The sequence below is a fragment of the Kogia breviceps genome, chromosome 12 (genome assembly GCF_026419965.1).
Source record: "Kogia breviceps isolate mKogBre1 chromosome 12, mKogBre1 haplotype 1, whole genome shotgun sequence".
NCBI classification, from domain to species: Eukaryota; Metazoa; Chordata; class Mammalia; order Artiodactyla; family Physeteridae; genus Kogia; species Kogia breviceps.
This window is the reverse complement of record NC_081321.1, coordinates 98092194-98374873: the sequence shown is the minus strand read 5'-3', so window position 1 is coordinate 98374873 and position 282680 is coordinate 98092194. Positions and strand designations below refer to the sequence as shown.

The 282680-nt window shown below is 55.1% G+C and overlaps 2 protein-coding genes and 1 pseudogene across 8 annotated transcripts; all 3 read left to right on the top strand.

Annotated features, from left to right (window-relative positions):
- The first annotated feature begins 82388 nt into the window (after positions 1-82388).
- Positions 82389-88283, top strand: RTL6 (retrotransposon Gag like 6). Of its 2 annotated transcripts, XM_067010371.1 has the most exons (3): positions 82400-82711; positions 82929-84000; positions 85955-88283. In XM_067010371.1, exon 2 carries the CDS (start codon positions 83243-83245, stop codon positions 83960-83962), a length of 720 nt encoding a protein of 239 aa, XP_066866472.1. In that variant the 5' UTR covers positions 82400-82711; positions 82929-83242; the 3' UTR covers positions 83963-84000; positions 85955-88283. The 2 variants fall into 2 exon arrangements, with proteins under 2 accessions (XP_058936937.1, XP_066866472.1); XM_059080954.2 differs by having other exon boundaries at positions 82389-82711; positions 82929-88283.
- A 52180-nt stretch (positions 88284-140463) lies between these two features.
- On the top strand, positions 140464-282344 carry SHISAL1 (shisa like 1). Of its 6 annotated transcripts, none has more exons than XM_067010369.1 (5): positions 140464-141356; positions 231046-231141; positions 234776-234989; positions 245267-245584; positions 276496-282344. In XM_067010369.1, coding segments are annotated over exons 2-5 (597 nt in total). In that variant the 5' UTR covers positions 140464-141356; positions 231046-231077; the 3' UTR covers positions 276497-282344. The 6 variants fall into 6 exon arrangements, with proteins under 6 accessions (XP_066866470.1, XP_066866466.1, XP_066866468.1 ...); XM_067010367.1 differs by lacking the exons at positions 140464-141356; positions 276496-282344 and adding exons at positions 203952-204069; positions 204410-204524 and having other exon boundaries at positions 245267-245588; XM_067010368.1 differs by lacking the exon at positions 140464-141356 and adding an exon at positions 203960-204069.
- Positions 163709-164388, top strand: LOC136792347 (3-oxoacyl-[acyl-carrier-protein] reductase-like; annotated as a pseudogene).
- Positions 282345-282680: the final 336 nt, after the last annotated feature.

Below are 282680 nucleotides of genomic sequence, written 5' to 3'. Positions count from 1 at the left end.
TTTCTCAGCTGTAGAATGGGGTAACAGTCCCCCCAACATGGGCGTGGAGCCCGTCCGGGGTTCCGGGGTTTCTCTAAGGGCCGCTGCGTGCTCCAATCTTGGCACCAGTCCTGGCAGGCCCTTCTCGGGCCCCCTCCTCACTGGAGCCCAGCATCATCTCCCCTGTGGGGCTGTGGTCCCGGGATCTGATTTAGCTGCTGGTCAACTCCCAGCCCCCACCCCTGGGCCCGGGTCGGTGAGGGAACGAATGCACTTTAGGAAGGAGGAGAGAAATGGACTGAATATTCTGGTCAAAGTTTGCTGAATACAAGAAAACATAAAGACATCAGCAACCTAGGCAAACATGTGAAATGCTTTGGCGAAGTCAGCGAAGAGAGAAGCTGGCTGGTGGGCAGGAGGAAGAGCCTTACCTGGTTGGTCCCCCGCGGACCTGCGTCCTCCTGGGACCCGGCACTGGGCAGCCGCCCCACGAGGACTTCTCAGTTGAATGATGGCTGCAAGGGGAGGGCTCCACCCAGCGTTGGGTCAGCCAGACCTGGGTCCACGTCCTGGCTCTGCCCCCAGAGGGCCGTGTGATCTTGAGCAACTCATTTAAGTCTGAGAAATGGAATACTTCCTGCATTATCAGTAAACAAAGGATGTCACAGTCATCAGGGATTGTAACCAACGATTTGAGCTGGTGAGCCCTGAGGAAACTCAGGATGTGAAGACACAGAATACTGGCCCCAGGTAGCTGAGGTGCATATCAAAGGAATGATTTCAGTGAGCCCAGACTCTCCCATCTTCCCATATATGGAAAAGCACTGAATTCCTCAGCTTGACATCTCTGGTTTTCTTTAATGAACAATAATCTTTTGATGTTCAGACTACCTGCCCTTTGTTGCAAAACTCCCATATATCCTGGCTCCCCCCACCCCCACCTCCTCGGATCAGTTCTCTCAGGGTTACTTGAGATGCTTCCTCCCAGGCTTGAAGTCCTAAAAAATTTCCACCAAATAAAACATAACTCTCAACTTTAGGTTGCAAATAGTTTTTTAGTCGACACCTCCTTGGCCTTCGGTTTCCTCATCTGGTAAGTGGGGAGAGCAATCCATGCTCTGCAAATGTGGACACGGTTTTAGATGACAGCAGAACTCCTGGCTGCTGCAGCATCATGCCTACGGCAGTTGCTCACCCTTTATTGCTGTTTCCAGTGCCTGGGCGGGCTCCTGGGGTCCTCACCTGGTCTATCTAGAGGACTCAGGTATCTCTGATCCCCGCACACAGTACTGCCCACAGGGGACCCCTTGATACCTTGTTACACCCCCCCCCCATACTTATAGGTGCCTTCCTTGGCTTTCTGGCCCTTGAACATCTAGGAGCAGCTTGATTGCTTCTAGAGATGGAGGGCTCACTACACTCAGCCGTCACTTGAGCTCTCATTGTGGGGTTCAGGTTGGAGAAAGAGCTTTCTTGCCCACCTTTCTTGTCCTCCTCTGCGGTCTCAGCTGGACTCTCCACCTAGGGGCTGGCTTCTTGGGGGCTGGAGGCTGGGTGCCTCAGTTCGGAACAGAATTAAGGCAGGAAGATGGATCTAGCACACACGGAAGTCAGTTAGGGAAGAAACCCTGCCAATTCTTACTCCATTTTCTTTTTTTGGCCGTGCCACGCGGCTTGTGAGATCTTAGTTCCTGGATCAGGGATTGAACCCGGGCCCTCGGCAATGAAAGCGCAGAGTCCTAACCACTGGACTGCCAGGGAATTCCCTCTTACTCCATTTTCTTTAAAAGCTGGCCTTGGTATTTCTGTGGCAGGCTTGTCTTTTTGTGTCCTGCACCCTGTCTCCCTAGAAATCTCCATCTCGTCCTCCAGGACCGGCCACAGGTACACAGCCACTTCTGAGAGGTGCTCTCAGCCTCCGTGTCCGTCAGCTGTCACCTCTTGCGGCCATTGGGTCGGAGCAGGTCAAGAATGGGGCAGTGACTGACCAGCGGGGACCATCAGGCCCTGGAGCCGGGCTGGGCCTCAGCCACTGTGGTTCCACATGGCAGCAGAGTCCCCGCCCTGGGTTCTCCCCAGCAGAGGGTGGGCTGTGGAGGTGATCGCAGCCCCCCCACCCCACCTCCCAGCTTCCCACAGCTACTTCCTGCCAGGGCTGCCTGCAGAAACCCATGTTCTTCTGGCTGACCCTGCCCCAGGGGCTCGGGGCCCCTTGTCGGTGACCCTCAGGGAAGCCTGGAAGCAGAAACATCCTGGCCTCCCTACCGGCCCCATTGGAACGTCAGGGAGCCAGAGAGACTGGTCTTGGGCTCCTGCTGGTGGCTTGGGTCTGACCCTGGGTGAGCCCTGGCCCTCACTGGACATTTATCTGTCTCCACCAGCAAGGACCTGGGACAAGGTCAGTCCCCAGCTCACAGAATTCTTACAATGTGACTCTCCCATAAGTGCTCAGAAAATAGATTTTCAACACGGTCTGAAGGTAATTACATGTTCCGGCGCCCATCTCTCCTCCAGAGCCTGACGGTCACTTGGCAAGAGGGCTTTGTCTGATTTATTTCTCCATCCCCAGCCCCAGGCCGGCCCCACTGCTGAGGACATGAGGAAACAGGGCCAATGAGTGAGCAGATGCGTGGCTGGGGCCTCCCTGAGCCGGCCCCCCGGCTCTGCAGCCGGGCGGGGGGGAGCTTCTGGAAGCGGGGGTAGGCATCCCCCAAACGGGGCCCTGGACTTCCGAAGTAGGAAGAGGTTCTGAGACCTGCGGATCTTGACAAACCCCATCTGTCTCAGCCTCCAAGCTGCGTGGCTGGTGGAAGGGACGTGTAATTTAAAAAAGGTTTCTCTTGTTAAATGGAAACTTCTGCCAGGCAAGGAGAAATAAATAAGAAGTCTAATGGAGACTAATGAAGTCCAGGAGCCCCGTGCGTTTGATCTGCTGCCGTTCTGGGAAGAGGCAAGAGTGGCTTTGGACCAGGGAGTGGTGCGTCCCCCCAAAGCGGGCCTGCAAGGGGACAGGACAGGCTGCGAGAGGCAATAATGCAGTGGCCTCTCAGTGTCTGTGTCCGCCGTGCATGTGTCCTCCCGTGACCCTCCCAGTGTCCCCATTTACGGGTCAGGGAGCCACTGCCTAAGGCCGTAGACGTGGATCTGTGGGCTTCTCAAAGCAAGCAGTGTCCACTTGCAGTCCCTTAACCCCCCGACCCCAGCCAGGCCCAGAGCAGTGATGCCCGGGGCAGACGATGCCCTGGGCACCAGGAACGTCTGCTGAGAGACACGCTCTCATCCTTGAGGGCGGGCGGAGGACTGGCTCTCGGGCTGGGGAAGCGCCTTTCCAGGTTCGAGTCGGCACCATCACAGGTGATAACACGTGTGTATGAGGGTTGCTGGTAGGGGAAGCGTGGTACCGCTGCGGGGGAAATGTATTGATAAACGTCTACAAACTTGCTGGAGACCAATGTGGCTGTTTATTTCAGAAAGTGAGCTGACTCAGTAATTCCACGTCTGGAAACCCATGCTCAGGAAGTGTTCCAAAACTTAGGAAAACCTTCCCACTTTGTGTCAGAGCATTATCTGTAGGAGAAGAAAACAGGCTCCATGTCAATGCCCAGCAAAAATGAATCATGAAGTGACTACACATCCTTCCTCTGGAATATGATGCATCCATTAGAATTAGGTTTACGGTTTTTAAAAACATAGGAAAATGCTTATGCAATCATATTAAGTGAAACCCCACTAAGATTCAAAATATCATAAGGGATATCGTCAAGAGGGTGCAAAATGCAGAGATAAAGAAAAGACCCCAAAGCGGCACATTCTGTTGCTATCAGTGGTGATCTTTGGATCCTGACAATATGGAAAGTTTCTGTTCTTGCTAGTTTTCCAAATTAGCATGTTCCCAACTTCTGGTAAGAAATATGTATGATTTTGATTGTGGGAGAACACGTAAGTGCAGTTACTCTGTGGACCCGGGGCGTCCACACCACAGATGAAAAGAACCACCCGCCTTGCATCGTATCCAGAGTAACAGAGAAGCAAGTCGTTCACCGCGGTCTCCTGCCAAAGCTGTGCCCTGGGGGGCTGGCCTGCAGTGTTGGGAGGAGGCAGGGCTGGGGGTCACAGAGGCTCTGCTGAGGCCGGGGGAAGGTGATGGTGCACGGGGAGAAGACCACTCCTGCAGAGGCACAGCCCGTGCAAAGGCCCGGAGAGGGACCCAGCAATGCTCAGAGGGTCTGGAGCAGAGGACTCGGATGGGGAGAGAGAACGTCCAGGGCTTCGGAGCCCAGAGAGGGGTTTAGGCTCTATCTCAGGACAGGGGAAGCGACCGCGGGGTGTTTAAGCAGGGAGCCCAGACTCTGATTTACGGTTTAAAGTTCAGGTCGGAGACGGAGATGACCTGATCTTGGGTGGGGCTCTGGGAGATGAGGGGAGGAAGACGGACCTGCCCTGTCCTGAACAGGGGTTCAGGAGGTGGCCCCCACGAGGGCTTAGCGGCATCTCCAGGGTGAACCTGTGGATTGTGGATGCTGGTCTCAGGTATTCCCTGGCACCCCATCGACACCCCTGCCTTCGGGGGGCTTTCACTTGGGTGTCACTTGGGGCAGAGAGGATGCTGTGGTCATCCACCCTCGCCCCCAGCAGACTGCTATGTAGCCAGATGCATGGTAGGTTCTCGGCGGGGTCTGTGGAGCTTGTGTTCGACCCTGAGCTTTGGCCAAGCACTCCATAAATATTACCTTGTTTAATCCTCCAGGTCGGCCTAAGAGGTAAGACCCTCCACCTGTCTTACAGGCGTGAGCACGGAGGCTCAGGCAGGTGGATGAAATCCATCACAAGGTGGGAAGGTGGCCAGGCTGGGGTTTGAATCTGGGTCTGAGGGCAAAATGCTTCTTCTTAAGCATTGTTGGCCCCGCCCTCCTGCGCCCCGCCCCCCACCTCACGTCATTCGCCATCCGTACATTGAATAGGTGGGATTAGAGGTCCATTTTCACTTCGAAAGTCCCCTGGACACCCGTGGGCATCCATGAGGGCAAAACTGGGATCTCTGCCCATGGCGGCTCCTGTCTGTCTGCGCAGGAGGGTCGGCCGGTAGGAAAGAGGATTGGAAGCTGTGTTTGAAGACCTGGAAAGAGGATGAGGACCATCCACTGGGAGGAAGGACCTGATGGAGATGCTGGGGCCCCAAACCCCAAATGTCCTCTGAGCAGCCTGTCACCTCTCCACAGGGGGGCTTGGGGCTTGGCTTATGGACGCCCACCTGGGAGTCCCGGGGGTCCCGGCTACTCACCAGTGTCATGGCCATGTTCACTTCCCCTTGGACCCTTGTCTACCGGGCGAGCAGACAGAGCAGTGACCTGGAGAATGGTGCTGGGACAGGGACAGCGTCCCCCTGCAACTCGCACCCCTGTCCCGACCTGGTGTCCCGGTCTCCACCTCCGTTGCCGGCCCCACCCACCCGCCACCTCCCCAGGTGGGTGTGCTGTCTTTCCCGCATCAGCCGCCAGATGGCAGCAGAGCGCCACGGATCTCATCTTGAGCCGCCTTGCGGCTGGGTGACCGGAGAGCTGACCTCCCGTCTCGGGGGCTCCTCAGGACCTGGGCCTGGGCGGGCACCATCCAGGACAGGTCTGGAGGATGAAACCCCAGGTTTAGACCCTTTGAGGGCAGAGCTGGACACCCACCTGCACCCTCCCGACACCCGCCCAGGGAGGCCCAGGGTGAGTGAGCCTAGGGGAGGCGTCTTGCCAGCCCGGAGATCCCGGAAGCCTTCCCAGCTGCTTGGACACAGTTCCATGGACAGGAGGCAGTGGGGACAGCCTCCCGCTGTCGGGGAGCGCAGGGGGCACGGGGCAGCCCCAGCTCAGCCCGCAGCCTGGGCTGGAGGGGTGCATCCACCAGCTCAAGGGCTCCAAATGGTGGTTTCTACACTCAGCACCAGGACGAGATCTGTGGGGCGTGGTGCCACGTGACTGGGAGGGCCTCTTGTTCAAAAATGGTTACATTTAAAGGTGGTGGCAGCGGAGCACAGGCCACGTTCTGGCCCTTCTGAGCACGGGGGGCCTGTGTGACTGGCAGGCTGCCCGCTGCCACCCCTGACCCGCAAGGAGACCGTGTGCAGAGCTCCCACCTACCAAGCCTTCAGCGTGCTAACGGTGCCCCCAAATGGGGGGACGGGGAAAGACGGGGCTGTCCAGATGCCCACGTTACAGATGAGGAAACAGGCCCAGGGAGGCCCACAGCGCCCCCAGATCCCCATTTCCGCGGGGTGGGGAGGACTCACGGATAAGGCAAGGAAGGTGCCTGCACTCAAATGTGCAACAGGTACAGAGGACGAGACACGGTGACGTGGCTGGGGAAACACGGTAACTGTGCGGGTCCGCGACACACTGAGAACCTGGATGGCCCGGGATCCTGGCGGACGCGGTAACGGGGGTCCTGGCTTCCCGCCGGACACGTGAAGGGCGCCGCTGTCCCATTGGAGGGCTGGGAGCCCCGGAACCGGACAACAGGCCGCGGCCCTCCCACTGGGCCCCCGCCTTCCTTGGGCCGCCACAGTTTGCCCCGGTGTGGCCAGGCCTGAAACGGTCCTTGGAGGCGTCGAGCCGGGCTCACCTGTGGTTTCCGCGGGCCTGGCCTTCTGGGTGACCCCTAGGGATGAGCTGGCAGCGCCGGAGGGCGTCAGCCCTGGTGGCGGCCGCGTGCAGGGGTTGAGCCGGGGGAGTGTTCGTTCAAGAGTAGAGTCGGGCTCTCCTTGTCCCACTCCCGACCAGGCTGGGCGCCCCCTCTCGCCCGCCTTCACCCACCCGTCCCTTCCCGCTGTTCCCAGGGCTGGAGCCGGGGCAGGTGCTGGCCTTGGTGCCTGGACAGAGGCTGCTGCCGCCCAAGGTCCCTGTGTTGGTGTCCTGGGGCTGCCGTGACAAATTGCCACAAACCGGGTGGCTTGAAACAATAGACATTCATTCTCTCAGGGACCGGTTGTCAGAAGTCCACAATCAAGGTGGCATCAGGACCCCGCTCCCTCCCAAGCTTCCAGGGGAGGATCCCTCCTGTCTCTTCCAGCTCCTGGTGGGCCCGGGCGCTCCTTGGCTTGTGGCTGAATTGTCTGGTCTCTGCCTCCACCTTCACATGGCCCCTCCTCTGTGTCGTCTCTCTTACAGGGACACTTGTCTTGGGACTCAGGCCCCACCAGATAATCCAATTTACAAGCACTTTCCAAATAAGGTCACAGTCACAAGTTCTTGGGTTTAGGCTGTGGGCATCCTACCTGCAAGCTCCAGCCAGACCTCAACCCACTGCAATCGCCAAACCGGTCGAACCCGGGAACCTGGCCCAGCCCAGGGCTACAGGCTCCTGGGTCCCACCCGGCCGGCTGTGTGGGGGTCTCTGTCCATCACACCCCATCAGCATCGGCAGCTTCCCATCCCAGCCTGTTCTCTGGAGTCCCCAGGCCTCCAGGTGCTTGCTCTCCCAGCCCTGAGCACTCTTCGGACGGGGTGTTCCCCCAGGCAGGAGTCTGGCCTCCGTGCTCCCGGCCTCGGGGAGATACCCAGAGGATGCCGAAGGATCGAGGGGTGAACCGAGGCCTGGGGGCCCGAGCCCGCCGCCGGCCCCCTGCCTCCTCTTCTGGGCAGCCTGCTCCCTGCCAGCCTGAAGCCCCCACTTCGCCATGAGGATGGGAGGGTGGCATGGGCCACAGCCTCCCTGCTGCCTGAGGCTGCCTGCGGGGATGTTGGCAGCTGGCCCCGGAAGAGAAGGGGAGGGAAGGCCTCTCTGGGCTGGAACAGAAACGTTCCCTACGGAATGCTTCATCAGATCAAATGGGGGCCGGCCGGGGGCGCTGAAAGTCGGAAGACACAGTGGCTGGGCCGCCCTCAGGAGCCTGTGAATGGGGTTTCACACCATGTCTCTGGTCACGCCTGCGTGTTTGTGCCGGGAGATGAGAGCAGGCAGTGGGCATCGGCCCAGGAGGGCCTGAGCTCCACACTGGTGATCCCAGCCCCCCTCCAGGTAGACCTCGGATGCGTTCCTGGGCGGGGGCGCTCTCACCGTGGGAGCTCCTGGCCAAACCCGCCCCTACCTGCACCGCTTCTCCTAGGACGAGTGCACTGGGTGGGCTCCTGGCGCCTCCCTGCTGGCCCCCGTGGCCCCCATCTCAAACAGGGTCCAGGCGGGGGGATGTCTCTTAATGGAGAGAACCGCACGCGGCCAGGAAGCTGGGCCAATGGGAAGGAGGCACCTGTGGGGTGTGGGGAGAGATGGGGGCCGGCTCCGGGCCCCTCCCTGACTCCCACCAGCACGCGCAGGGCTGAGCGGTCGGGGCCTCTGGGCTTTGGGGGGCCCGGTTCATCCTGAGAGAGCCCCAAGGCTGGGGAGGTGGAGGACTTGGAGGGTTCCACGTGGAGCCCCACTGTGGCCCTGGTCAGAGTTCATGGAGAGAGTGGACCCCAGTGGTCCTTGGATCAGAGCCCCCTGGACCAGGAGCCATGCAGGCGTGCTGGCTAGGGCCCTGCATCCCCCCAGGACGGCCCCACCCGGGCCCTCCTCTGCTGCACTGATTGGGCCAGTGGGGCTCCAAGGGCCCTCCAGTCCCTCTGGAAGCTGGACTCACTTTGCGGTTTCACCACGAAAACAGATCAGGGAGCCGCAGCCCTGAGGGGTCTCCCTCGGCTTCACTGTCTGCCCATAACCTCCAGCCACTCGATGGAGGGTCTGAGCTCCTTGGCTTGGCTCCTGGCGACCGGGTGCCTGTTGACCACTCAGCCTCCGGTTGGGCTGTTTCTCTCACACCCAACACCCCAGACTTTTGGAACCATTTGAGTTTCTTGAAATGACCTCTCTTGCCTCTGGGCTTTATACCTGCTGTTCCCTCATTCCTGCATCCTTGGCCAACTCTTACTCAGCAGAAAGGGCTTAGATGGATGGCCTCCTCCAGGAAGCCTTCCCTGATGCTCAGAGTGTAGTAGGTGCCCTTCTTGTGCTCCCACAGTCCCAGTACCTGTCTGTCGTGGTGCCCTAGGGGAGCTCATGGCTCAGTGCGGGAACAAATAGCTGCAAGAGCACAGGTAGATGTGTGTGCAGAGCCCAGGGTGGGTAGGAGAGGGCAGCGGGCAATTCTCTGGGGGCAGGAGGAGGGCAGGTTTAGGAAACCCTTCTTTGAGGAGAACTGAGCACACCAGAGTCTGGTACTTACTATGTGCTCATTTAAATGGGTTAAATCTAAATGCTCATTTAAACTCAAGGACTGGAAGGAGGCTGGCCATCCAGGTGGGTTTTCTGAGACAAGGGGGCTTCTGGACACACATCTGTCCCCAGAGTTGGAGGAGAGACAGTAGGTGCCCAGGACAATGCAACGTGGTTGCTAGGTAATGGTGGTCACCATAGCAACACTATCTCCTTGGAAGGAGCAGAAAGCTCAGCCTCCCCACCTGCAGAAGAGGGGGAGGGGAAGGCAGTGGCGGGGGCTCTTCCCTGACCACCTGGCCGGCCATCCCCTGGGGCTTTTCTTTGTCTCTTGCTCTCCTGAGCTCTTCCTCCCTCTGGGCGGGGGCTGTGAGGCCTAGGCCCTAGGCGTAGGGTGGTTCCTCGTGCCCCCGCCCTGAGCCTCGCTTTCCCCGTCTGCCAGATGCAGTGGTGACACTGCCTTTCCTTCCCCATTCACAAGTGTCTGCCCCGTCCAGACGTGCACTTGGCCGACCGCCCCTCTCCTGCCTGGCACGGTGCTAGGCACACGATCAGGGATTCGGGGACGCGTTACGAGGGTGTCGTGGAAACTCGTGGGGCTGTGAGGCAGGAGAGCTGGGCTGGGGGCCAGTTCTGCCACTTAAGCTGGGTGACCTCAGCCAGTCCCTTGGCCTCTTTGGGCCTCAGTTTCCCTGTGTGACGGGGTGCAGGCCTCCTTTGCTTGCCTCCTCCAGGTCTGCTTTGAGACAGCAAAGAGATGGTCTGTGACCATGTGGGGGGCACGGGAGGCACAGCCTACACCCCAGGGACTGAGGACAGGCTCAGCTCTCTCCGCCTCTTGGGCATGGCTCCCCCTTCCCCAGCTTCGCTTCCTAGGTGTTTAATTACATGACTTTCCATCATCCCCATCGAAGTCAGTGTGTCCCCTGAACTGTGTCTCAGGACCACATGGTCACGCCCTGACAGCTTCCCCAACTCCCTGCACACCGTGCTGTGTGACCTGGGACCAGGCCCTTGGCCTCTCTGTGCTTCTGTCTCCTGGCGTCAGATGGGGGCGGTCAGAACACACTCCTGGAGGACAAGTGGTCCGGATAAGGGGTGCCTGGCTCAGCCAGCGCTGGGCACACTGGTGACAAGCCAAGGAGCTCTGTGTGGGGTCAGGCCCCTTCACCCCTCGCAGCCTCGGTTTCCTTATCTGTGGCCTGAGGGAATATCAGCCTCCTTGTCACAAGATCAAGGGGTGGCTAGACCAGTTGACACGCAGTGCTGGCATGGGGTGACCCCTCAGTGGGGCAGGTGCCCTCCTGGGGGCCTCAGCACCCTGACCGCTGCCTGGCCCCCCGCGCCCTTCCTGCGGCCCCGTCCCACTCTGTTTGCTCTCCAGCCTCAACCCGTTCTGTTCCAGCTCACCCAGAGTTCCCAGCGAGTTGGCTGCATGATGGGTCTGCAGGGGTCCGGCCACCCCCAGCCCCTCTTGGGTGGCCGATTCCAGGAGGGGCTGCTGGGACCCAGCTCCCACCAGTGGAGAGGGATGTGTGAAGCTGCCAGGCTTCCCTCAACCCCTATCAGTTGCCATGGAAACCTCCCAGCAACCACTCAAACAGGCCGCGTGCACGGGTCCCTCCAGCAGCACAGCACGCCTGACACCAGGGCCAGCCAGGGTCACTTGGACAGCTGAGGGTCAGGCCGAGGACAGGGACTGCTGGGGCCATCTGGCCTGCCCTCCGTTTACTTCATTTTAAATAACAGCATTGCCCTGTTGCTGTGCTGCGCGAGACCTCTCACATGTAGCAGCTCTGAGGGTCGTGGGAACCTCCATTTCTGCAGGATGGGCCCGGGGTCCTGCTTGACCCCTGCCCGACCCCTGCCTGGTAGGGTCAAGCCTGTTTCCTGCCATTTGGTGTTTATTGGACGTCGTGAGGCTTGTGGGTGAGGACATGGGTCGTGAGAAGCAGATTCCCTCCCAGGACCCACCCTTCCTCCCCCTACCCCGTCCTCACCCGCAACCCGGCTCCATCTCCATGAACTTTTCCATTTGGTGTCATGAGGAGGTGGCCCCTCTACACACACACACACACACACACACACACACAGCCCGCAGAAACGCACACACACACACAGCCCGCAGAAACGCACACACACACACACACAGAGCCCACAGAAACGCCCACACACACACACAGAGCCCGCAGAAACGCACACACACACACACAGCCCGCAGAAACGTACACGCACACACACACACACACACACACAGAGCCCACAGAAACGCGCACACACACACACACACACACACACACAGCCCGCAGAAACGCGCACACACACAGCCCGCAGAAACGCACACACACACACAGCCCGCAGAAACGCACACACACACACACACACACACAGCCCGCAGAAATGCGCACACACACACAGCCCGCAGAAACGCACACACACACACACACAGCCCGCAGAAACGCGCACACACACACACACACAGCCCGCAGAAACGCACACACACACACACACACACAGCCCGCAGAAACGCGCACACACACACAGCCCGCAGAAACGCACACACACACACACACACAGCCCGCAGAAACGCACACACACACACACACAGCCCGCAGAAACGCAACCTCACGCAGACACATAGAAATACATTTTCCCTGTGTGACGGGGTGCAGGCCTGTGAGGCGAGGGGCCCCAGAGACACACGGACACACAGAAGCATACAGACACACACACACTGTAGACTTACATGGACAGCCACTCTTACACGCCCCTCCCCCAGCCTGGGATTCCAGCATTTAAGGGGACCTGTGGGCGTGCTGCCTCGAAGGGGCGTCAGCCCGTTGGAGTCCCCCAGTCCTCTGAAACCATCCGGAGAGTGGCCTCCCTCGGCCCCCCTCTCCCACGTCCTCACCTCTCTCCCACACGGGAGCCCCTCATCTGGTCCTGAACGGGCCCTCTGCCCCCAGGGAATCAGAACCCCATGCTGGCTGTGGCCTCTCCTGCCCCTGCACCCCGCGGTGGGCTCGCGTCTGGCCTGCCCTCCTCCCCACAGACCCGAGGCAGCAGGCGACCCAGGGAGGGCTTGGGGGGCGGGACACCGGGAAGCCCCAGATGCTGGGTCGGCCTAAGGCCTGGGCCTGCCTGGGGACGTTGGGGAAAGGGACACAGCACAGAGACCTGGGGGCGCTGGTCCCAGGCTGGCTGAAAGGACAGAGCTTCCTTCAGTGCTTTTTTATTTTTATTATTTTTTTATTTTTTATTTTTATTTTTTTTGCGGTACACGGGCCTCTCACCGCCGTGGCCTCTCCCGTTGCGGAGCGCAGGCTCCGGACGCGCAGGCTCAGCGGCCATGGCTCACGGGCCCAGCCGCTCCGCGGCACGTGGGATCCTCCCGGACCGGGGCACGAACCCGCGTGCCCTGCATTGGCAGGCGGACTCTCGACCGTTGCGCCACCAGGGAAGCCCAGTGCTTTTTTAAAGAGCGGCATCCCAGCAGCGTAATCTCAGTTGTCGGCCGTGTAGAGCTGCAGGCACCTCCTCGCTGCTGCCCCCAAAAGCCTGGGGTGAGTGCGTGTGTGTTTTCCGTGCATCTGGGGTGTGAGTGGGTGTGAACGTGTGACGGTGTCAGTGTCTCAGTATGGTGTGTGCATGTGAGCACATACGTGCCTGTGCGGTGTGCGTGTGTCTATTTGGCATGTGTGCACGTGTGTGCATATGCGTGTGCCTGCGCGGGGAGTGTGGCGGAGGGTCACATGTGGAAGGGAGATGCTCAGGTCGGGGCCTGTGAGGACAGGGCCCCCTGGGGAACACTGCCTTCCCCTGACCCCAGCCGAGCCTTGGTGGTTCCTGTCCTGATTTTTGTTTCCCAGGTAGAGGGGCGAGTGTGTGGGGCGGTGGAGGATTCTAGAATCAGAGGTCGGAGCCTTTCCTGCCCACTCTTTCCTCCTCCCATTTCTTGGCCCGTGCAACAGGGTGGGTGTGGCGAAGGCTTGGGGGTGGCCGGGGTGTGCCCTTGTGGCCGGTGGGCTCGGGAAGCAGGACCCCGGGCGCCCTTGGGGACAGGTCAGCCTCCCTGCATGGTGTTTGACAGTCTTGGGGACCCCCCTCCGTCCATGTTCAGCCCAACTCCTGCTATTCCTGCAGCCTTGAACGTGCTGTTCTCTGCACCCGGGCTGTCTTCTCCATCCTCCCTTTAGTGGACCCATCGGCCAGCCTGCGAGGGAGGGCTGAGGTGACACACAGGGGACAAGGGGTCATGCCTGGGAGGCGGAGGCTGGACGTCCGAAGTCCTTTAAGTCTTAAGGAGAGACCCCTCCCCTTGCCCTGGATGGAACAGATGTGGGAGAGCCGGCCAGGTCCCATAGCCAGCAGCCCAGGACCTGGTCTCAGGGTCCCCTACCCAGCCTGGCCCCGGGGACCGCGTGCGGGTTCCGAGAGGCCCCGCCCTCAGAGGTGTGCCTGCAGAGCTCCAGGCTCCAGGCTGTGTGACGTTACCCCCTGGGGCACCGTCTCCTCTCCCACATCCTCGATCTCCCTCTTCACTGGGAAGTTCCAGGCGTCTGCTGAGATGCTTCGTTGGGTCTTTACTCTGAGATGTTAGAGAGGCGGGCTTTACCGAGGAAAGTGACGGTGACAGGCTCCCTTGGGCAGCGGACACCAGAGCCTCTGCTCTCGGCAAACTCCCGGCTCTGCGTTGACGTCCCCATGTGGCCCTCGTCCGCCGATGCTGTTATTGGCGCCACCGTGCCACGTGACTACCGGCGCGGTTATTATTGCTACTGTGACGGCTCTCGTCGTGGTTCCGATTCTCGAAATTACTGTCTCTACGGTCACCGTTGCACTTATCAGTGTTCCGTTCATTCTTCTTCTTCTTTGGTGTTCACGGCCCGGCTGTGTGCCAACATCCCGAAGAGAGGAGAGCTCGGCCCGGGTACTTTTGCCCCCAGGAGACCCCTGACAGTGGCTGGAGACATTTTTGGCTGTCGCAGCTGGATGGGGGGCTATGGGCATTACCACGTAGAGTCCAGGGATGCTGCTGCTGGATGTCCCATAGGACAGCCCCCAGCAAGAAGCGATCTGGAGCAGTGTTGATAGGGTGCTGGCTTATGGCGTCATCCAGGGTAGCTTGGCGCCACTGAGAGGGCAGGGCCCAGGTCTCCAGAACCCTCTCTGGAGAGTGAGGACGGGGGAGTCACACTTAAACGTCGCCCTGTAAACCAGACATCGGGGTCAGCCTTGCCACTTCCTGCCGTGCTGCGACGGTTCAGTCTATGTGTCAAAGTGCTCGGGACCGGGGAAGCCCCGGTGGCCCGTAGACTTTGTTTCTGGGCGTGTCTGCGAGGAGGTTAACATTTGAATCGGTGGACTGAGAATTCGGTTTCACCAGAGTGGCCCGAATGGAACACAAGGCAAAGGAAAGGCAGCTTCTCTGTGCTGGAGCCGGGGCACCCATCTTCTGCTGTGACAGACAGGGTGCCTTGGTTCTCAGGCCTCTGGGCTTGGGCCTCCAGCCTGCAGACCGTGGGCCTTCTCAGTCTCCAGGACGGCACAGCCTATTCCTCGTGATATGTCATGAATGTATATCATGTGGTACGTATCGGTACATATATTTTCCTGTTGGTTTTGTTTCTCAGGAAAGCTCTGAGTAATGTAGTTTTCTTAGGTCTTAGTCTACGTGAACTGCTATGACAAAACACCATAGGCTGGGTGGATTACACAGCAGACCTTTATTTTCTTACAGTTCTGGAGGCTGGAAGTCTGAGATCAGGGTGCCAGCATGGTGGGGTTCTGGTGAGGAATCAATCCCCCCCTGGAGTTGCAGACAGCCACCTTCTCACAGTGTCCTCACATGAGAGAGAGGGAGAGGGAAAGAGAGAGAGAGGTCTGATCTTTCTCCTCTTTTAAGGGCACCGATCCCATCATGGGGACCCCACCCTCACGACTTCATCTAAACCTAATCACCTCCCAGAGACCCCCACCTCCTAAAATCATCACACTGGGAGGAAGGGATTCAGCATATGAATTTTGGGGAGACGTGTACATTCAATCCATAACATGCGTGGCCTTTTTCTTTTAAATTTATTTTCACCTATTTATTCCTTTCTTATTTCATTATAACCCAAACTGCCCAAATCTCTCCTTCCCCCTCAGTACCTTTCCTGCACAGGAGATGTCCTACAGCTTCTACCACCGTAGAAAGCTTTGCCTGTTCCTGCTTCATACAACTGGAATCACACAATTCTTTTCTTCGTCACCGTGTTCAAAAGAGCCACCCTTTTTCTTTAACCTAGAAGTTCTTTCCTTCCCTTTTGCTGTAGTATTCTATGGCATGAATATACCATAATTATCTATCCCTCTCCCACTGACGGACATTGGGCTTGTTTTCAGTTTTTGGCTCTTTTGAAAAAAGAGACTATGAATATTCTTATCTATGCCTTTTGCTGGGCATGTGATCTCATTACTTTGGGGGCTATATTTAGGAGTGGAATTGCTGGGCCATAGGGTAGAATTATATTTAGCTTTAGAAGATACTTCCAAACCTTTTTGTGAAGTAGTCATTTGGCATCTTTAAAAAATAGACTATTTTTTAGAGCCGTTTTCGATTTACAGTAAAATTAAGAAGACAGTACAGAGAGTTCCCACAAACCTGGCACCCAATTTCACCTACAAATAGCAGCTTACATCAGCATGGTACATTTGTTCCGATTAACGAACCAGCATTGATAAGGGTCTCATTAACTAAGTCCATATTTTACTCCAATTTTCTTTGTTTTTTCCTAATGTCTCTTTCTGTCCCAGGACCCCATCCAGGACATAATGTCACATGCAGCTGTCATGTCTCCTTAGGCTCCTCTGGGCTAGGACAGCTTTTGTTTTGGCCATTTTTTTTTTAATGTTGCTTAAAAAAATTGAGATAATTGTAGATTCACACGCAGTTGTGAGAAGCAATACAGAGGGATCCTTTGTATGTTGTGCCCGTTTCCCTCCCATCGTAACATTTTACCAAAACGAGGACGTTGACATTGACCCCCTCCAATGATCTCATCTGGATGTCCCACTTTAACTTGCACTCATTTATGTGTGAGTGTAAGTTCTGCACAATTGCATCACCTGTGTCGGTGCCCGTATCACTGCCACAGCCAAGACACTGAATAAACATTCCTAGCACCACAAGGACATCCCAAGATCACCCTTTTATAGACACATCCACCCCCTCCTATATCTCTCATCCCTGCACGCACTGACTTGCTGTCCAATTCCAAAATTATGTCACTTCAAAAATGTTATTTCAATGGAATCATACAGTATGTAACATTTTGGGGTTGCTTTTTTTTTTTTTTTTTCAGTCAGCAGAATTTTCTGGAGATTCTTCCCCGCCATTTCCTGTACCACTAGTTCTTTCCTCTGTACTGCTGAGCAGAATTCCCTGGGACGGAAGAAAGCGTTTGTTTGATTGTTCATCTATAGAAGAACATCTGGGCTGATTCCGTTTTTTGGCCACTACAAATAAAACTGCTATGAATTTCGGCACGAACATAACTTTACATTTCTCTGAGATAAATGCCCAGGAGTGCAAATGCTGAGTCATACAGAAGTTACATTTTAAATTTTTAAGAAACTGCCAACTGTTTTCTAGAGCAGCTGTACCATGACATTTGCACCGGCAGCGTCTGAGGAACTCATGTTTCTTCACATCCTCGCCAGCATTTGGTGTTGTCACTATTTTTAATTTTAGCTATTCTGATTTTGTGTACGTGAGCCTTGTGGTCTTGAGTTAATTACCTAACTTCTCTGGGCCCAGTTTCCTCGTGGTGAGCCAACTGCTAGGGCTGTAGTGAGTTCTAAATGAGTAAATACAGGTCAAGAACTTGAAACAATGTCCGGTATATCGTAAGTGCTCAAAATCTTTTCATTATTATTATTATTAAATTGAACTATATGAAATTACCAACATATGGTCATTTTTGACCTATAAACATGGCAATTTTAAAGGATTGACCGAATATTGTTCTTATCATTAGGGAAGAAACGCCCACCTGGATTCAGCGGCAGGGCGCAGGGGGGAGGATGCAACCCCATTTCTCTCTCCTGCTCTGCCCCCCTCCCCCGCTTTCCCGAGGCCTCAAGGGAGCAGCACTGATTGAGGGCGACTCCTGCCAGGGGTTGGGGGAGGGGAAGCAGCTCCAAAGACAGGCAGGTGAGCGTCTCGGGGACCATCTTCCCCTCCCTTTAGTACCAAGGATGAGGGCCAGGTCATCTGTCTGGCACCTGTGGGTCCAGAGAACGGCCCCCCTCTCACGTCCTCCCCTACTGGCCCGTGGGGAACCAGGATGGAGCCACTTTTGAAAGCCATTCAGGAGGGGGGATTAATTCCCTCTGATCTGCATGCAAATTGCCGGGCTTTGCTGATTACCATACATGCATATTAATCGTGCCGGGCAGGGACGGGCAAGTAGTCTGGGCCTCAGAGCAGGAGGCTGCCTGGGGCTGGTCTGGGAGGCCTGGAAAGTGATGGAAAAGGCGCCCGCTCTGTGTGGCCCTGCCTACGTGACACGGCAGAGGAGAGCTTGGTCTCTATGGGCCCTGCCAGCTGTGAGGTGCTGGATGCCCGTGGGAGCCCTGGGAGGATGGGGCACAGGCGGGCACACCTGGCAGGCTCTGAGACGGGACGTAAAGGCGCAGAGGGCAGGGCGCCCTGTGTGTGGTAACCAACCCACACAGGGAGCACGGGAGCGGGCGCCCCATCCCGTCTTGAGAGGGTTAATGAGGTCGCCGTAGCAACACCCTGCTCTATTTGTCATTGGCCCAGGTGAGTGGGGGCCGCGGACCGGAGAAACGAGGCGTGATTAGCTGGATCCCATAGCCAGCCCCTCCACGATGGGGAGAAGCAGCTGCCAGCTGGGGGTCCAGACATCACAGACCTGGGGCGCCCCAAGAGGCCGTGTGAGCTGGATTCAGGGGGGTGAGGGGTTTCGATGCTCACTTTGCAGATGGGGCACCTGAGGCCAGGAGAGGGATGGCAGCTGGCCTGGGTCACAGGGCAGGTGGGTGTGAGAAGGTGGGTTTCAAGCCAGGGCGGCCTCTTGGCTCCACTGAAGCCGGGATCCTGGCTGGCTTGGGACAGGACCCTTTCCCTCTCCGGGGATCCCAGTCCCCACAGTTTCTCCCTGGGGAGGCTCTTGTGGGAGGGGCTACCTCGGCTTGGGGGCCGTGGGATAAATGAATAAGCATCCTGCTCAGCCAGCTTCCTGCGCTGGGGTCCTCGGATGTGAACTATTTTGCCACGTGGGCCAGCGAGGCGGGAAGCCGCGATGTGGGTGTGCTGAAGGTGTCGTCCTGGGCTGAGGGGCCTCTGTCCCTCTGCTGACCCAGTTCCTGTGACCCCCAAGGCTGTCGGCTCTCCCTGCAGAGGAGGGGTGATGGGAGGCGTCTCCTCCCCGCTGGTGGCAGGCAGGGCACACAGCCCTCCCCCTCTACCGTCCAGTGGCTCAGCATTACCCCCTGAACCCTCTGGGGTTTTTTTGGGGGGGTGGGGGGGGCGGCACCGTGTGGCACGCGGGATCTTAGTTCCCCGACCAGGGATCGAATCCGTACCCCCTACGGTGGAAGCGCGGAGTCCTAACCACTGGACCGCCAGGGAAGTCCCAGCCTGACCCCTTTGCTAATGTGCTGGGGCCGCTTAACAACAGGCTTTATTGTCTCACAGTCTGAAGGGCAGAGTCCCAGATCAGGTGTTAGCAGGGCTGGTTCCTTCTGAGGCCTGAGCAGGGGGGTCTATTCTGGCCTCTTCCCAGCTTCCGTGGCCTCAGGGGTTCCTGGACTTGTCAGTGGCCGGCTCCTCCCCGTGTCTTCACGTTGATTTCCCTCTGTGTCCAAATCCCCCTTTGATAAGGATACGGTCCTATTGGATTGGGGTCCACCCTAATGACCTCATCTTAAGTTGATCATCTGCGAAGACCCTACTTCCAGAGTCCGTTCACAGGTACTGGGGGTCAGGACGGCGACATCTCTGGGGGGACCGGGTTCACGCGTAACCCCCTCCTTTCTGCATCGGACTCGAAGCACCTCTGCTGGCTGGAAGCTTCCTCCCAGTCCGTTTGCGAGGCCCCGTCTTGCCCAGCCTCCCCTTCCTCTCTGACAGCCCTTTGTGGCCTCCTCTCCACCGAGCGTGTTCCAGGGACGTGCCCTGGCGCTCGCTCTCTCCGTGCCTCTCCCTGGGTCATCTCGGGCTCTCCCAGGCCTCCCGGCATCTCTGTCACGGTGACTCTGTAATGGGGCACGCGACCTGGACCCTCCCGTGACCCACTTCCATCACCCAGCCTCAGCATCCCCGGACGGAGGCCCTCGGCCCCTCAGCACACCCCGATCTGAGCTTGCCCCCTTCCCCGTGTTGCCATTTCAGCCACCCGAGCTGCTCACCGGGGCCTTGTGTTCAACCTTTCCCACCCGCTCCTCTCCGGGTCCTCCTACCCCACAGCGCCTTTGTTCCATCCCTGCTCAGGCCTCACCGCCCTCCCTGACCCCTGCCTCTGCTTCCTGACGGTCTGCAGCTTCTACTCTCTCGCCTATTTAAGAAGCACGGCCAGGGCCTGGACGGTCTGCTCAGACGGTGACACTGGCAGGGCTGCGGGTGGAGGCCCTGCGGCTGTTGCGTGGGTGGCCTCGCGTTTCCAGATCTTGCCACCAAAAAGTCCAATATCTGAAAACGTTCTGTGGACCTAAAAGGGCAAGAGACACTTTATTTTTATTTATTTATTTATTTATCTATTTATTTTTTGCGGTACGCGGGCCTCTCACCGTTGCGGCCTCTCCCATTGCGGAGCACAGGCTCCGGACGCGCAGGCGCAGCGGCCACGGCTCACGGGCCCAGCCGCTCCGCGGCACATGGGATCCTCCCGGACCGGGGCACGAACCCGCGTCCCCCGCATCGGCAGGCGGACCCTCAACCACTGCGCCACCGGGGAAGCCCGGGAGACACTTTAATAGGGCTCCACAAATGTCTGTTGAATAGAAGGAGGAGGGAGGGAGGGAGGGAAGGAAACCCAGGGGGCCCGGCACAGGTGAGGGAGAGCCGGGTGGCCCAGTGTCGAGTGTTTCGGGAGAGCCGGCAGGGAGGCCGGGCAGGGTGGGCCCAGAGGCACAGCCGTTGTGGGAGTGGCCAGTGGGGGTCCTATGACACTTGGTCCCTTCACAGGGCCTGAGGGCCAGCCCCTCTGCCCCAGGGCGCTGGGCTGCCCGTCTTAAAGGGGCCCCGCATGAACACAGGCCCCTTGAGTTTTGTTGGGGGCTTCAGATGCCCCCAGAAGGCCTCCAAAAGTCAAGACAACAAAACTGGTCCAAAACACCCAGGCGGCATCCGGGTGGGGAAGCAGAGCCCGTGTGGACCCAGGTTCTGAGAACCTTCGGGAGCCAGTGTGACACCAGGCTGTCAGCGGCAGGGAGGGGGGCACACCTTCCGACATTCCATTTTAATAATATTCAAAGTAGTCTAATTAAAGCCTCTGTGCTCCCTCGGAAATACCAGCAATTATAAAGGTGAATAATTGCATAATAAATATTAATTTGCATCATGGTAATGAGGTCCACAAGCATCCTGCTGTGAAGTGAGAATTGAGCTCTTTCCGCTTTTCCCAGTCGGGGAGGGTGAGGGGAAGGGATTCTCCCAGCCCGGGAGGGGCTCAGAGGACCTGAGAAGCCCGGGGCTCTAGGGGCCCTGGGCTGGACGACCCCACCCACTCGGCCTCTGTGGTTATCTCACCCAATGGCGAGGGGCTCAATCCTTCTCTCTTCTGGGACGCGGTCTCTCCAAACTAGACAGTGACAGACTGCCAACTGCGGCATCCAGGGGGTGACCAGAAGTTTCTGAGTTTGTTATATAATACGGTCAAGCCCTGCATCTAGAATCCCTGATTACCGGCAAAGCTGCCTGAGAAATCCATGGGTGGGAAATCCTCTCCATCTAAAACAGCCCCCTCCGGACCCCACCTTCAGGGCGCTCAGCCCTTCCCGATACCACATCTCATCCCCTGGTGTATGGTCTGCCTCCTACCCTGGGCCGAGCGCCTCCTGGGGGCGGCGATGGAACCGTTTTGCTCTCCGTTATATCCCCAGGCCCAAGAACTGTGCCTGGCATTTAGGAGACAACCGGCATTTGTTAAATAAGCCACAACATCCCTCCTCTGTCTGTTTACAGCATCTGGCAGCTTCCAGGGCAGGTTATCTTCCTCGACCCCTGGAAATAAAAACTGACAACCTGCCCACCTCCTGCTGGAATAAAGCGCGCTCATCTCAGCCCACGGTCAGGATGGAGAGCTGTGGCGGCTTGCGGCGGAGATCAAGTAAACCAAACAACCGCGAAGACAGAAGGGGCCACCCCATCTCCTCCTAATCTCCCAAGTAAATGAAACGGAGCCTTTCACATCAATTGCTGCTGTTCCTGACTTTCGGGATGAATGTGACAACCTTTGCAGACATGATAATCACGGAAGGACATTGCTGTGTTTCTGTCACCAGCAGTGAACCCAGCATGCTTTGGAATTCTGGGTCTTGGTTTTTCCTTTAAATATTTGGTGTGGTTTTTATTTGGCGAGCCATCTTTCATAAGTCTGGACTCCCTTGAGTCTGCAGACTTCTCTGGACGTAAACAGTTTCTTGGGTATCTTAAATTGTTAGAGGCTCCATGGAGAAGCCACTAGAATTCCTCTCCGGGCGCTGATGATGCATGGCTTCAGAAGTGCATCTCATGGGTTCTGTGTGTGTGTGTGTGTGTGTGCGCGCCTGCGTGTATGTATTTTTGACGGTTATGACTGGCGCGTGGCTGCTGAATTTTGATGGTGGGAAGCTGGTCTCAGTGGCCTGACTGGCTCTCTGTTGGGTGGCAGGAAGTCTGGTTATCTCTTTACGTTTGTTACATTTGTTTGTCTGTCTGTTTGGAGGATTCTGCCATGTTCTGACATTGGTGACACCTGTCACTCTGTCGCTAGGTCCCGTGACAGCTGGCTGATTGGCTGACGGCCAGTCATAATGGTGGGCTTGGGAGGACACCTGTGTATTGTCCTGTTACCAAACCAAACTTGGGTCCACTAGCCTGTGCACAGTAGGGTCAATCTACTGACATGGAGTCGTGGTGAAAGAAAGTGTAGCATTTATTGCGGGTGCCAAGCAAGGAGTCCAGGCAGCTAGGGCTTAAAAGACCTGAACCCCCCCGTTGGCTTTCAGGAGAAGGTTTTTAAGGACAGGGTGAGAGAGGGGTGTTGTGGGGGGTGATGATCAGCTCGTGGACGCTCTTCTGATTGGCTGGCGGTGAGGTAATCAAGTCAGCATCTTCAACCCTCTGGTCCAACCAGTCTGGGGTCTACATGCTTTCGGGCAGCAGACAGTTAACTTCTCCCACCTGGTGGGGGTTTCAGCATCTGCCAAACACCTCAGAGGATGCGACTCAGCCCTTGAGGAGGAACTAAAGGTCTTTGACTTTGTTTAATGGCTTAATGATTATTATTTTGTCTTGCTTGAATGTCTTCCTTTGTTGCTGCATTTTCTCACTTCTCTGATTAAATTTATTCTTTGGAACTCGGGGAAGGCCTAGGAAGCTAAGGTTTCTCCACAGACAAGAGGCAGGTGGAGGACATGGTGGGTGGGTGGGGGGTGGTCTCTTCCGAGAAGGCCCCGTAGGGTCCTGCTGGGTTACAGTCTTATACCACGTGTTGATACTTGGTCAGTCTTTGTGATCATGGATGGAACCTCCGATATTGTTTATGTTGTTTGCATATCCCTATGAGATAAAGTCACTCCAGAAATAAACTGGTGGGTATGGGAACAGACGGCAGCCTTTCAGGGCTGTGGGCCTCTCACCTCCTTGTTTATGGAGCTCTTGTAACTGACCAGAGAGTTTTTGTCCTGCATCACTTATGACTCCCGGTTAAAGTTGAAAAACCAAGCCTGCGAGTTCTCTTGTGTGTGTAAATGTAAAAAAAATCATTTTTTCCTCCTCCCAAGGGGAAGGTCCTTAGCCTTCTGCCATGGTCTGTTTGTAACAGAAACCCCTTTCTTTATCTTGGCCTGTGTGATAGCTCCCTCTCTCACAACTATTGGAGATCAGTTGGCAATAAATATTGACCATTTATATGCCCTTTAGGTATCTTTAGCACAGACAGACTTCTATAACAACGAAGAGATGTTATGTCATGTGCTAGGGGCTGAATTGTGTCTTCCCACAAATTCTGTGTTGAAATCCCAACCCCCAGACCCTCAAAATGTGACTGTACTTGGAGATCAGACCTTTAAAGAGGTAATTAGGGGAAAATGGGGGTCATATGGGTGGGCCCTAATTCAATATGACTGGCATCCTTATAAGAAGAGGAGATTAAGACACAGACAGAGGGAAAAACCACGTGAGGACACAGGGAGAAGACGGCCTCCTGCAAGCCAAGGAGAGAAGCCTCTGGGGAAACTAACCCTGCAGATGGCTTGACCTTGGACTTCTAGCCTCCAGAACTGTGAGAACGTAAGTTTCTGTTGTTCAAGCTGCACCGTCTGCAGTACTTAGTGATGGCCGCCTTAGCAAATGAATACATCACGATTAAGAAACTATTAGAACGGATTTTTCATAGCTTGGGGGAGGTTCTACTCGGTTTGTATAACGACTGTTTGAGTGGGGTGAAATCATTTTTGGCTGGTTTGGAGCTTCACAGCAGCTAAGAAATCAGAAAGTTTCTAAGTGTTGTGACTTATTCCGTAGGCATATACAAGGGACATGAGGGAAAGGTCACAAGCTGAGGGGAAGCTGGCTCTTCCCTTCATATCTTAAATGTTAGTTAGGAAGTGGGGTGGCTTGGGGCTACATCCCCTCATGGGGCTGTGTGGGAGGCAGGATTCTGACACGGCCTCCAAGTTCCTGGCCCTGGGGGATGCACACCTCCTGTTCGTTACTTAACCAAGGACTAATCTAGGTGCTGCTGTGAAGGGGGTTTGCAGATGTGATTAAGGCCCCTGAATCATTTGACCTTAAGAAAAGGATCCTCGGTGGGCCAGACCTAATCAGGTGAGTCCCTCACAGAGACTGGGCTCTCCTGGTGAGAAAGAGTCAGAGTGAGACAGGGGCTTGACATGAAGGAGATTCTCCATGGCTGGCTTTGATGATGGAGGGGGCCATATGTCAAGGAATACGGGAGAGAGAGCGTCCTGGCTGACCACCAGCAAGGAAACAGCACTCCTTCAGGTGAGTCCCTCACAGAGACTGGGCTCTCCTGGTGAGAAAGAGTCAGAGTGAGACAGGAGCTTGACATGAAGGAGATTCTCCATGGCTGGCTTTGATGATGGAGGGGGCCATATGTCAAGGAATACGGGAGAGAGAGCGTCCTGGCTGACCACCAGCAAGGAAACAGCGCTCCTTTATACAGATGCGAGGATCTGAATTCTGTCCCAGCTGGTTGGGCCAGGAAGGGGCCCCTGAGCTCCAGATGAGGATGCAGCTGGCCGACACCTTGATGTTCGCTTTGTTACACCCCGATCTGTGAACCCAGCTGCGCCACCCTGACGTCTGACCTACACAGCTGTGAGCTTGTAAGTGTTGTTTTGAGCTAAGTTTGTGGTAACTTGTTACAGCAGAGGAAACCAATGCAGGCGAGGGGACGTGGCTGAGATTCAGAGAGGGTTAAGGGAGGAGGGGTCCGGGAGATATGGAGGGAGAGGTCTGCAGAGGGCAGGGCTGGAAGGACCTCCCAGTCAGGCCCTCCTGAGGGCAGCGGGGCACGTGGAAGGTTTAGAGAAAGATCTGATTTACGCAGGGGAAAGATCCGTGCGGTCATTCTGAGGCTGCTAACCAGGAATGGACCAATGGCAAGGTTCCTCCCAGGCACGGGGCCAAGGAGGAGCCTGCTGTGGCCGTCCAGGAGAGAGAAGGTGATGGATGACCACGCCAGCCTTCTCCTGGCCCTGGCCAGGAGAAGCGGCTCAGGGGGACAAAGAGAAAGTGCCCCCTGGGTCCCTAGAGGCAGTGGGATGGCTGGACATACAGTGACCCTGGGAGTGAGTCCCAGCTCTGAGATTTGTGAGGGGTCACTTGATCTCTCAGAGCCTCAACTTGCCTTATCTGTTAAATGGGGATAAATGGGTCCCTCCCCGGCAATGGCGGGAAAGCGCTTTGCAGACCTAAGTGTTGACCCATGTGGTCCGGCTCTGCTGGCCGCTCCGGACCCTCCCCCCCAACGTCCCCGCTGGGTGTCTGCACTCCTGTTCTGCCAGGCTCCTCACAGAGCCCTCCCCGAGGGCCCACCTATCTTTGTGGCCCTCACCTCGATTGGAATTACCTGCCACCTGTCTTCTCTGCTAGATCACAAGGTCCGTGAGGCTGGGGGCCGGGCTGGGCTGCTCACCAGTCTGACTGGGACAGTCCCTGGCACGAAGTAGAACCTCAGTCAATGTCTGTGGGAACAAATGTGCCTTCCGGGGTGGGCAAGACCCCCTATTTCAGCTTGCACTGTATTTGAAAGGACGAAAGTTCTACCAAATGCTGACCAGCCCGAAGGCAGGGACCGGGGAACGCTGGAGCCTTCTGCGCAAGGGGAGGCCCAGCCCTGGAGGATGCCTGAGCCCCGAGGAGCTATCCAGGCCGGACACCGTGAGCTGCAGATCCTCTCCCTTCCTGCTCTGTGTCACAGCCGCTTAGTGGCTTTTTCCCAAAGGCGGGAATTGGAGTCTCTTGTGCTTCAAAGCTGCAGAACTGAGCGTTTGCAAGTAATTAAAACATCATTTGCAAAGCAGGGCTCCAGAAGCAGCCTTGCCTCTGCCAGGATTTGCGGCCTGGGTCCCACTCATCCAGAAATAAGCATCTAGGGCCAGAGGGTCTGCTTCCGGCTGCTCAGGAGGCCACGTTTCCCCACCGCCCTCAATCGTCGGCACCTCAAAGTCCTCAGGCACGGCCAACCCCATGGGTCCTGTCTTCTAAATATATCCCAATGTAGCGAATGCTCAGCTTCTCTGTGGCCAGAGCCAGTCTGCTGAAACACAAGACAGGCCCTGTCATGTCACCCTCAACACCCTCCAGGTGTTTCCCAAGTCCTCACCATGGCCTGCAGGGGCCTTCGTGGCCTGAGCCCCGGCGCCTGGCCTCCCTCCCTCCCTCCCCGCTTCCCTTGCTGGCTCCAACCCAGCCCTTGCTGTCCTCTAAGGCAGGCACATTGCTACCCCAGGGCCTTTGCACTGGCTGTGTCAGGGAATTCCATCATCGTTCAGTGAGCATTTCTGGAATACATGCTTGACTGAGTCCATGAAATGGGCGTAGTGATGCCTCACTCTCTTCCCTGAAAACTGGGTTCATCTCTCGGTGGGTGCCGAGGCAGAAGACACAACCAAGCCAAGGATTGGGAGAAGGAAGGATTTATTACTTGCAGCAAGTAAGGAGAGCACCTCGGAGCTTTCCCAAAGCAGTGTCTCCCCAAACAGCAAAATTGGGGAAGTTTTAAGCCAAGGGTACATGCGTATTCATGAAGGGGCTTGGGTGGTTCTTGCATATTCATGAAGGGGTCTGAGCAAAGGAGAATTTAGCCTAGAACTGGGGCAAAGTTTGACAGAATCCGGGCTCTGGTTGACTGAAGTCACGAGGGTCAGAAAAGGTCAGCAGCATCATTTCTTGGGTCCCAGTTGGTCTGCTGGTGGTTGAGCGCTAGACTGGTGTTGGATCCTGCAAAACAGCTCAAGAATGTGCTTCAGGCTAATCTTTACCTTTAAAACAGAACTGGGAGTCTTTACTTCTGATTTATTGTCTCCGATATGGTTAGGTTATCTCCCTGACCTGGTAATAGCTTTCTCTTCTTATATTCTTTGTTCCTTTAACATCATTAACTCCTGAGGCTTATTCTTCTGCAAGGGCAGGCGCTGTGGCCAGACTTAGATCACAAAATGGCTTAGGCCTAAGATGGCTTCTCTTATGTCAAGAAAGCCATGACTGGTTCTCCTTCTCTGGGGACCCCCTACCCTATCCTTTACCACCTCCCCATCAGCCTGGCAGGATTCACAAAACCACATTTATTTGCTACTATTTGTTGAGTGTGGTCGAGGGCCAGGCACGTGCCAGCCTCCTGTGTGCACGGCCTCATGGCATCCCCGTGGCCCTGGGGGCTCTGAAGTATTGTCCCCATTTCACAGCTGAGGAAGCTGGGGAGGACCCGGTGTGGTTGGGGGTGAGTGCACCTTGCAGGATAGAAATGTCTCCCTATTTCTCCCTCTTGGCGGATGGTTATTACCCATAGACTCAGGATCTGGAAGGAGCCCCAGAGGGCCTGATGTCTGCCCACCCCTATCCGGTCCACTGCAGCCCGGACCCCACTTTGGGGCCACGTTCTCTTCCTGCCCATCCTCCACGTGGCTTCTTAAGGGCAGGGAGGGGTCCGGGCCGCTCCTTGCCCCCAGAACTCTTTCGGGAAACATCTGTTGTGGAGACAGAGGTGTGGAGGTGGGTTGTGTCTGAGTTTGTTTAAACTGTGCTCAGGAAACAGGGCCGGGTATGGTCCCCGGGGGAAGGCTCTGGGTGGAAGTGGGGTGCTCTGGGGGAGGGGGGGCTACAGAGCCTCCCCCTGACACAGGGCAGCAAGGGCCGGGGGCAAGCACGACACAGGGCCGTGCTTGTCTTGGAGATGAGACAGGAACAACTGCTCCAGTGCGCGGTGGCTATTTACCCGCTAAACACCGAGCATCCGTCACCATGGCAACTGCCCAGTCACAGGGACCGACCCCCCGCATCTGCCCGGCACCTGGCATCTCTCACTGTGCTGTCTCAGGCGTTGACTCATCCCATCCTCTCGACGTCCCAGGAGTTGATTCTGTCATTGTCCCCTCCTGCAGGTGGGGGACCCGAGGCTGCAAGAGGGGCGGGGACTCAGCCAGGGTCTCTGGGCCGAGGCGTGGTCGTCACTGGACCGACCACAGTCTCGCCTTCCTCGGGGGTGGCCCTGGGCGGCGCGCCCCTCCCCTGGGCTCTGACGGTGGGGAAGGCTCATGCGGCCGCAGGTCAAATGGGGCCGGGGACCTGATCGATTAAGCGGTGTAGTTCCTGCTGCGAAGTGACTCCGCTGTCTCCAGGGAGCAAGTCTGACCGGGCCCTGCCTCCAGGGCCTCAGGGTCCGTGTCCTCACCCGGGATGGTGATCGTGGTGCTGGCGCCAGCTGGCTTGGGCCGTTGGTGTTAATATTTCCGCAGACTTGTCCGGCAGGGGCTGGCCGGGTTTGGAGTGAAGGGGCCCATCTGTGCTGGGGGCCAGCGACCCGGGCCGCTGGTAAGCCGGGCCGTGCAGGTCAGGCCGGACTGACCACACGCTCCTCCCTGCATCATTTGGGTGAATTCTTTCCAGGGGTCTCTGGTCTCTTATCCCTGTTAAGCCCCTGGCAGACTCCACATCAGTCCTCCTAATGGGTCCAGGGTCAGCAGCCTCCCTGCTACACACCCTGCTTTCTGTGATCATGTTAGACTTTAAGTTCAACGGTGTATTTTATTTTATTTTATTTATTTTTATTTTTATTTTTTTCTGGTATGCGGGCCTCACACTGCTGTGGCCCCTCCCGTTGCAGAGCGCAGGCTCCAGAAGCACAGGCTCAGTGGCCATGGCTCTGCGGCACGTGGGATCTTCCCGGACCGGGGCACGAACCCGTGTCCCCTGCATCAGCAGGTGGGCTCTCAACCACTGCGCCACCAGGGAAGCCCCAACGGTGTATTTTAAAACCACAAAACGCTGCTTCAGTGGGTGAAACGGAATTGCAATCACAAGCCAGAAGCTTCCGCCACGGTTCTCCCAGACACGGGGCCCCAGCCCCCCCACCCCACCGCCACAAGCTTCCCTACCCCCTGTCCCTCCTGCTCCTGGGGAGGAGAGATGACCCGTGTGCTCAGGCGGGACGGCGCTGGCCGTATCCACCTGACGCTGTCAGGACAAGCGCCAACCGCCTGCCTTGTAACTGTCAGGTCGGCTGTTAAATGACCGGGAAGGGAGCTAGCTGGTCCACTAGGCTCAGGGCAGACTTAACTGCTGCAGATAAACACACACAGCCGCTGTGAGTGCTTCCTCCGACCAAACGGTGTGATATTTGCATCATAATTTGGTGGTCTCCTGGGAGAAGCTGCCAGCCTCAGCATGGGTGCTGGCAACTGGGGAAAAAGTCTCAGTAACAGCACAGCTGGGCCACGCTGCCTGGGGCCCCCCTGACGGGCCTCAGGGAAGGGTGGGCCTGGGGTGGCTCTTACGGTCATTCCCCAAATTTTGCAATTTTTTTGTCACTCATTCATTCATTCACGAATTCAGCCGACCGTTTGGATCATTTTCCTTCTCTCCTCCCTAAACCTCCGGCTTTGAGTCCTAAAATACCAGCCTGTACATCTCACCACCCGCGCCGGTCACTGTTGCTGCCTCTGCCTTGGCTCCCTGACTTCTTCTTTTCTTTTTATTAAAATAAATTTATTTATTTATTTTTAATTTCGGCTGTGTTGGGTCTTTGTTGCTGCGCGCGTGGTCCCAGGAGCACCCCCTCCCACCTGAGGGGTTGATGCGGCCCCTGCATGGCCTGGGCCCTACCTGTCTAGGACCCATGACTCTGGTGTCGGGAAAGGGGGGGTGAGCTGGCTGGCCTCTCCCAGCTGGGGTCACTGCCCGGGGCCCCCTGAGAGCCGGGGCACCAGACAGAATCTCGGTGGGAGGCCCAGGGCAGAGACCCTCTGCCTCCTGTGAAAATTCACGGCTGCAAATCCATATGAGGGATGGGGATGGTTGAAGGCCTCCTGAGGGTGAGGCCCGGCACCCTGGTACCCAGGATGCCCGATTCCGGTTGCCGCCCCAGCTGAGCGCCTGGTGCACGGCGGGTGCCTGGCTGCTGCTGTGGCCTTGCCATCCTTGTGGCTCAGAGGACAGAGTTCTGGCCCCGCCGGCCCCTGTGGGGAGCCCTTGAAGGTTCGAGCGTTGCAGCGACCTTGTTGCTGGGGGTACAGGGAGAAGGGTCGAGAAGGACGTAGCTCTTGCAGGAGCCTCAGGACCTGAGAGGCTGTGGAGAGGCTCCTGGGAGCGGTAAGGGGGAGAGAGATTCTGGAGGGGCTCCTGAGGACAGCCAGGGGAGGGGGACCGCTTTGTGGGGACAAGCGCTTCCTGGGCTTCTGTGCAAAAAGTGGGCGGGCCTGTAAGGACCCCCCATTCTCCGCCCCCAGAGTCCGTTCTTTGCATTGCAAATCCCATTTCATCACCGCTCCAAGGACAGCACGCTGGTGGCTGTTTCCAAGTGCCTTTCGTTCAAGACCCAGACCCTTAACTTGGGCTCTGAGATCTTTGTGGTCCCCCTCCAACCCTGCCAGCTTCTGCTCACACCCCTCCTCTCCTGTCCCAGCCCCCCTGGCCTTCCCGCAGTTCCAGAACATTCCATGTCCACCACTCACGGTCTCCGAAGCACTGGACAAGGGACTCGGTCTTTGGGCGAGCTGCACGATGAGCTCCTCATTGTGAAGGGGGCGAGAAGGCATCCCTTCAGAGGCCGTTGGAAAGTCAGGGGAGGTGCCCTGGGTGGGCATCTATGTGCCAGGCACAGAGCCTGCGTACCTGATGGTCACTGCTCTGTTCTTGTGTCGATTTCACCCATGGGTCTGGCTGATGGAGGAAGTGAAGTGGCGTGTGTGATGGAGCCGCTCCCGGGGGGCTGTGGTCGTCCCCTCCCCTTGGCCTGGCCTGAGAGGAAGGCATTTGTGTCCGCAGAGTCAGACCGTGAGCATGTTTGCAACAGCCAGGACGGCTACATGATTCGCAGCGTGTGGTGCAAGACGAAAATGTGGGCCCTGCCTCCAGAATTAAGAATTTCGAGATGGTGACCCCAGAGCATTAAACCACTGGTCGTGTCCCTTCTGAGTGGGTGGCCGTGGGTGACTGCACAGGTCTCACGTCCATGAGGTCGGCTCTGCTGGCTGGGGTGGGGGGGTGGGCATCTCAGGGCCTCGATGGGGTGGAGAAGCCAGCCTCGTGGTTCCACGTCACCTCATTCGTGCTGGGCAAAAGTCACTCTCCTTCCTTTTCAGCCTATTTTAGGCTCAGCCTAGCATGAATATTTTATCGGGAAAGTCATTTTTCTCCTTCAAACCCGAGAGGTTGAGAACCCTGTTGCAGGCAGGGGCTTGGGAGCCGGCCAGGTGTCCCCAGAGGGAGAGTGGAGGCTGGGTGCCGGGGGCTGGGCGGCTCCATCCTCTGCCCGGCTCTCCTGGGCAGGGCCCCTGGCTCTGAGGCCTGCAGGGTGGAGCCGGCCCCAGTGGGGAGACCTCGGGAGGCAGGTTCTGTCCGGCACGAGGGAGCCTTCCCAACGGGGGCCAGGCTAGCTCTGGGGCGCAGGCTCCCTGTTGCCCTGGTGAGGGCTGGGCGGGTGGGTGCTTGAGCCTCAGGGTGGGGGGAGGCCAGGTGGCCACGGTGATCCCTTGCACAGTGTTCCTAAGCAAGACCCCGCAAATCCCAGAACCTCATCATGAAAAGACGACCCCCACAGATACGTTCTGCGTAAACCAGTTCTTCTAGAAGGATGCACTGAGTCAGAAGTCACCTCGGCTGCTACCCCAGGACCTCCTACTAATGCTGGTGGTTAAGGGCACAGACTGGGTGATGGTCTGCCTGGGGTTCTGGCTCCGTCACTTCCCGCGCGGGGCTGGCGCAGGTTACTTCACCACCCTCTGCCTTAGTTTCCTCAGCAGCGAAATGGAGCCAGTGGCACGCCCGCCCCAAGAGTCACCGTGACACTGAATGAGCGAACGTGTGTAAGTGCCTCGCACGCCTTCCTCTTCATGCCTGCGCCAGCTCTTGCCATGTCCCCTCCTGTGAGAAGTGTGATTGGCCCCCAAAGAGGTCCCCGTCCTAATCCTTGGAACGTGTATGCCATCTTCCATAGTCAGAGGGCCCCTGCAGGTGTGCTGCAGCTAAGGATCTGAGACGGGGAGACCGTCCTGGATCCTCCAGGGGGCCCAGTGTCACCACAAGGGACCTTATGAGACGCAGGCAGGAAGGCCAGGGTCAGAGAGGAGATGTGAGGACGGAAGCAGAGGCTGCAGGGATGTGAAGCCCGCGGCCAAAGCACATGGGCGCCTCCAGAAGCTGGAAAAGGGCAGGAAACGGATTCTCCCCTGGAGCCTCCAGAAGGAGCCGGTCCTGCCCATACCTTGACTTTAGTGCCAGGAAAGTGATGTCTAACTTCTGACCTCCAGAACTGTAAGAGAAGGCATCTGGATGGTTTTAAGGCACCGCGTGTGTGGTCCTTTGTTACCGCGGCCACAGGACGCTCACCCAGGGGGACCCCCGTGGGGCAGGGTGGGGGGGCAGAGACTCTCTCCCCAAACCCACCCCCAGAATCCGTCCCCCAGCCCCAATCCCCGGCTCAGGCTCAAATCCTCTCTGTCACTTACCTGGCTGTCTAGTCTGGGTCAGGACACCTCTGCTCTCAGAGCCTCAGTTTCCTTTTGCAAATGGGGTACAGCAGTATCCTTGCAATGGTAGTTGGGGTTACCCTGAGCTCAGTGCGGACGTGTAACAGACCCCGAGAAATGCCAGGCTTCTCCTCTCCCCCATCTGAGAAACAAGGGGCTGGATTAGCTGCTAGCCTCCACCCGAAGAGGGTGGAGGCTTTGTGCAGCTGGAGTACTGCGGCCACTGCCGGAGAGAGAGGGCCCCCCTCCCTGCCCCCGCCCTAGCTCTCACCTGCACCGCCCTCACCCCCACTTCGTGCAGTGCTGGCTCCCAGGTGCCTCCTGCTTCTTCGTCTCTGCCCCCATCTGCACATCCAGATGCAGCAGGAAAGGCTGCCGGCTGCCAGGTGGGGCTCGCAGCACACGGTGCAAAAGGAAACGCTTCCTCCCACACCTGGCTCCCTCTGTACCTGCCTCCGTATTGTTAGCTCTGGAGTGGTTGGCAAAAAAAAAAGGTGGCTCCAAAGGGTTGTAATAGCGGCTTGGGTGGCTGTCGCCTGGGAGGCCTGGGGACTCAGTGTCCCTGGGGCGGGAAGGGGTGGAGGACGGGGCCCGGGAGGGCCCTGCCTGGCGCTGCCCTGGCTTGGGGGACGAACAACTCCAATCTGTGGGTGGTCAGCTCATCTGGCAAGTCCACACGACTTGCTGCGTGTGCGGGGATGACCTGCCTTAGGCTCAGCCACTGGTCCATTGGCCGAGGACCGAGTCCTGCTGCCTGCTGACGTCCTCCTCGAGCTGCAAGGCTAGGAGGCCTCCCTGGGGTGGGGGGGCACCAAGGGGTGACAGCAGCATAACAGGGCCCCGACTGGTGAGAGAATTCCGCTCATAGCATGGGGCTCCTGCCTAGCTGTCATCAAAGCGGAGGGCTCTTTGTTAGCGGCCCCGCCCCTGAGCCTTGGGCCCTTCCCACCTTCCTTGGGGACAAGAGCCCCCTGCCTGGTTCTGGGTGCCTGCTTTGCCCCTTGCAGCTGTGTGACCTTGGAGGGAATCACGCGTCTCTCTGAGCCTCAGTTTCCTCATCTCTAGGCTGGGCATACTATCTTCTTTGCCTCCCCGTGTTGAAAAGAAATGAGGTGAGATGGGCTGGGCCCCGGTGCCGGCCGTCCCCTGCTCCTTCTCCTGGTTTGCCTTTGGTGCATCTCCACTTCCTGGCGATTTTCTGGCACTTTACCTGGTCTCCTCTCACTCAGCTTCCAGCTTCTGAGGAACCTCTCCTGGACCCTCCCTGAGGTCTCTTTCTGTCTCTCCACCTGTATTGACCCAGATGAGGTTCCCATGTGCTTCCAGCCCTTGATCTTCCCAAAGCCTCAGACTCTGTGGAAAGTTCTAGACAAAGGGAGGTGGGAGTTGCCTCCACCAGCCCAGCGGGCATCCCTGGTCTTAACGCCGGCCCAGGAATTCCACCACCAGGCGTTTGTCTGCTCCAAGGGTCAGCCTGGGGTCTCGTGTAGTCTTGATCCCCCTGCGCCTTCCCCCAAACACACAGTCCCCACAGTTGATGGTCTGAGATGGTATTTTCCTCCTTCACTGTCTCTGGTGAAAATTTCAAAGGACTAACAAATATACAGGTTTCCACCTTACAGAATTAATCACGCTAACACTTTGGTATACTTTCTTTGAATTTCTTCTTCTCCCTTCTGTCTCTCCTTCCTCCCTCTCTCCCTCCCTTCCTTCTTTTCTTCTTCCCTCTCTTCTTCCCTTCCTTCCTTCCTTCCGCCCTTGCTTCCCTCCTTCCTTTCTTCCTTCCTTCCATTCTTCTTTCTTTCTTCCCTCCTTCTCTCCCTTTCCATTGAAAAAACCATTCTGTTGTTTTTATAAAATGATACATATGTATTGTATCAGTCAGAATAACCTAGGTTATGCTGCAGTAACAAACAGCCCCTAAATAACAGTGACTTTAGAGCCTGTCTTTGAAGTGACAGCCCTCGCTTGCTCACATCCCATAGGCCAGAGCAAGCACGTGAGCATGGCGAAGGTCAAGGAGACAGGGAAGTGAAATTCTATCACATGCCCGAGGGAGTGATCTGGGACGAGCAGCCTGCATTACCGCCACCCTCAACAAAGAGGACAAATAAAGCACAAAAAATACACCATTGAAAGTATACAAAGCATCCACATCCTACTGTCCAAAAGTAATCACCCTGCAGATTAAGTGAAATTCATTCTAGACAGATAAAGGAAGAGAGAAATTGACTTTAAGAAAATATCATTTCACTACACAAGATTTTTAATGAAAATATTATCTTTAATTTTTACATTCAGGTAAAATTAAGAAGAGTGGAAGGAATTAAACTGTGAGTAAACTATTTTCTAAAAGATTCCTTAAAAAAGAGATTCTGAAAAACACTAAAAAATTAAAATGATTATAGGTATTTATTCACCTACTTGTGCCAATTTCAGACAGTTTCCATGAGTTCCTTGCTATGGAATATGAAATTAGCATGCCACATCCCCTCCCGTCTCCTTCCTTTCAGCTCATGGTTTTTGTAGTTATAGTATTATTATTTTTGACAGTTTATGACGTTCACCTTTTTTTCTGTAACCATAATTCCTATAATAGCTTACTCTCAAGTGCATATTTAGATTGATAGGATGTTCACCCATTCTTTAATTACCTGGATTTTTTGGTAACTTGTTTATATAATTTTTCCCCCAGAAGGGCTCAAGGTTGTGTGTTCCCTAAGTCCTTCCTGTCCTTGAATGTATTTATAAACAACATCCTGGGTGTGAATAATTTTCTTGAGTCACACTTTCTTTCCTTCAAAACCTGGTGCTTCATGGTCTTATGAAGTGGATGGTTGCTGCAGAAGCCTTAAGCAGGCAGCTCTTTTCCTTCTTGCAAACAGTTTTCTTTTTCAACCTAAATGCTTGAAATTCATAACTTTGCTAAGAAATATGTGTGGAGCATTCTGTAGCAGCATTTCTGAAGCATGGCATGCTGTTTTGAATTTTGGATTCAATAATCTCTTTATTTCAAGGACTCTGATAGCATGTTTACTACATGATCTGTAGCTATTATTAGGGCTCTGAATCAGGACCACCAATTATCCTTGTGGTGTACCGTTTTCTACATCCATACACTTTTCTCCAACTCTCTTTTATCTCTTTATTTTCTCCAACTGCAATCATTGTGGTTATCTCCAGGTTTTCCTCTGTATCATTAATTACATTCTCATCAGTGTCTGTTCTGTCCGTTCATTCATTTACCTCATATTCATTGATGGCTTACCATTTGCCAGGCATATTTCTTGGTATTGCGGACACAGCAAGACAGGTAAAAGAGTCCCTCTTGGAAGCTGTGGGGGGAGAGAGATGAGTGGCCCAGCAAATAGATCATAGAGTATGTGAGAAGTTGCTAAGGGCTGTGAGGAAAATAAAAGCAGGGATGGGGGAGGGTGGTCAGGTCAGTCTTGGTGAGAAGGGGACATTTGAACCAAGTCAGGAAGGAGGCGAGGTTCTTGCTGCTTCTCATCTATTACATCCACAGGCATGTTTTGTCCTTAATTTCTTTCCTCAGGTCTGACATCTCCCTTCCATCTCCTTCTGTTGTCTAATGGTCCTCTCTGTGGGTTTTAGTTTTGTGGAATTCGCGTTCACGGTCAGTTGTCCTACAGTGCGAAGCAGTCTGTTTCTAGGCTGATTCCATTTGGCTTGGGCTGTTGGTCTGTCTCCTGTATATGCTAGTGTTCCCCCTCCCTTTCCCTTTCTCTATTGGGTGCCATGTGTTTGCGTGGTTGCCAGCGTGTCTTTTCATCTTGCTTATGCTTGGGTGACTTGGTCCTGAACTTTTATTTGTTCTGGAAATTGGCATACTTGCTTCCAGTCTCTCTTTTTATTTTTCTCACTTGTTTTTCTCTGCAAATCGCGTCACAGTGTTTGCAATGATACACACTTCCCGTGGGTGACTTTGGGGTGCCCCTGTGACTGGACCCCTCTCTTGAGGCCAGTCTCTATCTCTTCTGGCTTTGGTGCCCCGTGGGCATCTGCCTGCAGCCCCTGCTCTGGGACACAGCCGAGGCGATGCCATCCTGGTGAGAAAACCTGACCGTTTTCTCCCCTCAGATGGTGTTGAATGTCTACACCGGGGCTCCCCCACCTACATAGGACCCTTCTGTAGGGGGCAACCCCACGGTGCAGTTTGCACCTCCAGAGCCTTCATGCCAATTGATGAGACTTCCGGTCTTCGTGACCCTCTTACAGCCGTGTCCACTCCTCTGTGGTCCCAAAAGGTTGGAGCTCAGAGCACCATCCACCTTTTGCTGTTTTCAAGATTTGCTTTGCTCCTGATCTTCAGAGTGAAGGGATGGTGGGAGTCAGGGCACCAGAGGGGCGAGCCGGAAAGGTGTGTGGTAGCAGGATGCGTCACACTGGGAGGCGTGGTGGGCTTGGGCGATGGGGGATGACACGGTGCAGGCTGGGCACCATGCCTGTCTGATGGGTCACCACCTGTGCCACGCTGGTGGTTAGGGACCTGAAGTCACTCCTGACCCTGGGAGTGGGTGGCTGAGGTCAGGTGGAGGAAAGATCATGGAAGGAGGGGGGGCCCAAGAGCCCAGAGGCCAGGCTGCCGGAAGGATCAAGTCCACGGCCATTGCGATCACCAGGAATTCTATTAGCAGCGACACTGGAGGGGGCGACAGTGATCCAGGGGCTAAAATCTCCAGCCAGCAGCAGAGTGTGACCTGAAGCGGGGGGCACCTGGGACAAGGAGGGGTAGGAGGGGGAGAATGGTCTGGAAGTGGCGGTGGGGAACGAGGAGGCCGTGGTGGTGTGAGGTGGGGGATAGGGGACCCACTGGGCTAGCGGCGTCCTTGGGGGACAGAGAGGGTCTTGTTGCAGTTTGGAGGTGAAGGTGACGTTCACTTGGAGCTTGAGGGTCCGGGGGACCTTGCTGAAGGTTGGCTTAAGTCCCAGGGGTGCAGTGGAAGGAAGGAAGGGGAGAGGCAGCCGGGGAAGGGTATGTACAGAGCCTCACGGGGATGAGGGGTTACGGGGACTGATTCAAAGGGCGGAAAGAGCTCGTTTACGGCCTGCAGACGTTCTTAACCCATTTTGTCTTCAGGTGAGAGGTGTTCCCGGTCGGCCCTCTCCACTTCCCCCTTTGTTCCCTCTTTCCCAGTTTCCTGTTTTCTATCACTGCATCTTTATCCCATCAGCCAACATTCATGGATGTTCTTTACTAGTGAAACCGTGACTTTTAGGCCTAAAACTTCCTGAATGTACTATTTACTGATCCCGAGAAAGAATACTCGCCTGTTAAGAGTTTGGGCCTCACATGGTTTTGAAGGAAGGTCGACTCATGATCTGTGTGACCTCCAGCCAATCGCTTGGCATCTCTGAGCCTCAGTTTCCCCACCTGTAGGAGGGCGGTGGTGACAGGCACACGTCATTCAGCTGTCACAGGGGTGAGCCGTGAAGCCCTCTGTGCTGGGAGGGGACCCAAGCTCATGCTCTGCAAAGGCTGACTGCCCCCTGACCAGGCGCCAGGCTTCCCCCTCCCTGGTCTCATGGCCCTTACGGGGGCCCTGAGGTAGGTCCTCGACCCCCACCTGGCAGAAGAGGAAGTGGGTCTCCCGATGCCCACATCTGGGAGAGGGGGGCTGCCATTGGAACTGAGTCTGGCTTCTCTGGAGACACAGCGGTACCTGCCCTCTCACACCAGGACACGGGGATGTCACACCCCAGCCAGACAGCAGAGGACCTGGCAATTGGTGTTCAAGAGCTGTCATTTGCTCAACATGTGTCTAAATCCAAAAGCCTCTCCTCCAGGCAGCCTCCCGGTTTGCTAGCCAGGCTCTTAGATATTCTGGAAGCCACAGTCCCTGCCCACACCATGCTACAACCCCCTGATCTCCAAGTTCACCCCACCTGCATCTCCATCTTCTTTGGGTCGGCAAGGATTTAGCGGGCACCCACTGGGTGCCAGGTGCTGTTCTGGGGGTCGGGGGAGGTCTCAGGGGAGGACAGATGGAGACCCCCACTGCATGGAGTTGACAGTCTAGTGAGGGCTTCAGATGATACCATGTACCAACAACATTTTTAGGTAAAGCACATAGCAGGGTGGATGGCACTCAGTTCTGTGGAAAACTATGTCACTCTAGGGTGCCAGCGTGCTGGTAGAGCTGGCAATTTATTTATTTATTGGTTGTGCCACGCAGCTTGTGGGATCTTAGTTCCCGGACCAGGGATTGAACCCAGGCCCATGGCATTGAAAGTGCTGAGTCCTAACTACTGGACCGCCAGGGAATTCCCGAGCTGGCAATTTTAAACGGGATGGTTGACAAGGTGACATTTGAGCAGAGGCTTACAGGAGGTGAGGGAGAGTCCCTGTCGATACCCAGGGGATGAGTGTCCAGCCCCCTGGAGCTGCTAGAGCGAGGGTCCGGAGGCAGGAGACTGCCTGGAGTGAAGTGAGGAAGATGTAGGAGCTGAGGTCGGGGTAAGGGTCACATAGGAACTGGAGGGGCTGGGGGGCATTTGAGGGTCAGGAGCAGAGGACCGGATGGGGATGTGATAGGACCCACATTCTAGGGTCACTCCAGCTGCTGCATTAGGAAGAGACCTTGTGCTCAGGCTGGGTTGTAGGTGGCAGGGAGTCAGAAGAAGAGAACAGTTAAGGCTTGGAGCTTTGCTCAGGAGTAGACAACTCCGGGGTGTGTAGGGTACTCAGGAAAGTCACTGAGGCCAGGTTCCTTCTGGATTCCTACTCTGCCACTCTCAGCCTGTGTCTCCTCATAGGCACAAGATGGCTGCTGTGCACCCGGACATCACATCCACATTCTAGGTGGAGAGAAGAGAAGAGAGTGTTGCTGGTGGCTTTGACCAAGGCCATCACAGTACGATATAAGAGAGAAGACCAATGATGTTCAGAGCCTGTGAAATCCCCCATGTCCTTGTTTTGCCCTCTCTGAATAGCTCACTTAAACGAGGACCCTGCAGAGTTACTCGGGGGATTAACCTTTCAAGGTTCTCTGGGAGGCATGAAGTTCCATAGCCTCTTGCTCCATCATCCTTCCTGTTCCACACGTGACAAAAGCGCCTTGGTCCTGGGCTCAGAAGTGCAAGTCCGTGGCTGTGCACTGATTTGCTGAGTGATTTTTGGTGTGTCGCTTGCCTTCTTGGAGGCTCAGTCTCCCCATTTGCTTGATGAGGGATGACTGACTTCCTTCCAGCTTGCTTGGGACCTGCGGAGGGAGGAGAGAAGTCATTAGCACCAATTTCCTGTTTTTACTGGGTATGTTATTACTGGAAAAACACGGCAACATCGGTCCCGGACTCTGCTGATACAGAAGAGTCCCATCCTTGTTTATTTCCAGGACCAAAACACAAGCAAACTTCCTCCTGCAGCTGTCCTCTGCCTCCTGCTTCACTGAGCACCGGCGATGGGGAGGGGATGGAACCACCGTTTCAGATCTGACTCAGCAGCATCAGCAGCGGGGCTCTGTGTGTTCGCTGAGGCCCACCCTGGGCCAGGTGCTGTGGACAGAGCTGAGCCAGTCCTGCTCTGGGCGTGGGGCTTATCTAGTGGGAAACACAGGAGGTGGACAAGGCAACTCCAACGTCGTGGTGGGTGAGAAGAGATATGTGTGTGTTGGCGGGGAGGGTTCCTCTGGGGGGCTAGACGTGGAGGTCAGGGACTGCTTCATGGACGATGTGGCCTTCTAGCTGGGTCTTGACTGTTGTTTTAGGTTTGGACAGCTAGGAGTGGCAGGGAAAAGAGAGTCCAGGCAGAACAAGCTACAGGAGCAAAAGGAGGTGGGCATCAAAGAGCAGGCGCTGGGAGGTTGGGTTTGAGAGTGCACGGGAAGAAGGGGCTGCTGAACAAGAGGCGATGGACTTGAACAGCCTAGTCTAACCCCTTACCTTCCTCTAATGTAGACTGGAAGGCAAATCAAGTTCTCAGCCTCTCTTGCCACTAGACATGGCCGTGTCACCAAGTGCTGGCCAATGGGAAGTGGACAGGACTCCCCAGAGAGAGCTTCCATCTTCTAATAAAAAGGCAAAGCCTACCAAGCAGACAGCTTGTGACTCTCAGCCTTTGGCTCCATTCCTCTTTTTGCCTAGAATGTGGATGTGATGTCTGGATGCACAGCAGCTGTTCTGTGATCAAGAGGAGACACATGTTGAAAGTATCAGAGTAGGAAGCCAGAGGGAACCTGGCCTCAGTGACTTTCCTGAGTACCCCATGAGCCCTGGGCTGTTGGCTCCCGAGCATCAGGGTTGTGAGAAGCCCAGACCCAGGAAAAATTTGGCAGCCGGTGGTGTCTGAAGGTTGTTTAGGGTTCAGCCAGACTCCAAACCTCCCCCCAGTATCTACCACGTCCTTCTCCTGGGACCTGGATGTGGATCACTGGACATCCTCGGTGACTGGCCTGAATGGTGGTAGCATCAATACGACGAGTGTGGGAGCTAAAGCAGGAAGAGGAGGAGTGTGGTGTGGGGGCAGCTGTTTGAGGAGCGGGGAGACTTCTGGTTCTGTTTGACCGGGTTGAACTCTGGAGTCTGGGCTGGAGATGGACGTTGCGGTTCACGAGCAGAGTAGACTGCAGAAGATGGAGGAGAGAAGGGAAGCCCGCTGAGGGCGGCCCAGGTGTAGGGCTCAGGTGGCGGCCCAGGAGGCTGGGATGGGATGCGGGCAGGAGGAGACCCAGGAGCATCCCTTGAGAAAGGCCTTCGCTGTCTGTGACCATATTAGTTTCCTGTGGCTACTGACACAAATTGCCACAAACGGCGTGACTTAAAGCGAAAGAAATTAATTTTCTCAGAGTTCTGGAGGCCGGAAGCCTGAAATCAAGGAGTCGGCAGGGCTATGCTCCCTCTGTAGGCTCCAGGGGACGATCCTTGCTGACCCTGCCAGCTCCTGGTGGCCCAGGCACTCCGTGGCTCGTGGCTGCATCCCTCAGACTCCACCTCTGTCTTCACCTGGCCCCTCCTCTGTGTGTCTGTGTCTCTTCTTATGAGGACACTGGTCCTGAGGTTTAGAGCCCGTCCTAAATCCAGGATTTCATCTCCAGATCTTTAACTAATTATATCTTCAAAGACCTTATTTCTAAACAAGGTCATATTCTGAGGTTCTGGATGGACATGAATTTGGCGGGGGGACGCTTTTCAACCCCTCAGGGACCTTGGTCAAGTGTGGGCCCCAGAGGCTGCTCCCCCACCCCCTCCAGGTGAAGGTCATAGGAGCTGGGCGCATGCTCTCTGGGCGGCTGCCTCTCCGGGCTTGGCTGTTGCCAGGAGCCAGCTGGGCGCTGACGTGGGTGCCTACCGCAGCTCTGCTCCAGGGTTTCCCATAATTACGCCTCCAGGCCGGAGCGTAATTATTCCCCTGCTCTTCCAGAGACGTGTGCACAGGGCTGATGATGAGCTCTACCATCAGAAATTACCTGTTTCTGGGGTTAGAAGTAATTTTCTGTCTGGGAATAATTGACTTGAGGACCTCAGAAAAGCAAGCTACAAATGGGGGAGCTAGGTGGTTGAAGAGACTCTTTGAAAAGGACCGAGAACAAACCCTCCTGATGCGGAAGGCGCGCCTGGCCCAAGCCCTTGGCTACGTCGGGGCGCGGGGCTGTGGGAACCCAATTACCCTCGTGGTTCCCCATGCCACCCCCCACCCCCCCGATGGCCTGGCCGCTTCCACAACGTGCTGCCCTGCAGTGCAGCCTGCGTGGAGGCGCTCCGTGGCAGGGAGCGCCCAGGCTGGGCTGGGGACGTGAATGCTGACTCCAGCCCGCGGGGAGCGGGAGGCGTGGCCGGCCTCAGTTCCCTCTTCCTCCAAAAGGGCGTAAAGCGAGCCGCCCGGGCAGCAGGCGAGGGTCACGTGGACGATGTGTGTGAAATGTGAGCGTGTGCCTGGCACACAGCACGTGCTCAGGGAACGTGGCTCATCCTCCCGGGGAAGTGGACGTGACGACTGAAGGAAGGGCGGCTACAGGATGAATGGGAAAAGGTGTAAGGTCTGGGTTTGATCCTTTCTAGCCATTCATCGAGCAGGCCGTCGAATATCCCTGGGTGAGTGCGAAATGGGGTCCGAGTAGCAGGGCTGTTAAGAGGTGAGATGTGCAAATATCTTGCGAACTGTAAAGTGCTGTCCGTCTGCGCTTTATACATAGTAACAGGAAAAAACCCCAGTCGCCACAGCCCGTCTGCTAGACCAGCATTGATCCTCTGGTCACCCCAGCGGTTCTCAAAGTGGGGTTCCTGGGCCCAGCCGGCATCGGCTGGGAACTTGCTAGAAAGGCACATTTCAGAGCCTACCCCAGACCTACTGAATCAGAGACTGGACTGGGGCCGGAGGGACCTCCAGGGGATTCTGCACGTGCTAAAGTTTGGGAAACGCTATTTCACGTGGGCTCCCCTCTCCCGTTCAGAGCCCCCAGACACGTTCAGCTTCTCAACTGTGCTTCCCCGCTTCCCACGAGCCTCTCCCAGAGCCCCGTTGCTGGCTTGGTATCTTCCGAACCCCTGGATATGGGCCCCGCCGGTGTGTTCCAGGCAGAAGCACTGGTGAAATCCGGAGGCCTGTGACCGTCCCGGCTCCCGGCCATAGAGCAGGGCAAAGGTGCTCACGGCCAAGTGTTCGTGGGTGTGGGGGTGAGGGGATCCCCATATCCTCTAGGGACCCTTTGGAAACTGGCCAAGGAGGCGGAATCCAGGATCTTGATTTCCTCTCCGTCACCAACCCCCGCCCCCCGGGTGACCCTGGACGTGACTGGTCTTCTGGGTCTCAGTTTCCCCATCTGCGTCATGGGAACGCTGCTCGAGAGAGTCTCTCCATCACTTCTGAGATGTCTTCCCAGCGCAGGCCTGGAGCCATCTCCCCTGTTTTTGCTTCTGACCCCGAGGTGGGAGGGCCTTTCTCCTCTGCTCTGGCTCCTGCTGGGGACGGGGAGGGAGATCAAGGCCCAGGAGGGCGGCGGCTGGGTCTGCTGCAGGACTGAAGTGTCCTGTGTGTGCCCGCCCCCCAAATGACATATGCAGATGGTTCCAGCTGGGGGGGGGGGACACAGACAGGAGGAGCTGGGTGGGCACCCGTGGCCCCTGCCCGAAAGAGGTCCTGGCATGAATTCTAGCTCTCAGCAGAGGAGTTAAATATAATATTGACACCCCCTCCCCGCATTTGGCTGGCGCTCTACAGTTTGTAATCACATCCAGTCACTGACGCAGAGCCTGCCAGGGGGCTCCTGTGAACAGGGTGCTTGGGTGGGGAGGGGCTGGGACCGGGGTACTTGGCACTGTGTTAGATTAGGTTTCCAACCCTGGTTGGCGACTTCCTAACTGTGTGACTCTGAGAAAGTCACTTTACTTGCCTGAGCCTTACTTCCTCATGGGAAAACCGGGTCTATGTAAATGATATCCCCGGAGGCTGTGCAGTGCATGACCTGTGGAGCCGTGCACGGCGGCCCGCCCCATCCTCTCTTTAGAAATCCCTGCCAGTTTTCCATGTTACAACAGCTACTCTCAGATGGGCTCTGTGATTCATTACTTGGGTTTACACAGAAAAAGGGGCTTTGTGGTTAAGTGCAGTCAGGGGCTGCTGGGTTGCCGAAGGGATGTCCGCGCCAGGTAGGTGAACCGCAGACCCTGGGAGGACGCAGGCCCTGGTCTTCTCCAGAAGCAGAGCCTGAGGCAAGATCTGGGGGCCTTTGCACTGGCTCTTCTTCTGCCTAGAATGCCACTCATTGCCCCAGATCTCTCGTGCTGGCTGCTTCTCACCTGAGCACCTGACCAGTGTCCTCGCCTCGTAAGGCCTTCCCTGCTCAGCCCCTCTCCAGCGGACTCTCAACCCCTCCTATCTCTGTTCACCGTCACTCTCTTCTCTTCCTGCCTTAGCACGTATCAGTATATGAAGCCTTCATCTCCTCCTCCTTTCTTCTCCTTCTCCCTCTCCTCCCCCTCCCTCTCCTCTCCTTCTTCTTTTCTCCTCCTCCTCCCCCTCCCCGCATCGTCTGACTTCCCCAGCAGAATGTGGCCCTGTCTGCTTTGTTCGCAGCTGGAGACTCACCACCTAGCACGGAGCTCGTATGCAGTAAGCGCTCGGCCACTGTTTGCTGGCTGACTGGCTGTACGTGCCTGGAGGTCGGGTGAGCTGGAGCGTCTTGGCACCAAGACTGGACTAAATTGTGTGGCCCGGACGAGTGGCGGCTCCTCCCTGAACCTCAGATGCCACTTCTGCAAAATCTAGGAAGCAAACCAAGCCCATGTGAGGACTCTGTTCTAGGAGGGCAGGGCCCCGCCCGGCACAGAGTAGGAGGACCGCACAGATGGCATCCTGACTTCTCAGCCCGCAGGGCAGCAGCTCACTCTCTGCTGGGCTTTCAGCCTCCCGCCCACCGCTCGGGCATCCACAGCACGTTTAATCTGCTTAAGGGAGGGAAATCAGCTCTATCTTTTGGGTGGTGGTAGCACTGATGGTCTATTTCCTGCTCAGTGCTGGCTGGGTGCCGAGTTGACATTAATGTAGAAAAATTAGTATTATCAGGAATGCATTTGGAGTCCTTGACACGTTAATTAAACTTGATAAATGCTCTTGTCTAAAGATAACTTTTCAACAATGGATCCACTCACCTGCTTATTAGTTGTATACCTGCTCCCGCAAACTGCGGAGGCGGTGTTCCGAGATCCCTGGGCCCCGCGCCGGGACCGGGGATGCCTGGGGAGAGGGCTGCTCGGCCGCAGCTGCAGGACCCAGCACAGGTCTCCTGGGCTTGGGGGTGGGGGCCCTGTGGAACAGGGAGAGCAGAGGAGTGTCTCCACCCCAGCTCCCAACGGGAACTCTGCCTTCTTCCACTTGCGATGCCCATGGCAAACCCCAGTCTTCACCCGTCCCATCACCATGACGACCTATCCAATGATGAGCTCCCCTGGGGGAGACGGGAGAGCCTAGCGATATGACCCTTGCCCTCCACCTGGAGTCATTGTCCTGGGCGCCCACCCCGGGTGGCATGATTTTCCCTGCCATTCTCCTTCCCCCCAGTCTCCCCACATCACTGGCCAAGCTGGTAATGCACAAAGCTGCTACCAGGATCTCGGCAACAAAACGGCCTTCCTAGAGTCCGGCATCAGGACACCCGGTCACATCACCATAACATCCCAAATCCTGTCAAACTCTGCTCCGGGCACCAACCAAGATGGCCAAGTGCAGAGACACGAGGGACCGTGGGATGTCACAGGAGCGACTGCACCACCCCTAAAGACCCCCAAAGGGACATGGGGCACTGTTTAGAGGAACAAGTAAAGAAAGATGCAGGTGGTCGTAACAAGTCACCAAGACTTCATCGGCCTCGGAGAAGGGCTCCTGCCGTTCTCAGCCCAACGCCTCTGGAGCAGCCCCCTTATTGGACCTCCAGCAGGTGGCTGTGGCTTTGACCCTGGCCTGACTCAGAGCCCCCCTGGGCATGCACACTCTCCTGGACAGCAGGAGGAGGCGAGCAGGCTGGGTTTGAGTCCTACAGTTTATTTACAGCTGTGTGGCCAGGGGCAGATCACTATGCCTCTCTGAGCCTCAGCGTTCTCAGCTGGCCCTGCCTCCCTCAGGGAGTGAAGAAAAAAATGGGACATCCATGGGCGTCTCCTCCATCCAGGACTTTGCGGAGGGGAGATGCTGTGGCGCTGGAAGGATCGCACAGGAGAAGCAGCCCTGCCCAGTGCACGAGGGAGAAGACAGGCCAGGCCAGAGCCACTTGCCGTGAGCCCAGCAGCTCTTCCGGCTTTGTTTACACAGCACAGGCATGGCCAGCAGCCCTGACTAGTGAAGGGGGCCCCTTGCTCTTGGCAGAAGAGGTCTCCCCATTGGGCTGGGCTGTTGTGGCTGCAGTCAAGCCTCCAGAGAGGTGGAGAAGCAGAGCACCGCAAAGAGACAGAGTCAGGGCTGGGGTCTGGAACGCCCCACGCTTGGTCCTCAGGCTCCTCCTTCTCGGGCCCACCCACCTCTCTGGTGGTTTCTCTTTTTTCTCTCCTCCTTGCTTGCCGTGTTCCAGCCACACTGTCTGCGTTTCACTTCCACACCTGGGTTGGGCTCCCGCCTTCCACATGACCTCTGGAGGTGCTGTTCCTTCTTCCTGGGTTGCCTTTCCCTCCTTCCTGTGTCTGTGAACTCTTACTTAATACTTACTTCTCAGCTCACAACTCACTTTCTCTGGAAGCCCTTCTCTGATCTCTCCCATCAGCTCAAATCTTCCTTCTGTAGGCTGCATTGGTAGGAACTGAGTTAACTGGCTAGAAGCAAGAGACTCAGCCACAGGGGTTCAAGCAAGTTAGGGGTTTATAATCTCCTACAAAAGAAGTCTGGGGGTCAGGAGTGTAGAGATGGGATAGTGAGTCCACAAAGTCAACACAGACACAGGCTCCTTCTGTCTTTCTCCTCTGTGGCTTCTAGTCTCAGTGTTGCCTCATGATCACAAGATGGCTGCTGGAGCTCCAGTCATCTCATCTGTGTGCCAGATAGGAAGAAAGGGAAGGGAAAGGAACAAAAGTGGAAGTTTTCCTAGGTGAGTCAGCCCCTTTTAACAACATCTTCTAGAAGTCACATCCAACAACTTCCCTGGCTAGTGGCTACAGGGAAGGCTGGAACAGATAGTCTTTTAGCTGGTTTCATTATGACCCCCCCCCCCACCTGTGAAGGTAGAGTCAGTAACTAAAGAAGAGGGAAGAAGGGATATTGGGCAGGCCCCTAGCAGTCTCTGACAGATAGGCTCTCACAACCTAAGTGATTCTCATTTGTCTCAATTGCAATTTTATAATTGTTTTTAAATTTTTTAAAATTTATTTTTAATTAAAAAAATTAAAGTATAGTTGATTTACAGTGTTGTGTTAATTTCCACTGTACAGCAAAGTGACCCAGTTTATATATATATATATATATATATATATATATATATATATATATATATTCTTTTCCATTATGGTTTATCACAGGAGATTGAATACAGTTCCCTGTGCTAGACAGTAGGACCTTGTTGTTTATCCATGCTATATATACCAGTTTGCATCTGCTAATCCCAAACTCCCGATCCATCCCTCCCCCACCCCCCTCCTACTGGCAACCATCAGTCTATTTTCTATGTCTGTGATTCTGTTTCTGTTTCAGAGATACGTTCATTTGTGTCATATTTTAGGTTCCACATATACGTGATATCATATGGTATTTGTATTTCCCTTTCTGACTTACTTCACTTAGTATGATCATCTCTAGGTCCATCCACGTTGCTGCAAGTGGCGTTATTTCTTTTTCATGGCTGAGTAATACTCCATTGTTTACACACACCACATCTTCTTTATCCGTTCATCTGTTGGTGGTCGCTTAGGTTGCTTCCATGTCCTGGCTGTCGCGAATAGTGCTGCTGTGAACACCGGGGTGCATGCATCTTTTCTAATTAAGAGTTTTCATCTTTTCTGGATATATGCCCAGGAGTGGGATTGCTGGATCATATGATAATTCCATTTTTAGTTTTTTGAGGAACCTCCGTATTGTTCTCCATAGTGGCTGCACAAATTTACCTTCCCACCAACAGTGTAGGAGGTTTCCCTTTTCCTCCCACAATAAATAAACTTTTCTATCCCGTTTTAAAGTTGGCGCTGGGAACTCCCAGTCTGGCCTCCAAGGCCTGTGTGCTCTGCACTGCTCTCTATGCCCCCTTAGCGCCCACCGGGGGCTGCTCGGCTATGATGTCGTTCACTAATCCCCAGCCCGGGGTCCCAGCTCCGAGCCAAGCGGGCTGAGGAGTACAGCATCATTATCTTCAAGTCACAGCAGCGGAAGTCTTAACTTCCTTCCGAGGCTCACGTCTCAGCACAGAGCTGGCTCCCCCCCGCCCCGGGAGGCGGGCTGCGCACGGATTGTCCTTGCGCTGCCATCTGCATCGGGAGGTGACGAGGCTCTTCTTATCTGAGCCGATCGACTCGACTCGGCCTCACTATTTCTCTCCCGGGAGCAGCCCCGGTGCCCGCAGGCAGAGTTGGAGCGCCTCCTCCAGCCGGCCTGCCCTGTCTCACTCGCGTTGCCGCCTCCGGGAGCGCTACCGTGTAAGGAAGGAACCAGAAGCCACGCCTCTGGGTTTGAGTCCTGCTTCTGGGCGCTGGCGACGGGGCCGTGGACGAGGCTGGCCGCCAGCGCCTCACGGGCAGCGGTGGGGGGGGGGGCCGCGTAGGTGGTGGTCATGCAAAGCGGGAGGAGGGCTACTTCACTAGGGCAGGAGTCATCAGGTAGGGCTTCCCAGAGGAGGGGACAGGCAGGCAGAAGGGGACGTCCAAGGGCACTTCTGGACAAAGGGAAACGCACGGTGTGTTTGGGGTTACGGGGGTAAGAGAGGGCATGGGGTGGCCGCAGACATGCTGGAGAGGCCGCCTGGCACAGGGTCGCCGGAGCCCTGAGAGTCTGGGTGGGCGCTGATTCTGAACCGGCTATTTGCTTCCCCACTCGGAACCTCAGGCTCCTTTTCGGAACTGTGGCCACAGCGTGGCCTAGTAAGGTGGCCCCCTATGGTCCTTGTGAGGGTGCTATGGCTCACAGTTGGTGCTCATTCAATAATGGCTATTGCTATAACCAAGGTTATCCTGACATCACATTAATTATCATTATACAAAATTCTTCCCGTGGTGTGTCTGCAAAGGTTCAGTTCGGAGAACAGAAGCCACTTACTTTGGGAGGAGAGAGGTTTCATGCGGGAGATTAGGTGCTTTCCAAGCCCTGAGGGCTGGGGAGCGAGGGTCAGTCCACGGACACTGTGCGTGTCCCGGTTCTGCTAGCGTCCTGTGGGCCCGGCTGGGTCCCTGATGGCTTTTATGTGGGGAGTGCCACAGCCCCCTCGGCCTCAGCCCTGCCGCCTCGTTTGGAACCTGGGGTTCCCTGGAGCCCCTGGGCTCCTCTAGGCACTTCCCAGCCCCACGCAGCTCCAGGCCAGGCCTCCTGGAGTTTACCTTGCGCCTTCTGTTGAAGTTTCTTTAAAAAGCCTTTTGAATGTAAAATGAAACACCCGTATAGAAAACCACATACAACAAATGCTACTGTGACCACGTCCCGGGTCAAGAATGAGAGCCTCGTCCGTCCACTGCCCTGGCCCCCTCCGTGGGCCCCGGGCCCGTCCCAGCTCCTTCCTTCCCCAAAGTAACCTCTGTCCTGACTTCTGCCGCCATCACTTTCATGCCTTTCTTTGCGTGTTTATCATCCAAATAGAAGTCATTCATCCTTTAAAACTTCTTGTGTCTTTCGACGTATAGGCACCTTCATCCCTCTGTTTTCCTTAATGTGTCTGCTGGAGAGCAGGGGCCGCTTGACTGTGGCCTTGCCATGGTCAGTCGTCCGCCCGCCGGCTGTGTCACCCTGGTGCCACCCTGCACGTGCCCCCCAAAGGCTCTCTGCCCTCCTTTCAGAGTGCCTGACTCCTGAAGGGAATTTCTTGCAGGCCAAGCCGGAATGCCAGCGCCTACGGGAAACCTTCCTTCCCGGGCATCTCCTCACCACGCCCCGCGGCCTTTGCCACAGGAAGGCCCTGTCCTGCTCCCTGCGAGCGAGCATCTCCAGGGCGGGCGCTGCCACGGCCCCTCCCCACACTTCCCTGCCTAGCCGGGCACAGGCCGGGCACAGCTGCACTGTGACACCGTGCCCACAGTGACACGTGCGCGTGGTACGCCGGGCGCTCTGGGCCGTTCACCTCGGGCGGGGTACTTCTGCCATCATTTTGAGGTCAGTCCCTGGTGGACAGGATCGGAGAGCTCGCGTGCCTGCGCTGTGGGCAGCAGTCAGGGGTACAAGCTGGGTGGCAGTTGCACCTGGGGGCCAGCCTGGCCTGGCACCTACTTCCGTGTGACCCCCAACGGGCTGCTTGGGCCCTCTGAGCACCCACTGTCACCCCCAGAAATGTGGGTTTTTGTGTCATGCCGAATGGATGGTGGAAACTGACACAGGCCTCATCAGCCGTGAAGGGCTTTCCCACGGGAAGCCCCAGGCGCTGGGTTCGGGGTGGGGGCGCAGTGGGCACAGGGCGTGGAGACAGATCTGGTTCGGCACCTGGCTCCCCCGCTCACTGGCCAGAGCTGGGTGGCCTTTCCAGAGCTCCTGCCCTGTCTCCAAGGAGGGGGCAATATGCCTATGTCACCTTGGAGGGCCGCGGTGAGGGCAGGACCTGAGGGTGAGGGGAAGCCCGGGTCCCTGTCCTGTTCGTGGTTGGCATTGGATTGTTCAGGCACCCACGGAGAGCCAGCTGTGTGCCAGGCCCGGGTATCAGGCGTGGGGGATGTAGACGTGAGGTCAGGAGAGAAGAAACTCACCAAGCTCCCTGTGTACCCACCTCTGGCCACGCCCCCAGGGGAGCCTGGGTGCTGTGGTCCCCAGCTGGGCACATCGTCCTGATGCTGCCCCCATGGAGGGGTCCTCAGATGTGCCAGCCCTGACCTGGTGCCTCCAGCGAGCTTCCCAGCGAGGCCACGTATTCCTGGATGACCGCATCCTGCGACAGCCTTTGCTATTTGCCGATGTGCAGACCTCTGACCTGGGGAGGGGAGTGGGGTCCCGAGGCTGGGAGGGCTCAAGGCCTTGGTCCCTGGACCCGGGGCTTCAGGGCTCAAATTCTTGCCTGCAGACCCCCACCCAGTGCCCCTCCTGTCCTGCTGTCAGGATCACCTCCAACTCCAGACCCTGCCCTTGGGCCACAGGAAAGTGTCCAAATCCTGACGCCATACTTACCACTGTGAGGCCACGGGCCTGCGATGTGAAAGGTGCCCGTACTCCCCACCTGCCAGGCACTGGTCCAAGCTCCCGAGGGGAATTACTTCACTCTATTTTCACAATAATGAAGATAATGAGGCAGGTACCATTTTTATCCCCATTTTACAGGTGAGAACACTGAGGCCCAGATGGGGTACCTGCTGAAGGTCAGCAGCCAGTACAGGGCAGAAGCGGACTTTGAACCCAGGCACGCTGACGCCAGAGCCCTGGGCCAAACCTCTGGGCTGCCCTGCCCAGCTCGGAGGGCCACCTCTAGACGACAGGGACACAGCTCCCTCATCTGTCAAGGTGCAGGGTGGTGGCAAAAGTTCTGAGGAGTGAGGCTTGGGGAGTGTCGGGCCCAGGTGTCTGGGTGGGGTGTCGGAGGACATGGCCACTTTCTCTTCCTCCTCTGGGCAGGCTGATCTCCAAGGAGCCGAAATCTCCCCATGTGAGGAGGTGAGGGAGCTGACGGGGCCATCAGGGCCTGTGGCATCCTTAGGAGGGAGGCTCACGGCAGACCTACTGTTCCTGGATGGCCACAGCTGTCCCCAAGGCTCAGGCCTCACAGTCCAGACCCTCTGGGCATCCCTCCCCTATTCCCCTATCCCAGCCCCTTGCAAACCTGATTTCTTTGCCCTTTCTCCCCTGATGAAGCTTTGGAATGAGCTGCTATTTTTAGCGTCTCCAATCAGGCCAGCATCACGACTGGCTATTTTTAGCATCTCATTGCGACACTCGCCTTCAGAAAGGGGTGAGCTCAGCAGCCCAGAGGTCCACGGTCACCTTTCCACGAGGCTCAGCAAAGCGTGGGACCTCCCTCCCAGCCCCCACCCTGGGCCGAGGGCAGGGACAGAACTGAGAGCCAGGACAGATTGGGAGTCGGGAGCAGCCTGGGAACGGATGAGCAGTGAGCATCTTCCATGAGCATCTTTTCTACATGCTGGACGCTGATTTACACACGACTCTGCCCATCAGCAGCCCTTCCCCTGCTCCAGGGCCTCATGAGGTTTCCTCTGGAATCAGCTCTCCCCGTGCGTAATGCCACGCTGACCCGTGCATCCCTCTGCTGTGGGAGGGGGCACATCACCTGGGCCGCCTGTCAGGAGCTCCATCCCTCCAGGTCCAGTGATTGACTCAGGAATGGGCTCATGGCCCAAGCAGGATGTGGAAATATCCATATGCTCCACCTTAAACAGAACCTGTTTTGCTCGAGTGACAATGTGCCCACTTAAAGATGGATGTTATCAGGTCCCCTTGCAGTTAGGAGAGGCCATGTGATGTAAGAGGAAGTCTGCTGACGTACTTTCCTACCAAAGGGGATGGTCTCAGCCAACACAAACCCTTCTTCTTCTTGCCTGGAATGTGGATTTTGTGCCTGGAGCAGGAGCAGCCATGTTGCAACCATGAGATTAAAAACTGTATCATAGGACTTCCCTGGTGGCGCAGTGGTTGAGCGTCCGCCTGCCGATGCAGGGGATGCGGGTTCGTGTCCCGGTCCGGGAAGATCCCACATGCCGCGGAGCGGCTGGGCCCGTGAGCCACGGCCACTAAGCCTGCACTTCCAGAGCCTGTGCTCCGCAACGGGAGAGGCCACAACAGTGAGAGGTCCGCGTACCGCAAAAAAAAAAAAAACAACCAAAAAACCCCCAAAACTGTATCATAGGACTTCCCTGGCAATCCAGTGGTTAAGACTTCACCTTCTGGGACTCCCCTGGTGGTTCAGTGATTAAGAATCCATCCGCCAATGCAGGGGACGTGGATTTGAGCCCTGGTCCAGGAAGATCCCACATGCCGTGGAGCAACTAAACCCATGCACCACAACTACTGAGCCTGTGAGCCACAACTACTGAGCCTGTTTGCCACCCCTACTGAAGCCCATGTGCCTAGAGCCTGTGCTCCGCAACAACAGAAGCCACTGCAATGAGAAGCCCATGCACCGCAAGGAAGGGTGGCTCCCACTTGCCTCAACTAAAAGCTCATGTGCAGCAACAAAGACCCAACACAGCCATAAATAAACTTATTTAAAAAAAGAAAAAAAAGACTTTGCCTTCCAATGCAGGCAGTGGGGGTTCAATCCCTGGTTGGTGAGCTAAGATCCCATATGCCTCACGGCCAAGAAACCAAACCATAAAACAGAAGCAATACTGTAACAGATTCAATAAAGACTTTAAAAATGGTCCACATTAAAAAGAATTGTTATAAAAGAAGAAAAACTGTTATCACCCATGGCAGAACAGAGCAAAGGCTGGGCCTTCTGGGAAGGGGACGGTGGCCTAGACACATACGTGTATTGTATGTGGCTCTTCTTCAAACATCGTTAAAATGATAGGAAAGATCACTCTAAAGGCATCATTCTCAAATACAAAGGGAAAAGGAGAGGAGACCAAAGCAGTACTTTGGAAGCTGGAAAACTGGTGAGTGAGCGGTGACCCACTAGGCAGGTCCGAGGGCAGTGTAGAAAGCTGAGAGGCAGCAAAGGGCTCAGAAATTGATGCCATCAAATACCTCTGGAAGTGAGTGAAGGAGGATTATTTGAAACAAAAGCACTTAGTCTCCCTCCTCCGCTCGCAGGGCTGGGCAATTGCCCGTCGTCAGTAGAAAACCTGAGATTTATTTTTGAGAGAGGACTGTCCTAGCTCAAGCTGCTATAACAGAACCACAGACTGGTGGCTTATAAACAACAGATATTTATTTCTCACAGTTCTGGAGGCTGGAAGTCCGAGATCAAGACTCCAGCTTGGTCATGTTCTGGTGATGGCTTCACTTCTCGCTGTGTCCTCACATGACAGGGGTGGTGAGGGAGCTCTCTGGGGTCTTATTTTTTTTTGGGGGGGTATGTGGGCCCCTCACTGTTGTGGTCTTTCCCGTTGCAGAGCACAGGCTCCGGACGTGCAGGCTCAGCATCCATGGCTCACGGGCCCAGCCGCTCCACAGCATGTGGGATCTTCCCGGACCGGGGCACAAACCCATGTCCCCTGCATCGGCAGGCGGACTCTCAACCACTGTGCCACCAGGGAAGCCCTGGGGTCTTTTTTATAAGGGCACTAATCCCATTCGTGGGGGCCCCACCCTCATGACCTTATCACCCCCCAAAGCCCCCACCTCCTCATACCATCACATCAGACATTAGGATTTCACCATATGAATTTGGGGGGGACACAAACATTCAGACCACAGTGAGGGTAAAACAGGGGCCTCTGGATTGGGGGTACCAGGTACATTTGAGGATGGGGGACCACATAGCAGCACAGGGACATGGTGCATGTTAAGACCTCTTGCCCTATTCCTTCCTGCAGCTGCTGGAAAACTGGTAGCTGGGCCTTATCCCAGCAGGTAGGAGGTCAGAGATCATTTCAGCGAACCCAACCTTTCCAAGTGGAAAGATCTGGTACTGTGACCCGGGATGGTCCCCAAGGAAACGGCCTGGGAGGATACCTCTGCTGTGAAGACCACAGTCAGCAACGGCTACTCAAGGGCTTGGCACTTCCAATCAGATCCTTCCTCCCTCCCTCCCTCCTTCCCTCCCTCCCTTCCTTCCTTCCTCCCTCCTTTCCTTCCTTCCTTCCTTCCTTCCTCCCTTCTCTGAGGTTTGCGAAGTGCACAGGTCTTCAGAACGCAGTTTTGATGAATTTTGAGAAATGTATATGCACCCACATGACACCCACATGTCTCAAGGTGTTAAACCATCCCATGAACCTTTCACCAGTTCCCCTTCACTGTCAGTCCCTGATTCCAGCACCCACCGCCCCGTCCCGCCCAGGCAACCACCGCTCTGATCCCTGTCACCGCTGATGAGCTCTGTCTGCTCTAGAAGATCACATAAATGGACCACACAGCACACACTCTCTTGCAGCCTCCTTCCTTGCCCAGCACAAGGCTTTTGAGCATCAGCTTCCTAGTCATACAGGCCAGCACTTTGCTCCTTTTATGACTGAATAGTTTCCCACCGTTTGGTTGTAACACGCTCGACCGGCCCATTCTCCAGCTGGTGGACTTTCCAGTTGCTGACAGTTTCTGGCTGTTTACAAACAAAGCTCTATGAACATTCTTATGCAAGTCTTTATGTGGACACGTACTTCCCGTTTTTAATTGGACAAATGACAGGAGTGGAAGTGTGTGGTCACAGGCCAGGTGTGGCCGCGAGAAATGGACATAACGACTGTCACTGATACACTTGGGGAAAACGGGGTCCTTGCAACAGGACCAGATGCCACAAAACAGGGACATCCAGAGAACTAAAGAGTTCATAGAAAATAAAAATATTACAGCAGAAATGAAAAAATAGATGAGTTAGAAACCGAACATGATCTAATCTTATAGAAAGCAGAGCAGTATCCCTTATTCACGTCTTCCTTTTCGTCTCCCGAAAAAGGATTCCAGTTTGTTTGTTTTTTTTACAGTCCACGTCCACACTCTGCTAAGCTCATGATTAAGTATTTCATCCTTTTTCTTGCAATTGTCAACAGGATCTTCTTTCTCATTGTATTTTCTCTCTGCTCTAGGTGGATGCTACTAATTCCTGCACTTTTATCTTGGTTTTAGTTTCTTCCGAAAGTGTAAGGCCTCTTTATTTTTTTTGCTGTTTCTCTTATTACAGAACAGTTTTTAAAACTATAAGGAAAAGCATGAATTTTCCCTGAGTCCCCGCACTCCGATTAAAAATATAAGAAAGCAGAGCAAACCAAGACACAGAAATAGAAAATAGAAAAGATAATAACACTAGAGGGAAGTCCAGGAAGTAAACATCCAAATACTGAAGTTCTGCAAGGAGAGAACAAAGAAGGCCGAAGGAAGAAATGATCAATGAAACAATTAACAGATTTCCAGTTGCCGAGACCACCGCAAGCCCAGAAAACTGATGAAAATAGGCCAGTACCAAAATATATTCCCTTGACCTTTCAGGATGTTTGGGACAAAGACATAAACCCCAGGGAGCAGGGAGAAAGTTACACGCCCAGGGTCAGGATGGAGCCTGTCTCAGCTTCTCAAGCGTGACTCTGGGTCCCAGGCGACCACAGCGATCTTGCCAGGTCCTCTGCCCATGGTGCTGAAAATTGTTCTGCTGTGACTTCGGTTAACGGAACCCCCTCTGCCGGGGAGCTGGAATTAGAATTGGCCCAAGGAGGCTGGTTTGCAGGACCTGGGCGGCAGATGCGGCAGCGGCGTTCTTTTCCTAGAGTCTTTGCGGTTGGACGCTCCGGCAGAGATTCGCAGACGCGCTGAAGTTTCTAGCGTGTTCTCAGTGTCTTCCAATTCGGGCACACTCTTCTCCCGCCGGCTCAGCTGACCACCAGCAGGGGCCAAGCCCACCCCCGAAGGCCACAGCTTCCCACAGACCTCACAGACCACCCCTCCAGGCCCTCGGATTTGCTCTCACTTTGGTGTGAGACACACCTGGCTCCAGGGAGCCCCTGTGAGCCCTGACTTGTCCACTGTGACCTGCTTCAGGAGATCGGTCACCGGCTCCTCTTCGGATCCTCCCCACTCCCCCTCTAGACTTCACTTCCCAGCTCCTCCTACAATGGTGCAAGCTCCCGTTTCTATAATAGATCCGCCTGGCACCCACAGTAGCTCGGCTTCCTGCCCAACTGCTGTCAGACACAATTTGGACACCTGAAGTGGTTCCAGAAACACACACATCAAGATAGAATTGGGGGTTTCCCTGGTGGCACAGTGGTTGAGAATCCGCCTGCCGATGCAGGGGACGCGGGTTCGTGCCCCGGTCTGGGAAGATCCCACGTGCCGCGGAGCGGCTGGGCCCGTGAGCCGTGGCCGCTGCGCCTGCGCATCCAGAGCCTGTGCTCCGCAATGGGAGAGGCCACAGCGGTGAGAGGCCCGCGTACCGCAAAAAAAAAAAAAAAAAAAAAAAGATAGAATTGGGTTTCCGATCTGATCAGATGTCTTCATGTCCACGGACCTTGATGAATGCTAACTGTGGGCGGCCCAGGCCCCGGGCTGGCTTCTGGGGACACAGAGATGAGCCAGTTGCAATCTTTGTCCGGTGGGGAGACTGACGCCCAGATGATTGGGGGGTACGGTGATTCTCAGGAATAAGGGGACTGTGGGAACCCAGGTCCGGAATGGCTGCCTGGAGTGACAGGAGAGGTGATGTCCAAGCTGGGTTTTGAAGGATGAGTAGGAGTTCACCAAGTGGGTGAGGTGGGTGAAACTCATCCTTGCCTCTGGAAGGCTGTGAGAGCATAGAGCCTGGTGTGGGTGGTGTAGGATATGCAGCTGGGGTTGTAAACAGGGGCCCGGTCCTGAGCTTTGCATGTCGGGATGAGTTTGGATGCTGCCCTAGAGCCGTGTGGAGCTGTTGAAAGGACTTCAGCAGGGGAGTGATACAGATCTGTAATTTACAGAATGGGTCACTCAGCATGCACAAGAGTAACTGTGGGCTGGACTTCATAGCTGGAAAAGACACAGGCCTGCCCTCAGGGAGCTCCCAGTCTAGTGGGGGAGGATGGAGTGGCCTGCATAGCCTGGAAGTTGAGTAATATTACCCCCTTTACAGATGAGGAACTCGAGGCTCAGAGAGGTGAGAGATTGGCTCAAGACCACACAGTGCCTACGGCAGCCAGGACGATGGCCCTGGTCACCCCCGTCAACTGGTTTCCATCCCTGTGTTGTCTCCGTGCACACCAGGGTTCGTCTGTGTGACCAGCAGAATTCAGAACTGGTGGTGGTACGTGACCTCCAAAATTAGGGTATAAGAGACTCTGCATTTTCTGCCTTGTTCTCTCTATGATCACTTGTTCTGGGAAACCTGCTGCCGTTGTGTGAGGACGGACCATGTGATGAGGAACTGAGGTCCTTGCCAACAGCCACTTGGGTGAACTTGAAAGAGGGTCCCCAGCCGAGTCAAGCCTTCAGCCGACAGCAGTTCCGCCCCACAGCGTGACAGCAGCCTTACCAGAGACCCTGAGCCAGCACCACCCTGCGCAGCTATGGCCAGATTCCTGCCCTCCAAACACCGTGGGAGAGAATACGTCTACTGTCTTACGTGGCAAATGTTGGGGTAATTTGTTACGCAGCGGTTGGTAGCTGAAGCACATAGCTCTTTAGTGGTGGGGCCAGGTCTGCAGGGTGTCAAGTCCTGGCTTTTTCTCCATGACTCAGCCCTCTATAGTTTCATGCCTTTACCTTGGTTCCTCCTCCACAAGTCTGCCAGTTGCCCCCATGGATCCCCACTTACCCACTGGTGACAGGAGCCTGGGGCTGGGGGAGGGTGGATGTACTCACTAGTTAGGGACCCGCCTGTAACATGTAAGCTGCCTGTGTGGGTGGACTTCCATCTCCCTACCTGCCCTGGACACTGTATCTGTAACTGAGACCCCCTTACCTTGTCTGGCTCCCATCCTGGCCCCTGGCAGAGAACCCTAAATGGTGCCCCACCCTCAGCCTGCACCCCCTTCCTCCTCCCCAACGGCAGCTCCAGGAGGGAAGGGGTCCTGCCCGCCCGCCTCGCACACGGCTGGATCTCCAAAGTCTGGAACAGCACCCACGCGGAGCAGGCACGCGGCACAGACTGTAGAATGAGTCACAGCCGCTCTGGGCACGGGTACAGCCCTAGGAGGCTCCCAGCTCACGTGCTGGCTCTCAGCGCTGATGGCAGTCCAAGGCCCTAGTCCACCCCTCGATGACCAGGCTCAGCTCTGTTGATGGGGGTGGGGACATCCTGATCCAGGCAGCGTGGGCTCGAGCTGGGACAAGCCGGTCTGAGTGGCTGTGCGGGTCACGGGCACCTGCTTTTTCCAGCGTTGTGTCCGGACTCCTTGAGCCGCAGTGCCGGAGACACGTGTCCTCCCCGTGTCCCCATGGCCTCCCCGGCTCGGCCCCCGCCAGCCTCCAGCAGCAGTGCGGGAACCTGGTTGAGCGAATGTCCCTCTGGCCCCAGCCTGGGCTGGACATGCTGGGGACAGAGGGAGGGGTTGCACCAGGTCCTGCACTCAAGGAGCCCGGAGGAGAGGGAGGGGTCCAGAGAGAGCAGGATGCCTGGGCTGGGGAAGCCCAGAGGAGGCGCTGGCCCTGCATGCAGAGGTTAGAGGAGGGAATGCCACTCTGCACTGTCACTGGGGCGGGAGCAGGGGGCAGCACACGCTGAGGGCCCCAGCAGAGCTTGGTGGGAGACATCCGCGCAGGCAGGCCTGGCCTTCCCCAGCATCCTGTCCTCCACCGTGTCTCTGCTTCTTCCTGGGTCATGGGGTCCCTCCAAGGCTTTGAGCCCCTTCAGGATGCTGAAGACAGCCACCCCCGTTACCACCTGCACCCTGAAATCTTCCCTGTCTGCCCGCCCACATCGCCGACACGATGGTTCCCAGGCCCCTCAAACTCAACAGCTCCAGAGCAGAGCTCATGATGAGAGGGGCATGGAGGGTCCTGGCTTGGAGCAGGGACGCTAGAGTCAGGCTAGCTCTGTTTCCAGCCAGGCTCTGCTGTTGCCTAGCTGTGTGACCTTGGGCAAGTTACTTAATCTCCCTGTGCAAACGAAGGATGTGTCAAGGGGTCAGGCCCAGGAGGCTTGGGAGCAGACAGACTGTGTGGGGTGCGGAGGACGGAGAGGGGCGGGTGGTAAGCAGTGAAGACCGAGGATGTGACGCTTCCGGGGGGTGAGGGACGGCAGTCGCTTCATCTGGGGGATGGAGGGGTCATCCCTGGGCTCAGGCAAGGCTGAGTCAGCAGCAGAGCCCAGGCTCTGTGATCCTCTGAGCCCCTCTCGAACTTAAGTCACACTGTCCCCAAAGGGCATCTGCTGGCCCAGCCCAGTCCCGGGACACTCTTGGTGGTTCAGTAATTAACATGCTGCAGAGAAGTCTGGCCTCAGCATCTGTGGGTGAGGCTGGGGGAGGAGGTGCCCTTCTGTGTGGTGGCTGCAGCGGGAGACGGCGGCCCCTTGGGACGGGAATCTGGCAACATCCACCCAAATCACGGGGCACATATGCTGAGCCAGCACTCCTGCTTCTAGGAAGCCGTCCTCTAGAAAGCCCTGCCCACTTACGAACAGTCAGTTCCGGGACGTTCACGCAGCGTCGACAAGGAGAGATCTCCAGAACACGCTATGAAGTGAGAGAAGCAAGTGCAGACGGGATATACGATGCTAGTTCTGTGTAAGAACATAGATTTGCTTGTATTTGCATAAAGAAACACATTGAAAACATGCAAAGAGAAATGAATAGAAATGACAACATTTGGGGCAGGGACACAGATGTGAGGGAGGCTTCTTGGGTTACAACCTGTGAATTTGTGTTTTGAATGGGGTTATGCTTATTTATTACTTATTTTCAAAGAGTCACATAAGAGAACTTCCCTAGCGGTCCTGTGGTGACGACTCCGTGCTTCCCCTGCAGGGGGCGCGGGTTCCATCCCTGGCCGGGGAGCTAAGGTCCTGCAAGCCGCGCGGTGCGGCCCCCAAAAGAGTAACAGTAACATTCATTAGAAGGGCTCCTCACACGGCGACAGCCTCGCCGAGGCAGCGAGGTTTAAGCTGAGCTGGCGATGCTGCCGGGAAGATGGCAGTACTGGCTGGGAGCTTCCTGGGTGTCAGGGACCCGACAGCCTCCCGTTCAAGGAGGCACGGTGTGCACCCATTTTACAGATGAGCAAACCGAGGCTCCGAGAGGTGAAATTACTTGCCCAAGGTCGCATGGCCGCTAAGTGGCAGGGTGGTGGTTTGAACCCAGATCAGTCTTAAGCCATAGCCTGCGCTGCTGGCCAGGGACCCAGGAACCCAGGGGTTATGTGCGGGGAAGGGGACCGCTCCAAGCGGCCAAGCTCGCCCCCCAGCCCACACTGCCCGTTTGTGGGCACGTGAATTCTGCCCCAGCCTGCTCAGGCTCAGAGCAGAGACCAAGGCTCAGGGGCTCCACTGCATCTGTCTGGGGAAAGGCTGAGCCTGAGAAGCTTCCAGAGCTGGAGGGGTACCACTGCGGGCAGAGCTGAAATGAAGGGGCACGAGGATGGATGGGAGACAGAGGGAGACGCCGGCCCAAGCCAGGGCAGGGAGGCCGGGCCAGGGTGGGCTGGAGGGCACTGTAGGGAGTCCAGCGCAGTTGGGCGGGGTCAGCGAGAGCTGGACCTGAGCAGGCCTGGGGGCCAGGCTGCAGGGTTGGAGGCCTCTCTGACCACTCGGCCTGGCAGGGCCGGGGTCTGGCTGGGGTTTGGCGCTGACCCTTTTCCCAGGCCTCCCAGGTGGGGTGAGTTCAGCTGAGAGGTGAGCGTATTGAGAGAGGAGGCTGAACACCCATTTCCTTCTCCCTGAGAGCGCCACGTGGGCCGAGGCCTGACTCCGTGGGCCGTCGTCTCGTCTCCGGTCCATGAAGTGCCCCGCTGCCCCGCCCGGCTCTGTGCTGCCCACTGTGAGGGTCCCCACTACCCTTCCCCCTCTGAGCCTAGGGAGCCCCCACTCACAAGGCAGCTGGCTCACCCCAGCTGAGGCCCCCAGGTTCAAGGGCTTCCCTTACAGAGATGGAGGAAGACACACGAGGCAGGTGTGAAACAAAAAGCCTCCAGGAGGATCGCCTGAAACGGGGGTGGGGACAGAGGGTGAAGAAGGACGTTGCTGTCACACAGCAGGTGGGGGGCTCCCGGCTTTGCCGCCACCCTCCAGGACAGTAGTTAAGTGCCCGGGCCCGCAAATCAGGCCCCCTGAGACTTGAATCCTGGCTGTGTGACCCTGAGCAAGTGACTTAACCTCTCTGTGTCTCCATTGCTGCTTCTGTAACGTAGGGACAGTGGTTCTGCCCATGTCATGGGGTGACTTGATACACCAGACAAACTGGAATGGTGTCTGCACGTAGTGAGCAGTCCACTGAGGTTAACTCTTGTCACCGTTGTGACAAGGGGACAGTCCTGCCTGGTCAGGGTAGATTGGGGCTGGGGTGGAACCAGCTGGTGGCCGATGGCTGCTCAGCTCTAAGAGCATTGCCCCTGGGAGTAGGACGCCTCTTTCCTTCCTTCCCTGTAGCTTCCTTCCCTCCACAATCATTCTGACGTTCTGCCCTGGATATGCAGAGATGTACCAGGCTGGATGGGGCTGGGCGGGGCTGGGCAGAGGGGACAGCAAGGTGGAACCCCACCCCCACCCCCCGGTGGAGACCAGCTTGAGGAACTAAGAGCATGAAGGCTCTTAGCCTTCTTGTTGGGCAAACAGATTTCAAATCCTGCTGGTGACGCCCTTTAATTGGCATCAAAAAGGAGCATTTCTGATTGCCTGCTCAGACTCTGGCAGCTGATGGGTGACAAGCCGCTGTCAGACGCTTGTAACAAGCCTGGGGGTTCAGAAGGCCAAGGAACCGCCTGGACCAGGTCTGGGACGATTGGGTCCTTCGAAAGGGTCACTAAGAGGGGCACTGATGAGATCTTGCCCAACTTTGAGCCGGTGTTGCGAGCCTGGGTATGGGCTGCTGTCCCCCACAGAAACACTCTTGGTCAGCGCCCAAAGTCTCCAGCACCTGGGTCCTCTGCATGCTCCACGGCCAGGTGACGCTACCGCCGGGCACAGCCCCGGGGCAGGGGCGCAGGAAGCTTGGCTACCTCCCCTCCCGGGAAGTCACCTACCCCAGAGGAGCGGAGGCTGGAGGGACCCTGGCCACGCTTGCCTCTGGCTGCTGAGCTAATAAACAGCTGTTGCCTCCTGTGATCCAGATGGATCCCTGCGCCGCGTGGGCCCAGAGTTCCGCTAATTAAAATCCGGGTTTGACATTTGGGGCTTTAAGCTGAAGACGGGAGATCGCACTCTGCCGTCAGGGGAGAATTGAAGCGTCCGGTTCTGCCTAAACGCAGGGCCCCAGACAGCTGGCCGTTATGTCTCCAGACAGTCTCAAGCTTTTATTTATTTATCGAATACGTTGGTACTCTTCCCCAAGTTCCCGAGAGGGTTTGAAGCAGCCATAAGAACACGTTCATCATGATATGGAAAAAGAAAACGCCCCCCACACGTGTACACACGCGTGATTTTTGGTCAGAAAGGACTGTGTATGAATCCGGCTCTGTCCCTTTCTTGCTGTGTGTCCTCGGGCAAGTCATTTCACCTCTCTGAGCCTCAGTTTCCATGTCTGTACAATGGGTGCATGCCCCCGCCCCCGATCCTCCCTGCCTCTCCGTACTCCTCTGTGCTCCGGCTGCCTCAGCCCAGCTGCCTGGCGGGCCCCTCCCTCCCCCTCACCTAATCTTGTTCCACCCAGCCCCTTGTTCTCTGCCCTTGGCCTCTGGCCCCCTTGCTGGTCCTTGAGTGCCCCAATCACCCTCCACTCCGTCCTCATCCCAGACTCCCCACTCCGGGCAGCACCCTGTCCTTTCGTGCATATGTCACATCAGTCCTTGTAGATGTGCCTCTCTGGTCACTTGCTCATGAATTTTCTCTGCCACTAGCAAGTTCACCCTGGGGGGGGGCAGGACCATGCTTGACGGGGGTCCCGCTGTATCCGCAGAGCTTGGCATGAGCGGGGGACCCGCAGATATCTAAATATTAAAGGGAAAGGTGACCACAATAGCCAGAGGACATGGAGACATTTGATTCACATGTGCTTATGTGCATGTGAATATGTCTATTTATAGAAATATAATACACATATGGAAAAATGCAGAAATCCTAAGTGTATGAATTTTCACCACTTACACACACCCGTGTACCCAGCCTCCAGATCCAGAAATGAAACATTAGTGTCTCAGAGCCTCCCTCATGCTCCTTGAGTCTGTACCCTTCCCTCCCTGGTACCCGCCTCCCTGCTACAGATACAATGCAGCTAGGATCACAGCTGCTCAGCCACTTTGGAAACTGCTCGGCCGCATTTACCAAGCTGAACCTCAGCCCCCATAGGACCCAGCAAATCCTGCTGGGTGTAGACACGGCGGAAACGTGCGCAGATGCTCACCGAGGATGCAGAGATACGTTCTGGAAGGTTCATGATCGTCTCAAACTAGAAACCTCCCATGCGTCCATCGCAGTGGTTGGAGAACTGGGATGTCACACGATGGATTTTCACAGCACTGAGCATGAAAGCAGAACAGACACGCGGCGGCCACGATGACTCTCCCAGATACTGTCGAGCAGAGGACGCCAGACAGAAGGAACAATACCCTAGGATGACATTTACACGCGAGGCAAACACAGGCAAAGGGACCCCACCGTGCCAGATTTTTGCTTTGCTTCTGTTTGCATTCTTTCTTTTTTTTTTTTTTTTTTTTTTTTTGTGGTACGCGGGCCTCTCACTGTTGTGGCCTCTCCCGTTGCGGAGCACAGGCTCCGGATGCACAGGCTCAGCGGCCATGGCTCACAGGCCCAGCCGTTCCACGGCATGTGGGATCCTCCCGGACCGGGGCACGAACACGTGTCCCCTGCATTGGCAGGCGGACTCTTAACCACTGCGCCACCAGGGAAGCCCCTGCATTCTTTCTTTTTCTTCCCTCCTTCCCTCCCTCCCTCCTTTCCTCTTTCCTTGCTTTCTTCCAGAGTTTTAGGATTCCTCCCCCTACCTCCCATCCTCCCCCCCCCCCAGCTTTTTCTCTGCGTCGGGAAATACTATCCTTCAAGATGATGTGACCCGCTATTACACAAAGGCTTGGGAGTGGTTTGCACCTATGGTTAGTTTGAGCATAAATACTTTGGAAGCTCTGTTACTCTTTTCATAAATCAGAGTGGGTTCCAGGTCGCTGTCAGACACAGGCGGGCTGCAGGGCTCGTTTGGGTAGACACAGGGGAGGGGGTAGCAATCACGTGACGGGAAGTGCAGGCCACACCCCACCTGGTGGGTGTGCTCAGGGGTGGAACGGGCAGGCCTGTGGATGCCAGCCAAGTGGGAGTTCCAGCAGAAGGAAAGGGTGAGGTCTGGTCATTTAAATGACGTGCCTCTATCTTTCTCATGGCTGCAAACAGGTGGCTGTCTGGATAGTCCGTGGCTTATGTAACCAAGTCTCTGTTATTGGTGTGGTTAAACAGCGGGGCACCAGGGCCAGGCAACGTGGGTTCAGAGCTGGGCCTCACCAGCTACTAGTCATAAATCATGGACGAGTTATTTAACCTCTTGGGGCCTCAGTTTTCCTATCTGTAAACTAAGTTCACACACTGCACAGACCACACGAGGTTGCTCTGAGAATTAACTGAGTTGTTATTTGTAAAGCACTTGGCCAAGTGCCCAGAGTACAGTAAACATTTGAAACAAGTTTTTCCACCCTTTCTAGGTTGTTTAAAATTTTCCCCCATTTTATTACTCAGCTTTTGCTGCAATAATGCTGTGTAATAAGCAACCCAAACCTCTCAGTGGCTTTCAACGAGGGTGATACTTGTCTCTGGGCTGTGGCTGGGCTTGGACCTGCCCCAAATGTTTCTCCTCTCATTTCAGAGCCCAGGAGGAAGGAGCAGGACCTCCCGTGGCATCTCCCCCGAGGGTGGAGGGCAGAAGGGGGGCTCTGATGCCTCCTAGGGCCGTCGCCTGCACCCTGAGTACTGTCGCTTCTGTCCACGTTCCAGGCTGCGAAGCCAGCCCCGTGACCGAGCCTGGGGTCAGTGAAGCAGAGAAGCTGGCTCCACCCGCAGGGAACCATGGCGGAGGCGGGGATGTGGAGGGAGGGGAGGCTGTGACGAAATCCTACGATTTCCTACTTACTCCAGATAACCTGGTTATAAGGTCCCTCCTATGGGAACATTTGTCCCCCACCTGATTAAATTCCTGGAAGAGTGATGCCTGGTGAGTGATATGGGCCTTTTCCTGCGGCTTCAGAACACGTTGCTGAACTGCCCTCCAGAGAGATTGAGCAAGTTATGTTCTCATTGTAAGTGTACAAGCCGGACCCGTAGCCCCCAGCCAACACTGTAAATGATCATTTTCCGTCTCTGCTGAGTTGACAGGTAAAGATGACAATGTCATCATCGAAGACAGTGACGTTGACAGCACCCTATGCTATTGCCGGCTTGGCCGCTGACGGTGAGGTCTGCGGCGCGTGATGCCAGAAGGACCTCGCGTGGTGTGGTCACCATCCCCGGCTCCCTCCTCACTTTCCCGCGGCGCTTGTCGCTGTTGGAGAAGAGCCTTCCCCTGACCTGGGGGCCAGGCTGCTGGAGGTGCCCTGCCCGGCCTTGGCTTAAACGTGCTCCGCTGCTTTGCCCCCTCCTTCCTCTGTCCTGACCCTCCCCTCCACCCGGAGAACAGCACGTCCTGTCCTGGACAGCGGCTCCTCCTCCTCCTGGGTTCCAGAATGAGAAGACACACGGAGCCCATTTCAGATGAGCCACAGCTTTTGCGAACGAGAACAAGAAACTATATATATATATATATATATATATATATTTTTTTTTTTTTTAAACTGAGAGTCATGTATCTTATCTGGCAAATTAGTTCAATTGTTGCTTTATTGTTTTAAATTAATTGTTTTGGAGTATAGTTGCTTTACAGTGTTGTGTTAGTTTCTGCTGTGCAGCAAAGTGAGTCAGTTATACGTGTACATATGTCCCCTCTTTTTTGGATTTCCTTCCCGTTTAGGTCACCACAGAGCACTGAGTAGAGTTCCCTGTGCTGTACAGTAGGTTCTCGTTAGTGATCTATTTTATACATAGTAATATATGTGCATCCCAATCTCCCAGTTCATCCCACTATCCCCTCTCCCCCCTTGGGGTCCATTGTTTGTTCTCTACGTCTGTGTTTCTGTTTCTGCTTTGCAACTAAGTTCATCCGTACCATTTTTCTAGATTTCACATATAAGCGATATTACACAGTATTTGTTTTTCTCTTTCTGACTTACTTCACTCTGCATGACAGTCTCTAGGTCTATTCCCGTCTCTGCAAGAGGCACTATTTCATTCCTTCTTATGGCTGAGTGATATTCCATTGTCTATATGTACCACAGCTTCTTTATCCATTCCTCTGTGATGGGCGTCAGGTTGCTTCCATGTCCTGGCTATTGTAAAGAGTGCTGCAATGAACATTGGGGTGCATGTGTCCAATTCAAATTATGGTTTTCTCAGGGTATATGCCCACTAGTGGGATTGCTGGGTTGTATAGTAGCTCTATTTCTATTTTTTTGAGGAACCTCCATACTGTTCTCCATAGTGGCTGTATCAATTTACATTCTCACCAACAGTGTAGGAGGCTTCCCCTTTCTCCACACCCTCTCCAGCATTTATTGTTTATAGATTTTTTGATGATGGCCATTCTGACTGCTGTGACGTGATACCTCACTGTAGTTTTGACTTGCATTTCTCTAATGATTAGTGATGTTGAGCAGCTTTTCACGTGCCTCTTGGCCATCTGTATGTCTTCTTTGGAGAAATGTCTATTTCAGTCTTCCACCCATTTTTTCATTGGGTTGTTTGTTTTGTTGATATTGAGCTGCATGAGCTGTTTGTATATTTTGGAGATTAATCCCTTGTCAGTTGCTTTGTTTGCAAATACTTTCTCCCATTCTGAGGGTTGTCTTTTTATTTTGTTTATGGTTTCCTTTGCTGTGCAAAACTTTTAAGTTTAATTAGGTCCCTTTTGTTTATTTTTGTGTTTATTTTCATTTCTCCAGGAGGTGGGTCAAAAAGATCTTGCTGTGATTTATGTCATAGAGTGTTCTGCCTACATTTTCCTCTAAGAGTTTTATAGTGTCTGGCCTTACATTTAGGCCTTTAATCCATTTTGAGTTTATTTTTGTGTGTGGTGTTAGGGAGTGTTCTAATTTCATACTTTTACATGTAGCTGTCCAGTTTTCCCAGCACCACTTATTGAAGAGGCTGTCTTTTCTCCACTGTATATTCTTGCCTCGTTTGTCATAGATTAGGTGACCATAGGTGCGTGGGTTTACCTCTGGGCTTTCTATCCCGTTCCATTGATCTATATATCTGTTTCTGTGCCAGTACCATACTGCCTTGATTACTGTAGTAGTAATCTACAGTAGTAGTATATTGTAGTGTAGTCTGAAGTCAGGGAGCTTAAACCCTCCAGCTCCGTTTTTCCTTCTCAAGATTGCTTTGGCTACTTGGGGTCTTCTGTGTTTCCATACAAACTGTAAAGTTTTTTGTTCTAATTCTGTGAGAAATGCCATTGGTAATTTGATAGGGATTGCATTGAATCTGTAGATTGCTTTAGATAGTAGAGTCATTTTCACAATATTGATGCTTCTGATCCAAGAACATCTGTTTGTGTGTCTTTGATTTCTTTTTTCTTTTTTCTTTCTTTTTTTTTCTCGGTACGCGGGCCTCTCACTGCTGTGTCCTCTCCCCCTGCAGAGCCCAGGCTCCGGACGGGCAGGCCCAGCGGCCATGGCTCACGGGCCCAGCCGCTCCGCGGCACGTGGGATCTTCCCGGACCGGGGCACGAACCCGCGTCCCCTGCATCTGCAGGCGGACTCTCAACCACTGCGCCACCAGGGAAGCCCTGTCTTTGATTTCTTTCATCAGTATCCTATAGTTTTCTGAGTACAGGTCTTTTGTCTGCTTAGGTAGGTTTATTCCTAGGTATTTTATTGAAATAATATTTCTTGCTGCAAAGAATCAGCATTGTTTAATTGCAGCAAAACCTGCCCAATACAGTGCGTGATTTGAATCACATCTCCCCCTCGCCAGGGATGTGAAGCCTCTGGGTTTACAAGTGGAAGGACCTAGATGATAATAAATAACTTACTTCCTTAGGCTGGGCTCCTGTGTGCAGGGGGTTGACTGGGGGCAGCTCCAGCCAGAGTGAAGGATGCCGGATCGGATAGAGGGTGAGTTCGGTCTGCAATGGAGCCATAGCGGGGACCTCAGCTGATATGGGGAGTCCTGACCCAGGAGGGTCCTGAAGACACAGCCTGAACTGAGGCCTGCGGGCCAGCCCTGTACATCCGTGCACTGACCAGTCATGGGATGCAGGCTTCCCTTTGGGAGGGAATGAACTTGTTGTCATGGAGGCTCCCTTTAGCCAAGTCAGTGCCTGGAGATACGCAGCTGGGAGCCGTCAGTGGCTGCAGCAGCGAATGCCGTGTCCCCGGAGGGAGGGTCTGGGTGGGGAACCATGTGCCCCCTGCATAGATGAAGCTTTCATAACTGGTGCTGGACATATGTTACCAGCCATGGTCACAAGGGCTCTGGGGGGTTAGTGTCAACATCTCTCGGGGGATCCCAAGGTCAGGCAGCTGGAAGGAGGCCAGGCAGGGCTGGGGGCCGGGGTCTGCCTGACTCCAGCACCAGTGGTCTCAGCTGCTAAGACTGAGTCAAGGGGGCATAACTGGCTGTGAGTTAGGGTCACACCTCTCCCGGGGGGGGGGGCGGCAGGGTGTCCAACGGCATCATCACACCAGTGGGTGATAACCACATAGAATATTCTAGAAGGGCCCTCACCGGGCTGATGAGGTGCGACTATTGTGTTTCAGATCAGCATCTTCTTTTGTAGCGGAAGCTTTTACTCTTCTGAGAGGGAAGCAATTTAGAAAATGATTCAGCAGACAGTTTGGCAGATGTTTCCTTGGGCCACTGGGTTTGTAGAATGCGCCTCGTCTTTGGAATTGAGCAAAGCTAGTTGGAGTTCCAGCTCTGTCCCCCTCCCACCCGCGTCTCAGTTCCCCAGGGGTGGGGTAGGATGACACCCCTCCTCCCGGGGAGGATGCTGGGAGGATGAAATGAGGCAGTGGGTCTGTGGAGTGTGAAGTTGTATGCGGGTCAGGGAGGTGCTTCAGCTCTGGGCCTGGGGCCGTGCAGGTGATTGGTGTGGTTCTTGACCTCAAGGAGGCCACGGCCCAGTGGAGAGCCGTCCACATCCACCAACCATCATAGGGCTGCGCTGGGCGTGCCAGGATGCAGGGACGGGCATGGGGCAGGGGCGGGGTGGGGGGGGGCTGCCGTCGGGAGGGACACGGGAGCTGGGTTTTGAACGTTGAATAGGAGTTCACCAGCTGGCCAAGAGAGCGCACGTGCAGAGCTGGAGCGGCTGTGGGTCCAGAGCACCTCAGGGAAACGCAGTGAGAGGGTAGTTGGAGGTATTTTGCTCTGTGGTCAGGCTGTTGGACTTCCTCCTCATTTCTGCTGGGTCCTTAAGACAGAAGGCTCTGCCCTGAGGCTCAGGAGGGGCAGCGGTTTCTAGCAATGGGCAGAAAAGAGACGCAAGGGAAAGGGGAGACCCCCCACACACACACACACCCTGAGCAGGACCAGAGGAGTCTCCTATGCCTGGAGGCACTGGGGGAGACTGGTGTGGTGTGGCCCTGGAGGGGGTAGGCTGAGAGCGGGTATGGGGTCACGGGGATGTAGATTCAGCATCTCCAACGGGTCGGGTCTCGCCTCGGCCAGCACTGGGGGCCCGGACCCGAGCCCATCTGCCCACAGGACACCCGCGTCTCAGTTTCCTGGGCCCTCGTGAGCCCCTCCAGAGAGAGCATGGGGTATGGGAGGGAAGCCTGCAGGCCAGCGTGTGTGAGACCCTCCCCGATGAGACACGGTGAGGTCCAAGGGGCGCGGAGGTAACAGCCAGAGAAGAGAAGAGGTCAGCTGGGCCCTCTCCATCTGGGGAGTCTTGTGAGCAAGTCAAGCTCAACGCTGTGCAGAGTCACTGAAGAGCTGAAAGCGGAGGTGTGATGTGGTCAAGCTGTGCTTTTGAAAGATGATTCTGGTGGCTCTGTGGGGAACGGGTATAGGATGAGGGGAGACCTCCCAGCCCACCTCCTTAGCGCTTGCATGCACTGAGGTCTGAGCTAGGGTCAGGGCAGGAGTGGAGACGAGTGGCTGAACGTAAGAGGACCTCAGAGACCCTGCCAGCAGCTCTGAGCCCTTCCCTCCCCCGGTGATGGCGAGGTAGTTGCGACGGGGCGGGGTGGGCTGCCCCGGGCTGGGCCATGTAGCCATGCAAGTCATTTATTCATTCAACAAACATTCATGGAAAGCCCACAGCAGATACCATTCATCAGACTTGCCCTCCGCTGGAGAATGGCCCAGAGTGAAATGCCAGACTCAGTCCTGGGCCCTTAAGTGCAGAGCAGACGCCCAGCCCCGGAGGCGGACAGACCTCGCGTCACTCTCCATGGACAATAATGGAAATGCCCACCTTCCTCTCAGAGGCCGAGGCCTCCTTCGCTTGCAGAGTCAGAGCAAGCTGGAGACATATACCTGGTCAGCCGACCGGGCTCTGTAAATGGGGCCAGGCCACGCTCCACACCTGGCTTGCTCCTGAGGGGTCAGCGACGATTTGGATTCTAGAGTTTGGGTCTGAGTCTGCACTTAAAGAAACTAAAGTCAAGTCCGGGGGCCGTGGGGTGTCTAGGAATGTCCACGGCTCACCCCTTACGTGCCAGGATCTGAGCCAAGTGCTAGACGCAGTTCTTGTCTTGGGGCTCTTCCAGCCCAGTGGAAGGACAGGTTTGCAAAAATGAGTTTGGGTACAGCAGGTAACTGACAGGCATTCTCGAGATGCCTGGGTCTCCCAAAGCAGAGAGCAAACTGCTTCAGGCTGCTTGAGAACGTTTCCCCCAGAAATGGACATTCCAGCTGGGCCATAAAAACGGGCACTCAGGACATGTGGCCGGGTGGTGAGTATCAGCCTTATGCCCCCACGTGCACCAGCAGAAGACGGAAAAGGTACCCGAGCTGCGGCTTCTGGGCCTTGGGTAGCGGCGGGGCAGGACCGCGGTGCTTAGCAGCGAAACACGCAAAGGGAGCTCCAGCTGCCCCCCAGCTTTCAGCCTGGGGCACTTGCCAAAGTAGAACTCAAACACAGATCAGGTCTTGTTGTATAAAAGAGATAGAATGTACAATCTGGGGCTGTCGAGGTGGCCGGGACGTGCAGGGCATGTTATTAAAGAGAGGCAGAGTGTAGAAAAGGGTCCCCAGAAAACTGCACAGGGTCCCTTGGTTCTCCAGGTAAATACCCAGGGGACAGTGCAGGGTGACATTCCACAGGGCCCAGCACAGAATCACTGCCGGGGGCTGGGGGCTGGCACCCGTGGGCATTCCGACCAGCCAAAGCGGAACGGCTTCGCCCAAGAACCTGGGCACTCATTCAGCCAAGGCTCCAGAAAGACAGCACCTTAGGACTATTCCAGACGCTTCCTGACGAAGCCTCAAGACTTGAGAGAATCAAGGGGAAACCCCAGTAGATTAAACGTCTTCCAGAACAAAACATCACAGCTTTTAAAGGGCAATAAAAGAATCCCGAGTGTCGATAGCAGAGCCACCGTGATGCCCAAAACAGAATCAAAACTCACCCAGACAGGTGAAGGGCCGAGCAAGTTGTGGTCTGTTCATAAGGCAGCGTATCGAGGAACCATAACGAGGAGCCGATGACACGTGCAATGCGGATCTTGCCTAAGCAAGAGAGCCTGGACGCAAAAGGCCACACACATAAACGATGCCATTACAGGGAGTTCCAGGGCAGGCAAAGCTAATCCAGGTGGCGGTCACCCCTGGGGCAGGCCAGAGAGTGACTGACCAGGGGCCGCGGGAACACTGTGAAGTGATAGAAACGTTCCATATCGTAGCAGGGCTTTGGCTTCATCGGGTGTATTTATTCGTTCAAGTCAATGGCACTTAAGATTTGTGCCTTTTACGACATGTAAATTACACGTCAATAATAAGCCAAAACAAGTGTGAAAAGTTTGCCAGGTGAAGTAAGGGTTTCTGGCCCGTGAAGATCATGGCAAAGGCACGGAGGCTGCAGGAGGATGGCGTGATCGGTGGATGGTCTCTTTGGGCCACAGATTAAGCAATGTGATTTAGAGGTAATCCAGTTGGGACCTCCCATTTTACAGATAAGGAAACAGATCAGAAGGAGAGGTGCCTCGTCTGCAATTATGCAGTTTGTCAGTGGAAGACCTGCCACTCAAATTTAGGGTTGGTGCGCGCGTGCGCGTGTGCGGGGTGGGGAGGGAGGGGCACTGATTCCATTGGGGTGATATTTGTCGGAGGCGAGAACGATTCACTTCGATCTGTGTTCATGTCACTCAAACATGCTAGCTGTACTAAAATAACTCTTAATAAAACAAAGTTTTGCCCCAGTCTGGCACGCCCGGAGAGCCAGCTGCCCCTGCCTGCTCTCTCACGTGAGTAATAACCAGAATTACACGTTTACACCAGGGCCTGTGCTAAGCTCTTTGCCGAACTCACCTTTGCAGCCCTGACGGTAGGGCTGACGGTGTGATTATCAGTCCCTCGTTTCACAGACACGGGCTCATCACAGCTCAGGTGGTGGGGGGCGGGGAAGCTCTCTGCCTGTGGTCACGTGGGCAGCAGGCGGCTGTCAGGTGTGACAGGTGGGTGGGACTTGAACCCTGGTTATTGGGGCCTTTGTACTTGCTGCTCTGGCTACCCAGAAGTACCCGCTACCCCCAAGTATGTACGGGGTGGAACCTTCTCCTTGTTCATGTCTCAAATCCAGCTCGGGGACATGCTGGCCATTCCAGCTAAAGTGCACCCCCTCCCTGTCTCCAGCACTTTCCAATGCACCCCCTTTTTACTGCCACCAGTACACTTGTTTTATCAACTCGTCCTGTTTTAGGAGGCTATTATTTGCCCTCCCTGTTAGAATATAGGTTGCAAGACAGAAGGGGCCTTAATATACTCTTGTATCAACCAGTGTACATTGAATGAACAAATACACAAATGAATGAATGAATGTCACAGAATTCTGTGCTCTTCTACTAATTTCTAATAGTTCATCATTTCCTGCTCTAGCGTTTTGCTTGGGACCTTGGGTAGTTTCCAGTTTTCACTAGTATCTAGATGATTGCAATCCATCATAGGATCATGTTGGTGCAATTTGTAAAATTATGGATGTGTGTGTCAGGTGAATAAAGAAGTTAAAAAATATTGAGATGAAAGCATTTATGATGGTACTTATCACTCTGAGCCTCCCATTTTTTGTTTGTTCTGGTTTTTTTTGGGGGGGGTGGGGGTATGTGGGCCTCTCACTGCTGTGGCCTCTCCCGTTGCGGAGCACAGGCTCCAGATGCGCAGGCTCAGAGGCCACGGCTCACGGGCCCAGCCGCTCCGCGGCACGTGGGATCCTCCTGGACCGGGGCGCGAACCCGCGTCCCCTGCATCGGCAGGCGGACTCCCAACCACTGCGCCACCAGGGAAGCCCTAAGCCTCCCGTTTTTGAACACCGACTGTGTTCCAGGCTCTGTGAGCCCGCTTTGCCTTTCTGTTTCATCCTCACCTTCCCTGCGTGCTGGCAGACTCAGAAAGGAGAATCTTTGATATGCAAACAGCTTGGTTTTGCTGGAAAGATGTAGAAAGAGCCCCCCAGCAATTGACTCTGCTAAGTTCCTGCCATGAAAAGCTCTGCTCTTTGGAAACAAGAGCCAAGAGGTCTCCGTCCCTGGAGATGACATCTGTGTTCCTGGCAGAGCTTAGTGAGGCTGTGACAAAGCCGGGCCCCCGGGGGGGCCCTCACATCATGGCTCACGGGGCTGCGTGGGTGGCCTCCGTTTCTGCACCTCCATCTTGACGCCAATAGAATGGGGACATGGCGGCAACTGCTTCCGAGGATCAAACGAGGTCATCAGAGTGCCTGGCCGCCTGGCACACCACAAGAGCCTCTGTGATGAGGAGAAGCGGGCAGGGGTCATGCCTCCCATAACATGTAATCCAAGGCGTGTCCAGCAGCCCAGCTCAGGGCTGATAGAGCCCCTGTGAGGTTACTAGAGTACCCGGCACTGGGAGTCTTTTCTTACCGGCCTTGGACTTGAGACATGCCTCAAAAAATCCCATTCTTCATCGCACACAGATGGAATTGTGGTATTTGCCGTCTCCCTCTTCGCCATAACTCCACAAGGAGAAAGATGAAAACTGATGAGAACAAATTAAGTGAGAGAATGTAAAGGAGAGGGAAATTGATCAGGATCACCGGCGTCCAAAGGGCGCTTAACGCTACGCAGCAACCGCCCTCTGCTCACCCAGACCGTGGTTCTCTGACTGTCCTAGAAAACGGTTCAGCGCTTGCTTCTCTTCCTCAAATCTTCATCTCCTCCTCTTCACCTCTTCATCCCTCTCAGCTAATGACCTTCCTTCTTGTTAGGGGCTGAATTGTGTGCCCCCCCCCCCACCAAATGTGTGTGTTGAAATACTAACCCCTGGGACCTCAGAATGCGACTGCATTTGGAGACAGTGTCTTCAAAGAGGTGTTAAGGTTAAATGAGGTCATATGGATGGGCCCTCCTCCAATGTGAATGGAGTCCTTATGAGAAGAGGAGATTGGGACACAGACACGCTGAGTGAAACCATCTATAGGAGCTGAGGAGAGAGGCCTTGGAAGGAACCAACCCTGCCGACACCTGGATCTCACACTTGCAGTCTCCAGCACAATGAATTTCTGTTGTTTGAGCCATCAGATCATGTGGTACCTTATTCTGGTCACCTGAACAAGCTCACACACTCCTTCTCTCACCAGGAAAATAGAAGCCACAAGAGGAGATATGCCATAAGCTCCTGCCACCTCACCTGCCCACATCCCACACCTCTGCTTCTCTCCTGTGACTGTGGAAGACTTCCCGTGCTCCTGGTGGACCAGCTCCTCCCCCACTGTCTCTAGATCCTTCTCCGACTGAGGTCCCTCCCCCACTCCACACCCTCATTCTGGCTATTCTACCATCTTTCTCTTGCTTCATCAATTTTTCCTTAGTCACATCAGCATACAAACATCATGTTATTTTCCCATCTTATAAAGTGGTTCTTGAGCCCGCTGTCTCTCCCTCCCCAGCTTCCCTTGCACAATAAAACTCATGGCAAGAGGCGTGTCCATACTCACTGTCTCTTAGCCGATCTCCCTCCTCCAATTTTCTCTCTGCCCAGGTTCCCTTCTCTTTTTTAAAACTTTGTGTTGAAAAATATAATGCACACACAAAACACACAAAACACAAGTGTGTGCTTTATTAAATAACTATGAAAGGAAACATCTGTGTGATTACTACTCGGGTTGAGAACCCCTCTGTTGCCTGTAATCTAGAAGACTAGGCATGTTATTTCTTCCTTGTGATGGACCCTCTCCCTGCCTTGGGATATTATTATCCTGAAGTTTGTAGTAGTAATTGTCTCATTTTTCCTAGCACACTTATCACCTAGTATGTACTCATAAGAAATAAAGTTTGGTCTTTCCTGGTTTTGAAGATTATATGATACACATTCTTTGTGTCTTCTTTCACTCATTACGATGTTTGGAAGACTCATCCTTGTAGGAGTAGCTCATTGATTTTCATCGCTCTGCAGGAGCATTTCTCAAAGTGGGTCCCCAGAGCCGCCGCGTCAGTGTCACCGGAAGCCTTGTTAGAAATGTAAATTCTTGGGTCCATCCCAGACCTATTGAATGAATCAGAAACTCTGGGGGTGGGGTCAACCCTCCCAGGAGATTCCGATGTACGCTAAAATCTGAGACTCACTATTAAACATTATTCCAGTTTATTTTTCCAGCCTACGGTTCACGAGCTTTTGCGTTATTTCCAGTTCTTTTGCTGTTATAAACATCACCGCTATGAACAGTCTTACACAGGGTTCCCACAGCACTTGTGCATGAGATTTGGGGGCAGGACTTTTGCTCCATCCATTTTCGCCTTTCCTGAGACACGCCAAGATGTTTTCTGAAGGGATTAGTATCAGCCTGGGTCTAAGCAGAAAACAAAAGACACACTCAATCCAGGTAAATGAGGAGAGTTTGATAACAGAGATGATTTATAACAGTGTCCTGAGAAAAAGCCGTGTTTTCACTAAACTAAAAAACCAGTGGAGCACGGATGTACTTGGGATTGGTTGCAGTGAACATGCTATTCTTAGTTGCACCCAAATCATCTGTGATATTTTATCCATCAACAATGAGAAGTATTTTCATGCATACCGTTAGAGAAATTAGGCTACAAAAATTTTTGTGACAAAGTTAGTATTGGATACAAAAACAGACTTCAGGCTCCTGGTGTTTCCTTTCTGGGTTTTCTGCGGCCATTAATCAGACCCTTGAAATGTTGGCACCTTAGAAGACCTACTTTGTAGATGAACCTACTGCCTCAGAATGGGATTGAACTTTCTGTAAATGAGTCTTCTAATTTTTTTGTTACATTGTGTTCAGTATCTGTTGGAGATCTTTAATCAAAGTATTCATTAAATGGGTGTCAAGAATTTTGAGCTTTGAAACTTTAGCGAATTGTAATTATTAGAAACAATCCTTGCCAACGGGGAAACATTGAAATTCATCTCTACAAAAGCAAGGGAGGAGCTGAAGAAATTAAATGCTGAGCATTCCAATGTGTTAAGTTCTGATTTTCACATTCCATAATTGTTTTTGGAATATCTCAACATGTGGGAAGAATCTTTTGCTGAGCTTCCTAGTTTTAATTGGATAAATTTATATTATGTACTGGAATGGGAGGAAATCAAGAAAGCCTACAATTTTGCAGTCTTTAAATTTGATGAAAAAAGAATAGTAAACAAAATTTGAGGGAACATGTTTTGGCTTATGAAAATATTTGTCGTAGAACGGTAGCCTATTCTGTCAAAATTGAGTTAAAATGACAACCTATGGAGCTATTTGAGCTGGAATATTTATACATTCAATTATAAAATAGGATTGAGGGACTTCCCTGGTGGCACAGTGGTTAAGAATCCGCCTGCCAATGCAGGGAACACGGGTTCGAGCCCTGGTCTGGGACGATCCCACGTGCCGCGGAGCAACTAAGCCCGTGCGCCACGGCTACTGAGCCTGAGCTCTAGAGCCCGTGAGCCACAACTACTGAAGCCCGTGCACCTAGAGCCCGTGCTCCGCAACAAGAGAAGCCACCGCAGTGAGAGGTCTGCGCACCCCTACGAAGAGTAGCCCCCCTCTCACCACAATTAGAGAAAGCCCGCAAGCAGCAACGAAGACCCAACATAGCCCAAAATAAATAAATAAACAAGTAAACAAACGAACAAATAAATAAATTTATTTTTAAAAATAGAATTGAGAACATCTTCCATTTACTAAAGTTTTTCTGAGTTTACCTGGTACCTTAGTACTCATAGGAAGAGGACTTTCTCAATTAAAATCTAGTGTACAAAGAATAGTTGGTGGAAAATATCAACAGATTTAAATTTATCATCACAGAATGCAACTTTGAGTAAGACTGCAAGCGATTTTATGACAAAACAAAGAATAATAAGACCATATTGAAATTTTTTTTCTGCTATGAGTGATGCTTCTGTGAACATTCATGTACAAATGTTCATGGAGACACGTGTTTTCAATTATCTTGGGCATATGCCTAGGAGTGGAATTGCTGGGTTATATAGAAACTCTATGTTTAGCTCTTTGAGAAACGGTTAAACGGTTTTACAGTAGCTGCACCCTTTTACATTCCCAACAGCTATGTATAAGAGTCCCAGTTTTTCTGCATCTTCACCAACATTTGCTATTGTCTGTCTTTTAGATTATAGCAATACTGGGGAAGGTGAAGTGATATCTCATTATGGTTGTGATTAGCATTCTCCTAAAGGCTAATGATGTTTAGTATATTTTCATGTGCTTATGGGCCCTTTGTGTATCTTCTTGAGAGAAACGTCTATTCAAATACTTTGCTCATTTAAAAAACTTGGGTTATTTGTCTTTCTTATTATTGAGCTGTAAGAATTCTTTATATATTTTGGGTATTAGACCCTTATCAGATATATGATTTGCAAATATTTTCTCCCATCCTGTGGGTTATCTTTTCACTTTTTTGCCAGTGTCCTTTGAAACAAAAAGTTTTAAATTTTGGTGAAATTCAATTTACCTATTTTTTTCTTTTGTCACTTGTCTTTTGTCACTTTTGTCACTTCTCTCCAGTTTTATTTACCTGGAAATGTCTTAATTTTCCCTACATTTTTGAAAGAGAGTTTTGTTGGGTAAAGAATTCTTCATTGATAGTCTTTTTCTTTCAGCACTTTAAATCTATCTTCCCATTGCCTTCTGGCTCCCCTGGTTTCTGACGAGAAACAAGCTATTAATTTTATTGATGACATCTTATATAAATCACTTTCTTCTCTCTTGCTGCTTTTGAAATTTTCTCTTTGTCTTTGACTTTCAAGAGTGTGATGATGATGTGTGTAGGTGTTTGAGTGTATCCTACTCAGAGTTTGTTGAACTTCTTGGATGTGCGGATTAATGTATGTCATCCAATTTGGGAAAATATTTTGATTTCTCTGATACCACCCCTGGCAGGGGGTGAGGTGGGGAACCTCATTTTAGCTTGGCAAGGGTGGAAGTCTAGGCTCCCTACTTAGCCTTTGCTGGCATGAATGGTGATGGGGCCACTGATTTTTCTACAGCATTTGGCTGGAGTAGAATGGTTATTGTCTAAGTATTCCATCTTCATAGGCTATCTCTTTCTTCATTCTCTGGCTTGAGAGGGCAGGGTTTTTGGAGGAGCTTTTTTTTTTTTTTTTTTTTTGTATGCCTCTTCCAGGTTGCCAGCTTCTTTGGCAGCAAATCTGAGCTATATGATACAAAAGAAGACCCAAGGAACCCACCACTGTGTCATTCCTTGGATCCTGAGCAACCTAGCCAGTCTGCCTTTTTTCTTCCACCTTTTTGGGTCTTTTTTAAAGTTGTTTTCAGTTGTGCTTTGGTGAAAGAATAGGGAAGCATGAAACTACTCCATCTCCCCAGAAATGGAAATTTACTATATTTCTTTTTAGAAGGTACTTTTTCATAGTCACTTTATCTTGTTACATTTCTGCTTCCCCCACCCCCATTATCTGTTCTTTTCACAAATGTTATTCCTTCATTAGTCTCATTGAGCGTCCTGAATATGCCTACTTAGTCTTTTTTTTTTCCAGACTGTTCTATTATTTTAATTTCATCTGGAGTTAATTCATATTATGATTATTGATTTTGGTGGCCATTATTCTTAGCATTAGATGTCTTCATGGGCTTCGGAGTTTTGATTTTTAGGCTCAATTTGGGTAAAAGGGTATCTTTCACTTTCTCTCCCTCTTTGTGTACTCAACCCCCCTCCATCTTGGGGCCCCTTCTCCCCCTGTTTGGGGTCACTCCAGTGATGCCTGGTCTGCAGTACAGAAATGTGTTTTATATTGGTGGTTCACGATTCCTGGCCCTCTGGGGTCTACTTGTCAACCCGGGGGTTATGAGATTAATGATATTGGATGTTCTCTCTTGTCCTAGGGCCACACCTTCACAGAAGGTGTTGCCCTATGAAATGGTTGAAGAGATTTTTCAGACTCCTCTTTGACCTAGGGGTGAGCACTCTCTCCCCTCATTTCAAATAGGAATCCTGGCTCTGTTTCCAGCCTTGTGTCCTCATTATGCCTTGGGATCCAGAGTCCAGCAAGCCCATGGCTTTGTCCATACTTAGCAGTTTGTGTTTCTGGACCACAGTGGAGTTTATATTGTTTCTGAGCCCAGCCAGATCCTCTCAACACTTTATTGTATAGTTTATTGTTGTGTGTTTGCGGCAGAGAGCAGCACCTCACAGCCTGAATCATAGCATTATCTGGATCTGAAGCCAAATACTCTGTTTTTCTTATTTTAATATTTATTTTCATCTTTATTTAGCTCTATTTTATGCAATGCCACTTTGTATCCTGTTTGAGATAGGTGAAATACAAATAAATTATATATTTCTTCAAGTTTATGTTTCATCATTTCTCAAATCAAGGCGCACCTTATATTAAATGCATCTGAGAATTTAAGATGTATGGTGTCAACCACACCTGGAAATGCAGCAGACACTTCACTCATAGGCACAGCATCCAGTAACCTGCGGAGGTGCAATCCAGGCACTGAGAGCAGAAAAACCGGTGGGGTGACTCACAGGAGTGGATTCCTCAGTGTGTTTGGAAAAAGTGGGAGGGGTAGAGGGGTACAGGACAATTTCTGCATTTGAAGTCACCGACCTCAGTCAAGATGAATGCAGCTCCTGCCCCCTCGTGAGGTGGGAGAACTCACAGAAGCAGTTTAAGGAGACATCGTCTCCTTCCTTTTCCCTCTTGCTTTATGTACTAGACATTTTCAGCTGGTCACAGAAGGTGCACTTTTTGTCACACTGGGGTACACACAGTTGTGGGCACAGCCAGACTATCTTTTCCAAGTACTGACACCCTCATGTTCCAATTCCCATTTTATAGAAGCAAAAACTGTAAAGTCATGCATGAAGCTGACTCTGCCCAGGCCTGCCAGAGGGGTGCAAGTGGCTGTCAGTAGTTCAGCCTCCTTGAAGACGGTGTCCTTGAAAGACTGGCAACGGTGGGCATCTTTTCTCTCCATCCATGCTCCATCCTGGAATTGACCATTTAGAAATAGCTCAGCAAGGTCAAGTGGGAAAGGCATCCAGATCCTGAGTCAAATAGCTCATACACTTTGGCCCAGTAATTTCACTCCGGGGCAATTACCCTGGCAAAGCTGGCAGAGGAAGGGGCTGGGATTCAGACACAAGTGAGGTTTATAAAACTTCCACATGTAAAATAAGATGGAACTCTATCAAAAGGGGCATATTAAATAAACTGGGTACACGATTTCATTGGAACATAGGCAGTAATTGAAAACTATGCTTTTGAAATAGCTTGAATGGAAAATGCTCAAATTCAGTGTGCTATTAAGGTCGCAAAACATGTCATAAGGTACAACAATTAATATTTATTTATTTAATTATTTATGGCCGCGCCACGCAGCTTTGTGGAATCTTAATTCCCCCACCAGGGATCCAACCCGTGCCTCCTGCAGTGAAAGCATGGAGTCCTAACCACTGGACCGCCAGGGAATTCCCAATAATTAATATTTTGTAATAGAATATATCATAGAAAAGTGACTGGATGGAAGTAGAGAAATATCACTATTCGTTCTCTCAGGTGGAGGGACTCTGAATATAAACTTTTTCAAAAAAGACTTCTCGGATATCAAAATTTTCTACAGTGAATATACACTACATTGAACTTGTACTGAAGTCACAGTATGTAAAGCAAACTTCGTTTAAAAAAAATTACAACCTATACAAAAAGAGCGTTACTAGCTGTCTTAGAAAGAATTTAAAATTAAGGAAAACACCTATTGTAATAATAAAATCAGTCATCACTGATTGGCTGCTGAGGACCGGCACAGAGCGGTTGCCCGGGAGGCGGGGCTGGGCGCGCCATTTCCGGGGCGGGGCCTCGGCCGCGCGCGAGCTGGTGGTCTCCATGGCAACCAGCGGGGCCCGAGCTAGGCGAGCTTGGAGCAGCCACCGCCGCCGCGCAGGCCCCGCCCGCACCCCGGCCGCTCAACCACCAGCCCTCCGCCGCGACCCCGGCCCCGGTCCCAGCTCGGCTTGTGCTCCCGCCAGAGGCTGCCCGCGCCTGCCTCCTGCCGCCGCCGCCCCGGCCTGACCTGACCGGGAAGCAGTTCCGGCGGGCCGCCGCCGCCGCCGCCGTGACTCATCTGCCTGCCCGCATTCCCCGATCGGGCCATCTTGGTGGCGGCCGGCGCGGCACACGGAGCCGCGGAGGAAGCCGCGGAGACCCAGGTACGCGCCCGCCGCCCGCCCCAGGCCCCGGCGCCGCCGCGGGTGCATCGGCCCTTTGTTCTGCCCCAGGTGGGCGCCGGGCACAGCGTAGGGAGGGGGCCTCGGCGGGGGCGCCCGCCTCGCCGCCCGCTCTTTGCTCCTCCCACGCCGCGTCCCTTACTTCTAACCCCCGTTTCCGCAGTCGAAACCTTTTTTAAACCATGTTTTCATCCTTCAGGGCCCAGAACAAGTCCACCCTCCTGTGCAGCCCGCCATGGCCTTGTGAGGGCGGCGATCAAGGAGCCACATCCGGAGCTGGGGATCCGCAAGGCTCTGCACCCCCTGCCTGCTCTGGCTGTGCTCATCTCTCGGTCCGTCTGCCCTGCCTTCTTGTTTGGGCTTCTCAGCCACGCTGGGTCTTGAACCCTGCCCTTTCCTTGATTTCTCTCTGGGTCTACCCAATTTTAGCATCACAGGTGCTCAGGTTCTGGGATACCCAAACCCCCTTCTCCCGCTTCATCAGTCTCAGCCTTTGGCCGACCTCTGGCCGCCATGGTTCAACCCCAGACCGCAAAAGCTGAAACCCCAGCCTCTGCAGCTTCTACCAATGCCCAAATGGATGACGTCATCGACACCCTGACCTCCCTGCGCCTCACCAACTCCGCGCTGAGGCGGGAGGCCTCGACCCTGCGGGCAGAAAAGGCCAACCTCACCAACATGCTGGAGAGCGTGATGGCGGAGTTGACCTTGTTACGCACCCGGGCTCGCATTCCCGGGGCGCTGCAGATCACCCCACCCATCTCGGCCATTACCTCCAACGGGACCCGGCCCCTGACAACGCCTCCAACCTCTCTGCCCGAGCCCTTTTCCGGAGACCCTGGCCAGCTGGCGGGGTTCTTGATGCAGATGGACAGATTCATGATCTTCCAGGCCTCGCGCTTTCCCGGAGAGGCCGAGCGAGTGGCGTTCCTCGTGTCCCGGCTGACCGGGGAGGCGGAGAAGTGGGCGATCCCCCACATGCAACCCGACAGCCCCTTGCGAAACAACTATCAGGGATTCCTGGCCGAGTTGCGGAGAACCTACAAGTCTCCGCTGCGGCACGCGCGGCGCGCCCAGATCAGAAAGACTTCGGCCTCGAATCGAGCCGTGCGGGAACGGCAGTCGCTCTGCCGCCAGCTGGCCGCCACGGGCACGGTGCCCTGCCCCGTGCACCCAGCCTCCAACGGGACCAGTCCAGCCCCGGCCCTGCCCACCAGAGCTCGGAACCTTTAGGAATCGGCCACCACCCTGGTCTGTCTGCCGCCACCCAGGTAGCATACCCCCTTTGCTGCGTAGAAGAAATGTCCGTACCACAGCATCGCCCTTGTTTGGAGACATCCCTTCCTGCCTCTCTTGTTCCATAAGGACGTCTGTCATTGCTCCTGGGCGCCCTGTGACCCACCTTGCTTCCTGGTGTTACGTGCTAGCTTGGGACCTCCACTGCATGTTTCCCTTCCCTCGCTTGCAGTTCCAGCTCTTCTAGTGGCCACAGCTCTGCTGCTGGGTCACGCTGACCCCGCAACACACTTTGGACCATTTGGGCTGACCTTTCCCAGCCTGACCAGGTTCACAGACGCTCCTCTTCCACTCTCTGCAGGCCCCACGGCAGCTCCCCACCTGGTTGCCCTGTTCTCAGTAGTGAGCTTGCTGCTGACAGAAAGAAGCCCTTTTGGCCAGGCGGGTGGCTTCATGGGGGTACCTGGAGAGGAGAGCCTGGCATCCTGCCCGTAGGAGGTTGCCAGCCCTGCCAGGGCCCAGTGTAGCAGGCAGGGGCCTCGTCTCTGCCGTCAGCGGCCAAGGATCACAGCTGGGAGTGTGGTTCCAGCGTTTCCGGGGGGCCAGCTTCACCCTGCACACGAGTATGCAGTCACTGGGCCCCATTGGTGCCACTGGGAAAGACTGATAATGCGGCCTTAGCGGGGAGCCCCCGGAGGCTGCACCCCCATCAATGCCAGGCTTTAGCTGCCAGTGTTCTGATAGCGCCAGGATTGGGGGGAATCGGGAACTCACCTGCTAGGAAGGTCGTTGTGACATGGGATCACTGGGCGTTTCCTTCAAGCCTCCACAGGCAGCACATACATGTCCATCCCTGCCTGAGACCCCCAGCAGGCTGGGGGTGGGATCTAGAGGCTCACTTTGCTGCCCTGGACCCCCTGTGGGAATCAGCGGTGGTGTCCCCCCAGTGGGAATCAGCGGTGCCCCCTCCTCTTTGCCCCCTGGCACTCAGTGGTGCGCTTGTCTAGCTTGAGACCTGTTCCCTTCTCCCTGCAGGGGACATGTGGCCTTCACCTCAGCCCCCTGAGCCACACACACGGTCTCTAGGTCTCCAAAGCCTCTGTGTAGCGTGTCCTCCCCGGGCCTGGGCTGTCCATCCGTTGTCCAGCCTTTGTCCCAGAAAACAAAGGGGCTGGAGACCCAACTCCTCTGGGATGCATCACTGAACCCTTAAGGAGAGAGGGTGTCTGCCTCTGCAGCCCCGGCCAAGGCCTTGCTGGCCTTTGCCAAGGAAAAGAGCTGCGGACTGCCTCGGTCCTAGTGCGGTGACAGTGCAGAGCCGGTGCCCGTGTTCTGATTCTGAGGGGCAAACCTGTGCCTCTTAGGGGTGGGCGGCCTCGTGCTTCCTCACGGGGGGCGCCCAGAGTCACTTTCTAAATGAGTCTTGGCCAAGCCCTTTGGACTGTGATGCTCCCGCCATATTTCAATGCCAAATGAACCGCATTCCCATGACCACCCGGGCGGTGGGAGATGGGCCGTCTTACCTTGGGTTCATCTGCCCCTGTTCTGCTGGTCCTGGCCTGACTGCAGGAGGGCAGCCTCTCTGCACCCCTGCAGGCCTACGTCTTGGGACCCCCAGAGGTTGGCTCCGAGGGCCCATCCCCTCTTCCTAAGAGTTCCGATGATGCAGGGGAAAGTGACTGCGTTCCTGAAGCAACCACCGCCTACAAGGTCAAGGGTGATCAGTGGTTGCCGGGGTTCGTGGACCCCTGCCGCCCACTCATCATCAAGTCTGTTAGCCCAGTTGCCCTGCTGAACCGCCGCCTAAACACAGGCTTCAGGCCCCCCTGGATTCCCGCCAAGGCTGTTCAGGCGGGGCCGCGGTGCTTGTTAAGCGTGACGCGGGCGAGGGCACACAGCGGGCCACTCTTCGGGGGGGCGGGCCCTCCGGTGGGGGGTCGTGCAGACCACTTGCACTTCCTGCTCTGTTCTCTTCTGCCTACCTGCCAGGTGGAGGTGCCCACAGCTGAAGGGGTACAATGACACCCGGGGAAAAGGAGGCCTGCCGGGGTAACTGACACCTTGAAGGTTTCCACGTGGCCCAGCCCAGCCAGCGCAGGAGACCCAGGACGGGAGCAGGGCAGGAACTGCTCGCCGACCCCTGGCTGTGCCCAAGTGGCGTTAGAAGTCCTGCTGTGTTTGCGTTCGTGCTGCATTTCAGCTGCTGCGCGTAACCCGGCCTGAGCCGCTAGGCAAGGCTGGCCGTGCTGCCCGCCTGCGCCCGTGAGCGGCCCTCTGCACGTGGGCCGGCGTGCCCAGCCCCGGCTGCTGCTGCAGCTTCGTCTGGGTTGGCGCTCGCGGTTACGGGCTGGGGACTGGTGCTGTTGGACGTCTGCAACCTTCTCGATCGCTTCCTCCACCTTGGAAACCGGAGTAGATGCGAGGCCTGGGGTTGGACTTGGAAGCAGCCCCACGTTGGGACGCCCCGGTGGCTCTAGTGGAGGACACGCTAGTCCCCAGCTAGAGAGGATGAGACCCGAGCTCCATGTGGTCCAGAGCGAGAGCAAGTGACTGGGAGGGTCAAGCTGGAGAAGGCAGCGGGGGAGGGGAGCTGCTTTGTACATATTTGGGGTTTATAATGTCTCTAAATTTAAGAGAACAGGTGTTGATTTATTAAAGGGACAGGCGGTTAGTAGTGTTAAGCAGTGCATGTGAGGGAAAGTTTTATGTTTTTCGTGGTGTTGACGTTATTTGGACTATATTGCGTCTGTCTGCTGGTCTCCGCGGTAACCCATCTGGTAAGGAGGCTTCATGGCGCAACAGGGCATCGTTCGAGATCAGATTTAGAAGAAGGGGTGACCTCCGGCCTACTGTATCGTGTGACCTTGGGATTGACTTGATGTCCTGAAGCATTTCGGTGACTTCTAGGAAAAAGCCAAGACCCATCTCACTGGTCCCAGGTGAGTATATAATGAGGAAGCCATGACACGGAGCCCAAAAGTACCCCATGAAGATGCAGGTAAGATGCCCAAGCTGCTGTTGTCGAGAGGGACAGAACTACCTGCTGGACCGTGATCCTGGCAGTTCGGCCTTTAGGAGGAGGAACAAATGTGGCGAGAGCTGGGCAGGTACTTAGGTTTCCTTAAGGGAGCAGCCCCGTGACGGAACGAGCACACACACCGGGGCCAGCTACCAGGGGTGGAGTTCGGGCGGGAAGAGGGGAGAGATCTTAGCAGCCATCCCTACCATCCTGCAACCAGAGCCGTAAGCCTGAGATCCCCTCTGCTCGGAAAGCCTTAGCTTAGGGGCTTAGAGATGAAGGCACAGATGGGCCTCTGGAGGAGGCAACACGGCACCGATTGTTGGGCCGGCGGCAAAAGCTTGCCTGAGTGGGGAGAGGGCTGGGGTTTAGGATAATTCCATCACCCACCGCGTGCGGACAGAGCTGATGACTGGGGTGGCCTGGGGCTCCCAACGTGGGGTGTGGCCATTGGCAGGGCTCGGATGCAGTAGAGGGGGTGGGGTAACACCAGCTCCTGCTGCAACATCAGTAACTCCTTTGCATAACCCAGTAACAATGTCCTGGCGGCTTTCATTATCAAAGCCAACCCACACATCATAGACATTTTGGAAAATAAAGTAGTAGAAAGAAGCACAATCTTGACATTTGGGTGTTTCTCCTAGTCTCTCCCCGCCCCCCGCCCCCCATGGTTTCTCTGCTTTTCGTTTTAACATAGTTGTGATACTACCTACTGTCATGAGACGATGTCGTGTGTTTTCGTTTACGCCACGGGCATTTCCCCGTGTTATTTCTGATTTTATGTTGAAAGGCCGTGTCCTCCTCCGACAAGCGGTGCCAATGGTGGATCACCAACGCTCTTACTAACTTTTCACCATTAGGAATGGATGAATATCTTTGTGCATAAAGTTTTCCCCAATGTCAGGTTATTTCCTTAGGGTAGATTCCCCGAGGTGGGATTTATTGAACTAAAGAATATGAGAACTTGTGAGGCCATGATTGCATACTGACAAATGGTCTCCAGCAATGTTTGTATCCATTTGCACTGCCACCGGCAAAGATACATGTGCTCCTTTTACCATCTTGCCAGTGCTGAGTATTCTCATCTGGCCAAATACTTGCTAATCTGATGATGACAAAAATAGCATTGTATTTTAGTTTGCATTTGTTGGATTTCTAGCAAAGTAGCACATCTTTTCCTGTCAGGCAGTTGTATTTCTTCTGTGGATTGTGGGTGTCCTCGGCTCTTATCTCCTGGGGGTCAGATAAATTTGTGCGAGCTCGTTGTATATTAAAGATGTTAACCTGCTGTGTGTCATACTCGTTGCGCATGTTTCTACCTTTTTACTTTTTGGTGTGTTTTACTGAACTTGTAACTTGATGCGTAGCTGATCCATTCCCTCACTTGGCCCTGTGCCCGCCAGACGCTTAACACGAGGCAGGCACATATATTTGTCCCCTTTGTTCGCGGCTGTACCACTGCACTGGTAGCAACGGCTGATGCGTAGTAGGTACCCCACAAACGTTTGTGAGACTGGCGTGGGTGGATGTGCTGGGCATCCGTGGTGCGTCACGCAGACCACCCCGCCCCCGAAGTGCTTGTGGACCAAGAACGGTTCACAGACCTTTTGGTCCCAGAATCCCTTTGCACCATTAAAAATCCTCTGGGACCCCAAAGAGGAGCTGCTAATGTAGATTTTGCTTATCGATATTTACCGTGTTACGAATTAAAATGGAGAACGTTTCAAAATGCTATTTTGAAAATAAACTCATTACCTGACAACACGAATAGCATATTTTAAAGAAAACTATTTTCTAAAAAAACTCAGTGAGAAGAGTGGCATTCTTTCATCATTTTGCACATTTCTTTAATGTCTGGCTTGATATCAATAGAAGACACCGGGGGCCTCCGACCTTCCCCTGTACTTCATCTTCAGCAAGATCACACATCACGTAGCCTCTGAAAAATTCCACCGTACACTCAGGAGACGGCAAGAGTGGAAAAGACACAGGATATTTTAGTAGTATTACGAAAACAGGAATACCTTCCAGAGCCGGAAAGGGTCCTGCCCACTTTGAGATCCCCCGGCCTGAGAAGAGACAAGAGTAGTCTGTGCTGCAAACACCTCCATCTGTTCTCTGTGGTTTCCCTTCACTGCTTTAAACCGAAGGTCTTTGTTTCCCTCTAGAATTAATAAAGGCACTTCTGGAATTAGTTTGGCTTGTAGTGTGAGGTGAGGCTCCAACTTGACTTTTCCCCAGTTTTTTTCTTTATAAATTTATTTAATTTATTTATTTTTGGCTCGTTGGGTCTTCGTTGCTGCGTGCGGACTTTCTCTAGTTGCGGCGAGCGGGGGCTACTCTGTTGCGGTGCAGGGGCTTCTCATTGCGGTGGCTTCTCTTGTGGAGCACGGGCTCTGGGGTGCGTGGGCTTCTGTAGTTGTGGCACGTGGGCTCAGTAGTTGTGGCACACGGGCTTAGTTGCTCCGCGGCATGTGGGATCTTCCCGGACCAGGGCTCGAACCCGTGTCCCCTGCATCGGTAGGCGGATTCTTAACCACTGTGCCACCAGGGAAGCCTTCCCCAATGTTTAAACCCGAGATCACCTACTGACTTCTTTCTCCCCCTCGTCCATGTGTTTCCTCCAGCACATCTGAAAATCTTATCTTTTGTGGCGCCGACTTTCCCAATATCTCGTGATCCATCTATTTCCCCCAGAACTTCCCTTTTAAAAATGATTTCGGGTTTATATTTTGCATTCCTAATAGAGAGTCTTCCCCTTCGGGTTTTCTTAGCTGTTCTCACCAGATGAACATAAAAATTAATTCTAAATTTTGCCCCGAATCCCAGTGCAGACGCAGGGCTGGCAAATTGTGCACAGGCCAGAGCCCTGGAGGGTGAGGAGGCCGCTGCTTCGTGCCCACGCAAGGCCTGGCCCCTGGGGTTTCAACCAACGTTCCTCTACGACTGGTGGCTGGTTCGCGGTCAAGGGTGAAAATCTGTGTCCCAACTGGCTAGCCTGCTGCCTAGTCAGAATCTTCTGCTCGGAAAAGTCTAGATTGCACACGATGCCCTGGCTGGCTGGCCCCGGACCGCTGGTCCTAAGAGGTTTACAAGGGCCCCACTGTGTCTTTCAGAAGTCCTTCCCTGGGTTCCAGAACATCTGGACGTAGCTGGGGCGTCTTCTGGATTCCAAACTGTATTGTGCCCCCAGAAACCTGCTGGTCACACTTCAAGCACCACATTTTAAATCAGTAGAAACCGCTGACTCTCTCAGATCCTATCTGAGCAAAATTCCAAAGGCAAGAGGCTCATGTGATCCGCCCGTGAGTTTGCAATGGCTACCTCAGGCTCTGGGCATCTGCTAAAGCCTCTTCCTGTCGGAAAAAGTTAATTTCTAGGCATACACTACAGCAGGGTATCGAGCTGGGCTTCTCCTGTCGTGGCCGAGACCCACATGTGCGAATGAAAGCCTGTACTCCGAACTTTGACAGCTGCCGACGCTCCGTCAGTCCCCGCACTTGAAGGGATGTCTTAGCTCTGTCAGTCTACCAGCGCCCAACGGTTGCATAGGCTGGCTGGTTCTTTACCGAACCTGTCTTCTCCTCTTTTTCTGGGCAAAAAGCCAGACTGCATTCCCCAGCCTCCCTTCCAACCTGGCGGGGCTCAGTGATGGAATTCTCACCAGTGGGGTGCAGGCGAGAAGGAAGCTCCGTGTTCTCTCGCCTTCAACCATTGGATCCACGCTGGTGGTCAAGGTGACCTTGGAAAACAACAGAGTGAAGATGGCAGATCCATACAGCAGAGACCCCAAGCCACAGACTGTGGGAGAGCTGCCGGCACCCCCACGGGCCTGGGGCACTGGGCCTGACTGGGGGTCGGCTCCCAGCAGCGAGCAGGGGGTGGGGGAGTGAGCACCCGCAGTGGCTACAGCCTTTCCAGGAACCCTACGTCCTCTTTCCTCCAGTGGCCCTGACACGAGCATCAGTGTGGCCCGGCGAGGGAAGAGCAAGGTCCAGTCAAGAGAAGGCCTCTTAGCCCCTCCAAAGCCACCAGGGTCACGAAGAGCTCCGGCCAACGCTGGGGAGAGGGGATGAGACACGCCCCAAATTGTTTGAGCCAAACATTCTTTAGAAGCAAACAGGGCTCAGTCTTAACAAGAGACTGTTCTACGCACAAAAATGGCAAGAAAACCTGCTAATGTGGCGAAGATATCATTAAGGGGCCTCCTACCTAGTGGGAAGGGGTCTGACAGATCCCACTGGATTGGGGTTTGGAAGAAATGAGAGTTTTTCTATTTCTATTCCTAACGATTTGCGACGCTTCAATAAACCAGTTACACTTAATTCACTTAAATGTTGAAACCCCCCACAAAGCTATGAAATAACAAAGCAGGAAAAGCAGAGACAACTCTGGTAGTCTCAGTCTTAAAGGAGCTTTAGGGCGTCGGAGCGATGCTGCTCTTAGCACGCCGACTGCCCAGAGGGCTTCAGAAGAACCTTTGGAATCTGAGTGAGAAAAGGACCACAGTAACACACAGCTGTGCACCTGCTGTCTGCCAGACGCGGTTCTAGAAACCGAAGATGTAAGGGTGAGCAAGACAGAGACTTTGCCCTTGTGGAGTCCTCCTTCTTCCAGGAGAAGAGAATGATAGACCCACGTGTATCTCCTACAAGGGAGGAGGGTGGGTGGGGTCCAAGATCTCTCCAAGGGCTTGATACGGAGCAAAGCCCCCAAGGAAATGAGTGAAGTGGGCTTAGACTCAAGCCTGACTGCGGTCCCAAAGAGGAAAAGTTATTCAAATCTGTGTTTAGTCTTAAAATCGATGGTGCCTTAGACTCAAGGAAGTATTTTTTTTCAGATTTGAGATGACACTGAATGTATAATTTTCTGTTCTCCGTAAAACTGACTTAATATGATACACATTTTATCATGTTGTTAAAAAGTTTATTTGAAAATAAGCTAACGATTTCATAATATTTCCTTACATGGAGGTATATAACTTGCATAGCTGTTCTTCCCCGGGCTGGCTTCATTTAAAAAAAATCAGGATATAATTTACACCCAGTGAAGTGAGCCGAACTTAAGTGCATACTTCAACGTGTTTTGACACATGTATGCACCCGTGTCACATACCCCAAATCAAGATGTAGAACATTCCCATCACTCCAGAAATTTCCCTTGTGCCTTCAGCCTCTCCCCACCGCTGCCAGGCAACTGCTGTTTTAATATCTATGCCCACAGATTAGCTTTGACTCTTCTGGAACTTCATATCGATGGATTCATGAAGTGTGTGTACTCCTTTGTATTTAGGCTTCTTTTGCTGCTACGACGTTTTGAGATCCATCCATGTTGGTGTATGTACTAGTAGTTCATTACTTATTCTTGCTGATTAAAGGTCCTCTTCATTCTGTAGACAGACCCGAGCTGTTTTGCCATTCATCTGTTAATGGACATCTAGGCTACTTCCAGGTTGAGCAAACACAAAGTTGCTAGGGACGTCCCCGGACAAGTCTTTCTGTGCACATGTGTTTGCATTTCTCTTGGGTCACTACAAGGAGCTGAATTGCTCCGTCCTAGGTCAACTGTATAACCTTATAAGAAACGGCCAGACTGCCTTCCAGGGTGGATGCACCATTTTACGTTCGTGGTTGTGTGTGTGAGTTCACGCTGGTCCAGCTTCCTCTCTTCCCTTGCTGTTGTCAGTCCTTTTCATTTCAGCCGTTCTGGGCGGGTTGCAGTATCCCATGATGGTTTTACTTTACGTTTCTCTGATTTCTAATGATTCTGAGCCTTTTTTTTTTTTGCTAACCATTAATATATCTTCTCTCCCCCCACCCCGATGTTCTATGAAAAATATCAAACACACAATAAAAGTTGAAAAAAACTGTATCATAAACACCCATACATCCACCAACTACATTCTACAGTGAACATTTTGCTAAATTTGCTTTATTGCATAAGCATCCATCCTTCCATCCATCCTCAATATGTCTTACTTTTAATGCATAGAGCAGTAAGTGAAAGATATCAGTAGACTTTACCTCTAAGCACTTGGCATGCATAACACTAACTAGACTTCCACATTTGTTTACAGTTCTTCTTTTTATGGGCAGAAGGGGGGTTAATTCACATACAGTGAAACCATCTGGAGAGTTTTGAAACATGCATCTGCCACTGTCACGCAAGCCCCTCTCAAGATACAGAACATCACCACACAGAAAATTCTCTAGTGCCCCTCCCAGTCCTAAATACTTTTGTCAGTCCCCAAGACACAAAAATATTCTGTAATTCCTTCTAAAAAAATTATAATTTAAACTTTTAAAAAGATTTTATTGAAAAATAGTTGATTTACAATGTTATGTTAGTTTCAGGTATGCAGCAAGGTGATTCAGTTATACGTATTATGAATAGCTATTCTTTTTTAGATTCTTCCAGTATTGACTTTTACATGTAGCTTTCTGATTCATCTCAAGAAAGTACTTTGTGGATGATATGAGACGGGGTTAAAATTTGTCTTTTTCCCACATGGACATTCAATCGCGTTAGAATAACTTGCTGAAAGATGCTCTGTTTCTCCACTGGGTCGCTTTGGTGACTTTGTTCAAATCAAACGACCTAATAGAGTTGGTCTGCTTCTGGACTCCTTCTGTTTCACAAATCTATTTGTCTATTTCCACGCCAGCACCATGCTGTCTTGATTACTGTGACTTTGTAGTAAGCTTTGAACTCAGGATGTGTAAATGCTGCACTGACGTTCTTCCTTTTCAAGACTGCTGTGGGTACCCTACATCCCTGCTCTCCAGTTGGTGAGTCACTAGACACATGTGGCTGTTTAAATTTATTAAAATTAAGTAAAATGAAAGATCTAGTTCCTTGACTATAATAACCATATTTCAAGTGCTCACTAGAGCATTTCTACTATCACAGGTCTATGTTAGGTTCTTTGCAATTCCATATAAGTTTTATAATCATTTCATCAATTTCTATTAAGGAATCCTGCTGGGACTCTGATTGGGAAGGAATTGAATCTACAGATTAAAGTGGTTGGAAACTGATATTTTAATAATGTTGAGTCTTCCAGTACATGAATATGGTTTGTTGCTCACTTTGTTTAGAATTTCTTTAATTCTTATCAGCGGTTTTGTAGTTAATGGCCTATCACATCCTTTGTGAACGTATTCCTAAGGATTTTATGATTCTGGATGCTATTTTTTTTTTTTTTTTTTTTTTTTTAATTTTTTTTTGTGGCACGCGGGCCTCTCACTGTTGTGGCCTCTCCCGTTGCGGAGCACAGGCTCCGGACGCGCAGGCCCAGCGGCCATGGCTCACGGGCCTAGCCGCTCCGCGGCATGTGGGATCCTCCCGGACCAGGGCACGAACCCGTGTCTCCTGCATCGGCAGGCGGACTCTCAACCACTGCGCCACCAGGGAAGCCCCCTGGATGCTATTTTGCATGGAGTTTTTTAAACAATTCATTTTGCAATTGTTTCTTGCTAAGGTATGAAACCCAAACGAATTTTTACATTTGCTTTTATTCTGTGACTTTTGCTAAATTCATGTATTTGTTCTGGTAGTTATTTCCCAGGCTCCTTAAGATTTTCTATATTCACGATCATATCGTCTGTGAATAAAGAGCGTTTACATCTGTCTTTTCATTCTGGACGCCTTTTATTTTTCTCTCTCACCTTTTCGCGCTGTCTAGGACTTTCTAATACAGCGTTAGACGGAAGCCACAGAGCAGGTAGCTGTGTGTTACTCCTGACCCGGGGGGACATGGTCGATATTTCACATTTGCTATGACGCTGAATATAGTAAGTTTCTCATAGATGCCTTTTAACAGATTCATGAGATTTCCGTCTCTCTCTCATTCGTGAGAGTTCTCTTTTTGAAATCACAAATGGATGTTGAATTTTGTTAAAAGCTTTTTCTGCAATTTAAACAATCATGTTTTTCCTGTTAACATGGCGAATTAAACTGATGGATTTTCCGATGATAAACCAACCCCCCGCGTTCTCGGGATAAACAAAACTTGGTAATTGAGTAATTATCCTTTTTACAAAAGAGTGCGTTTGCTTTGCTAATATTTTAAAGTACTTATGTGTTTTTTTATCGGTAGGGATATTGGTCCGTCATTTTCTTTTCTGCAGCGTCTCTGTTATTAGGGTTTACGCTCAGCTCATAAAAGGTTGGGAGCTGTTCCTCTCTGTTCTCCGAAAGAGTTTGTGTAAGATGAGATTATTTCCTCCGTAACTGTTTGGTAGAAGTAAAACTACCTGGGCCTGGAGTTTTCTCGTGGTAATAAGGTGTTTGCTAGGGAGTTCAGTTTCTTTAGGGGCTCAATGGGACTAATCAGTCATCTATTTCTTTTTCAGTGAGCTTTGGTAACATGTCTTTTGGGGGAATGTGTCCGTTTTATCCAAGTTAGCAAATTTACTTGCATAAGGTTGCTGATAATATTCCTTAATTACCTTTTTGAAGTCTGTGGGATCTCGAGTGTTTTCCTCTCTTCTATTGCCTAATATTGTATCTTTTTTAAACGTTCTGATTAGATGTTTATCAATTTTACTGATCTTTGCAAAGTACCATTTTTTATTTCATTGATTTACTCCATGTTTCTGTTTCCCATATCATTGATGCCTGCTCCTTGTTTTATTTTTCTAGTTGAAGTAGACTTGATTTGGAATGTTGTGTTAATTTCTGCTGTACAGCAAAGTGATCCAGTTACACATATATATGTCTCTCTCTATATATACATTCCTTAGTATATTCTTTTCCATTATATTTTATCACAGGATATTGAATATTGTTCTCTGTGCCGTCCAGCAGGACCTTGTTGTTTATCCATTCTACATGTAATAGTTTGCACCTACCAACCCCAAATTCCAAGTCCATCCCTCCCCCAACCCCCTTTCCCCTTGGCAACCACCAGTCTGTTCTCTGTGTCCCTGATTTCCGTTTCTGTTTCACAAACAGGTTCACTTGTGTCATATTTTAGATTCTACGTGTGATATCATGTGGTATTTGACTAGTATTCCACTGTATACATATACCATTGTATAGTCATATACCATTGTATATGCATATACCCTTGTGTAGATGTACCACATCTTCTTGATCATTCATCTGTCGATGGACATTTGGATTGTCTCCTCGTCTTGGCTGTTGTCAATAGTGCTGCCGTGAACATCGGGGCGCACGTATCTTTTTGAATTACAGTTTTGTCCGGATACGTGGCCAGGAGCAGGATTGCTGGATCGTGTGGTAGCATTATTTTTAGTTTTCTGAGGACCCTCCACGCTGTTCTCCGTGGTGGCTGCACCAACTCACATTCCCAGGCTTCCCTTCTCTCCACACCCTCTCCATCTGTTTCTATCTGGATCGTTCCCTCCTGCTTCCTCTGGGTTGAATTCGCTCTTCCTTTTCATATTTTGCAAGATGGAAGATGCCTTTTGCTTTTCTTCTTCAGAAGCAGTGGGCCTTCCCCGGGCCTTGCAGTTGGGAGGACTTCCTGCGGCTGCCCGGGGCTTGAGGCTTTGTTTGACATGAGGGGAGGGTGTGGCAAACGGAGTCGTATTGCAGGTTCGTGCATCAGAGGAAGCACAGCTTTTCTCTGGCCTCCTGTCCCGTCCCCACTCCTCCTTGTGGCCACCAAGCCTGGGCCAATGGAAAAAAGCTGCTGAGTGAGCATGGCCTCCGCTGTGTCTGGGGCTCCTGGTCGTTCTAAACGGTCAGAGTAGCCCATAAGCATTGACGAATTTATTAAAATGTTAGCTGTTTTCTCCTGACCTGTCGTTGCGGTGCCCTTTCACCTGTGCTTTGCCGAAGGAGGAGAAGCTGGTGACCCCGTCTCCATTCAGAGGGGCTGCCGCTGTTTAGAAATCCCCTCCCTTCATTTCCTTGTGATCTGAGCCCTCGCATGGGCTCAAGAAAAATTGTGATATTTGGAGATTACACAGCTTTCTCTCGTTAGGTTGGGAGTGATGTTTTCTTGCAGTTTTCTACACCATGAACCTGACTTGGCTTTTTTTTTTTTTTAAGTTATGTTTTCTATTTTATTGAACATATATTCAAACTCATAAAATATTTTAATTTTTTTTTTTGCCAGAAGCTTATTGGAAAATATAAATCCTTTTTTTTCTTCTTTTTAAAAAAAATTATTTTTTGGCTGCGTTGGGTCTTCGTTGCTGTGCGTGGGCTTCCTCTAGTTGCAGCGAGCAGGGGCTACTCTTCGTTGCGGTGTGTGGGCTTCTCATTGCGGTGGCTTCTTTTGGTGCAGAGCACCGGCTCTAGGTGCGCGGGCTTCAGTAGTTGCAGCACGCACGCCTAGAATGTGCAGGCTTCAGTAGTTGTGGCGTGTGGGTTCAGTAGTTGTGGCTCATGGGCTTAGTTGCTCCTCGGCATGTGGGATCTTCCTGGACCAGGGATCAAACCCGTGTCCCCTGCATTGGCAGGCAGATTCCTAACCACTGCACCACCAGGGAAGTGCTATAAATCCATTTTTATTTCTGTCTGGGTGCAAGTTTCCTGCTCACACGCGTTCTCGTTATTCGATCAATAACCAATTACGTTGGATTAAAGTCACAAGAACACATTGTGAATTCACCTGAACCAAAAACATTTAATTAAAGTCATGAACACTCTTTTTGTAAGACTCACCCTTACTAGTAGCCCAATAGCTTCATTTTTTTCCTTGGGGACTATAAAATATTTTAAAATTCTGTTAGAGAATGCACAAGCAAGAAATGTTAGAAGAAAATTTATCTGAACAACTTAAAAGAGAAGACAGTCTCTGACCAGCAGAAGCTTATAATTTGGTAAAAGACTCAAAGAGTAAGCATAAGTGTTTGATAAAGCCATAGGACAGAGGAGGAGGAGAAATTAATATTTTCTGAGGAGTTCAAGAGATACTCCCTCGGGTCTTCATGTATTTAACTCCTAGATATTGGACTGACTTGGCTTTTTTAAAACAATTAAGAAGAGAAAGAAAAATAACTTCTTTTATTCATGATTCATATTGTTTTCAATTTAAAATAGTTGATAGAGCACATTTTCCCTCACCACTGTACCTTTTCAAAAATGTATTGGCTATATTCATACCCACTTTTTATTTCTCAGGAACTTAACTTTCCATAATGTTTATCGATTTGTTCTGTTTTATAAAAGCAATACGTGATCATTGTAGAAAATTTAGAAAATAGAGTATAAAGTATAAGTAGAGTATAAAGGAAACAATAAAATGAAAGAGATCAGTTTTAAATATAATTAAGTACAAAATAATGTATACATATAAAAAAGTTAAACAGTGCAGAAATATATAGGGTAAAACTCAAGGTAAGCCTTATATGCAACAGTTAGCATTTTGTGTTTCCCTTTCAGACCTTTTGCAACGTAAACACATATGTGGAACCTAAGGCAGCTCCGTCTCAGGGTCCTACAAGTGCGAGGTCACCCGGAATTGGGGGGCACCCCTTAAACCCTGCACCTCGCTGCTCTCACCAAGTCCAGCCCAGCTCTTCAATGACGTTTGGGGTTTCCCTTTACTTGGGTCTTGTGCCTTTCTTGTAGTTACTTGGCTTAATGGCATCACATTTACTGTCCATTCTCTATCGGATTATTACTGGGTTTTACCCTTTTTTTCAACTTAGAGGCAACAGCTCTCAATTATCCGTGGTTCCAGTAGTTTCCTACTGGTGCTTCTGGGTTTCCAGTAAGCTCAGCATCTCCTGGGTAGATGAGAAGTCTGTCTCCTCACTGAGAGCATCACCTACTGGTTTATTTTCCTGTTAAATTTAATTGGTTGGAATTTCTGCTATGAGGTAACAGAGGTGATGAATGACATTTTTATCCCAGATCAGCTTACTTCTACTTTAATCCTTTTTGGGGACCTTAATAGAAAATTGTCCATTTCATGGAGATTTTCAGATTTACCAGCATAAAATTGTGCATGGTATTCTCCTAGGCTTAGAAAATCATCTCTGTAACTGTAACATCCTTTTTCTTCTTCTTAATCTATTTTCCTTTTTATAATGATTTGGTTGGTCAGAGATGGACGACTGTATTATTTACTTTTAAAGAATCAGCTATTGATTTAACACATTGCTTTTCTGTTTCATATTCATGAATTTCTGCTTATGTTTTTATCACTTCCTTCCTTCAACACCAGCACTTCCTAATAAGTCAAAGAATCCACTTTCCAGTTTGCACATTAAAAACATTTAAGTTTCCTGGGCTGTGGACAGATATCGGGAGGAAACAGGATTCTGAAGCAATTAAGTCCAGGAGACAGTGGGTTAAACACAGTTCACTCAGGACTTCCCTGGTGGCGCAGTGGTTAAAAATCCGCCTGCCAGTGCAGGGGACACGGGTTCGAGCCCTAGTCCGGGAAGATCCCACATGCCGCGGAGCAACTAAGCCTGCGAGCCACAATTACTGAGCCTGCGCTCTGGAGCCCGTGAGCCACAACTACGGAGCCCGCATGCCGCAACTACTGAGCCCGTGACCCGCAACTACTGAAGCCCACGCGCCTAGAGCTCATGCTCCGCAACAAGAGAAGCCACCGCAACGAGAAGCCCGCGCGCCGCAACGAAGAGTGGCCCCAGCTCGCCGCGACTAGAGAAAGCCCGCGCGCAGCAACGAAGACCCAAAGCAGCTAAAGAAATAAAAATAAACAAATAAATAAATACAGTTCACTCCTTTCCCCACTCCCCCACCAGAATTATTCTCAGAAACCTAAAAGCAGCAGCGTTCACTTAGAATGTCAGAGGACAGTCCGTTTAAGTTCTGCCCAACTAATTTATTAGAATTTCCCTCTGATCTTCTTTTAGGCCTAAGATGTCTCAGAACTCACGCTGGGAAACGCTCCTCTAGTGCTTAATTGTTCCATTTGATGTGTCCAGTGTCTCTGTCTCTCTCGGTCCCTTTGTCTCTCTGCCTCCGTCTCTCTCTGTCTCTCTGTCTCTTTCTCCCCTTCCTCTGCCTCCTCAGCCCATTGAAGATCACCTTGGATCCTGGTTCCGCCGTCTCCACGTGTCACTGAGAGAGAGGAGAAACGTGGTCGTGGGCGACGTGGACCGCACACACGTACAAGGTCTGCTGGTTACAAGGCATGACGGGAGCGCGCCCTGCTGATACCTCGACTTCTGCCCAACGTAACCCATTTTGATGTTCTGGCCTCCAGACCGTACAAGAATAAATTTGTGTTGGTTTAAGGCCCCGCCGTTTGTGATAAGTTGTTACAACAGCTACAGGCATCTAAATAGAGGTCAATATGGGAACAACTGTGCCAATTTAATATGAAATTTTACATGAAATGGATAAATTTCTAGAAAAATACAGCGCTCCAAAATTGGCACAAAAAGAAAAGGAAAATCTGAATCTGTAGCTAAAAACCTTCCCACAACGAAGACTCCAGGTCCAGATGGTTTCACCAGAGAATTCTACCTTACATTTAAGGAACAAGAATGCTACCCTTACACAAACCCTTCCAGAGAAAGAAAAAAGGGAAGATTGCCCAGCTCACTTTGTGAGACCAGTTTTACTTGATATAAAAAAGGGAAAAGGATAATATGAGAAAGAAAAATTACAGGCGAATCTCACTCATGAACATAGATGCAAAATTCTAAAGAAAATATGAAAAAAAAACCCAACCAAACTACAAGGTAGATTTAATATTATGAACTCAAATATTATTTGTTAAATCAGCAGATTAGAGGAGAAAAATTATTTGATTATATTAATGGACATAGAAAAGGCATTTGATAATGTTCAATATCCACTCATGAAAAAAGGAACTCTCAGAAAACTAGGAATATAAAGAAATTCCTTGATGGTATCCACCAAAAATCTATAGAAGATACATATTTATAGGTAAAATGGTGAAAGCTCTTCTTTTAAGATTGGCAGCAAGGCAAAGAGGCTTGCTATCCCCACTTCTCTTCAACATTGGACTGGGGGTCCTAGCCAGTGTGATACGGCAAAATGAAAAGAGTGAAATCACAGGGAATGTAGCAACAGATTTGTCTTTATTCACATAATATGTGACTATATATGTCTCTACTTACAGAGATGCTATAGGTAAATTATTAGAATTAACAAGAGAGTTCGGGGCTTCCCTGGTGGTGCAGTGGTTGAGAGTCCGCCTGCCGATGCGGGGGACGCGGGTTCGTGCCCCGGTCTGGGAGGATCCCACGTGCCTCGGAGTGGCTGGGCCCGTGAGCCGTGGCCGCTGGGCCTGCGCGTCCGGAGCCTGTGCTCCGCCGCAACGGGAGAGGCCACAAGAGTGAGAGGTCCGCGTACCACCAAAAAACCAAAAAAACCAAAAACAAAACAAGAGAGTTTAACAAGTCAACATACAGAAGTCAATTGGATTTCTATATACCAGAAATGAACAGAAAATGAAAAGTTCAAAAGATACCATTTAAATACTATGAAAAAGTGTATGCTGAGACAAATTAGACGAAATGGACAGATTCATAGGAAGAGACAAACTATCAAAATTGACTGGAAGAAATAGAAAAACTGAATATATAAGTAAAGAACTTGATGTTAGCAGTATAGAAAACTTCCCACAAAGAAAGCCCAGGACCAGATGGCTTCACTGGTGGAGGAATTAATACCAATTCTTTTTAAATTCTTTCCCAAATAAATCAAAGAGGAGGGAAATACTTCACAACTCATTTTGAGGTCAGTAATACTCTTATACCCAAACCAGACAAAGCTATCACAAGAAAACTACAGACCAATATCACTTAAGAATATATATGTAAGAATCCTTGATAAAATACTAGCAAACCAAATCCAGTAACATATAAAAAGGATTGTCCACCATGACCAAGTGAGACTTATTCTAGTAATGCAAGGTTGGTTTAACATTCAGAAATCAATTAATATAATTCACCATATCCATAAAATAATAAACAAAAACAAAACAATCCTCTCAATAGATGCAGATTAAGTATTCGACAAAATCCAACACACTTAAGAGTGATAAAAACACTCAACAAACTAGGAAGTGAAGGGAATTTCTTCAATCTGATAAAGGCATCTACAAAAAGCCCATAGCTAATATCACATGTAGTGGTGGAAGACAGGATGCTTTCCCCCTGAAATCAGGAACAAGATAAGGATTATATATATATATGTGTGTGTGTATATAAAAGAAACAAGACAAGGAGATCCACCCTCATGATTTCTATTCCACATTGTACTGGGGCTCTAGCTAGGGCAATTAGGCAAGAAAAAGAGGCATCCACATTGAAAAGGAAGAAGTAAAATTATCTCTATTTGCAGATGATGTAATCGTGTATGTAGAAAATCCTAAGGAATCTACTATCCACTAAACTACATTATTAGTTAAATTAGTTATTAGAACTAGTAAATGAGATCACAAAGGTTTCAAGATATAAGAGCAGGGAACTCCCTGGCAGTGCATCCCAGTGGTTAGGACTCTGCGCTTCCACTGCAGGGGGCACAGGTTTGATCCCTGGTCAGGGAACTAAGATCTCGCAAGCCACGTGGTGCCACCAAAAAAAAAAAAAAAAGACATTGATAGAAGATCAATATTCAGAAATCAATCATATTTCTATACACTAGCAATGAACAATCTGAAAATAAAATTAAAGCAATTCATTTACAATGACATAAAAAAGAATAAAACACTTAGGAATATGTTTAACAAAGGAAGTACAAAATAGCATGCTCTGAAAACTTCAAAACATTGCTGAAAGAAATTAAAGTAGAATAAATAAATGGAAACACATCTTATGTTCATGGATCAGAGTAATTGATATTCTCCACATCCTCTCCAGCATTTGTTGTTTGTAGATTTTCTGATGATGCCCATTCTAACTGGTGTGAGGTGATACCTCATTGTAGTTTTGATTTGCATTTCTCTAATGATTAGTGTTGAGCAGCTTTTCATGTGCCTCTTGGCCATCTGTGTGTCTTCTTTGGAGAAATGTCTATTTAGGTCTTCTGCCCATTTTTTGATTGGGTTGTTTGTGTTTTTAATATTGAGCTGCATGAACTTTTTATACATTTTGGAGATTAATCTTTTGTCCGTTGATTCATTTGCAAATATTTTCTCCTATTCTGAGGGTTGTCTTTTTTTTTTTTTTTTTTTTTGCAGTACGCGGGCCTCTCACTGCTGTGGCCTCTCTCATTGCTGAGCACAGGTTCCGGACGCGCAGGCTCAGCGGCCATGGCTCACGGGCCCAGCCCAGTGGGGAAAGTGGCGGGGGTGGGGAAGGGTGGTGGTGTGATGAATTGGGAGATTGGGATTAACATATATACACTAATATGTATAAAATGAATAACTAATAAGAACCTGTTTTTTAAAAAAAGAATAATTAATATTATTAAGATGGAAATACTCCCCAAACTGATCTATAGATCCAATGCAATCCCTATCAGAATTCCAGCTGGCTTCTTTGTATAAATTGACTGATCCAAAATTCATACAAACACTCACGGGACCCGGAATATCCAAAACAATCTGGAAAATGAAGAGCAAAGTTGGAGGATTCACACACTTCCTGATTTCAAAACTTACTACAAAGCTACAGGAATAAAGACAGTGCAGTACTGGCCTAAGTATAGACATATAGGTTAATGGAATAGAATTAAGAGACCAGAAATGAACCTTCACGATTACAGCCAGTTGATTTTGGCAAGGGAGCCAAAATCATTAAATGGGGAAAGAATAGACTTTTCAACAAACAGTGCCGGGACAATTGGATATCTACATGCAAATGAATGAAGTCAGATGCCTATCTCACACCCTGGACTAAGAAATTAACACAAAATTTATCAAAGACCTAAATGTAAGAGGGAAAACTGTAAAAGTCTTAGATGAAAACCCAGTCCTAAATCTTCGTGCTCTTGAATTGAGCAATGATTTCTTAGATATTTTGCACACACGCAAGCAAGGGAAAAAGAGGTAATTTGGGTCTTCAGCAAGATTAAAATGTTGTACTTCAAAGGACACTGCCAACTAAAGAACGTCACTTGCCATCCAGCTCTGCAAGGATTAGGTCATCAGGAATTCAGGGTAAAGGTCAGGAATGAGGCGCTTCGTGCTCTGGGAAAAACTGGCAGAACAGACCTTCAGATGCTTAAATACTTTCAGGAGGAAATTTTATGCGCCCAGTTTCTTGCATCTTTGCATACCTAGAAAAGCACTAAAATCATGAATGGAGATATCTGTTCCTCGTGACTAGCAGCGACCGATTGCACGTACCCCCTTCACCAAAATCTTATCTTCACTGACCTTCCCCCCACCTCTTTGGAGCAGGTCCTGAGAGCCATCTGAGAGGCTGTCTCCCAGGCTATAGTCCTCAGTAAGTCCCCAAATAAAACTGAAACTCACAGCTCTCATGTTGTGTGTTTTTATTTATTTATTTATTTATTTATTTTGCGTTACGCGGGCCTCTCACTGTTGTGGCCTCTCCCGTTGCGGAACACAGGCTCCGGACGCGCAGGCTCAGCGGCCATGGCTCATGGGCCCAGCCGCTCCGCGGCACGTGGGATCCTCCCGGACCGGGGCACGAACCCGTGTCCCCTGCATCGGCAGGCGGACTCTCAACCACTGCGCCACCAGGGAAGCCCTCATGTTGTGTGTTTTTTCACCCCTGGTTGACCACGCCATCAAAAAAGAGAAAAGACAAGCCACATAATGAAGGAAATGTTTGCAAATCATATCTCTGATAATGGCTAATATGTAAATTATATAAATGTGTAAATGTATATATCACACTTTGTTTATCTATTTATCAGTTGATGGACTTTTGGATTGTTTTCACTTTTTGGCTACTGTGAATAATGCTGCTATGAACATTTGTGTACAGGTTCTTCTGTGGACATATTTCTATTTCTGTTCGGTAGGGGTGGAATTGCTGAGTCATATGGTAACTCTGTGTTTAACCTTTGGAGGAACTGCCAGACTGTTTTCCAAAGTGGCTGCACCATCTTACATTCCAACAGTGTATAAGGGTTCCTGTTTCTCCATATTCTTGATAATTCTGGCAATCATCTGTCTTTTTCATTGTAACTCTCCCAGAGCCCATCTCATTGTGTTTGGGTTTGCATTTCTCTGATGGCGAAAGACATTGAGCATCTTTTCCATTTGCTGAATGTCCCTTTGTATGTCTTCTTTTTCTTTTCTTTTTTTTTTTTTTTAACTGGTTGTCTTCTTAGGATTGAGTTGTAAGAATCCTTGATGTGTTCTAGATTCAAATCTCTTATCAGATATATGATTTGCAAACAATGTCTCTCATTCTGTGAGTTGTCTTTTTTCACTTTCTCGGTGGTATCCTTAGAAGCACAGAAGTTCTTAATCTCAGCAAAGTCCAATTTATCTGTTTTTTCTTTGTCTGTTTGTGCTTTTGGTGTCATCTCTAAGAAACCATTGCTCAATCGTGGGGTGTGTGTGTGTGTGTGTGTGTGTGTATGGATGGATATAATGATTTTTTTAACAGAAATGAGGCCATGTTTTTAACCACTTTTCACCACCGCCTTTGAGAACTTAGCACTGAGTGTTGAGCGGTTTAGTTTGTGAGTGAATATTGCCAGGGTGCTGGGCACCACCAGTTTTAGTGTCAGCCATTCAGTTCCCGGGCCCGTTTTCATCATTGCGAGCAGGTTGGAGGCAATCGCCCCTGCCCGTATGCCCTTACTTACGGGCTCAGCATAAAGCTCCAGAAGTAGACCTTCTGAGTGGAAGGACTCGCGCGTTTATATGACCTCCTGCTGTGATTAATGCCATCGCCTTGTGCTTGGGGGATGTGTGAACAGATTCGGTTGCTGCAGGCGGCCAGGGGCACAGGGTCTATACATGCAGAACTGCTGCTGTCCCTTCCTGGTCTGAGCTCTCAGAGCATCTTGGAGTGGCTTGTGTCTGCCTCCCAGCCTGGAGGAAGAGGAGCACGACTGCATTTCCGTGCTGAGCTGAAGGTGTTTGCTGACTGCCCCAGACCCCTGGGACCAGCCTCACGGCCCCGCCAGCTCCCACAGATGCTGGATCAATCGCACACCCCAGGGGCCCAGGGCAGGTGTGGCCCACATGTAGGTCTTCTTCCAGCCCTGTGTCCCCTCCGTGCGAAGAAGTCCCTTCTGTGGGAATAGCCTCAAACCAAAGAGGGTGCTGTGACTGGAGAACTTCAGGCTGGACTTTGTCCCTTTGGCGGCTTGCAAACAGACCAACCATTATGCAGGTAATGTGCTAACGTCAGGATTCGTGTAAGATGGTAATTGGCTCTGAGGCCAGAGTGTGCACCTTGCCTTTGGGCTCCACCTCCCCAGATTGGGACCTCACGTCCGTCAAACCCACACGTATCTAAAGCAAAGCGTCTGCACCTGGACAAGGCCATCCTTCAGGCAAACCCACACAGAGAGGGGGAGAGCAGAGGTCTCACAGGTAGCCAGAGAGAGCCTCTCAAAGAGGAAGCCAAGGGCTGAGCCAGAAACGTGTATTCATAAATGTGCACAAACACACCCACCTGGGATCTGGAGTGGCAGGCAGGAGATAAATGGAAAATTTTGGAATACAATGAACGTAATGGTAGTCCTCCAGCCCCACAGAGTTCAATTTGCAGAAGCGGCGTTTCAATCTGGGCTGTTTATCACTCCACAGAGGCCGGTTACCCAGAGATAACAGAAAAACTGTTGTGTGGTCCAGGCGGTGATTTGTCTTGGAGACAATCCTGATGGTTTTGTGTAAGGAAGCATCATTACCCAGAAATGTGGTTCAAATGAATGTATCCCATTTGATGGCTGGCATGGAGCACTCTTGATAAGAATCTGAGAGTCCTGGTGTGTCTGTGAAATTACCAGAGACTCTGCCCCTGAAGCAGGAGTTGTGGGCTCCAGAGCCTGAGCCTGGGAGTTCTGCTACCTCCTCTCAGGGTCCTAGCTGCAGTCCGCCCACCCTGGGGGAGAACAAGCTCCCTGTCTCTGTGGTAATCAAAGCCAGAGTGAACTCTTAGAGGCTGTAGCTGATGCTGCCGGTCACCTAGCTAATAGCCACTCTCCCTGATTTTGGTCAGAGCTGCAAAATGCCCATTTAAACCACTTTCTCTCCCAGCCTCCCTTGTGGTTAGTGGTGGCCCAGCGGCACCATCCTGGCTCAAAAGGTGTGACAGTCACTGGGGATGGCTTCTGAGAAAGCTACCAGAGTTAGATACCACTTCCTCTTTTTTTGGATCTTTGTGTCCTTTCTCCTGCCCAGAATGCAGAGGTAGTGGCTTGATCTCAGCAGCCATTTTGTGACCATGAGGATCATAGTCACAGGCTGAGGAACACAGGGCAGGAGGACAAAGGAGCCTAGGCATTGATGACATTGTCGGAGTGAAGCAGCTGAACCGGGCCTCTGGACTTTTTCATGAGCTATAACAAGCCCCTCATTTGCCCCTGGGCTCAGGCCTCTGTCACAGGCAGTACTAACTGCTACAGCGGGATGGACCATCTGTCTGGAGTTCAGGTGAGACATCTGGTTGAAGATGGCAGTCTGGGAGTTGGAAACACTCAGTTAGCTGGAGAGCTTTGTTTGCTATGGATGTTTGTTCTCCTAGGGTAAAGAGAAGGGGCCCAGAGAAAGGCCGGGAGGTTGGCATTCGAGAGGGACAGGTTGTGGAAGCAGAGCCCTGCAGAGAGAGAGTGAGGGGAGACACGAGAAGAGTTTGGAGGACAGGGTATGGCAGAGGCCAAGCATCTCCCTACTTTTTCAGCCCCTCCTGGCATCTCCTCCTGGATCAATGATAGAAGCGTCATCCTCAGCAGCCGCTAAGTGGCATTTGCCCTCTACCATGACACCCCCCCCCTTCCTGTTCTGTTCCCTATCTCAGTGGCTGGCTTTGTTACCCACCCTCATGTCAGGGCTCCTCCCTAACACACCCTCCCTTCTGAAGCTCTTCTCTCTCCCTCTCCTCCACCCCCCCCCAACCCGCCCACTGCCATCATGTCCTGCCTGGACCACTGCAGGCTCCTCCTAATGGCACCCTCCCCCTCCCCCATCCAGCCTTGCTCTGCATGCTGACACATGGCCTTCAAAATCTTCACCTTCCTCCTTTGCTTAAAAACCTTGAGTCCCTCCCCACTGCCCTTCTGATGAAGCCTAACCTCCTTGGCATGGACCACAGGACCCTTAGCTATCTGGCCCCTGCCTGCCTCCCCCTCCCTGTCTTAGCCAACACTGCAGGCATTTCAGATGATACTCCATTACCGAAATGAGGCATGTCTTCTAGGCTTCTGTGCCTTTGCTATTCCCTTTTCCTGAAATGCCTTTCCCTTGGCCCTGGTGGTGAGCTCTCACTCATCCCCTGGGAGCCCTGTCAAACTCCTCCTCTGAGAGGCCTGGCTTCCAGGGTCAGAATCAGTTGCAGCCTCCCTTCCATTCCTGTGGCAGGTGAATTGAAGAACTCAGCATAACGCGCCACAGTGAATCCCATCCATGCCCACGTGCCTCGCCGGAATGTGAGGTCCTTGATCTCAAAAACCATGTCTGAGTTAAAGCACCCAGCCCAAGGCTTGGCGTGGAGCTTGGTAAGTCACTGTTGGGTGGATGGAAGATGGGTGGATGGGATGGTTGGGGGGATGGAAGGATGGCTTGAGGAGTCATTGAGTGGATTCGTGGATGGGTGGGTAGGTGAATGGGCGGGTGGACGGATGGACGGGTAGCTCACTGGGTGCAGACATTCCCTTGTTCCCTTTTCCCTTGCCTAAGTCCCTTCTCCATAGCACTTACCTATGTCCACCTTTCCAAGGTAGAACATAAATTCCCTGAAGACAGAGACTATTTTGCTGGCAGCTCTATTCTCCAAGCCCCAGACTGTTACAGACATATAGGAGCTGCTTAATAATGAGCAGATGAGGAGGTTGGGAGCGAGAGTTCAGGCCTGGTCTCACTCACACAGGCTTGCGTTCTCTCATATGGTCTTTTTAGGAACAAACTAAAATAAGGGGGACACAAAAAGGGATGCCTACACTCAAGGCCATCCCAGGTCCAGATGGGGAATGAGTTCTGCCCTCAAGCATCTGGAATCCGGGCAAGTGTGTGGCTGTATTTTGTAACCTCACAGCCTGTGGGGAGGGTGGAGGGAGAATAAGACGAATGAGGCTTGGGTGAGGGGAGAGTTCTAGAGGGGCGTTGGGGAAGGCTTCCTGGAGGAGGTGGCATATGAACTGGGCCTGGGGGGATATGTAGGGTGAAGATGGGCAGACACAGGCACGGAGGAGCAGAGGGGGTGGGCTGGGAAAAAAGGCAGGGGTCACGGTTTGACTGGAGAGCTGGGTGCTGTGGATGGAGAGATTGACAGAGAGAAAACAGTGGGCAAAGTAGGTTGGGAGCAAAGCCTACTTGTAATATCTGAGAAAGGACCCGGGAGAGGCGTCTAGAAAGACCAGACAGTAGGCGGACACAGGTGGTTCTCCTGGGACGACCATGAATCATGGGGCTCTTAATCCTGCCAACAACAGGTGTGTGCCGGAAGCTGGCCCCCAGAGATGATTTCCGGGGGTGGGCATGTGACCCAAACTGGCCAATCAGGGTCTTCTCTGGGACTTTCCCTGGCTTCCTGGGTGAGGCTCAGCTGGACCAACTTCCCAGCCACGGAAGATGACATCTGCAGGGCAAGACCAAGGCACAGGGGAAGAAGAGGAGAGGGGAAAAGGGAAAGAAGCCGGATGCCATTTGGGCCCTGGAGGAATCGCCCTACTGGAGCCAGAGCTGTTGACCATTTTCTGAACCACCGCAGCCAAAGATCGTCCTGTCTGATGAAATGAAAACAGATGCCTGGAAGCTGCAGGTCGCAGGGGATGCAGCCCTCTGTGTGCAGCAGGCAGGGCAGAGTCAGGAGCTGGCGCCAGGGGCCTCTCTGGGGCCACCAGCCCTGGTCCCATGGGAGCGAAGCAGCTGGCTTCGCAGAAGCTGGAGCCTTTGGGGGTTTGGTGGAGAAACATCTGGAGGTGGGCAGATGTGGCTGCTCCTTTCAGCACCAGTAAAGCTCCTGCAGAGACAAGCCTGCAAACAGAGAAGAAAGTACAGCTTTGGTCAAAGGAGCTCTTTCTGCCTGGGGCCTCAAGTCCAGTGATGAAGTGCTTGGCAAGGCTGCAAAAACGAAATTCTCTGCCCAAAGCCGGGCTGGGAGCTGGGAGCTGCAAGGGGAGGGGGGTTGGGGGGCTGGTGAGCTGCAGGGGGAGGGGGGCTGGGGGGCTGGGGGCCGTGCCAGGCCCTCCTGACACCCCTGCTCTACATTCCTGGCCGAGCCGGCACAAGTGACCCCAATACAAGAAACCCACTGGAGGGCTTCCCTGGTGGCGCAGTGGTTGAGAAGCCGATGCAGGGGACGCGGGTTCGTGCCCCGGTCCGGGAGGATCCCACATGCTGCGGAGCGGCTGGGCCCGTGAGCCATGGCCACTGAGCCTGCGCGTTCGGAGCCTGTGCTCCGCAACGGGAGAGGCCACAGCGGTGAGAGGTCCATGTACCGCAAAAAAAAAAAAAAAAAAAGAAACCCACTGGAAAAGTCCCCCCACCAGGTACAGACCAGCCTGGGGTGCACACAGCTGTGTCTGCAGCCCCGGCTGACAGATAACCCAGGCCTGGAGGCAGCCGGCTGGGGAAGGAGGTTGCTAAGAGACGGAAATCTCAAGGCTGACGTCCAAATTTCAGGCCATGACTCAGAAAGCACCCTGGCTTTTGTCCCTGGCCCACGGCACCTTCAGGAACCCAATCCCCAGGGGCCACCTGAGGCGTGAGGGGGACAGGTGTCCAGAGCTGGAGACAGGGACGGGGGCTTAGCCCTGATACAGGCCTGAACCTTTGCACAGACAGAGCCAGCGCCCCCGGGTCCCGCCTCCAGATGCAGTGGCCAAGGAAGATGCTCCCAGGGTGGCCACATGGGCTCCGGCAGGGCTCACTCCACTGCAGGAAGTATGTCCTAGGATGTCAGCTGGACTAAGCTCACCTCCCGTGTGCAAAAAACACACGCACACGCATGCACACACACGAACACACGCGCACACGCATGCACACGCATGCACACACACACGGACGAACACAGGCATGGGATACACGTGCATACACATTCACACACACATGGACACACACACTTACACACACGTAGAGGCAGCCACACAGTTTTATTTATGTTCCAAGACACCATTCTTTCTCCCTTCTTAGCCGCCCTCTGCCTTGGTCCAGCAAACCCCTCAGATTCCATCTTAAATGTCAGTTTATCAGAAAGACTGCCCCTAAACCCCTCCAGCGGGAACCCACGTGCTCCCCTTACAGAGCGCCGTGTATGGCTGTGGCCACGGGTCCAGCGACCCAGTGGACCTCTGGGACGTAAACTCCTTAAGGTCAGACATCGAAGTCTTTTCACCGATACATGCTCAGCACTTAACTCATAGCAGGGTTTCACTAAACGTTCATTAAACGCAATGAAGATTTTATAAGTGCTAGACCTGCCCTCTTTTGCCTCTCCTTTTGGAAAGGACAACAATTTTTCTTTGCTCACTATGCTTCTTTTTTCATGCATTTTGTTATTTTTAATTGAAATAATATAATATTCTTTTCATCAATTGTCTTCCAAATGATGACGTAGGGTGCTCCAAATGCCAGTGCATAGTAATATCTCTATAGGGTCTGAAATGAACATGAAGAATTTAATATTCTGAGATGTTTTCACTAAGATCAAGTGGGCAAGAGGAGCTTGATATTTTGAGAATTGTTCAGCGCCATTGCTGGGCGTCTGTGAGAACTAGGCGGTGGCGATTCTCCAGGAAAGCCTGAGGACAGACTTCCAGCCTTCCCAGAGTCCCTGTCCACTGGGGTCTCTCTCCTGGGGCCCCGAGGCCTCCGCCGCCTCCCTTCCAGCTTGCGTCCACCGCCGTGAATACCTGGAGGGGTCCTGCCCCACACCTGTGCATCCCCAACATGCTTTGCTCTGGTCTTTCTGGACAGGAAGACATTCCAGAACCCAGTTTCCCAGGAAAGAGTGGTTCATGTTCTCCCTAGGTCTCTGGAAAGACACACGTCTGACTCTTCAGGAGAAGCTTAACGGCATCAAGAGGCAACTGACGCTCAAGCCCTGTTGAACGTAGCATCTCTCGAGATAAAGAAGGTCTAGGGCAGCCTCCAGCCGTGGTCCTTTCCCCGAGGGAGGGCTGTTTACTTCCTAACTAGATTTAAGCTACAGATCCCTCCAACCTCTGACGCACTCACTACCCACGGTGTGGGTCATGATGCTCTTGGGACTAAAGGCCAACAATCGGGTGAACAAGTTGAAACCCCTGGACCAGATGTCTTGATTTGATTTCTATCCTCAGTGACCGTGGGGAGAAGTATCTCATCTGAGCCACGATTTGCCCGCCGGGTAAAGTGGCCATTTTCATCCCCATTTCACAGACTCACAACACTGAGGCCCAAGGCCGTGAACTGCCTCATCCAGCTAGGAAGCAGGAGACCCAAGAGTGCGCTGAGGAAGCCTGACCCCAGAGTCCACGCCGTCCCATGGCTTTGCTGGCCACACCGGGGGAAACTGAGGCACAGAGAGGGAGCGATGCTCCCCAGGGCCCCCGGGAGTTGGTGGCCTAGCCGGGCTCAGACCTCAGGGGCCCCTTCCCTGCCCCAGCGCTGGGGGTGATGCTGAGCCTGGCCGCCTTCCCAGGAAGGACATGTCAGGCAAACCCCCTTGGGTGCTGGAAGCAAGGGGACCCCAAGGCGTGTTCACACACCAAGTGTGGGGCACGTCCCCTGAGGGAAGAGTCTAACTCCCTGCCTCCACCAAGGACTGGCAGGAGACGTTGCCAAAGCCTGGCTTGTGGGGACATGAAGAGCCCAGCGTTTACCTCCTGCTGGGCATTCTGCCTTCTCAGCGCGATTCAAGGCGGTACCGGCGGGGGAGCATGACCTTGATAAATGTGCAGACAGCAAACCCGGAGCAGCCCTCTTCGCCATCGCACAAGTCCAGTCAGCAGAGCCTGTGGCTGTCGAGAGGTGAGTGCACCTGCCACGGGACACGGGGACCCTCAGGGCAGGAGGGCGCATGGCCCCCAGGTGTGGCCCCTCACCTTGACGTGGCCTGAATCACCTCCGTTGGAGCGTCCCCACAGAGGTTTGGGGTTGTTTTTGTTTTAGTATAAAGAATTGGTCCTGGGCCAAGACGCTCTCCCTGGTAAAAATGGTTTTAGTTCCTGACACCTGGATGAGGCCTCTGAGGACAGGTGTGTGGGCAGCTGCTATGAAGAGGGCTCATCTTAGTTGAGCGAGATGCTACTATGTGCCAGAACTGCCACTTCATACGTGACCTTGTACAGCCATCAGCACAGCGGTCTGTCCTCACATTATAGGTTTCCCTGTGTAAGTTGGGGGAAGGGCTTAGACTTGAGCAGCTCTAAGCACCACACCCGCGATCTGGCATCAGGGGTGGCAGATCTGGGGTGGCAGGGCAGGTGCCCGATTAATAACGGATGGATTAATCAAGGCTGTCTTGTAACCTGCACTTCAACTTGACAATAGATTTAAATCAGTCAGGTTAAGCTAAATCATGCTGCAGTAACAACCGCAAAGCTGCCGTGGCTTAACCCCAAATTGCGTTTGTTACCCATGCAAAGTCCGCTACAGGCCCAGGGGGTTCCCCCAGAGCCACAGCCCCCCCAGAGATGGCCCAGCAGTCTGGGCTGGCCGGGGGGCCCATATCCTGCGGCTGCAGTTCTGAGACAGGACCACCTTGCCCAGTGCAGCAGCAGAGAGCGGGAATGGCCTTAAATGCTTCTGCCTGGAAGCAACACGTATCCTCTGCTCACGTTTCCTTGGCCAGAGCAAGTCACACGGTCATGCCCGGCTTCAAGGGAGTGTGTGCCTGGGAGGAGAGGAGAGGACATGCCTCCTTCCTACCTCAGGACAGCAGGTCACTCTGCAGCCTCATGGAACACCGTGGCTGGCTTTGGACGTGGCCCCCAGCCCCACACTTCCGTTTCTCCACGGCAGCCCCTCTGTCCTGTTCAGATGACGTGGGCCCTGGAGAGGAATGTGGAGGGACGGGGGCTCAGGCCGTGGGGGCCCTATGTGACCCCCGGGGACTCCCACACGCACAGAGAAGCCCAGGTGCCCTTCAAATGAGGGCAGGTGCACAGCAAGCATCGGCAAATGTGCAAACAAACACCCATAGGCTGGGAGGCAGTACAGGGCGGAGGTTAAGGGCATAGCCTTCAGGGCCCACAGTGTCTGGCGTAGACCAGACGCTCATTAAATATTTTTTTTTTTTTTTTTTTTTTTTTTGTGGTACGCGGGCCTCACTGTTGTGGCCTCTCCCGTTGTGGAGCACAGGCTCCGGACGCTCAGGCTCAGCGGCCATGGCTCACGGGCCCAGCCGCTCCGCGGCATGTGGGATCTTCCCGGACCAGGGCACGAACCCGTGTCCCCTGCATCAGCAGGCGGATTCTCAACCACTGCGCCACCAGGGAAGCCCTCATTAAATATTGAATGAATGATAGCGGTCTTCAGTTACTACTACCCGATCCTGGGCATTGTTTCGCGTCTTTGGGACTCCGTTTCCTCATCAATAAAGTGTATAATCAATCAGGTCTCACGAGGCTACATTTTCAAATGCAGCGTCTGTAGCAGAGCGCCCAGCACATAACAGGTACGCTGATGTTTCTTTTGTTTAATTCACCCTGCAGAGTTTGACTTCCTCCCTTTGATTCAGCGATCGGTTTGGCGGCCACTTTCACGGACGGAATTCTAAGAGGCGTCTGCGCTGGAATCACACGGCGTTCACGCGGCTCCCAGACGTGGAGTAATTGTCGCTGTGCGTGGGTGTCCCTGGTCTGGGGCAGCGCGTCCGTCCGTCTGTCCCTGCAGCGGGGACAGGTGACACAGAGGCTGTCTCCCCAGTGAGGCGGGCGTCGGTGCCTCCGCCATCGTCATCTGCATCCCCAGCCCTGTCCTCAGAGCGGGGGTCTGGGCTCTGGACTGGGGCCGGGCGGCGGTGGCTGGCCTCCGGGATTCCCCTGAGGGTGCGCCCGGAGGCCCCAACCTGGTGGACCCCGGTGTCCTGTCTGGTCTGTCACTGATGAGCCGAGGTTTTCACGCGTGCTGCGGGATTTCCTTCCTGCACTGTAGCTTCCTCAGGTGTAACTGGTGCGGGTGCGGGGCGACCCATGGTCCCCACGGAACCTCGGGCTCTGTGTCCCTTTCCCCCCGCTCCTGGTGGGTGGAGAGCCTTCAGATCGGCTCTCTCCCTGTCCTTGCAGGGGACCTGCGGGTCCAAAGCAGGCCTGGCCGACTCGGGTGCGTCCTCTTGTTCTCTGGGAACCTTGCCGCGTGGGCAGCCTTATCTCCATGTTACACATAAAGAATCCAAAGAGCAGAGAAGGAATTAGTCAGCTTTTTCCAAAATTAGCCAGTTTAGCAGACACCCCAGAGCTGCAGGCATCACAGCAGGCGCGTGTTCTCGATTCCAGGTTTGCGTATCGGCTGATCCAGGCCGGCTTCTCCCAGGTGGCTAACTGGGCTTGGGTGTGCTATCGGCCCGGGCTGCCCGAATCATCTTCCTGTGGCCCAGCCCTGGACGGCAGGCCCCCCGGGCGCCCTGAAGGCCCCAGGTCACGGGGCGTCAATTCCACGGGCACCGCTTTCGCCTCGGCCGGGTCGGTGGCTGGGGATACGCTCCACGCTCTCTGGCAGGAGGATCGGGAGCTCAGCCCGAATCACACAGCCCAGGGAGGAGCTGGGATTTGAACCCACGTGCGCTCACCCGGTGGATGGACAGCCCCCGACACCACCAGCCTCTGGTTTGAGGCTGTGCGGGAAACCCAGGCTCGGGGCTGCACCGGCGGCAGCTCTTCTTCCCACGTCTCTAGAGGTCAGAGCACCTGGACGCGGGCAGCTGCATCGTGAATACACAGACGGCGCTCTTGGGGGTGGCCGGGCGCCCTGGCCGGCCCCGAGGTGACCCATCAGGGCCCGAGGGCTCCGTGTCCAGAGGCCACTCCACTCTCTTCTCTCCAACGTCGCGCGGCCCGGGGGCAGCCCCGGCAGGAGGGGCCCGCAGGCCTGTCTGACCCTGGACAGGGGCCGTCCGGAAGCAGGTTGCTCAGAGAGATGAGGGCCGCGCACGGCAGAGGAGAGGAGGGCAGCTGTGCTCTGCTTCCTGGGGGAGACCAGCTCCGCCTGCAGGGCCGGAAGGCCATGTGAGCTGGACGCCTTCCAGCCTGGGGGCCCTGTGAGTCACGTGACCTGGGAGACTGGGTGCAGGCAGGGGCTCCCCAGAGCGAGGCGGCGGGGCCACCTGCACGGCAGGGAAGTAAGATGACCGTAGTCACTTCATTCGTTCGTTCCTTCCTTCCTTCATTCAGTGAAATGTCCACTGAATAAGGGCTCTGTGTCTTGCCCAAAGCTGGGATCTTGGGAGAGAAATCAGACAGGGGTCCTGTGATCAGGCAGCTGCTAGAACCTTAGAGCAAACTGAGACCTCAGAGCACAGCATCCTCACAGGGAGTCATCAGTCTCAGCTCCTCATCCTGCAAGTGATGAAGAGCTCACTACCTCACAAGCCAGCCTCTCTGAGGACTGGACATCTCTGCCTGTCAAAAAGTTTTCTCCCTCCCTCCCTCCTTCCCTTCCTTCCTTCCTCTCTCTTCCTTTCTTACTCTCTTTCTCTCCCTTTCTTTCTTTCTCTCTCTCCCTCCCGCCCTCCCTCCCTCTCTCTCTCCCTCTCTTTCTTTCTGTTTTTGTTGTGTGGGTTTGTTTGTTTTGCTGTTACAAAAGGTGCTCCCAGGAACATTCTGGCACAGTCACCTGGTGCCCATGGGCAAGAGATTCTCTAAAAACGTGGAAGTGAAATGACCACGTCTGCTGACCTCCACACTCACTAGATAAGATAAAGCCGAACTGTTTTCCAAAGCGATTGCAACAAGTTACACAATTACTGTTTCACTAATTTCCAGAAATTCTATTTGGCTCTTTTTCAAATCTGCTCAAGTCATTTTTGAATCTCTTGCTCTTAACCCGTATTTCCAATTCTCTCCTTTTTCCTTTCTTTAATCATATCAAACAAACTTTGTTTGCACACCTCTAATAATGCAGTTATCTGAAGACGCCGTGGGCTGATTCAGCTGTGTGGTTTCTGCTCCTTTGCACTGGCGGTGCCCTGATCCCTTGTTTTCTCTGTAAGATGCTCATTTTCCTTGTATCCCACCTTCACGTTTGGCTTCAAGGTGAATTCCTCCAGAGAGGATTTGCATTTGTTTGTGAGGAGTCTGGAGAAAGCTATTTTAACCTAAATTCCTAGCCAGGGGTTTCTGCAGGCGGGGCGGGCCGCAGTGAATTGGCCCTGGCCCTGCAAACCCGGATGAGGGCTGGCTCGTGGGGTCTGGCGCTCGAGGGCACTGGCCCGACCTGTTTCCTGCCATCCTGGGCTTCTCAGGCTCATCTCAAGTCAGCCTTGGCCAGTTGGTGGCAGGTCCATGACACATTCCGAGTGTGTGAGTAACGAGCATTAATTGGGCACCACTGTGTGCCATAGGGCTTGGGAGGGGCTGGACATGCCACATCCAACTTCTTTGTTCCAACAATCCTCTGCGTGGGGACTCGGATTATCCCGCCCCGTTACAGATGAGGAGACTGAGGCCAAAAGGAGGACGTGCCAGGCCCTGCGGCCCCCCAGCTGGCAGGCTGCGCACACGGGCACTCCTGGACTCTCAGCCTTCACACTGAACCTCTGTGGCTTCAGTTAGCTTCTGCTGTTACTATTTGACTGTTCTGCCGCCAGAGGCATCAGGGACCCGCGCCCCCTGCATGACTGTCCCCTCTGGCCCCGACACAGACTCCCCGACGGCTCCGGCTTGTCCCTTGTCAGGTCAATGTGTGGTGACTCATGCTGCCTTCGTCTGAATCAGAAAGAACTCCCTGAGCAAATGCCACTTCGTGTTGGCAGCCAGGCAGCCTCTGCCTGTCCAGCCGACAGACTCCAGTGCCATTCTGGGTACAAGCTAAAGACCAAGGTGACGTAGGGGAAAAAAAGGCCCTCTTCCAAAATGGACAGCATGGCTGTCCCCTGCTTCTTCCAATGCACACGTTTGCAAGCCTTGCCTGGAGAGATAGATGCTCCTTCCAGCTTCTCCTGGGGGTGTGGAGGGGGTCACCTGGCCGGCCGCTCAGCCCCAGACTCAGAACAACATCAGGGGCTAGTCAAGGGCAGGCAGGTCACTGGCCGAAAATTCTCCACAGCAGCATGGGCCCCCGGAACTCCCGTGAGCCTCTCACCCAACGCAGCTGACACCGTGAGACAAATAGGTCCTCGGCTGCACCTCCCTCTGGCCTCAGCCCATACGACCTGCCGTTCCCCAGGCCCTCTGTGATTCCTGTGTCCAGGTGGGTGACGCTGGGGACGCAGAGGAGCCAGCCCTGGTCCTGCCCCGTGGCAGCTCCCAGACTGGAGGGGGCTCCGGCTCAGACAGAGATGTACAGCTGTAATGTGGGAGCCCAGCCCGGGAGAGGGCAAGGAGGGCTTCTTGGAGGAGGGAGGCTAGATCTCAAAGAATGAGTAGTATGAGTAGAATGGGTAGGTCCTCTCTCCTCTGAACCTGGTTAACCCCTGCTTAATCTTCAGATCTCAGCTTAAGCATCACCTCCTCCAGGAAGCCTTCCCTGATCTCACCCACCTGGCAATCCCCTATGATAGATGACTGTCCGTGTCCCTCTCCCTCCCAGTCCCTGAAGCAATGGAATTACATGATTAATGTCACCCCCTACCTGACTCTGAGCTCTGGGATGGCAGGGACCATGTTACCTTTGGCCCTTGGAGAACACTCAGTAACAAGTGGGAGGCAGCTACTGATATGAGCACAGGCTCCATCACTACTTAGCATGCTATATGCTCTGGGCTTCAGTTTCCTCCTCTGTAAAATGGGCCTGTTGTGAAGCTTAAGTGGGGTAATAGAGGCACAATCCTGAGTATAAAGCAAGTGTATAAGACACGTTAGCAATTTTTTTTTGTGTGTGTGGTACGCGGGCCTCTCACTGTTGCGGCCTCTTCCGTTGCGGAGCACAGGCTCCAGACGTGCAGGCTCAGCAGCCATGGCTCACGGGCCCAGCCGCTCCGCGGCACGTGGGATCTTCCCGGACCGGGGCACGAACCCGCGTCCCCTGCATCGGCAGGCGGACTCGCAACCACTGCGTCTCCAGGGAAGCCCAGCAATTTTTCTTTTCTAGATTAGTGCCTGGCACAAAGCACATGCTCAGTAAATATCTGTCAAATAGGCGTTTGTATACACACTGTTGATACCATGTATAGAATAGGTAACTAATGAGAACCTGCTGTATGGCACAGGAAACTCTACTCAAATGCTCTGTGGTGACCTCAATGGGTAGGAAATCCAAAAAAGAGGGGATATATGTATACACATAGCTGATTCACTTTGCTACTTTGTACAGGAGAAATTAACACAACATAGTAAAACAACCATACCCCAATAAAATTTTTTTAAAATAAAATAAAATACGATGACAGAAATAAACGAAAAAGTATGTTGCTGATGAATGCATCGGTCATCCTGCGGGTTTTGCTAACTTATTACCGATTACGATCTCCCTCTCTGGTCTTCCAGCCGCATGAGGACAGGCTGCGGCTGCCTGTTAACACAGCATCCTCAGCGTCTAGCACAGCCGGGGGCCTCGTCCTGGGTGCCGCGGGAGGGCAGGCGTGCGTGACCGTGGGGTGCCCGCCTTGCGTCACCCACCGCGCTGGGTCCTTCTGAGCGCTCTTTCGCTTAATCCTCTGCGGCTCAGGCTCCCACGGGGACCTGAGGTGGGGCTGGGATTTGTACCCAAGTCTCTGACCCCGAAGCCTAGTTGGATCTGCGTCTTTCCTGCTCACACCAAGTGCAGGGCTGCCTCCTACGCGTGGTTCTTCTGCATTGTTGACATCCAGAAGCTTCTTTATCCGCTGGCGGGCCGTTGCCTGAGTCCGTGCAAAGGAGGCAGTGGGAGTGAAAAACCCTATTGCCGAGGGGGTATCGAGGGCTGGCCACGGGCAGACAGCCTGGCTCCGCACGGTCCTCCCGGCAACCTGGGAGGAAGGGCAGGAGAAGCGCCAAAAGAGTCCACGCGGCGGGCGCTCGCCACGCCCCAGGCTCCGTGAAAGCACGCCCACGGGAGACGCTCAAGGCTCACGGGGACGCCATGGAGGGTTCGGCGTATTTCATTCTACAGCTGGGGAAGGCGGAGCTCAGAGAGGTCCCTTGTCCGAGGCCCAGCCCGGACCTGCATCTTTCCTCTGGGTCAGGCTCCGTCAGGCTGGGATGTGTCCTGGGAGCACTCCCAGAGGCGGCGCTCGGAATGTGTGTCCCCAGGTGCCGCCAGACCCTCTGTGGAGAGGATGGGTGTCTGGAGGGAACAGGGCTGGGGAACCCAGAGGGACCCCCAGTCCGATGCGCCTGGCCCTTTGGGGCTGAGCTGAACTGTTCTGGCACTTTCTCCTTTTGGTGACTGTTGTTACCACCCCCATCCCCCGGAGCTGGGCCCATGTGTCTCTCTCTGGGCCTGGCGGCAGGTCAGCGATGGGGCGACGTGACAGGCTCCAAGGCTCTACGCACCCCGCCATCCTGGCCCCAGGAGGATTCCAGAGCTGTTCTGGAGACCTCGGCCGGACAGCACCTCCTTCTGCAGTCCCAAGAATACAGAAAGGATGGTGCAGAGAGCCAGTATCCCCGGCAAGATTCTTAAGGGGGGTTTTCCTGGCCATCATCACGATAATGGAGGCCCTTCCTCCGAGAATTGCCCAAGCTCCTTTTCCCTTGCCCTCTCACCCCTTCCTCTGTCCCTCCATCTTTCCTCCTCTACCTCTTTACTTCCTGCCTGCCCTTCTTCTCCCAACAGTAGATGACAACACCTGGCCTCTGCTTCCACAGGGCTTGCTGGATGCCGCCTTCTCTTTGTGGCCCTGGCACCTGGCCCTGCAGCCCGAGACGGGAGACTCGAGGGACAGCAAGGGACGGAGCTTCACAGGGTACGTGGCCAGGCAGAGGCCAACTCACCCGCCTGCCATCCCAGGGCCTGTCACCGGCTCCGGACGGAGGCGACCTCAGCCACGTGGCTCATCTGACCTAGGTTCTGAGAGGAATATTCCGGGAGGGAGCGCCTGGCAGCTCTGTCTTGCTACGGTGCAGACCCAGCTGTTGGCGGCATCTGGCACTTAGTAGGGGCTCCAAGACGGATGTTGAGCAGACGTCTTCCTTGCGTCTGTCCCGGAAGGCGCAGATGACGTGCCTGGAGTAGGATGCAGCAGGTGTCTGAGCACGTATGCAGCGCGCCGCCCGCGCCCATCTCGTCTGCGCCTGCACGAAGGGCTGGGAACCGGGAGGAGGGGGGGGGGAAGGGCGCGCAGGCCGAGTTCCCCTGGGAGGGGGACCTGAGAGCCGAGCCTGGAACAGGAAGCGGTGTCCTGGGCTGCGGAAGCAGGGGGCCCACCCGCACCCCAGGTGGGGAGAGCCACGCGGTCCAAGGGAAGCAGGCGTCGGATGAAGGAGGCGTGACACGTGACATGAGTGGGACCGAGCCGGCGAGAGTGTCCGGAGGGGAGGTGGAGATTCTGAGCGTTGAGACGGGAGCTCCCGCCTCATCCTCATAACCCAGGCTCACCCCTGCTTTCCAAAGACACCTTCTGTCTGCACACGAGAGAGGAAAAGCCTCCTCCCCCGAGATCCTGCACGAAGCAGGGCCACGGCTCAGCTCCCATCTCCTGGAGAAATCATCTCCATTTCTCTGCGTTGGCTCCAGAATCGCTTTTCCCCAAACCCTAGTTACGGAGAACACGATCCTATACTACGTGCTTCCCAGGCGTCCTCAGAGAAGCCTCTGCAGCGCGGCTGCCCCCGGCTGGTTCCCCGCTCTGGGCGGCCACTTAGTCTGTCAAAAGCAGAGCTGGCCTGCGGCTTGTCCCCGAGAGCTGGCATGAAGCGGTGCCTGGTGGCCCGGGGACCGGAACATGCCGCTCGCAGATAAATTGAGTGTTGCAGCTAAACTGTCCAATTCCTCAAAGAAACTGTCAAACCATGTCAGGGGAAATCCCAGTAAATCCTGAAAGCCGCTGCTGGATGATACAAGTCAGAGACACTGAAGGTTATTAGAAAAAGTACTCCTCTGCATGACAGCCGGGGAGAGCCTTGAGGAGGGCTTGAGCAGGGGCTGACGGCCAGGAGGGGCTGAGGAAGGCCAACTGCTGGCCCGTGGGGTCTTTGGGCTGGAGCGGGGCCCCCGTGCGATCATCTGTAGGGGGTGCAGCGCTCTGGGCCAGGCAGCCTCCCCCCTGCCCCTCCCCACGCGGTTCTGTTTCACTTTGCTTTCCCTTCTCTGAAATTCAAGAGCAAATAGGGCTGAATCCAGCAGCTTCTCTCCGCAGCCTCAATCCTGTGCAGGAGCAGTGTCTCCCCTTCACGACGGGAAGCTCCCTGGGGGTGGGGAAGCGCTGGACCGTGGACGCCAGAGAGCGGAACTGACAGCAAGTCAGAGCAAATTCCTGGGAGGGGTCACCTGGGACTCCTACGACAGGAGGATGGAGGGTGCCAGGGCCAGGCGGGGCATGCGCGGGGCTGGGGGACGGAGAAGGGAAGAGCCCCCTCCACGCATGCCCCAGCTCTGTCCCTCCCCACACCGCTGTGCTCAGGAGACACCCCCCCCCGCGTACCCCTCAACCCCGCAGGGTGGGCTTTGCTACCATCCCTCACCCAGGCGGCTGTGGCCAAGGGTTCACTGCAGGGTTCACTGCAGTGAGGCAGTGAACCCTGGGACCATGGGGGTGTCTGGTCCCCTTTGGCCTCTCAGCAGCATTTGCCCTGAAGTTAGGCCTGAAGGATGCTGTGCCCGGGTCCCCAGGCGTATCCTCTGAGAGCTGAGGTCAGCTCTCCGTCTGTGGGGGCCAGGGAGGCCTGGAGTCGGGTCAGGCCCCCGGCCAGGTCTGAAGCTCCTCGGAGCCCCCACGTCGGCCCCTGCAAAGCAGGGCGCGGGTCACCTGCCTCCCAGAGAGCAGACTGTCAAGTCTGCCAAGTCCAAAGCAGAAGGTGGGGTGGAGGTGAGCGGCGGGCGGGGGTGCGCCCTGGCCCCAGGGGCTCATTCCTTGGGGATCCCTGCGCTCTGCAGCTCTCCAGGTCTTGTGCCTACCCTGGCCCGCAGGACCCCTGCGGGGTGCTGGGACTCAGGGTGGACGGAGGGCAGGGGCTCAGGCATCAGACGGGGGTCTGTGTGGTCTGCCTCGACGGCACCCACTGTGCCTGGCCCTGAGCTCACGGCGCACGGTGCCCCCGTGGCAGATCCGTCCTCCGCCGCAGGCCGCAGCCCGCCCCCCGATGTGGGCTGGTCCATCCCCAGGGCCTGTTGCCGGGTATTTGAGGCCCAGGGCTGGGACTGAGGCCAGCTCCTGCCCCGATGCTCTCTCCCAGGAGCCAGAGTGCCGAGCAGAGCCCAGAGTCGGGGGGGCGGGGAACCAAGACCCAGAGGGTTTGAAAGGACAGCCCGGCTGCTGGGCCCCGAGGGACAGCCCCTGCCCTCTAGGAGCCTGAGCCAGAGTCTTCCGGCTGCTGCAGTTGCTATGGAAACCGGGACCCCAGGCTTTCATGTTCACCCCCCCCCAACAAAGCTGGGGCTGGAAGGAAGGTGGGTAGGTAAAGTGGCGAGGACCTAGGCCAGGGCTGACTGTTTTCAGTCCTGCCCTTTGGCCCCCAGCGCTCCCATGGAGGCAGGGAGAATCTTCAGGAGCCCAGCCCGTGGCAGCGCAGGGATGCTGGCAGGGTGCTCTGGACCACCCAGCGCTGCACAGGCCAGCACAGGCGCCATCTGGCCCGTCTGCCACAGCCCGGCGGAGGGAAGGAGGGACGCTGGGGCCCTCGGGCTGCCAGAGACTCGGGAGGCATCTAGAAAAAGAAATCCCCTCCTGGTTCTCCCACCAGCCTCTTGTGCAGCAGGCCCACGCCATTGCCTAAATGCTTGGAAGAGGGAACACTTGGGTTCCCCCCATGCTTTGCCTGGCCTTCCCCCAGCACCCCAATTCTGAGATTTTCAGGGCCCTGGTTTCAGACAAGCTCTGGAACAGGAAAGGGGAGAAGGAAGGCTCTGGAAGCTTCTCGGCACAAACCCTGGCCCGAAACTCCGTCGGCTCTGCCTTCCAGGCTCTCGGTGAGCTCAGCCACCCCCGCTGGCCTTATTCACACCCGGACCCTAACTGAGCTTGAAGGTCCTGCTGGAGTGGAGGCCCAGGGTGCAGGCGAGCAGGTGTGCACCGCGCTCAGCAGCTGGCAGACCCAAGACCCCTCAGAGCTGATGCCTGGCCGTGGCCGCCCCGAAGCTTGGCTGTCTGGACAGTGCTCCCCACCCTGGGCGCAGCCCTCTGCGGTTTGCCAGTGCTTTTCCTCATTCACGCTCACGTTCAGTCTTCCCGACGCCCCAAGGAGGCGAGCAGAGCAGACACGGTCATTCCCATTTTACAGGTGAGGAAACCGAGGCTCCGCAAAGGTCTGCGACTTGGCCGGCACTGCGCAGTAGAGCTGCAGGTGGGATTTGCACCCGGATCCAGGGCCCCCGGGGGACGTGTGGCCCCGGGCCCGCGGGGCCTCTCCCCACGCTGACGCACACGGTGACGGTGACACACAGACGGGGAGGTCCCGCTCCTGCTGGGAGTGGCTGCGCAAGCGAGCGGCGGAGCCTCTGGTGAACAGCTGGTGGGGGGCGACGTACCCGTGTAGGCTCCTCCTCCAGACGTGGGGCCTTCGAGGACCGAGGCAGTGATGCCTGCAGGCTGACACTGACGAACAGACGGAGAGTTGGCACGTGGATTTGTTCCCCGGTTCCTGGGGAAGAGCGCTCCCGGGAAACGGTCTGAGGAGGCCGAGGCGGCACCCCGCCGGGCCGCCAGGGCCCCCAAAGCTCATCGGCTCCAATCCTGGAGATGTGGCCCAGAGAGGGGGTCGCCCTGCCCAAAGCCACACAGCATGTCAGGGACCAGCAGGGGGGGTGACAGGTCACAGCTCTGCGAGGAGACCGTTCCCTGGGGAGGCTCCGAGCTTTGGTGACTTTGGATGGCTTTAACCCCTACCTCATGCTGAGCCCAGGGTGGGCGGACCCCGAGGGCCCCACCAGGCACGGTCTCCACCCCCCCACCCCCGGCGGGTCCCATCTCACTCCCTCCCAGAGCCTCAAGGGAGGTGGGCCCGGGCTGGGCCCACCCGGAGAGGCCCGAGTATTACCAACAACATCATTATCATTGGTGCCCAGGGCAGGGCCCCCTCACTGTGGGTGGGAATGGGATACGATCCATGGGCTGAGGGCCCCCCGGACCCAGCTGCAGGTGTGAGGCCAGCCTTCGGCTCCCCACACCTTTATAGGGGATGCTCTTTGGACGCCCCTTCCCCCTTGCAGCTCTCTGTACCTCCGCCCTGCCCTTGTCCTTGGCCCCCGGGCCCCAGGGAAGCGGCAGAGGAGCCCAGATGGTTCCTATTTCTCCCCATGAAGTGCAAGCCTTGGAGGCGGGAGCGCCCAGCGTTTGCTGGGTAGGTTTCCCGTCCAGAGGAGCACGCGGACCGCCATCTGCGCCCCCACTCTGTGGCTTGTCACTTCCAGTTGAACATGACCCCAGGTAATGCTGCAGCCGGCCGGCCCCACGGCTGCCTGCCGAGCCGCCTCCCCTTTTCCATCTGTCTCCACCGGTCGGGCCCCTGGGACATGGCTGCCATCTCCGCCAGGTGCGGTCCTGGGGCGCCGGGGGCCTCTCTACCTCTCACCGGCCGTGTGGCCCCAGCCTGGGCCCCCGCCCTGGGCCTCCGCTCCCTCCCCTGCAAAGCGTGCCTGGAGGGTCAGCTCCTGGGCTGCGGGGAACTGTCCTCTGCCCCCATCAGGGGACCCAGGACCTTCCAGCTTGTCAAACCCTGACTCTTGAAGCCCAGGCGGGCTCTGCCCTTGCCCAGCACGCCTGGAGGCCCTCAGGGGCCTCTGTGTCCACTGGTCCGTGGGAGACTCCAAGCCCCCTCCCTTGCTCAGAGGCTGACCTCTCTCCCGCCGGCTAGGCCAGATTCTACTGAGCTCTCCTGGGCCAGTGAAAGGCCTGGGCAAAGACTAGAAACCTGTGGAAGTAAAGCCTGGGCCTCTGAGCCCTGGGCCAACACCCACATGCTTGAATCCCAGCTTCCAATGTAGATGGAATGGGCAGCAGCGAGGCAGGTGTGGCAGGGGTAGAGCCCCACGCCTGCAGCTCTCTCTTCCTCCTGTAGCTCCTCCCCTCCTCCCGTGTGCCCTCCTCCCACTCCTATAAAGCTCTGGCTGCCTCTGGGTGGGGACATGGGGACAGGAGGCCAGTACAGGGCTCACAAGAGCCAGGCCTGCACATCCGATCACCAGCAGCCCATTTCTCCCTTCCTCGGTGTCCTCATCTGTCCAGCGGGGCTCGGAGGGCCCCCCCTGCAGAGGTGGGGCGAGTTAAAGGCGGGACCCGAGCGAGGCCTTTGGCTGCCTTTCTGCTGGGTCACCGGTGTGCCCCTCGCGGCTGCGTTTAGGGATCATACGCTCTGTGCCAGGCACCGGCCGCTCAGCTGCCCCGTCAGAGCGCCCAGCAAGTACGGTAACTACGGGTCCTTACTGGGCACACGCCGTGCCCGGCCCCGCTCAGAGCCGCCCTGCACGGACGCGCGCCCTTGCCTCAAGCCTATGGCAAAGTGTGCGTTCTTGTCCCCAGTTCACAGGGCTGCATAGGGGCTGCTTCTGCAGCTGTACCCCCAATTCCTCCTGTGGCATCTGGCACGTGCTCCAGGGCTCGTCAGGGATTGTGCAGTACTGTGATAACTGGGCAGTGCCTTTTCTTGGTCAAGAACAAAACGGGATGGAGTGTTATTCAGCCTTAAAAAGGAAGGGGATTCTGGCGTGGGCCACCACCTGGGTGATGCCTGGAGACATCCAGACGTTCTTCTCCTCAATCTGGCCGTGGTCCACGTGGGGGTCCTCCCTTCGCAAAACTTCAGGGAACTGGACGCTGATGTTTTGTGAACCTTTCTGTGTGTTTGTTATACTTTAGTAAAAAAATTGTCGAAACCAAAAGCAAACCAGAAGCTGGATCGCAGGAATGAATGAGTCTCAAGAGTTCCACGTGGGAGGTTGCCCCCCACGCGGGAGGATACAGGAAGCACGGGGCAGGAGGAGGGCCATGTGGCCCCTGAGTCCAAAATCCTGGGTACATCCCAGCTGGGCCACTTGTCTGAGTGTTAGTCTCTCCTTGTGAAAAAGGGCCGAGGATCCTGTCTCTGAAGGAGGGGTTCGTTGAAGCCAAGCGTGTGGTTTGCTGAACCCACATTGCCAGCACATCCCCTCCCCAAGCCTGCCCCCAGGTTCCCAGGCCGCAGTGAGCCCTGGAGCAGCTGGTGACACAGTGCCAGGGCTCTGGGCCCTGCCAGCTGCGTCCCGCCTTCCCCAGCTGGGCACCGTGTCCAGAGCTCGGTGCTCCCTGGGGGTCCCAGACAGCACTGCCGGGCTGTGCATTCGAATTTGTCCCTAGCTCAGCAGAAAGCTCTCCTCTCCATTAGCCATTCTGCGCTAGTTACCAGCAGAAGCTTGTGTGCTGATGGATTGATCCAGGAAAGGGGGAGTTTGGATGATGCAGGAAGCGGCGGCGGTGGGGGCGGGCGGGGGGGGGAAAGGCTGCTGAGGGGAAGGGAGAACTCGGTCAGCATCAGGGGCAGGGACATGCGTCCGTCTTACAGACCCGCGAGGAGAGTGGGCACGCGGGCTGTGCCAGGACCCGCCTGACCAGGTTGCTTCTGGCTCCTCAGTGAAAAACGAGGCAAGGTCACTGGCTGAACGTGGGACGTGGGAGGTGGGAAGGAAGAGGGAAGGTGTGAAGCCGGCCTTTTGGAGAGTGGGGAGAGGCTCGCCTCCATCACGTGTTCTCACTCCCACACGCTTGTACAGAGCTGGCGCTTTCCCTGCACATAAGCTCATACTAGAAGTACGCTTTCTGGATCGTCTTCCTGGAACATCTCACGGCATCTTTCCTGAGCAGGATAAATAGACCCGAGGTCTCTGCACACGTGCCGTGCGGGTGATGGCCGTGCAGCTCCTCTGAACACTTAGGTGGTGTCGGCTTCTCTCTACGACAAGTGATGCTGTAACAAAATGCACAGTTATCTCGGGGCACCTAATGAATATTTTTTAAATTATAAATTTATTTATTTATATTTTTGGCTGCGCTGGGTCTTCGCTGCTGCGCGAGGATTTTTCTCTAGTTGCCGCGAGCGGGGGCTACTCTTCGTTGCGGTGCGCGGGCTTCTCATTGCTGTGGCTTCTCTCGTTGCGGAGCACGGGCTCTAGGCGCGAGGGCTTCGGTAGTTGCGGCACGCGGGCTCGGTAGTTGCGGCGCACGGGCTTAGTTGCTCCGCGGCATGTGGGATCTTCCTGGACCAGGGCTCCAACCGATGTCCCCTGCATCGGCAGGCGGATTCTTACCCACTGCCATGCCAGGGAAGCCCCTTGATGAATATTTTATACTAGGGGCTCTAACCAGTGGACTTTCTTACTCAAGAGGGTGCTTGCATTTGTGATTTTGATGCCCTGGCCTTTCACAAAAGCAGACCCTGTAGACCCCCTGAGACCGGAACGTTGAGAGAGAGCCAGTTCCCCTGACTGCAACGTCATAACCCTTTCTTGGTTGGCATTCTGATGGGTGAGAACTAATACGGCATTGTTTTAACTTTCAGTTCCCTGATCACTGGTGAAGGGGAACGCATTTCTTTATTTTTCACTCGTTCACTGTTTTACCTCTCTTTCTATTGTTTGTGTTTTTCTTACTGTTTTCTAGCACACTTCCTGCAAAAGAAGGCTCTTAAGCTTTCATTATATATGTCGCAAGAGGCCTCTCTTCCTTTGGCATATGTCTTTTTCACTTTGTTTTCATTCTTCTGCCACATAGGAGTTTCCACTTTTCTGCAGACAATTTTGTCAGCCTCTCTGGGGGGGGGACTGTCGCGTGTCGCCCAGATGCTCCTCGGGGCTGCCGTGCCCGTCCCTACGGTTGCCACAGAGAACCGGCCCCTCCCCGCGGGCGGCCCAAGGACTGAGCAGCTGATGCCCCAGGTTGGGACACCCCTGAAGGTGCCCCCAGCCCGCGAGCGCCCTGCAGCGGCGAGGGGTAGGGGAGCAGCCCTTCTCTCTGTCCTCCTCGCTTCCTTGCAGAGACACGGTGTTTTGTGCCTGGGGGGCTGCCACAGTCCAGCACCACAAAGTTCGCGTCTTAAAAGAACAGAAAATTCTCTCTCCCAGCCCTGGAGGCCAGCGGTCTGAAGTTAAGGTGTCTGCAGGGCTGCTCTCCCTGCAAACGCCCAAGGGGAGCCTCCTTCCTGCCTTCTCCAGCTTCTGGGGGCTGCCAGCGTCCCCTGGTTTGCCTCGGCTTGTGACCACATCATTCCACTCTGCCTCTCGGGCCGTATGGCCTTCCCTTCTCTGCCTGTGTCCTCTCCTCTTCTGTTTCGTATAAGAACACTTGCCATTGGGACTTCCCCGGCGATCGGGTGGTTAGGAATCCGAGCTCTCACTGCCAGGGGCCCGGGTTCAATCCCTGGTCGGGGAACTAAGATCCCACAGGCCGCGTGGCGTGGCCAGCAAAACAAAACGAAACAAAACACACTTGTCGTTGGATTTGGGGCCCTCCCAGATAATCCAGGAGGAGGCCATCTGGAGACCCTTAACTCAGTCACATCTGCAAAGACCCTTTTTCAAATAAAGTCACAGCCAGAGGTTCCAGGGCTGGGGCTGTGGACCTACCTCTGGCGGCCACCGTTCAAACCACTGCAGACATCTACCGAAAGCCCTCTGCCTACCCGGGCCTTCTGTGCTAAACCCCCCGTCTTGGTTTCCAGGGATGCCAACCCCAGATGCCGCCCCTCCTCCAAACTTTTGGGACTGAGGGACACTCGGGAGAGGAGGGTCCCGGCCCCAGGCCCTCACCTGTCTGGTTGTGCGAATTTGAGCAAGTCCCCTGCCCTCGGGGGGGAGCCCAGGTCCCTGCTGTAAGTGAAAGAGCTGTGTTAGATGTTGGTTACGGTTTTCTGGCCTCCTGTGATCTGATGACGCCACACATACCAAGATCATCCACACTCGGGTGCTGAGCAGCTCCTGGCTCCCGGGCACAGTGGGAGAGGGACTGGGGAGAGGAAATGCCCCCTGGCCTGGCCCCTGGAAAGCCAGCCCCGGCTTGGAGAGCTGAGACCAGGCTCCCCCTGGCCCCTGCTGGCTGCCCCAGAATAGCTCTGATGTAATTCATAATTGTCCCTTTCTCCCACAATGAAAGCCACCAAGAGAGAAAAAGGGATTTCTCTTCTAAAATTGTTTTTCTGCGCTCTTTGACAGAGCTGTGCGCCTGCAAGTAATTAGTTCACAGCCCAGTGACCGGGTCAGCCACTTGGCTGGGAGAGAAAGCTCTAGAGAAAAGGGAAGACGCACAGTTACAGCTGAAAATGAGATCGCCTGGCCACCAAGACCTGCTCGCAGGCCAGAATAAACACCTACAAATCCCGCCTCTCGGGAACTTGGTCTCCGAGGCTTGAACTTCTTAACGCACATCAGTGCAGAGACCCGGAGAAGTCCAACGAGAGGAAACCTTTTAAGGTTTTCCCGAGATTTCTCAGACCTCCCAGAGGCCCGGAGACAGGTGTTTCAAACCAAGCACGGCAGCAAGTCTTTTCCAGGTCATGCTGTGAGTCCTGGTCTGCTGCTAGCTTTCTAGGTGACCTTGATTGCACGGAATATGCTGGATTGTTTCCTCTTCTGTAAAACGGGATCACGCTTCCTAAACTGCAAGTCGATTATAGAGACCAAAGATCTGCTTTGAAAAATCTGATCGTTTCTCTCCAGCAATTTACGTGTAAGGACTTTATTCTGGGGACTCACTGGTGATATGAGCCAGGCAATTCTGTATAACATGGAAAAGTGGAACCAGGCCCAATCGCCAGCTATCAGGGCTTGTTAGGAAAAGGACAGACCGCTTATGTGGCAGAGAATATTATGCGACCAAGAAGAACCATCTTGCGGAAGAATAGTGTGGCTGTGAGAAAAAGAAGCAAGGCCCTGAGCGTGGTGGAACCCCTCCTGCCCCCCTGGAGCGCCAGTCTGCAGACCTTTCCCCTACCCGCACTCTTGGAAGCCCCAGGACAAGGTCTTCTGTTTTCAGTGAGTTTTATTTGCCTTATTTGAATGGCGGGTAGGGAGAGGGCAACAGAACAAGATCTGCACTTTCCCTGATTTATATGGAAATAATAACAGCTAACGTTTGTTAGCATTTACTACGTGCCAGGCACGGTTCTAAATGTACACACCATATTCCAGGAAGTCGGAGATCCCTGCCCATCGTGGGGCCCTTGTATTTTAGGTACCACTAAGAATTTTTGAAATACTGACAATTTAACTGTGACCTCAAAGGATTACTCCTAGCATCAATTAAATATCATCGACTGGGCTTCCCTGGTGGCGCAGTGGTTGAGAGTCCGCCTGCCGATGCAGGGGACACGGGTTCTTGCCCCGGTCCGGGAGGATCCCACGTGCCGCGGAGCAGCTGGGCCCGTGAGCCGCGGCCGCTGCGCCTGCGCGTCCGGAGCCTGCGCTCCGCAAAGGGAGAGGCCACAGCAGTGAGAGGCCCGCGTACCGGAAAAAAAAAAAAAAAAAAATCATCTACTAACGCATCTATTCTTCACAGCATAACTTCAAGGCAGGAAATGTTACCCTCCTTCTACAGATTCGAGAAAGCGGAGGACCAGAGACACTCAGTAACTGTCTGAGTTACTTAGGTGGCCGAGCTGGGGCTTGACCCTCGGCCACTGTGGCCTCTGCGGTGCTCCTCCCTCAAAGGGCAACTTAACTTGGGAGCAGGCAATCAGAGGATTGACGGGGTTGGAGGAAGCAGAGAACCCCGGCAGCAGACCAGGAGCCTCGGGGGAGACGATGCTGTCACACTTCTTCTTTAGCGTCCCTCCTCTTCTCTCTCTACTCAGGGCTCAAGCCTGCTCCGAAGGAGAAGGTCGCCCACCCATTGCCAAGGGGTTCCCTCTGTACAGCTACGGGTTGCTTCACACCAGGGCTAACATTTTTCTTGGATTCTTTCAGAGTTGGAAGATTTAAGGCAGGGCTGGCAAATCGCTTTCATCTCAAATGCCAGCCCTGATCAATCAGCAGAGGCTGCCTGGGAAAGTGTTGAGAAGGAGTCCGAGGCCCAGCTGGGATCCAGGGAAAGCTTCCCGGCCCCGTCTCCGAGGGCATCAGCAGAGGAGAGGTGAGACCAGTGCCAGGCGCTCCCCAGGCCTGGGCTAGGAAAAAGCTGGAACACCTTGACTACTAGAGGACCACCTGAGATCGCCACATTGCACCCAAGAATAGCTAAATGGCCTCCCCAGCATCAAGCTTATGCCCTAGGCCTCTCTGTAGCTTCACCAGCTGAGCCAAGACGGGGGAGGAGGTGAGAATGGGGGGACTGTCACAGAGTAGCCAGGGCCCTCCCAGGATCACCCCACAGCCTGCAGCTTCCCCAGCCCTCGAGGAAGGGGGCCTGCAGCGTGCCAGCCCGTGTTTCACAGATTATACTATGTGGAGTCAGCTGCCCCTGGTAACTAGTTCACTTCTATAATTAGCCCAAAGTTCCCGCTGCTAAGGAGGAGAAGGGTGGGAGGTGTGAGGGTGAAGTGGTGTGACCGAGAGCTTGACTCACACCCCAGAAATTGCCCACCGCAGGGAGTGGGTTCCTTTCCCCGTCTCGGGCCGGCTGCCCGCTCGTGCTAAGTCAGCCGGGGCTCCAAATCACTTTTCCGTGATGCAGGAATCATCTCCGTCGCCATGACGACAAGCACGTGCTCAGCATGTTTGAAGCACCTCTGCACACCTGTTCTCCTTTGTCCCCACCGTGGGCTGTGAGCTGATGCCTCACCGTTATCCTCACTGCCTGACGGGAGAACGGGGGTCTGAGGCACAGGTGGCATTTGAACCCAGGACGGGCCCACCTCCCCTCCCCCACACATCCCCTCCCCCACATACTCAGTGCCACCCACTGTCTTGAGCTCCTCCCAGACAAGGGCCCAGGAGGCATCTTTGCAGAAGCTGCCTCAAGAACATTCCAGAGATGGTTTTAGGGGACACCGTCTCATCTTTGAGAAAGAGTTGGTGAGAATCCCCTGGCGGTCCAGTGGCTCGGTTTCTGCATTCTCACTGCCGAGGGCCAGGGTTCGATCCCTGGTCAGGGAACTAAAATCCCACAAGCCGTGGCGAGGCCAAAAAAAAAAAAAAAGAGCTGGTATTTTTGAGGACGGGCAGACTTTGGAGGGTTCCGGGTGCCCGGGTCCACCCCCCTGCTTTGCTCAGGGTCACAGCGGAAGAGAAGGGGCAGGATGGGTCAGTGGGGGGTGGGGGCGGGAGGTCCCTGGGTCCAGCCCTAACTCCTCACTCACCGCCACCAGAGGGTCTTAGGCTGAGATCAGCCTTATAGCAGGAGAGACGTCTTACTTCCTGACTGCCTCTGGGAACGGAGGAAAACAAATATCAATTATGGGCAGAGTTACCAGTCGGGAGAGAGCTGTGGCTCTCGATTTGGAATTTACAGACAGTTAATTAAGGCTGCAGTATGGGGCACACCCGTGGGCCTGCCCGCCCAGGCGGCTGGGGAAGCCTCCTCCAGGGGCTCCAAGGCACATTCAGATCCTCAGATCCTGGGCACACCTTTGAGGCATGGGAGCCACTCTTGACAATCCTGATGCCAGTGGCTCCCAGCGATTTCTACCTCGTTGGTCAAGTAGGGGCGGGGAGAGCCCAGGCTCTGGCATATTCTTGTGGAAACTAGCGCTTCCTCTGTGCAGCCAGGGAGCTGGGGGGCCCAGAGAACTGACCTCAGCCCACTGGTGCCAGACCTGCCGGGCTCCCCTCCCCCGTGACCTTCCTATATCTCCAGGGGTCCCACGTGAAGCCCCCTCCTTGAGGCTTCACCCCCATGTGGGCTGTAGGATGTAATGCCCAGTCTTGGTTTCCTGATCTCACGGCCTCATACCCATCAGTCACCCAACCCCTGGGACCAGGGACTCTGAACCCAGCTCCAAGCCTGCACCAAGCGTCCTGCTGTGTGTCCCCTGTTTCAGCCCTGTCTGTGACACCTCCAGCTGTTTCCTTGTCTCGGACCCAAGGGTGGGAGCATTATTAAGCCTTTTGATAGACACAGACCAATCAGGGAAGGGTTTTGTTTCATTCCACCTGGAGAACAAAGAGAGAGAGTGGGGAGGGAGGGAGCCTGCTTGCTGGTGGAAGGGGGCAGCACAGCAGGTGGCGGAGGCGGGGTGAAAGGCGTGAAGTGCAGGACAGATTTCTACCTTCGCGTTCAACGTTCAATGAAACAGGGCTTCCCCGGTGGCGCAGTGGTTGAGAGTCCGGCTGCCGATGCAGGGGACGCGGGTTCGTGCCCCGGTCCGGGAAGATCCCACGTGCCGTGGAGCGGCTGGCCCCGTGAGCCGTGGCCGCTGCGCCTGCGCGTCCGGAGCCTGTGCTCCGCAACGGGAGAGGCCACAGCAGTGAGAGGCCCGCGTACCCCCCCCCCAAAAAAAAAAAAACAACGTTCAACGAAACGACTCTTCATTCAGGAAATAAGGGTGCCGAGCGGGTGTCAGAGGAAGGGGAGGGGCCAATTAAAATCCTTAAAAGGAGTCAAGCGTGCCAGGCCTGAGCCTGGTCCCCAGACACCACGGGGAAGAAGACAGACGCACTTCTGCTCCGTGGGGCGCATGTTCTGTTTGGAGAGACAGAGAAGAAACAAATAAAAACGTTAACAAGTGTGATCATTTCAGATGTCAGTCAGTGTTATAAAGAAAATAAACAATGCGGAGGCGCAGAGAACTGTAGTTTTTGTTACAAAGACTGGCCTGGGAAAGGCTCTCTGACACCGTGATTTGGAACTGAGAGCTGAATAACCAGTCCTGCAGAGATCTGGGCTCAGAACACTTGGTGAGGGAACAGGTGCAAAGTCCCAGATGTAGCAAAGAGCTTGGCGTACTTGAAGAACAAAAGGAAGGCCTCTGTGCCTGGAGATTAAGTGACAATGGAGCATGAGGGTGAAATCTGAGAGGGAAATAGGGATTGCAGAGCCTTGAAGACCAAACACGGAACTTGAATTCTATTCTAAGTAGAATCGGGGGCCAGGGAGTGAAGCCACTTGCCATCTGGCCAAGATAGAATTAAGGCACTCAGCTGTCCCTTCCATGGTCAACAGTTACGAAATTGGATGAAGATATGAGGCAACTCTTGGCAGGAAGTGGGCAAGAGGCGGGGCAAGGCTGTTACCCTCGAGAGAAGGAAAGCCCACAGGGGTGCCCACGATCACCAGGTCTCTTCCAGGGGAGAGTTTGCTGGGTGCAGCACAGGGGCCTGGGGCTTAGCCGAGCTCAGTGGCCATGGTGAGCTGCGAAGACAGCAGTGGGAGGTCAGGGCAGCTGGGACCAGCAAGGGAAGGCATCACAGAGGAGATGTGCGGAGGGGGGACCCCGGAAGTCGACGTGGGGGTCTCCCGATGAGTCCGCCGCTGGAGGCTGTGCTGTACGTGCTCAGAGCAAGACCATCCAAGACTTTCAGAGAGTGGACCCTATGGGACTGAAAGCAAATTGGAAACACTAGAGGTTTGAGCTGAACTGGGGGAAAAAACAGAGGGACACCGAAATTGCTGCTTGGTCGTAATGGAGAAATCTCAACAGTTTGTTAATACTCTTGACATCCAGCTGAGACCCCAGAGAGGCTATGTCTTAGGAGTTAGGAACCACGTATCAGGGCAAGAGTTAAACTGGACCCCTCCTAATAAAACCTAAAACTAAGCCCGCAAAAGATCTGCAAGGAAAACAGAGTTCAGAGGTAATTCCTGTCGACTAAGAGGAACTGAGGGAACACATTGGCTTTCTCCATATTCACACGAACAAAGTGTAAGCTGAGAGCTTCCCTGGTGGCGCAGTGGTTGAGAATCTGCCTGCCAGTGCAGCAGACACGGGTTCGAGTCCTGGTCTGGGAAGATCCCACATGCCGCGGGGCAACTGGGCCCGTGAGCCACAACTACTGAGCTTGCGCGTCCGGAGCCTGTGCTCCGCAACAAGAGAGGCCACGACAGTGAGAGGCCCGCGTACCGCGATGAAGAGTGGCCCCCGCTCGCCGCAACTAGAGAAAGCCCTCGCACAGAAACGGAGACCCAACACAGCCAAAAATAAATAAATAAATTTATTTTTTTTAAAAAAAGTGTAAGCTGAATCTCTATAAGTTCAAAGGCATCAGCTGGTAATTTAACTACCTGTTAAAACAAGAAACACTCTTTAGAGGATGATAGCAGAATCCAATATCTCTACAATACATTGTTCACTATGCCCAGGATTGAATTGAAAAAAATCACTAGACACACAAAGAAACAGGAACATGAGACTGACAGTTAAGGGGAAAAAAGCAGGCAACAGAAATTAAACTTGAGATGTTTCCAATGTTAGGCTTAGCAGACAAAGACTTTAAAATAGCTATTACAAATATGTTCCAAGAATTAAAGGAAAAACATCTTTAAGAAATTGAAGAATATGGTATTAATGAATGAACAACTAGGAAAACTCAGCAGAAGAATGAAAACTGTTAAAAAATGCAAACTCTAGAACTACAAAGTACAATAACTGCAATGAAAACGTCACTGGATCGGCTTCACAGTGTGTTAGAGATGACAGGGGGGAAATACAGGAACCTTAAAAATAGACCAGTAGCAGTGATCCATACTTAAGAACAGAGAGTTTTTTAAAATGAAGAAAAACGAAAGGGCTGAGAAAGGACAGTCTTTTCAACAAATAATGCACCTGTTCTGACCTGGGCCCCATGCTGGACCCTGGGCTCCTGTCAACGCATTGTTGGTTCCCCTGCCCCCAGCCCCCATCTTTGGGCTAGGTGACCCCGACTGAGCTAGGGTGGGCTCAGGGCAGGGGCAGGCTGAGCCATGGAGGAGCCACCTGTGGGGGGGGCCCAGTAGGGCAGGGAGCCAGGAGAAGGGATCTCCTTCTAGAACACGGAGGCTGTGTGTCTTCCCTCTTCCTCCAGATTATCAGATTGGCAGGAAATGTCCCCTGATCACTTGGTATGTGCCAAGCAATGGTCACTGCTGACGGTGCAGAAGTGAACGAGACAGATGGGGCCCCTGCTTGCTTGGCCTGACCTTTCAGAATGGGGGGGCAATTCATAAGTAAACAACAAACTGTTTAGGACGGGCATTGACAGTGACATGTGAGCACTCAAATACACCTGGCAGGTGGGAAGCGCTGGCCATTCTCACTCAGGAAAAGGGGGTTTAAAGGCACAAGGGTGGGTTCTACGGAAAGTTTCAAAAGCCCAGGTACATGGCCATAAGGCACAGAGGTGGACCAGAGCCCGCAAGGCTGTGGGCAAAGCCTCTGCTCCCTGAGCCACTGAAACGTGAAGGGATAGGGGCCCAGCTGGAGAGCGTGCACTGTGTCCATGGAGGAGCTGCCGTGACAGATAGTGAGCTCCCCATTACTGGAAGTGTGCAAGCATTCGCCACCAGGAAGGCTGCCAAAGGGACTAGAGAGGCACAAAGGAATAGAGAGAGGCTGCCAGTGCGGGGGTTAGGGAGCACAGGCACCTAACTCTGACCCTCCTGGCTTTGGTTTTCTCATCTGTAAAATGGACCACCAGACAGCTCTCAGCCGGAAAACCTTCTCAACCCAGAGCCCAAGTTCAGGTGGGCGGGCACCGCAGGCCCTCCTCTGCCATCGCCTTCTGGGCTGCCGACTCTGCTCGCTGGCCACTTGCTGGTCCGCCCATGGGGCAGGGGGCCCTCCTTCTCGGACTCTCTTGGCCCCCAAGCCCAAGTGTCCCCCAGCATCCTCAGGATGAGCTTTTGCTCACTGTGGGTAGGCGGGGTCAATGCCCCACCCTCCCTCCTCAGCTCATCCTCACCGGCCTCGGGACCCCACAGAGGGGCCTGGCGGACATGCCAGGGACCAGAGGGGACCAGGTTGGGCATGGGGGAAATGCCCGGGAGGGAGCTGGGGGACAAGGCAGAAAGGGGCAGGCGGATGGACGCTCAGAGCCTGGAGGGCTTCCTGGAGGAAGAGGTAGTCTCTCTCCCTTCCCTCTGTCTCTTCCCCTCTCTCTCTCCTCTCTTAGGACCCCTGGCTGGCTGTCCCTCTCGGCATCTCTCCTCTCTGTTCCAGCCTCTCCCGCGTGCCTCTCTCTGTCTGTCTCCTGCTCTCCCTCCCTACGTCTCCACCTCTCTCTGTCTGGACGTCCATCTCTATCTCTGGGTTCCTGTCCACGTGTCTCTCTCCTTGTCTTGTGGTGTCTCCGTCTATCCCATCCCCTCCCCCTTCCCATGAGTGACAGGGAGGCAAGATGGGGCCTAGAATTAGACCAGCAGCTGGGATGCCAGCTGCCATCTCTCTCTTTTCTCCCTGCTCGGGGCCTCCATCCTGGGCGGGGGCGGGGGGTGGATTTTCACAGTCCCCTGGAGAAGGGAAACCCAGTAGTAGAAACCCTGAGTTAGCCCAGGATCGGAGTGCCATGGCCGTCAGATCACAAACAGGTGTGGTGTGTCCTGGCTGGGGTGGGGAGCAGTGGAGAGAATCCGGTGGCCCATCCGGTGCCCAAACACGGGGCCGGCAGGACTCACGAGAGGGGGCTGGTGCTCGGGGCTCTGGCCCTGGAGGGTGATGAGCCCCGGGCTCCTCCGATGCTCAGCCCAGAGCACAGACCCCGGGGCTCAGCCTGAGTCCTGTGAACAGGGGCAGGGCCTCGGGCCACAGGGCCGGTAGGGATGCAGCCGGCATGTCGGAGCAGTCAAAGCAGATCAGGCTGGGAGCTGGCAGGCTGCAGAGAAGAGAGCCTGCACACAGTAGGTGCTCCGCAGTATCCGCTGGCTGCAGGGAGGAGTGGCGGTGGATGAAAGAACCCATCCGTCCTTTCAGCAAATGGTCACTGTCACAACCCCACGCGTTGGCAGGAAGCAAGGGACCGGGCACGCAGGGAAAGGGCTGGCCTGGGAGGGGTTACTCTCCGCCCGGATGCAGGGACCGTATCCGTCAACGTACATCTTCACAGTGACAGTTTGTAATCTACTGTATTCACTTTGCTCATGCTGTGAACATTTGCCCAGACTATTAAATATCATTCAGAAGACCCGCTGGAAATGGCTGCACAGTGTGACGTCACGTGGACGGCTCGAACCCTCTGAGCTCTTCTTTTGGTGGATTCGTTCATCTGACCGACCAACAGGAACCGAAGGCCCTCGCAGCCCTGCATAAGCAGTGGTCCGGCCCGCGGGGAGTTTCTACCCCGATGGAAGAAGCAGGCGTGAGTCAAGTCGGGGACACGAAGCACGGATTCTCCTGCACAGGCGCCCGGGAGAGCGGAGGCCCCGAGAGAGAACCGGGGAGACCAGCCTCAAAGGGGTGTGCTGGGACTGCCGGCTGCTGCAGAGTGCAGCCGGGCCCCTCCAAGGGACCACTGGCTGCGCCTGGTCAGCATCCCTAGGGGTGGACGGTCCCGGGTAAGACGCCAGGCCCTCTCCTGCCTGCAAGTAGCCCTGGGGCCTGGAAGGGGCCCTGGGTGGGCTTACATCTGTCTTCCGGGGAGGGGAGCCCGATGGCTGCTGCTGCATCGCAGCCTCCAGGCAACGTGCCTCCTGTTCCCCAGGGCGGGAGCATGGGGGGGGGGGTCGCCTTTCCAGTCCCCAGGCCTCTCAGGGCCCTGGGAGACCAGCCAGCCAGTCCCTGAGGTAACAGAAGGGGTGGTGTGCACCTGGGCGGCTGCAGAGGAACGGCGGGCCCCCGGGCACAGGTGGGTAGAGGCAGGACAACGGGGTCTGCATGTCTGCAAAGGGGTTATACCCCCACTGGGTGAGGCTCAAACACACTCAGCAAACACACACGTGCATACACGCACACGCACACACAGACACACACACACACGGCTCAGGACGCTCCTTGCCCTACGAGCTGAGGCAAAGCGGATGAGCACAGGCTGACGGCCCGCCGCGTGCCCCGTGCCTTCCCCTTCGGCCCTGCAGCCCCGCCAGTTCCAGCAGCAGAATCACTGCCTGGCTTGACAGAGGGGAGGGCAAGGCCTCGCCCGACAGGTCGAGAGCGGTGCTGGGGCCTCCCGCGGAGAAACATCCAGAACTGGCTTGAGTTGTCCCTCGAGGGTACCGGACGGATTCAGAAGGCAGAGCTGCCCCTCGGTGAACCTCATCAGCGGCTCCGGGTCTGCGGAGGAGGTGAGGTTTATGGTGTCCGGGTGAGGCGGCCGCAAGGCCAGTGCCAGACTGGCAAAGTGGAATGTCCCACGCTTGGCTGTCAGACACAGGCGGGATGGGGAGTGAGCTGGGCTTGAGCTCCCCCGCCCCCAGGGAGCCCTGGCACTGCCACCTGCTGGCAGGGGACCCGAGGAGGCTCCTTTCCTGTCTAGACCTCGGGCTGCGCGTATGTCAGGCGTACTTAGTCCCGTGATCTTGCAGGTCATTCGTTAGGAAGCTAATAGTGCTCTCGGGGGACGGGCACGTGTTCCCCTCCTTACTAAATGTTTTCCGAGCACCTACGACGTGCGCCAACTATGGAATAGACGCGCTGAGGTTATGATGGCGAACAAGACCGACAAGGTCCCTGGCCTCCTGTGGCCTCGGTCCGGCTGAGGAGGCGCACAGCGGGCGGACATGGCTGTCCCTCGTTCCAGCCCTTTCTCTGGTCCCAGTCCGGCTCCGGACAGGTGTACCTACCGCCCCTGGCCACCTTCAAGAAGAAGCAACGGAGGCCGCCCGGGGAGGGGAGCTCCTCGCCCAAGCTGAACCCCCGCGCGGCGCCTGAGTTGGGGGCCATCCTCGTCAGAGGGTCTCGGAGACTCCGGTCCAGCCCCGGATTTCATGGACGAGGACACTGAGGACCGCAGCCTTTAAAGCCTCCGTCTGTCTCTTCTAGAACATTCCCAGTAAGCAACAGCTCAGCCCAGAAGGGGCTACTTTGAGCCGCTGGAAATCTCAGCTGGGATCCTGGCGTCTGGGGAAGGGCCGGGCTCTAAAAATAAACCAGTCGCCTCAGCCTGGGAGCAGCCAGCGGGCGTCTGGTGAGCGAAAGGCTCCCGGCAGATGACGGCGGGCCCGCCCGGCTGGCGCGTCTCCCCTCAGGCAGCTGCCCCCCCGCCCCCCGGGACGGGTTGGTGGCAGGTGGCAGCCAGGAACATTCGAGCCCAGCTCCCAGAGGCACCCCACCGCACACGCACACAACCCATGCCCCAACCTGGGACGTGAGCCTCAGACTGGGTCCGGGACTGCTCCCCAGGAAGGGGCCAGGAGGTACCACCCACGTGCTGGATAGCGAGAAGCCTCCGCACAGGTAAGGGGAGACGCCTCCTCAGGCCCTGGGCGAGGTGAGCTGTGGGCCCGGGGGTGGGAAGGGGCTCTGGGGGGCTCTGCGTCTGCCCTCAACTCCTGGGAGCCCTGATGGGGCATCCGGTCTCCCCTGGAGGGGGCCACGACGCGGCCTCCCTCCCCCCTCCATGCCCCCAGCCTGGTGGGGAACAGCCGGCCCTTTGCAGCTCTGAACACTGTCAGCTGGCGAGGAGACCGTCAGGGTCCTTGTGGCTTCACTAGAAGCCGGCTACAGGATAATGGGCTTGCAGAAGCCAGGTTGAGAAGTTTCGAGGCGGGCGCCCTGCAGCCTTGTAAGCAGCCTGGAGGCTTCGGAGGAGCAACGCCTCCCCTGCCTGCTGCAGGGTGGGTAGCGGGGGCAAGGACCGAGGACCGAGGTCCTGCCCACAGTGGGAGGCAGCCAGCCAGCCTTCTCGGAAACACTGGGGAACGTTCTCCAGGAAGATGGGGAGAAATCCCAGGGACACACATTTCCCCAGGGCAGGGCTTGAGATCCCCGATTCTGTATCATACTTCAAGAAAGGTTTTATTGTTTTTACTGAGAGAAACCTCTTAGTAAAAGGTGGGTGCTGCTTTGGGCCTTGAGCTGGTCCTGGTGGGTCCTGGAGCTTTGCTCCTTTGTCCCCGGCTCTCAGAGGGGCTATCAAATCTGATTTTCTGCTTAAATGGATTTCTGCGCCTAATCCCTGGGCCGGATATTCACCTGACGGCCAGGCGATCGGTGCCTAATGGGATCTCCTCCCGTGCTCAGGACGGGGAAAGCGGGGAGATGGGCTGGGGGTCCGGGGCATGCTGGCTGCCTGCCCCACCCTGTTCATCAGAGGAGAGTAGGTGTTTGGGTTCTGGCTAATCTGGCTTCTGTCTTATGTGTGCATGTGAATGCCCAGCCTCAGCCCCCAGAGCCTCTGAAGCCGGCCTGTCCCCAGGAGCCGCCTCTGTGAGGCCCAGGAGGCTGGGAGTGTGGGAGATGGTGGCTCTCTCCAGACCCACGACGAGGTCACGGGCAGCGTTGTAGCAAAGGCCTGAAACCAAGCACGTTCCTGCATTAGTGACAGCGACCCCGCGTGTAAGTGACCAGATGCCGGGCCGGGGCCGCGTGCTTGACAAACACTGTCTTACACATCCAACCACCTGGCTCTATTGCAAAGAATAAAATTCTGGAAAAAGACGCAACTCAGCAAATAGTGCAACTGCGTGTACTTGAATACAGAGAGGGAGGTGGCCTAAAGCAGAGGTGCCTGCCGGCCGCAACTGACAAGCCTGCGGCCAGCGCCAGAGCTCTGCTCACATACCCGGAGGCCGTGCTCCTGGTTGGTGGCCCCCTGAGGGTAAAATCTGCCCTAGGGGTGCCCTGCTGGGTTTAGCCCTTTGTCATTTCATCCAGACAAATGCTCCCCTCGGGGTTGCATTAGTCTTAGTGTTTTTCCTGCTTTGAACAGATGCACGTCTCTGCTGTATTAGTCAGCTCTTGCTGCAATGATACGCTGTAACAAACAATCCCCAAATCTCAGTGGCTTACGGCAACCAAATGTGTTTTTCTCGCTCCAGGTCTGGTGTTTGGCTGATCATGGTTGTGTCTGGCTGGGCTGGGCTTGTGATCAGGGGCACTTGGCTTCAGACTCTAATTGTTTTGGGTCTGGTCCACATTCTCAGTCTGGGGCCTGGTCTCCTCTGGCTTATGGCAAAAGAGCAAAAGGCCAAACCAACTCAGCTCATGAAATGTCTCTGCTCACAGCATCGGGCCTCGTCTGTGCAGCCGGGATTGGGGATGGGAGGGAAGGAGGACAACTGCCTCCAGGTCCAGGTGGGTTTCTAGAGGTGAAGGCCCTGCGGGGGTCCGTCTATCCGTGTACCCCTGTGAGCGGGAGACTTCAGGGGTGGGGGCCCCCGCCCACTTTCCCCTTCCATCTCCTGCAAGCAGAGGGGCCCCCAGAAAAGATTTCTTATGAAAACGTGCCCAAAGAAAGCTCAGAGCTACAAGGCTGCAGTCCCCGCACCAGGTTGCCCTGGATACCAGCCAAGGTCACCGAGGATTGGAGGAGGTCCTCTAAGAGGTGGACCTGGGAAGACAGTCATCATTTCCTGGAGAGCCCCGCAGGTGCCTGGTGCTGTGCTAGTGCTTCAAGCAAATTAACTCATGCCATCCTCCCGGTGACTCCGTGAGACCCCCATTTACAGGCTGGGAAACTGAGGCATACAGTAGTGAAGCCCCCGCCAGTGTCTCGTGACTAACAAGTGACAGGGCTGGAGCTTGAACCCTGACCCTCTGGCTCCAGGCGCCCCTGCTGGGCACACAGTAGGCTCCCAGTGACAGCCCCTTCTGAAGCAGGACAAGGACGGGATCGAGGGAAGGAAACCCGTTCTCACGGCAATGGTGATGGACAGCTAATTAATGTTTTTCCTAAACTGGCTTTCACATTATCCCTCTTACGGGTTCAGTCATTCATGGTTTAAAAACATGGACTCAGGTCTCTCCTTTCTGAGCTGGAGACAATGTGGAACTGGCCTGGGACTCCCTGGTGGCGGCTGGCGGGTTTCCCCTCACGTCCCCAGAGGGCAGGAGGACCTCTCAAGACACCCCCCCCTTCCCCGTTCACTCCTGCAGGGAGAGCAGGAGGGCCCTCTCTGTAGGTGACATCTGTGGTCACCGGGTCTCTGTTTCCCTCCAGAGTCTCAGCCACAGGCCCAAGGTGACCAACCTTCCCCACTCCCTAGTTCCTCCTGGGACCCTTCCTTGCTCCCCGGCTCCGGCCCTGTACACCCCCCCAACCACTGTGTACACGGGCTGCCACCCGTCCCTGCATTTTCATACCCATCTTCCCCCCCGACTCCCCCCACCCTCTTGGGGGAAGGGCCCAAGCAGCGATCATCAGCCCATTTTACAGACGGATCAACAAGGCTCTCAGAGGCTATGGGGTGTGCCTAGGGGCACACAGCTACAGCACTGGAACTGTCCTTTAATCCAGGCCCTCTGTCTCCTGGTCCGCACCTCCTGGAAGGGTCGGGTGGTGGCGGGGAGGGAAGAGACACTTCAAACAGGTGCCTCTGTATAAGATTTATTTCTGTCAGTGTCCTCTCTGCCCAGGGTCTTGAAATCTCTGGAGACAAGGGAGTATTTAACTTGGAAAAATAACCCCTCTCCCCTCGGTGCTTCGAACTGCTGGTATTTAAACACCTCCATAGCTTCAGGGCACTGGGACCGTGTGTTCTTTATGTTGCAAATTAATATGAACTGGAGTATTTGTGAGTGACCTGTAAGCTGCCAGAGTCCACTTCTCGCGCTGGCTGGGTAATTCTCCAGAGGCTCGTGTCCTCAGGCTCTGCCACCATGAATGATTAAAGCGCAGGACAATTATAATTCAAGTAATGAGATCAGAGGTTCCCGGTTAGTACTTAATTTAGAGCTGGTGCCAAGGAGCTTAAGGAAGTTCTCAGGCAGGAGCTGAGGCAGCAGATCTGCCTTTGAAAGGGCCCTGGGGCTGCACCCTTCTGCTGTCCTGCCCTCAGGCCTTTGCCTGGGCGGTGCCCCCTCCGGGGACGCCCTCTGACCCCCCTCCTCTGCCTGCTGAAATCCCTTTACGGGGCCTCCTCCCCTGTGAAGACTTTCCTGTCCCCTCAGTGGCGCATAAGCACCCCCCATCTGCTCCCTTCCTCTTCCTGGACCCCCTTGGCTGGGAGCAATGCCATTACCCGGGTGTTGACTCACCCCACTTGATCCTGAACTTCACCTTGTCTCACGGATGTTGGCATCATCAGGGCCGTGTGGTCCAGGGAGAATCAGTCTCTGCCCGGCCTCAGGGAGCGCCCAGGCTGGAGGGGGACGGTGCGTGAACAAATCAGAGAGAGCCTGGGAGGCGCGTGTTGATGTGCAAGATGGGGCGCCTCTCCCCTATCTCTACCCCTCCCTCCACCCCGGGACCTTGCAGCCCCACAGGAGAGCAGGAGGATGCTAGACCCTCACCTCACCGACTTGGGGCTCGGCAGAGAGACGACTCAGGGTCTGCCTTCCCCAGCCCCCCCCCCCCACCGTCCTTCCACGGAACATCCCGGAACCTGCCCTGCGCGGGCTCCCACCAAGCACCCCAGGAACAGAGCCGGATTCCAGGAGCTGCCCGCCTGGTGGGGAGCCACACCAAGCCTCCTTGGGGTCTCCCGGGGGCCCCTCTGGGCCTGCGCCCTCCGCGCCCTCCCCCAGCGTGGGTCAGTCTCCTCTCTCCCCACGCCGCCCCGGGTCTTTTTTTCTCTCCAGACCCTCTGTTTCCCTCCCTCTTTTCCTCCCTCCTTCCCTCAACCCTGAGTGGCCCTGAAATGAAGCTGAAGTGTCCTCTTTAGCAATTCAAATGTATCAAATATTTTCCAGCACGTCTTTCTCGCTCTCTCAGAAATAGACAACAAAGGCGCCAGATCAAGTTATTGATTCTTTTCTCCTGCTGCCCTCCCTCCAGAGGCCCGGGGTCCTGTCATCATTCACACTAATCCCATCAACTTGGCAGAAAGGCACTTAATGCCTGGAACCTGCATGTCTGGGTCGCTGAGGCGTCAGCGGGGTCCTTGACACACACACACACCCCCCAGCCCTCTCCTCCCCTTGGGCTCCTTTGAGACCTTGTCGCTCCAGGTAATGGTCACGCTGCTGATGGCGGTAAAGCGAGGGGGTTCCTCCTTTGCTGGGCCCACCCCCCTAGTCCTTCCCTGCGCAGCCCTGCACTGGGACACAATACGGTCATTCTCTAGGTGGGACCCTGGGCTCTGAGGGGCCAGGGGACACGGCCAAAGCCTCCCCGCCCCCGCCCGCCAGTGTGTGACAAAGTCGCGGCTTGAACGTCTGCACAGAGAAGCGTTAGAAGCAGAGTGACCAGTGGGGATCCTGACGCGTGATTTCTCCACCAGGTGTGGCCACCGCACTGCTCAGGCCCCGGCTGGACGCTTGCTCCCAGAATGTTCTATCTGGCTATACGTACTCCGCAGATGCGGCCCAGAGGGAGGACGGGCCTGGCTGGGTCACTCGGCTGGTGGCAGCCCCGGAGCCGAGCTTGCATTGAGGGGCTGCCCAAATGTATTTGCCGAGCGCGCAGGGTGGCCCAGAGCTGGGTAAGCCCGTGTGTTGCTGAGGGGACAGACAGCTCTCCCGAGGTGCTTGGGGGGTGGAAGGGGGCTCAGAGGCATGAGGTCTTGCAGACCTTGGAAGCAGGTGAACTTGGGCATGGACCCCTGTCAGACCCCCTGACCGCGGCGGCCTTGGCCAAGCCCCCCTGACCTTAGCCGTACAAGGGGATGGTGACGCCACACCCGGCGCAGAGGCAGCTGTGGCTCTGCTCATCCTGCGGGGACGGCAGCTGGAGCAGCAGGCCTGCTGGCACACAGGTGCCCAGGCACCCAGGCACCCTCGGCTCCCAAGCACCCCAGGCCCTTTCCCACTCCAGTGTCTTTGCACACACCGTTCCTTCCGCCGGGAACACTCTGCCCTCCTGTCCCCTCCTCGGCTACCGCGAAATGCCACCCCACCATCCCCCACCTCCCCAGCCTCAGTGTTTGTACTCAGCACTCGGCCGGGCTCCCCCTTTTGTTCCCAGGGCACCCGTCTTCTCGGTAGATATCCATTCCGGATTCAAACATCATCTCCTCCATGAAGCCACCCTGACTTCCTCCCTCTTCCCCACTGGACCTGTGCAGACTTCCAGGAAGGCACTGGTGACAGTGGCCCCATAGAGGACATGTGTCTTTCTCTGCCATGAGATGGGACTCCATGAGGGTGGGGACAGTAGCGGATGGAGCCTGACACGGAGGAACCCTTCTCAAGTAGTGAGCCTTCTTGCTATGACACGGCGATGCTACCGTGACCTGGGGAAACTTCCACCCTGTCCTCCCAGCTAAAGAGACTGCTGTCCTGCTCCGCTCACCTGCTCCATCTTTCACATCCCTAGCGAGAGTCCAGAGGAACCAGGTGTTTCCTGGATCTCTGAGCTACGGAATTGGGAAAGTAAGTTGAGAAAGACAAAGGGGGAAGAACTTGACCACCAGGCAGTTCCTGTGCTTTCCGGTGTTCTAGAGAATTCTGATCACGGGCAGGGTGGAGAGGAAACTGTAAAACAGTCTGAGGCAGGAAGCAAAAAATAATGAGCTGCGAGCCTGGGAGGGAGGAGAGATGGAAAAGCTGCACGGGCAGAAAAAGAAAGAGGACTTGTTAGCGCAAGTTCGTGTGCCCCATGCGCGGTGAGGCCAAACGCACCAGAACGTCGGAGTTTGCAGCACAGGAAGTTTTATGGCAGGGCCACGCTAGCAGACAGGTTGCTCGTGCCCTGAAAGCCCCGAAATCCCTGAAGGGTTTCAGCAAAGCATTTTTACTTTTATTATTGAAAAAAAATTTTTTTTGAAGTCTCACTTAGACTTTTATTGATTAATATTTACTTATTTATTTGGCTGCCCTGGGTCTTAGTTGCGGCACACGGGATCTTCACTGTAGCACGCGGCATCTTTAGCTGCGGCATGCGGGCTCTTCGCCGCGGCCTGCAGGATCTAGTTCCCTGACCAGAGACCGAACCTGGGCCCCCTGCGTTGGGAACCAGAGCCTTAACCGTGGGACCACCAGGGAAGTCCCAGCCAAGCATTTTTCAAAGCCAGGTAAGGGAGGGGGGTTCGCAGGCTACGTCATCAGGTCATGCACAGTTCTGATTGGCTGATGTAAACCCATCTGTAAAACAACACGGAAATGTGCATCAAATACTGTTATCTGGGTACTTCAGAGAGGAGCTAAAGCAGAGGATATGGCGGAAGGCCTGTGCCGGGAAGGACATAGTGTCCTGATCGGTTACAGATTTAGGGTAGAAGGTCATGCTTCACAGAGACGGGGCCACATGGGGCCATGAGGTTCTTTGGCGTTACCCTGTGTTGTTGCCCAAACCCGGGAATTCTGCCGTCTTGACACATCCCAGCCTGCTCTGAACCCCGCATGTCTCTGTTGGGGTGAAGACCCACTGCCCTCTAGACCAGGCCAACTGACTACCAAGCTGAACCCCCCCCTCGCTTCCGGGTTAGGGGCATCGAGGCTAGAAATCCCTTCCTGCCTCTGCCAGCGCGCCCACAGCCCTCATCTTGCAGCAGGTACTTTGAGGTTTGTGTCTCAGAGCCAAAGCCCTCTAAACGCAACTCCCAGGCTGTGTGATCTCTCCAAGATCAGTCGCTTGACGGGGACACGCTGCCCCTTTCAGGCTCCCACACCCTCCTGCCAATTAGCTTCCGCCAGGGTCTGCAGAGAAAGCACCTCACAAATGGTGAAAGACTGGAAGACAATTAAGGCTTATTGTGCCTCCCTGCTACTGCTGTTCTGTCCCTGAGAAGAGCATGGGTGTCGTCCGGCTGCTTCGGTGGAAACCCTCTGCACTTTTGAGGCACGCGTTCCCAGGACCTGCTATCCAGAATCAAGGAACAGCGTGGGCAGAGCTGAAGGCGCGGAGGGGGCAGCCGCAAAGGCGCCAGCTCAGCCATCAATCGATTCACAGGCCCCTGCTCGGAGGGAGGCGGCAGGGAGGGCTCAGGCTTTGTGGCCTGACTCGATCAAGCTGACATCCCCCGCTTAGCTGTGTGGCCCTGGGCAAGTGGCTACGGTGACCTGAGGTTCAAGCAGTTCTCGTCCGTAAAGCGAGCCTCAGAGCCTCAGAGTGCCCGTACCCCCGAGTGGGTGCGATGGGGGACCCAGTGAGAGGAGAAGGCAGCAGAAGAGCCTGGTGCACAGCAGCAGCTCGGGGAGTGGTGATGGCTGTAAACAGGGGCCACACCCTAGCCGAGTGGGATCAGCCGACCTGGCCGGGAGGGAGGCTCGGATATGAACCTGGCTCACCTTGTGAGCTGGGGCTGGTCCCTTGACGTCTGGAAAACAGAACAGTCAATTCTGTGCAGGGCTCTTGTATGGGTCTTATGAGATAATACAGGTGAAGGTGCGTGGCGAACTGTAGAGTGCTGTGCAAATATCACAGACAATTGCTAACAGTGATCTGTGTAGCCTAGGATGGCTTTGGTGCTAAGATATGCTTTGTGTTGGTGTCTGATTGCTCAGTGGGCTCTCCTGGAGGTATGGCCAGTGGTTAGGAGGATGCACTGTGAACGTGGGCTGTGTGATCTTGCGTGAGTTACTTAACCTCTCTGTGCCTCAGCTGAACATGGTAAAGCTATCACATTTGACTTAATAGCTAGCTGTACAGAGCCTTGCTCTTAGCAAGTGCCTGACAGACGTGCTTTAACAGTCATTATTCTGGGACGTTATGCGTTTCCTCTTTGGTGCCTTTGGTCTCCATTGCCGGGGTTAAGACTCATAGTCCCCTCCAGCCCATCCCCCGCACCTCAGCCAGTGTCTTCATCCCGGGAGCTCTCCAGCTGATCAGCTTCGCGTGACCCGCCCCAGTCCCTTCAGATATGGCCCAGCCCCATTCTGGCCTCTCCTGCTTCTGCAGCCCCAATCCCGCCACTGTCTGCTGCCCTCCAGCGAGACACACCCATGACGCTGAGCCTTTGCACATGCTGTTCTCCCCTCTGGACCCCCAGCCACCCCCCTGCCAGAATCCCCCCCTGGGCTCATTCACACTTGCTGTCTCCTCCGTTAATTAATGTCTTCACATCCATTTGCAACTGAGGAAACTGACACTCAGAGGGCAAGCAGCTTGCAAAGACCCTGGAACCCTTAGATGTCCGGGAGGGGTGCGGAGCCAAGCCTACCTCTCTTCTGTCCGGGAGAAAGAAATTTCCCTCTACCCTTCTAGGTTCTTCTGGCTGGTCTAAGAATTAAAGCAACATGAGACAGATCAACAGGAGAAAATCAAACAAAAGTTTAATAAGATATGTAGATGGGAGAGACCCAGGAAAACTAACTCCCGTAAATGGCCAAAACCCTTAGCTTAAATGCCATTTTCAGCTAAAGACAAAAAAGGATGTTGGGGGTAGTTGTTTGGGACTTCGAAGGGGAGGAAGGCAATTCACAGGAAGAAAGAAAAGCAACTGTTTGGAAAACAAATATTTGTGGGCCTTGCAGAGACAATGGGACAGAGTGGACTCTGATGTCTAGGCCCCTCCCAGTCCGCCACCACACCCGGCCCATGTTCTTTGCAGATATCCCTGGTGATGGCTCTATCATGGCCCTTTATCTAAATCTTTTCGGTAGCTAAGAGGCAGTAAAAAGAAACTTCCCTGAGTCTTCTATGTCTTCCAAACAATCAGCCTGCATTAATCCTCCCAGAGAGACACATTTTGGGGTAGAAAATTTTGCTCCTGCACTTCCAGCACCCCAGACCCACCTGGCGGTGTGGACAAGCACCCGGGGCTGAGTGCAGCCCCCAGACTGAGGGCCTGTGGGTGACCTGGCACCGTAATATTTGTGAGAGCGCCAACCCGAGTCCCAGGCGCCAGCTGGATCCCAAAGGGACAGGCCCCGGAGACCCCACGTCTCCTCGTTTACCACCATCTAACTGCAAAGCTACAGCTATTCCAAGGTTGTACAGTTAGTCGAAAGCGGGGTTCCTCATGGGCGTCCCCAGCACCCGCAGGCTTAAGTCCACAGCCCCGATCATGCGTATCAGTCTCCACAAGGTGCAGTTACACGAGACTATGTCCCCGTCCCTGAGTTCTCTGTGCATCAGACAGCTCTCTGCTTTGCCCCGTCTGTCCCCTCCTGCTTCTGTTAAAATCCCACTCCTTCCTCAAGGGCACAAGCCAGCAGCAGGAACTGACCCTCCATGTGTGACCCCGGCACTCGCTTCAACTTCTAGATTACTGCTTCCGCCCTGCCATCAGCCTGCTGTCCCCCAGGCAGGGCTAGGGGCTGGCCCCTCCCCTGGTTCCTGTGGCCACAGGCCCGGCCAGATGCCCATGGAGAACAGGGCACCGCAAGATAGGAAAACAATCTCACAGGATGCATTGGAGGGCAAGGAGCACCCTTGCTGAGGAAGTGACGTTTAAGCTGAGACCTGCTGGAGTTGGCCGCCGGAAGTCAGGGGATAGCATCCCGGGGAGAGGGAACAGCAGGTGCAGAGACCTGGGGGAGGGATGGAATCAGCTCACCTGCTGCAACCAGGATTCTCCAGTAGGTGGGGCTCGAGAGCCCTGGGAAGTGGGTATTCTAGGTCATCCTGTTATACAGTTGAGGAGACTGAGGCCGGGGGTACAGAGTGACGTGTCAAAGGTCACACGGCAGAGGCAGAGGGAGCATAGACACAGGCCTTGGACCCCCCCGTGTTATGTCTGCCCCAAGGCACGACGTGCATGGTGTTTTGTGTGTGGAGCTGGCAAGTGTTTGATTTTCTGCTCTTAGAAGGGGAGACGCTCCGCTCTTCCCGGGAGGCTGCAGGTCCCTGGCTGCCCTCCCTTGCTCGGCTGGGGCGCCTGAGGGCTGTCTTAAGAACCCGCTGTTTAGCGTCCGTTATTTCCCGACACGCTGGCACCATTTTGCCTTGGTGAGCACTTCGGAACTACTTCCTCAAACAGCTGCCCCAGAGGAGCCAGTAGGCTCGATTTCCGCCTCACTCCGTGATGCTGCGTTTCTGCCGTCGGAAGACTTCTGGGTTCTGATGATTTTTTTAATGCACTTATAATCGAATTGAATTTCAAACTCTGGGTGCACCGGTCCAGGACCAGAGAGCTTCATTGGAGGAGCTGGGCTTGTATCTCTGCCTTCACCTGCTGGCAGTGAACCCTGGGGACAGCCAGCCACGGTTCAGGGAACTGGCCCTGTCCCCGGGCTGGCCCTGTCCCCTGCAAGGGGTGGTGGTAGAGAACTGGCAATTGGGCTCCCGGGGTGCAGATTCCAGCTCTGCCATTTACCAGCCCTCCAACTCTGGGTGAGCTAATTCATCTCTCTGAGCCTCAGTTTTCTCATCTGTAAAATGGGCAAAATTATGCAAGGGGTTTTTTTGTTTGTTTTTTCTTTTGCACTACGCGGGCCTCTCACCGCCGTGGCCTCTCCCGTTGCGGAGCACAGGCTCCGGACGCGCAGGCTCAGCGGCCATGGCTCGCGGGCCCAGCCGCTCCGCGGCACGTGGGCTCTTCCCAGACCGGGGCACGATCCCGCGTCCCCTGCATCGGCAGGCAGACTCTCAACCACCACACCACCAAGGAAGCCCCATCGTTACTTCTTAAACTCTGCTTTCTCCTCCTCATGTCCCCGCACTCTCCCAGGAGCTGCTCTCAGATGCTCGTGAAGCTGGAGATCAAATGTCCACAGCCCCGAGTCCCTTTGCTTACGCCCATCCGTTACCGCTTTGTCCTGTGTTCGGAGGGTCCTTCTCTGGAGGTTCTTCCAGAACCCCAGCCCGATCTCTCGCTGAGCCTGTGTGGTCCTTAGCCCAGCCGCTAGACCGCTCCTGTTAGCATCAGCGATGTCCAGTGTCCGAAACCCATCTATTCTCTCCTGCCTTTCTTCCCTCTTATCACTCAGCACACAGGCAGGACCCGCCCAGGGACTCTGCCCATGGGTTGGGGGAGGGAGGCTCCAAGGTCATGGTCACCAGCAACTCTGGTTAACAAGAGAGAGGAGGGACCAGACGAGAACGCCCCCATCCCAAATGGGTCCCCTGACCACCGCCCCCTGACCAGTTCCAGCCTTTGTACTTGGGCTTCTCTGGGCCCCGCCAGGGAGACGCACGCTTCCTCTCCCCTCTGTCTGAAGCTTCCTCTCCTCCCATCTCTCCAGCCTGATGCTGTCCAGTCTGCAGGGGAGCCGACCGGGGTCCCCTTCCCCCCGCGCCAGCACACTGAGCTGGTCGTCCTCTCCGGCGCCCATTTTCTGTTCTTAGCAGCCGGGGTGGGGAGGCCGGAGTCCCAGGGCCCAGTGAGACACCCGAACAGGGTGCCTTGGCTATTGTTCCTGACAAGTGGATTTACCATGCTTTTGTTTCTTTCCCCTAAAGTAAATATGAAAGCATTGCTTTTCTCCCCGGCTTAATCAGGAGACCGGGTCCTCTGTCACCAGTCACCTGTCAGGCATGCGTGGTTCACCGGCTCCCTGGCAGCTCTGGGGAAGCCGGGCTGGGGCAGTGAGGGCAGAAAGAAACGTGACGTGCTTGTTTGTCTTCTGGGGCCGTGGCCAGGTGTCGGCCTGGCGGCTGCGTTGCCACCCCGTCCCCCGGCCTGGCCAGCCCTGGCCAGGGGTGAGGCTTTGGCTCCTTTGCTGGTTTGCGTTCTGCTCTCCGGGCTCCCAGCAGGGTTTGGGGAGCCTCCCATCGCCCCTTGTTGGTGTGCCCTGTGCCGCACCTCATCACCTGTTCCCAGGGCCCCGGGTGCGTCTCCTGCACAGGACGGCGAGGCCCCCAAAGGGCGAGTGACTCTCGGGCCAGCCTGCCCTGCTTCTCAGCCTCTACCGCGCCTGGGCTTGGAAATTGCCTTCGGGACAAGTAGGAAAATGCCTGTCCTCACCGTCCTGGCATCTGCAGCGGGACAGCCGGTCCTCATGGAGAACTACCCAGAGAGACAAGAGGGCAAGGCAGGAACACCGGCCAAGCACCCTGAGAAGTGCCTGCACTGCTCCCCGAGTTCCGTCACACCCTCAGGTCCCGTGTTCTTATCACCCACTTTACATAGGAGGAAACTGAGGCCGAGGGAGGCGGACACCGTGCCCGAGGTAGCAGGCAGGTGGCAGAGCTGCCAGGCCCAGGCCCATCTGTCAGCCTCCAACTCCATCGGTAGAAAAAAAGTCTATGTGACTGACGTCTCACAGAGATTACTTATGAGTGCCTGAGACCCACAGAAGGGACAGGGGGCCACCTGGAGCCATCCGAGGGGCCTGCGAGGCTGGGGAGGGGGCCCACGGGACTGGGCTTAGGGAAATGGCAAACAAACGGTGTAGCTGGAACGCAGCAGGCAGGTGGAGAAGAAGGGACCGGAGCTGGGCTGGGTCTTTGGGGCCCCGAGTGACACAATCACGTTTGCATCTTAAAAAATCACTCAGAGTGCAGAGGGGAGGGTCATCTATAGAGGAGACGCCGGCGTCAGCCAGTACTCAGGACTCCGGGGTGGCCAGACAGGGACCGCCTGCCTCCCATCTCCTCCTGCCTTCCCTGTCTTCCCCTCTCTTCCTTCCAGCGCCCACCTCTACCCACCCTGCTTCCCAGGGGAACAATCAGGTTGTAGAGGAAAGAGAAGGTGGGCCAAAGGTCACCAAACTCTGGTTTGAAACTGACTTTCAACATGCTGTGTGACCTTCGGGAAGTCACTGGACTTCTCTGAGCCGCGGCTCTTTCTTGTCTGAAAATACAAACAATATTCCTGCCACCAGGACACGTGAGGGCCCAACAGGTGATAAATGAGAACAGAGCCTGTGAACAGGAGGCAGGCAGCTGCAGGGAGGCAGCTCATCAGGGCCACATTAGCATTCATCAATTCTTCCGTCTATATGGATGTCCTTCCCCAGGGAGAGAGGGTGCCCAGCCAGCCCCCTCTGACCTCTCCCATTGGCCGCGGGCTCCGAGTTCAGGCCAATCAGCATTCAGATGTTGATTTGATTAATGTACATTCCACTCAGCATCACTTCACGGAGGGGAATGTGGTCTGGAGAGTAATTATAATCAAGTTTGAGGAAAGCTGATGGTATTAATGAAAACCATTACACTCCCGGCAGCTAATCCCAGCAAAGGCAGGGACTGACTGTGTTTGAATTCCTCCTTTTACTGTTCTTTTACTGCTCAATCAGGCACACTTTCAAATGCCTTGTGGGGGAGAGGCCGGCTTCTCCTACCCACGCGGGCCCTTCCCGGCATTGCAGGCAGAAGAGGAAGATGCTGGCCCTGCCTGCTTTTCCCAGATGCTCTGTGAACATCCTCTGGGTCTTTCTCCCTCCTGTCTCCACGTCTGTCTGTCCTTCTTGGAAAGGCTGGTCAAGGTCTCTGACAAAAGCACCTGCCAGACGCTGGGGTCCAGGACTCCTCTCCGGTGCTCGACAGAACTTCCCAAGACCCACGTCTGCCCAGGTCCTTCCCTCCTGCTGAAAACTCTTCCCTGGCTCCTCGGCATCCCCGGGGCTAAAACCCACACTCCCGCGAGGGCCTGTCTGATCCGCTCCCCTCCCCCACGCCCCCTCCACTGACCTCTGCCTCCCCCTCCCCAGACTCTGTCCCACGTCTGGGCCTCAACCCTCGGCCCGGCACACCCAGACGTCCAGAATCACCCCTCCGCTGTTCCCTCCACCCAGACACCCTCCCTCCTTCATCTCCCTGGTCAACTCCTACTCACCTCTCGACACTCACCTCCTGCCCCCCTGGGAAGCGTGTCCCCAGGTGCCCCGCCACCTCCACGGCCGTCCGCCTGCTCCTCTGTGCTCTCTGGGCCTCCCGCATCTCCCCCGAGCTACAGATCATCTTTTAGACTCATACTAGGTGTCTGTCTCCCCCTGAGGGACTCGAGTTCCCCAGGAAAGAGCCCCGTGCACCCCTTCCACAGCCCCAGGGTCTGGCTCACAGTGAATGCTCAGTAAGGAGCTGCTGACTCCTAAGTCTTCACTGGCCGGCGGAGACACACAGATGCACAAGCCGCAGTGCTACCCGCACCCCCCCGACCCCCCGAGGAAGCCCAGCAAAGCCGCAGACACAAGTCCCCAGCAGCTGTCACCTGAGGTCAGGGCGGGAGGAAGACAGCAGAGTCACGGTGGGGCTGGCGTGTGGCCCCCGCAGGCCTAACATCTCATGGCTGCAGGCGGCTCGGCGCTCAGCCCGTCCCTCACCTCCCCCAACTGCCCTCCCACCGGGACCACCCAAAGGGCACAAGGGGCAGCTGTCATACGCCTCACCATCTACTCAGGCAGGCTGTTCTTACGGAGGACAGCTTTGCCTTCTAGAAAGTTCCTCCTTAGATGGAGCCCCTCCTGGGGAGCTTGTCCATCACTGTCCTCCCGGCACAGCTGGGCTCCACCTCCCCGCGACGGCCACCTGATGGGAAGGCACACGTGGGCACGCGGTTCGCAGCATCACTCTCTTTCGGAAGGATGCCCACCGGTGGGGGGGACCCCCCCGCTCTGGGGGAGTAGGACCACCTGCCTTCCGCACCCGCGGCGGTGAGGGGAGGGCTGCAGGCTTCACACAGGCCGACGGCTCCCCCCGCAGGGCTGGCGCTGAGCAACTCCCCGGCCCGGGCTTCTCCTGCTCCCCTGTGGAAACCATCCTCCGGGAGGAAGCGGGTTCGACTCTCACCTCTGCCACTTACCGACTAAGTGAACTCCAGGAAGCGTCCACAGCTCTCTGAGCTTCAGGGGATGGTAGCACTATCTGGGGGGCTGTTAACATCAGGCAGCAAGTGTGTGTGGAGACCCAGCTCTGGTCCTGTGCCTTTCTAGGTGGGGATGGGGGGAGTTAAGCACCTGCTGTGTACCAGGCCTTGCCTGGGAAGTTGTCAATGCCCCCAAACTGGCACGGGCCCATGGGCATGTGGCCCAGGGTGGGAGGTGGACATTAGCGACCCAAGAGGGTGAGCAGCTACAAGGCAGATAACTGCCCTGAGCCCGCCAGGGAGGGAAGGAGGCTTCCCTGAGCTGGGATCTAAAGGATGGACAAGACTTAACTAGGAGGAGAGGAGGGGAAGAGGGAGGAAGAGCATTCCAGATGGAAGGAACAGCATGTGCAAAGGCCCTGGGGTGGAAAGGAACCTAAAGTTTATAGGAAGAAAAAAGTTCAGAAAACAGAGTGGAGCAGGATGTGAGAGGTGGCTGGAGAGGTGGGCAGTGGCCAGTCCCCAGCAAGCCTTACACGGAGCCTTAGCATGAGGGCGACCGCAGGTTCCGGGCAGCTCAGGAGAGTCCCGTTTACATCTGTAATCCCGACGCCATTAACATCTCTCGCTTACATTCAAGAGCAAAGACCGTTTGGGATGATGCACTATACACCTGTGGAGGATTTGGGTGTCCATCCTAAAGGAAGGCAATATCAATCTCATTAAGGAGCTGATACAGTCAGGCAGGTGTTTCAGAAAGAAGCCTGCTGGCTGTGTGCAGGGAGATTCGGGGCACCAGGGGGACCAAGCTGGAAGTGGCGGCGGCTCAGCCTCAGGTGTGGCAAATGGGGTGGAGGGAGGTGATGAGAACACACTCGGCCACTCCTGCTTGGATCCCCAGGCCCGCCCCCCCCCCCACGTACCTACGTGTGCACGCACACACCACACACGTGCTGGGCACATGTGCACCTGCCCTTAGACTCATCAGGGCGTGTTCCTCACTGGCGAGCGGGTGGTCTGCGCCCCCTCGGTTTCCTGTGGCTTGTCTTTCACATTTCTCCCTGGGGAGGACCCTCCGTGTGGAACAGCTGAGTGGCGCTGGCTGGAGGCGTCCCCTTCACTGAGTGACTGAGGCTTAGCTTGGACCAAACCCAACGCCACCCATGCATGCCAGCCCAGCGTCCCTGTCCCCACTCACCCCTGTCCCCCGAGGCAGAGGGCAGGTGGGCCGCCGGGGAGGCGAGGTCAGTGCCAGGAGCCGCCCGCACCAGCGAACCTCTGTGACCCCTGGGCTAAGCAGCCCCTCCTCCTGCAGCAAGATTGCGACGTCTGCGTGGGCCATAGTTCACTCGCCTGGGGGCAGCACTGCACAGGTTACAGGACAGGTGCAAGGTCACATAGCCTTCAGCTGAGCTGGGACAGGGGCCCAGCCTGGGGAAGGCCTGCCCTGGCCTCCTCCAGACCCACTTCCCTCCCGGGCCGGCCGAGTCCAGTCCCCAGGGGAGGGGAGGCAGGAGACAGCACCCAGGAATCACTGCATAAGTAATTACCTGCCGGCCAAGACTCCGGACAAATGAGGGCGTCTCCCAGCAGCCCTGACGACAGCGGGCGCCACGGGTAAAATACACACACATAAGGTGCACACGCACGTGCACGCGCACCCAGGCGCTCCTGGGGCATCTGCCGGGAGCCCCTCCCTGCCGCGTCCCCGCGGCTCTCCCGTGTCTGAGCCCAGGGACAGAGGAGCCGTGAGAAATCCCGACACTGTAAGTGTTCAGTCCCTGACAGAGCGTGTTTGTGCATGTACACAACCCACTGAATCTTCACGTGCATGTACGCGGGAGCTACGGGGACAGAGGCCACGTGTCTCTTGGCAGACGGGGAAACAGGGCAGGGGCGCGCCTACCTGCTGGTGCACAGGGGCGCGCTGAGCGTGGAACTCAGCCTCCCAGCCAGCACTCTGGGATGTCCTGAGGGGCCCTGGCCTGGCAGACAGGACGCCGTTTTGAGAGGTGCCTTTGCCACCTGCTGGCTGTGTGGCACGAGGAAAGCACCTGTTCTCTCTGGGGAGGATGTGGCGAGGGGATGCTCTGGGGGCTGGAAGACGCGTTCATGTCCTCAGGTGGGGAAGAGGCTCCCCCGGCGGGCAGAGGCCCTCCCAGTGTTTCCACTTTGGAAGAATTATATCTGAAAATTTGGAAAAGAGAGAAAAGCACAGAGAATGAATCTTCCAGAAACAACCAGAGGTGACTGCTGCAGATGCGAAGGTTCACACCTCTGCCATCGAGGGAGGGAGTGTGGGTCTGGAGCTCAGGGAGACCTCAGAGTGGACACTTGTGGTTGGGCATCTTCTGCATACAGTGGGGATAAAGCCAGGGTTGGGGGGCTAGCCAAGGGGGGCATGGACAGAGGGCTCAGGGCCAGCACCTTCTGGGGGCTCTGCCACAAGGCCAGGGGCAAAGGGGGGCAGGGGCAAACACCCCAGCCCCTAGAGCAGAGAGCACAGGACAGGGACGGGTGGCCAGGGTCACCGCCACTTACAGCTATGGGACTTGGGCAGGTGCCATCACCTGCTGGCCCCCAGGGCCCTCATCTGAGAAATGGGGTGATGTTGGGCCCCTCAACAGACCAGTGCAAGATCCTGAGAGGGAGGGTTAGCTGAGGACCGGGAAAGCATGAAGCCTTGTCAGGAGACCCCGAGTCGGAAGTCCCATTGCCGTGTGGCTGGGAGCAAGTCCGGGGCTCCGCTGAGATCCAGGAGGTGGACGGACCTTCCCTGAGTGCAGTTTCGACCTCTGACCTCTGCAGCGCCCCCAGTAGGCTCAGCTGAGGGCTCCTCCCTGGACAGGGTGACACCGAACAAAGATCAACTGTTCCCTGATATCCCCCCCCCCATCTTCCCCAGCACCTCTACTTGCAGCATCCAAACCATGAGCGGGTCCTGCAGCCCTACCTTCAAAGCACGTCCTGAATGGCCTAAACGGAGCCTTGTAAGCCAGGCAGGCAAGGAATGGGGCACGATGCCCACCAGGGCACCGCCACGCTGAGCAGCGGCCGGGCTGGGGGTGGGATGGGCAGGAGGAGGTTAACAGCGTCTAGCCTGGGCCTGGAGCCAAGCCGGACTCTCCCCCGCGCTGCGTTATCTCGTTATTTTCTCAGCAACACCTCCAGGCACCTGTTACTTTATACCGTTTACAGATGAGGACCCTGGAGGTCAGGGAAGGTAGGTGACCTACAGGAACAGGCAGAGCCGGATTCCAGCCCAAGGCTGCCTCATGAGAGCCACGCACTCAGCCTGGGAGTCGGGCAGACGCCGGCCGGTGGGGGTGGGTATCTGACGCGCATGGAGGAAGGTCTGGACGCCATCAAGAGGACAACAGGAGTCATTGGAGGCTTCAGGCAGAAGACTGTCAGAGTCGGACTTTTAAAGCTTATTACGCAGGGGGATGGGGGTACCAGGAGGGGCCAGAGATCAGTCTGTCGCTGAAAGCCCCGGAAGGACATCCCTGGAAGTCACTGGAGCTGTTTGGAGTGTGGCCAGGCCTCACCTGTCACCTGCCCCCGCCCGGGGAGGCACAGCCCCACCTGAGCGAGACCGGTGGCCCACGGGGGAGGGAGCAGGGCTGCCACCACTAAGGTCCCTAACGATGAGGTGATTACGTCTTGAGCTTTGCTCGAAAAACCTTAATGGATTATTTCCACTCCACAAAGCCACTCTGTGATGCAGGAAGGATGATTGAGACTAATGCCGCTGAGAGAGCCTCCGCTCCCCACCTCCAGCCCCCTGGCTGCCTCTCTTGATGGAGGAGAGGAAGTTCCCAGTGGTGTGAGGTCTGAGCTGTCCATCCAGGCCCTCAAGCGTTTGACAGGAATCCTAGCCAGTGTCCCTCTGTGCCAGCACCCTGCCCAGGCTCTGCAAACAGGAACAAATGCGGCCCTCACAGCAGCCCTGCAGGACGGATGCTGCTACCATCATGGCATTCTCAGGATGCCTGTGGGCTCATCCTCTGTACCAGCCAGCCCTCACTTCTCGGGAGGGGGGAGGGGGGAGCCCTGACCCAGGAGCCCCGCCCCCGCCTCCAGCGCCGAGGCTTGCACACCTCTGCTGATGGGGTGCTCACCACCACTCTTCACAGTCCTCCTTGTGACCCAGCTGCTCTGACCACCGATCACGTGGGTGCAAGATGTCACAGCTCGTGGCCTCTCCCTGTCTTTGTCTCTGCCCTGCTCCCTCAGCAGCATCACTCCCTGCCTGGCCCAGGAGGCCCCGGGGGGAGTGGATGGATGGATGGATAAGGGCCACACGTCTCTTGCACCAGCTGTCCCTGTGCTTTCCCCCCTCAAGGGTCGTCCTGGGCCCCCGCTCACCAGTCCAAGGGGTTTCAGAGGGAGCAACACGACGGTGCCACCTGGCAACTGGATTCCTCTGTCCGAGTCCTTGCCCTCCTCCTCCCCCTCCTCCCCGCGCGCCTTGCCAGGACGTCACAATGACTAACAACAACCACCACAGCCACGACAATAATAATAGCAGCTATAACACATTTGCAGGTGCCAGGCCTTGTTTTCAGCCGTTCACAGATATAAACTCCTGGAATCCTCTCACTGTTCTGTGCAGAACACACCGTATTGATGCCATGTTACTCCTGAGGACATTGAGACTCAGAGAGGTTAAGATTCTTGACCGAGACCACACAGCTCCCTCGGTGACGGGGACTAGGGAGAGTTGCTCTCACTCTCTTGGGATCAGGAAGCCATAGGGCCTTTTGGTCCCTGAGGGGGGGCCTCTGACTAGGGAGCAGTGTCCCCCTCCCCCGGCACTGGCTCTACTCCCAGTAGAGGTCTGGGACACACAGGTAACTGGCGCCCCTGGCGACAACTCCTTTCTCTGCAGAGCCGAACCCCTCCAACCCCGGGCCTGTCACCAGGCCAGATGTTTACTAGAAAGAGGCTCTACTCAGGGCCTGTGCGATGCTGGGACCCCTTTGATCCCCGAGCATTTACGGAGTTCAGAGGTCCTTTGCTCTGTTCCCCGGAGTCCAGCAGGAAATGGGTCCTAGGGGACAGGAGGGCTCAGGGCCGCACGCCGGGCCCTGCCGCCAGCCCCATGCAGGTGACTTGGGCAAGCCGCTTCCAGCGCCTGAGGGCGGGCTCGCATTTTCCTGCACACTTGCTGTGCGCCAGGCACCAGGAGCAGTCTTTTCCCTTCTTGATCAATAGTCCGGTGAGGTCGGTGATGTTGCCATTCCTCAGAAGAGGAAAGTGAGGCCTGCAGAACAAGGCTGGGGTCCACTCAGCTGTCCGCGCAGCTGACCCTAATCCCCGGTGCCGCGGGGGTTCTGGGGTTAAGACCTCCCTCGTTCCCAGACCAATAGCCACCCTTTTACTCCCAAGGCTCCCTGGCTGCATTCCTCCCAGGGCCCCGTGTGACCCCGGGGCACAGAAGGAGAGAAAATTGTTTGGAGCCAACACTTGGGTCCGCTTTCTTCTGGAATTGGCTGGATGAGTAAAGAATGCACCCAATATGCTGAGAATAATTTTTATTTTGCATCTTTGAGCCCTGGCCAAGTTTTAGCTTAAAGAGTACAGAGTCGATTCACTCACCAGCTCTTAAGACGCTGCTGTGCCATTAGCCCCTTGTCTCCCTCCCCTCCCAGGCCACCCCAGAAACAGTGTTATTTGTAAGCAGAGAACATCTGGCCTGCAGAAGCCTCAGGCCTGCCAGGAAGAGGAAGACAGAGACAGGCCCGCCCTGGAGGTGCCAGGCACGACATGCTGGGGAGCCCTGCTTTGCCAGGACACAGAACCTCTGAGGCCTACCTGCTCACTCCTGAGGTCTCTTCTCCGGCCCAGGCCAGTTTCTGTTACTGGAAGCACAGGTTATAGCGTCGGATCTACGTTCGCAGAATGGCTCTATGTGATTTGGGGCAAGAGGCTTCATTTCTCTGTGCCTCGGTGTACTTTCCTGTAAAATGGGTTAGCAACACGGGCTTTGCAGAGCTGCACTGGGAATTCAGAGAGAGCGGTTGCAGAGTTCTGTACCTGGCAAACGGCAAGTACTCTTTTCATCCTACCCTGACCTGCCCTCACACCTGCCACTTTCTGAGCCCATTTTCTTCAAGCGGTCACACTGACCCACTACCCCCATGAGACAGCGCCCTTTCATGCCCTCACGTGTCTGCTGGCCTTTGCACACCGTGCTCAAATGTACGTTTGTGTTTGGCTTGATGGTGGGTCTTGAATCCAGTTCAGTGAGTTCCAATTTTGTTCCCCGTTCTTGAGACTGTTTTGAATGTTATAGATCCTTTTTGTTTGCGTATAAATTTTAGGATCAGCCTACCAGTGCCCCCCCACAAAACATACATACGAGCCTGCTGGGATTTGGATTGGGATAGCATTCAGTGTACAGATCAATTTGGGTCGATTTCAAATCATTACAATATGGAGTCTTCTTATCCATGAATATGGCTTATCTCTCCACCTTTTTAAAGATCTTATTTGATTTCTCTCAATAATGTTCAGATTTTTCCATGCAGATGTCTTAGATGTCTTTCATTAGATTTGTTCTTGGGTGCTTTGTGCTTTTGATGTTATTGTAAATGATTTCTTAAACTGTCATTTTCTAATTATTTGTGAACGCTATAGAGAAATACAATGGATTTGGGCATATTGACTTTGTATACAGCAACCTTGCTAAATTAATTAGCTCTAATAGGTTATCCGTACGTTCTTTTGGATCCTCTATCGTAACCAACTATGTCATTAATGTGTGCTGACAGGGAATGCCGGCCCAGGACGCCTGCAGCCCCGCCAGTCCTGGTTTGTACCGGGTCTGCTTTCCTGCTTCCAAAGCACTGACGTCACTATGTTGCTTTGGTGACCTTCACCAAGGGACAGTGAGATTTGTTCTGCCAGATTCCTTGTTATTGCATTTCCCCACCCCCACCCCCGTTTATTGGGAATGGATTCTCAGTTGCTCTGCGAATTTCAGTTTCTGGACGGTAGGGAGACAGGATGCTGTGAGGGTCCGAGCTCGCAGCTGTTGTTGAGTTAGAGGCGGGCCGGGAGCAGGGACACCTAGTTCACCGTCGGGGGGTGGGGGGGCACCTTTACAGAAACGTCACCGATGGCTTCACCGAAGTGATGAGATCGGGGGCCGCGGGAGATCACTTGGCATCGAGCTGTGATGTTGCCAAAGAACATGATGTTCAAAATACATTTGAAGAGATAGAGGAAAATTTAGGTCGAGTTAATTTCTTGTCCTCTTAGTAAGGACAAACGCCGAAGATACGCTATCTCAGCTTCACACTAACCTCTTGAGCTCCACGCCGACCTGTAGAGCTGCCGTGAAGACGATGAGTAAACAGCAGACGGGGTCCATTGTGAATGTGGGAAGTGTTGCAGGTGTAAAAGACAGTCTGGCCAGTCTGCGTACAGCGCCAGTTAAGGCGGGCTCGTTGCGCTCTCACGCGCTCTTGCTAAAGAAGTAGCAAGAGAGACAATTAGAGTGAATGTAGTTGCACCAGGTCAGTGGGAACTTCTTTTTCCTTTTAATTTATAGGCATCTACGGCTTTTTACAACAACAGTAAAGACCGTTTTTGTGTCTGTAAGTACGCCATCCTCATCAGGCACTTGTCAGAGGTGCTGGGCCAGGAGCAGGGGACCTGCACTGTTCCTCAGTCCTGGAGCAGCGCCGCCCGGGAGGGCGTCGGTCTGATGGGACCCGGGGGGCCGGATGCTGCATCTGTACTAAAACCACAAGAGAAACTTCTCATTGAAAAGTCAGTTGTATTTAATTAAGTTAAGAACTCTCAGGAGCTGAATGTAAGAATTTCAAGTAAGTGGGGTGGGGAGTATTTGGTAGCATACACCCTGCAGGTGAACGGGTCCAAGTTGTGTCTCTTTGGAGAACTGTTTCCGTTTTAATTGTCTTTCTCCTCTTCTTGGGATGTTTCATTGATTTGCTGCTCACTGGGATACAGTATTTGTTAATTTAGACTTTGTCAGTTTGTCAGAACAGAACTTTCCAAGTAATGCAACTTTTCCCTAATGTATTCCATACGTCTAGATTAAAGAAATAACACATCTTTATATTTAAAATATCTGAATAGCTCTATAATACAATGTGCTTTTAATAACAGTGTGGACCAGAGGAGATAATCCAACAAGGCTATGTAGGTGACGTCATTTGCACATCTCATGCAGTAATCCCCTACAGTAACTGACGTACCGATGACCTCAGAGGCACTGCTGGTTCGGTTCCAGGCACCACAGTACAGTGCATGTCACAATGAAGCGAGTCAACAAACCTTTTGGTTTCCCAGTGCGTATATAAGCTATATTTACACTATACTATAGTCTATTAAGTGTGCAGTAACACTGTATCTATAAAAACAGTGTTCATACCTTAATTGAAAAACATTGCTAAAAGATGTTCACCATCATCTGAGCCTTCGGTGGTCCAGTTGTAGTACTGACATCAAAGACCACTGGTTACAGATACCACAGCAAATACGGTAAAAATGAAAGAGTTCGCAATATTTTGAGAATTACCAAAATGTGACACAGAGACATGAAGTGAGCAAATACTGTTGGAAAAATGGTGCCGATAGACTTGCTTGATCCAGGGTTGCCCAAAACCTTCAACTTGTAAAAAAACCGCAGTGTCTGCAAAGCACAATAAAATGAGGTCTGCCTGTACTGCAGAAAGCCAGTGTTTGTACAGAGAAAGAATGATCAGAGGTCACATATGCTTGTTTTCAAGATGGAGAAGACGCCTTTCACTGGGTGTCACCGTGCCCCAGAGAGCTACCCCGTACTCACCTTAGAATTTCAACACGAAAGAAGAATTTGAAGGAAAAAAGATATTTTACAAAGACTCAGGAGGAAGAGACATCTTTTGAGCAGTCACTCTGGGAAGTGGTAGGTTGTAACAGTGATTTTAGCCGAGGTTGCCTCTTTAGGGAGCGAAGGGGGAGCTCTGAGGCCTGCTGTGTGATGGTAGAAGTCACGGGGCGGGGGGGGGGGTGCTCGCAGTAGAGCCGGCCGCCTGCGGAGAATCCATGGGAACACTGGTGTCCTTGTGAAGCCTGTAGGAGGACCAAGCCAGCACGGCGCAGGTCACCTGGCAGACGAAGCAAACGGGCTGTGGGCTCGGCACCGCGGCAGTGAGAGCCTCGTGAAGAAGGCGAGGGGGGCGTCTTAGAAAGTGCACCTGTTCCTCTCACTGTGCTGACTTGAGGCTCTCCACACGAGTTGAAAATATTGATGGGTTGAATAGGACGCAAAGCCAACTTAGCCTGGTGGGTCTGCTACGGGTAACTGGAAAATATTGCAACAGAATGATGGGAGTTATAGTTTAGGTTGCTAAAGGCTAAAGAAATTCTCCAACTTGTGCTAAGAGTTTTAAAATAAATGCGAATGTACAACGTACAGCTTGGTTTGTTGGTTTGCAAACTAGTTGCCCCGGTGTGTAAACGAGTTTATTCCTTTGGGTAGCCACCCTGCACCCATGAACGCAAAGCATTCCACAGGCGACTGAAGCCCCATTTTAAACTCGGATTTCCACCGTGTGCCGAGCGACCTTCAGGGCAGAAGGGAGAGGGCGTGGGGTGACTGGAGCTACTCCTTCAAGGCAGAGCTGCAGAACCAGCCTCTGCCTGGAGCAGAACAGGCGCAGGATTAGGAGGGAAAACTTGCTGAAGAGCGATTCAAAAAGGTTAAATTGCCCCAAAGCTCCAGTTTTAGACACACGTCTCCCTTTCTGATGGGCACACGTTTTGAGGCTCCCGGGAGTTACTGAAACAGCCAGCGAGCACGCAGGCGCCAGAAGACAGCACCGTGGGCGCACGGGGTCCACAGGATGGTGGGAGCAGGTGCGAGCGCTTCAGAGGATGTACGTGAAAACGTATCAGGTGCTCCCAAACGTGAAAGGCAAAGTCTCCGGGACTGTCCGGTCACTGTCTTGTTGGAATAGGCCAGAACCACTGAGGGTGCGAGTACTAACGATGGTGCTTCTGAGTCAGAAACGCTCCAGGTAGCGTCCCAGGGTGTCCAAACCAGTTAAGCACGTACAAAGTCAGTACGGGTCCAGTTAGAAATACAAAATGAAAATTATGGAAGCTGCCTCAAATATCTGGGATTCCACAAATTTACAAGCAGACCTGGGTAAAAAAGTAGACTCTAGTTTTAAGAAAACATTGCAGTTCAGTATTCCAAACACAGTCTCTGGTCCCAGTGGTAACCTCAGAAATCACTTGTCTGGAGAGTAGAACCATTTATATGTTTGTAGAAATTTGCAGATAACAAAATAAACAAAAAAGCAGAAAAGAAAAGAAATATATATATATATATATATATATATATATATATGCTGACAGGTTTTTTCCAAGTCCTTATACTTTTTCTTGTCTTACTGCACTGGCTTAACGTTGAACAGATGTAGTGAGAGTGAGTACCCCTGACTTGTTCCTGACCTCAGGGGGGTAAGTTTTTAATCTCTCATCATTAAGAATGATGTTTGCTGAAGGCACTATAGATGTCTTCTAACAGATTAAAGAAGTTTCCTTCTATTCCTAGATTGCTAAACATTTTTTAAAAATCATGAATAATTGCTGAATTGTATCAAATGCTATCTCTACGCCTACTGAGATAAACATATGACTATGTATGTATTATATTATTCTAAAGTGGTGAATTTCACAGATTGACTGTCAAAAGTCAAATCAATCTTGCATCCCACAGTAAACCCAACTTGATCATGATATATTGTTCTTTGTATATAGAGCCAGATACTATTTGACTAATATTTTGTTTAAGATTTTTGCATTTTAAATTTTTGGCCTTTAATGTTTTCCTTTTGTGTTAGTTACATATTGTTGAATAAAAACTTGCACCAAAAAATACTGGTTAAAACACGAATCTTATCTCTAATGGGTTCTGTGGGTCAGGAATTCAGATGGGGCATAGCAGGGACAGTTTGTCTCTGCTCTACAATGCCTGGGCCCTCAGCTGGAAGACTTGGAGGCTGGGGACAGGATTCACATAAAATCTCAGTCACTTACAGGCTGACTGTTGACAGGGGACCTTGCTTGGGCTCCCTCACAACATGGTGGCCTGAGGCCAAGAGCAAATGTCCCAGGAGGGAGAGAGGAAGAAAGAGTGAGAGGGAGGCAGTGAGGCATATGCTCTATTCTTTTTTCCTTTGTAGACCTGGCCTGGGACCTCACATAACATCACATCTGCAGTTCTCCATTGGTCAGGGAGGTTACTACACTCCTCCCAGGTTCAGAGTGAGAAGAGGGTCAATCCCCTTGTAAGAAGACAGGGCAAACATATTGGTGTGTCTGCCTTTGGAAGATGCATTCTGCCCCCTTTCTTGTAAAGTTCTTCTCAGTTTTAAGTATGAAGGCTCTCCTTTGCCTCTAAAACAAGTAGGAAAATATTCCCACTTTTTTATTCTGTGTATAATTTGTACATGATTCATGTTATTTCTTCCTTAAATGTTTGGAAGCATTCATCATTGAAGCCATGTGGGCCTGGAGAGTTCCTTGTGAGAAAGTTTTAAACTGTAGATCAAATTCTTTAATAGATATCGGACTATTCAAACTTTTTATTTCTTCTTGGTTAGTTTTGTTTTTCTAGGAGTTTGTCCATCTCAACTGAAATTTTAAATTTCAGTTTGCCAAAAAGAGGTGTTCACAATATCCTTTTTTAATGCTGGTAAGGTCTGTAGAGATGTCAGCTTTTTATTCCTTTTTTTTTTTGCGGTACGCGGGCCTCTCATTGTTGTAGCCTCTCCCGTTGCGGAGCACAGGCTCCGGACGCGCAGGCTCAGCGGCCATGGCTCACGGGCTCAGCCACTCCGCGGCATGTGGCATCCTCCCGGACCGGGGCACGAACCCGCGTCCCCCGCATCCGCAGGCGGACTCTCAACCACTGCGCCACCAGGGAAGCCCAGCTTTTTATTCTTGATACTGCTTTCCATGTTCATGATCTGTCATGTTAGGGATTTATAAATTTTATTATACATTTGAGAAACAAACTTAATACTTGGTGGATTTTCACTATTACATGTTTATTTTCTATTTTACTCTTTAAGATCTCTCTCTCTGTCTTATTTCCTCCCTCTTATTTCTTTGAGTTTACTTTGTTTTTGTTGTTGTTTTACTGCTTCTTGAGATGTTTATTTAGACAATTTCTTTTCAGCCCTTTTCCCCCCCTAAAATATAAGTTTTGAGACTATCAGTTTTTCTCTAAGTTCTGCTGTAGGTTCATCCCTTATTTTCATGATTCACTTTTATTATTGTCCATTTCAAACTACTTTTTCTCATTTTCATTGTAACTTCTTGACCAGCTCACTGAATTTAGAAGTATATTTAACTAGTTTACAAACGGTGGGCATAGTCTAGTTGCCTTTTTGGTTTTGATTTCAGTAAAATTCCACTGTAGTCAAAGAACATATGATTTTAATTAAATGAAATTTGTTGAGACTTGCTTTATGATCTGCATGTAATCTAGTATGGTAAATGTACCAGGTGCCCTCGATAAGAATATGAATTCTGCTGTTTATTTTTACAATGTTCCTTATGTTAGTAGATCAGGTTCATTCATCATATTGTCTAAATTTTATATATCCTAAGTTTTTGTCTACTCATTCTGTTAATTACTGAGAGAGATGCACTGCTCTCCCACACGACTGCTGCTTTGTCTATTTCCTCTTTTGGTTCTGTCCAGTTTTTGCTTTATTTATTCTGAGAGGATGTTATTAAGTACATACAAATTTACAATAGTTTATCTTCTTGGTTAATTGTCCCTCTTTACCTCTATTTATGATTTTTGCCCTAAAGCCTACTTTGCCTGATGTTATTAGAGTGAAACCCACTAACGTCTGGTTAGAGTTTTCACGATCTTTTTCTATTCCTTTACTTTCAGCCTATCACATAAGTCCTTTTATTTAAGATGTCTCTTCCAAGCAGCATATGGCTGGGTTAAAATTAAACCAGTTTAAGTGAGATGATCTTTGTCTTGTAAGAAAAGTATTTATTTTCTACTTATCCCACCTCTTTTATATTTCTTCACTCACTTTCTTAATTTTAGAAAAATCAAAATTTTTTTTTATTATTCAATTTCCTCCTTTCCATTAGCTTGTACGTTATCCTTTCTTTAACGGTTCTTTCAGTGGTTACGCTAGAGATTATACCACGCAAAGTCAACGGACTTGTTATAGTCTAATTTAAGCAACTATTTTTACCACTTCCTAGAAAATGCAAAAATGCAAGGGCCTCAGAGCACTTTAACTTTATTTGCTCCCTCTGTATATTTTTCTTATTGTTCTGCTGTACCCACATAGTCACACATTTACCTCTTCTTCAGCTTTTCCTTCTGCCTATATTGTTATGTGTCTGCCCGAAGAACTTCTTTTATGGTATTTATTTTCTTGAAAGTCTACTGGGAATAAATTCTTCATGTATTTTTCTGAAAGGATCTTTATTTCACTTTTATTTTTGAAAAGAATTGAATATTTTCATAAGGTATATAATTCCATCGTCTCCTGGGTTGCATCATTTAGTTGAGGGGTCACCTGTCGGTTTTATCATTGTTTCCTTTGAAGGTCATGTGTCTTTTTTTTTTTCTGGCTGCTTGTAAGCCTTTCTCCTTGTCTTTGGTTTTGTGACAATGTGTTAGGGGTGATTTGGCGGCTCATTAAGCTTCTTGAATGTTGGCTTAAGCTCATTCATCAGATCTGGAAAATTCTTGGAAATTATTTTGTCAAGTATTGTTTGCGTCGAATTCATTTCCCCTTCCTCCTTCTGAGATTCCAATTATATGTATGTCAGATCTTTTAACTGATTTCTGTGTCTTTTATCATCTTTTCTGTATTGGTCCTTCTTTTGTCACTCTGTGCTGTAATATAGATTTTTCTCACTAGCTCATTTTCCAGTTAATTAATTCTCTATTCTGCCTAGTCCACTTTGCTCTGAACCCCATCAATATATTTTCAGTTATTATGTTTTTCAGACCTAGAGTTTCCTTTTGCTGCTTCTTCTTTTTTTTTTTTTTTATCCTGGCTTTTGGCTGAAATTCTCCAGCTTGTTACCAATTTTCCTGAATGTATTAATCACAATAATATTCATATCTTTGTCCGATAACTTCAGGATTTGCATCACCAGTGGGTCATTATTTTGTCTGTTTTTTCTTTTGTTCCAGTTATCGGTATGCCTGGGAACTTTTAAATGAATATTGAACATTTTGTACAAACTTGTAGAGCCTCTATTTAATGTTATAATCCTCTCAAGAGGGTTGACTTTAGCTTCCAGAGGCATTTAGAGTATAGAGAGAGAATATTAATCCACTCAAGGGCTGAGCTGATTCTCTGCTGGGGCTTAGACTTTCTCAGGCTGTGTTTATCTCTGACTTAGCCTTATTCCTAGGACACAGCCACCTTCATGGGTCTAGCTGTGTTGACACGCCTCCTTGGTGGTCCCTGAACTCCAATATTTTTTTTCTTCTCATGATCATAAATCTGCTGAAAGTTCTGCTTAGATTTTCAGTCTCTTAGCGGCCACTTTCTGCCAGGCTTATTCTGCTTAGGAGTCGGCAAGTTTCTGGAAGGGGAGATGGAGAGAGTGAGTACTGGTCTCACTTCTCTGTGCTTCTCATCTCCTGGAATTTAGATACTCAGGTCCTGGGTACCCTGAAGCCCTCAACTCCAAGTTTCATCTCCCCAGCCCCGTGAGATTTCTAATAGCTCTGACTAGCTGCCACTTTCTGCCTTTTTTTTTTTTTTTTGGCCTGGTTCCTTGGCCCCTTAGAACAGCTGCTACAAATTGTCAGCTGTCTCTGGGGAAAATCAGGGTAGACTATCATCTTTGCCTTAATGAGTTTCCCTCCTCTCTGGGATTTGGCCCCTTCAGTCCTGGCAGCCTCTGTAGCTCTCTCAAGTCTTTAAACAGACATTTCTTGCATTTTATCTCACTTTTCTCTTTGCTAGGAGATCAGGAGGGAGGGTAGGCAAGAGGCAATGCTGGCCTCAACTCAGCTGGTGGCAGTGGAGGTGGCAGAAGAAGATGAATTGAGAGAGATGTCGTTGTGGGGATTTATTACAGGGAGAGGAGGAGTGCTAATGAGAGCAGATTATTTGTCGCTCTGAGAAGCTGGGCACACATTCACCAACACCAGGCTTCTGCAGGCTCCCCTCTGCATGCTCAAACCTCTTCCCTGTGCAACCCCCCCCCCCCACCGCATTATAGCCCTGACCCCGCTGTGGGCATCTTTTATGTCCTTGTCCACCTCCTTCACGGCTGGGAGCTCTGTGTCGCCAGCGTTGTCGGCACTGAGATGGTTACAGGTCACCGAGGGAATGAATTAATTAAAGAAATGCAAATTTGTCTAACAGTGACCTGGGATGAGACTGGCATCTCCTGGGTCCAAAGGCATCTGGCACTGACCCCTGTGGCCCAGCTGGGTGTGCGGTGTGGCGAGGCTGGGTCTTCCTAGGAAGTGCTCCCTGGGCCCCAGCCCTTCTTTTCCCCCCTGGCAGCTGACATGCCCGGAGCCCACCCTGACTGGGTCACTGGATGAGTCCCAAGGCTATTCCCAAGGCAAACCCCTGGGCTTCCAGCTGTGCCCAGCCCTCATCCTCGCCTGGCCAGGCCACATTCTCATCACCCCCACCCCTTTCTCAGGCCAGAGGGGGGGTGCGCCAGAGGCAGGCCTCTCCGTGGCAACAGGAGAGCTGGGGGAGTAGGGGTTTACAGCAGCCTGGAGGAATAGAAGAGGTGAACACTGCTGGTTCCCCCCCTTGGCCTCTCTTTCGGTGTAGGATTTAGACCAACAAGAGAGACCACCCCTTGATACCCAGAGCTCCCCCCCACCTTGCCGGCCCCTCCCTGGCTGCCCACTCCTCTCTACGATCACGTAGCAAAGAGCTGGTCCAGCGAGTTGCCACACACCTCTGACCACCCAGGCTGTCTCTGTGCAGGGGAGCTAAGGTCCCCACGGGGCAGGGGCCGTGGGACAGAGGAAACTCACGGAAGAGCCAGCTGGGCTGGCACAGTGTGAAGGAAACTCCTTCTGGCTTCAGATGGAGACTTTCTGAGGAGCTGTGGATGGGTTTGGGAGGGCAGGGCTGGGAGGTGAGGTCAGAGGAGGGGTATACGAGGTCATGGGGCCTGAGGGTAGTGGGCTAGGGTCGCAGGTGCTGGATTCCGGTTCTTTCCCGAAGCTCCAGCAGCTTCTGGTCAAACTCCTAACCACTGCCCACTGCCTCTTCCAGAGCCTGGCCACCCGATGGACTCCTCTTCACCCCTCAAAACGGCAAGGCTGCCTCCTCTGGGGAGCCTTCCTCAGCCTCACCCCACCCTCCCAGAGAAGGAATCATTCTTTCTCTAGGACGCCTCCCTGATCTGATTTCATGCCGGGTGGGTTGTCCTGGCATCTGTGTGCTCGGCCACTGCCCAGATGTGGGCACCCTGACAACAGTCTGCCTCAAACCTCCCCGTGTTCCCAGCTCCCAGCTCCTTGCTTCTCTGAGGCTCGGCCGCTCCCCTTAACTCACGGGTCACGCCACTTTCCCAACAGGTCACGTCGAGGCCTTTGTCCCCACCATGCGTGGCAGAGCCACCTGGATGGTGACCCCCCAGGGCTTGTTTGCAGGCGGTTGAGATATTTTCTAGGAAGCATATCTGGGGCTTCTCGGAATCAGAAACCGGAACCCGGCCAGGAAAGGGGCCAGGAACCGAGGCGGCCTGGTGGCTGAGGACCCAGGCAGATCTGGCCATGGAGCAGCCGGTCACTTCCCCCAGGGCCACCCCGCGAGGCCTTGTGCATGCTGCTGTCCTCACTTGAGCCACTGCAGCTGGTTCCTGGCCACTGAGTGGCGGCAAATGACCCCCAACATCCGAGGCATCAACAGGTCAGAAACAAAGCCCACGCCTGAGGCATCTGGTTTGGATATTGCAGGAGAAATGCCCGAAGTGCTTTCATGCTGACGGGGCCTGGGCTGCCAGGTGACTAGGGCTGGTGGCCAGAGAGAGGCTCCAACGTCCAACCCAAGAGACGTCAGGCCTAATGACATCACCGCACATAATACCTTCAAGCACTCTGGTTGCCCTAGGGTAAAGACCAAACATCTCAGAGGGACCAATAAGGCCCTGTGGGTTCTGGCCCAGCCCTTGGCCACCCAGCACCCCTCCTTCTCTCGGCTTGGGCCACCCTGAGAGTCCCTCATTGCCTCAAATACACCCTGAGGTCCTGCCTCAGGGCCTTTGCACGAGCTGTTTCCCAGCCTGAGAATGCTCTTCCCCACCCTCTCCATGTGACCAGTTGATTCCTCCCCACCTTGGGGTCTCAGCTTGAATGTCCTTTGCTTAGGCCAGACTCCCCACTCTTCAGTTTGCAATCACAGCTTATTGGTAATGACCGTTTGATGTCCCCTCAAGGGACTGCAAGTTCCACAAATACTTGGTTCACCACCATATTCCCCTGACTGGCCCTGTGCCTGCCACATAATTGGTGCTCCACGAATGTTTGCTGAATGACTCTGTGAGGGATCTCTGGCCTTGGCAGGCTTGGATCTGCACTCCGGCCTTCCCCTGCCCTTTACTTCTTACATGATCTCAGTGGTTTTTGAGCCTCAGTTTCTCCTCCTGGCAGAATAAGGTTATTAACCCTGGCCTGTCTGCCTTGCTGAAAAGATGGTGTAGGACACAAAAACCATCTCATGAATGACTGATTCGTTTACCCAGTGTTATGGAGCACGTACAACGTGCCGGGCCCTCTTCGACGTAGCAGGGACACAGCAGCAGCGGAGTGGGGCCTGTCTCCCTGCCAGTGCGGGGAGGGGAGTGGCATCGGCTCTGCTACGTGTGACACTGGGAAAGGCTCACGTGGTACGCAATCCGAGGTGCTGGCTGGTTGGAGTCCCAGCCCTGACACGGACCCGCTAGGACTTTAAACAGCCTGTCTTGTCCTTCTGAGACTTCCTCTGTAAAATGGGCTCCCACTTGCCTCCCCGTGTTTCCCTGAAGAGTCAGATGAGATCCAATGACTTCATCTGGGGAAGGGGCTCCTGATCTTTCTCCCCCACTCAGGAAACCTGACTTCAGGGCATGGGGTGGGTCCTCAAGCCACATATCTGTCTACAACAGGGTCTAGGTGTGTTTTTCAACTCAGGACTTCATGAAGAAAATGAAAAGTGTGTTGCAGATCCTTGCTCTAGAATAAGAAACATGTGTCTGGTGTATTAGATCATAATCTGAACTATCTATATAAAGATATACTGTATCTTATCATATGCCATATGTAAATTCATACAGTAAGATATAAGGATAGGTCATGGGGTTCTGTATCCCTTCCCCACTTGGGGCTTGGAGAAGCCCCTTAACTAAGAGAATTAAGTCTGCGTCAAAATAGAGGCCACAGTGTCCTTTGTCCTGATCTATTTCCTGTGAGACTCGTTGCTTCCTCCAGCAGGACGCTTCTCGTTGCAGAGCATGTTCAGGCTCTTGGTCAGTTTTAGTTTGGTTGTCTGTGAGGTCATCAACAACCACACTTCTAAGACTTGTCTCCCCTCGTGGAGTCTGCAAAGTGTCTGCCTCCCAATCCAAGCCTTCAGGAAGCACCTGGGCTCTCTGCATCTGGGCAACTTTGAGGGTCAGTCAGCTGCTCTTTGAGGGCTGTGCTGGGCAGAGAGGTTTGTGGCAACCTAAACTTTTGGTGCGGAAAGAGTAACTTCCACACCAGCCTGCCCTGAAAGCAACTATCGCAATGCACAGAAGTCTTGAACACTCACACCAAATACCCAGCGTCCAAATCAAATAGTAATGCCTGCATCAGTTAGCTTCTGCTGTGTAACAAACCATCCCTAATCTTTGTGGCTTTAACAACTATTTATTTAGCTCATGATTCCATGGGTTGCCTGAGAAGTTCTGGGTCTGGGTCGGCTTAGCTCACTTCTGCTGGGCAATCTACACCTTGCGTTTGTGGTCAGCTGGCAGGTTGGTTGGTGATAGAATGACCTAGGATGGCCAACTCACATGTTTGGTAGTTGGCAGGCTGCTGGCTGGGGCACCTTGGTCTCCTCAATGTGGCCTCTCCAGCAGGCTGGCTCAGGCTCATTCACTTGTTGCTCTCAGCCTCCCAAGGGCATCAGCAGGGCAAATCCCAATGCACACGTGCTTTCCAAGCCTCTGCTTGCATCATGTAAACATCTTGCCCAAAGCAAGCCCCATGGGCAAGTCCAGAGTCGATGTGGGAGGGACTACACAGGTCAAGGCAGGAAGGAGGGGAAGAATGTGGCCAGTTTTGCAATTTAAGATCATCGTTATTTCTCTAATGAAGACAGGATTCATACAGGGGGTGGGGAAGTGGGCGGTGAGCAGTCCTCCCTGTGGCCACGGGCACCGTCTTGGTTGCTTGGTGGTGTTGGGGGCAGGGACACATGCTAGCAACCCCCCAGCCGAGGTGCCGCTAAAAGCCAGCCAGTGTTACTAAGTGAAAGAAGCCAATCTGAAAAGGTTACCAACTGTAGGATTCCAAGTCTATGACATTCTGGAAAAGGCGAAACTATGGAGGCGGTGAAAGATCAGTGGTTGCCAGGGGGAGTGGGGAGGGAAGGACAAAGAGCAGCAGCACAGAGGATTTTTAGGGCAGTGAAACGCCTCTTAAGACACTGTGAAGGTGGATGCATGTCATTAGACATTCGCCCGAACGCACAGAATGTCCAACACCAGGAGAGGACCCTCATGTCCACTGTGGGCTCTGGGTGACAATGACGTGTCAGTGTAGGTTCATCAGTTGTAACAAATATACCACCTGATGGGGGATGCTGATAATGGGGGTGGCTGTGCGTGGGGACAAGTGAATCTATTTAAAAAAAAAAAAAAAAAACCAAACAACACCCTCCACTTCGAGAGGACCTCCAATGTGAGGTGAAGGCAGTACTGGGCAGTGGTTAGTGCTGGTGAACAGAGAGCCCAGACAGGAAGGAGCTGGGGGCCAAGAGGTCTGAGAGGGCCCTGGTGAGGATAAACAAGAGGCTACCTGGGCGTTTGGAGGAGAACCCCGCCCACTGTGCAGGTGCCAGAAGGAGCCAGCTGTATCACTGCGTCATTATCACTACTCTTCAAAAAGCCTCTGTTGGTTCATTCCCTCATCAGTTTGGTGTACGTCCTTCAAGCTGACTCAGACCGGTGCCTGCCCTGAAAGAGCCCCCAGCCGCAGTGCCAGGGCCGAGACACGGGGAGCCCGGGGCTGGGAGGGGAGCCGCACGAGGGCCACCCTTTCCCCTCCTAAAGCAGCAAAGGCCTCCCGGGGGCCGAGGAGCCTCAGAAACGCAGAGCGGCCCCGTGTGTGACCCTGAGCAGCGTCTCCTCCTGAGGCCTCAGGTGGATATCAGGCGGGAACAATGCACCCCTTTACCTGACCCTCGCGCACCTCGTGCACCTGAGGACAAGGGGCCGCGGCAGGAATCGGGTGCAGGGGTGCCGGGAGCCCTGCAGGGAGGCGGGTGGAGAAAGCTTAGCCGGGCTGGAGACCCTCGAGCTGGATCCAGAGAGATGAGGAGACCCAAAGTCCCTTCCTGCCGACCCATGACCCACTGGGAAGGCTGGGTCTCCATCCGCCGGGAGGTGTGGATGCCTGCCCGCCGAGGCCCCGGGAGGTCACGCGTGGCCGCCGTCTGCGTGAGCCAAGGCTTGAGGCAGGAGCACTTCTCTCTCGCTTTACTGAATTCCCACCAGAAACCATGCTGTTTTGGGATCCGCTTGGGCCAAACTGCTGAATTTCTGAAAAGGCTTAGAACAGTGAGGGGACTCTGGCCCCCGGTGTGCCCCGCCCTCTCGCCCCACGCAGCACGGGGCACGGCCGCCCCCTCCGCAGGACAGCTGTGGCAATGCGGGCCGTGTGCGTGTGCGTGTGAGTGTCTGTGCGTGCCCGTGTGTGCATGCCTCTGTGAACGTGTTAAGTGAGTGTGTCAGTCGATAGCTGGTGCGTTGGTCCAGAGGCCAAGGAACAAAAGCGCAGCTTGAAGCCCAAAGCCTGCCTTCTTCAAACATCGGGAGGCCACGAGGACACGTTGTTATTTCAAAATCTGTCTGAAGTTTTCTGATGGCAGCAGAGCCCTTCCAGATGTGTGCCGACTCGTCTTCAAAGGCCTCATTACAGAGGCCCAGCTTCCAGGATCTCTGGACGGGGAAGCGGGTGCCCCGGGGCCGGGTGGAAGCAGGAAGGCTGTACATGGGCGCTGACCTCCGGGAGGGGTGTTTGTAACAAGTGCACGGTCAGGGACCCTCCCGCGGGGCTGGGTCTTCGGTGCCTGCGGCCTTCTGCCCAGGCTCAGCCCACAAGCCCACGTGCCCCCTGCACAGGGCTCCCATCCCTCTTCACCCCCGCCCAGGGGAACCCCGTCCCCTTCCCGCAGGTCTGCTCCCCAAGCCCCACTCACCTGGCTGATGGCTGTTCGTCACCGCCACCACCCCGCACCCCTCAACAGACAGGCCCACCATGCACTCAGCGTGGGTTGGGGGCTTGGGGCTGGGACCAGCTTCATTCTCCATTCCAGCCGCTCGCCCCCACCCGGCAGACTCTTCCCTCCCTCGCACGAACACCGACGGTATTTCCTGTCGTTTTTCCAGGCACTTTTGGGTAATACGAAGTCCAGGCGAGTCTAATATTAAAACTTCAGAGTCTCGTGGAATTTGAAGCTCCTGCCTGGCCCGGCTCAGCTCAGCGTGGTTTAGGGGCCTGGGACGTGGTCAGTTTCTCCCCTGTGCCCCCGCCTCCCCCATTGCCGGGGTGCTTCTTACCCCTTGGAGCTGGGCTCATGGCAGGGCCAGAGGAGGGGCAGGGAGGGTCTTCTGATGGGCGTGGCTGTCTTCAGAGACCCTCCCCAAGGGCCCCTCAGCCTGCGGCTCCCTGGGCAACGCCCCGCCCTCTGCCCCAGCTTCCAGGATCCGCGCCTTCTTCAGGGTCTAACTTGGCCCCAAGAACGGGCCCCGTTCTCCCACTGTCCCGCTGCTCCTCGCGCAGCCCTGCCTCTTGGCTCCGCTCCCGCAGCCTCTTGTCCCCGGACCTGGATTCCCAGAGGACCCCAGGGGACAGTGGTCAAGTCTGGGGGTGGTTGGCTCGCCAGCCCCACCCATCTTCCTCCAGCAGCTACTAGTACATACTGTGCCTTTGTGCAAATTACAGCCAGGCCCCTTCCTCCAGGCTGACCCCCTGGCTTGGCGTGGCTGGAGTCCAACCCCGTTTGCAACCCCAGGCACAGCGACGGCTGCGTTTGGGGCCTGTGCCAGGCTCTGGGCTGACTTGGGTGTGCACCGCCTCCAACGCCTCCACCCCGGGCTCTCTTGTCACCTTGTGCCCCCCCATCTCAACACTGACCACCTGGCCTGGAGACCGCCGCTCCCACGCAAGGTCTTAAAGGCAGACACTGCTTCCTGGACAGGAAGGCCTGGCGCACGGTGCGGCCCCCAAAATATCAGCAGAGTGAGCTGGTGAGCAGACAACGGTCCGTGAAATGGGGCCCAGGCCCATCTTGGGCCAGGAAGTCATAACCCTGGGAGGATGGGGGCAGCTACTGCATCTCCGGGGACTGGTTTCCCCACGGGAAGCCCCCCCTCCCTACCCATCCTGCCGCCGCCTTGGGGCGAGTCACGTGACCCTCTTCCCCACACCCAAGGTAGAGGGGCCCTACCCAACTCCTCCTTCCTCAGGCCAGCCAGTCCCCCCCGTCGTGAGCAAGGGCAGGACGACGGCAGCAGCTGCTGGAGGGAGGGGAGGCCGGGGTGGGGGCAGGGCCCTGCAGTAGCACAGCCACCCTGGTGACTGACAGGCAGGATCCGCCGCTGGGCTCAGTCTCCTGATCTGTGAAATGGAACAGTGAGTCAGGCCCATCTAACTAAGGAGGTTTCGGGGTCCGGGTGCTCCGGGCCCCCCCCCCCCCCCACACTCCATCCCTCCTGTGATGCTCGGTGCCTCTCTATCTGTGGACCAGCCCAGAGCAGGCGTCTGGCGGGAGCCCTGGTTCAAACAGCGTCAGACAGGGAGCCACCGAGCGGGATCCCGGAACGCCCTGGAAGAACGCGGGGTGGCGTCCAGGCGCCGCCAACCCGCTCCGCAGGGAGCCCTCGTTACCGCTCGGCCGCGTCCCGATCCCGCGGGCCGGCCCTTTCACAGGGCTGGGGCTGTCCTGGGCAGAGGGGCCTCGGGGTGTGGGGCCGCGCCGGCTCCTTCTCAGAGGCCTGGGCTTGCTCGCGAGGCCCCCTAAGGCAGCAGCTTGGGCCGAGGAGGGACGGGAGGCCCGGGGAGAGCGGCCACGCCCGGAGGCTGCCGCTGCTGTGGCGACTCATCAGCCGCTCATAGAACGTCCTCTCTGAGCCAGGCTCCAGGTGGAGCCGTCCCCGCCCTCCCAGAAGTCCACACCACTAGAAACAGTGTCCAGTACTGACCAGTTCAGGCTGGTCCTCCCGGCCTCTCCCGCAGCCGCGCAGGAGGCTCACGGTGGGGAGGTGAACTCGAGACGCAGCAGTGAGCGGTGGCGTGAAGCGAGATCTTGATTCCCTGCCCTGGAATCGAACCTGGGGAGCCTGGATGAAACCCAGGAATCCTAGTCACCACACCCCCTGGCTCTGGCCTCCAGTGAAAAATGCATTTCTCACGGAGGCAAAACTGTAAAAACAGGTACAAAGCTTATTATTAGAGACACAGCACGACAACAAGTGGGAGAGCACACAGAGAAACAGTTTGCTTAGTTAAGACAGAAGCAGGGCAGAGATGCACACGGGGAGAGAAAGGGTGTGGCCGTCCCCCGTAATGAAGAGGATTCCAGTAAAGAAGTGGTGGAGTCATTCATACAGGGCAGTTCTTCCGGGTCTCTGTTTACCTTTGGCCAATCATCCGGTTTCTTTCTCCACACGTGACCTGCCCTAGGCCCCTCCCCAGAGTGCGTGCGCAACTTTTTTTCCAAGATGGGTTATAGTCCACAGACCTGTGGGACGGCCTTAGCATCACCTATTATGGGGTGGTGCCCCCTCCTTTTGGACCCCCAAGGATGGGAAATTTGCGACCTCTTGATCTTTTAACAGGGTTTAGCCCCTCTCTGTCCCTGCCACAAAAGTGTCCAATGTCCAGTTATCTACCCTATTCCTGTTGTTGTTTCTTATATCGAAGTGCAGATCTTGAAATATAGACAGGAGTCTGGTCATAAATATGTAGTCTGGGGCTCGTTTGTCTCTTGCCTCAGGATATATAAACAGGGGGCTGGTAATGAATGTCTGGCCTGGAGCCCATCTATCTCCTGCCTCAGAGGGAGCCCATTTTCCAGCTGAGGACGGGAGCCCGGCCAGGCGCAGGGACTCACTCCAGACCCCACAGCTGCTCCAGCAGTCACTCAACACGTGTGCTGAGAGACAGGGTGGCCCAGTGGTCACACACTCTGCCGTGGGGGCCAAAGTCCCATGGGTGGATCCTGGTGTCCCCCTGTCCAGGCGTTCACCTTGGGCAAGTCTCTTAGGCTCCCTGGGCCTCAGTCTCTCTGTCTGTGAAATGGGCCCGATCACAGCCCTTGCCACAGGTTTTGGGCATGAGGTGGGAGTGCAGAGTGGAGCTGGCACACGGCCAGTGACGTCAGCATTTGCTGTCACAGTCACCTGCCGTGCAGAGCCTGTGTTAGGTGCTGGGAGGGAGACAGAGAGAGGGACAGAGTCTGCCTTCAAGACACCAGGACACAAACCAGCAGGTGCCAGAGGAGAGGCCTCCTCCAGGAGGGGGCGTGGACCAGGCCTCGGCGATCAGACACCAAGACCTTTCCTCCCTCTCTATGACAAATAGAAAAGGAGCATTGAAGGAATGTATGAGAGAGAACTCCTCTCTGATCTCTAGTCCCTGAGCCAGCAGGGATAGCCTCAGGATGCCTCCCTTATCACGAGCTCGCTTCACTTCCCGTGTTCCTTTTATTTTTTATTTTATTTTATTTTTTTAATGTATTTATTTATTTTTGGCTGTGTTGGGTCTTCGTTTCTATGCGAGGGCTTTCTCCAGTTGCGGCGAGCGGGGGCCACTCTTCACCGCGGTGCGCGGGCCTCTTACTGTCGCGGCACAGGCTCCAGACGCGCAGGCTCAGTAGTTGTGGCGCACGGGCCTAGTTGCTCCGCGGCATGTGGGATCTTCCCAGACCAGGGCTCGAACCCGTGTCCCCTGCATTGGCAGGCGGATTCCCAACCACTGCGCCACCAGGGAAGCCCCCCGTGTTCCTTTTAAAACTTGTCTTCCTTTCTCACGTGACCCTGGGCATGATTTTTAGCCTCATAAAATAGGGATAAAAATATCTATCTTAATATCCATCTTACGTAGGATGCTAAGAAAAATAAACAAGATAACCATCAAAAGCGTTTATCAGAGCCAGGCCTCTTACAGCCGTTCAAAATCCATTAGTTCCCTCCTCCCGTTTCCCTCTGTAATTTTCAGACGCACTGAGTTCAAGCAACTTTAGAGTCTGTTGGGTGGACCCGCCTGGCTCACTTAACGGCTTCTCTGAATGATTTGCTACCATGATGACCACAGCAAACATCTCTGTGCCCAGGGCTTCCCCACGGACCGTCCCTGGAGGCAGATGCCAGGGCCTGGTTGCGACAAACTCCAGCTTCGCCCCTGTCGGGAACGGTGGAAGGCATTTGCTTTGAGAAAAGCATCTGGGATGCTCTGAGTGATTGGGGCCAGCTCAGGTTGGCCCTGAGGGGCCCGGGGGCTCCACGGATGTCCTGGAGTGTCCCACGGCGGGTACTGGTAGGTTGCAGGTGAATTCAAGCCCAAGAGGCTCTGACGATCATTTGACTCTTCTAGCGTCAATACTGGTTGTAATCGTTTGCTGGGACCCCCGCTGACCGGGCAGCCTAAACAACAGACATTGATTTTCCCACAATCCTGGAGGCCTGAAGTTCAAGTTCAAGGTTTCGGCAGAGTTGGTTTCGTCTCAGCTTCTTTCTCTGCCTCTGTCCCCGTGTGGTCGTCCCTCTGTGCATGTCTCTGTCCTCATCAACTGTTCTAATAAGGACAGCAGTCCTACTGGATGGGGGCCATCCTAATGACCTCGCATAAACTTAACCCCCTCTTCAAAGGCCTTCTCTCCAAACAGTCACCCCCTGTGGTACTTCAACATATGGATTTGGGAGGGGACACGAGTCAGCTCATGACACTGGTGATTCATCATAATTCTAGAATTTATGGGTCACTACCTGTAACTCCCATAAAAACAGTCCCCCGACGCCAAGACTTCCGCCTCCGACGGGAAACCGTGGCTGGAGAGACTGTCACTTGTCCATGGTCACAAAGCCAGCCGGGGGCTGAGAAGGACTTGGGCCCAGGCCTGGCTCATCCCCGAGTCCGTCGGCTTTCCACGTGCTACAACAGCTTCGTAGAATGGTCAGGGAAAGTTCTGGACTCCCCACAAGCCGCCTTCAGGGGCTGGGACACGGTCAGTTGCTTTATATCAGGTTGTCTGTGCCAGCCGGGGGCCCAGTCCTGGAAGGAGCTCGAGGAGACAGAGCTTGAGACCTATTTATCTTGACACCGCGTGCCCCAGCCCTGCCCGGCACACAGCAGCTGCTCGGGAACCGCTGCACGGACCTGACCGGGGCGCGGGCACGCTCGCCGCCCTGGAGGAATGCATTCACTCTGCAAGAGGGCAGCGAGCCAGCCGCCCGCCTGTCCCAGCAACGGGGACATGCAGCCAAGAGCCAGGAACTTCTCCCCTCTTCGTTTGGGCCCCGCCAACCTCCATGCAATGGCCGCGTGGTGCTAACCTGTGCGCGTCTGCTGGCGGGGCTCAAGCTAATTCCGAAGCACTCAGCTGTCCCGGAACTGAGTCACGAGGGAGGTTGGTTGGATTCCTTGGGAGCGATCTGGCCCCCGTGTGTTTCTGCCTGCCCCCAGCTGTGCCAGTGGCTCAGCTCATTGCTACACCACCCAGAAATACCCAGAGAGGATGCATCCTCTTGGAATGAAAGACCCCGCTGGCCCCAGCTCTGAATTCCTCACCACTTGTGGTCCCAGCCTGCTGCCAGCTGTAAAGAGTCTAACAAGACGGCCCCGTAGGGCCGGGAGCTGCAGTAGCAGAGAACATGTGTCTCTGTCCCAGTTGGAATTTTCTCCCCAAATTACATTGGCTGTACTGAGCCTATGTGTGGCAGCTCAGGTTACAACCCCCCCCACCCCGCCCCGGCTCTGGGGCAGCAGATCGGAGGAGGGTTCATAACTGTCAAACCCCTTTTATGCGCAGTTGCTCCTCCTGTGTATTCTCAGTCAGCACCAGGGTCCCCACCTAACAGACGGAGAAACTGAGTCAGAAGGTCAAAGCACAGCCCCAGTCGCCTTCTTCCCGGCCCCAGACATTGGCCTTCCCATCGCCACATCCCGGGACATCTCCGAGCCCGGCCCAGTCCCCAGAGAGAACTGGATATTCACACTATGGCACTCGACCTCCTTCTCCTAAGGGTCTCCCCTCCACGTGACAGACTCCTTCCTGGACCAAACTTCCGTCAGGCTTCCCGAGCCCTTTTCTCCTTGACCTTGACCTGCCAAGCCCCGTTTCAGCCAAGGATCCTGCTAAGCCAGGTGATCAAAGATGCCCTCCCCCATATCTTCATTCTCCCGACCCTTAGTATCTAAGTCCTTGACCCTTTGGCCAGAATCCTTTGGGCCCAATTTAGCAAGAATTCCCCTACCCCGGAAATCTAATCAAGTTTCTCTTAGTCACTTTCCATCCGCTGAGCCCCTCACTCAGCTCCTTGGCTCTACATCCCCAGCTGTCCTTGCTGTATTCGGAAATTGCGTTCAATCTCTTGCCCCTATCGCAGTAGCCTGGAATAAAGTATTCCTTGCCATTTTTAGCAAGAGCCCGGTGCAGTTTTTCTCCTTATCACACGCCCTTTAGCCCCCACCAACCTGGCCGTCCTCCCGAAGCTGCTCAGCCCTGAAATCTTATTCTGGGTCTTGGTCCACAGCAAACTTGACAGTCAGAGCCCTGACTTCACTTCCTGGCTGCCCTCCCGGGTGGGCTCTCTCATCTCTAAGCTCCCGGCACCGTAGTTCACATTTGTAAAATAGGAACAGGGGAGAGGAGAAAACACACTCCCAGCGCAGAAGGCAGCTCTCCGAGCAGAACATGTGTTCAGCAAATGGGCGTTTCTTTCTCCTTCTCTGGCTCCTGTTTACAAGATGCCTTAAATCTGCCGGCAGAGAAAGATTCCACGTTGCCGGGATATTGTCTTCCAATGGGGAAGACAAAATCCCAGGTGGCAGGCGAGGGGCGACTCTCCGAAATGGTGACACATCTGCCCAGCTCCAGCGTCCCCATTTATCGCTCTATTTCGGTGCTCAAAAGGACAGGCAGGCGGCCAGCTGCAGAGCTGAAACTGAATAAAAGAACCGGGAATTTACTGGATGGTCCAGGCTCGGCCCTGCTGGGTGTGGGTCTTCAGAGAGATTGCTTTGGCTGTTTGATTTTTCCTCGACTGGAACAGCAGGGCAGGGAGTCATGAAAGGTTTTAGATGTTTGTCCAGAGTTTCTTTTCTTATCCTCAGGCAGGCCGCTCTCAGAACTGGCTGAAATGTCGGCCACAAGCCTACCCTACTCAGGTGCCTCATGGGACATATGGGTCCTTACCTTGGTTGGCTTTGAGGATGGGGCCTGGGTACTGGAGATGCTTAGCAGGGGGACTACGCCAAGCTCTTCCGGGGGATAGGCCCTTGGTGGCCTGCGCTTTTCATGCAGGGAGGCAGAGGCCCAGAGAAGGTCAGGGACCAGCCCAAGGTCACGCCGGGCCTCCGTGTGGGAGCTGGGAACCTGGATGCCCAGATTCCCTTCCTTTTATGCCCTTTTCAAAAGTCACCTACTCTGTGAAGCCTCCCCTGCATCCATCACCCTATCCAGGCTGGATCTGGTGCCCTCTGGGCCCCCGCAGCCCATCAGGGTCCTGTCATCAGGGCCCAGATCATGCTGCGTCGCGACCACCGTTGGCGCACCTCCCTCCTTGGGGGCAGATGCGTCCAGGCGCAGAGGTGGCGGCAGTGACTGAATGAATGGCGGTGTGCGCATCTGGCCCTCCCCTACAGGCCGCCTCCCCTCCCGCACACAGTGGTGAGCAGAGACCCCACCACGAGGCTTTCTGATCTCCACGACAGCCAGCTCGGACCTGGCAACGGAGGGCTAATCACAATCATACTATTAATAACAACAATAATAAACGTAACTACGGCACTGCCGCCACCAATTGCCAAGCCTTACCACGAACCAGGTGCGTTGCCACTGTATTTTATTGAAGGCTCGTGACAGCCGTGGGAGGTGGGTATTATTATCCTAATTTTTCAAACGAGGAACCAGGGACTGGAGAGCTGCCTCTTTGTTTGATGAGCGAGGGTGTCCCTCCCAGACAGACAGTTCCAGACACGGTGGGGCTGCAAGTGGAGGCGCCGGGTGAGGGCTGGGGGCCGGCCAGTCGGATCCTGGCAGCGGCACTAGTGTCCTGGAGCTGCTGTAACAAAGCACCGCGGGCTGGGGGGCTCAAAACAACAGGCATGTATATGCGCTCACAGTCTGGAGGCCAGGATCTGAGATCAAGGTGTCTGGTTCCTTATGAGGCTCTGAGGGGGGCGATTTGTGCCAGGCTCCTACCCCACGTTCTGGGGGTTTCTGGCCACCTTGAGCGTTCACTGGCTTGTAGACCCATCACCCCCATCTCTGCCCCCATCTTGACATGGCCTTCTCCCTGTGTACGTGTCTGTGTTCAAATGTCCCCTTTTTATAAGGACGCCAATCATGTGGGACCAGGGCTCACCCGACTCCACTATGACCTCATCTTAATTATATCTGCAACAATCCTATTTCCAAATAAAGGGCCACATCCTAAGGCTCTGGGGGTTAGGACTTCAACATGTAAATTTTGCGGGTGGAGGGGGGACACAGTTCAACCCATAACAGCAATCCAAGGGCACCCAAAGGGTCGCTGCTGGTAATTCAGGCCAGCCACAGGCTCAGGGAGGCCAGGCTGCGTGCCACGTGGGCCCTGGGGACAGGCCAGCTGGAGGAGGGGCCCGATGTGGGCTCTGCAGGCACCAGTGTGCATGGGAAACCAGCAGCTGGTCATGGAAGTGTGGCCTTGGTTCCCCATCCATCCCCTCCTACCCTCCTCCTCAAACCAGAAACCTGGGGTGGTCTCCACCCCTCCCTCTCCCTCAGCCCCCAGATATGACCCCCCACCCACCTAAAGAACTCTTGAGTCTGTTTGCTCTTCACAAATAAGCAAGTGCATATATAATATAGCAGACAGCAATAAATGTCTCAGGGAAAAAAAGCTGAGAAGGCAGGTGGGAAGCTTCAGGAGGTGAGGGGTGCTTTAGAGAAGGCTCTTCTTGAAAATGACATTTCAGCCAAGGCAGGCAGGAAGGAGAACACCAGCTCCGGGCATATCTGGGGACAGCAGAACTGTCTGGGAAGCAGGACCAGCCAGTGCAAAGGCCCTGAGGCAGGAGTGGGCTTGCTGGAGTGGAGAAAGAGTTCGTGGGAAGGGTCGGGGGCAGGAGGCCTCGGGGGCGAGTTGCTGACCTCGTGTGCCCCTGGCCCAGGACTCAGCCTCTGACCCGACCTGGTTCTCCCTGTCAGGTGGCAAGAAAAGCCTCAACATTCGAATCCCAGTCCTGTCACATCAAGGCCCGCGGGCCAGCCCTCTCTGCACAACACTCCTGGCTCCCAAAACGGCAAAAGAGCAAACAGTGCATGATTTTCATTATTGAAATCACTTTATATAACAATATCGTGAAACCCTGGGGAAGAGCAGTGAAGAAAACCCCCAGAAATAATGAAATAAAGATGACGATGGCCTCACTATGAATAGAAACCCCATTTGCAAAAACCGTTCAAGGGATCACAATATTTCTAAATCTTCCCGTGGCTTCTGCCTAACTGCTACAAAGTGCCATTTTCTTCCTTATGGTTTAATCAACCAGTTTAGATGTATTACCTTGCTTGACTCTGCCTTGATTTCTGATAAATGAAACAAAAAGATTTAAAAAACACTTGGGGCTTCCCTGGTGGCGCAGTGGTTGAGAATCCACCTGCCAATGCAGGGGACACGGGTTCGTGCCCCGGTCCGGGAAGGTCCCACATGCCGCGGAGCGGCTGGGCCCGTGAGCCGTGGCCACTGAGCCTGCGCGTCCGGAGCCTGTGCTCCGCAATGGGAGAGGCCACCAACAGTGTGAGGCCCGCATACCGGGAAAAATAAATAAATAAAAATAAAAAACACTTGCACAGTTGAGAGCAGCGGGCCCAGATCCCTGCCCGTGTTCTGCCCGATGTTTCCGCAGAATCCTGGTTGATTCGTTCATTTGGCAAACTTTTGCTGAGGGCCTACTGTGTGCCGGGCCCCAGGGGCACAGCAGATACAGAGCCCAGCCCTTGGGTGGTGGAACTTCCAGATGGAAGGGGCGTTTGTAACAACAGAACAAAGGACCAGAGCGTCCAGACGATCAGGAGGCACTTCGCCCATAGCGATCAGGAGGCACTTCGCCCATAGCGGGAGAAAACAGAAACTGAACCGAGAAAAGGAATGGGCCACGGGCAGTGAGACCCCCTGAGGCCTTATTGAAGAGCTGACATTTCAGGAAGAATCCGACAGAAGTGAGCCGAGTTTCTGTGTGGGTCCCAGGACCAGTGCCCTGCGGGGAAGGGTGCTGTGAGGGCGCTTTCCTCTGGGTGCCGTGGGGCCCTGGAGGGTGTATGTCCTGTGGCTATCATTGATTGGCTCTGGTGAGTTCTCAGAGGGACAGACGGACATCCACTCACAATGCACCTGCCACACACCTGTTGGGAGGTAGAGGGGGTGGAGGTGGGGGACCACCTGGTCTCCACGAACAGGGATTGAGCTGCCAGCAACGGGTCCTTCATGAAGCTCAAATCTCCCCCCGCCCACCCCCCCCGCCTCAATCCCCTGCCTTAGACACCTGGGGCCAGACTCTGGGCTGGAAAGGGACCCTGCCCCGGCCCTGCCCACGGTCTGGAAATCTCCACGGCCAGCTCATGAGTCTCCATGTCAACACAGGCATCTCCAGGTCCCTAAGACCCAGGCCCAGGCAGGAGAAGGCCCAGGGCCCCGCACACCCCACCCCTATGGGCAAGGCAGCAAGTGCCACCGGCCTGGCCATGGGGCTTCATGGTCTGGGCCAGGGACCAGGTCCGCTCAGCCTGTGGAGGGAGAGATGGATTGCGAGCCCCAGACAGAAGCAGGGCCCTGCTGTGTTTCCCCTGGAGGGAGGAAGTAAGTCAGCAGAACCGCAGCCCCCTGGGCTCCTGACGCAAACCCCGGCCCAGCTGCCGCCTGTCTTACATCCCCCAGCCTCTGTCGCCTCCATCGTGGTGGCTTCTCCAGTGCGGTCCCCACCCCCGGCCCCTGGTGCTCTGACCTCCACCCCTGGAAGACTCACTGTTGGGGTCCCTTGCTCTCCCAGGTGGGCTCTGGGCGCCATGCCTGGTCCACAGGACTCAGATAGGCACCTTGGCGGGGGCAGCCGTGGGGGCGCTCTCTGCTCTCTCTCCTGGCCTCTCCTGGAGGGGACCCCCGGGCACCCCGGCTCCAGCAACACAGGACAGACTCTCCAACCGGCCCCCGCCGGGCTGGAGGTGAAGGAGGCGGCAGCCCCTCCCCTCGGGGACTCACAGGAGGACAGTAAAGGCCCTCCAGTGCCTCTGCTCTGTCATGGCTGGGGAGCCTGAGGTCGGGGAAGGGTCCCTGCTCACTTTCTGCGTCCGGGGAAGCCGCACCACCGATACCTCATTGACCTGTTGGTGGGAGCGTCCACTTTATTTGTCCACTGCAGGTGCTGGAAGGTACTGCACTTGGTGGCGAGGGGAGAGGGGAGAGGGTGGCCCCAGGCAGCTGCTGCAGTGGTCAGTTATCCAGGTGAGAGTGACGGTGCGGTGGTGGTGGACGGAAGTGGACAGACTCCAGCAATGGTGAGGAGGTGGAGCCCACAGAGCCTGGGAGAACCAGGGAGAGGCGTCTGATTGGAGGGCGGGATGGAGCCGGGGCCGCGGGAGGGGACGGGCTCGGGGCAGGACGCAGAGTTCCATCACAGGCTTCCCTGCAGACCCGGGGGCCTGAGGACCTGGTGATGTGGTTTCGCACTCAGGAGAGATTTAGGCCCAGAGATCTGGTACTTGGCGGTCCACAGATGGACAAGAGAGGGAGGAAGAAGAAGTGGTCAGGTTATAAATATAACCGAGAATCCATCCCTGCGTGCCAACTTCTCTCCAGGTGGAGCAATTCCTGATCTGCAGTATTTACCGCTGAACCCTGTTGAATGAATGAATTCTTATTCCAGGCCACGGTGGGAGGGTTTTAAGCTGAGACCTAAATGCAGACACATTGATTGTGTAAAAATACCCCCGAGGCCGCTGGGTACGGAGATTGTCGGGAGAAGGGTGGAGGAGCGCACGGGTTGGCTGCCTCGGGAAAGCACAGCGACCTGCGGGGCAAGGACCCCCGTGGGGGCGGGCAGACAGCCGTGCACTCTCCTGCAGCTGGTCCACAGGAGGAGGAAACCCTCCGTGCGTCTGCCAGCAGCTCAGGACTGTGCAGCCCCAGGGCCCGGAGGTGGATGGGCCAGAGAGCTACCGCCAGAAGCTGCAGGGCAGCCGCACCTTCCCCTCCCGGAGCTGCACAGTCTGTCTCTACCGGACCCCGATCCAGATACACCTCAACGTCATGAAACCCCAGGGTAGACAGTGATCCACGTGTGTGTGAATCGCTGTTGCAATATCCCCAGGAAGCAGGGGACCAGATTATTCTTGATTGCCCCTAGGAACGGGGAGCTCTCTATCTGAGGGGACAGCCCATTCTGTCTCTCTCATCTCTGATAGTTGGGGCTATTTCTCCATCCAAATCTGCTCAAACGGTCTCCCGGCTGGTCCCAGGCCTCTCCCTCAGAGTCACGAGGAGCGCTTCCATTTCTTCTCCTTCCCGGATTGGCCTAAAAGGTCATTCCCTGCGCCACAGTCACCAGACCCAGCACTGCCCACCAGGAAGCATGACACCAACACCAAGCACCTACTTGTGTGCTTCAGAAGCACCTACTATGTGTCATTTTTGCATGCATATCTCCCGCCACAGGACTATGCCCCTGAGATGGGCCATAACCCCCATTTCATAGTGGGGGAAATGGGCTGGGAGAGGTCAAGTGACTGGTCTGAGGTCACAAAGTCTGTGTGTGGCTTGTCTGAGGTTTGCCCCAGGCTATCAGGCTCCAGAGCAACGCTCTGAGCTGCTGGACGCTCCTGCCTGTTCACACGGACGCAGGGGAGGCCCCACGGGGTGTCCTCTCGGCAAAGCTAGACGGTGGCAGGCAGAGGCCTGGAGCGAGGGTCTCTGCCCTCCAAGTCCACTGGCGGGGGGCCAGGATCGGGTGGGGGGGCCCCAAGCCAGCTCCACACCCTGAAGCAAGGCATGTGAGTTTCCTCATCTGGAAAACAGAGACCAGAGGACAGGCGGCTTGCTGAAGGTCTCCCACTAGTAAGCGGCCGATCCAGGACCTTCCCCTGCTCCAGGCGGGACCTCCAGGACAGCAGCCAAGCGCTGTCTCAGCACTTTGGTTGATGGAAACCCTCCCTCCCTCTGGTTCCTCTCCTCCCAAACAGCTGGCGAGGCTCAGCCATGCCCCAAAGATGCCAGCAGCAGCTGGCCACGCCGTGGTGGGGCGGGACATGTACCCCCCCCCTGCCACCTCGCACACATGCAGGGGAGGGAGGGCGGCAGGACAGGCTATTCTTAGCTCCTCGGGACCCACAAGCAAGGTCCCCCTCTTGTCCCCGAGACACAAGTGACTCAGATTCAGACACACTGACAGAGGGCCTGCCCAGCTCTGGAAGGCGAGGGCTGCTCCTGGTTCCAAGAACCGAGCAGGGCGAGAGCAGCTGGTGTGAGCCCGGCCGCGAGGCCCTTTCGCTGGTCTTGTTCGCCGTCGTTTAGTGATTCGACCGCGGATCATCGTCCTCTTGTAGGCGCCACGGCCCTGATCCCCGGGACACCCGCAGTCGCTGATGTGTCCTAGCGCCCAGGACAGTGCCCGGCACACGGGAAAGGCTCCATCAGTGCTTTGTTGAGTGAACTGCCTGCTCCATGATCCAGGCCCAGTCTTATCTTTGAGAAATATACTGCCCGGTGGGGGGAGGCAGACACTTTATTAACAATAATCCTAGCAGCCGCTCGTGAGCACTCCATGGTCAGGTGCCACAGTGAGCGTGGCCACACCTCATCCATCCTGGTGACAACCACACAGGCGAGAAGTCTTGCAGATCCTTGTTTTACACGTGAGAAGGCCGGCCATGGAGAAGCCGGGGGTCGCTTCCTGCAGGGACCTCAGAGCCCAGCTGGAAACCTCTGTGGCAACTTCAAGATGCTGGGCAGTTGTGGGAACCCCAGGGGAGAAGAGATTTCACTGGGCCCCCAGTGGACGGCGGGGGCGGGGGGACTGGCTTTCCAGAAGCGGCACTGCATATACACGATGACCCAGGAGCCTGAAGGCACCTGTCATGGGAGGAAACCAGGGCCCTTCCGTGTGTCCACAGGCACCGCCTACGGAAGGCTGGGGGCCCACGGGCGCTCGGGCTCAGAGGAGGATTGGGGGCTGTGTTTCAGCGAGATCCGCTTGGCTGCCACGTGGAGGGGACGCAGGAGGGCCCAGGACGGCTAAGGGGGGCTGGGGGCCAAATCCAGCCACCGTTGCTGTGGGTGTAGACACTTGGAGCTCCGAGGGTGGGTGAGATGGAGGGTGAGACAGTGGCCAAGGACGACGCCAGGTTCCTGAGGTGGGTGTCTAGGGAATGGTACGCCCTTCCCTGGGGTGGAAAGAGAGAGAAAATATCCAGGCTCTGGCCCAGCGCTTTGACCTCTCGTCCACTGCTCCCTCCACTTCGCCTCCCAGCCCGCCCGGCATCCCGTCCGCTTGGCGGAGCTCCTGCCCACCTCTCCATCACAGACACACACCAGCCGGGCACCTGCCTGCCTGTCTACCCACCGAAACATCCATTCAAGCATATCCCTCATCTCCCGATCCAGCACACAGTCTCCTCTAGTGATAGTTACAAGCACTAAATGAGTTAATGAATATACCTGGAACAAATACTTGGAACAGCTCCTGGAACCTCAAAAAATATGAGCTCTGGGTAGAATATTATTATTGTTGCTATTGTCCATCCAAAGACTCAGCCACCCTTCACTCCCCTGTTAACCCGTCTAGCCACACGTCTGTCACCCATCCACCCATCATTCACTTTTCCGTCTATCCATCAAGCCCTCCCTTCTTTCATCTCTCTGGGAAGCTCTCCATCTAGCCAACCATCTTCTTGCCTATTCGTCTTTCAATGAACCCGCTCACCCATCATCCACCCGCCTACCCACTCACCCATCCTTCCATTGTCTATCCACCCACCCACCCAGCCACCCACCCACCCATTACCTACCCATCTACCGATCTCTCCATTCATCCATCCGTCGACCCACCATCTTTTCACTCATCCCCACATTCCTCAATGCACCACAAGTGCTGATCACCAAAGTCTTCTGCCCGTTTCCCGGGATGCAAAGACATGGAAACTTGAATCCTACACAAGGACTCTCGGTGTCATTGGCACGGGCGAGCCCACACAGAGCAATCACCTATCAGAACAAGGGTCTCTGCTCTAAAGGCCAGAGGGAAGCAGAAAAACCCAATGTGAGTGGACTAATCAGGGGAGTCTTCCTGGAGGAAGCGGAGTTGCCTGAAACTGTCACTTGCCAGGGCCCTCCCCAACCCCAGTTCACCCAGCCAGCGTGCACAAACCAGGCTCCAGTTCGGCTCCACTCCACCCACTGCCCCTCCGGTTGCCTTGGCCTCTTCAAAACGTATCTTGTTATTGTTGCTGATGGCAAAACTAAGCCGTTAAGACGGCAAGCCCGTGCATGGCTTTATAACAACAATAAGAAAATAACACTCCATCCCAAAGGTTTTGAGACCACCTGCTGGCCCAGGGGAGGGAGAAGGAGAACTGGGAAGGGCCCAGGAGATGGGGAAGAGAGGATTCTAATTACACTGTGGGATGAATCCCAGGCCCCTTTAAGGAAAGGACTTCACACATCATTACCTGCTGTGGGAAGAGCAGCTTATCTGGGGTGTGGGGAGAATTCATTAAAGCTGGGGAGGTGCTCAGAGAGCTGAGACGGAAAGGGGCAAGGCAAGCGACGACGTGGCCAGACTGGGCACCGGGTGTCCTGGCAGGAGCGGGGAGAGACGTCAGCCGCTCTCGGCCTCCTGGGCTGGGCCTGTTAGAACCACTGATGCAACTTCTCACACCGAGGCCCGCTCCGGGCTGGGGCCTGTGGTGGACACAGTCGGCAACGCGGAGCTGGGTCGGACCTAGGCCAGCCCTAGGGGGGCTCCTGGTGGTGACAGAAGCACAGACAGTGTCACGCAGCGTGGCCAGGGCTGTGATGGGTGGAGAAGTCCAGAGATCCAGCCTGGCTCAGGGAAGGCTTCCAAGAGGAGGAGACAAATGACCTGGGTCCTCAAAGATAAAAAGAAGTAAGACAGGCAGTCCAGGAAGAGAAAAGAGAGAGATCTGAGGTCTGCTGGCCTGAGAGCACGGTCTGATCAGGAAGGTAGGGAGGCAGAGCAAACCTAGGGCGGCCTTGTGGCAGGAGATGGAGCTTAGTGGCAGGTGGAATGCCGACTTTATCTGGAGGGAAGTAGGGAGCCACAGAGGGGCTTTGAACAGGAGAGCAATGCTGTCAGATTTGGGTTCCACGGGGATCCCTTTGGCTCCCATTGGAGGATGGCCCACTGGGCGGGAGAACAGAGTCAGGGAGACTGCTGGCTATTGCACGCGTCCAGGCAGGAAACGGTGAGGCTTGAACCGGCAGCTCCGGCGAACGCTACGAGGAGCGGCTCAGGGGCTGCCGGTGGAGGGTTCGGGGGGCTCTGCCCGACGAAGCCAAGACACCTGGTGACAGGGAGAGGTGTGAGGCCGCATGGTCAAGGGCAGAGCGCCCACACGGATTGGTCCCTGCGTCCACAGCACCGACCCCATCCTGCTCCGAACGCCACCGGGGCGGGGCCTTGGCCAAGGGCGTTCGTGGACCATCAGCCCTGTGGACTCTCCCTCCGGGGAGGTGCCCGGCAGCTGCAGCCTGCAGCCGTTGCCCACCTACCTCCAGCCCCCGCACACGCCCCACCGGCTTTGGTGATGATCGTGCCTCCTTCTTCCTCCCCAAGCCAGCTCGGGTGTCCCCTTTTGGGTGGAGGACGAGACCTCAGCTTTTCAGACAGAGGCTCTGGCCCAGGTTTGAGAGCTGGGCTCTGGGGTCAGGAAGACCTGGGTTTAAGGAGTCTCGGGTAAGATACTTCCAACCTCAGTTTCTTTGTCTGTGAGATGGGCGTGGCTGCAGCCCGCATCGCGTTAGCCCATATGATGCTTGTCAGATGCATAGAACGGTGCCCAACACGAGGCTCAAAGACGTTAGTTGTGGTTATTTTCACGATGCTGAAGATGCAAAGTGCCCAGTACAGTGAGTCACACACAGTAGGTGGTTAAGACCTAGTAACTGTTATTATGACCAGTAAATACCAGACTATAGGCACTAGCTACTAGCGGTGTAGCGGTGGGGATCGCCAAGTCGAGGCCCTACTGTGTGCCGGGCTTTGTGCTAAGGCACTTACTAATATGGGCTCAACCAACCACGTATCACAGCGTCCCTGAAAGGTAGGAACTGTTGCCCCCATTTCAAAGATGAGGAAGTCGAGGCTCAGAGAGAGAAAGTGACTTCTTCTGATGCAAGGCAGACCCAAGGGTCTGACTCCAAAGCTGGGGCTTATTTTGTAATTTTCCCATTAAAATAGGACATTAAGGTGGCGAGAAGGCTTAATGTGCTGTGTGACTTTGGGCAAGTCACTGGGCCTCTCTGAGCCTCAGTTTCCTCATCTGCAGTTAGGGTTCGTGCTGCTGATCTTGGAAGGTTGCTCCAGCAGGCCATGATTCTGGGGTCCTCTCTCTGCAGGTGGTATGCCAGGATATTCCCATGATGCCCTGGGGGCAGAAAGCAGCCCATCCTCTCTTTGGCTAGGCTCCAGTACCAGGCATGGTGCTCTGGGGAGGCCTTAGAGCAATATGTGAGGAAAACTGACTGCAGAGGGCCTGGCCCCTCATGTGGTCTGGGTCTCAGATGGGGAGGGCTGAGACAAGGTCACCTCCTGGACACCAAAGTGGGGCCACATTTTCTCTGATCAAGAAAGTGATGTAAATGGTATAAAGGGTTCTGAACTTGGAAATCTAACATAGGGCAGGCAGCGGCTTCCACTTACCCACTGTGTGACCCTGGGCAAGGTACTTAACCTCTCTGATCCTCCCTGTCTTCAGCGGAAATGGGGCAAAAATAACAGTGCCTTGCTTTTGGGGGGGCCAGTGGGGCTCGGGAGAAAAATGTTTGCAAAGCCCCAGGCCTGGCATGAGGTACCCGAATCCGGGCTCTGAAAGCTGGAATTTCCTTTCCCTTTTTCCCCTCTTCCAAAGGAACAAGGGCTCGGCTGGCCCTGGTCAGCCAGAGGAACCCTCAGACAGGGCTGAAGGCACACTCCCCTCATTCTTATTCCAGCCGCTTCCCATCAGGCCCCTGAGTAGCCGTGTGGAGGTTCTGATTCATCACAGATGTTGACCGGTGAACAGGCTGTAGCTGGCAGGCCGCCAGACAGGCGGGGGCTACCTGGCCAAGGCCACGGGCTCCACCCTGCGGCCCAGGCCGGGGCTGGCTTCCCCACAGCTGGGAACCTCACCAGAATAGAATTCAGACAGATGCCGGAACCCACCACCAAAGTCTCCTTTTTCCCTGGGTTCTGTGGAAACATGAGATTTTGCAATAACAAAGGTCTCTCTGTGAGACCAAGCCAAACCATTTACAATATCGGGAGAGGCTGCTCAGCAAAATCAAAGAAGCTTGGAATTCGGACCCTAGCCACAGGACCCTGATCTGTCAAACCCCATACAACCTGCCTCCCTACGGCTGGGCTAAACCTGCAAGAAGCCAGCGCTGGGCTGAGTCTGCCAGGGCCTCACACTCTGAGCCAGAGGGGCCTGACCGGCGGTGAGAACGGAGCAGGTAGGGAAACTGAGAAATGGGGAAGCAGAGCCAGGACATGCTCCCGTTCCAGGGCCCTAAACTCTGTTCCTCCTTGCATCAAGGTCAAGAGCACGGGCCTGGAGCAGGGGCAGGGGAGGGACAGACCCAGGTTCAAATCCTAGCTCTGCCACTTCCTGGCTGTGTGACCCTGGGCAAGTCACTTAACCTCTCTGGGCCTATTTGTCATCTGTCAACAGGAATAAAGAGAAGCCACTCCTGGGATGGTGGTGAGGATTCAAGGAGACCACCCAAGTGACACTGGGGGCCACAGAGTACCCAGTAAGTGGGAGAAAAGGTAGATCTTTTTCAAGAGAAAAGGTAGATCCTCATCCCAGAGAGGTTAGGCAACTTGCCCAAGGCCTTATTGCTACAGAGCTGCGAATCCTACTGAGGTCGAGGCTGCCTCGCCTTGCCCTTGGGGATTTAAAATGACTGGTCTTTGGAGCAAAGCCCCCGCTCCAGTCCCCTAGACAGAGGCTTCTGAGAAGGGGCTTCCGGGGCAGTAGAAAGAGCACTCGCGTTGGAGTCCTCAGATTCCTGCCTCTCACGAGCTGTGTGACCTCAGGTCCATTACACAACCTCTCTGGGCCCCCACCCTACAGCTCTGAGATGAGGGTAGATCGCTGCCCTTACTCCCCGCATCCATCTCGGGGGTGCTTGGCTCAGCCTACCAATTTGCACCATATTAATTCTCATCATCTGTGCGCTGGGTTTGAGAGGCGGCTGAGACGCAGGGGGGCCATGAGAGCCGCCGCCAGCTGTGGCAGAATCCAGACCCGGGATAGACACAGGGGAGGGAGCTGTCACCGTTCGTATAAGCCGATGGTGCCTTGAAGGTTTGGAGGGGCGGGGGGCGAGTGCCCCGGAAGTAAGGGTGGGGATCTCTCACTCCACCCCAAAAGAACTCCTCTGCCTTCTGCCATCAGCGGCATGCTGTGCCCCCCTAAGCCGGGAGGCTGAGGCCGGCGTCATCCCAATTCAGAGATGAGGAAAGGGTCTTCGAGAGCTGAACGGATCTGCCCAAGGCCCCCAGCTGGCACGCAGGGAGCCAGGATTCAAGCCCGGGGGCTGTGAAGCCAGGATTCTCTCCATCACCAGCTCCTCCTGCACCCCGGGAGCTGGGCTCACAGCGCGTCACCTGTCTTCTCAGCTCCTCACCTGCGAAACTGTTACGGTGACAGAGAGGGTACCGGCTCCTACCCCACAGGCTTTGTTATGACTGAGACCAGAGGCTGGTGTCGCCTGAGTGGAGGTTATTATCAGCGACAGTGTACGGATGAGGAAACTGAGGCTCCGGGAGGCCAAAGGCACAGAGTCCCCTGGGGTCTCTTGTTTTCCAGCTTTGGGCAGGGTGATTGGGTGTCCACACCCCTACCCCCTCCACACCATCCCTTCCCAGTTCCTGCTGCCCTCTTGCAGCACACATATTCCCAGGAACCCTGGTCCACACAGCGGTTCCTGACTCCTGGGCACCAGCAGTCTCTGAGTCTTAGGGTCCAGAGGCAGGTAGGTCTGCAAAGGGGGGGGGGGTGTCTTCCGAGCTTTGCCGTTTCCCTGGGATTGATTTCCGTTGCCTTAATCAGCTGCCCCAAGCAAGTAGCAGGGTCCTTGCAGGCAACTCTCTCCGGACTGATGGGAACGGTGTCTTTTCTTCCCCGTTTTGAATTTTCTAAAACGTGGAATTTGCAACTGTGCGTATCACATTGGCTGCCGTCTCCCCAGTAGCCACACAAGCAGCTCTGGGGGTGTATTTAAAGAAACGGAAACACTTGGGAACATGTAGGTGCCGAACTTGAGTACGGGGAACCGTGGCGCTCCATAACTTGTGCCTGATGAGAGACCCAGGCTGCTCTCTGAACAGCACACGTGGGGCAGGGCCACTCGTGGGGACGCGGGGGAACGGGGTTCAGAACACAGGGGGCCTTGAATACCAAACCAGGGGCTCAGACATCACCCTGAGAAGGTGCAGCCACGGAAGGTCTGCAGGCAGAGGGGTGGCTAAGTCAGGTTGTACAGTACAAAGACCAGCCCAGGGGTCTGCAGGGGGAGGGATGGGCCGTAAAGACCTTTGCCCCCTAAAAAGTAAAGGAATTGGCACAAGCGGTTGCTGGCTATGTTGGTTTCTCTGCGGCTTGTAACAAATTTAGCAGCTTAAAACCGCGCCCCTGTATTATCTCACCGTTCCGTGGGGCAGAGTCAGGCGGGCTCCGCGAGTTCTCTGCTTAGGGTCTCACGAGGTGGAAATCAAGGCATCAGCCAAGCGGGGCTCTTAGGGGAGGGTCTGGGGAGACTCCAGGCTCCTTCAGGGTGCTGGCAGAATGCAATTCCTGTGGTTGCAGGACTGAGGCCCCTGGTTTCTTCCCGGGTGTTGGTTGGGGGCTGCTCTCACCTCCCTGCCCTGAGACCCCTCCATCTCAGCGCCAGCCTCCCTGATGTCAAATCCCTCCTCCGGCCGCCATCTCTTTGACTTCCTTTCCTGCTGACAGCAGAGAAAAGTCTCTGCTTTCAAAGGCCTCCCGTGATTGGCTTAGGCACACCAGATAATCTCCTTACCTCCTGATCTTACTAATCAACGGATTAATAACCTTAATTACATCTGCAAAACCCCTTTTGCCACAGTGGAGAAACAGCAGGGGGAAAGTGATGGGGCCCTCTTGGAACTGGGTCTGCCACACGCCTTTCTGATGCACACGGAAGCCCCGTTTCCTCCCGGCTTGGAGGGGTGTAGGTAGTTCTGCCGGGCCTCCTCGCAGGGCCAGAGTAGAAACTGTGTCACACCCAGGGCCAGGAGGGAGGCCGGCAGGAGTCGGGAGGAGGCCCCCCCCTCCGTGAGTTTACAGCCCCCGGCCCAGCACCAGTTGGAGTCAACGGGGCGTGTCTGGTCAAGGAGGCTTCTGGACCAGATGACCTACTGGTCTCCCAAATCTCCAGGACAACAGTCGGCCATAGCAGCGGGTTCCACACACGGAGCACCTCCTATGTGTCTGGACCGGAAGAGTCAAAAGTCACAGCATCTCACAGAAGAGCAAACTGAGGTGGAGAGCACAGCCCAGGCCACTGTGGGCTGCCAGCTCAGTGCCCGGCTCCAGAGCCAGTGTTCCTAACCACTGGGATGCCCGGCCACCCACGTGACCCAGCCCTGCAGCCACGGGGAGGCTGCGGCTTTGCTGCCGTGGCCAGTTGGGAGGGCAGGAGTAGCAAGGGCATACAGATGGCCGTGACCTAAGCCTCGTGCTTCAGAGGGGCAGGGCTGGGCAGCAGAGGCCCAGCTGGGCTCGGGCTCCTCCAGGGGCCCGTCTCCTCCCAGGTAAACGGGGTGTAGCTAATGCCTTCCAGCGGCTGGCAGGCCACAGCCCGGGGACCTCAGCCTCTGGACTGAGAGGGAAACAGGCTCCAAGAGCCGGCCTCCTGCCCACCACCTCCATCCACTTCCTCGAGTGGCCGGCTGACCCAGAACACGAGCCCCCAGGCCAGGCCAGCGCTTCAAACTCCAGCTTGGCCACGTCCTCCATGGGTGACTCGGTGGCAGGGGAGCCCCAGTTCCTTATGTCTTGAATTGGGGAACTGGGGGCTTGGAACCCTGACATCTTGGGTTGGAGAAGGAGGAGGAGGGACTTGGGGGGGTTCCCGGGAGGGGGAGGGCCGCTCCCCAGAGGGAGGTGGGGGAGGCTGATGCAGAGGCAGGGTGCCAGCTGGTCGCGGCCCCTCCCCCCCCCCCCCCGCCCCGGAGTCTCCCTCCCCCCTTCCCCAAGGGGCTCACGGGCGTGGACCTCGGCTGCCCCCAACTTCTAATTAAATGGCAGCAACTTTGACGTGGCAGGTGATCTTCTCGGGAAGCCTGGCTTTAAATTTAGCTCCCTCCCCAGCCAGCCCTTTGAAAAGGCTGCTCTCGGCGGCGGCGGCGGCGGCGGGCGGCGTTGAGCGGAGGGAGAGAGCGTGAGTCATCCTCCAGGCCGCCAGCCCGCCCGGGTGAGCAGCTTTGTGGGGGAGCAGGCCTCCCGAAGGCAGAGACATAGTAAATAGGGACGGGATTAAAGGCGACGGAGAGCCTGGAGCACCGGGCCACCTCGACCCACAGTAGGTGCTCAGAAATGGGGGCAACGTTTCCCACGCGGTCTGGGTAACTACCTGCACAGCCCCGCCCCCCCCTTCATCTCTCCCCCAGCCCCGACCAGAGGGGAGACACACACGTTTGTTGAACGGGTCCACGCGGGCTGGTCTTCATGCTGGTCTCTGCGGATCCCCCCGGCGACCCTACCAGCCCAGGCTGTCCTGATCCCAGACGCACAGACGTGCGGGAGGCTGCAAATGCCCCCCACCCCCAAAGAGACCCCCGTCCTAATCCCCGGAACCTGCAACAAGAAAGGAGCTTCGCAGATTTGATTAAGGTCAGGATCTTGAGATGGGAGATTATCCTGGATTATCCGTGGGCCCTGAATGTAGCCAAAGGGGTCCTCAGAGGGCGCAGGGGGGCTCCGACACACACAGGGGAGCAGCCACGGGAAGACGGGGCAGAGAGAGGCGGGAAGATGCTGGCCTTGAAGGCTGGCGCGACGCGGCCACAAGCCAAGGCTGCCGGCGGCCACCAGGGGCTGGAAGAGTTCTCCCCGAGAACCTCCCGGGGAGGCGGCCCTGCCCACACCTTCAGCCCAGTGAACATGATTTGGGGATTTCTGGCCTCCAGAACTGTAAGCGAATAAACATATGTTGTTTTAAGCCACAAGTTTGTGAATATGGGTTACGGCAGCCCCAGGAAACCAGTGCACAGGAGGTGGGAGAAGCGAACTTGCCCAGAGTTACACACAGCTGGTGAATGGCCAGGCTGAGATGCAACCCTAAGTCCGACCAGTTCCAAAACCTGCACGTTTTCCACTCTACCACCTCCTGCAAGGACAGAAGGGACACTGATGCGGATCCAGGACCTCGTTTATTTGGGAAAATCGACAGGACTGTCTTCTGTTTGATACAGCCTCCCGTTGAATCCTCATGCTGACTCCGGGGTGAGTGGAATCCTTTCAATTTTGCAGATGAGGAAACTGAGGCACAGGAGGCAAAGTGGCTTTGTCCGACCTTGAGCTTGGGGAGCCTGACTGTAGGGAAGGGAAGGTACAGGGCCCCGGGAGCACACGGGGGGCAGCCCAGCCCAGCACAGACGACGGTCAGTTCGCAACCCAGTCCCACCCGCCTCCAGCACTCGGCCCTTCGGTCTGTTTCCTAACCTCCTTGGTCCTTGGTTTCTGTCAACCCATGGGATGATCATGTACCCCACTCTTGGGAGGGCTCGCAGGAGCTGGGTGAAGCGCTTCAAATATCCCGCCTCATTTAATCTGCGAAACATCTTGTGCGCGAGCTGCCGCTGAGACCTCTTTAGGGAAGAAAACTGTCACAGGTGGGGAGCCTGGGCTTGGAAGTCGGGGGCGTCTGGGCTGGAGCCCTGGTTCTGTCCCTTGGCAGCTGTGTGGCTCAGGGCAGGTGTCCTAACCTCTCTGAGCCTCAGTGGCCTCACCTGTAAAACGGGGAAGACACTATCGAGCACTGTGGGGAGATCTAAGTAAAATAAGGTGTATGAAGGGCTCAGCCTAGTTTCCGGAGAGGTTCAATCAACATCTGTAAAAATGGAGCCAGATCCAATGACGTGGGAGACACAGAGTTTGCACCGGTGGGATCAACCTGCCTTCCAGAGCACTCAAGACCACTCTCCCTTAACCCTGAACGTCATAAACCATCCTCACTGCCATCCCCTCCGCGGGGCCTTTGAAGAGGCTGCAATGTCCCCCCACATGTCTTTCTTTATCACCAGAGGTCACTGGGCCAGGGACAGGTGGGGGTGAAGTTGGGGAAACTGAGGCTTAGCGAGGTTGGCTCACTGGCCCCAGGCCACACAGTGAGTCTAGCACGGGTTTGTCCTGCAGGTGAGGGGTGAAATGGGGGTGGGGGGTGCTGCTGGGGAGGAGAGGTGGAGAGAAGGGGCTCCGGAGCAGGAGAGGGGTACCACCGCCTGGGGAAGTCAGGTTTTCTCATTGGAAACGACAGAAGACCTTGTCTGATGTGAAGGATTCTCCTGCCCAAGTCTGACCCTGCCATGGACCACCTCCGCCTGACCGCCTGACTCTGACTTTGACCACCTCCCGCGAGGGGAGGGGGGGGTGCTGGCTGGAAGGAATGTCTTGCTTAGCCCCGCAGAGGGAGGGGCACTGCACGTGGGGCCCTCCAGTGGCAGGCTGCGGGAGGGGCGGCGGGAGGGGCTGCCAAGACAGCGGCCACCTGGCTGGAGCGGGTCTGGTGTTCCCGCAGGGAGGGGCTGGGGGAGCCCGCCTCCCAGCAGCCGGGCCGGCCGAAGGTGGGGAGCAGCCAGGAAGGAGGCAGGTGAGCTCGTGCGGCGCGGCTGGGGAGACAGAGAATCAGAGATGGGGTGCTGGGAGGAGGAGAGAAAGAAGAAAGGGAAGGAACAGGAGGAAAGGAGGGAGGAGAGGGGAAAAGGAAGGGAAAAGTAGAAAGGAAGGAAGGGGGGGAGGAAAGAAAAAAGTGAGAAGAGAGTGAAGCACAAAAGAAAGGAGGGAAGAGATTGCAACAGGGAAAAAACGAAGACAGCAAGCACGGGGAGAGAGCGCGCGAGAGGGAGAGCTTTGCGAAAGAAAAAAATGAGACGAGGAGGGCGAGAGAGGGAGAGAGAGATTGCGAAAGAAAAAAATGAGAAGAGGAGGGCGAGAGAGAGAGAGCGAGAGAGGGAGAGAGAGAAGAGAAAGAGAGGGAGGGAGGGAGGGAGGGAGGGAGGGCGAGAGGGAGGAGGGCGCCGCGGGCGCTGGGGAGGGAGCGCGGCGCGGCGGCGGCGCGGGCAGGACGGCCGGGCGCCGCGAGCGGGGAGAGGGGGCAGCAGAGGGCGAGCGGCGAGCGGCAAAGAGTGAAGTGGGCACCGCGGCTGCGGCGGCGAGCGCGGGGCCGGCGGGCATGAGCGCGGCGGCGGCGGCGGCGGCGGCGGCGGGCGCGGCGCGGGGCTCGGGGCCGGCGGGCTGGCGGGCGGCGCGGGCCGCCCAGTAGCGGCGGGCGCGCGGCGGGGCGGCCGGCGGGGCATGCGGCCGGCGGCCGGTCCGCGAGCGGGAGCGCCAGCCCGAGCCCGCGCCCCGCGCGCCTAAGAGCGGGCGCCCTCCCGGCGCCGGCCCCGAGCCCCGAGTCCCCGCGGCCCCGCAGCCCCCGGAGCTGGGACAACTGTTGCGGCGGCGGCTGGGGCACCGCGGGGGCGTAGGCGGCTCAGCCCCGCGGGCGCCGGCTCCCGGCGGCGGAGCAAGGAGCGAGCGGGCGGCGGGCACAAGGTGAGCGGCTCCCCGGGCGGGCCGGGCGGGCCGGGCGGGGGCCGCGCGGGGGAGGGGCGCTCCGGGCCGGGGTCCGGGCGCGGGGGTGGGGGAAAGGGGTCGGGGCGGAGCTCCTGGCGGAGGAGGGTCCCGGCCAGTGGGGGGCGGGTCTTCGGCGCCCCGGCTTCCCAGAAGGTGTGCGGGCGCCCGGGGCGGGGAGGGGTGGGCTCCCTGGGAGACGTGGGTTCGGTGCATCGGGGGTCCGGGGTGCTGTGGAAAGGGGCGGGGTACGCCCGGGGAAGACTCTGGGGGCAGGAGCCGTGTCGGGCAGCCGGTGACATGGCACTGCGGTCCGCGCCAGGGCTCGCCAAGGTCGGGGTCGCTGGACCTTGGAGAGGACCGGCCCCGGGCCCGAGGACCAGTCCAGGGCGCACCGTGCAGGGACGCGGCAGCTGGGACCGGCATCCGCGTCCGAGGTGGGGACCGGCGTCCGAGGACCAGTCCTGGAGCTGAGCGAACCGGGAGCCCCGCGCGCGCCGGGCAGGGTTCCGGAGCCACGCTGGGGACCCGACCGGTTCCGGGGGTCCCAGCTGGGTGGCGCGGTCTACCAGGATGACCCCCTCCAAGTGCGTGCCCCTCGCTCCCCACCCGCCGCGTGGCCCCAGTGGAGCCGCCGCCGCCTCCCGGGGCCGAATCAATATTGATCCCGCGCCTGGGGCCGGGTGGCCCGGCGGCGGCCTCCGAAGTGCCTTTGCTCCAGCGGTTGCCATGGCAACGAGACCCCAAGCGTCTTCAGGTTATATTTATTCTAATTATTATTATCATTGTTAGTATTTGTTACTCAGCCGGAGGAAACCAGGAAGGAGGGAAAAAAGCCAGTGCGTCCTGGCGCCTCCAACTGTCATCTCTTTAAAGAGAACTGATGCCGGCTGGTGGGTCAGGCCGGGCCGTCTGGGTCTGGTGCCCTGTGCAGTTGCTGGGATGGCACCCCTGGGCCGGTGGGGCTGGGAAGGGGAGTTATATAATCTGCCGTGGGAGCGTGTCTGTGGGCCTCTTGTGTCTACCCTGCCTCTCTCGGCCTCTCGGATTCCTTGGCTTAGTGAGTGCTCCTCCTGCCCAAGGGAGCCCAGGAAGCCCAGGCCGGGAGGGGAAGAGCAGAAAGTGCCTTGCACCAGGCATCACAGCCGGCGGCCTCCAGCCCTCTCTCCCGCAGCTGTGTGACCTTGAGCAAGGCTCTTGACCCCTCTGAGCCTCTGTTTTCCCATCTGTACAGTAGCATGGGCGCCATTCCCACCTCTGAAGGTTGCTGCGAGGTCACACCGAGAAAGCTCTGTGAGTTCTGACCGTGTGACCCTATAGGCAGATGCCTGTCCTTCGCTGGGCCTGTTTCCAAGTCTGTGGAATGAGGGCCTGGACCCCCGGGGGTCTCTAGTAGTCACTGGCGTCCTGTGAATTTCACTCCGGCTGCGATGGAAATACTGTTGAGCCAGCAAGTTGCATTCAGACCAGGCTTAGGGGAGCTCCTCCGTCACCCCCTGTTCCCTCACCTGTCAGGTGATCTGAAGGTGGCGGGGAGACAGGCAGCCCAGCCTTGGTCCTTGGTGTCAGCCAGGGCAATCCCCATGCTGGTCGGGGGCACCCGGGATTGGGGGTCAGTCCCCCACCATCCCCCAGACCTGTGACTGCTCAGGGTGGGACACCTCCCTGCACGAATCCATCTCCCCAGAGAGGCTGTTGGCTGTGCCTGTCCTGGCTGGGGGTTGAATGTGGAGTGGAGCAAGAGGTGGCCAGAAAGTTCGCCACCGCAGCTAGGCAGCCCCAGCGCCTCACGGCTCCAGCTGAAAGCCCCAGGGAGGGGCTTCTGCCTGTTTCTTCACTGTCACCATCACACTGAATTCTTGACTCTGTCTCAGGCATCTGGGAGGTATGATGGGGAAGCTGGGGGGGGCAGATTGGCTTGGAGCCATGTGGGGGGGGGGGCGCGCGCAGACGCGCGCGTCCCCCCACCCCCACCCCATCCCCCGCTCTCCCAGGCCACCAGCCTGGAACTTATCGGGGCAGCTGGATTGGACAGGATGGGTGGGGGCAGGGCGAGTGCTGCTTAGACCTTTGTGAGTGAAAGAGAAAAGGAGTGAGGCCTGTCCCGAGGGAGATCGGGAGATCAGGAGACCGGAAGAGAGCCACTCCCTCGGCCCCAGTCATCCATCCATCCCTCCATTTATTCATTCTTTCACTCACTCTCCTTCTTCAGCCAACTCAGCGAGCCCCCTTGTCTGCTGCTGAAGGGCATCAGCTGTGCTCTTGGCAGCTTTTAGGGAAACAGCCCCCCGACAAGCCAGTGGGGATGGAGCCCTGCCTGGGGGAAGCTGAGTGGCAGGGGAGCACGTGGGGAGCATCTTCCCAGAGAGCCTGAGGTGGGGTCGGGGCTGTGGGAGCCTGGTCCGGAAGGCGGGCCTGAAGCGGCCTGAAGAGAGGAGCCGCAGTGTTCCGGGCAGAGACCCTCCCCGGGCAAAGATGCGGGCGCACAGGGGGCAGGGAGGGAGGCGTCTTGCGGACCGGTGGGCGGGGCTTGGAGGGGGGCGTGGTGGGGCAGGGAGGGGCTGCAGCAGGAGTGAGCAGGGCTAGGGCAGGAGATCCGGGCACCACCACCACCCGGCCTGGCTGTGGGTTAGATAGTGGGGGTGGGGCATGGAGGAGGGGGCGGATGGTCAAGTTCAGCGCTCGGATCTGGGTCCGTGGCCCGTGGGTGGAGCCTGTGATTGGGGTGGGCAGAGAGAGGTTTTCCAGAAGGAGAAGAGTCTGGTTTCCAGCTCTCTGGGGCAATCGGCCCAGCCCTTGCCACATGCTCCCCCCTTCCGGCCACGTAGTGGGAGAGGACTGCCTCCCCGCCAGGCCCCTGGCTGCTAGGAGGGGAAAGTAACGAGTGGACACCAGATCGGGCTGCTTCAACTGTCCGAGTCTGTGGTAAGCGACTTCACTGCCACGGGCCTAAGGGCACACCTGCACAGTAACAGGATCGCACCCGACCACAAAGGCCCAGAGGCCTACTGTGTGCCAGGCAGCGTGCGGGGCAGGCACTGAACCCCATCATCCCATTTAGTCCTCACACCAACCCTGTGAGCTGGCCGTTATTGATTCTGCTGTACTGCTGAGAAAACAGGCTCAGAGAGGTTAAAAATAACCCAGCTACTCACGCTCCTAACCACTGCACTCCACTACCTGGAGCCCAGCCCGCGCCTCACGGCAACCGTGGTAGCTCTCCAGACACAGTGCGGCGAGCCGCTGCAGGTCAGGGTCTGCTGAATCCCACATGCTACTCATTGTCCTGTTTTTCTCTCTTTTGGACTGATCCAGAGTGTGGCCTGTGTTAGGCTCAGATGAAAGATATCACCCCCCTGCTTGGGGATGCTCTACCTCTATAAATTCAGCCTCTTGCTTGAGCTTTGACCCAGCTGAGTCACACAATAGATTCATATTGATCTGAGAATGAACTCAGAGCCCATCTCTGGCTCTCCGAGAGTGGCTTTTCCCAGCCCAGCCACTCTTTCTAGAAGTTACTGAAGCGGTAGTCAAGCCCTAAGAACTGTGGGGCCTTGTTTCCTAAAGAGTCTTCTGTAAGGTGGGGTCCTGAACATGTGGAGCCAGTGGAAGTGAGAAGGGTGACCGGGGGCCCCGCCCACCCTGGGCCACGCTCTCCTGGGAATGCCGGGTGCCACCCACTCTGTGACTCTGTTGGTGTCAGTCTCGCCCTGCACAGGGACGGGGGGGCAGGGAAGAGGTCCTGTCTCCTCCTCCCTCCCTCCCCCTCCCTTGCTTTCCTTCCCTGCCATCCCTCCTCCGGGACACACATTCCTTGACATCCCCGCATGGCTGACCCCCTAGGAAGGTAAAGAAGAGCCCAAGATCCCTCAAACCTGCCCCTAGACGTGACCAAGGCTCAGGATCTGTTTGACAACTGACTTTGTGAATAAATAACTCTCTGAGCTGAGCCCGTGGCTGTCGCAGCACCCCTGGCTCTGCTAGCGTAACCCCTCCCAACGCCACCTTGGTCCACTTGTGACGAGCTGCTCCTTCCTTTCCCCCTTAGCTGCGAGCGGGTTGGGAATCTTCTGGAAGGCCTTCTCTGGGCATCCTGATGTTACCACTCACCGGCAAAGCCCTTGCCCTCTGAGCCTGGGTTTTCCCGTTCAGCAATGCAGAGACTTGGTGCCTGTCTAGTGGGTTTCGTGAAGGTTGTGGTGGGAGAGACAGTGGCAGGATCTTGGGTGTGAGGCCTCCACCCTCCACATCCTGTAGCTGGGGGGAGGGGCAGATGCAGTAAAGGACACCAGCATCTCCGAGGCCCGCGTGCCGTGCTGTGCCGCGCCGCGATGGTGGGAAGCCCAAAGAGCTGCTGCTTCGGGGCCTGATAGCGAGCTAGAAGCTCGTCCGCTTACCCATGTACAGATGGGGACACTGAGGCCCAGAGTGGGCTGGTGGCGTGCTCAAGGTCACAGTGAACTGGGCGGCCTCGAGGCCAAGGACGTTCATGACATGATGCAGGCCCGGTGGGTGTCAGCCAGAGCCTCTGAAGCTGCTGCGCGGGCTGGGGGAGGGGTGTAAACAACTCCTTGGATGGTGAAATTTGCCCTGAAAACCCCAAGGCTCTCCCATCAGGAAGAGGCTTCAGAATCTCTCCCTCCCTGACCATCCAAGCGGAAAAGCAGAAGCTGAGAGATGAAATGCAAATGCCTCCTGTCCCCTATTTCAGGCCATCAGACGTGAGTGGAACGTTCCCTTGGCGTATTCTGGACAGGCTGCCCCCTTCCTCCCCTGTCTGGGGCACACACTCCCGTCATCACCCATCTGTCTGCACGCACACCTACCCCAGCAGATGCGTGCAAACTCGCCTTCAATAAATTAAGAAATAATGCATGAGTTTCCCGAATTACACCAATTTAACACTGCATTAAGTTCTGGAATCTCTTAACAGAACCCTGGGAGGGGAAAAAATTTTTTTTTCTTTGGTTCACACTTCCCTGGAAAATGAGACAAACCGTGATCTTTTAAAACCCAGCTACAAAATCTGATTATTCCTTCCTGGCAAGCCTCTGAGAAATGCCCGGCGGAGGGCGGAGACGGCCGCTCCGCTGAGGCTGCGAGATTTGCATTGGGAAATGGGGCTGGGAAAGTTTGTCTCCTGTGCCAGATCCGAAGCTCCTCGGCACACGACGGGCTGAAAATAAAGTGCCGCGTTCTTAGATATTGGCACAAATTAAAAATAAAGGCCAATTCCTTCCAGAATCCAGCGCCAGAATTTCCTCCACGGCTCCCTGAGCAGGTTACCGAAACGATGGTGATTTGCTTTCACTTTGGGCTCCTTGCCTTTGTCTGGAGAATCGTCCATGTGCAGCTGGATCTATAGACCAACAGAAAACGCATTTGAGCGGTGGCTCATTTCACATTTCCGGGGCACCTACCCTGTGCCGGAAATAGTGCCAGGCTCCGGGGACAAGAGACAATTAAAACAGGACCCTGCCCTCGTGGGTTTTGCGGTGTGTTTGTTGGGGGCAGGAGAACAGAAGAAAAACAGTCATCTGCGAGGTCCCACCCTGCCTGAGGGGTCAGGGAGGGCTTCCTGGAGGAGGTGACTTTAGGTTTGAGTCTTGAAGGGTAGCTAGGAGAGTGCCAGGCAGAAGGGGACAGAGGGCATTCAGGCAGAGGAGCAGCCTGAGGAAAGGCTTCAGTGGGTCTCAGACAGGAATGGCCTCCCAGGGACATCTTCAGATTTTAATGTTTGCAGGTTCCTTTATTCCAAAGCCCTTTCTTGTCCAGTATCTTCCAGCACCCTCAGGCAACCCCAAGGCCAACCTCCAAGTCTCCCTTTCCCTAAGGAGAACACAGACCAGAGAGGGGAAGCAGGTGGCCGGGGTCCCAGCCAGAGCTCTGAAGCCCAAGGCTCTGGGTCCGGCTACAGCCCAGGCTGGGTTTCCGGACAGGGGTCCCAGAATGTCCATGCCAGAGCTGCCGGCTCTGAGCCTCAGTCTCTGCATCCAGAAAATCGGGGGATGGAGCCTCTCTCTGGCCATTTGCGGGAAGCCTGGCATCCCCGGAGGCCTGGCCAGTGGAGTTCAGCCTTCAGCTCAGTGGGAGTACAGCACGCCCGCCCATGGGCTGGCTTCTGAAGGGCTCTGTTGTTTAGATTTTTCTGGGAGCAGATCGGGAACATGGCATCACCTGGGTGTCACTGCCCAGAATCTGATCCCTGGGGCCATGAGGCCTTTGGGGAATGAGCAGAGCCTCTGAGCTGAGGCCCATTGCCAGGGCGAGGTAGAGCTGCAGGGAAGCTCCTGGCACAGATCCCAGGGGAGCAGCCTCGGATCCACCCTGGACAAGTCTCCCCTCCGCTGTTCCTAACTCTGTGACCCTGGTCAAGGTACATAACCTGTGAGCCTCGGTTTCCTCATCTGGGAAACGGCTTATTGCACGAACCAGGTAAGATAAATGTGCAGCTTCGTTCGTGCATCGTGTATCTTCAAAGACAGTTCAGCTCTTTGCATTCTCACTTTATTAACTGTTACTCTGCCAGCATTGCTCCAGCCCTTCGGTGAAGCAGCCAGGCAGGAACCAGACCCGATCATCTGGGAATCCTCAGAGCAGGGGATTCCAAGAATGGCTGTTGACTGAGTGAGGAAATGAATCAAGGGAGCCGTTAGACCCGCTCTGGTGCCTGCCCAGTGCCGTGGCAACCACAGAGCAGGGCAGCAAGGGAGCCAGCTCTGGAGCTCACCTGCCTGTTTTCACACACCGGCTCCACCCCCTACCTGTGGCCAATGCTGGGCCGCTTATTTCACTCTCTGAGCCTCAGTATCTGAATTTTTTAAATCCGCTTGAGAAAGCTGATAATAATAATAATAATAATAATAACTTACAAGGGTGGTTTTGAGGATTAAAGGTCAGGACGGTGACATTCCAGGCTCCTGGATCAATGACAGTGATAACCATTATTTATTATCCTATCCCTGAGTTCTGGAAGAGGCTGTCGGGGTGTGAATCCCAGTTTCCACCCCTAATAGCTGTGTGACCTTAGGCAAATCATGTGACCTCTCTGAGCCTCAGTTTCTTCCTCTAAAAATGGGGATGGCACTTACCTCACAGGGTTCTTGCAGGAATTAAAAGAGTTGATTCAAGGAACATGTTTGGTGTAGAGCCTGGCACATAGTAAGTGCTCAGTAAATAATACTGTTATCATTATCACCACATTTAATAACAGAAACACCCAGTGGGCACAGAAGCAGTGGAGTTTCTCTCTGTTCTCAAAGGGCAGAGACCACCTTGTTCCTGTTTAGCTCTGTAGCCAGCTTCTAGCTCAGGCATGCTTCAGACAGGTCTGTGAATGAAGGGATGGACTGATGGATAGATGGGTGGGTGGATGGATGGATGGGTGGACGGACAGGTGGGTGGATGGATGGATGGATGGATGGATGGGTAAGTAAATGAATGAATGAGTGAGTGATGGCTGTCAGGAAACTTCAAAAGCCTAAGTTCAGGGAAGCTCTGGAAGGCGCCCAAGGACTGGGGCAGAGGCTTCTCTTTGAGGGCCATGAGCGATGAGATGGAATGAGTTTTATAGCCAGATAGGATCTCTCTTCTGTGCATGAACTTTTCCCCCACTTCCAGGGACCAGGGAAGGTGACCAGAATCTGGGCACCCAGATTGCTTGGAGCCCCTGACAGTGTGGTTTTGGTGCAGGACAGAGCTGCATTCAGACTGTGGCCTCCTCCTCTTTAGGGCAGGGAAGTTCCAGTGCTTCTCTGAACCTTGGTTTCTTCCCCCATAATACGGGAGAATGCTGTCTTCCTTTGGGGGTACCGTGATGTGCAAAGATCACGCAGTGAGCGTGGTTTGTGATTTGTAAAGGTGCACGGGAAGTCAGAGGAGGTGTTTGGGCTCCACACGGTGGACGGCAGGTTGCAGGGAGGTTCTGGAGCTGGGGACAGCTCCAGGTCATCCAGGCATGGTGCAGGCAGTGTGGGCCACCAGCCTGTGGGCCATCTGATTCCTTCCCAAGGGGGCTCCAGGCACTGAGTCAGGGAAAGAGTGAGGGCAGAGGGCACCTCCAAGCTGCTGAGGCCACGGAACGGCCCCAGGGTTGGGGTGCTGGGCCCAAGGGCCCCCAGAGCCCCGCGCTGTTGAGAGTTCCTCCCATCTACACCGAGCCCTGTCCCGGGTGCTTTGCAAACACCGCCTGGTTTAATTCTCAGAACATACCTGAGCAAGGACGGTTTGCTGTCCCACCCAAGGCTCAGAGAAGGGCTGTGGCTTCCCTGGGGGCACACAGCTGCTAAGTAGCAAAGCCAGGACTTGGATCTTCTCAGGTGGGTTGGGGGGAAGGCAGAGTGCCCTCAGTGGTCAGGAGGGGCGCATGTGTGGGGGTACGGGTCACCGCAATCCTGTGCCCACCCCCCACATCTGGGTGGCCTTACCCAGCCACCTCCGTCCTCTCTGCCTCAGTTTCCTCCTCTGCAACGTGGGTCCACCACAGGCCCTCCTGTGTCCAGGCGAGGGTCACGGAGGCAAAGCGCTCCAGGAGGGAGCCCTCCACGCGTCCCCACTCATTTGTCACTGTTGTTTGAATTCCTTCTCTTTGGCGGAGAGAGACACGGGGTAGCGAGCCCCTAAGGATGGGTGGGGCCTGGCAGGAGCCGGTGAGGGTCTGCACTGCGGCTGCCCCAGCGTCGTCTGGGCCTAGAGCTTGAGGGCAGTGGGGTCCTTAACATCTGGAGTCTGGTTTCTGCTGCCGCCTGTGGCCTCCTCCAAAGGGGCTGGCTGTCAAGACAGGAGTGGGCAAGCCATTAGCCTGGGTATGTGTCATGTGATTATTCCCTCCGAAGACTGCACCCAGGGCTTGCCCTGGTGGGGCTCCACATCCGCAGGAAGGCTCTTCTGCCCGGGTCCAAGTCCCACGTAAGGGATCGCACCGATGTGGGTGAGAACAGAGGACAGGGCAGGGACTCTGCCTGGAGGAAAGGGGTCAGACATCAAGGAGGACTTGTCAGAGGAGGTGGCAGCCAAGGAAATGGAGGATGAGTCGACCAGGCCGATAAGCAAGGGGTGGGGTGATCTTGAGGTAGAGGGAACAATGCATATGGAGCCCAGAGGAAGTAGTTTGAGAAACTTCTGGATAGCATGGCTGTCCCGTGGTATTTGTGGAAAGCTGTGGAAGCGAGGCTGTAGAAGTCGGCAGTGGCTTGATCTCCAAGGACTCTGGCTAGTTAAGGAGTTTGGACTTTACTCTGTAGATGCAGGGTGGCAGATATGTGGCTTGTGTACCGCCACCAGCCACTGCTGTGCCTAGGGCAGACATTGCTAATCAATCCATCACAGCATGGAGTCAGGATGTGCCTCAGCCCAGCCCCCCAGGCAGTCCCAACCAGTCGATCCTGTAGGCACCCAGGATGACACCTGTTTGCCCTACTGCCGTAGTCAACAGGAATAATGACAGCACTTCACAGCTGCTTATATTGTGTGGCTCATCCAGGCACCCAGAGGACTTTCCTGGTAGGAGAGGGGGCAGGTGGCAGCCTCTAATTCCACCTCGGCCACCGGGCTCCTGTGCGGCTCCAATGCCTTACAGTGCTGGGCAAGTTTGGTCCTTCCTGGGAAAACAAAGCCTTTCTTTCCAGTGGGTCCAGGCCTGAGCACCATCTGGGAATGCAGACCCACCTATCCCGGGTGAGCCCCTGTCCATCCATCACCTACAAGTCCATAGGCCAGCGGGCAAGTCCAGGTCAGCCCCGGACCTCCAGCTGGGGTCTGGCCGAGGAGTGGGGTGTCTCGGGGAGGGCTGGGGCCAGGCAGAATTCTGGGCAGGACTAGGGAAAGATTAGGAGACTTTTCTCCTGAAATTTAAACAATTGGACAATCTGTTCTGGATCAATTTAGAAGCAGTGAAGTGAAAAAAAAAATCAGAAAATATAGTGTGAAAGCTATTTTCTATCTCAGTTGGGAAGAGCGATGAGCTGGAGTTTATTTGTGGACTGTCCGAGGCCGTGGCCGGGGCCTTTCACCTCCTCACCGCCCGCTCCGCCACTGCCCGGGCCCCCTCCTACCCCACCCCCGCCCCCTCCTCCTCCCTGCCCAGTGCTGGGCTGGGCAGCCAGGGGTCTCGGAGGGACGTCCTCCCCAGCTGCAGCCTTGGGGAGCCAGCAGTCTGCAGGGGCCTCAGACATGGACGTACCAAATAGGCAGACCAAGGCGTCTCCGTGCCAAGGAGCGGCTGTGTCTGGTTCACTCCTGTATCTTCAGGGCCTGGAGCTGGGACTGACACCTAGTAGGTTTCCTACCTGAATGATGGATGGAAGAGAGGGAGGAACAGAGGCTTTGAATGAAATGACCAGCTCATGGCCACCAGTTTGTTAGTGGTGGAGGTACGACTGGAACCGGAGCTGCGACCCCAAGACCGGGATGTAGCCCCCCACCGTCCCTGGGGCCAGGAACCAGGTCTGAGAACCAGGAACCAGGGCCTCCCCTGCTAAGGATGCTTTCTTTTCCTGCTGACACAACTCCTGAATGGGGTCTTTCACCACTGGAGCCAAATGCTGATTGTTTTAGAATAAGCTTGTTCAAAACAAATAAACAAATAAGCTTGTTCCGCGTGGGGCCTGAGCCAGGGGGGCTGGGAAGGAGGGTAGGGAGGCAGCAGTGCAGGTCCCCCCTCTCCGCTTTCCAGGCTGAATTGTCCCCCAGAGGGAACAGACTCCCCCGAGGCTGTGGTGCATTGAGTTCCAGAGGGGGCTGGATCTTTGGGGAAGTCCTGAGTGCGGGGGGGCGGGGGTGGGCGAGGGGGAGGCCTCCAGTGCTGGTGGGAAATGAGACCAGCAGATTCCCATCCCCAGAGAATGGCCTCGTCTGTTTTCCCCCAGGCATTGGGAGAGGGGGAAACTCCCAGGGGTTTGGTTTGGGGGCGTGGCAGCTCCCTCCTTCCCCAGATACTCAAGGCCAAGAGCCTAAGGCCCAGAAAGAACCTCGACTTAGAAACCAGACCGGCTCGGGGCCCAAGTCCCAGTAGCTCAGCAGCTGTGTGATCTTGGGCAGGTGACACAACCTCTCTGAGTCTTAGTTTTCTCATCTGCAAACTGAGCGGTCGTCCCCCTTTTTTTGAAAATTAAAGGAGACCATATCTGTCAAATGCCTGTCGTGGGGCTGGACAACACATAGCGAGTGCTCGAGAATGGCCTCATTCTCCCGTTTCCACCGTGTGGAAGGCCAGTCATCAGACACTGCTTCACTCTCGTCTGGGTTCTGTGTCTGCACCCTGGAGCCCAGTCCAGGGCAAGTCGCACCCAGCTGAGAAGCGGGGGTTATACCACAGCACAGAGGGCCCCGCGAGCCCCAAATGTCTTTGCGCCCACCCTTAACCATGCCGGGGCTGTGCAGATCGTGCAGGGCGAGGCCAGCTTGACATAGTAGAGGGAACCTGGGCTGAGATTCTAGGCGCCCAGGTGCTAGTGCCAGGTCTACTCTGTATGAGCTGTGTGACCCTCAGAAATGACAGCCTCTCTGAGCCTCCGCGTCCTCATCTGAGGCTAATAACCTCCCCCGGCCACAGCTCGGGATCACGTGCAACTCACCTAAGAGAACGGACGTGACAGCATATGTGACGGCTCTAAGCAAACCCCCAGCCGGTCAGAGGATGCGAATGGAAACCCTGTTTACTGACCACCTACTGAGCTCCCAGCTCGGGCCAGGTTTCACTTCTACTGTCTCATTTGATCTCACACCACCCGCGTGAGGCTGGGGTTAGCACCCCACTCTCTGGGGAGAGGCCCAGAGAGGCTAAGTGCCGTGCCCAGGGTCACAGGGCAACCGTGTCCCCTCCTGCAAGCCCTCTGTCCTCTCTCTGGCCGCCCTCTGCCAGGCACCGGCTTAGCGCCCACCTCCCCTTGAAGTCCCGCCCTAGCATCCCAGTTTTGACCCCGTTACCTGTCAGCAGGGCTCTCCCATAAATGCTTTTTTTAAAAAAATTAATTTATTTATTTACTTTTGGCCGTGTTGGGTCTCCGTTGCTGTGCGAGGGCTTTCTCCAGTTGCTGCGAGCGGGGGCCACTCTTCATCGCGGTGCGCGGGCCTCTCACTATCGCGGCCTCTCTTGTCGCGGAGCACAGGCTCCAGACGCGCAGGCTCACTAGTTGTGGCTCACGGGCCCTGTTGCTCCGCGGCATGTGGGATCCTCCCGGACCAGGGCTCGAACCCGTGTCCCCTGCATCAGCAGGCAGATTCTCAACCAATGCGCCACCGGGGAAACACCCCCCCATAAATGCTTTTTGATATTACCTCTCCATTCTCCAGAAATTTTGGAGCCAGCATTCCCCACAGTGGCACACTAATTAGACGTCCATAATACTGTTTACCTAGATGTCAACTTATACTATAAAATGTGGCAATTTTCTCTGCATGCTAAGCAACGTTCCGTTTTGAAAACGAGGAAGCCTGCTATGATGCGCCCCGGAGTTGCGTTTGGCCCCTGTAGGACCCAGGTGATAAAGGCTCATCCGGGCACCAGCCTCCGGCCCAGTAGCAGGGACCTCCCGTGCCGGGAGGGGCGCCGTCAGCCTGAGGGTGGGGACTTCCCTCCTTCAGGGGCCTGTGCTCAGCCCCTTGCTACCTGCTCCTTCTTAAGTGTCTTAGGGGTCAGAGCCCACCTGGGGGATGGTCAGAGGACTCTGGACTCTCTGAATGCCTGCGGGCACATTTCGTAGCAATTCTTTTGTTTCCGGAGTGCAAACTCGGGATTGGAATGGGTCACCAATTTGGGGAGGACAGAGCAAAAGCAGGTTTAAACAGAGGGAGTGCTGGCTGATGCTGGCTTTGCTGGGGAGGTGCCCCCAGGCTGGGAAGAGGGGCGAGCAGACGGGAAGAGAAAAACGCCAGTGAAATGGCTCAGAGCAGTTTGGTCTGATTCCAGAATCCAGCCTCTAGCCAGACACCTGACAGCCCCTGGACAGGACGACCTCGGGCCTGAGAGCTGGGCTTCCCTCCCACCTCCTAGGACACATGACACTGCCATCCTCCGACGGGATGCAGACTCTGGGAGCGCCCCTGGAGGGGCGTGGTGAGAGGGGTCCCCCGCCTCTCCCTCCCGGCCCCGGCCCCTCACTCCACTCCGGTGGCGGTGGCGGACCACTCACGCTTCCTGGGACATCGGCCAAGGGAGGGGCCTACGGAGGGAGGCAGCAAAGCCCAGTGGCAAGCGCTCCGGGAGGCTGGCTGAGAGCCGCCTCCCGCCACCTTTGCGAGTGTCCTGTGTTCCTCCATGTGCAGCCGTTGCCGCCAGGGAGCCCTCTTGGTGTACAGCATCCCCCGCCTGGCTCACCGAGGGCCGGTGTGGCCCAGGCCTGGCTAGCCGCCCGCTTTCAAACGGGGTTGCTGCGGGGGTGGATCCACTGTCTCCGGGCGGCTGCTGGGTCGCCTCCCTCTCAGCTCAGCAGCTTTGGTGCCAGTTTGCAGAGTGTGGGCTGGGAGGCTTGTTAATCCCCAGAAGTGGAGCTGGTCCATGGGAACGTGGCCGCGGGCCCTCCAGGCCGGCCGTGGGGGGTCAAGAGTGCCAGGCTGGGTCGCGGAGCCTGCCCCGGCACCATCCCTGTGGTCTCTGCTGCGGCCCTATTTGCATAATTTTGAAGTTGATTGGCCTAAAGGCAACTTCGCTTAATCACAGCTAAGTCTCTGGTTGCAACAGCAGCTGCTTCCAATTAGCCGCGTTGGTGCCATGGTTTGTTACACTGGCTAGGCAGCCCCTCTCCCAGCTCCCCCGCCGCCCGCCCCCCCCACTTAGACCCAGAAGGAACCCGCAGGGCCCGTAGCTGCCTGCAGAACTGAGTGTGGACAGGTTAGCACACAGCCTGGGATGCAGCAGGTGGAGGCCCTGCCAGCTCCCTGGAGATGCTGCCACGATGGGCTGCGGACTGTACTTTGGGTACCAAGGCACGGGGGTTCGAAAACGGGGCTGCCTGGCTTTGTTAGTAAAGTTTTATTAGCGCACAGCCGCTGCCCTGCAGCCGGTATTGTCTAGGGTTGCTTTCTTGCTCTAACGGCAGAGCTGAGTCACTGTGATGAGCCCTCCCGGCCCACGGAGCCCATGATATCTAGCGTGTGGCCCTTCACAGAAAAACGTCCCCGCCTCTGACCTGGCCCAGTGGTTCTCATACTTGAGTGTGCGTCAGAATCCCCTGGAAGGCTGGCAAAATGCAGATTCCTTGCCTCCACCCTTGTTCTAATCCGACGGGTCCCGGGGGGGCCCCAGATCGCGCGCTGCTAATCAGCTCCCACGCGGAGCACGGGACCACCCTCCGGGCAACCTCCAGGGTCCCTCGCAACAGTTTCCATCCTCCTCTTCCTACTCTGAACCCCATCCTCCTTAGACAGAAGAGAAAACCAAGGGTCTGAGAGGTCCCTTGCTTCTCCAAGGGCCTGAGCTGAAACACTCTGGCTCTTCTCCACCACATGCTACACCCCTGACGCAGGCACCTCACCCCAGGGACACCACGTGCCAGGGCACACCAGGCCCAGCTCGGTTACCTGGCTCGGTCGGTTCCGTGTCTGGGTTCCACACCGGGGTCCGCCATCCGCGACAGCGACGACTCCTCGGCAAAGTCAGAATGTAATTGTCTTCCTTGGGTTGGGGGGAAGGCAGGGTGTCAGGGGCACAGCTGAGAGCGCTTGGCCCCTACCAGGGGCTCTGCTGCCTCCCTCACCCCTGGCATCTGCAGTTTGCGCTGCATTCAGTTACCAACGTCTGTTTGGTTTCATCCCCTGGCTCAGGCAGAGACCCGTGCCGCCACCCCTGCATCATCTAATGTCACTTTGTGAACGATCGAGGGTACCTCCCACACGGCACCCTCTTCATCTCTCATCTTCTCGTGACCTGGGAGGGGTGGGAAGGGGCGGGACACCCGCTTACAGAGGAGGAGCTGAGCCTCCCCGAGGCCAGGTGGCCTGCCCGGGCAGCTGCGAGGTGGCGGTGGGATTCCATGCCTGGGTTACCTCGCGGGGGCCCACCCGGTCGGGGCACGTGCTGCCGAGCACAGGAGGACGTTTCATGACCAGCGTCCCCAGTTTATAGGTGAGGAAACCGAGTCATCGAGAGCTTATGACCGGGAAATACTTGACGGGGCAGAGTGTCTGGGGCTGCCCGGCAGGAGGTGGGGAGTCCACGTGGAGACAGATCCTTGCTGGCATGAGACGTCCCCAGCACAGGGATAAACATCCTTGAACCTACCAGCCAGCGTAACAGCTGGAACACCCCGAACACCCAGCCCTGTCCCCTCGGGGCCGCCACCGTTACCCCCGCTCCTCTCTGTGCCCTTATCACGGCTACATGCGCTCTACATTTTTAATAGCTCTTTTTAGCTTCCTAAAGTGGATCGTGCAGAGTTTGATCTGGGGACCGCAGTTTCTCCCCGAGCCCTGGTTGCTAAAATGCCCCGTGACGTTTGGTGTGGCTACGGTTCACTTTGGCGGCTGTAGGGCATTCAGCGTTTGGACGTCCCGCGATGCGCTCTCCCGTCTGTCTCGCCGGGCCGTCTCCAGGGTTTTCCTCTCAAAAACGGCCCCCGAGAACGTTCTGGTACCTCGTGCCCGCGGGGGTCAGCAGGGCCTGTGCTGAGCCCAGGCCGGGTGTTAATGCCTCTCGTCCCACAGTCACTGAGGACCCACCGTGCGCGAGAGGATGCCGTGAAATTAGCCTCCGCGAGCTTGCTGTGGGGTCGTGCCCTCTCCAGCCCGGCCCCGGCCCCGCTCCCCGCCAGGCAGGCTGGTCTGTGCTGCGATCACAGGCTCTATTAAAGAGGAATAAGGGAATTCCTACAGCGTGGGGTCATCACCAGGAGTAAAAGCAACGACACAGCTGCACTTTCATAGGACGCAGGTGCCAGCTCAGAGAGGTGAAGGCACTTGCCCAGGGTCACACAGCTGAGAAGTGGCAGGGCCCAGGCGTTCGGACCCCAAGGTCGGAGCCCTTCCTTCCGGTTCTCTGCTGCTGTGCTGAACCTCAGACCAGAGGCAGGATGGAGAACCCCGTCGCCTGCGTGAGCACTGCCCCCAGACTGGTCCCATATTTACTGCACCGAATGAATGAACCTCACTTTGCTGCATGTGTCTCGGTCTCTCTGACGGGAATGCCCTCCCGCACTTACCGGTCCATCAGGAGTTACCGCCAGGCCCTCTGGTGAGTTGAATCCCAGCTTTACCACAACTAACTGGGTGACCCAGGGCAAGTTACTTAAACTCTCTGTGCCCCGGTTTCCTCATTTGTAAATTGCGGATAATCACAGCACCTCCTAATCGCGTGAGGATTAAATAAATCCCCATCCCCCCACCCCTCCAGGCTGGGTCGGGCACTTCTCCTGGGCTCTCATGGCAGCCTGGTTTCCCCATCACAGCACCGGTCACCCTGGGCTGCCACTGTCCACCTGGATGGTGACTAGATAAGGGGCACCCAGGCCTGTCTGGACCTGGCACTCTGCCTGCCGGAAGCAGAGCACCTGTGACTTCAGGGGACAAGAAAAGCGGTTTATCTCTGGCCCAGCTCCGGGACAGGCAGGATCCAGCCATGGGAGGGAGGGAGAAGGAGCCAGCCTCCTTTGTGGCCTGGCTTTCAATGCCACCGTGGCACTGGCCACGACAGAAATGCCCGCTGTGGGGGCACAGAGGGCCCTGAGTGTGGAGATGGTGGGGGGCGGGGCAGTGCCTGGGGGCAGGGGAGACCTGGCTGTAGAGGCCTAGGGCCCTTTGACTGTGTCCAGATGGTCACATGATGTGTCTCCAACAGCAGCTGGAGCGGACAGCCCTCCCTGGTGGACAGGTCTTGTGCTACCGGCTGGAGATGGGCTGGGGGAGCGTGGAAGGGGGTGGCCAGGAAGGCAGGCCAGCTTTGGAGTCAGGTGGACGACACCCTCCCGTGGGCTCTGTGGGCCTCGGTTTCCTTCCTCAGAGGGCAGGGGGCTGAATGCACTCACGAACGCACCTCACCTGGGCAGTGCCCGGGATGGAGGACGGCCTCCAGCAGCGGCATCACTGACCCGCATCTGACCAAGGACCTTGAGGGCCTCGGGGGGAATCCACACGCATGGGTGGTCTCTCGTCCTGTGAAGCGTTCGCCCAGATGCACCCCCGCAACCCCCGCTCAGCCGCTTCCGAGCTGTGAGACCTCCCAGACAACAGCCTCAGTTTGCCCACCTGTAAAATGGGACTCCTGGTGAGGTGCTGTGAAGACACCAAGGCAGGGGGACCTGAGCCTGGCCCCGGGGACAGTCCCCAGGCGGCGGCCCCAGGCCCCGGGCCCGAGCTGGGTCCCCATCGCCGGCGTAGGGCTGAGGTTCTCTCCAGATGCTAGCCTCCTCCTGGCCCTGGAAGAACCAGCTGAGTTCCTGTCCACACAGGCCGGCAGCCATGCTCCTTTGCCTATACAAGGCCCGCCTGAGTCCCTCTCATTTTATTGGGGTGTAGGGTTGACCACGGTGGGGAGAGGAAGGCCGGCGGCTGCGAGGGACAGGGTTTCTGGTCTCTGCCATCCGGAGCTGGGCAGATCGGGATGTTCCCAGAGCCATGTTGTGCACAGGCACAACTTCCTTCAGGAGCGAGAAGGGTGAGGGGCTCACCCTCACCGAGCCCAGCCGCGAGCCAGGGTCTCTGCCCCGGACAAGCGCCCAGCCTGGGGAAGGAGCCAGGCAGGGCCAAAAGCGACCCGCAGTCCCAGAAGGATGTGAGGGGCCCCAGGGGAGGCTGTGACGGGCAGGTGGGGGGAGAGCAGGCTGTGGGCAGAGGCGGGGAGCCCTGTGTGAGGAGCACACACGCTGGCCCCGGGGCACCTGCTCAAGTTCCGGCTCGTCTGCCTGCAGGCTGTGTGATCTCGGGCAAGTTGCCCACCATCTCTGTGCCTTCGTGTCTTTGTATCAGGAGCTTAGCACACACGGTGGGTGAATAGAGGGGCAACTGCTCCGACAAGCTCCGTGCTTTGTGGACCAGCAAGGAAGCTGGGATGGGAGGGAAAACAGGGAGTGCGGGGGAGGTGTGAGGGTCCGACCTGGACCCCACCTCCAGCCTCCAACCTCAGCCCCACCCCGTTCTCCCTTCAAGCTCTTTCCCGAAGTCGGCCGCCCTTGGGGCCCTGCCCTGGTGACCTGGTGCCCTTTCCCACCTCCCCCGTGCACCCAGCTGCCCCCAAGGTCTCTTCCTGTGCGCACACCCAATCGGCTGGCCCGGCGTGGCCAGGCAGAGGACAGGGTGGACAGAGCCCGGGGACCCCCTCAGGGTCATGGCTGGTCCCTGTGTGAGCATGCGCCAGCGCCTCCCTCCCTCCCCTCACCCGGCAGGTGCAGGCGTGAGGCTGCACAGCTGTCTCGGGGCACAGAAGGTGCTCAAACAGCTCGCTCCTCCCCACTGGGCTTTACTTGTCCTCGGCTCTGCTCCCCGCCCCTTCCTCACCTGAGAGGGCCAAGCCCCCGGTGTCCGGTGGTCCTCATGCCCGGGGGGGGGCGGGGAGTGGGCCCCAAAGAGGCCGATCGGCACCCACTCCGTGCCAGGATCGCTCACTGCCTGCCACTCCGGCCGCATCTCCTTCCCTTGCCCTCCTCTTCCTGCCCCACTGTACCCGCCTCCTCCCCGAGCTCAGCCCCGTCCCTTGGCCTTTGCAGGTGCTGGCCTCACTGCTGGCGTGCTCCCTCCCCAGGCCCAGCTCGCCTGGTCCAGCTGAGCCTGCCTGAGACCTGACCTGTCAGATCTCGTGTTCCTTGGGGACACCCCCGAGCCAGACCAGGTCAGGACCCTCTTCTGTGCTCAGGTGCCCGGAGTCGCCGCGTGTGGCTGGCTCCACAGGGGCAGGAGGGCTCTGTTTAACCCACCACCGTGTCTGCAACCCTTAGCCCAGGGCTGCCCGACATCACACTCGGCAGGGAATGAATGAATGAATGAATGAATGAATGAATGCCTCCATCACCTCCTTGGCCCCTCCCAACACCCCTTCAAGGGGGGCGTGTTATCCCCACTTACAGATGGGAAACTGAGGCTGGGCTTTGGTTTCTGTTCTCCCCAGTGAGGGAAGGTTCCTGGGGCCAGAGGCCCCTCCCACGGAGGGAGGCTGGAATAGAGGCCCCCAGAGTGGGGAGAGAAATCCAGGGCTGCCCTCCGACAGTCTGTGGGCCTGTCTTTCCTCTTCCTGCCCTGACACTTTAAGTGATCCATTCTTCATGTGATATTTTCGTGTCTCTCCAGTGGGAAAAAAATTGCTGCTGAGATTTACAGGGATTGTTTTATCTCCATGGTGTAGCCAAATAATTCGGGAGAGCACATAGAGGCAGAGGGCCTCACGAGCTCTCAGCTAAGCCCTCCCCTTAACTGGGGGAGCCATGTGCCTGGTGATCTGGTGTGGCTCTGAGCAGGGAGCAGAGTGTCCGGGCCTTCAGCAGGACTGGAGCTTCCAGCCCAGCCTCTCTTTAGCTGCGTCCCCTCGGGCAGATCTCTCCCCTCCCTGGGCCTCGGTTTCCTCACCTGTGCAATGGGGGAGCATCAGGGCCCACCTCACACATTCAGGAAAGGGACATGCATGGAGGACTCGGTGGGGTCCCCAAGAAGGGATGATGGAAACAAGCCAGGTTTGGAACTTGAACCCAGAGCCCAGTTGGCAGAGGTTGTGGTGGAGATGTCGCTGAGGAAGGAGAGCCCTTTTGGGAATCAACTAGCATGTCCTCTTGAAGGAGGGACTTGGGGGGCGGGAGTGGTTTCCAAGTTGGTGGTGACCTGCACGCCGTCCCGTGCGCTCGCTCAGCCAAGCCAACAAGTGTTTATAAAGTGCCTACTACGTGCCAGGGCCCATGCTGCATCGTGACGATCCAAAACCGAGTCAGCCAGGCCAGCTGCACGGTGTGTGAGCCACGCCCCGTAGGGCCCGCGCTTGGTTTAATGCTCCGCCGTCGCTGAATAGAAATGCTTACTGATTTTTGAACAAAAATGGTTCTCTGCATTTTGCATTTTGCACTGGGCCCTGCAAGTTATTTCGCCGGTCCTGGGTCACAGCTCTTGTCCAGCTTACAGTCTAGGGGAGCGGACAGACGCAGCTCGGAGAGAGCCACCGTGCAAGCGTGCAACTATAAACCACTCTCTGTGTTTGGAGGAGAGGTGGACAGGCCATGAGCGCGCACGGCAGGGTCCCCGACCTCGTGCTGGGGTCAGGGGACGCCCTCTTGGAGGACACGGGCACTGGGGGATTCATCTGAATCTACCAGGTGAAGGGAAGCCACAGGGTGGGGTGTGGGGCATGGTGAAGGGGCTGCGGGATGGCCGGTTTGGCTGGAGGGTGGACCCCCCCCTGGCCGGGGAGGTGCCAGGACCCTGGCGGGAGTCTGGCCTTCCCCCTGCCCACATCCCCCCACCCCGTGCTGTAGGAGGCCCTTGGAGGGTTTTCATCAAGGAGTGATGCAATGGCGTTTGCATTGTGAAAGGCAGCTCCCTGGCTCCGAGGTGAGGGTGGGTTTTCGGGGACAGAAGTGTAAGGAGGCCCCATGCGCCTGACTGATTCACGGGGTGGGGTGCAGGCCACCGAGATGGGAGCAGCGTGGACCTCAGGGCCGCCGTGAGGTTGAGAAGATGTGGGGAGGGAAAGGGGCTGACTGACTGACACAGGCTGGGCCCCAGCTGGGGGGCGCTTCACGGTGGCCGTGAGTGCTGGCCGTGCAGCCCAGAGCCCGGCCGCAGGCGGACCTGTCGCAGGCCCCTGTCGTCTTGTTTCCTGCTTCCCACCCGCCGGCCACTCCCTCCGCAGGCCCCAGGGGTCAGGAGGACACACTTTGACCTTGCCTCACACCGGCGTCTATTCCTGGACTTCACTTTTCAGACTGAGATTTCCTGACCTCCAAGTGTGTGTAGTCCTAAAACGAAAAGTTCACAAACTCAGGATTAGGTCTGCATCACCAAAGAAAAGGCCCTGGAAACTTGGGGACCTGCTGGAGGATAAGGTCGCCGCTGATACTGTGCGTGCCTGTCGCGTGCATGGCTGGGCAGCAGGGGGTTGTGGGTGCACGTGCACGTGCGTGTTGTTGCAGACGTGTGTGTACTGCCCCATGGGGACAGGGCACAGGAGCAGAGTACGGGCTTGGCGTCCTGGCTCTGCCCCGCCCGTCCCTCCGTCCACACCCCGGGGAGGGCAGCGGTACAGCCTAAGGGTGCCGAGAAGTAAGTGAGCTCATCGGGGTCCAGTGCTCCGCACGCCTCCCGGCCCGGGGTGGGCGCCCAGCGGCTGTCTCCAGGGTTATTTCCAATACCCGTCTATTGGGCAGCTGCTCTGCCCACAGGACTGTTTGTGAGGCCCCAAAGGGCTCTATCCTTGTTCAATTACTAATTGGTAATGCTCAGACTACTATTAACAAGAAGAAGAATGCCCAGGCTTAATCACTAATTCATCATGGAATCAGTTCCTTCCTGACTGTCGCCCCCCAGGCCGTCGTCCCATGGCCACCAGACCCGGTCTAGCTTGTTGGCGGCTGAATCCGACCCCCACCCAGCGCTGGGTTTGGCCCCCTGTAGAGGTCTGTTAGGTATTCACCGCTGGGCATATGCAGAAGAGGACCCACTCCCTGGACACCGGGGGTGGAGAGGACGGGTACCTGAGGCAGCTTCACGGACCAGGTGGCATGAGAGCCGGGCCTCGTGGTAGGTCTGATCTGGACATCTGAGTCGGAGGAAGAGATGCCCAGGGGAGGCCCAGCCCGAGCAAAGGGCCCGACTCCCGGGCTCTACCACCAGCACCCAATGCCCGGGAGGCTGGGTCGGGACCCATCCTCACCCTGCCCGCCACGGGGCTGACGGCAGAGCTGCACCCCTGCGGGGGTAGGGCAGGGTGGGATGTGTCTGGGTGACGGGTGTGTAACTAGTCACGTGCCCTTCTTTGTTCTTGCCGCCGGGAAACGCGGGGCTCAGGTGGCCGGGTCTAAAGAGGTCAGGCCCCCACGGCGGGGTTCTGGGTTCTCAACGCCCCCGCCTGCCACCCGTTTTCTCTAACCCATTTGCTCTCAAGCTGGGACACAAACGAATCAGGCAGCCTCGGGAGCCCACCCAGGGGAGTGAGAGGATCAGGGGGAGAAAAGCTTTGCTGAGAGATGGGCCCCGCAGCCGATCCTCAAAAGCTGGGTCCAGGCTGCCCGCCTGCAGGAGAGGGGAAGGGTGTCCCCAGTGTAGGGACAGCGTGTGCAGAGGCCCAGAGGAGAGGCACGTCCTGGAGGGCTGAACCTTGAGGAGTAGAGAGAGACAGAGGAGGCAGCAAGAGCCAGACCACCTGGGGCCTGGGACGTGAGCATGGACTTGACCCTGGAGCTGCCAAGACCCCTAAGGAGGTGGGTGGGTGGTCAGACGGGCATTTCAGGAAGTCAGTAGGACCTGGATTGGTGGGCGAGGCTGGGGCAGAGGTACCTAGCGGCAAGGAGTACTCCCCACAGATACTTTTGAGCACCAGCCCCATTCCAAGCGCTTTGATGCGTCACGTCACTCAATCATCACAAGGACTCTGTGAATTAGATGCTCTTTGCATCCCCCTTTTAGGGCCGAGGAGACTGAGGACACTTGTCCCAGGTCACACAGGGTGTGGTTACAAAAGGCGGAGCCAGGCAGTGTGGCCCAAACCCAAGGCCCACCCTCCAGGCCACCCTGCCCTTGACCTGGTCCAGGCAAGAGGGGATGCTCTTGGCCACGCCCAGGGAAGGTCATGGTGGGCTAAGCAGGGGTCTGGGGTAAGCCGAGAGAGGATGAGGAACCTCCAGGAACTGAGCCAGGGGCCGCCAGGCGTGGGGGGTCCTGGAGGGTCCATGGCAGTGCCCCCGCCCCACACCAAGGGCCCGCCTCCCCTTCCTACCCACCCCCCCCCAGCCCTGCCTAGCCTGGCTGACCGAGAACAGATCTGTTGTTGTTGCCAGTGGGGGTTAATTCATCTTCACCGGCTCTGTTTCTCTTCACATGCCCTCCATCCTCTCCGCTCAGGCCTCGCCAAATTCGTTGTTTAAAAATAATCCTCAAATCTGGGAGCAGCAGTCCCTGGCTGACCCAAGGGGTGGACGCAGAGATGCGTGCTTGACTTGTGATTCTGGAGGCAGTCAGCTTGGGGTGTCCTGCTCATCCAGAATGTTCTCCCTGTTATTTAAGATTTATCATTGGCCACCAGCTACCATTGTGGGTAGTTTACCAGTTTGCAAAGAAATCGAATCCGGGTCAATAAATCAAATCTGTCTGTGGTAAATGTGCTTTCTGAGGAGAGAGGGTCGGGGGCTTGGGAGGCTCTGGAAACTCCTATAGTGCCAGGACGGAGAGTGAGTTTGGAGGCTGGGCTTGCTTCCTGTCTGAGACACTGAGTGGCTGTGTGACCTTGGGCAAGTCACTTCACCTCTCTGAGCCTCAGTGTCTTACTTTACCAGGTGGGAGTTTGATACCTACCTCATCAGGCTGTCGGGGACTATCTGAGATAACGTGGTGAAAAGCCAGCGTCCAGCACCTGTGAAGAGCCCAGCTGGTCTAAGCCAGTCCCAGAGCGCAGCCCCACGGCCGCAGACCCTGGGACCAGCCCTGGTTCTGGGTGAGCATGAGGGATGCTCACTCTTTCAGCCCCAAGTCCTACCTCTGCTGGAGGGGCTTCCCCCAAATGTCACCAGTGGGGGAGGGTCCCAGGTGGTGGCACCTGACAGCGTGACACGCCCACGTCCCCCTCTGCGGACCCCACAGGGGGGCTAAGGTGAATATGGGTGCTGATGATGGTGTGCCCTCTGAAGCTGGTCCTCTCATGGAAACCTCACAGGGATGGCAGCCGCGGAGTTTCCAAAGCAGCTCTCCCACCGAGCCAGGAATAGAGATGCTGGCTTATAGCTTTGCTGTCTTGGGTCATTAGAAATGGAATTTTTATGTAACTTCCCAGTGACGCATGGTGGGGTTTTCTTTCCACCACGGGTTCAGCCTTCAGTGCCAGCACCTAAGCTTCCCCGGGGGTCTGAGGGGGTGGGGCAGCCCCCACCTCCACCTTTGTCCCACCAACAGGGCTTTGGCTTCTGTCACCCGTTGACTCATCCTGAGGCAGCCGTGGGTGGCCAGGCAGGGTGGAGGGCGCACGGCCAGGCAGAGGGGACTGAGCAGATCACGGGGGACCCTGCTGGACAGGGGACAGACGAGTCACGGTGCATCACTGTGACGGGTTACACCTGTGCTGTGCGGGACCCACACATCCACAACAGGCCCTGTTGCTTCAGCGCCCCCAACGGGCCGAGGGCATGAGGCCGGTGCCAGTCGTGCTGGGAGCCTCACCCAGTCTGTGTGACCCCCAGTTGGCCAGGCCCTGGCCCAGCACTCTCACAGTCGGATAGAGGAGGGCGTGAGGACCAGTCCCATAAGGTGGAGCTTCTGGGCACCCTCACCCAGGACACCCTGAGTCCCTAGAACCCGGTCCAGTCCCTTTCCGGGCACCAGCAAGCGGATAAGTGGGGGTCAGCAAGTGGATGTTGAGAGACTACATGAATGAATAAATGAATTAACACATTAAGGAGAGAAGAGATAGAATATGATACACCTCAATGGAGAGACAAACTTCTTCCAGCTGATGGAATCAAGGCAGGCTTCCTGGAGGAGGTGGCATTGTAACAGCTTCTAAGGTGGTGCAGGATTTGGACTCACAGGAAAGAGAGTAGGGCACCCCAGGTGTGAGTGATAGCCCCCCTCAGTATATGCAGGACTTTGTAGGGAGCGGGAGCAGCAGGAAGGAGGGCTGGGCACCTGGCAGAGGTGGACCCCCACCCCCACCCAAGCATTTGTTCAATGAACCCACCAGCTCTCAGACTGGAGCACCGGCTTACAAAGTGAGCAATCCCACCCTTCAGGGGCTAGAAGGGCTTGGAATCTGGAGACCCGTCTTGGCCCTCAGCTTCCCCATCTGCGGAATGGGGCCACATAGCAGGGAGGACTCGTCTCAGAGGACCTGTCACTCCCCACCCCCACAGTGCATTTTCCAAGACTGATCTTTAGGTTTCCCCAGTAGGAAACCCTTTCCTAAGCACTTTCAAATGCTTTAATCTCCTTTGTCCTCCCAGGAGGGCCCTGAGGGAGGCAGGGAAGAGGCCCAGGCTCAGAGCAATTAAGAAGCTCACAGCCCCTGGGGGCAGGGCTGCTCCTGGGGAAGCAGAGAGGCCTTCGTGGAGAGGTGGGCGGGGCCCTCGCGGGGCCCTCCCCAGGGGCTGACACCAACATCACCATGAGTAAGCATCATATTAAGGCGTTCAGGCTTCGTCCCTCAGCCCTGCCACCCCCTTTTCTTATTCTGTGGCTCACCAAGCTTCCGAGCAGCACTGACAACCTGGGTGCCTCCCTGCCACCCATGCTGCGGGTGAGAAGCCCCAGGCCCCAGAGCAGGGGCAGGGCCTGGCTGTGAGCACCCTGTGTTTGGCTGTGAACCTGGCACTGTCTCCTCGGTCCGAAGCTTCCGGCCTCTGGGTTGCCCCCTTGGCTTCCTGCCCTGCTTGCCTGCTAGTCAGCAGGATTCAGAGCTGCCTTGGACCCAAGCTGGGGTCCCGGCGCTCTCCCTGATCAGGGGTGCCGTGAGAGTAGAGGGTAGCTTGCAGGACCTTGTTTGGCCTGGAGCCTGGTACATAGTAGGCGCTCAGCAAATTATTCCCCAGCCACATGCAGCTACAACCCTGGTGGGGCTCTAGCAGACCACACAGAGGACACAGAGGACACTTGGTCCTCCTCCCCAGCCTCCATTCCCAAAGCCCTGGGGCGGGCTGGGTGGTGGGGTGATGATAGTGAGGGAACCTGTCCCTCGGGTTTGTCCTGAGGTTTCAACAACCTGATATAAAGTGGCCACTGAGGGCCAAGGCCCTGCCTTAGGTGGCCTGTTGCTACCCACCCCTCCCCCCATCCTCCACTGGTCTCCCTGCTGCTCCTACCTCAGGGCCTTTGCACCTGCTGCTCCCTCAGTATGCAACACTTCTTCCAATCACCACCATCCATCTCCAGAACTCTGTCATCTTTCCACACTGAGACTCTGTCCCCGTGAAACACTCACTCCCATTCCCCCTCCCCCAGCCCCCGGCACCCCCCCATCCTACTTCCTGTCTCTATGGACTCGACTGCTTTAGGGACCTTGGATGAGTAGAATCACACAGTATTTGTCTTTTTGTGCCTGGCTTATTTCACTGAGCGTAATGTCCTCGAGGCTCATCTGTGTCATCGCCTGTGACAGAATTTCCTTTCTTTTTAAGGCTGAGTAACGTTCCACTGTAGCAGTACATGCCCCGTAGTGCTTACCCATCATCCGTCGATGGACATTTGGGTCGTCTCCTCCTTTTGTGACTGTGAATTGTGCTGCTGTGGACATGGGTGTACAAGTATCTGCTTGGGTCTCTGCTTTCAGTCTTTGGGGTGCAACCCCAGGGACCTCATAGCCTTTGAACTACTCATCTGTGAGCCGTCAGCACTGCTCACTAGAATACAAGCCAGGGCAGGGACAGCTTCTGTTGAGTTCCATCTCGAGTCTGTTTAGTTCGTTGCCGTGTCCCTAACGCCTGGAAGGGGCCAGCTGGATGCATGCTGTGGGGGTGGGGTGGGGTTAATGGAAGTCACCGTTAGCGACACAGCAGGGAGACCTGGGTCCCGCCAGCCCCTGCAGGCTCATGAGCTCGCCTCGTATCCCCCGCTTCACCACCGGTCTCAGCCCGCTGGTTATTTCCACCACCTGAGCCAACTGTCCTCCTTTGACTGAGTCTCATTTTGCCGTGAAAGGACAGGGAGATTGACAGCTGACTGGTGGGGGAAGGTCATTCATTCCGGAAGGGAAATTGGATGGCGGCATTTCCATCTTCCGCGGCCCGGCCCCTGCTCCCGGCAGACTCGCTACCCTGCCCGTGCCCGTCCGCCGGCCCTGCCGTGGGCAGCAAAGCCAGTGTCTGCACCGCAGACAGAACAGCCCACACCCGGCCTCTCCCGGCTCTCGTTCGACAGGCGGCGCTCGACGAATTGACGCAAGCCAAACGATGACCAGTGGTGGCCAGCAGCCCTGGAACGCGCTCGCCGTCCTCTCGTTGCTGATTTCTGCAGGTAGGGCCTCCGTGACGCTCGGCCCCAGGCGGGAGGGCGAGGTGGTCCCTTCTGGGTGTCAGTGCTAGCTCAGCCGGGCTCCTGGGTGCTGATGGGGCTGCCTGCCCTAGTGGCATCAGCCTCGTGAGGGGCTCACGTTTGATGCTGTTTGGTGAGAACCTACTGTGTGCTGTGCCCCGTGTGCCTGCCTTGGGGAGCTCAGCTGGAAGGTTCTTGAGGGCACTGTGGGCTTAATGGTGGCTGCTGGTAAGTCCTGGGAGAAACCCTTACGTGCCGCGAATTCTCTCCTGACCCCAGCAAGTCAGAGTCAGGCGATGTCGTACTCATCCCATTGTACAGAGGAGGAAACGGAGGCTTGGAGAGGGAACCAGCCGATAGCCAGAGACAACACAGATCACGTATGGGCTGGATTCCAACCCAGACAGAGTGGGGCCGGGGCCCCGTCTCCCAGCACCCAACCAGTCCCCTAGGCGGGCCCCCGATCCCAGCAGGGGGGCTTTCACGCTCCTTTTCACAAAGATGAACATAAACCAAGTCCTTCGGCTGCTCCAAAGTGAAGCTGGCTGACTGGAGAAGTGCACCCTCCCTCCTGCCGGCAGGGCTGGCCCAGCGCGAGCCCTGGGCTCAGCAAGGTGCCTGCTCTCTCTGTGTCTCTCCCTCTGTCCCCCTCTCTGTATCTCTGTGTCTCTGTCCCCCCGTCTCTGTCTCCTTCTGTCTCTGTCTCTCTCCTCCTCTGTCCCCGTCTCTGTCTCTCTTTCTCGTGCATGTGTGCACGTATGCCCTCGTGCCCTCTTGCTCTGGCAGGGCTGTGGACACCGGCCTGCACCGTTGGGCCCCTTGCCCGTTTGCTGGGGGTCGTGGTTCAGAAGAACGCCATGAAGGGCCCTGGGATGGCAGAGAAAAAGCCAGGCCGAGGCCATGGGTCTGGGGGCCCCCGTGCCCAGAGCTCCTTCCCCACTGCTTTCTCACGCAGTAGATCATCTTGTCCCCTGGGAGAGAGGAGCTCCTCACCCATTTACAAATGAGGAAACTGAGGCTCAGACCAGGAAAGAGACCTGCCTGAGGCCACGTGGTCAGTGGACACAGTCACCTGGCTGTTAAATGATGGCCACGCAGACCCTGAGCCTCGCGGGTGTGTGTGTGTGTGTGTGTGTGTGGAGGGGGTGATCGGGGTCCTATCTTGGACGCCAAGACCCCGGGACCCAAGAGAGTGGCTTTCGCCTCGGTGTCCCCTCTCCGCGTGGGCCGGTTTTCCTGGTGACTCAGGACACGCTGGCCTCCTAATGACCATCCCTCCGCTCTCGGGCCCCAGGCACAGCCCCAGAGCCACGAGGCACCCGTGCCTGGAGGCCGCAAGTGCTGCCCTTGATCGCCCACTCTTTCGCTTCCGGCCTCCCTGCTCTAAGCGGGCCCCACGCTTTGCTGTTCGCAGATGCTTCTCGGAGCCCCCAGCCCCCGGGAGACCACTGGTCTTCCGTCCTTGAGGGCAAGGAGGCACAGAGAGCCCGTGGTGGCCCAGGTGATCCTGTGCGCTCCAGGATCCAGACCAGCTGTCCTGGCTCCGGGGCCAGAACTCCTTGGGCTCCGGCACGTTCTTCCTCAGGAAGCAGCAGTGGCCTCCTTGTCTTCGCACGTGGTCAAAGCAGGTGGTGCCGGCTGTCCAGGGGTGGCCGGGGTGAGCCCCTGGGGACTTCTCCTTATCCCTTCCCTGGCCGGGCCTCCCCCCGCACCTCCATCTCTGCGCACCTGGCTCCTCCGAAGCCCAGCTCGAAGGCCCCCTCCACCACCCTGCTCCTTCCCTCCCTGATTCCGGTGGCCTCAGGCCCCCAGCTTGTCTTCCTGACCTGCCACTGGGTGCTGCTGACACGCCGAGCCGAGCCTCCTCCAAGCGGGTGTGAGCTGACCCCCTCCCCCCGGCAGGGCTTTCTCATCAACCTGGAGGGGGGCTGGACAGCGGCTGGAATTCACTTCCTGCCTCTGCCTCTCACCTGTAGCCTCTGGCACGTTGTTCCTCCAGGCCCGTGGGTCCCAAACCAAGTCTATCGGCATCCCCTGCAGGGCTTTCTAAGGCTCCGACTGCGCCCCCCACCCCCAGGGTTTCTGATTCAGGACGTCTGCTGAGGGGCTTGGGAAACTGCGGCTGTGACAAGTCCCCTGGAGGTGCGGACGCAGCAGGTCAGGGGCCACACTTTGAGACTGGTGCTCTGAACCCTAGTTTTCTCCTCTGTACAATGGGAATACATGAGATCAAATGAGATGGTGCATCCACCTGGGGCTTCCTTGGTGCCCACTGCATCCACAAGAGGGTCTTCTGTTTCCCAGGGTCGAGGCTGAGGGCTCCCCTGACTCTTGAAAGGCTGAGACTCCTTTCCCTCAGTGATCCCGCCCGTCCCCACGAAAGAGGGTGCTGTACTTTGGGGAAGGGGCCCAGGATTTCACGAAGCCACCCAAGCCAGCCTCGGCGCTCCGGCACGTGAGGCCCACCCGCCCACCGGCCAGCGCAGCCCAGCTGGGATCCCCTCGGCAGCCCCTGGCTCTGGGAGCTGTGTGGGCTGGAGTCTAATAACCTCTCAGCAGAGACAGAGCTCTCAATTAACTGAGGCGCTTCTGCAGAACTAGAGCCTTGGTGGTTGGAGAAATGTATTCAGCCTAGGAAGCCCCTTTCGAGCGCTACAAATTAGATACAGCGGTCCCTTTTATGAAGATACTAATTAAGCTGGAGACAGCAGGGCTCCAAGTTTTTTTCCATTGTTATATTTGTTCAGGCTTTCACTCCTGTTTATCAGCAGCAGCACAACTAGTAAATACTGTCCTGGGTTTTCAGTATCATCCGTGGCTGAATGGGGGCCTCTGGCCTCGAGCCAGGAGAATGAGGGTCCAAGGCCAGGGCAGCTTTGTCGCCATGAGCTGGGGCCACCAAGGCAGAGGCCCCTGGGGACCTCCGGGTGTAGGGCATCAGTTTAGTAGAAACCAAGGTACGAGGGGACACCGCGTTCTCTACAAGTGGGACCTGGTTCTTGCACTCACCTCCCAGGCCAGCCTGGACTTGTTGGTGAGTCCACCATCAGTCCGCATAGTGATGGAGCAGTGGAGAGGCGCCTGGACCTTGGATCCAGGCAGGCCTGGGTTGGATTCCTGCTCCACCGCCTCTAACCGGCTCAGGTGGGTCACTGTACACCTCTGAGCCTCGGGTTCCTCCCTCTGTAAAGCGGGATCCCAGACCCGCCTGCTAGGATGGCCAAGTGGATTAAATCTGATAGAGCCTGCGAAGCACGCAGTAAGTGCTCAGTTAGTGGTGTTTCCCAATTGAGCGCCAGCTGTGTGCAGAGCCCTTGGAGGGGATCCCCGTGAGGCTTAAGATCAGCCCTGCCTGCAAGAAGCTCCCAGTCTGGGCAGCGCAGCATAAGCAGGACGGTAGCCGAGGGGGGCCTGGGAGGTGACAGGAGCCAGAGCAGGCTTCCTGGCAGAGGGGAGGCTCACACGACCACAAAGCCTTCCCGGCAAGGGAAGAGGTGGGCAAAACCCTAGAATAGGCCAGCCAGGCTCTGCCCGTGGTCCTCATGGACTCTTGGGGGTGTCGGGCCAGCTGGGCCTGAGGAGGGACCCCACCAAGCCTGGTGACTGTGTTTTCCAGTCTTGTCCGCGCATTTCCGGGTCTGTGAGCCATACACGGACCACAGAGGCCGCTATCACTTTGGCTTCCACTGCCCCCGGCTCTCGGACAACAAAACCTTCATCCTCTGCTGTCACCATAACAACACCGTTTTCAAATACTGCTGCAATGAGACAGAGTTCCAGGCGGTGATGCAGGCAAACCTCACGACTGGCTCCGAGGGCTACATGCACAAGTAAGTACTGCGCCGGGGCCACAGCCCCACTGCCTTGGGCCCCAGTCAAGTCCGGGTGCCGCCGGAACACCCCAGACTCCAGGCCAGCTGTTGGGCAACCAGTGCAAGGCTGGGTGGACCTGGAAGGAGTCTGGGAAAGTCTTCAGGTGACAGGTTTTCTGACCTGTTCTGCCCTCTGGACTTTAGCCTTCTTATCTGAGAAATGGGCGTGTGATACGTGCCTCTCAGGGCTGCTGTGGTAGTTAAATGAGGTCAAGGATGTGGAAGACTCTCAGGCATGAAAGGTGCTTGGACCTGGAATCCCCGGGGCCTGAGTTCCTTTTTCATTCATTATTTGTTCAACACATATCGGTTGACATTCCTGACCCAGAGATGAATCCCATGCAGCCCCTTTCCCTAAGGTGATTAAAACACATGAGGCCAGGGCCCTGATGGAGGGGATAGGAGTGTAAAGAAAGAGGAGGAGTTTGCTGGTAGAAAAGCAGTGAGGATATGCTAAGTAAAGGCACGTAGGATCGAAATAGCATCCACTGATTTCTCTTACTGTGAGTGAAACTGAGCATATTTCACATGTTTGAGAGTCACTTGTATTTCTTTTACTGTGAGCTAACTGTTTATGTCCTCTGCCATTTCCTATTGAGTTTTTGGCCTTTTTCTTATTTATTCACAGGAACTCTTTACGTATGAAGGAAATAGGATGCATTGCAAATATTTTCTCAGTGTGTCTTTGAATTTGTGATGCTTTTTTCCTCATGCTTAATTTTTAATTGTTATGTAATCAAATTGTACCCATATTTTTTTTCTTTTATGTGTGGTGGGGTTTGTATCATACAGAGAAAGTCTTTCCCTACTCTGAGATTGTTAAAAATCCCCTCGTGTTGTCTTTTACGTCTTTTATGTTTTAATTTTTTGCCTTCAAATCTTTGATCTGTCAGGAATTTATTTGGATGTAAGATTTTTTTTTAAATTTGGCTGTAAGTAGTTTACTTGGATGTAAAGTAGGAATCCAAATTTATTTTTTTCCCAAATGGGTAGACAGTTATCCTAACAGCAATCATTGAATTGTCCATCTTTTCCTCACTGATACGAAATGCAAACTTATTGTATACTATAATATACTAAATTTGAGTATCTGGGTAGATTGTGATGGCTTTCATTGGTCTATTTATACATTTGCTAGTACCTCATTAACTACTGTTAACTACTGTTGCTTTTGAGGTGTTTTAACGTCTTCTCAGTCTACTCCCCCAGGTCTTTTACCAACTTTAGAATTGGCTTTTGTAGTCTCCCTGCCAAAAAAAAAAAAAAAAAATCTAGTTAGTATTTTTTACTGAGATTGTGTTAAATTCATAGATTAATTCAAGGAGAACAGAGTTTTCATGATGTTGAATATTCCTATCCAAGAATACAATGTGTCTTTCCATTTCTTCACATTTTCTTTTATAATGTTTTGGAGTTTTCTTCATATAGATATTGCACGTATCTTTTGTGTTTATTCATATTTATTTCTTTTCAGGCTGCTATTTTATAATGGGGTTTTTCTTCTACTATATCTCCCAACCCAGGGGTCCCCAACCCCCAGGCCGCGGATCAGTACCGGTCCACAGCCTGTTAGGAACGGGGCCGCACAGCAGCGGGTGAGCGAGCGAAGCTTCATCTGCCGCTCCCCATTGCTTCCCATCGCTCACATTACCACCTGAATTATCTCCCCACCCAGTCCATGGAAAAATTGTCTTCCATGAAACCGGTCCCTGGTGCCAAAAGGGGTGGGGACCACTGTTCTAACCAACTGCTGTTTAAATGATAAAACCTCATGATTTCTAAATACATATTTTTTTACTCAGCCACCTTACTGAAATTTCTTATCTTTGTCATACTTTTTTCAGCTGATTCTCTTAGGTGTCCGATTATGCCATTTGCAAACAATGATAATCTCATCTCCTTCTTTCCAATTTTTGCGCCTCACTTCTTTTTCTTGTCCAATCGTGTTGGCTAGTACCTCTAAAACCATCTTTAAAATTGTCAGGCAATCTTAGCTTCTTCCTGACTTTAATGGGGATGCTTCAGATATTTTTCCAGTAAGCATGAAGCTGACTCTTGGGGTAGATATATTTTTTTCATGGTAAGGAAAAATCCACTTGGAAGGAGTGTTTGTTGAGTGACTGTTGAAGAGATTAGTGGCACCACTGGGAGTGGTTGGGGGGGGGTCTGAGCCTCCATCTCTCTGTCTGATATTGGGGCTTGGATGTTTTGCCACCATGCCATGCTCACTTAGGGCAAGTTCCCTCTTCCCTTTGATCAGGCAGGAGATGCAAATCCCTTGACTATAGTCTGAATCTCTCCTCCTCCCACCAAGGCCAGCTCCCCAGCCTTCCTTCCTCAAATGCACGGGTGCTTCCCCTGAATATCTTGCCATCTGCTCAGACCTCAGAATAATTCTGTGTGAAGTAGTTCAGCAAGCCTCTTCTGTCACGAGGACTGGAATCAAGCCTGGAACTTGACCCAAGCCTTTTATAAGACCAAAGACTAATTCCCTGAGGGAGGAGGGCGGTGCCAGGACTGGGGTTAGGACCCTGAAGTGTTGTCATTGCCAACTGAAAGCCAGACAGAAGACAGAGGCTTGGCAAGATGGCTAGACTTCTCCAAGGCTCTGGCGACTGGTGTCTGGGATCCTCGTTTCGAAGCCCACAGGTTTCTGTGATCTGCACATTTACACAGGATTCACACGGAATTCTCCATCGTTTCGGCACAGTGGGTCCTGGCTGCAGGTAATGAAGTGTTGGACCACAAAACAGAACCCTTCCCTGGGGAGGCATGGACGCATTGAGGAAGTTTAGCCTGGCTTTCATTCTGGCACCTCGGCAGCATTTATGGAGCTAGCGGCATGGGGCCGGCTCTGTGCTCAATCCTCTGAAGTCACGTAGCAGCCCACCCTTGGCCCCCGTTACACACAGCAAGGTGAGGCGTGGAGAGATTGATAACTTGCCCGACTGAGGCAGCCAGTCGGGGTGGAGCTGAGAGCCAGCCTGGGTCCAGAGCTGCTTTAATAAAGCAGGGACCCCCACCGTGGCCTGGTGGACACGTGGGGCCGAATCCTCCTTTTGGGGGGCTGCTCTGTGCATTGTGAGACCCTGGCCACCATCCACTAGATGCTGAGCACCGCCCCCCCCCCTCCACTGACTGGCTGTGACAGCCAACCGTGTCTCCTGACGCTGCCAAGCATGGGGTGCGGGACTTTCCTGGTTGAGAGCACTGCTCGGGAGGAAAACCTCCTCGTTATTCTCCACCAAGCTTCCTGCCACCTCCCTTCCCGTGGACGGGGGCCCGGAAGAGCTAGGCTGAGCTCCTCAGCCAGGCCGTTCTGCTCTCCTGGGCTTCACGAGGGAGGCGTGGTGCTTGGTGTCCGGTATCCAGAAGTGTTGAAGAGGGTAGGAGCCACACAGTCCAGAGGAACGAGCGCTTCCAGACAGAGTTCCCTGCAGCCTGAGTGTGAAATGCCAGGGGAACCATGGGGCGAGGCAGCGGGGGCTGGCGGGATGGGGTGGGGCCTCGTGGACTGGGGAGGCCGAGGGGGAGGGGCTCGGGCTTCCTCTTGCGGGTGGTGAGGGGCCCCGAGAGCTTTCAGCTGGGCTTGTGCTCGCGGATGGTGCATGGTACAAGGACCTAGGACACTGCAGAAATCATGAGGATGACGTGGGCAAGACCGGGGCCCCGTGGAGAGGAGGGGCTGGGGTCACCCGGGAGACAGCCGGTCCAGAGCTCAGATAAGAAGCCCTGGAGGCCCCCGCTTAGCTGCCTGAGCTGGGGCATCTTGGGGAGAAGGCCTGAGCCTAGGGAGCTGGGCCAGGGCCTTGCGTCCAAGCCAGAGCTTGTGGCAGAGAGGGGACGACTGCAGGATGGGCCACTGGGTGTGGGAGGATAGGTTAGTGAATGGGTTGGGACAGGCCTGCCTGGCCAAGAGCTCCCGAGCGCTCCGGCTGTGTGAGGGGAGGCAGGTCAAGTCCACCTCTGGGACCGCCCTGCCTTTCGGAGCTCCGGCCCTTCTGGCCAGGGGGCCGCTGCTGTCTCATTAGGTCCTCACAGCTGCTCTGAGAGCAAGGAAGAAGGGGCTGGGCCCGGGCAGGTGAAGTCACCTGTTCCAGCCACAGTCAAGGCCAAGGGACCCCAGAGCCCTCGTTCTGGCCAGTGGGCTCTGCCACCCCCACGTGCATCTAGAAAGCCAGGACTTGCCTGTTGCTGGGGAATGTGCCAGACCTCAGCCAAGAGGCCAGGTGTTCCAATATCCCAGAAGGTTAGCGCCCACGGGCAGCCCATCTAGACGGACCAGCGCAGCTGTGACCCCCGTTGGGGCTTTATGAAGACGCATGGGGCCTGTCACCAGCGAGGGCTGCCTGACATTCGCCTGCCCTGCCAGTGAATCAGCTGGGAGGCGGGGCTGGCGGCAGGGAAAAGGAGAGTGCTTCTGATGACTTATTAATCTGTGTTTTTCTGGAGGAACGGAATGGTCTGTTTGGGTTCTGGCTGCCTGGAAGAAAGGCGGACGGAACAAGGGAAGCCAGCTCGCCAAGCCTTCTGCCACAGTGAGATGCGGGCAGAGTCCCTGGTGTTCACGAGTATACAGCACGCCCTCCCATGCCAGCTTCCGGCTGGGACGCTAGCAGCAGGACCGCCCAGGGCCCTGAACGAGCAATGGGTGGGACGGGGTTTCTGGGGTCAGAGGTCAGCTCTCTCCGGGGGGGCAGGGGCCATCCCTCTGGCAGAGGTGGTGTGGACTAGAGTCTTGTGCAGTGCGTGGATGTTCCTTCACCGGGCAGATGGGCTGCCAGGGGTGGGAGCCTGGGACAGGAATTCTCAGGAGACAGAAGGGTCTTCAAGGCCTCCAAGTGGGAAGTGATGGGTCTTGCCTCGGCCGCACTGAAACCTCCTTCCTCCAGTAGCTTTCCTTTCCCGGTGCCCAGAGGTGCTCCAGCCACACCGAGAGCTGACATGTGGCGGTTGGCCAGGCCTGAGGACCTGAGAATCCCAGCACCCTGGGTGTCCTCTACCTGGGCCCTGTCCTGCAGGCCTTACGTCACCGTCAAACGCGCTTCAAGCTCTGAATCCAGCTCCTGAGTCGGGTCGGAAGTTTCTGGATGTTCTTGTCAGTTGCTCAGGCCGATCAAGCCCTGTTAGGTGTAAAACGTACCTACACCCTGTCAGCCTCGTGAGGCTGAAGAGGTTCTAGAATCCGCGGGGTTTCCTAATCTGAATACACCCCTCCAAGCCAGGGGAAGGGGCATGTGTGAACGTTTACGAGCATTTCGTGGAAGGCAAGGGACCTCACTTGCCCTGCCTCCTTTAATCCGACTAGAGATATTTATGAAGAAGGTCCCGCTGGCCTCACTAGACCAGGGCTGAGGCTCAGAGAAGGTGAGAACTTTCCGGTAGTCGTACAGCACGCAGGTGACCCAGCGGGGCTTTGGGACCGGGGTGTGGGTCACCTGGGCTCAGTTATGCCGAGATAAGGAACAGCCCCAGAGTCCCTGGGAGTCAAGACACAAGGGCTTATTTTTGACTCACACTCCGTGTCTTTCTTGGGTCACCTGGGGCTCTGGGCAGGGAGCATTCTGTGACCCGAGCTGATCAAGCAGTCCTCATCCAGAGCAGGATGTCCCCATGGCAGAGGGAAAAGAGCGATGGTGAAATTACAAGGCAACTCCTAAGCTTCCTCTCAGAATCAGCCTGGTACTTCTGCTGACCTTTTTTTTAGCCAAAGCACATCACTTGGCCAAGGCTGTTACCAGCAGGGCCGGGCCCTGTAAGCAGGCCTGCAGGGAGAACAGCGAATATTTTGGCATTAGTGGACGCTACTTCATTAGCCCCAAACCCATGCTCCTCCACGGCACTGGACAACCTCAATCCTGCTGTGTGACCTTGGGCAAGTCACTTTGCCTCTCTGGGCCTAGATCGAGTGAGCATTCCCCCTGTGCCTTAATCACAGGAGCCAGTACTCACTGGGGTCCTTTCTCCTTCAGGCCCAAGTTATCTCATTAAGCCTCACAATTGCACCACCAAGTAGGGCATGTTGCTATCCCCATTTTACAGATGAGGAAAGTAAAGCTCGTTTTCCCCAGATCACGGAGAAAGAATTTTGCCGAGCTGGGATTTGAATCCACACAGGCCTAATCTCCTGGGCCCAGAATTTAGCCACCAGGGTTATCAACTTGTTACACTGACCGACAGCCCCCCCCCGCGCCGAGAAGGTTCAGTTCTTTTAGGTGAAGTCGGCTGAGGGGTCATGAACCATCTCCCAGCCAGCCTGGGCCCGGCTATGAGCTCTGCAGCTGATGTTCCTCTCTGACACGATGGCCTCAGGAACTCTGTCCTCCATCCTCAACTGGGACTGCCCATGGGTGGCGATGGGACCTCCATCTGGCCTCCGCCGCCGGCTGACATACCTGCTCCTGTCCCCGGGAGGCATTCAGTGACCTTCCTTCTATCAGAGAAGGTTTCGTTTACTGCTTGGGAAGCAGCAAAAGAATCTGAATCATTAAATAGTCCAAAAGATACTGAAAAATTGCTATCTGTGGCTTTGGCTGGCTTCACATCTTGTCCCATAAAACAGCCTCTATTTTCTCTTCTGCCCTTTATAAAACACCCACACACACACTCAACAAAGACCCCTGCATCTGGATGAAATTAATTTCCAGATCACATTTTTAAATTAGATTAAAAAAAACCAGAATGCTTCCAGCCAGGCAACCATGGAGAGGGCAGGCCCCGGAAGGCAGGGAACTGCCTGGGGACGGCGTCCGTGGCCCAGGCCTCCCAGCCAGCTGCCACCTCCAGGGTGGCCTCCCTCGCAGGGTAGAGGGAGTCGGCAAAGGCGGCACCTCCCGCGGGTGTGCCCCTCCCTTCTCTGAGCTGGGGGGGGGGGCGGGGTGTGGTGAGACCGTGGCGGTGAGATCATGGAGGGTGCCACCACCTCCCAAACCCCATACCAGTTAGAGCAAAAGCTGGCTGCAGAGGCCTGCAGGCTCAGCAGTGCCCGTGCACGCCAAGGTGATGACACGCTGAGAGGCAGGGTGCTATTGCTGGGGAGGTTGGGACCTGTCCGCAGTTCCTGGTAGAGGATGAGGCAGGACGGGTGGGCCAAGCAGATGTGGGGAATTCCTGCCTGGACATCTAGCTTAGACTTGACCTTGGGATTTCCGCAAAATTCAGCACACTCTGAGGTCAGATCGACCTGCGTGTATATCCCAGTGCGGCCACTCCCCAGCTGTGTAGCCTCTGGCCACTGACTTGGCCTCTCTGGGCCCCGTTTCCTCATCTGTAAATTAGGGATACTGACTCCTAACTCACAGTATTGTTGCAAAGATTCAGAAACACAAGGCACGGGCACGCTGGGATTGCTAGTATCACTGTTAACTACTCGAGAATATGCATAGAGAAGGTAAAGTCTAGTGAAGAAGTTATTACTATCAAGGCTGCCACTGACACCAGCTCGCTATTAGCACTCAATATATATTAGCTTAAGGAACATTGACAGCAGCCCCAGGCCGAGCATTGAACTGTGACCCTGGCCCCAAGGAGCTCTGATCTCGAGGTGCAGACAGTCCTACAAGACAGCAAAGACAACACAATGTGTTCTGGGAAGCCCGGTGGCTTTGGGAGCCCAGGGGAGGGATTGGACTTAACACAGGACGTCAGGGAAGGCTTCCTGGAGGAGGTGATAGCTGCGCTCAGACACGGGCTCAGGGCCAGCTGCCTGCACAGGAGGTAGGGAGCAAGTTCCAGGCAAGGGAGCAGCACAGGCAAAAGCCTGGAGGCGGCTTGTCTGCCCAGAAAACATGGGTGGCGCCTGCCGTAGGCAGTATTGTGCAGCGGTTAGGAATGTGTGCTGTGGAGCTGGATTGCTGGGTTCAAATCCTGGTTCTGCCACTTAAGGGCTGTGAGCTCTTAGACAGTCTCTGAATTCCTCTGAGCCTCAGTTTCCATCTCTGGGATGGGGATGATAGCAGTAAAGCTGTCATGAGCTAAGATGTGTAAAGCATTTAGAACAATGCCCACCGGCTGCTGCTTTGGTTGCTGTTATGATTTCTTAGTCCTGATGGTTTAGGCCCAGCCGTGTCCAGCTCCCACCCCCAGCTGGCGTCGTGGACTCCCTCTCTCAGTGTGGCAGCATCTGCAAACAGCTGCCCCTGCCTCTCCCTCCCCACCCGCTCCCTCAGCACCCGCAGCTGCCGCCATGGGAACCATCAAGGAAAAGCCTGATGCTTAGAGCAACTCTGTGGGGGCAACAGAGGAGGTTGGAGAGGGGGTGCTGGGGAAAGCAGGGGTGCCAGGGGCCGAAGCCAGGCCCTCCTCCCCTGTCCACGTGGACTCCCGCCTCGGCATGCCAGATAGGGCTGCTGGCCTCTGTTCCCTGGCAGGCATTCACACCTGGATATCTCCAAGTGAAGCTAGCTTGCCCTTGAAATGAGGCAGCTCAGGGGGCTGTGGGGGTGGGCCTGGCAGGCAGTCATTCACACCTTAGCAAGAACAAGCCCCTGGGACGGCCGCGGGCCTCATGGAGGTGGTGGCTGGAGATGAAGCCGCAGAGGGATACAAGATGCTGTGATGCGGAATTGTTGGGTTACTCATTCCTCAAGCAGATGCTAAGTCCTAAGCACCTGCCAGTACGTGCCTGCTCGCGGGACACACAGAACCTCCCCTCGAGGAGCCCCCGGCCAGTGTGGGGAAGGAAGGCGTTCCGGGCAGGGACCTTTTGAGGGGACCCAGGACACCAAGGAGCCTGTCTGCTGAGAAACAGGGAGGGTCCCCCCCCGGGCGGGTCTCCTCCAGGGGCCAGCAAGGCTGGACACTGGCTTTGCCTCGTCTTTGCCACCCGCCAGCTCACTCCCACCTGAACAGATGCCAGCATCCGGCATTTACGTGACTAATAAATCAGTCCCTTAAACAGCCGCAGTCCGGGGAGAGCACCGTGTGGAGCTCAGCTGGTCCAGCTGCAGTGGTGAGGCCAGGAAACGGCCCTCCCCGGGCACCCGGGAGAGACTCAGACCCTGGCCTGGGCGGGAGGATATACCCGGACCCTGGCAGCATGGCCCCGGGTGTGTGGGGGGGTGCGGTTTGAGGGGCCCTCAGGCCAGAGGAAGGGCCCAGCACTTGCCAAGAGGCAGAGTGGGAGTCAGGCTGGGGAGGAAGGAAGGGGGTGGGGGGACACAAAGCGGTGGCCGGGCAGTAGGCGCAGCCTGTGCAAAGGCCCAGTGTCCCAGTAAGCTCCTCAGGGGGCAGCCAGCTTCCCTCCGCTAAGGGGCATTTGCAGCTCGAAACCAACCCCATCATCTCTGCTTCTGGAGGGCAGACTGGCCCTCAGAGTGGAAACGTTGGGTGAAGGAATAAGAGGACCGGTGTCAGGGGGCCCTGAGACCCCCCAGCCGTGCAGTCTGGGGGTGCCTGGTGGAGAGCACCGCCGGGGAGCGGCCTGAGGGTGGGTGTGAAAGGCACGTGGCTGGTGGAACAGATGCACCGGTGTCTGGTTCGTGGGGTGTGGGGAGGGCAGCTGAGCTGATGCCCTGATGCCTGGGCTTCCGAGAGAGGGAGTGCGATGGAGCAGGCTGGAAATGGAGCCGGCCCCAGGTGGGAGACGCCCTGGCTGAGTCCCACGCGGAACTCGGGGGTGTGAGGCGGCCCAGTGTGGATGCGGAGGGGCGGGAACTTGGGTCAGTTTGTCCTCAGACGACAGACTTCCTGCCTTTGCCCTGGGTCCAGAAAGATGGGGAGGAGCCGGCGGGGGAGGGGAGGAGATGATGAGGGCTGCAAGAGAGCCTCCCAGGTGACGGGAGCAGCATAGGCCAAGGCCAGGAGGGTGGGCGAGCGGGAGGTACCCGCGGAGGACCGCTGGCAGGTCCGGGCGTAGCGCCCATGTCGTTGTGGGGGGGGCAGGAAGGTGCAAGTAAGGGCCACCACAACGCAAGAGCCCCAGATGCCCAGCGGAAATCTCTTCCAGAGGGCCTAACAGTATGAGGCCCCCTGGGCTCCCAGCCCAAGGACTGGGGGCCTTGGAGGGGATGCTCGAGGGACAGGCCGAGGGCTGTGGATTGCAGGCATCTGGGAGGGGGCAAACAGGGCGGGGAGGGGGGGGCTAAGATCCCCTGCCCCCCAGAGGGGTTCACCTTCTTCTCTGAAACCCCAAAGTAGCCTCTGTGCCACGTTTTCCAATCAACCCCCCTGATTAACTCCAGCCCCGGCGGCGTTGCTGTCCCGGCCTCTCTCAGCCTCTCTCTGTTTTCCCGCAGCAACTACACCGCCTTGTTGGGAGTGTGGATCTATGGCTTCTTCGTGTTGATCCTGCTGGTCCTGGATCTTTTGTACTACTCGGCAATGAACTACGACATTTGCAAGGTTTACCTGGCACGGTGGGGCTTCCATGGACGGTGGATGAAACGGGACCCCAGGCGGTGGGGGAACCCTGCCCGGGCACCCCGGCCAGGGCAGCCGGCCCTGCAGTCCCAGCCTCCCCCGGGTCCCCTGCCGCAAGCCCCCCAGGCCGTACACACGCTGCAGAGAGACAGCCACAGCCCACCGCTGATGAGCTTCCAGGGTTCGTCTGCCTGGTGAGTGGCTGCGATCTCTTGTCTTTGACGAGCTTGGAAAATACCAGGTCGTTATTGCTGCCGTGTTTGGCTTGTCAATTACCGGATGATTTGCTTATCTTATTTGCCAAGCAAGATGTGAAGTGACTCATGGTAACGACGGGTGCCTGGACAGAAAAGTTGAGATGAAAGGTTGAAACAGAGCTTAGAAACAAAGCTTGCAAGTTTATTTTGCTTGGATTCTGGTGTGAGAGCTGTTGCCACTGAGCATGAAGTGCAGTTGTGAGTTTCCTAGCTGCCAAGGCAAAAAGGGAAATTGGATGGCTTCCCAAGTTCTCACAGTCTGGTCAAAGGAAGCAAGTCGATCTGTCAGGGGCTGAGAGAGAAGCTATTTTGGGCATGAAATTTGAAAATAAGCATATTTATTACTGGACTCCATCGTGCATATATGTTGAGTCACAGAAAGGCATCTGAGGGTGATGCAGGCAGGCTGCTCAGTGATGGCTCAGGGGAAGGGAAGGAAGCCGGCCAGGGAGGTGGGATCTCGGCTGGCCTTATAGGGTGGCTACCCCAGCAGAGCCTGGTTACCTCGCCCCAGGGGCGAGTTCGTGATTTCCTGGAAATGCACAGACTGCCACTCTCATGTCTCTCCATCTCCAGTCTGGTGGGAGGCAGAGAATAACCGAACCTGGGGGTCCCTGGGCGGTGCAGAGCTGGAGGGAGAGAGGAGGGGTCTGTGCATTTTGGAGCAGGAACCCGCTGTGTGGCTGGCCGTCACCGAGAACAGGCATGAGCCCCTGAGGAGCCAGGCTGAGTGCAGATGCCCAGGTCCAGGGCTCGGGTGTAGTGTTCAGCTGCTCTGCAGGGGCTGAGCTGCAGCCATGGGCACACAGGGCGCGGGGCACCTCATCCCAGGACATCACAATACTGAGCCCAGCCTGCAAGATCCAGGTGCAAAAACCTACAACACAGAGATCCCTGCCAAGCCATGGGTTTTGCAGGCAACCCAGCCCAGGTTCAAGTCCCAGCTCCGCCAGTTCCCAGCTCTGTAACTTCAGGCAAGCTCCTTCACCCGCTTAACCTTCCGATCCTTGTGAAGCAGGGGAGAGTAAGAACGCACCCCCCCCTCCCCTGCCCCGCCCCCCTGGGATTGTCCTGAGGATCAAACAAAGTGCCTGGAGCATAGTAGGTGCTCAGTTAACCCTTGCTCCTTCCTTGCTGGAGATGCAGCCAAGCTAGTTCATGATGGTTTAAGTAGCGAACAGACAGTGACCTTTTCAACAATGAGTGACTTAAATAATGAATAAGATACACTTAAATCAGCTTGTGCTTACTGATCTAATCATTGCCCTAGCTGTCATGCGGGAGGCAAAGACGCAGCCTTGCTCAGCTCAGCTGGACAAATGTGGACTGAGAGGGTCCTGCGGGCGCCCCCCACCCCCCCGAGCCAGGCTCCCGGTGGTGTGGAGGTGATGGGTGGAGGAGAAGCAGCTCTTCACCCTGAGGAGGGCGGAGGGGACACACAAGCCCACCCAGAGCTACAGACCGTGAAACAGCTGTTGGCTCTGCCTCAAAGGTGTGGTCTCCTGAAATGTGTGTCTCGCGCAGCAGACACACCTGGGGTGTTTGTCAAATAAATTCCTGGGTCTCAGCCAGAGCCTCCGAACCAGGAATCTCTGGGGGTGATGCCTGTATAGGCACTACAGTTTGAGAACCACTGGAAAACTTTATTACCAGGATCCCAGTGTTTTGAGAGCTGAGACTCTACCATGTAAACGAAGGTGTCCCCCCCCCTGCCATGTTCTTGACAAGACGGCAATGTGAGCCAGCCCTTAGGCGCTGTTGCCGTGCTGCCTGCAGAAGCCGGGGTGGTTTGCCTGCACGGAAATTGACCACGCTGGCCCATTTCTGAGTCACCGCGTCCGGCCCTAACAGTTCTCAGTCTCCCTTGCTGTTAACCCTTGCCCGTCTCTGAGGTCTCCCCCTCTCCATATTGCACACATCGTGCACCCCCTGTGTACCAGGCCCTGTGCTGTGCGATCCAGATGGGGTTCAAGGACATCAGCTATGGAGGGGAACGAGCACGCAGGCTTGTCGGGGTGGCACATAAAGTCTGGGCTCATGGCATCTTCATGAGAGGCTGGGCTCCCAGCCCACGGGCTCTGCCCTCTGTACAGGTGGATGTTTCATTTCCGAGCTCAGGGCCTCTTTGTGTCCTCCTGGTTCTCATCTAGGCAGACTCAGAACGGGGTTTCCATCACCACATGAGTCTTTGCACCAGCACAGGCATCAGGAACGTGCAAGGACGCGATGGGGGTTGGGGGGTCCCCAGGGGCCGCCCCGCTCCCATTCCGCCCTCCACACTCTGTGTGACCTTGGCCGGGGACTTCCCGCTTGGGCTCCCTTTTACCAGCCGAAAGGAGAGGGGACGGACTTTGAGACCAGAGCAGACCTTCACCTCGCTGGGCCTCCTGGTGGGCGCCCATGGTTCCAGCAACATCTGCTGAGCGCTTGCTGTGTTCCGGGCCCTGGTGGCCTGCTTTCATTCTCACCACGACCCGGGGGGCTAAGTGCTAGAAGCACGGAGAAGCTTTCCCGAGGAGTCCAGCCAGTAGGGTCAGTACGTGATGGGGGCGGAGGGGGGCGAACAGTTGCCTCCAGCTCCTGCCCCACTGCCCCTTGCTTGCAGCTCCCCACCCTCTGTGCCCGCAGCGATCCCTCCTTCCCGGCAGCGGTCCCTCCTTCCCGAGTGCGGACCTGTCTTCCCTTACCTTGTTTGCTTTGGCTGAAGTTTCCCAAGCAGCCACTACCCCACCCTGGCTCTGTGCTGGGTGCCGGGGACACAGAAGCAAGTGGGGCAAACGAAGACATGGGTAACCGTCACAGGATGATGGGGTGCAGCCCGGGGTGGGGGGCGCAGGAGGGCTGAGGGGCACAGCCGGGCCGTGGGCCCCAGCAGCCTGAGGTTAAACAAGCCTTGCCTTGTGGACGGGAGGGGAGGTGGCGCTTCTCAGGCAGGTGGAGGTCTGAGACCAGGTGCGGTGGTGGGTGTGGTCATGCGTGATGTCAGGCTGGGGGGTGGGGGGACGGGGGAGAGTCGGGGCAGCAAGGTTGCCATCAGTGTTTCTCCCAGAACAGGAGCTAGCGTCTGTGCTGCTTTACTCCAGATTGTCACCTGGATCTTCCAAACACCCACGTTCCAGCCCCGGGGCGTCGCTGAGATGCATCTCCTTGAGCATGGATCCCATCAGCCGCTCCTCAGGGGCCTCTCTCTCCCTCTCCCCCCTCTCCCTCTCCCCCCTCCTCCTTCTCCCCCCCCCTTTCTCTCCCTCTCCCCCTCTCTCTCCCTCTCCCCCCCCACCTCTCCCTCTCTCTCTCTCTCTCTCCCTTCCCCCCCTCCATCTCTCCCCCCCTCTCTCTCCCTCCCCCCCTCCCTCCCCCCCTCTCCCCCTCTCTCTCCCTCTCCCCCCCCCTCACTGTTGCTCTCCCTCTTTCTACTTTCATCTCCAGAACTCTCCAGCCTTGTGGCCTCTTTCTCCCCTCCCCCCATCCCAGCTCTGTATTAGGCGGATGATCCCGGCTTCTCCAGCCCCTGGAAGCTTCTCCATTCCTGGCCCAGGGCCCAGCTTCTTCCCTGAGGAGAAGGACCAGAGTTCTTCCTCTTGGAAGAGGGGCCGGGGAGGAAGAGGGTTGCAAATGCACACTCAGCGCCTTGGTTCCTAGAGTTCCCCACCACGAGGTGCATTCCTCTTCTGGGGTCTCCACATGCCTGTTTGGAGCCCTTATTTGGGGATGGGGAACTCTGGAGCCAAGATCCAGCCCCGAACGACTCCAGGGGAGACTGAGGCAGGAGGCTTATCATAGGCACCCCGGAGGGGAGACCCAAGGATGCTGCAGCTGCCCGGTCCAGCGGCTGCGAGCAGGTTCTAGACCTGGATGCCTGGCAGCGGACTGGGCTGACCTCGGCGCCCCCAGCTGAGTCCCGTGAGGGGCCAGGCACCTAGCAGGGCTCAGCGAACACTCAGAAACCCACGAAGGAGGCTGTGGGCGCCGCTCCCTGCACCCTCCTCCAGGCAGCCGGCATTGATCTCCTCAGTGTCGGGCGCTCAGGGCACAGAGACACAGAAAGAAACAAGATCGGAGGGCGGGAAAAGGCAGTAGCCGTTGCTCAGGGCCGACCATGTGCCAGGCACCCGTCACGGGCTCCGTCGGCCAGGTTGGCACCGGGCAACCGTAAAGTCATCAGCCTTCTTAAGGGGATATTTTTAGCGTTATCGCCACTGTCAGCATTATCAGAAGCAGCACGTGTGTTTGGGCCAGGAGTCAGATGGCTCAGATTCAAGGCCACCTGTGCCTCTCGGAGGCTCTGAGACCTTGGGCAGCCCGTTCCACCGTCCCCTGCCTCAGTTTCCCCATGTAAATACCAGGGGTCATAATCATCGTGAGAATTAAACGGGCTGATCCTTGTGCAGGCCTGGTACCTGGTCCTCAAGTGCCGGCGATTCTTGAGATCATTTCACATTTGGGTAAATAAACGTGGTCAGGGTCCTGCCCTGCCAGGGTTGATGGGTGGGGGGGGGGGGTGTTGCAGGAACAGCATTCACCCCGTGCCGCGCACAGGCCGGCCACATGCCGCTTGTTTTGTAGGGCTGTTGAGCCCCATTTTCAGATGTGGAAAGTGGGGGGCTCGGAGGAGTTCATTGACTTGCCCAGGTCAGCCAGCAAAGGGGAGACCGATGCAAGGTCCCACCCCAGGGCCGATGGCCTCTCTGCTGAGGCTCGCAGAGCCTCTGGAGAGGTGGCCTCATCCACGGGAGGGGGAAGGAAGCTTCTCTTCGTCAGAAGCTTCTCCGGTGACGCGTGGACTGAGGCAGCCCCCAAGCTGCCCCTTAAAGAGCAGCGTCGGGGGTCGTGCATCGGGGGCGCTGCATCTCAGAGCAATGCCTGCCTCCGTGGTCCCCGCAGACCCACACTCCATCCATCCCCATCACCGGAAACGCCATGTCCTTGCTGCCTGGCAGGGCCAGGCCCAAACTGCATCACCACCCGGGACGGCATTGCAGTGCGCTGCTGCCTCGAAGCCCACAGTCTCTGAGTTATGGACCCGGCCTGGATCCGGGGGTGGGGAGGTGGGGTCCGAGGGGAGGAAGCGCAGCCGCTTTCGGTTAATTTCACGGAGAAGCTGGCTTTCCCTTCGTTTAGAACATAATGACCTTGGACTGCAAAGTTTTCTGCTAAAATCCCATGGACTCAAGTCTCCCCTGGTGCCCGCACCTCCGTGGCTCATTGCCTCCCAGAAAGTGGTGACAAGGTGCCCCGCTTTTTTGCGCATAATGTCTCCCTTGCTCACTTGACACGCTCTGCTTTTCTCCCGAGCTTAGGGAACGTTTCACCTCGGCCCTCCCCTCGCCGCACCCCTGCGGGCTCCCAGGCGGCAGGAGGGCAATTCTGGGCTGTGCTCCGCCCTCCCCCGCCTCTCCGTCCACCTGACTTTCTTTGTGCCCCAAGCTCCGGGTCTATTTCCTGGTCAATCACATCTCTATTATTGTGCTACAGTTCCCCCCGCCCCCGCCGCCCTCCGGGCTGGAGGCTGGAAGCTACGCCCACCGCAGGCATCTGGCGTTCAGGGCACACAGTAGGTGCTCAGCAAATGCCGTCTGATTGACGCAGCAGCAACAGAGCTGGAGTCAGCCCTGCCACGTCACCTTAACCCTCTGACTGCGTGCTTTATTGCTAGAGCCCCCCTTGGGGTGCAGTGGAGCCAGAGGAGAAAAGGGAGGCGGCCTGAGGCGCCGCAGGTACCACCCAGGGTCCTCCCTGCAGCTTCAGGGAGAGGGGTCCCTGAGGCACTGTGTCATCCCTGCTGCCTCGACGCTTGTGTGTGTCACTGTCGCTGCTACGGGCCCAGGGGAGCAAGCAGGGGCTCCAGGTCAGACACATCTGGCTTTGAATCCCAGCTTGAGTCCTCAAGACCTGCCTGAGCCTTGGTTTCCTCATCTGTAAAATGGGGACAATCACAGCCTCACCTCACAGGGAGGTCTCAGGACCCCAGCCCCCCATTGCCCCTGCCTCACTCCCTCTGGTTTGTCCCACCTCGCCATCTCCCGAGAGGGTTTCTGCTCCTAACCGGGCCCCCAAGGCCCTCCCCAGCCTATCTCACTCTCTCGGAAGCCTCGGGCTGCTGCTGCTCACGCCTCCAAGACGCACGGGAGCAAGTCGAGCGCTGGGAACCATAGTTACACTTACAGTTGAGACAACCCCCCACCCCCGCCAATTATTATTTCCCTTGGTCCTTGTAATTCCCACCCTGGGAACTGAGTTGCACAGCTTTACCATCCCCTTTTACAGATGAGCAAACACAGGCCCAGAGAGGCTAAGTCACTTGCCCATGGCCACACAGTAAGTCCATGGACTTAAGCCAGGGTCTCCCTAGTCCAAAGTCTCTCAGAACTAAGTATGACCCTGAGCCAACTGCCACAGCCCCTGCCAACCTCAGAGCCTCACACCCCACAGCAAGACAGGACTACAGGGATTTCTATCTTCCCCACCGAGGAACCTCATCCCTGCCTCACACCTTTCATTCGAGGCCTGGTTCCCCTCCGGCTCTTGCTGATTCACACCTCCCTGCTTTTGCACACAATTCTCTTCCCAGAATGCTCTTCTTCCACATCTCCCTGAGGAACTCCTATTCATCCTTCAAAACCTTCCCTGAGGTCAGGGTCCCTGGTCAGGCCTAGAGGGCTGGGTGGGGAGCGAGAAATGGGGTGGTGACTGGAGGAGAGACAGGAGGCTGCCCAGCCCCCAAGCCTTCCCAAGGGAAAATTCCTGACTGGGCCTGGGAAGGGGGTTGTTTGTGTATCTCAAACTTTAATGGGTATTCAATCCCCCAGGGTCCTGTTAAACTTGCTAATTCTGATGTGCCTGGTCTGGGGATTCTGCATTTGTAGTCAAGCTCCTGGGAGATGCTGGGGCTGCCAGTCTGGGGACCAGCCCTTGACTAGAGGACAGAGCCGTGGCCGTTAGAGCTGGGAGCTTCTCTGTAGGGCAGGCTGCCTGACTTCAGGGCCCAGTTTGGCGGAAGGAGCCCTGGAGGGAGGCCTGGGGGGGCTGGCTCTGGAGTCCAGGGGGGCTGCTGAATTACCTGGCCCCCTGGGCAGGAGAGGAACAGCTCCCCCCACCCCGCCACTCCACCTGGCCAGCCAAGAAAGCTTCCAGCCAGAGAGGGGTTTGTTTGCAAGGAAGTGTCCCATCACTTGAGAGAACAGCCACAGTAACATGAAGTGCCCAGAGGGCCCAGAAGAGCCCACGATGAGCTGCAGGGGAGGGAGGAGTCAGGGCAAGCTTCCTGGAAGAGGAGGCGATGTTGTGCCAGACCTGAGGGGGTAAGGGGAGGTCACCTGGTTGGCACACAATGGAAAAGTCACCTCGGACAGAGGGAGCAGCTTGTAAAAGGGCCCAGGTGACCCTTGAAATCACGTGACTTTTGCAGATTTCGTGAGGGAGAACCAGAGATTCTTTCCTGATGTTCGTTCGGGGGCTCCCCTCTCAGCCCATCACCCTCCCACCTCCTTCCTCCCCCACCTAGAACCCTCCCAGCTCATTGCAGAACTCATCCGTGCCTCCCCGTGGGGTCCCTGGAGTTCACCCAACCCCAGAGTCTCCCCCCACTGGCAGAGCCCAGGCGTCACTTGTTTGCTGGCTCTGCGGCCAGAGTTTCTGGTGTGTGGTTTCTGCAGGGACACCAGCCAACAGCGAGAAATTCCAGAAAATTAGGAGACAAAGGGAGAGGACCAGGTATCTTCTTTCCTCGGCATCACATCAAATACCAAGGAGGCCTCTGTGATCGGAATTCAGAAAACAGTGAATGTCCCAAGTGGGGCTGGAGTTTCAAGTGCTTGGGGCTTCCAGCTTCCAGTTGGGACACTCTGGCCCTGTCCCCTCCGACCCCTGTCCTTCCCGGCTGGGCCCTGGCTTCCTCCCACCCGGCCTAGTTGATACAGGAAGGCACCCTCTGCCAGCTCTCCATGTTTTCATCTTGTTCACACGGCTTTGGTGAAAACCCGGGAGAGTGTTTGTTCATTAGTGCTTCTCCACGACCAGGGGATACCATGAGGGATGAGGGGTGACAGAAAGTCCAGACCAGAGGCCTCATGTGCTGTGTGTCCTCAGATGAGCTGCTGGCCCTCTCTGAGTCTCAGTATCTACTCTGGACAATGGTGATGAGAGGTGAAGGAGGGCACACGGAAAGGCCCAGACCAGGGCTGAGCACACAGTAGGGCCTCAGGGAGCGTTGATCCTATTCCTGGGGAATGTCCCCTCACCCCTCACCAGCTGGCCTGTCCCTCCTTACCCCGGAGAGGGCAGAAAGCTAGACTTCTCAGTGGAGAAGAGCTGGCAGGCGGGTCGGGGGTACGGGGGTGGGGCGGTTAGCCCAAGAGGGAACGCTTGGGTTTGGTTCTGGGGAGTGAATTTAAAATAACAGCAACCCCTGAGCACGGGTGCAGCGGGTGTTGTTCCAGCACTCAGATCGGGTGCCCTATGTTCCCGCCCCAGCCCCACTAGAACATAAGAATGAGGGTTTCGTTTGCTTGATTCAATGCCTCCCTCCCGGCGGCTCCCAAACACTTATTTGACAAATCCTCATTTTACAGACAAGACAACGAAGGCACAGAGAGGTTAGGTAACTGGTCCAAGGTCACCCAGCTGGTCACCTGCGGACTCCGCACTTGAACCCAGGCCGTGTGCTCCACCCCAGGCTGTCAGGGCCGGGTCTTCAGCCTGGTCCCCTTGGCCAGGGAGCCAGATGAGAGAAGAAGGCAGGAGTCAGGAGACAGAGCTTGAGGGCCTCTGCATGCCCCTGACGCCTTGGGCAGGGAGCAGCTCCCTACTGCAGGCTCCAGCCAGGGCGGGGCCGAGGGCAGGGGGAGGGGCCAGGAGGAAGACGGGGTGTAGGGTCCAATTCTGGTCCAGAGAGGGGCGGGGATGGGGGCCAATCTCCCCCACTCCTATCCTGCGCCAGTCTCTGAGTTGGGCCCCTGGACACACAGTCAGACTGACTCAGGTGCGGACAGCGGAAATGAGCCATCAGATCTGATCAAAGGGAGCCCAGAGGAGACACCTGCCCATCCCGGGCATCAGGGAGTTTCCTGGAGGAGGTGGCGGCTGGAATGATCTTTAAGGATGAGTAAGAGTTAGGCAAAAAAAAAGAGAAAAAGCCTGGAGTGTGTTGCTGGTAGGAAAAACAGTACGTGCAAAGGCCCGGGTGAGGGGTCAGGCCCACGAGGTCTCCGAAGGGAGCAGCTGTCCGGGAACAGAGTGCGACTCAGGGTTCTTTTCTCTGATAGAATTTATCAGATAGATTCTTTTCCTAGTGAAACCCCCTTTGCTAATAATATTCCACAAGAGGCCAGAAACGCCCCCCAGAAAGTCTTCCGGTGCTCAAGGCCTTCTCTTTTTCCGCTCTTTCCCTTCCTCGAGGGTGATAAACCCCAACAGAGACCCCAACCCAGCCCTTGAAGGCACCAGCCTCCAGGGTCCAGGAAAAAGGACCAACCAGTCCACGTCCAAAGGGACCTGGGGCTATGCTGGCGGATTTTCCCACTCATACCAAGGAGTAAATTGTGATATTGGAGCAGCAGGGAAGGGGGTGGATGAAGCAGTTTGGAGGGAAAGTCACGGGCGGTCCAGAGTTCAAATCCCACGGCTGCCCTCCTGAGTCATGTGACCTGGGCGATTCCTGCAACCTCTCGCCCCCTCCCCGCCCCCTCCCTGCCTCTCAAGGCTTAGGGTCTTCTTTGGGAGGGGATGATGAGATGCATGGAGAGGCAGGGCCGCCTGGAGCCAGAGCACGGGGGCCCTTATCTCTGGTCTTGATTATTATTTCCTCCACCTCAGCCCTCCACCAAGTAGCCGTGACAGTTTCCTTTCTTTTCATGCCAAATTTTCTATCACGAAATGGCCCATGCTCGGTGGAGAGCACGCGAGGAACGGCCCAAACGGCCTCCCCACCAAACGCGGCCCCTTCTCCCCTCCAGCCCTCTCCTGTCAGCGCATCATTTCGCTTTATAGTCGCTGCCTTTGCCCGGAAAATTTTGTGTCTTGGGTTTTTAATTCAACATTATGTCATGGCAAGCTGCCCGCGTTATTGAGAAGTTTTCACGAGCGGTGCTTTAATGGCTGCATTGGGTCCGCAGCCCTCTCGGCTGAGTACCAGAGAGCAATCAACACAAGGAAGGGTTTCAGCGGATGAGTAGGAGTTTTCTGGAAGTGGAGAAAAGACAGAGAGAGCAGCTTGGCAACGTCCCAGAGGAGGGAAGAGGCTGAGGAAAAGTGGGGAGCCCCGGGGAGCCCCGGGTCCTGGGCACTACCCCCTCATAGCTCCCGGCCTCTCACTGGCCTCACCTCAGTCCACTTCACTGATCCCTCCTCGTCTCTTCAGCCTTAGACACTGCAGGGCCCTTCCTTGAACCTCTTCTTCCCATCTCCACCCCCCCACCCACCGGGAACCCCACCTGGCCCACATTTAGAGTCTTGTCCCCCTGCACCTGACCCCGGGTCTGTCTCCACCCGCGTCTCCCCCGACTCCAGACGCACCCGGATGTTCGGTGGACACAGCAGACAGACGAGTACATCCAGGGACCCCCGCCCACTCCCGCCGTCTCCTCGGGACAGAATCTTGGAGCCAAGCTGACCCCACCCTCTCTTTCCCACTTCACACGTCCCGTCAGCGATACCTGAACGAGCCCAGAATCCTCCCTCCACACCCCTCTCCCAAGAACAACCATTCCAGTCCATCTTCTCACCACGGTCGAGACAACGCCTCCTAATTCTCTCCCTGCTTCTATCCTCTGCCTCCCACCCCCCCCCCCCGCCCCCCAACCACACGGGCAGCAGAACAATCCCTTTCAAACGTGAATCAGAACCCACAACCCACCGATGCCTTTCTCACTAGGGGAGAAGATTCTTTCACTGGCTCACAGCTTGACCTGACACCCCTCCCCAGCCCCTCTGTCCTTCTCTCCCCACACTGGCCTCCCTGCGGCTCCCGGAGCTTTTGCCAAGCTCACCCCTACCTCAGGGCCTTTGCACCTGCCACTCCCTCTGCCTGAAAAGCTCTCCTCCCAGATATTTGCATGGCTTGCTCTCTCTCTCTTCCACCAGCTTCCTGTCCAGATGTCACCTCCTCCAAGAGGCCCTCCCTGGCCAAGGTTTATAAGATAGCAACAGCCTTCCCACCCTACCGTCCCCCTCTACTCCCCCTTTTTTTCTCTTTTCGGTTTCTACGTGGAGCTCACCACCTCTGTTGTGTTTGCTTTCTTGTCTGCTGTCTCCTTTGCTGTAAGGAATCCCGAGAGAGCTGGGATTGGTCTGTCTTGCGCCCAGCCGTGCCCCCAGCACCTAAAAGTAGGCGCTCAATAAAGAAGTGTTGAGTGAATGCATCTTCTTCCGCCCGGAGCCTGGCACATATTAGGCACCTAGTAAATGTCAGACCGATGAGTGAATTGCATCATTATTGTTAATAAAAGGAGCTCCCATTGACTGAGGAACTGGTGAGCTAAGCAGCTGCAGCAGAGGGTGCCGGTTCACGTCCCCAGCTTGGCCACCCTGAACTCCGTGCATGGAGGAAACTGAGCCTCAGCGAGAGTTAGCAACTTTCCCAGAGCTGCACAGCCGCTGAGGCAGAATTCACACCCAGGTCTAGCTGACTCCAAAGCCCCCGTTCTTGGAATGGGAAGCAGGGTCTCCCCCGGTACTTCTCCCGCTGTGAGAGCTACACCCTGAGGTGGTGCTCACAAAGCACCTAGCCCCGTGCTGGACCTGATGACAGGTTCCCTGTGCAAGTCAGGCCTTACCCATCCCTGGGGCAGGACCCTGAGGTCCTCCAAAAGAGCATGAGGCCTGGGGCTCCAGGCACCGGCAGACCAAGCCCTCTCTGGTCTGGACGCAGTATCGACCTGGGGTTCAGATGGTGCCTCCACTTGCTAGTGGGGAACCTCGGGCAAATTATTTCACTTCTCTGAGCCTCAGTTCTCCCATCCGTAAAATGGACCCAGTAGACCGACCCTGCGGGGCGACTGTGAGAATTAGAACAGGGCCCGGCACGTGATAGGGGCCTCCGTAAATGCTCACCGTAGTTATTGGTGTGTTATTAGTGCAAAGAGTAAAAGTAGACAAGAGAAGCCACAGAGCCCCCCAACACGCACAGGTGTTTTTCATTTTCTTTCTTATGCACGTGCGTTTACACTCTTCCAATGATGACGTACAGTGTTTCCCCCTTATCCAAAGTTTCCCTTTACCCGGTTTCAGTTGCCTGCGGTCAACCCTCGGTTTGAAAATATCAAATGGAAGATTCCAGAAATGAACCATTCGTAAGTTTTAAATTGCACACCATTCTGAGTAGCGTGATAACACCTCATGCCATCTTGCCCCGGATGTGAAACATACCGTTGTCCAGGGTGTCCCGTCCATCAGGCACTTAGTAACCCTCTCGGTTATCAGATGGGCAGTTGTGGTGTCTGTCGCAGGGCTTGTGTTCAAGTGCCCCTTAGCTACGTAATCACGGCCTCTCGGAGCAAGTGCAGTGGTGCTGGCAAGTCAGTTGTGCCAAAGGGAAGCCCCGAAGGGGATCCTTTAAGTGAAAGGATGGAAGTTCTCAGAGTGGAAAGAAAAATGGCTAAGATCTTGCTAAGATCTACGGCAAGAACGAATCTTCTACCCGTGACGCTGTGACAAAGGAAAAAGAAATCTGTGCTAGTTTTGCTGTCACACCTCAATCTGCAAAAGTAACGGCTACAGTGTCTCATAAGCGCTTCATTAAGATGGAAAAGGCATTAAATTTGTACAATGAGGTATTCTGAGAGCGCGCGAGAGAGAGAGACCACTCTCACATAACTTTTATTACGGTGCATTGTTATAACTGTTCCATTTTATTATTAGTCATTGTTGTTCAATGTGCTTTATTATCCTTACTGTGCCTAATTTCTAAATTAAACTTTATCACAGGTATGTATGTATAGAAGAAAACATAACATACCTAGGGTTTGGATCTCTCTGAAGTTTCCAGTACCCACTGGGGGGTCTTGGGACGTATCCCCCATCGTTATGGCCGTGGAACGAGTGTACACATCATTCTGCATTCTAATTTTATTCACCTAACGTTAAATTAGCCATTGTCCTGTGGTTTTGACTTAATTTTTCTAAATACCGTTTTAGCAGCTCCCAAGTAGTCTAGATTCCATATGCTGGCCTTCATTTAGCCATTCCCCTACAACAAGGCATTTATACAGCTTACAGTTTTTTTCACTGTGACAAAAAACATTGCAGGGGAGGCACATACTCTAGAAAATCAGGGGCAGCAACAAACACCTTTAAGTGCTTATAGTTTTCCCTTTTCTGAATTATTTCCTCTGGATTGATTCCAGGCCGGCAAATTATTGAGTCTAAGGCTGTGACAGTGTTATGGTTCTTTCTATAGGTGCCAGCCTCATTCCCAAAGGGACTGTCACCCACCAGCATCTTCTAAGGGTGCTCATTTCACAGCCCCCTCTGCAGCACGGGGGTTTGCAGTTTTTTCATTATTAGTGAGGCTGAACACCTTTCCTTTCATCTGTTAATTAATAGTATTTCCTCTCCTGCGGGTGGCCCACTTATTTTACTGTGCCCCCAAGACAGGTGATAATTGAAGCCATTTCCATCAGCAACATTTCTTTCCCAAACTTCAGCTGCTAGGTGTTTCTCCTGACTGTGTATCTCTCTCCCTGTACTATTTACTTACCACATTTTTAACTGATCTTAAATTAAGCCATTTTTTTTTGTTAGGAAACTCAGACTTGCTCTAAGCAATCATATCTTTACATATTTCCAGGGAACCATCCTACACTATTGGTGGGAATGTAAATTGGTGCAGCCACTATGGAGAACAGTATAGAGGTTCCTTAAAAAACTAAAAATAGGGCTTCCCTGGCGGCGCAGCTGTTGAGAGTCCGCCTGCCGACGCAGGGGACGCGGGTTCGTGCCCCGGTCCGGGAAGATCCCACGTGCCGCGGAACGGCTGGGCCCGTGAGCCGTGGCCGCTGAGCCTGCGCGTCCGGAGCCTGTGCTCCGCAACGGGAGAGGCCACGACAGTGAGAGGCCCGCGTACCGAGAAAAAAAAAAAAAAGTATAAAAAAAACTAAAAATAGACCTACCATACGATCCAGCAATCCCACTCCTGGGCATATACCCAGAAAAGACTAAAACTCTAATTCCAAAAATACTTGCACCCCAATGTTCATGGCAGCACTAATTACAACAGCCAAGACACGGAGGCCACCTAAGTGTCCATAGTCAGAGGAATGGATAAAGAAGATGTGGTACATGTATGCAATGGAATATTACTCAGCCATAAAAAAGAACAAAATAATGCCATTTGCAGCAACATGGATGAACCTAGAGATTATCATACTAAGTGAAGTAAGTCAGAAAGAGAAAGACAAATACCATATGATATCACTTATATGTGGAATCTAAAATATAACACAAATGAACTTATTTATGAAACAGAAACAGACTCACAGACGTAGAAAACAAACTTATGGTTACCAAAAGGGAAAGGGATGGGGAGGGGTAAGTTAGGAGTTTGGGATTAGCAGATACACACGACTATATATAAAATAAACAATAAGGTCCTACTGTAGAGCACAGGGAACTATATCCAATATCCTGTGATAAACCATAATGGAAAAGAATATGAAAAAGAATATATATGTATAACTGAATCACTTTGCTATACACCAGAAATGAACACAACATTGTAACTCAACTATACTTCAATATTTTAAAAAGTTACATTTTTCCTAATACACATAAAACACATCCATAAACATATCCAAGAGTTGCTGGGGCCACCTCAGCAGCGCTGGTAGTTAAATTCTGAGAAATTTTCGGAGCCCGTAGTTAAACCACTATAAAAATTCAATGTTATAAACTTCCAATTAAATAAATTTTATTAAACACAAAGGTAATAGATACTTGAAACTCTTCACTTCCTAATTACGTTGCTACATCGGCTACTTTCTATGCTCTTGAGGTTTTAGGTCTGTTGTATCTGTGTGATGCAAACGCACGTGCTGGTGGCTACCACCCATCTCTCCCCGACTCTGCAGTCACAGCTACATCATACTGGCAGTATTTACACCATGGAAATGGGCAGCAAGTGCTACAAATCAGGGCTCCCCGCCCCCTGCCCCCCCACCGGAGAACAGCTCATTAACTGTTTACCGGCTCGTCGCTATACATGGCTCAGATGTGGCCCTTCCAATGATCTGCCCGCCCCAGTGGTCTGTGCCCCTTACTGTGGAGAAGCAAACATGTTCTTAGGTGCTTGTGAAAGCAGGGTCCCGGCGTTCCCTGGGACACCCGTAAGCAGGCAAAGATCCCGGGCAGCAGTAGCTGGGACAAGAAGCAAGGTGTTTCTGGAGGGAGACTCACCCACCCTTTCCAGATCCTGGTTCTTCTGGGCACGGAGAAAGCAGTGGGGGTGAGAAGGCAGAGAGCCTGGTCAGCCCTCCCTGTCACACATCTGGGGCTCAGACCCCGAGGAAACGTCTCAGACGTCCCTTTGCAAGCTCTCCGGCTCCATCCTGCTCTTCCTTCCCTGAAGCAGTCTGCATGGCTGTGCAGCTGCAGCTTGGGCACGCTTAACTCCCTCATTTATTCCACCAGTACTTTATCCAAGGTCGGCGCTAGGTCACGGCTGTGCTAAGTGCTGGGGGTAGAAGGATGAGACAGGATCAGCCCTGCCGGCAAGGAACGCTGGCCGGTGATGGGCAGGAAATGGATCCTGGCCTCCACTTGCTTTGCCTGGAAAATCAAGGCATTCAGCCCCAGGGCGAATATACCTCAGGGAAGGTTTTGGGAAAATCACTGAAAATGCACTTCCAGAATGAACTAGACCCACTGTCTCTGGGCCCAGGATGCAGCTCAGCCAAGGGCAGGGGTGGGGAGGTGGTGAGTGAGGGCCTTGGGTCCGGCCAACCAGATCCACAGGCCCCGTGACCTTGGGCCAGTCACTCGCTCCTCCCAAGCCTGTTTGCCTGTCTGTGAAAATGGGGGCATCAGGAGGACGGAGATGGTGCCCGCTAGGAGCCTGGCACAGAGCAGGAGGTCAGCCCCGTGGCGCCCCTATTCCCAGGGGCGCACTGCCGGGCGGCCGCTCAAACCCTGAGAGGGGCTCCTGCAAGCCTGCCCTCGCACCTGGCCACCCAGCCTGGAGGAGACCCACACGGCCCACCCAGCTCCCAAGTTTGAAATCAGTTAAAATTCCCTACGCCAGTAACTGCGGTAGCCACTGTGTAAACAAAGATGCCAGCTCGCCTGACCAATTAGCCAAGAGACGTTTCCATGAAGGCCTGGGCGAACCTGGGAAATCATTACCCGCAAGAAAGGAGGATGTTCCTTTATGTCAACTTGACAGGAATTCCACAGAATCGCGCCCTCTGGGCTGCGGCAGGTGTAACCAGAGAAAGCGGGGTCCGCAGGGAGGGAAATCATGGTGGGGCTGAAGACTGTTATGTTCCCCCAGACCCTTTATTTCAAGGGCTCTTCCCAGGCCCAGCTCCCAGATCAGGAGCCAGAGGGCAGGGGAAGAAGGAATTTATCTCCATCGGTGTGGGGCGGGGGGGACCACGGACGAAGCTTTCCTTCTTTATCCTGCTCCCCCATCCCCGCCATTAACACTCTGGCTTTAGCTGCTAAAATATTTGCTTCCAAGAATAGATGCTCGTTGGTGCAGCAAATGTCTTCCAATGTGAGCATTCCAGCCCCGTGGGAACGACGGAAACCTGCACTTGCCTGTGGGCGAAGAGGGCACCCCCTCCCCCGCTCCTCATCAGCGCCTTCCAGGATGGTCTTCCCGGAGTTTCTAAGGCACCCACCGCGTGCTGGGGAGAGCCCGTTGCTAGATCACTTTGGCCGCGAGATCTGGGAGTGGTTCCATCCTGCCCTGAGTTCTGGGAGCATGGCTCCGGGAATCTCTGGGTGCTGCATCCCGGGAGGCCCCTGGGCTTGGCTGGTGCCAGGTCCTGGGCTGCCCGGCTGTGCATCCTTGGGCAAGTTGCTTTACCTCTCTGAGCTGCAGCGTAGACATTGGTGGGGGAGCCAATAATCCCCACCTGGCAGGGGGGTGGATAGTGAAGACGGAATCTGAGAGGGTGTGCGGAGGACCTACTCCAGCAGCCCACTCATAGGAAAGACCCCCGAAGTACCCCCTTTCCTTGTCTCCGTTCACTTTGTAGGTGGGAAAAGAGCTCCCTGCCCAATGCCCCCTGCTCAGTTGGAGTTTGCTGAGGGTTTATGTCACAGCTCATCCAAACAGGCGAGACAGGGGGATGTGGTGCTGGCTTGTCCCGTTGTGACCTGGTCCCCCTGGGGTCTTCACATCCCAGAGCCCACTCCCTGGTGAGGCTGGCTAGAGTTGTCTGAAATCTGGGAGGCTGGAGACAGCCATCCCCGGCCCTGGTGGTCTCAGAGCCAGGGAGACACGGCTGCAGAGGCGCCCTGGGGCCCCCATCTATCTTCAGGTTTGCCGTCTGTGTCCAGCCCTCCTTCCTGACCGCCGCCCCCAGGCCGGCAGAGCCCGCAGACACGTCCTGGGGAGCTGGTAGAATGCCAGAGCCTTCTATGGATCCAGGCCCCTCGGCCGTCACCTGGCTCCCAGCCCCCTGCAAATGGGCCCCCTTCTCCCATCCAGCACCTCCTCTGAGCCTATGACGCCCCTTTCTGGACCTTCCCTGCCCCCAAGTGTGGACACACCAGTCGCTACAATAGCACCCCAGTGGCTGTGTGCCCGTGACCCTGACCGGCACCATCACTTGCACGACTCCCGGGGTCACGTCTCTCGCCTCCAGCCGTGCCCCCATGGCCGCGTGCGTTTGATGGAGCCTTGCCCGCTTCCGCATGAAAAGCCGCTGTTCCGACTCGCGGCTGGAGGCCTCGTGGCGCGGGAGGGAGCGTGTCTGTGAGTTTAAGGAAAACGTGGGGCGGGCGGAGGGCTTTCAGCATCGGGCGACTTGGTCTGATGGGAGTTTGGTGGGCGCTCCCGCATCCGTGGCCCAGGCGGGGCTGATAGTGGGAGGCGGGAGTGGAGGCAGGGAGGCCGAGGGTGGGCCGCCGCTGTGCCCCAGGGAAGAGACCGGGATGGTAGAGGCTGCGGGGCGGTGACGGGGAGCGATGGACCGATTCGGAAGTAGCTTGGAGGTGGGGGGCTAGGCGGGGCCTACGCAGGGAGTGGATGTGGGGAGGCGGGGGAGGGGGAGCGCCAAGGCCCACTGTGGGGTCTGACGTGGGTGACACGCGTGTGGCCACAGCCCAGAAGGACACACGAGAGGAGAGGCGGGGCGGGGCTGCGGGGGGGAGGGGCGTGTAAAGGGGGAACGTGCATCACGAGAGCTGCAGAGATGCAGGCGCCAGGAGGGCTGGCGGACTCACGACGTGTTGCCCTTGAGAGATGGCCTCCTCCCCGGCGGTGAAGCCTGCCTGGAAAGGCCGAGACTAGGGGTGTGTGTGCACAACGTGGGTAGGAGGGTGCAGTCTGTGTGTGTGGCTCGTGTACGTAGTGTGGGTGTAGTGTACATGTGTAGCATATAGTGCGTGTTGGGGGGGGCGTGTGAGGTGCGGGTGTGTAGTTTGGGCACAGTGTGCGCGCACATGTGTATCATGTGTGTGTGGATGTGTGTGTTGTGTGCACGTTCATATGCTTGGGTGTGTCCCTGGCCCGAGCCTCAGCCCCCTCCTGCCACCTCTGTCCTGACCCGAGGGCAGCGGGGAGGGGCCAGGGCACCTGAGGCAGCCAGGGGTGCAGTAAAATAGGAACGGGGCCAGGGCAGCGCCCAGACTGAGGGAGCGTAGAGGCATGGATCGTGCCAGGGCCAGGGGACCAGGAGCCATGGATGGCCAAGGGCAAGGTGCAAACGCCCCGGAGCAAGGAGGCACATTAATTTCCCGGAGATTTTGGACCAAAGCCTGGGCCCCTGGGCCAGGGCTGAGGACTCAGAATGGATCAGACTCCGTCTCTGCCCATGAGACGCTCACGCAAGCCTGGCCTCACTGGGTTCCCTACCCAGGCTCCCCACGAGCTCCTACTCATCCCTCAAAACCTTGCTCAGGTCACTCGCCTCCCTCCATCCTCTGGAGGATTTCTCCCCCTGCTCCACGCTCCCATCACAGCCAGGACCACGTGGTCTGTTGTCACATCTGTGCCCACTGCACTGAGAAAGAACAAGGACCGTCTGAGTCCTACTGGGGATCCCAGGGCCCAGAGCAGAGCCTGGGCTGGGAGTCACGGCTGCTCGTTCAACCCTCTCTACCACTGGCTTGCTGTTTAACCTTGGGCAGCCTTGTGCCTCCCCAAGCTTTACTGTCCCCTCGTGTAAGTCGAGGGAAGGGACAGAATGCTTCTCTGGTGCCTTTCAACTTAAAACCTCTCTGACCTTCTACCTGGCTAATGGAGACGCCAATAGGGGACAAGAACGGATGTGGAAAGCACTTTGAAAAGTCCGTAGCAGGAAGCAAAGAGAGAGAGTCTTTCTTTCTGTAGAGCAGGAGGAGGGGGGAGTTATGGGCAGAAGCTGCAGATGAAAAGGACAAAGTCTGGAGCACTTTATGGCATTTAATGTAGAATGCAGAGCGCCTGTGGAAGTAACAGCATCAAATATTTACCAAAGCAACATTAAAAATTAACCTTTAAGATGTGGAGGTTTAAAGACCCAGAGCTCCGTGAGAAATGCCACCAGGCAGAAGAGTAAAGGGTACGGGCAAGAAGGGTACATGCTGGGCTTGAACAATGATGCCCCCAGAGCCAGGCACAGCTCCCCACGGACCCCTCCTCTATTTCCTGCCACCCGCCAGAGCAGCATTCAGCCCTGCATCAGCAGAGGCACCTGGGCAGCCCTCCTTAGCCATAAGCCTTTCTGACGCTCCTGTGGCCTGCAGGATAAGGACAGGCCCTCGGCTCGGCATTCATGGCCCTCTGTATTTCGCTCCTGCCTCTCTGGGCAGCTGAGACCTTTAGGATGGAAAAGAGTGAGCTGCCGAGGTTGGAGGAGATTGAGGTGGGATCGGGGAACATTCCAAGCCCCGGAGTGGCATGTGCAAAGGCACTGAGGCAGAGAGAGCCAGTGCATTCATGCACCAGAAGGAAAGTCGAGGTGCAGGAGTGTGGGGAGAAAAGGGGAGCACAGGAGGGGAGGGATGGGAGATGCAGGGCGTGCCTGATGTGCAGGGCCGTGGTGAGGGGTGGGTTTCCTGATCCCGGGACCGGGGAAGCCCTCCAGGAGAGGGACAGGTGCCTTTTTAAAAGCTCCCCCTGGCAGTGAATGGGGAAGGGAGCTGGCCGTCCAGCAGAGGCTGGCACCGTCTTGCAGGCTGGGTTGTGGCAGGAGCAGAGGACAAGGAAGCAGACCGCCCACAGGACCAGCTGGTGGATTGGGTGGGGGTGAGGGGCTCCAAAGACCGTGTCCCGGACTCTGGCCTGAGCCGCTGGGGAGATGCTGGTGGGATTTTTCCAAGGCGGGGACCCAGGGGCAGGTGTGGTTTTGGGGATCAGCCTCGTGCAGTGTCTGCAGTCTGAGGTGCCTGTGAGCGCAGATGGGGTGATGTCGGCGCCGCACACACGTCGGGGAGGAGCTCGGAGGAAAACCTGGGTTGAATGGCCAAGGGGGCTTGTCACGGACTCATGTCGTGCAGGGGCCAGGAAGTCCCCTGCGGAGAGGAGGAAGTGCGTGGGAAGGGGCCAGGGGACGCCGGCAACGGAGTCTGGGGAGGAGCGGCCCCCGAAGCAGACGGAACCCAGAAGGCCTGAAGACGGGGTGATCCTGGAGCGGCGGGGTCAGCTCAGATGCCAGGACCCAAGGCCCCGCCCTCTGCCCGCTGCTCCCGCGATGCCCCGTGTCCGTCCCGTGACACAGTCAGCGGCTCCTGCAAACACACGGAGGCGACGGCTTGTCTGACACCCAAAGGCATCGTCTCTCCTGCCCATCCGCCTGGCTTTTACGCAGCCGGCTTGGCTTCTCTCTTCAGGAAGAAAGTGAGGTTTCACGTTAGATTCTTTAAAATGAAGCGGTGCCTTATGACCCCAAATCATTCGAATTTGTCCACAAACAAGACCTTTGTTTTGACGGGGTGACCCACAGCTGGGGTGCGAGGGGCACTTGGGAGAGCGCTGCCCGTCTCACCTGCACCACGGCCTCTCAGGACAGGTGTTTTCTGGCCATTTTACGGATGTGGAAACTAAGGTTCTGAGAGGTCGCTGGCACATTCCAAGTCAAACAGCCAGTGAGAAGCAACCTGACTCCACGGTCGGGTTCCTTACCCTCTGCCGGGAGCACCTCCACGGTGCCAGGTCTCAAGGGGGACCCAGTTAGCCCAAAGCCTCCCCAGCACACACACACACACGCACGCACACGCGTGCACGCACACGCACGCACGCACACGCACACCCCCCCACACACGCCTTCCCTTGCTCAGCCCCTCCTTCTGCACCTGGATCACTGCCCATCTGCATCCGTCCAGAGGACCAACAAGCTGTCTTGCTAAAGGCAAAATAAAAATTTCCTAGAGGGTCTCTAACATCCCCTTTGTGAAATGCTTTCCCCGCCCACTTCACAGGACATCCGTGCCCTGAGCGCTTTCTGCGAGCGGGGCCCTTTCACACGCTCTGCTTCCTGGGAGCCTCACAAAGTCCTCACTTAGCAGAAGCGTAAACCAGAACTCCCGGAGGTAGGTGACTGACAGCGGGTGACGGCAGTGAGCGCGGATACACGCCGAGTGTCTGCTGGGACCCCAGGGGCCTGGGCCCTGCCTCACTCCAGACAGCTCTCGCCTGAAGCAGGGGAGGACGGAAGGAAGCCCCGATCCAGAGAGGCCTGATCGCTCTGAGGGTCGTGGAGCCTGACCGTGTCTGCAGGACTAGAGTGAGGGACCCCGAGGCCGAGCTGGCAGCAGGGGGAGGAGGAGGCCAGAAGCAGGTTACGGGGTCAGGAGAGGAAGGGCCTCCTGCCAGGAAGCCTCCCTTCACAGCCCAGCTGCTTTCCTCACTAGGTAGTGAGCTCCCCATCACCGGGGCATGCAAGGTGAGGCCAGAGGTTCATTTCCTGAGCTCGTTCACTGTTTCCCAGTTGAAGTACATAAAGTGCCCATCTTGATGCTACAGCTTGGTGAATTTCAATCCGATATTGAAACATTCCAACACCCAGAAGGCTTCCTCGCATCCCCTCAACACCGCTCCTCTGGCATCCAGCCCCTGAGTGGTTTTGCCCAACCGTGGGCTGTTCCTAGGCTGGAATTGGCTGGTGTGGGGCCTGGGGTCAGTGTCTCTCATGCAACATTTTACCTGTGAGGTGAATTCCTCCATGTGGTTCGGCATATCAAGAGCCCGTCCTTTTTCACTGCTGTGTAGTACTCCATCATATGCATGTAGCGCACTCTGCTTATCCCTTTACCTGTTGAGGACATTTGGGTGGTTTCTACTTTGGAGGCATTATCCATAAAGCTGCTCTGAACATTCACAGCCAAGTACTCTGGTGAATGGGTGAACACATTTCTCTTGGGTGTCGTACAAGTGTCCTGTGGCTCCTGCAACCAGTGACCACAAACTCAGTGGCTTAGAACAGCACAAATTATCCTCTTATAGTTCTGATGGGCAGGAGCTAAAAATGAGCCTTATGAACACCTAATATTCAGGTGCTGGCAGAGCCGGTTCCTTGGAGGTTCCGGGGAGAGTCTGTTCCCTGGGCTTGGCCAGTTTCTGGAGGCGACCTGTGTTCCATGGCGTGTGGGCCCTTCCTGTGATGGCAGCACTTTGACCTCTGCTTCCATCCTCACATCTCTTTCTCTGACTCTGACCCTCCTGCCCCCCTCTTTTAAGGACCCTTGTGATGACCCCAGGCCCACCCAGTAACCAGTCTCCCCATCACAAGGCCCTCGACTCATTCACACCAGCACAATCCCTTCCACCACGTAAGGCCACATTCACAGCTTCTGGGGATTAGGATGGGGACCTCTGTGGGGGGCCTGAGTTCTACTTACACAGGTGTATATGTAGCATCATGGGACAGGCATATATTCAACTTCAGCGTGTACAGCTCCCCCAGTTTCCCAAAGCAGATGAGCCATTTTGCGCTCCCCAGGTCGTGGGTGAAAGTTCCTCCTCCCCCACCTCCTCACCAGTCTTTTTCATCTTAGCCCTTTGTTTCAGGGGGCTTGTAGGGCAGCTCCCTGTAGTAGTTTTACGTTGTATTTTCTCCATGCTTGCGTTTCACTTTGCATCATCATTACACGAGCACACCTCCTCCAGGCTGCCCCCCATGACCACACCTTCTGCCACCGAGAGGCCACCTTCTGTGCTGGGGGACTCTGCTCTCCCCTCCGTGGGAGTGCCCTCTTACCACCCCGGTGGTCCCGCACTGTTCGCCCCCTTGTGAGAAGTGGTCAAAGCGTCTCCACCTCTCGGGTTGCTGTGAGGACGCAATAGAAATCGAGCTGAAAGCTCCTGTCCCCACTCCCAGCTTATTGTCCCCACTAGATCCAGGCTGAGCTCTTCTCAGTGCCCTGGGCACATTATCTACAGCTCACCTGGCAATTAGTCCTGTTGTGCCTGTGAGGCCTCTGCTTTTATCCTGAGCAGTTATTATGACAGATTCTCAGCCTTCCGGAAGCGTTCGTTGTTATTCAAATTGCCAGGGGCTCTGTCTTATCTCCCCAGTTAGGTTGCAGAAGCCAGCTGGAGACCCTCCTCATCCTGGTGGGCCCCATCCCGATCCCAGCCCTGCACCCTCTCTCCAGGGCAGCGGTGCCCGCTGCTCAACCGGCCTCCCCACAGCCAGCCTATCCAGGCCGCCACCCTGCACCTGAGGGGTGGCAGTGCAGCCCAGTGGCTGGCAGCACAGGCTGGACTCCTGACTCCACCACCAGCCACATGCATGACTCTGCACAAGTCACACTACCTTCCTGACCCTCGGTTTCCTCACCTGTAAATAGGGGAAATAGGAGTCCCCCTTTCGAGGGCTGCTGGGAGAGCGAAGTGAGACTAGGCATAGAAAGTGCTTGGACAGTGCCCAGCCCAGAAGAGATACCCCATCACAGCCGCCCTCACTCTGGCCTTTCTTGGGATTAGGAAGGATCTTCCATGTCTACGTCCCAGAGCCCTGGGATCTCCTGTAGTGCCTTCACTTGGCAGTTGAAGTGCTCGGTGGCTGCCTGTCTAGCCTCAGCCCACCAGGAAGATCCTGCGTCACCAGCTGTGACCCTCTGATTGGCCTTGGCTCAGGCTCCGCCCTCCTCCTGGTGTGCCTTCCCCCACTTCCTGACATGAGTTTTCCCTGGGTCCCCACCCCCATCCAAGCCACGCCCCCAGCCGCTCAGCACTGACCCAGTGCGGATCTGTCGCTCTTGTTTTAGGGTCCCAGTGTGGCTCCCCACCAGCTCAGAGCACTCGAGGGCTGGGTCCACTCCTTCTAGGTCTGTGTCTCAGCACCCAGCCCAGGCCTGGCAGAAGATGCCACCAGCAGGGGCTTCCAGAAGGCATCATTCTGCTTTGGTCTCCACTGCATGGGGAGCCATTGTTTTTGAACCAGTTCCCCAATGATGGACATTTCTTTGATTCTAATCCTCCACTTTTACCCACATTACTGCAATAAATGAGCTTGTAAGAATTTTGCCCTTGTGAGCGTATTTGTAGGATGATGGTTAAGTGGAATTACTGGGTCAGAGGGCATGCGCATCTATAACTTTGGTGCCCGCCAAGCTGCCTTCCAGGAGTGACCTGATGTCCCTCCCACCAGCACGAAGCAGAGGTTTCCCCCCCAAAACCAGCAAACACGTGGTGCACGCAACCTTTTTGATCTCTGCAGACGTGATGAGTAGAGGAATGTAGAAGCTCCCTTTGGTCTGTGCTCTGGAATGCTTTCTCATTATGGCTTTCATTTGCATTTCTCTTACTTTAGACTTTGGATTTGCCATTGGACAGTTTCTCTCTTTCTTTTTGGCAACTGTTTTGTTTAGATTCTCTTTTCCTGGATTCTCTGGGCAGTTTCTATTGTCTTGGAAATTCACCCATCTCATCAAAGTTTCTGATTTTGTTGCACAGGGTTGAGTGGGTAGGTTCCCTCGTTCTTCTCTCGTTATTCGTCTGTTCCCCCCATCTTTCCTGAGCGCCTGCTCTGTGCCAGGTGTCGTTATTGGTCCTGGGGGTAGAGTAGTGGACCAGCCCCCATTTATATGGAGGCTACAGACAATTAAAAATACATGTGGAATTCCCTGGTGGTCCAGTGGGTAAGACACTGCGCTTCCACTGCAGGGGACGCGGATTCCATCCCTGGTCAGGGAACTAAGACCCCACATGCAGGGCAGCACAGCCAAATAAAAAATAAAATAAAATAAGTACATAAAATATGTGGACTGTGAGATGGTGATAAGTGCTAGCGAGAAAAACTCTATGAGAGCAGGGAGGGAGTTGATGATGGGGTCCACCTTTCAATAAGGTGGTCAGAGAAGGTCTCAGTAATAGGTGACTTGAAGGACGTAAGGGAACAGCCACGTGTTTATCTGGGAGAAGAGAGGGAAGCGTGCTGGTGCAGGTGCTGTCTTGGTCTAAGTTCTTGGAGAAACACAACCAGTATGATAGATATCGATACAGATATAGACAGAGTAGAGACATAGATGTAGATATCTATATATAAATCTAGATTATAGATAGATATCTTTATATAAACATATGTCTATATATAATACAGATAAAATATGTAAAATCTACATAGAGATAGCTATATATATAAAGAGACTTACTCCAAGGAATTGGCTCGTGCAGATTTGGAGGCTGAGAAGTCCCGAGACCTGTAATTGGTAAGCTGGAGATCTAGCAGGGCTGATGGCCCAGCACCACTCCAAGTCTGAAGGCCTGAGAACCAAGAGAGCCAATGGTGTAAATTCCAGTCCAAATCCACGTCTGAAGGCAGGGAAAGACTGATGACCAGCTCAAAGACAGGAAGGCAGAGAGGGAATTCTGCCTTCCTCTGCCTGTTTCTTCTATCCAGGCCCTCAGTGGATTGGAGGAGGCTTACCTGCATTGGGTAGGTGATCCACTTGACTCAGTCTACAGACTCAGAGAGGAATCTCATCCAGAAACACCCTCACAGACACACCCAGGACCACGTATGATCAAATATCCGGGCACCACCCCTGTGGCCCAGTCAAGTTGACACATAAAATGAGCCATCACAGCTGGAGTGGAATGAGGAAACGAGAGAAGATAAGGGATGTGACCACAGAGAATGGAGAGGAAGGTCTTTGGCTTCTACTCTGAGTGAGATGGGAGCCAGTGAGGGTTTTGAGCCGAGGAGGGACATGGTGTGACATGGATTTTCACAGGATCCCTCTGGCTGCTGTATGGAGAATAGACAGAAGAGCTTGATAAGCGAGGAGGCCATGGTGGAAGCAATGGAGGTGGCAGAAGGGCAAGGCTGATGGATACATCTGAAGGATTTACTAGTGGACTGGATTTGGGGGTGAGAGAAAGAGAGGGGCCAAAGATGCTCTGGGACTCTGATGGAGTTGTATTTACTGAGGTCCGGAAAATTGTGGGAGAAGCCTGATTTGGGGCAGAGGATCAGGATTTTAGTTTTGAGCATATTAAGTTTGAGATGTCTATTAAATATACAGTTGGTGATGTCAGGTAGACAGTTTGAAGCTATGGTGTGAGCTTGAGGCTGAAAGAGACATTAATGTATGTAGAGTAGTTAATTCCTTGGGAGGAGATGATTTCCTCAGGAGTGAGTAGAGATGGAAAGGAGAAGAGGAGACCGAGAAGATGGGGAGGCACCCACAGAGGAGCCTGAGAAGAAGCAGCAAGAAAATTAGGAGGAGAACCAAGAGAGGGGCCTGGAGTGTCCTGGAAGCAGGAGAAGTGATCACCTGTGTCAGTGCTGCCAAGAGGACAAGTAAAAGGAGGACCGAGAATTGACCACTGGATTTAGCAACATGGAGGTCTTTGGTGACCTTAACAGGGGTAAAGTCTGCAGAATAGTTGGGTCAAAAGCCTGTCTAGAGGGGTTAAGAGATAGTGGAGAAGCGGAATTGGAAAGGAAAAGTACAGATAACTTTCAAGTGGTCACTTTCTCCTTCTGCATTATTAGAGTCACCAACAGTTAATGTGTCCTGTTTTTCAAAAAGAATAAGAAATTGGATTTATTTATTCATTTCTTCCTTTTATGTTTTAAACTTCATTTGAGTTTTAATTTATCAAGTGCTTTCCTATGCCTTCCTTCGGTATTTTGCCTTTTTTTCTAATGTTTGAGCTGGATAGCTAATCCATGTTTTCTTATTTATTGATATAAATATTTAAAGCTATAAATTTTCCTCTGAGCATTGCCTTGGCTGCATCTCACAAGTTCTGAAATGTAATCTTTTTATTTTCATTATTGTCTAGATATTCTGCAACTTTGATTTTTTGCTCTATCTTTGACACAAGAGTTATTTTGAAGCATTTTTAAACTTCTTGGGTTTTGTTTTGTGGTTTTGTTATGAACATTTTCAAATTCTAGTGTACTGTGATCAGAGAATGTTGTCTTACATCTACTTTTTGGAATTTACTTTCTTGTGGCCTGATAATTGCTTTTTGTGCATGCATTTTCAAGAGCATTTGAACAGAAGGAAGATTCTGTTTAATACACTCACATGGGGCTTCCCTGGTGGCACAGTGGTTAAGAACCCGCCTGCCAATGCAGGGGGCACAGGTTCAAGCCCTGGTCCAGAAAGATCCCACATGCTGCGGAGCAACTAAGCCCGTGTGCCTAGAGCCCATGCTCCACAACAAAGAGAAGCCACCACAATGAGAAGCCCACACACTGCAACGAAGAGAGTAGCCCCTGCTCGCCACAACTGGAGAAAGCCCACGTGCAGCAATGAAGACCCAATGCAGCCAAAAATAAATAAATAAATAAATAAATAAATTTTTAAAAATACACACACATACTATGCTATTAATTAGGTTATTTGGCTCTCTATACCTTATTTATGTTTTTGTCAACTTAATCTCTGAGGGACTGAGAGAGGTGAATTAAAATGCACCAATATTAACATACTCTGTCTTTTTCTTCCTACATTTTCAGATTTCTTGCTCTATGAATGTTGAGGCTGTGTTATTCGGTGCAAAGACACTCATTACTTTAAGTCCTCATGGTGACTCTCATCCTTGATCCCCACACAATGCCTTCTTTTTCTCATTCTCTATTTCTTGCCCTGACTTCAGCTTTGTCTAACATTCAGATCAAGACCCCTGGTTTCTCTTGGCTTGCACTTGTTTTGTTTCTGCCCATTCTTTCTCATGTAATTGTGGCAAAACACATAACAAAATTTACCATTTTAACCACTGTACCGTTCAGTGGCATTAAGTACATTCACACTGTTGTACAACCATCACTACCGTCCTTCTCCAAAACTTTTTCATCATCTACTCATCCTATTATATGAAACCTTTCTGAATTATTCTACTTTCAGTGGATTTTGCTTGTAATCCAGTCGGAGTCTTTTTTCTTTTTCAGCAAGTGTGTATAGCTCATTAACATTTACTAATATGGCAGCTACATTTAGTCTTAGTTCTGTCATCATAGTTTATGACATGCGTTCTGCTTTTATAGCTTTTGTGGGGGTTGTCAATTTTCACCATATGGCATCTGTTTTCTTTGTTTTATTTTTTGTGTATATATCTTCTGACAATTTGGAAAGCTGTGGTTTTCATCCCATAGTTATCTTCATAATTATACTGTCATAGGATACCCTTAATCCTCTATTTCTTTAGACAATGTTTATTTTCTCCCTACTATGAATGATGCCCAAATTAGAACATATCTACTCTCCCTCCCCTTCTCTCACTTCCATCACATGATTTTAGTTGATTATATTATATTAGTTTTCCCATTTACCTTTGTACCTCTAATGTTATTTCCATCTCTAACTGATCTTTTTGGACTCCCCACTATAAGCAAATAAGACATAGTTTACATATATTACCTCCCTCTTTCTGACCTCCACCCTCCCTACTATAGTTTATATTGGTTCTCTGTTTTCTTTTTTGTTCTTTTCTATAACAGTCACAATACATTAGTTTCAGACATAGTCCTACAGTTAAATAGATTCTCATTGCTAGTGCTCTTGCCAGAGTTGCTCTATTTACCCTTCATTATCCTAAGGTATAGGATATTATCCTTTATTATCCTCTATGTATCCTCTGTTAATTTATGCAAGAAGGGCTCATGGGAGCTATAATTCAAAAACGTGCTTTTAAAAGTTTTTCTGTTGACTTTATACTTAAAATCGGGTTCATCTGGGCTTTAAATTCTTGCTTCATTCATTCATTCAACAAAGACTTATTATGTGTACCAGTTACTGCTCCAGACCCTGGCAATACAAAAATGAACACAACACACAAATACCTTGACCCTCATGTAGGTTATTTTCTAGTTGGGAGAGACAAACAATAAGCTAGACCAGTAAGTCAAGTATTGGAGGTACTGGACGGAGAATGGTAAAGCAGGTGGTGGGGGACCACGGAATCTGTCACCCAGAGCCCAGTGATGCAGAATGGGGTGTTGACTCTGCCATTTGGAGTATCAAGCCCTCTGGAAAGATGGACTTTGTTGGCTTAACCCCTCCATTAACTTCCCCCCTTGCCCCTGGAACACACTGGAGTTTGGTGGAAGATGGTTTATCTGTTAGCAGCTGTAATCAGACACAAGTTGCAGAAACCCAGCTACAATGGTGTGGAGGTGGACAATCTGGGGCTGCCACCAGAACTAGGTTTCTCCCTGCTTCCCACTCCAGCCACATTAGAGAAGGTCCTTTGTTCTCATGCTCCTCCTCTGGATCTATGTCCCCTTCCCAGTAGACTTCCACTTGCATAGCATTGGCCAGAGTGGGTATGTGACCACTCCTGTCTGCAAGGGAGTATGGGACGGTGAATATTTGTGACTGGGTAATTGCCCCTATGAACGGATATAGGACAGGGGATTCACTGTGTCTACCAGAGATGGAGTTCGTATTTCTGTTCCTCATTATCCTTGTTTGGAGGTGATCTCAAGAGGAGAAAGAACAAAGGCAACTCAACTCTGCCAGTCAAAGCTGTAAGTGCCCCGTGGGCTGGTGTTTACACTCCTGACCTTATCCCAGTGATCTCGTGACCTGTCCATGTGCCAGGAGTGTCCTGGTTTCCTCTCCATGGCTTTGTATGATATGGTCCTATCCAGTGGTGTGACATCAAGATTCACAATGGTTCTTTTTATTATTATGAGTGTTACCTGTGTCTGTTCTTAATATTTTCCAGTTTGTTATAACAAGGGTGACCATCTGGTTTATCATCCAAAGTAGAATACTTTTGAGGCTGAAAAGGGAACAATATTAAAAATCATTTCAGAACAATAAGTATTAACTGGGACTATCCTAAGCCAAGACATATAATCACCCTGGTAACCTCTGAGGTAAAAATACACTGTTGGTTTTGTAAGTTGATCTGGTTTTGTCTTACAGATTGAAAATTGTATCTTTGTATCTGCACTCTCTGTTCTAATAATTAACCTGTTGATTCTCTTAGGTTTTCTATGTACATGATCTGCCAGTAATGGTAATTAGGGTTCTTCTAGTCCACTCCTGACACTCTATGCTCTTTTCTTGTCTTATTGCTTGAGCCAGGGACACTAGTGGTGTATGAAACCATAGTGTTAGCAGACCTGCTTGTCTTGCTTCCAGCCTTAAAGTTAAACAGGTCTCAATATCTAGAACACAAAAAAATGTCATGTGCTCAGAGAAAAACCTGGCTTCTCCTGGAACTGAGGCCAGAGAGAAATTTCCCCAGTGCATCCCCGTGGAGGAGACACCATGTGATACTTTGTTCCCTTCTGCTTCCCTAGAAAACCCTTTTGCCGTGCCTCAGGATGGGGGAGGTGAGACCCAAAGCACCTGGCTCAGCCTCCAAGAAGTACCACTTCAAGACGCCAGGGAGAGCCAAGACGGCCGCAGCGGTGGCAGAGGAGAAAACGCTGCCTGTGCCCGAACCCTTCCTCGGACTTCTAACACTACGAGCAAACTCAGGGGTGGGGGCCGGATGCAGGGAGGGGCTTCTGAGCCACCCGTCCGCAAGCAATAGTCCCATTTTGGGCCAGTGGCTTCTGAGAGGTGGCGCCGTGGTGGACTCAGGATGACTGACACAGCTGCCCTGGCCAAGTGAAGCCGGGAGGATTCAGGCCATGTGTCGTGCCCGGGCGTGGTTCCCTTGTCTCTGCTCCCTCCAGTAGTGGCCTGTGGGCCTCTGTGTGTCAGAATATTGAATGTGAGTGTGTGTGCGTGTGTGTGTGTGATCAGGGGTATCCTTTTTGTTTGTTTGATTGGTTTTATTGGGGTCCCCCCAAGTTCTCTGATGGGCCTGAGTCCCCTTGTGCTGGGGGTCTGGCCCAGCGTCCGGGCTCCAGCTTCTTGCTGCAGCTGTGAGCCAGATGGAGACGGCAGACACAGGGCACAGCCCCACTGTGTCTCAGGGGGTGCTGGGGATGCGAAACACCGGTGGGGTTTCGTTCTTATGGAATTTGTTCCCATCATGACAGTGATCATGAGAGACACGTCTCAGGCCATCCTCGGGGCAGGCACTAGATTATCTTCACGTACGCCCTCTCTCATCACCTGGGAGGTGGGTGAGATGAACTCCCTGCAGAAATGGCCCATGTCGCACAGCCAGGAGGAGACCAGTCCTCGGGTTGACCTCAGAGGTATAAGAACCCAAAGTCCAAGCTCCCCAGCCCAGGGTACCCCCAACCCAGTATCTCCCCAGTGGCTTCTCAGTGGATGGGCTATCACCCAGGCTCTCCACCGTCGCTGCCCCAGGACCCTCCTACACACGGCACATTCTGGTTAAGCACCTGCTGTCTGCCGGTCCTCTGCTGGGCAGCGATCGGGAAGGGAGATGAGTCAGGCTGGCCTCGTCCCGGCCCTGGGGGAGCCGCATCTGGTGGGAGAGACAGACACACAGATCTTTGCTGGACAGAGTGACGAGCACTGTGGAAATGCAGAGGGGAAGGTTCTAGAAGCCCTTCCCACTTAAGGTGGGACTTCCACAAACACTTGGATGCCCGTAACATCTGTCCACAGAGCTCACCACCGCCACCACCCACCCCGCCAGCCCGGGGGCACACGCACGGAAGGGCATGACCTAGGAAATGATCGCATAAATCCCCGAGGGCCAAGGTGGCAGTGTAGACACCCTCATTCCCCCGGTGTTAGTGAAGCCCAAATCTCCCCCAGCGCCCAGCTGGGTGGGCCGGCTCCTCTGCTCGCATACTCTCACTCGGCAGGACCCAGTGCCTTCCACGGACCCCCCGCCCGTCAGACGTGGCAGTGAGCAGGCAGGCCCTTGCTCATGATGCTGGTGTCCCAGCTCGGGGAGAGGCCAAGGAAGAAATAAGCAGTGAAGAAGGAAGGTAGCAATAGCAGTGAGCCCTAAGCCGAGAATTCGGTCAAAACAATGTTCGTGAGGGTCCTGTTGAGCTTGGGTGGTCTGGGAAGGGCTTTCTGAGCAGGCTACGCCCAGCTCTGAATGATAAGCAAGAGCCAACCATGGACATTAAAGATAAGAGAGCAGCATTCCAGGCAGAAGGGACAGCTAGTGCAAAGGCCCTGAGGCAGCAACTAGCTTGATGCTTTCAAGGAACCAAAAGAAATCCAGGTTGGCTGGGATACAGAGGAAGGGCGGAAAGTGAAGTGGGTGAGAGCCCAGATGCCGTGGTCAGCTGTGAGTCACCTTAGCCTGGAAAAACATAACACCCGTCCTTTGATAAAGCAGAAAGAAGTTTCTAGGGTGTCAAAGCATTTTCCATCCAGCCTGGCTTTTCATCCTCTCAAAGCCCGTAAAGAAGGGACGCTCCCCATTTCATGGACTAGGATGCTGAGCCTCAGCTGGGCCAGGTGGCTTTGCCCAAGGTCACGCAGACAAGCTAAGGAACACCCAGACCTGTGGCTTGAGTCCCGTCTTCTCCAGACAGTGCTGCCAGGGCGCAGGTGTACAGCTTTGGCAGAGGCAGTGTCAGAGAACCTTTGCTTGGGGTCTTGATTAGGGATGGGCGTGGCTTCCTTTGCCCTGGACGCTGAGACATGCCAGGACCTGCCCCTGGGCCTTGTCCGTGCAGAGCTGCAGTTGCCACGGAGGGGTGCTCAGCAGCCGTTCAGCCCAGCTGGATCAGCACCCACCTGCATCCCATGTGCGTGGCCTCGGGAATCGGAGAAACCTGAGCCTTGGGGAGAGGGGTGTGGGCACAGACCCAGATTCTGAGGTCAGCTCTGCACTGAGACCAGTGTGACCTCAGGCAAGTTCTGTGCCTTCTCTGCCTTCACTAGAAGGAAGGGCTCAGAGCAGGTATTTTTAGGAGGCTTGCATCTCTGGCTTCCTGCAGTTCTGGGTGCTGCCCATGCAGCTGTTCATGGTGGCCTTGCCTCTCTGCCCCGAACACTAGAGCCAGAGGTCACCGTCACAGAGACCAGCAAGAGCTAGGGTTCCCCTGATCTGCATCCCTGGGCTTGAGAACCTGCAAGGCGCTGCTCCTGACTCCACCAGAGGTCTTTCCAGGAGCGACTGACGACCCCGTGGAGGTTGACTGTTGCAGCCGGGCTGGAGATCGGAACCCTCTGTTGTATGCAGGCGGCCCCTCATCGTGAAGCTCAGCAGACATCACCGACTTAGCGAACTGACACAGGGAAGCCTGGGATGCAGGGGACGGAGTGCAGGGACCCACAGCACTCGCTGCCCCTTCCCCGCTGGGTGGTATCGGGCAAATCGCCTCACCTCTCTGAGCCTCACCTGTCAAGTGTGTGGGGTGTTGGCGTGGGACAGAGCGGCTGAGGGGAGAGGGCAGTGTGCATGGGTGTGTGCGGTTCATTCCCTCTCAATGTCAAGGGCTCCTCAAAGCCCCTGGGACATGGGCCATCCCGGCAAAAACCTGCCCCATCCTACCATGGCAGGCAGACGTGGCAATGAGGGGAGTGTGCCTGAGAATAAGATGCAGGGTAGTGACAGGTTCAAGCAGAGATTTACAGACTTAGTGTTTTTTAGTGACTCCCTAACCTGATTTTTCGAGCTGCCTAGTTTTACTTTTTACTGTGAGCTTCTGGCTATAACCACATAATCTGTAAAAATAACAATCATACTACTACGAAAAGAAAAACAGAAAGAAGAGAAAGAAGACGGCAATATATCCACTGAGGAACTTGTCTTTGACTCCCTGTATTTGTAAGGACTTTTTCCCACTGGGAACTGTGTGTTATAACGAGCAGTTTTATGCTTTCCTTCTCATCTGTGTATAGCGTAATTGTGCGTTTTGGAATCTCTACGCAGAACCAATACCTGGTAGCACCCGTGGGCCTCTCTGCCCCCACCTGAACCTCTGAGATCCCCAGCCCACTAGCGCAGACGGGCCTGGGGCGGCCAGCTGCCAGCCCGACATCTGACGCTGACCGGGACCAATAGGAAACAGGCCTTAACAGAAAGCACACGCACACGCACGCGCACGCACGCACGCGCACGCGCACGCACGCACACGCACACATGCGATTCTGCAGGTAGATCCCGTCTCTCTGGCGAGCCCGTCTCTGATGCTTTAGAGAAATAGCAGGTAGGCAGCTAGCATTCCTGGAGTGGTGGCATTTCCCCTCTTCATCCAAAAAACCCTTCAGGCAACTTCGTCACCAGGGCTGGAAAGGAGGGCTTGGGGGCATCAGGGAAAACACAGCCAGGAATGGAGGTTAACAGGCTCCTTCTACCAAGAGATGCTTCTCAGCTCACCGTCAAATCAAAAGCTCCCTTTAGGCCGTTCCCGTCACATCGAGCCTGGCACCGTCTCCCATGCACCCAGCAGACCCCCAGACCCCTGTCCACACCAGGCCAGTGTCCCGGCCCTCTGCTGTCCCTCCAGACCACGGTCCCTGCCCAGGCCCCGTCTCCTGGTTCCTCTGACACCCCATTTACTGTGTCTACTAGAGGTCGTGCCGTAAAGGAAGATTAGTTTCCCGGAGTCACAGACTTTTAAAAAATTGTTTATTGATTTATTTTCATTTTTTCACTTGGCTGATCGGTCCCCAGCAGTGGGAGGAGCCATGCCTTGGGCGTGGCCCTGAGAGGCGAGCTTGCAGATTCCGCAGCGATCCAGGGTGACGTGACAGCCCCGAGAGGAGTTGCCGCGGGCATTTCTTGTCCGTGTGGAGGGGCGGCCACGCCATTGCAGACACGTCTGGGTGGGCCCCCCTCTCTGCGGCAGCCTTGGAGGATTCTTATGTTACTGCTCACCTGGCGAGAACAGACAGTGTCTACCTGTCCCCTCTGGCCATCTGAAAGGTCAGCGGGGCAGCCATCCAGCCACTGAGTGGGTGACACTCTGGTCACTGCCACCTGCAGCCCCAGAACTCCCCACCAGGCCTGGGTGATGTCCTGTCCCCTCCAGAAAACAAACACGGCACACACCCTCCGTCTGACCGATGCCACGCCAGGCTCCCCCGCCCCCCCTTACAGCACAAATGCAGCCCCAGGTGGTGATTAGGTGAATGTATGCAGCTTTGGAGCCCGTGGCCTGAAAACTTGAATGTTGAGTTGAGCAGTCAGGTGAGATAGAAGATTCTAGAAATTCCATCTGTTCATGCATGCCTTCATTCATCTATTCAACAAATATTTAGCCAGTGCCCCTCCAGGAGCTGTTCCTGCTGTAGACGGAGATGTCAGGGAAACATGCAGTGTCTGAGGGAGAGTCTGGGATCACCTGTGAAATGACTTGTTGTGCCTAACGGTTAGCAATGCTCAAATTCATAAGGAGAATAAGTGACCTTGGAGGTGGCATTGTCTCCCCCCCGCCCCGCCCCCAAGTTTTCAGTCCAAGATGCTGCCAGACAGTTGGTGCTAGATAGATGCTTGATGAGTGAGCAGCTTTGACTATTAGTTACAATCTACCTAAAACTCCTATCTTCACGTCAAAGCCCTGACCTGTTTGCCCTTGATGGACTGAAATTCAGGGCTGCTGCAGTGCCCACCTCCAGGGGGCACCGTTTCTAAGGACTGTGCTGTGAACAGTGACCCCAGGGATGGTGCAGTGAGGTGCCCTGTGAATTGCCCTAAACTGCTCTCCGAAATGTGCAGGATCCCATCAAAGGCAGCGAACCCCAGGAAGGGTCACCGTGCACACGATCAAAACTTACAGATTACACGGCCACAACTGGAACCAAACTGGTGTCCCCAAGAGAATCTCTTCTTGGAAACTCACCTCCAGTTCTCACTTCAGTTCCTTCCTGTCTCTCCCCCATCTTCTAGGTTAAAGCTAGTGGGACACGTCACTGTCAAATAACCAAACAGTCAGGGTGTGGGTGATGGGAAATAACTAAGTGGGCACTGCGAGAAGGGGGGGCTTTGTCACCCTGACAAGGCAGGACCCCCGCCCCCCAAGGTCGCTGTGGCGTCCCCAGGATCAGCCGGACAAGAGCGCAGACACCACGGGACAGACTTGTCTCTCTCCTGTAAACCCCTTCTTCACGTGAGCAGGCGTGGGGGTCTCTCTGAGAGCTGATAACCGGGAAAACCAAAAACCAATAATATTCCTAATAATAATAATACAATGTAATAATAATAATAATAATAATGTGTTTTACACGGACCGCTGTTGCACTGCTTTTGTCTTTATATACAGTAGTTTTTATAAAGATGTCCTTAGGTTTTAATAAAGGAGTGTCATGTCAACTCTTCCCTGTATTAAAATTTGCTTTAATGTTTCAAAAATGTGCTCGGGGGAAGCTGTGCTCACATTTGCTGTCACTCTGTCGGGAGGGTGGCCGACCAGGGCCTGGGGTCTCAGCCAAGGAGCTGCTGGGGTGCTGTCAGGGGCAGCTAATCACGTGGGTCACTCCGGGAAGCCTCAGAGGGTGCAGCCCAAGGGCAGATGAAGAGGCCTGATGGACGCCACCTCCCAGAGGGCCAGAGCCAGGGCGGCAAGGAGACAGAGCCTCCAGAGGGGCACTGGCGGGCGGCAGGAGGGGCTGCAAGCCGCGGGCCGTCGGCGACGATTGCTGGGGATGC

Excerpts from the sequence above, each read along its gene's own strand:
- RTL6 (XM_059080954.2), top strand. The coding sequence starts at position 83,243 with ATGGTTCAACCCCAGACCGCAAAAGCTGAAACCCCAGCCTCTGCAGCT.
- SHISAL1 (XM_067010365.1), top strand. The coding sequence starts at position 231,078 with ATGACCAGTGGTGGCCAGCAGCCCTGGAACGCGCTCGCCGTCCTCTCG. Across the intron at positions 231,142-234,775 it reads CTCGTTGCTGATTTCTGCAG|TCTTGTCCGCGCATTTCCGG; the intron begins GTAGGGCCTCCG and ends TGTGTTTTCCAG. Across the intron at positions 234,990-245,266 it reads TCCGAGGGCTACATGCACAA|CAACTACACCGCCTTGTTGG; the intron begins GTAAGTACTGCG and ends GTTTTCCCGCAG.